Source organism: Dendropsophus ebraccatus, chromosome 1 (assembly GCF_027789765.1).
Source record: "Dendropsophus ebraccatus isolate aDenEbr1 chromosome 1, aDenEbr1.pat, whole genome shotgun sequence".
NCBI classification, from domain to species: Eukaryota; Metazoa; Chordata; class Amphibia; order Anura; family Hylidae; genus Dendropsophus; species Dendropsophus ebraccatus.
Window position 1 is genome coordinate 43935697 of NC_091454.1, and position 288358 is coordinate 44224054.

General features: G+C 45.1%; 1 protein-coding gene across 3 annotated transcripts; it reads right to left on the minus strand.

The window, feature by feature from the left end:
• Positions 1 to 32619: 32619 nt before the first annotated feature.
• SEC24A (SEC24 homolog A, COPII coat complex component) lies at positions 32620 to 160933 on the minus strand. Of its 3 annotated transcripts, XR_011363146.1 has the most exons (25): positions 160678 to 160933; positions 133213 to 133722; positions 127442 to 127600; positions 93404 to 93481; positions 87543 to 87706; positions 86430 to 86614; positions 83584 to 83686; positions 83081 to 83207; positions 82871 to 82980; positions 82634 to 82746; positions 80364 to 80482; positions 78835 to 78890; positions 77698 to 77904; positions 76219 to 76342; positions 75437 to 75595; positions 75063 to 75236; positions 70231 to 70341; positions 66951 to 67126; positions 57941 to 58078; positions 57631 to 57735; positions 55794 to 55886; positions 54893 to 54996; positions 42270 to 42756; positions 34122 to 36771; positions 32620 to 33518 (listed from the first exon to the last, which is right to left on the minus strand). XR_011363146.1 is itself a non-coding variant. In XM_069969946.1 (23 exons), the coding sequence occupies exons 1-23, from the start codon at positions 160733 to 160735 to the stop codon at positions 42642 to 42644; spliced, it is 3288 nt and encodes a 1095-aa protein (XP_069826047.1). In that variant the 5' UTR covers positions 160736 to 160933; the 3' UTR covers positions 40558 to 42641. The 3 variants fall into 3 exon arrangements, 2 of the variants coding, with proteins under 2 accessions (XP_069826047.1, XP_069826057.1); XM_069969946.1 differs by lacking the exons at positions 32620 to 33518; positions 34122 to 36771 and having other exon boundaries at positions 40558 to 42756; XM_069969956.1 differs by lacking the exons at positions 32620 to 33518; positions 34122 to 36771; positions 127442 to 127600 and having other exon boundaries at positions 40558 to 42756.
• Between the last annotated feature and the right edge of the window lie 127425 nt (positions 160934 to 288358).

Genomic DNA, 288358 nt, shown 5'->3' on the forward strand with positions numbered 1-288358 from the left:
CAGGCTTGGTGGTAGATGTTTATAGACAACATGCATTACTAACCCGGGGCTTAGTGTTGGATGGTAAAATAGCTAACACTACTCCCCCATTATTACCCCAGTACCCACTGCCACAGAGGTTTAATAGTTCTGGGGTATCAAAAATAGTGCTCCTGGACTGGGCAGTGGCCAGCTGGTATTGGGCTGGGAAGGGCCAAAATAAATGGTCCTTCCCACCCTAGTACTACTGCTGCTGTTTCTACCTGGCTAACTATGGAAAAGATGGGAACCTTGTACGTTTACTAAAATAAATAATTTAAAAAAAGTGTCTCTTCCTAGTACCAATATCTGAAAAACACAGGGCTGTTATTTGTTAGGGAGTAGAGAGGCAGCCGGTGTAGCAGGCCAGATTAACCCCGTCCAGATTATACCTGGGTATAGTTTGGCCTAGGCCAGAGTATACCCTGGGGTAGAAAATAGCCTAGGCCAGGGTATACTCTGGTGTATAAAATAGCCTAGGCCAAACTATACCCCGGTGTGTGAAATAGCCTAGGCCAGAGTATACCCATTCAGGCCAGAATATATCCATCTAATGTCAAACCAGGCCACAGTATACCCCGGGGGATAAACTATATTCCTGGGGGTGTAAAATAACCTAGGCCATGCTATATTATATCTCTCCGGCCATAATGTTATCACCTCACTAGTTTTTTCACCCCTGGCCCAGGCCACAGTATACCCCAGGAAATATATTTTTGTACCCAGTGGTGTAAAATAGCCTAGGGAATGCTATAAACCTGGGTATAGTCTAGCCCAGTCCACAGTATACCCCAGGGGATAAACTATATATTTGGGGGTGTAAAACATTCTAGGCCAGACTATATCCCTCCAAGTTATCATGTAACTGGTTTTCTCACTTCTGGCCCAGGCTACAGTATACCCCAGGGGATATATTCTATACCAGGGGGTGTAAAGTAGGTTAGGCCAGAATATATCCCTACAGGTGATAATGTTATCACTTTACTGTTTTTCTTCATTTTTTTATATTATACTCAGATACACAGCTGCTTCCTCTTGTTGGGAAATACAGTACAGTGCTTACATTGAACTAGCAGTAGATGGCGCTGTCCCATCACTGCATCATCTGCACAATTATTTTGAGTAGGAAAAGCTTTTTATGGTCTGTGCAAAAATTATCATTAGACCCAAGTGCCTTGATACACCTTTCACAATTTATTGCACAATTTATGCCTAATGGTGCGTTTACAAGGAGAGATTTATCTGAACGATTTTTGAAGCCAAAAATGGCTTTGAAAGAAAGATAGATTTCTGTCTTTCCTTTATGACTTCTTCTCTGTTTATTGTCATTTCCTGGCTTTGGCTTTAAAGATCTGACAGATAAATCTCTTTGTGTAGGCTGGGTTCACACAGTGTTTTTTTCATCTTTTTTTGGCATACACAAAAACGCATGTACGCTTAAAAATACGGATGCGTTTTGATCCATTTTTTGATTCTTTTTTTATTATGGGAGTTAAAGTGATACTGTCACCCCCTTTCTGTTTAAAGGCTTCTCTACACAGATGTAAAGCCTAAATTCTGCAGTTTTCATACCTTACTTTACTTTACTTTAATAAATTTATTAGTGTTTGGTCCAGTTTTGGTCCAGTAAAAAGTTCTTTTTATTGCAGGTGGATCGTGCCACCTAGGCGGGGCTTCAAGGTCGCAGCACCACTGAGCCCCGCCCACATCACCCCATTGGCCCGCCCACCACAATGTTTTCAGCTCATAGGCCCCGCCCCCTCAGTGGCCATTGGTATGGGCCGACCTAGAGGAGGTGGGCCAATGGCAGCCCGATTAGCGGGCGCGGTTCCATCGCCGTGCCCACTAATTAAGTGGTCTGATGCAGCCTTCAAAGTTGACAGCTGCATCTGATTACTTACTGCAGCCGTTCCCTGGTGGTCTAGTGGGGGGATCGCCCCCCGTGACGCTGTCGGGGAGGAGCGATCCACGCATCTGGTGCCAGCCAGGGTCTGCACCGTAATGGCGCTGATCTCAGCTTGGCATCCTATTGGTTTTGGCTGCAGCAGAGTGCCTATCTCATGGATCTATGCAGTATAACTACTATGAGAGATCAGTGTGCATATACTAGAAGTCCCCCAGGGGGGCTTCTAGTATATGTTTAAAAAAAAAAAAAAGTTGTATTATTAATAAATAATCCCCTCCCATAATAAAAGTTTAAATCACCCCCTTTCCCCATTTTATAAATAAAAATAAATAGATAAAGAAACATGTTTGGTATCGCAGCGTGCGTAATCGCCTGAACTATTAATTTATTTAATTCCTGATCCCGCAAAATTGTGCATTTTTGGTCACATCAAATCCAGAAAAATTGTAATAAAAAGCGATCAAAAAGACGCATATGCACAATCAAGGTACTGATAGAAAGTACACACCATGGCGCAAAAAATGACACCTCAAACAGCCCCATAGACCAAAGGATAAAAGCGCTATAAGCATGGTAATAGAGCAATTTTAAGGAACATATATTTGTTAAAAATGGTTAGATTTTTTTACAAGACATCAAATAAAATAAAAGTTATACATGTTACATATCATTGTAATCGTAACAACTTGAGGAACATATATAACAGTTTTACCCCATGGTGAATGGCATAAAAACAAATACCCCCTAAATAAAAAAAATGTGTTGTTTTTTTTTCTATTTCACCACACATTTATTTTTTGTGGGGTTTCACAGTGTACTTTATGAAAAAATGCAGCCTGTCATTGCAATGTACAATTAGTAGCACAAAAAATAAGGGTGGATTTCTAGGGTTTCTAGGTGAAAAAATGCAAGTGCTATGCAGGCCTGTATTTAGAGTTCATGCTGCCCTAGGCACTTTGCATGCAGGCCATCCCCCCCTGACCCCTCGGCACTGTCAGGTTACATGCATGGTGCATACCTTGGCACAGCTGGCAGGCCGGTACCCCAGCACCCAGTACTACTGAGCGGCACCCCCCAGCTGTCAGTGCATAGGAGCTCTGCTCAGTAGTACTGGGTACTGGGGTGCCGCTCTGCTTGATGCCCGCTCTTCTCATCAAACAGACGTGATGGAAGAAGGAAGGAGGCTGGAGACGTCTTAGTTCGGGGACAACTTCTGTCCAGTGTCGGACTGGGGTACCTGGGGCCCACCAGAGGAAATGATCCTTGGGGTCCACCAATATAGAACCAGTGAGACACGACATGCTCACCCGCTCCTTTCCTGGATTCATCTGTATCTGTGACAAATCTCTTTTTCAGTCTAACTAAAACTCTCAGAACCCCTACACTTATACAGCTGTATTATGATTACAGTGCAGTTACTAATGACTCACAGGTGACATCTTCTCCGATTGTTGTCACTCACTTTTTGCTTTCTTCTCCATCATGAAGACTTCTCCGACCACAACTCATCTGCAGGCGCGCAGCTGGGGTGACTGGGGCAGGAGGGCAGCTAGGGTAACATGGGCAGGGGAACAGCTGGATTGACAGGGAAGGGGAGAAGCTGGGCTACAAGGGGAGAAGCTGGGGTGACAAGAGGAGAAGCTGGGGCGACAAGGAGAAGCTGCGGGGACGGGCAGCAGCTGGGGCAACAAGGGGAGCAGCTGGGGCGACAAGGGGAGGGGGAGCAGCTGGGGACAGGGGGAGAACTTAGTAACATATTAAATAAGGTTGAAAGAAGACAAGCGTCCTTCAGGTTCAACCCAGGGAAATCCTACTGTGTTGATCCAGGGAAGGCAAAAACCCCTATGAAGCAGACGACAATCACCCCACCACAGGGAGGATATTTGGCAACCCGAACAATCCCTGGATCAACGTATCACCGGAAATATAACTTGTGATATTATATTGGTCAAGAAAAGCATCCAGGCCTCCCTTGAACTTATTTAATGAATCAGCCATGACAACCTCATGTGGAAGAGAGTTCCACAGTCTTACCGCTCGTACAGTAAAGAACCCTCGTCAATGCTGATGATGAAATCTTCTTTCCTCTAGACGTAGAGGATGCCCCCTTGTCATGGTTACAGACCTAGGAGTAAAAAGACCACTACAAAGATCTCTGTACTGTCCATTCATATATTTGTACATTGTGATCAGATCGCCCCTAAGACGTCTTTTTTCTAGCGTAAATAACCCCAAGCTTGATAACCTGTCTTGGTACTGCAACCCACCCATTCGCTTAATGACCTTTGTGGCCCTCCTCTGCACCCGCTCCAGTTCACCTATGTCCTTCTTATATACCGGTGCCCAAAACTGTACACAGTATTCCATATGTGGTCTGACCAGTGATTTATAAAGAGGCAAAACTATGTTCTCATCTCTAGCATCTATACCTCTTTTGATGCACCCCATTATTTTATTAGCCTTGGCAGCCGCTGCCTGGCACTGATCACTAAAGTTGAGTTTACTGTCCACCAATACCCCAGGTCCTTTTCGGAAGTAGTTTTACCCAGTGTTTTACTATTTAGCACATAACTGTACTTATTATTTCTATGGCCCAAATGCATAACCTTACATTTATCCACATTAAACTTCATTTGCCATTTCTCCGCCCAAGCCTCTCCCAGGTGTTCCAAGACCCTTCTCCTAAAGTCTCGCTTGGTCTTTCCCACATCGTTCATCGGGCAAGCACAGGTGCATAATGATACACCTCCTTTCATCTTACAATTCACCAAATCACGAATAATGAAGTTCTCTCCAGTTCTAGCACTCACATTTATTTTGGTTGGTAAAATAAAGGGGCAGGCTAGGCAGGACCCACATCTGAAAAGTCCATTCGTTCTATTTTCCAGCCATGTTTGTGTGGGGCGGGGACGTGAATAATGGCTATCTACTAGCCTATCACAAACACTCGCGATATATGACACTCGGATGTTGTGTGATGAGTCTGCCAACAAAATAGGCCAATACCTCCTTAATATATCCATCACTGGTAATTGTCCCTATTAATGTCAATTAATCTGAGTGTCCACACATCGGGTTGGTTACTCCTTGGGACCAGTGATTCCTAGCATATTTAAATGCACCTGAAAGTGTATTTTGAGGATATCCTCTCTGTTAGAATCTCCTCTGGAGATCCCTAGCCTGTGCATGGAACTCCTCCAACTGAGAGCAGTTACGGCGGACCCTCAGGAACTGCCCCTTGGGGATACCTCTCTGTAGGGCCACCGGATGATGACTGCCCCAGTGGAGGGTTTCCTGAATAATGAGGAACATAACTTCCCATTACATTTAGAAATTCTCAAGTCCAGAAATGCTATTGTCTCCCTCTGGAGTTCATAGGTAAAACTCAATCCAATGTCGTTACAGTTAATATGTTCAATAAATCTGTAATATGTTCCATAATTCTGTACCATTCCACAGAAGGAGAATATCATCTATATAGCGTGACCAAGATAAGATTCTCGTGGTCCACCATGTCTCATCAGCTGGAAAAATTATGGTGTCCTCCCACTCACCCAGGAAGAGGTTGGCATAAGTGGGGGCAAATAGGCTTCCCATTGCCGTTCCCCTGAGCTGGTGGTAAACAGAAAGAAGTTATGTTTAAAGATATAGTCCATCAGTTGTAATATAAAACTGTTGTGGGTACAAAAATGGCTCCCCAACCGTTTCCAATCCTCTGTCATGTGGGATCAAGCTGTAAAGAGCCTCTACATTGATACTGGCCAGTAATACCTGTGGTTCTATTTCCATCATCTCAATCCTTTTGAGAAGATCCATGCTGTCACGAGTAAAAGATGGTAATGAGGTGACCAATTGACTGAGAACCTTATCGACGTAGAGGCTCGAGTTCTGAGAAATAGAGTCTACTCTATGGGTCTCCCATGGAGAGGGCAAATGCCCTTATGTATCTTTGGGACCCCATAAAATGTTGCTCTCTGTGGTGACTTAGGATACCTAAATGCAAACTCTTCTGTTGAGATGATTTTATTTACCCTCCTGTAAAATAGACTGTAACTTGTTCATATACAGTGTGGTGGGGCAGGGGCGTATCTAGGATTCATGGGGCCCCATAGCAAAAAACTGCCCCCCTGTATATACATATGGGAGAGGTATATATGATGGTATTATTTGCATATATGATGGTATTATATGCAAAGATTAGGGTATTATATACACATTAGAGGAGTATAATATACCCTCATATATACCCCTCTCATATGTATATTATACCCTCATAGATGCTTATAATACCATCATATAGACCTCTCCCCTATGTATATACATTAATATCCTTATATATATACTGTATATTATATATAAGGATATTTCTGTATATACATATGGGAGAGAGATAGATAGATAGATAGATAGACACACACATTTTAGAGGGGTATATATGAGGCTATATTACCCCTCTAATGTGTATACAATACCCTCATATATGCATATATACCTCTCCCATATGTATATACAGTAATATCCTCATATATAATATCCAGTATATATGAGAATATTATATACATATAAAAGGGGTGTATGTAAGGGTTTGGGTGGTTAGGCTGCAGGTGATGGGGACCTCAGTGGAGTGTCAGGTGTTTGTATAGGACCCCACAGCTGCCCTGGGTTACGCAACAGCTAAACACATCAGACCATAGGGAAAGTTACAGTGTACATAAAAAATTTTGAGGGTGCTGTCACACTCAGCATCATTGGGACACTTATTTTCCCGAGGGGGCCTCTGCTACACTGTTCCCCATAACGACCATATTCCCTGCCCCCATGGTAGCTAGGACGGTGTGGTGGGGTCTTGTTCAAGTATCTCATAACACCCTTTATCATTCAAAAGAGAATAGCACATAGTATGATGTTGGTGATGTCACAACCCGACTCCCAGAGCTGTGGGGGCTGTGGCTGCTGGAGAGGATGATAGCAGGGGGACACAGGGTACTGGAGGGACACTGAGCATCCCTCTGCCATCCTCCTCTCCAGAAGCCACAGCCTGCACAGCTCTGGAAGTCGGGTCGTGACAGCACCATTTTATCCAGGAAGTGAAGACTTGATGCAGTCAGGGCCGGATTAAAGGGAGGGCACCCAGGGCACTTGCCCAGTGGCCTCCACCAGCCTGAACCCGGAAGCAGGTTCAGGGCAATAGAAGAGACTGGGGAAAGGCTGTGTGCGTACGATGACATCAACAACGGATTCCCTGGCCTCCTTATACAGGTGAATAAAGAAATGGAGGACCTGCAGCATCTCACTATATGCTGCACATTCTCCATTCCTCTTCTGCACTCCTCTGACTCTTCCTCCTTCCTCCGCTGTCGGGTCAGAGAGGAGAGGGAGGGACTCACTCACTGTACGGCACCCTGATGAGGTCAAAAGGTAGCTCAGGGCCCAGAGACCTCATGCTGCCTGCTCTGTGCTGTGTGTGCTCTGCTCTGTGCTCTCCTCCCAGTACCCCCCTCCTCCCCATAGTGATCTCTATGCTGAGCCCCCCCTCCTCCCTATAGTGATCTTTATGGTAAACCCCCCTCCACTTAGTGATCTCTATGCTGAGATCCCCCTCCTCCCCATAGTGATCTCTATGCTAAACCCCCTCCCCATAGTGATCTCTATGCTGAGCCCCCCTCCTCCCCATAGTGATCTCTATGCTGAGCCCCCCTCCTCCCCATAGTTATCTCTATACTGAGCCCCCCCCTTCCCATAGTGATGCCTGTGCTGCCCCCCCTTTTCCAACTGCATGCCTGTCCCTGCTCCTGACCCCTCCACAGCAGCCCCATGATGGATGCAGAAGATCTGACAGGTGAAAGCATTGCCTTCATGACAGATCCAGCACAGAGGTCAGTGTATTGTATGATTTTGTGTAAATGCATGTGTGCACATGAAATGTCAGTGTGGTAAATCTGCCCCATATACAGGAGAGGGGATTAGAAATCACCACCCAGTTTGTCGTTTTTTGCCTATGCTGTGTGCGGCATATCACATATACCCTCTGTGCGGCATATGACATGCAGCATGTGTGCAGCCTATAATATATACACTGTGTGCGGCACACGACATATACTCTCTGTGCGGCATATGATTAATATACTCTGTGCGGCATATGAAACATACACTAGTAGTGTACATGATTGGGAACTGCAGATGGGACCCAGACTGGCAAGTCCAGGTTCTGCCTGAAATTCACAACTGGATATGGTAGCTGTGGTGGCTAACACAGTGGGCAAGAGTGCACGGAAAGTACTAAAAGGCTGTGTTCTCACATTTTATTGTTATATAAACACAATGTGGCATCTTCCTCTGCACTGCAGCTTCTAGTGACCATCACACACACATACAGCCAGGAGCGAGGAGGAGTAGGTATTAAGTCCCCTACCGTAAGCAGCCCTCTGTGTAGATCGCTGTATTGTTTATTTTGGGGGGGCAACCAAATTGTGACCCGGGGCCCCCAAATTATCGCCCGGGGCCCCCACCAGTGTTAACCCGGCCCTGGATGCAGTAGTAAGTGCATTTAAATGGGTAGTGCGTCGCTCAGCAATTATTCACAGAATAACACACATTATAAAGTTGTACAACTTTGTTATGTATATTATGTCTGTGAATCGCCCCCTTCCTGTGACCCCCCCCACCCCCGCACGTGTACCCGGAAGTGTGGTGCGCTATACATACCTGATCCGTCATCTTCTTCAAAGACGCCATCTTTGGGAGGCCGGCCCCCCTCTGCCGCGTCATAACTGTGCTCAGCCGCGATTGGCTGAGCACAGTTATGCTCAGCCAATCGCGGCTGAGCAGCTGATGATGCTGCAGAGGGGGGGCGGTATGCGGGACGGCTGCAGCAAGTCGGCTGGCCTCCTGAAGATTGCATCGACAGAAGACGGGGGTCGACACGCGTCAGGTATGTATATCGCACCACACTTCCGGGTACACGTGCGGGGGTGGAGGGACACGGGAAGGGGGCAATTCACAGACATAACATACATTACAAAGTTGTATAACTTTGTAATGGGTGTTATTCTGTGAATAATTGCTGAGCGCCGCACTACCCCTTTAAGCCTTTTACCATAATAAGTGTTTATTGGTGATTTGTTTAAGTTTGGGGAGCAATACAATACTTTAATAAAAATTTTCGCCACATTTCTCCTTTAGTTTTTTTTTTTGTTACATATCAACCCCTGTTTATATTTTGTACTGTTCTGCTGTTTGTTATTAAGTAACATTGGTTTTTAGCACGTCTACACTAAAATCGTAGGGCTGCTTGTGCAACATAGGCTGTGAATTAGGGTTTGTCTACGCTAGTGGTGTTTCCTCACTGCTCAGTGCGATATGTCACTTCCACCCAGTTCTCAGAAACTGGTGTGATGGCCGTGCTGTCGTTGGGGCCCACCCTATGGTGTGTACAGCATGGGTAAGGTGTTTTCAGATGGATGTATTGTTAATATTTGCATATGATTTGTTTATGCTTATTTATTGTCTCCTCTGCTAATATTGGCGCGATTTACTTTCGGAAGCGGGTTTAGCCGTGATACTTTGTGATTGTATGTTAGTATAGTTTGAAACATTGGGGACGATTTATCAAACTGGTGTAAAGTAGAATTGTCTTAGTTGCCCCTAGCAACCAATCAGATTCCACCTTTCATTTTCCAAAGAGTCTGTAAAGAATGAAAAGTGTAGTTTGATTGGTTGCTAGGGGAAACTAAGACAATTCTACTTGCTTAACGACATCGGGCGTAAGTATACGCCCCCGCAGGGTGGGCTTTAACGCAAACAGGCGTATACTTACGCCCAATGTTTCCCCGATCGCTGTGTGTTCACACACAGCGGTCGGGGAAGATGGCCTGCTATAATGTATAGCAGGCCATCTCTGCTCGTAGGCACGGGGGGGTGATTAACCCCTCCCGTGCCGACGATCGCTGCTATATGCTGATCAATACAGATCAGCATATAGCAGCTAAAAACAGCTTTCCGGGTCATCTGTGACCCGGTGACCCGGAAGGCAATGGCGATTGGTGCTGTCCGAGATAGCACCAATCGCCATTAGTGTACTGGGGAAAGATGGCGCCGATGCCACCCCCACGATCTCCGTGATAGGCTGGCCAGTAGCGGCCGGCCCATCATGGCGATCAAACTGTAAAAAAACATTTTTGTCGGATTCTGCACCCCTCAGCTAGGTAGCTAAGGGGTGCAGAACAGGTGTGTGTGGTGCAGGTGTACCATACTCACCTGATCTAGGCGTCCGGAGCGAAGATCTGCAGTCCGCGCTGTCCTCGCGTCTTCTTCGCTTCACTTCCGCGTTCGGTCGTCCAGCGTCGGAAATCTTCGGAAACGTTCAGGTCCTCGGGTTCGTTGGGTCTTGGCAATCTCCGGCAGCGTCGCTCTACTGCCCCCTAGCGGCTGATCAGTGAATATCATTCACTGATCAGTTGCTTTGGGTTAAAAAGATTTTTTTTTTTTCCCAATTTTTTTTTTCTTTTTTTGCGCCCTAACGCCGCTGAGTGCTGATCAGCATCGCACGTAAGTGCACCGCTGATCAGCAACTCCTCCTTTTTGGCGTAGGGGCGTTTTTCCCCCCTATATCCTACCGCCACTGTCTGCTGATAAGTGCCGCACATAAGTGCAGCATTTATCAGCAGCTCCTTTTTTGGCGTAGGGATATTTTTTCTTACTGTCAAAAAAACACGTAAAAACACTACACTACACCACACTACATGGAATAAAGTTTTACACTACACCACTACATATTTACATACCCCATATACTAATCCCCGTGTAAAGATGGCCCCCAGGGTGTTTTCGGCATTGGACGCATACGCTATTATTGCCTCCGACACCGAAACAGCCAGTGAGGATGAATGGGGGGATCCTTCTTTCCTCCATTCATCCTCATTATCATCCAGTGACGTGTCTGGGGGGTAGCGTAGCGTCCCAATAAGAGATGACGGTATGGCGTGAAATTCTACAAACTATGTGAGCGTACCTCAGGGTACACTTACAGATCCAGGGTACGTGCACACTGCGGAATGGCGAAGGATAACCCTTTGTGCATTCCGCAGCTGGCAGCCGCCGGCGGACTGATGGAGGCGCGCGTCTCCACCCGTGTCATAGACTCCATTCGATGCACGGGCAGATTCCGTCGTCCGTCCAAAGAATGAACACGTTCATTCTTTGGACAGAGGGCGGAATCCGCCCGTGCATATAATGGAGTGTGACACGAGCGGAGACGCGTGCCTGCATCAGTCCGTCGGCGGGTGCCAGCTGCAGAATGCACAAAGGGTTATCCTTCGCCATTCCGCAGTGTGCACATACCCTTAGAGTGTATGAAGGAAGGGACACCCAAATCCAGCCCCCAGATGCCCAGGACACCCCCCCATCCTCGGAATTAGTGGGAAGATCGTTCGGGAACTGATCTTCCCACTGCTGGATAAAGGTTACCACCTGTACGGGGATAACTTTTATACCAGCACCCCCTCTTCCGGTCCCTCGCTGCCTGAGCTACTGTAGCTTGCGGCACGATCCGAAAATATCAGAAGCAGTAATAAAGCCCTAATATTTAGCAGCCATGGAACGGAGCCAGCGCTTCTGGATATGTGGGACCCCGTATCACACCAGGGCAACATTTTCCAGGTGACGTCCCCCACACTGGAGAAAGGGAGACCCCAGAAGAAGTGCAGAGTGTGGCGTAACAGGGGGATCAGAAAGGACACCATTTTCCAGTGTGACACCTGTCCTGATCACCCCGGCCTCTGCACACTGGATCGCTTCAAGGCGCACCACACGTCATCGGAGTTCTACATTATCTAAATTCTGTCCCTTATTCCTATTTCAGGGGTCACGTTGATCCAGGGCCTATTCTAATTGCCATTATGGAGTCAGGAAGGAATTTTTCCCCTGTGATGAGGCTACTGTCGTCTGCCTCACAAGGGTTTTTTGCCTTCCTCTGGATCAACACAGGTTGAATTTGATAGACACCTGTCATTTTCAACCTTATAAACTAATAATTGGCCTAATACCCCCAAATAAATTAGAATTGTCCCTTTTCCCCAGCTAAAAAGGTATGGCCGCCATTCCCATTAGAGGTAACAATGATGCAATTACAAAGCCTCTGTGCTGCCAGGACAGTAGAAACCCCCACAAGTGACCACATTCTGGAAACTACACCCCATAAGGAATCTAACGAGGGGGGCAGTGGGGATATGGCCCCCTGGTGACGGCCACATTTGGGCCGTGAAAATGAAAAAATTGTATTTTTTATTTTCATGGCACATGTTCCACTTATGTGCCCGTCACCAGTGGGGTCCATATGCTCACTGTACCCCTTGTTGGATTCCTTATGGGGTGTAGTTTCCATAATGGGGTCACTTGTGGGGAGTTTCTACTGTCCTGGCAGCACAGGAGCTTTTTAATTGCGACATGGCCTCCATCCTCCATTCCAGCCTCTAAATAGCGCTCTGTCCCTTTGGTGGCATGCCCTCTGGGTATATGGCACATTATATCCACATGTGGGGTATTTTCGTACTCAGGGGAAATTACCCTACACGTTTTGTGTTCACTTTCTTTTACACTAAATCATTGATCTTGTCTTGATTTTTTCATTTTCACAAGGGGTTAAAAGATAAATAAAACACTAAATGTGTAGAGCAATTTCCCCTGAGTACGGAAATACCCCACATGTGGACATAAAGCACCATGCGGTTGTAGGTTAAGCCTCCAAAGGGAAGGAGCGCCATTTGGCTTTTGAGGCTGGATTTGGCTGGAATGGATTTCGAGGGGCCATGTTGCATTTAAAAGGCCCCTGTGTTGCCAAGACAGTTGAACCCCCCACAAGTGACCCCATTATGGAAACTACACCCCTTAGGGAATGTAACAAGGGGTGTAGTGAGCATATGGACCCCACTGGTGACGGGCACAAATGTGGAACAATATGGCGTGAAAATGAAATATTACATTTTTTACACTATAATGTTGGTTAAGCCTTAAATTTTTCATTTTCACAAGGGGTTAAAAGAGAAAAAAACACACAAAATGTGTAGAGCAATTCCCCCTGAGTCCGTAAATACCGCACATGTGGACATAAAGCGCCATGTGGGTGCAGGGCAAGCCTCCGAAGGGAAAGAGCGCCATTTGGATTTTGCAGGCTGGATGTGGCCAGAATGAATGATGAACACCATGTCGCGTTTACAGAGCCCTCGTGCTGCCAAAACACTGGAAACCCCCCACAAGTGACCCCATTCTGGAAACTACACCCCTCAAGGAATCTAACAAGGGGTGCAGTGAGGATATGGACCCCTTGATGACGCCCACATTTGTGCCGTGAAAGTGAAAAAATGAAATTTTTCCCTTTCACGTCACATTGTTCCACATTTGTGCCCGTCACCAGTGGGGTCCAGATGCTTGCTGAACCCCTTGTTAGATTCCTTGAGGGGCGTAGTTTCCAGAATGGGGTCACTTGTGGGGGGTTTCCAATGTTTTGGCAGCACGAGGGCTCTGTAAATGCGACATGACCCTTGAAATCCATTCCAGTAAAATCCAGCTTTCAAACACCAATTGGCGCTCCTTCCCTTTGGAGGCTTGTCCTGCGCCCGCTTGGCACTTTATGTCCACATGTGGGGTATTTCTGTACTCGGGAGAAACTGCGCCACATGTTTGGTGTTTTTTTTTTTCTTTTATCCCCTTGTAAAAAGGAAAAATGAAGGCTAGAACAACATTTTAGTGTAAAAAATAGAATTTTTCCTTTTTTACACCACATTGTTCTGAAAATCTGCGAAGCACCTGTGGGGTCCAAATGCTCACCGCACCCCTTGTTACTTTCCTTGAGGGGTGCAGTTTTGTAAATGGTGTCACTTTAGGGGTGTTTTTTAGGTTTTGGCACCCCAGAGCCTCTGCCAACCTGAAGTGGTACGGTCAAAAATGATTAAATATAACGGAGGTGTTGAAATTCACTAGGCGCTCCCTTATATCTGAGGCTTGTGGTTGCGTCAAATAGCGCAATAGGGCCACATATGGGGGATTTCTATAAACTGCAGAAACGGGGCAATAAATATTGGGGTGCATTTATCTGGTAATTGGTTTATCATTATGAAAGATATTGGATTACAATAAAATCTGCACAGAAAATAAAAATTTTCAAATTTCTTACACACTTCGCTTTTATTTCTGTGACTCCCCTAAAGGGTTAAAAAACTTTCTGGATGTGCTTTTGCAGAGTTTGGGGGGTGCAGTTTCTGAAATGGGGTGCTTTGTGGGGCTTTCTAACATACAGGTCCCTCAAATACACTTTGAACCTAAACAGGTCCCTAAAAATATCTGATTTTGAAATTTTACAGAAAATTTGGAAAATTGCTGCTAATGTTTTAAGCTTCCTATTGTCTAAAAAAAATTAAATATAGTTTAATAAATGCCACCAACATAAAGTAGACATGTTGCTAATGCTATTTAATATATAATTTATGTGGCATAACCATTTTCTGTATAAGCAGAAAGGTTTCAAATGTAAATGAAATGTAAAGTACAATATGTCACGAGAAAACAATCTCAGAATCAGCCGGATAGGTAAAAGCATCCCGAAGTTATTAATGAATAAAGTGACACTGGTCATATTCATAAAATTTGTCTCTGTCCTTAAAGCGGTTATCCAGCGCCACAAATACATGGCCACTTTCCCCCTACTGTTGTCTCCAGATTGGGTGGGGTTTTGAAACTCAGTTCCATTGAAGTAAATGGAGCTTAATTGCAAACCACACCTGACCTGGAGACAACAGTAGGGGAAAAAGAGGCCATGTTTTTGTAGCGCTGGATAACCCCTTTAAGGCCATTTCAGGCTCTGTCCTTAAGGGGTTAAAGGGGTTATCCAGTGCTACAAAAACATGGCCACTTTCTTTCAGAGACAACATGACTATTGTCTCCAGTTCAGGTGTGGTGTGCAATTAGGCTCCATGCACTTAAATGAAACTAAGCAGCAAAACCCCACCCAAGCTGGAGACAAGAGTTAGGCTGTCTCTGGAAGAAAGTGGCCATGTTTTTGTAGCGCTGGATAACCACTTTAAGTGCTCATTACCTACAGTGTATGACCGACTTGTATAGGTGAGACTTGTGGTACCTCTACCTGCGCTCCTTGCATAGAAGTTTGTTTTTGTTCTGCCTGGTCCTGACAGAACTCTTTGGCTGCTATTGTTTCATCACCAACACTGCTGGGGTCTTCTTAGGAGCTGCGGTACACCTGAATTTGCCTACATTTGCACAACTACACAATGTAGGTGTGCCTTTACTCTGTGATTCACATTGGATATATTGCACTAGGAAGTGCGCCTTTTTGTTTCTCCATCATTTTGTCCTATGCAAGCACAGATACATAAGGGGTTAACAAAGTTACCTCATTTTGCCAGGCAGAAAGAACAGCGTGGTTAATTAACAGGAAATATGCTACGTTTACACGGAACGATTATCGGTCGAAAATTCAAACGATAATCGTACGTGTAAACGCGGCGAATGATCGAACGACGAGCGAAAAATCGTTCATTTTGATCTTTTAACATGTTCTTAAATCGTCGTTCGCAAAAAATTTGCCGATCGTTCCGTGTAAACAGTCGTCGCGCGATAGTCCGGCCGGCTGCCGCCCCGCCCGGCCCCCCGCTCATCCGCCGGCTCGATCGCCACCCCCGCCGCCGCTCTGATCGCCGCCGCCGCGACCATACGTTACCTGCTCCACGTAGCAGGTCTTCGACATCCCCGGCTCCGCTCTTCAGTGCACTGATTTGCTGAAGAGGGGAGCTGGGAAATTCAAACGGCTCCTCTTCAGCTAATCAGTACTCCTCTTCAGCCGTTTGAATTTCCCGGCTCCCCTCTTCAGCCAATCAATGCAAGGCAGCACTGATTGGCTAAAGAGGAGCCATTTGAATTTCCCGGATCCCCTCTTCAGCCAATCAATGCAAGGCAGCACTGATTGGCTGAAGAGGAGTACTGATTGGCTGAAGAGAAGCCGTTTGAAATTCCCGGCTCCCCTCTTCAGCCAATCAGTGCACTGAAGAGCGGAGCCAGGGATGTCGAAGACCTGCTATGCGGAGCAGGTAACGTATGCTCGCGGCCGGGTCGGCGGGGGGGGGGGGGTGTCGAGCGGCGCGGGTGGGGGGGCAATCGGAGTGGCGGCGCTCGTAGCGGCAGCAGGGGGCGATCAGAGCGGCAGGGGTGGCGATCGGGGGGGGGGGGGGGGGGCTGCGGTTGACGGTGGGGCCGGGCTGCGGATGAGCAGGGGCCGGGCTGCGGGCGCGCAATCGCAAAACGATTTTTCCGTACGATATATCGCACAGTCTAAACGCTGGTCGTTATAAAAAAAAATTGTTACTTCGAAATCGTTAATCGTGCGATCGGGCCAATTATCGCTCCGTGTAAACTTAGCATTAGGGTCCATTTACATTGAAAGTTTATCTGACAGATTATCTGCCAAAGATTTGAAGCCAAAGCCAGGAACAGACTATAAACAGTGAACAGGTCATAAAGGAAAGCCTGGGATTTTTCATCTTTTCAAATCCATTCCTCGCTTTGGCTTCAAATCTTTGGCAGATAATCTTTCTGTGTAAATGGACCCTTAGATAGTGACCAAACTCCATAAAACTACAGAAACCACACAACTGGGTGTATTGTTTCTTCTCCAGGCAGGAAGAAGACAGCTCAGTTTTTTCTCTTTCTTAGCCTATTTCAGCAGTGGCACTTATTAAAGGGGTTATCCAATGCTACAAAAACATGGCCACTTTTCCCCCTACTGTTGTCTCCAGTTTAGGTGCAGTTTGCAATTAAGCTCCATTTACTTTAACCTCTTAACGACGCATGACGGGTATACCCGTTATGCGGCCGTTAAGAGTAAACAGAGAGGGCTCCCGGCGTGAGCCCTCTCTGCAGTGCGCGGTCCCCGGTTGCTAAGTGCAGCCAGGGACCGCGTGTATTAGCCGTCGCGGCCGATCGCCGCGGCCGGCTTATTAACTATTCAAATGCAGCTGTCAAAGCTGACAGCTGCATTTGAATAGCAGCTGTGCCCCCTCTCCCTGGAGTCCAGTGGGGGATCTCCCCCCCCGCGATGCGATCGCGGAGGGGAGATCCGTTCTAATGAGTCGGCCGGGGCTCAGCGTCGGAATGACGCTGATCCCGGCTCGGCAATCTATTCAGATGGTCTGCAGCAGACCATTATAATAGAGCACCGATCTGATGGATCATTGCTCTATTATATACACAGGATTGATCTCAATGGGAGATCAGTTCTGTGTATATAGAAGTCCCCCAGGGGGCTTCATATTACTGTAAGGGAAAGTTAAAAAAAAGTGTTTTTATTAATAAAAAATCCCCTCCACTAATAAAAGTCTGAATCACCCCCCTTTTCCCATTTTACAAATAAAAATAAATAAATAAACATGTTTTTTTATCACCGCGTGCGTAATTGCCCGAACTATTAATTAATCACATTCCTGATCTCGCACGGTAAACGGTGTAAGCGCAAAAAAATCCCAAAGTGCAAAATTGCGCATTTTTGGTCGCATCAAATCCAGAAAAAATGTAATATAAAGCGATCAAAAAGTCGCATATGCGCAATCAAGGTACCGATAGAAAGAACACATCATGGCGCAAAAAATGACACCTAACACAGCCCCATAGACCAAAGGATAAAAGCGCTTTTAGCCTGGGAATAGAGTGATTTTAAGGAACGTATATTTGTTAACAATGGTTTTAATTTTTTTGCAGGCTATCAGATACAATAAAAGTTATACATGTTACATATCGTTTTAATCGTAATTACTTGGGGAACATGTATAAAAACTAAGTTTTTCCATAGGACACACGGCGTAAAAATGAAGCCCCCCAAAAGAAAAATAATTGCGTTTTTTTTTTTCAATTTCACTGCGCATATAATTTTTTTCTGGTTTTGCAGCATATTTTATGGAAAAATTCAGCCTGTCATTGCGAAGTACAATTAGTGACGCAAAAAATAAGGGCTCATGTGGGTCTGTAGGTGTAAAATGCAAGTGCTATGGCCTTTTAAGCACATGGAGGAAAAAACGAAAACGCAAAAACGAAAGTTAGCACGGTCCTTAAAGGGTTAATGGAACTGAGTTTCAAAACCCCACCCAAACTGGAGACAACAGTAGGGGGAAAGTGGCCATGTTTTTGTAGCGCTGAATCCTTTTACTTCAGCACTGATGGGCTCAGCTGAGGCCTCTGCTAGGAACCCAGTGCCCACATTAAAGAGGTTGTTTTTTTGATAGCAGTAAATTACAAATCTATATAACTTTCTGACCCTAGTTGATTTGAAAGAAAAAGATTTTCGCTTGACAACCCCTTTACGGGTAGCTTCACATGTACCAGATTCGCAGTGGATTTCACGCTGTGGGTTTGCAGCAAAATCCTCTGCAAATCCTGGTATTGTGAAGTTCTATGGGGGTTACATATCAGAAACGGCATTTTCATTCCCCCCACAGCCCTGGCCCCGGGGCATACATTACCTGCTTGCCGCCACAAGCTGTTTGTGAGTCTGATGGAGACCGACGGGAGCCTTACACACAGCCGTGGCGCAGAGCAGGTAATGTATGCTCCGGGCCTGCAGGGGGTTATAGGGGTTGGGTTACATATCCGCAGCGGAATGAAAATTCCGCTGTTGATATTTATTCCCATAGAACGTCACAATACCAGGATTCACTGCGGATTTCACTGCAAACTCGCAGCGTGAAATCTGCTGCGAATCCGGTACGTGTGAAGCTACCCTTAGGCTAGATTCACACGTAATGGATCCGCGGGGGTTTCACGCTGCAAATCCCTGTCGTTCTGAATAGGGTTACATACTCGCAGCTGTGTGTATGTAAACGCCACCCCACTTAACCTACGGAGGCCCGATGCATACACTACCTGTGTAAGAAATGGACCTTAGAAAATATATATTTAATAGCAGGCCATCTTGGGTATATTTTATAAGGTATCTATTTATTGGAATCAAGATGGAGGACTACAGACATAGCCAAGGTTAGCATGATCTCTGACACAACAATTTTATCAGAGAAGTTTGTTTAGTCAATTAACCCTTTGATGACCAGGCCCAAAATGACCCAGTGGACCGCGCAAATTTTGATCTTAGTGTTTTCGTTTTTCCCTCCTCCCCTTCTAAGAGCTCTAGCACTTTCAGTTTTCTATCTACAAGCCATGTAAGTGCTTGTTTTTTACAGGAATAGTTGTACTGTGTAATGGCGTCTTTCATTCTACCATAACATGTATGATGGAATTCCAAAATTATTATTTATGAAGATATAAATAGGTGAAATCGTAAAAAAGAAAGCAATATGGTAACGTTTGGGGGGTTCCTGTGTCTACGTAATGCACTATATGGTAAAAACGACATGATACTATTACTCTATAGGTCAGTCCGAACACAACCATATGCAGGTTACACAGATTCTCTAATGTTATATATTTTTTTTAAATTAAATCCTTTTTTTGGCAATTAATTATAAATAAAATGGGCCTATTGTGACGCTTATAACAGTTTTATTTTTTCACCTACGGGGCTGTATGGGGTGTAATTTTTTCCGCCATGATCTCTACTTTTTATTAATACCATATTTGTGAAGATCGGACGTTTTGATCACTTTTTATTAATTTTTTTATATATATAATGTAACAAAATCGGTAATCCGCGCACTTTTTTCCCTCTTTTCGTGTACGCCGTTTACCGTTCGCAATGACGCTTGTTATATTTTAATAGATTGGACAATTACGCACGCTACGGTATATTATATGTTTATTTGTTTATTTATTTTTATATGTTTTATTTATGTAATGGGAAAGGGAGGTGATTTCAACTTTTATTGGGGGAGGGGTTTTGGGGTAGTGTGTTAGTGTTTTAAACTTTTTTTTTTTTACACACCCTTTGGGGGACTTTTACATCCAGTACTTTGATTTCTACACTGATTAATGCTATGCCATAGGCATAGCATTGTTTAGTGTTATCGGCGATCTGCACATTGAGCCTGCCTGTGCAGGCTTAGTGCAGCAGATCGCCGATCGGACCGCAGGGAGGCAGGTAAGAGACCTCCGGCAGTCCGTTTTACCGATCGGGACCCCCGCAGTCACACGGGGGGGGGTCCCGATCGGTAAGTGACAGGGGACTCCCCCTGTCACTTACACGCCGCGGTCGCGCCGCGATCGCGGCGTTTAAGGAGTTGATGACACGCGGCAGCGCGATCGCTGCAGCGTGTCATTACCGGTGAGGTCGGCAGCCGGCCCCCACCTGCTATGAAGCGCGCTCCGCTCCGGAGCACGCTTCATAGCGGGAGAAACACCAAGGGCGTACAGTTACGCCCTAGGTCGTCTGGGGACAGACTTCCATGGCGTAACTATACGCCCTGGGTCGTCTAAGGGTTAAGTCTAGTAAAACGCGTCATTGTGATCAGGTTGACACAGGCTACATCTGTATATGGTTGTATTTTTCCCAAACATGCATACTAAATACCCATTGTAGGCCGAGATTCTCGCATCAGATAGTCACTTGGTGTCATAGGTAGAGTGTTTACCGATGTACGATAACACTGTGGCAAATTGTCATACCAATTGGCAAATTGTCTCTGTAGTGATCAAAGGATTTTGGGCCAACGAAGTGGAGAGAACACGTCTGCGAGAATAGGGACAATACAATGGAGTATGATGACATAAAAGGAGGACAGGGGGACGGAGAGAAAGGAGGAAAGGAGTCCAGAGCTGAAGGAGATGGAGACCTGTGTGTAAGGGATCGTGTTATAGTTAGTGGTAACTATGGTTGTATTTCATACTGTTGGAATTGTAATGTTTTTGTTGGGGTTAATGTAATGTTTATTGTTGAGTGTTTACATTGTATTGTATTTTTGTCATTCTTATCTTTCTGCTCTTTTATATTTCTGTACAACTTTCATAACAAATCTAAAGGCAAAATTCCATTCAGACAATAGGTGATTTACTTTACACTCGCTCTTGTATTTCATTTACTGGCCTAACCTCGAATCTAGACCCAGTAAGAGGGTGGTGTGTATATATACGTATTATCTATACTCTAGATATATATTTATATATACATAATATTTCTTACACCTGGTCCACCCTCCAGTCTCCTGCGGCTCCCAGCATCCTGACCTCCCACTCAGCCAATCAGTGGCTGCAGTGGGACAGGGCATTGATAGGCTAAAAGGGACATCAGGATGCCAGGAGCCACAGGAGGAGACCAGAGTGTAGACCAGGTAATGTATGCACCAGGCCGCCACAGCCTATAACCGTGCGCCCTGGGTATCTACAGTCATAGCCAAAAGTTTTGAGAATGATACAAATATTAATTTTTACAAAGTCTACTGCTTCAGTTTCTAAAATGGCAATTTGCATATACTTCAGAATGTTATAAAGAGTGATCAGCTTAACAGCAATTACTTGCAAAGTCAATATTTGCCTAGAAAAGGAACGTTATCCCCCAAAACACATTTCAACATCATTGCAGCCCTGCCTTAAAAGGACCAGCTAACATCGTCTCAGTGATTGCTCCATTAACACAGGAGTGGGTGTTGATGAGGACCGGGCTGGAAATCTGATCAAGTAAGAATGACACCACTGGACACTTTAAAAGGAGGCTGGAGCTTGACATCATTTTTTCTCTTCTGTTAACCATGGTTATCTCCAAAGAAACATGTACAGTCATCATTGCACTGCACAAAAATGGCCTAACAGGGAAGAGTATAGCAGCTAGAAAGATTGCACCTCAGTCAACAATCTATCTCATCATCAAGAACTTCAAGGAAAGAGGTTCCATTGTTGCCAAAAAGGCTACAGGGAACTAAAAAACAACAAGCACCAGGACAGTCTCTTAAAAGTGTTTCAGCTGCGGGATCGGGCTACCAGCAGTGCAGAGCTTGATTAGGAATGACAGCAGGCGGAGAGGCTTGGAGCAAGGCCTGGTCTCAAGGAAGTCCTTTTCTCTGATGAATCCCCTTTCCGATTGTTTGAGACATCTGGAAAACAGCTTATTCGGAGAAGACGAGGTGAGAGCTACCACCAGTCTTGTCTCATGCCAACTGTAAAGCATCCTGAAACCATTCATGTGTGTGGGGTTGCTTCTCAGCCGAGTGAATCGGCTCTCTCACAGTCTTGCCTAAAAACACAGCCATGAATAAAGAATGGTACCAAAATGTCCTCCAAGAGCAACTTCTCCCAACCGCCCAAGAGCAGTTTGGCGATCAACAATGCCTTTTCCAGCATGATGGAGCACCTTGCCATAAAGCAAAGATGATAACTAAATGGATCAGGGAACAAAACATAGAGATTTTGGGTCCATGGCCTGGAAACTCCCCAGATCTTAATCCCATTGAGAACTTGTGGTCAATCATCAAGAGACAGGTGGACAAACAAAAAACAACAAATTCTGACAAAATGCAACAATGTACTGCTATCAGTCAGGATTTGGTCCAGAAGTTGATTGAGAGCATGCCAGGGAGAATTGCAGAGGTCCTGAAGAAGGGTCAACACTGCAAATATTGACTTGCTGCATTAACTCATTCTAACTGTTAATATAAGCTTTTGTTACTCATAATATGATTGCAATTATATTTCTGTATGTGATAAAAACATCTGACAAACACACATAAAAATCAGAGGGCAGCAGATCATGTGAAAATATAATATTTGTGTCATTCTCAAAACTTTTGGCCATGACTGTAATGTGCTATGAAGCTTCATAGCAGCTGGGCCCTCACTGTTAATGACAGGCTGCACCAATTGTGCTCCAGCCCATCATTAACCCCTTAAATGCCCAATCGCTTTCACGGACTGCCATTCGTCTCTTACCTTCCTCCATGAGGTTCAATCACCGTTCTGTATGTACAGTCTGCCACAGGCAGACTCTGTACACAACATTGAAAACACTGATCAGAGCTATGCCTATGGGACTTATAAAAAAAAAAAAAAAAAAATTATATAAAAACAACAACAATAGTGATCCTGCACAGCGAACAGCGTAAACGAAATAAGGTGAAAAAGTGCTATAATTGCTGACTTTTTGTTACCATTTTTGTGTAGATTGGACGTTTTGATCATTATATATATATATATATAATATGTATTTATTATATTAATAAAAACAAACTAGAGATCATGGTGCAAAAAATGACATCTCATACAGCCCCGTAGGTGAAAAAATAAAACTGTTATAAGAGACAAAATAGCCATTTTGATCATTGAAAAAAAAAAAATCATAAAAAAAGGGGGGGGGGGCGGCAATTACATACAGCGGAATGAAAATTGAGTATGTAACACTATTCAGAATGACAGTACATGATTCGCAGTGGTTTTTGGGCGGAGAGTGAATCGGGAGCAGGCTAACTTATTAGCCTGATTTTCTTAGTGTGCACATACCCTTAGGCCATGTTAACACATGACAATACAGCAGCTGCTGAGTCACATGGCCATGACACACAGCGGCAGCTGTCTGTGATGTTCATCCCGGCCGATACTGCAATACCAGCAGGGTGAACATCACTTATTTCTATTTGGAATGCGGGCACATTTGGGTGTGATCGCACTCTAATTAGCTAAAGCAGACAATGTAAAGTACGGCTGTAGTCTATTTGGTGTGGCCGCTGTTCAATGAATAGCGTCCGCACAAAATAGACATGTGAGTTTTCTGTGCTGCCACATAAAATGCTGGCCAGGGGGATATACAGTGTGTACACACTCCGGCCGGAATTCAATAGGGTTTCTGCAATCGGCCGCTGTTTAATCAAAAAATACATTGTGTGATCAAGGCCTTAAAGGAGAAGTCTGGCAAAATTTTTTTATTAAAGTATTTTATTGCCCCCCAAAAGTTATACAAATTACCAATATAACTTATTGCGAGAAATGCACACAAAGTGCCTTTTTCCCTGCATTTACTACTGCATCAAGGCTTCACTTCCTGCATAAAATGGTGATGTCACGACCCGACTCCCAGAGCTGTGCGGGCTGTGGCTGCTGGAGAGGATGATGGCAAGGGGATGCTAAGTGGGACAGTCTCAAGGCATCTCTACCATTCAGCGGTCATAGCCTTGGTAGCTTAATGGCAAAGCTGCCTTGAGAGGTCACTCTCAAGCCGCAGCTCTGAGCAGGAATCGGCCGTGGGACAGGAGTTTGGGGCGGCGCGATCCGGGAGCCGGGGCTGGAACCGGGGAAGTAAGTCACCGAGGCCTTCTATTTCCACCCCCTCCCCGGTCGTGCATGAATTATACATCTGGCCCGGAGTACCCCTTTAACCCCTTAACGACATCGGGCGTACCCATACGCCCCCGTTGCCTGGGCTTTAACGCAAACGGGCGTATAGGTACGCCCGATGTTTCCCCGATCGCTGTGTGTTCACACACAGCGGTCGGGGAAGATGGCCTGCTATAAATCATAGCAGGCCATCTTAGCTTCACGGCACGGGGGGTGGTTAACACCCCCCATGCTTACGATCGCCGCTATAGGCTGATCAATTCAGATCAGCCCATAGCGGCGATCGGAACCTGGCGGTCGGTGCTGTCCGAGGACGGCACCGACCGCCATTACTGTAAAAAGTAATGGTGGTCACCGTGCCACCGGCCCGATCGCCGTGAACGGCCGGCCGGCCGTTCACGGCGATCGGGCCGGTGGCACGGCGATCAGAGTCCCACAATATAGTAAATACCTGCCCTGGACCCCTCAGCTAGGTAGCCGAGGGGTCCAGAGCAGGTATTTGTACATTACTCACCTATCCCGGGCTCCTGATCGGCGTCTTCCGGGTTCGCGGCGTCCTCGTCTTCGTTCGGGTCTTCGGCTTCCTCCGTGACGTCACGTTCGGCTTCTCTCGGCTATTTTCGGCTCCAGCGTCGGCTTTTTCCATATTTTGCGCTCTGCTGCCCTCTAGCGGCTGATATGTGTAATACACTTATCAGCAGCTACAGGGATGTTCAGAATGTAGAAAAAGTTTTTTTGTTTTTTTTTTCAAATATTTGTTTTTTCTATTTTCCGCACCCTATCGCCGCTGAGTGTTGATCAGCATCGCACGAAAGTGCGTTGCTAATCAGCAACTCCTCCTTTTTGGCGTAGGGTGGTTTTTTTCTATATTCTACTGCCACGGTCTGCTGATAAGTGCCGCACATAAGTGCGGCATTTATCAGCAACTCCTTTGTTGGCGTAGTTTTTTTTTTTATACTTACTGTAAAAAAATACGTAAAAAAACACTACATTACACCACACTACATTGAATAAAGTTTGACACTACACCACTACATACCCCATATACTAGTCCCCGTATAAAGATGGCCCCTAGGGTGTTTTCGGTGTCGGACGCATACGTTATTATTGCCTCCGACACCGAAACAGCCAGTGAGGATGAATGGGGGGATCCTTCTTTCCTCCATTCATCCTCATCATCCAGTGACGTGTCTGGGGGTAGCGTAGCGTACGCTGCCCCCCAGACACGTCTTTTCCGCCAGTACCGTCCCAATAAGAGATGGCGGTATGGTGTGAAATTCTACAAACTGTGTGAGCGTACCTCAGGGTACACTTACAGATTTAGGGTACGTGCTCACTGCGGAATGGCGAAGGATAACCCTTCGTGCATTCTGCAGCTGGTACCCGCCGGCGGACTGATGCGGGCGCATGTCTCCACCCGTGTCATAGACTCCATGTTATGCATGGGCGGATTCCATCGTCCGTCCAAAGAATGAACACGTTGGACGGAGAGCGGAATCCGCCCGTGCATAGAATGGAGTCTATGACACGGACGGAGACGTGCGCCTGCATCAGTCCGCCGGCGGGTGCCAACTGCGGAATGCACGAAGGGTTATCTGTCGCGATTCCGCAGTGTGCACGTACCCTTAGAGTGTATGTAGGAAGGGACACCCGAATCCAGCCCCAGATGCCCCCTCCCCCCCCATCCTCGGAACAAGTGGAAAGATCGTCCGGGAACTGATCTTCCCACTGCTGGATAAAGGTTACCACCTGTACGGGGATAACTTTTATACCAGCACCCCCTCTTCCGGTCCCTCGCTGCCTGAGCTACTGTAGCTTGCGGCACGATCCGAACATATCAGAAGCAGTAATAAAGCCCTAATATTTAGCAGCCATGGAGCGGACCCAGCGCTTCTGGATATGAAGGACCCCGCACTGGAAAACAGGAGACCCCAGAAGAAGTGCAGAGTGTGGCGTAACAGGGGGATCAGGAAGGACAACATTTACCAGTGTGACACCCGTCCTGATCACCCCGGCCTCTGCATACTGGATCGCTTCAAGGCGTACCACACGTCACTGGGGTTCTACATTATCTAAATTCTGTCCCTTATTCCTATTTCAGGGGTCACGTTGATCCAGGGATTATTCTGATCGCCATTATGGAGTCGGGAAGGAATTTTCCCCTGTGATGAGGCTACTGTCGTCTGCCTCACGAGGGGTTTTTGCCTTCCTCTGGATCAACACAGGTTGAATTTGATGGACACCTGTCATTTCCAACCTTATAAACTAATAATTGCCCTAATACCCCCAAATAAATTAGAATTGTCCCTTTTCCCCAGCTAAGTAGGTATGACCGCCATTCCCATTAGAGGATGCCATGATGCAATTACAAAGCCTCTGTGCGGCCAGGACAGTAGAAACCCCCCACAAGTGACCCCATTCTGGAAACTACACCCGATAAGGAATCTAACAAGGGGGCAGCGGGGATATGGCCCCCTGGTGACGGCCACATTTGGGACGTGAAAATGAAAAAAATTGTATTTTTTATTTTCTCGGCACATGTTCTACGTAAGTGCCCGTCACCAGTGGGGTCCATATCCTCACTGCACCCCTTGTTAGATTCCTTATGGGGTGTAGTTCCCAAAATGGGGTCACTTGTCGGGGGTTTCTACTGTCCTGGCAGCACAGGAGCTTTGTAATTGAGACATGGCCTCCATCCTCCATTCAAGCCTCTAAATGGCGCTCTGTCTCTTTGGTGGCGTGCCCTGTGCCCATATGGCACATTATGTCCACATGTGGGGTATTTTCGTACTCAGGGGAAATTACCCTACACGTTTTGTGTTCATTTTCTTTTTTAACCCCTTGTGGAAATGGAAAAAAATCAAGGCTAGACCAACATTTAGTGTAATTTTAGTAAAATTCTTACTCTAAATCATTAATCTTGTGCAGGGTAAGCCTCCGAAGGGACGGAGCGCCATTTGGTTTTTGAAGGCTGGATTTGGATGGAATGGATTTCGAGGGGCCATGTTGCATTCAAAAGGCCCCTGTGTTGCCAAGACAGTTGAAACCCCCCACAAGTGACCCCATAATGGAAACTGCACCCCTCAGGGAATGTAACAAGGGGTGTAGTGAGCATATGGACCCCACTGGTGACGGGCACAAATGTGTAACAATGTAACGTGAAAATGAAATATTACATTTTTTACACTATAATGTTGGTTTAGCCTTGAATTTATCATTTTCACAAGGGGTTAAAAGAGGGAAAAAAAACAAAATGTGTAGAGCAATTTCCCCCGAGTCCGTAAATACCCCACATGTGGACATAAAGCGCCATGTGGGCGCAGGGCAAGCCTCCCAAGGGAAGGAGCGCCATTTGGATTTTGGAGGTTGGATTTGGCTAGAATGGATGATGAAAGCCATGTCGCATTTACAGAGCCCTCGTGCTGCCAAAACACTGGAAACCCCCCACAAGTGACCCCATTCTGGAAACTGCACCCCTCAAGGAATCTAACAAGGGGTGCAGTGAGGATATGGACCCCTTGATGACGGGCACATTTGTGCCATGAAAGTGAAAAAATGAAATTTTTTACTTTTACGTCACATTGTTCCACATTTGTGCCCGTCACCAGTGGGGTCCATATGCTCACTGCCCCCCTTGTTAGATTCCTTGAGGGGTGTAGTTTCCAGAATGGGGTCACTTGTGGGGGGTTTCCAGTGTCTTGGCAGCACGAGGGCTCTGTAAATGCGACATGGCGCTTGAAATCCTTTTCAGTCAAATTCAGCTTCCAAAAGCCAATTGGCGCTTCTTCCCTTTGGAGGCTCGTCCTGCGCCCCCTTGGCACTTTATCGCCACATGTGGGGTATTTCTGTACTCGGGAGAAACTGCGCTACTTTTTGTGTCTTTTTTTGCCTCTTATCCCTTTAAGAAAATGAAAAATTGAAGGCTATAACAACGTTTTAGTGTAAAAAATAATAATTTTTTTTTTCACGCCATATTGTTCGGAAAATCTGTGAAGCACCTATGGGGTCCAGATGCTCACCGCACCCCTTGTTACATTCCTTGAGGGGTGTAGTTTTCTAAATGGTGTCCCTTTAGGGGTGTTTTTTAGGTTTTGGCACCCCAGAGCCTCTGCCAACCTGAAGTGGTACAGTCAAAAATGACCAAATATAATGGAGGCGTTGAAAATCACTAGGCGCTCCCTTATATCTGAGGCTTGTGGTTGCGTCAAATAGCGCAATAGGGTCACATATGGGGTATTTCTATAAACTGCAGAAACGGGACAATAATTATTGGGGTGCATTTCTCTGGTAATAGGTTTATAATTATGAAAAATATTGGATTACAATAAAATCTCTGCACAGAAAATTAAAATTTTCAAATTCCTTACACACTTAGCTTTTATTTCTGTGACTCCCCTAAAGGGTTAAAACACTTTCTGGATATGCTTTTGCAGAGTTTGGGGGGTGCAGTTTCTGAAATGGGGTGCTTTGTGGGGCTTTCTAACATACAGGTCCCTCAAATACACTTTAAACCTGAACAGGTCCCTAAAAATATCTGATTTTGAAATTTGACTGAAAATTTGGAAATTTGCTGCTAATGTTTTAAGCTCCCTATTGTCTAAAAAAAATTAAAGATAGTTTAATAAATGCCGCCAACATAAAGTAGACATGTTGCTAATGCTATTTAATATATAATTTATGTGGTATAACCACTTTCTGTATACGCAAAAAAGTTTCAAAGTTGGAAAAATGCATTTTTTCACATTATTTGGGATTTTTTCATAAAGATTTGTTATGAGTATCGACTCCAATTTACCAGAAATGTAAAGTACAATATGTCACGAGAAAACAATCTCAGAATCAGCCGGATAGGTAAAAGCATCCCGAAGTTATTAATGACTAAAGTGACACAGGTCATATTCATAAAATTTGTCTCTGTCATTAAGGCCATTTCAGGCTCTGTCCTTAAGGGGTTAAGGAGGGTGCAGACCTCTTTTTTTTTTTTTGATGATACACAATATCTGCCAAATCAATTTAACACCAAAACAAACAGCTCCAATCTGCGATGTATACCTAAATGTTAAATTATGACTCTTTAATCTTTAATTATATTACACATCGCATTTCCAACCACTCGTAAAGATATAGCTCACTAAAATATTGTATACAAAAAATTATGAGCATAGATATCCATAAAATAGTTTATTTCATTTAAAATAAAATCATTAACCCTTAGACGACCCAGGGCGTATAGTTACGCCATGGAAGTCTTTCCCCAGACGACCTAGGGCGTAACTATACGTCCTGGGTGTTTCTCCGGCTATAAAGCGCGCTCCGGAGCAGAGCGCGCTTAATAGCAGGTGGGGGCCGGCTGCAATTACCAGCCGGCACCTCACCGTTCATGACACGCTGCAGCGCTGGCGCGACCGTGGCATTTAAGTGGAAGTGACAGGGGGAGTCCCCTGTCACTTACCGATCGGGACCCCTGCAGTGTGACTGCGGGGGTCCCGATCGTTAAAATAGACCGCCGGAGGTCTCTCACCTGCCTCCGCGTGGTCCGATCGGCGATCTGCTGCACTGAGCCTGCACAGGCAGGCTCAATTAGCAGATCGCCGATAACACTGATCAATGCTATGCCTAGCATAGCAATCATCAGTGTAGAAATCAAAGTAATGTATGTAAAAGTCCCCCAAAGGGACTTCAAATGTGTAAAAAAAAAAAAAAGTTAAAAACACTAATACACTACCCCAAAGCCCCTACCCCAATAAAAGTTGAAATCACCCCCCCATCCCATTATATAAATAAAACATATAAAAATAAACAAATAAACATATAATATAACGTAGTGTGCGTAATTGTCCGATTAAAATATAATAAGCGTCATTGCGAACGGTGAACAGTGTACACGAAAAGAGGGAAAAAAGTGTGCGGATTACCGATTTAATGTTACATTATATATAAAAAAAAAAAATTATAAAAAGTGATCAAAACGTTCGATCTTCACAAATATGGTATTAATAAAAACTAGAGATCATGGCGGAAAAAAATGATACCCCATACAGCCCCGTAGGTGAAAAACTAAAACTGTTATAAGCGTCACAATAGGCCCATTTTATTAATAATTAATTGCCCAAAAAAAGGATTTCATTTAAAAAAATATATATAACATTAGAGAATCTGTGTAAACCTGCATATGGTTGTGTTCGGACTGACCTACAGAATAGTGGTATCATGTCGCTTTTACCATATAGTGCATTACATAGACACAGGAACCCCCCAAACGTTACCATATTGCATTCTTTTTTACGATTTCACCAATTTATATCTTAATAAATAATATATTCTGGGTTCCATCATACATGTTATGGTAAAATGTAAGACGCCATTACAAAGTACAACTATTCCTGTAAAAAACAAGCACTTACATGGCTTGTAGATAGAAAACTGAAAGTGCTAGAGCTCTTAGAAGGGGAGGAGGGAAAAACGAAAACACTAAGATCAAAATTTGCGCAGTCCACTGGGTCATTTTGGGCCTGGTCCTCAAAGGGTTAATACATATTAAAAACAAGGAAGTAAAAAATGTCAAAAATGCAGCATAACAGGACAAAAAAGCAGCATAGGTATATGAACTGTAAACATATATTACTGCACTCCTCTACCTAAAGAAGCTACAGATATAGCAGTCAATGGGGTACTCAGTCACTCATATAACTTAGGGTGCCTTTACGCAGAGAGATTTATCTGACAGATTTTTGAAGCCAAAGCCAAAAATGGATTTGAAAAGAGGCGAAATCTCAGTCTTTCCTTTAGGACATTTTCTCTGTTTATAGTCTGTTCCTGGCTTTGGCTTGAAAAATCTGTCAGATAAATCTCTCTGTGTAAATGCACCCTAACACAGATCCCCCTTTACCAATCCCCCCCTATAATGCTTTAAGGTGTCCGCATATATCTACTAGGTTTGAGGATATAGTATATCTAAACGTTATGTGCTGACTTACCCATAGTGCTGCAGCTGTCCCGATGCCAACCCCGACGTACGTTTCGCCAGTAAATGCTTTATCAAGGGGTGTAATATCTGCCAAATCAAGTAGTATTTACATTTGCTAACAGAATTAACATAATAGACTAACATTCCCCTTCCTCAAGTTTAATATTAGAGAAAACCCAAGACTGAGATCTAGTATCAGAATCAGGTGATAACATTTTTGAACCACACTAGGGTAATTAGGAGGAGGACTCACTGCTGCCTGTCTGCTCATCAGATATTGTTTCCTTAACAATGAAACAAATACCGATCATAATGAATTTCCTTCCCCAATACAAGCTCAACACTTGATTTACACAACTGTTTTATGTATTAAACCACTCAGCAGGTATAACACATATACCTCCTTTAGAACGTAAACCAGAGCTAGACTTTTGGTCTTACTCTGCTTTAGACAAATTAAAGGTTTACATGATCATATACTTGGGATAAGAAGCCCTACTAATTGCACCAGGTGTTGCCACAAGATCTATAGATTCAGATGGCTGGCTGGAGTCCTTGCTGGCAGCATACAGAGGAGACACTGAGGCAAAGACGCTAATTTTAAAAGACCCTCATGCCCTCAGTGTTTATACAGAACATTGTCTGTTCCGACCTGACGTTACTTTGTCCTCTGGCATTCCCTTGCTGGTGCTGGAATGCCAATGATGCTTCCCTTCACCTCCTGTTCCCAACTCCCCCAGCTCATCCCACAACCCAGCGCAAAGAGGAAATAATGCTTGGGGTTTAAATAACCTGGAACCTCATGGACAGAAGCCCGGGGCCCAGGAGATAACCGGAGGCAGCTTTGCCTGCTGCAGTACAGCCAGGAAGGAAGACCCAGATAACCACAAGTGATCCACACATTTGGGTAGTCATTTACCAAGGACCCTCTGTACTGCACCAAAGCCCATGAGATCACCAACCACCAGAGGCTGCACTGCTTGCTGCAGCATGACCAGGAAGAAGGGAGGCCCAGATAAACCCAATCAATTCACACTTTTCCCGTTAAGACCACGTCCAATGGAGCCACGTGATTGAATTCTTCTGCAATCTTCCCTTGGTAGGGACAGGAAATACTGGGGAGGTGCTTAAAGGAGGGGCTTTCAACTTTTCTGCATCCTCTCCCTACAGAGACAAGTGGAGCAACCTCCAACCATGGTGCGGTCATAAAGCAGGATGCAGTGGAAAGTATTTTTTGAAGTGCAGCCACTTGTTCGAATATGCTTTCACTCTTGGCTTTTTGCACTAATGCAGTGGTACCCACCAATATTTTAGGTGGTAGTTACATTTTTATGTAGCATTTATAATCCATTAACTGTTATACAAGTTCAGAAAGAAACAAGGTATGCTGCCTAAGTGAAAAGAATATTTCAAACAATGTAATACAAACAGCATTCGTTCAGGATAACAAAACAGGACATTAAAAGGATTGCAATATTTCCAGTATCTTTATTAAATTGCCAAGTCTGATAAATTAGCACAGATAAAATAATCATTTGCATGTGCTACAAATGACTTTTTACAGAAATAACATTTACAGTACAAACTGTAAAAATAAAGACAAGAAACTTGTCTCAAGAATTTTCTTTTAAGAAGAGGTGCAGTGTTCTCTATTCTTAGGAATTCAAAGATTTTTCTCCTCCTACAGACGTAATTTTATTGTTACAAATATTACACTACTTTACAAAATTCAGACTAGAAATGGACAACAAGTGCTATATACACATGTTAAACTATTCAGTTTTCAACCTCTACAACCGAATGTCTGTCATTTAAAGGATATGATGACTATAAAACCTTCCCTGCCAACAGAGGGCAGCATTTTCTGCTACCTGTGGCAGCATAAATATTACATTTTTACATGGTCTATGATTTTACATTTTGGTAAACTGGTGGTCAGAAGCCAGCTAAGGCTACGTTCACACAGAGCAAAAGGAGCGGATTACGCAAGGAAATATTTCCGCCTGAAATCAACTGACGCTGAATTCCGAGCAGAATGTAAGCAGAATCCCTGCGTATTCTGCTAGGAACGTGTTCAGCTCGTAATCAGCTCTTGACAAATTCAGCGCGGAATACTCGAGGAATCCGCGCTGAATCCGCATGCATTCAGCGCTGAAATTCAGCGAGTATTTGGTGAGTAAACTAGACTATACCAGAATATATACTAGAATCCTCCTCCCCCCCTTTTCCCCATTTCCGCGCTGATTCAGCGAGTAATTTCCGCTTGTATTACGCTTGTATTCCGCGCTGAATCCGCGCTGAAACAGAAAATCAGAGCCCCATTGATTTGTATGGGCTTCCGCTAGCGGAAGAATGAACATGTTCATTCTTCGGGCTCGTTCCCACTGAGCAAAAGCAGCTGAATTTCTGCGCTGAATCAGCGCTGAAATTTCAGCCGTTAAAATAGGTGCAGAGCTAATTTCCATTGTGTTGAATGGAAATTCTGCTCTGCAGTTCACACAGTGGAATTTCCGCACTGAACTAATCCGCTTTCCGCCAGAAGAATGAACATGTTCATTCTTCCGCTAGCGGAAGCCTATACAAATCAATGGGGCTCTGATTTTCTGTTTCAGCGCGGATTCAGCGCGGAATACAAGCGTAATACAAGCGGAAATTACTCGCTGAATCAGCGCGGAAATGGGGAAAAGGGGGGGGAGGAGGATTCTAGTATATGTTCTGGTATAGTCTAGTTTACTCACCAAATACTCGCTGAATTTCAGCGCTGAATGCATGCAGATTCAGCGCGGATTCCTCGAGTATTCCGCGCTGAATTTGTCAAGAGCCGATTACGAGCTGAACACTTTCCTAGCAGAATACGCAGGGATTCTGCTTGCATTCTGCTTATATTCTGCTCGGAATTCAGCGTCAGTTGATTTGAGGCGGAAATATTTCCTTGCGTAATCCGCTCCTTTTGCTCTGTGTGAACGTAGCCTTCTGGCGGAAAGCGGATTAGTTCAGTGCGGAAATTCCACTGTGTGAACTGCAGAGCAGAATTTCCATTCAACACAATGGAAATTAGCTCTGCACCTATTTTAACGGCTGAAATTTCAGCGCTGATTCAGCGCAGAAATTCAGCTGCTTTTGCTCAGTGGGAACGAGCCCTAAGAGTCAAAGCTGCACACAGGCATCATAAAACAGACACGGCTATCCAGTTTTTCACCAGTACTTGTGGGTGTATGTGATACCTGGTATATAAACTGATCCCATAGACATTCAAAAATACCAAAGAAAATATTAAAGACAGCAATACACAAAACACAGGATGTTAATTTTTTTTTACTTTCTCACTCCAATTCAGTTTCCTTATGGTCATCAATTTAATGTGTGTGTTTGAGGTCTTGCTAGTCAGGGCCTATAGCAATGGCATCACATACATCATCTATGTGACACTGCAGGCAATCACTAACATTAGTGATATCTGTTTGTATGTAAGGCACAAGACGTCTTTGCTGTGTTACCATTAGAACAGCAAGGAATTTATAGGTATGTAATATTAGGGTCTTTTCCCCTATTTTATGTTGGTTTAAGCTCTTATGAATTAAAAAAAAAAAACAAGCGGACAACCCCTTATGTTGGAACAATATTATTCTACAAAAAGATTCACTTTAAATGATATTGATGACCTAAACATATATAATCCGATTTAATTAAATAAGTTGTGTGGGATAAGAAAACATGGCAGCTAGCTCTCAGAAATAACATGACTCTTGTTTATAGCCTATGTTTAGTAGATTTGTCAGCCATATTCATTTTAATGAGACTGAGCTGCAATTCCATATGAAGGCAACGTGTGGAAAAGTCTGGTACATCTATTTTGTTGCCTCATACAACACACAATTTCAAAAATATTACACAATGTTAAAACTTATCAAGCGAATGTGATGACATCTCAGGTAGAGATGAGCGAATCTACAGTAGGAACCAAGCGAAGCACTTTGTTCCTACTGGGGCTCTGCTCATCAGGCAGCGGGGCCTTGAAGTCTGCTCCACTCCCTGCCGCTCCTCCTCGGGTGCTGGGAAAAGATGGATCCAGTCCTGGGAAACTTCTCACAGTTTCCCAGCACCTGCTGGGGAGCGGCAGGGAGTACCAGCAGACTTCAAAGCCCTGCAGTCTGATGAGCAGAATCCTAATAGGAAATAAGGATTTGCTTCGTTCCTACTGTAGAGTCGCTCATCTCTAATCTCAGGCATCAAAACACTGTACACTGAACATTATAGTTATGTTAAAGAAGAACTCCTGATAGGGAAATTTTGTTTTCTATTAAAAAGTACATTAAAAATTATACAGAGGTGTTTATACAATGTATTACCATATCTGTGCGGTTCTGCCACACTGGTAGTTGACTGTATGTAGTACTGTGTACAACTGCTCAACCAAGAAGTACAGCCACAAAATACAGGACGAAGACCCCCAAAACAAATGGATTTTTGGTAGTTTCAAAACTGGGTTAGACAGGTAAGCAATGCTATATGCATCTGCAGCAGGTTTAATATTATTTTTTTTTTACCTCTACCTGAAGTTTCCCTTTGTTAATTATACCTTATGGACAGCCCCCTATACTTTGCTCACATTAAGAGCAGCACTAGTGCGCACAAAGGTGACGTGTGCTCCCTTGACTTACTATATGCCTATTCAGCCTATCACTGACCAATACAGGACGTTCTTGTGGCCAGTGATTGGTTGACCAGGCAGGTCCAGCTCAGACTAATAGCCCTATTCCACGGAACGATTATCGTTCATAAACTCGCTCCAACGACCGCTCGTTAACGATAATCGCTTCGTTGAATTGGTGTAAACGAGCGAACGAAAAAGGCGAAATCGTTATACTGTCGTTCAAAATTGTTTTTCAGCATGTCGAAAAAAAGTCGTTGGTCTTTGAAAGATAATTCGCTAATCGGTTCGTAAAATTTGAAATCTTTCAGTTGTTCGTAAAAAGGTTTAAAAAAAAGTAGGTGTGTCGTAAGGTCATGATCACCCCGGCAAAGTTTTAAACGACTATGTAATGGCCGCAAAATAATCGTTACACTACATATATCGCTCACATTATGTGTTATCGTTCGCTAAAAAAAAATCGTTTAGTGATCGTTAACGAGCGGTCGTTGGAGCGAGTTTATGAATGATAATCGTTCCGTGGAATAGGGCTATTAGTCTTAGAAGTAAAGAAAAGAGTTGAGCAGTGGACCCACTGAAATGAGCGGAGAAGGAGGGTAGGCAAGTATCCATTTTTTTATTTTACAGCAGCCCTAGCATAATATACAAAAATATACCAAAATACCTCTTTAAAATATACTGTACTACTAAAGTGAAATGTTGTCCAAGTTGTTAAAAGTACTTGGTCTAGCAACAGGTACCGTGTCATAGAATGTGTTCATACTACTTTATAATGCAAAAACTCATGGAGGTAAAATATTGGAGGGATATTTTACAAGAAAACTTTATTTTTTTTCTTGCCACTATGATGTAAAAGGAAAATTCGGTCTTCTGGATTTTGATGAAGCTTCTTGGGTCAAACACATAAATAGATACAGAAGAAAAAGAAGCAGTCTTTCTAGCATATTTTTCTTAATGTTTGGTCCACTCCTGGATTTAGCAAAAAAAAAAAAAAAAAAAAAAAAAAAAAAAGGCATCAAAAACTGCAGGTACAATTCCAGGCTTATGCCAATTAGCACAACATATGATTTGCTAACTTACCCATTCTACGGCATTCAATGGTACTTGACAGCACTGAAATATATATTATACCAAAGTTTACTTAAAGTGTCACTTTTTTTTTTTTTGCAGAAATCAGGCAATTTTAAGAAACTTTGTAATTGGGTTTATAAGGCAAATATGCCATTAACTGCATTCAAAAAGACTTTCCCCAGGACCCCCCTACTCTCTCTGTCATTCACTGCTCATTATCAGGAAATCTCGACTCTTTTACATCAGTCGAGCCCTGTGTAACCTATGGAGAGGGGAGGGAGGAGATAGCCCAGTGATGAAGCTGTAAATTAACTCTTTGTTATCCTGTTTTGGTGCCTCATCTCCCTCAACCCCTCCCCTCTCCATAAGAGAACCATAAAGACGGGGTGAGAGCTTCAAACTGGTTTTTCATGATAAAAAGCATTTTTCGTCTAATAAACCCAACTACAAAGTTTCTTAAAACCGTCTGTACTATTAATTTCTGCAAAAAAAAAAAAAAAAAAATTGAACGACAGTGACACTTTGAATTCAAAGATTCTAGTCCAGTGCTTCAAATTGTAAGATGGGCCTCACCAGTGAGGCGCCCCCTTGCTGTTGGTGAGGCCTAGCTAAGGAGCAAGTTTTCACAAAAGTAACTATGATCTGCACAGTCCTTTTGCCATTTGCAGAAATATCCTTTTTAGCAACATTATTAACTTATGTTGTACTTGCTTTATTAGTATATAGAGCTTGGGAGATGGTTGAAAGGTAGCCCTAGCATTATTTTCAGCTTTTAAATGGACTTTCACCACAGATAGTGAGGCCCAAGCACCCTCTTGGTCAGTCTGGTGAGGCCCAGGCATTGCCTTGGTCTGTTGGGTGAGGCTCCAGTAGATATGTTTGAGCACTGTTCTAGTCCTTTCTACTGGCCAAACAAAAATCCACAAACATGAAACATCTACAGCTTCTGTAAAAATGGTGTAGAATAATGACCTAAAGCTGGCCACAATAGATTACAGACTTGCCAGAAACTACTGACATCTTAGATTTCAATGCTTAGTTCCTAGAGACATAAGCTACCTAATGTGTGTGGCCAGCATTACCAACTGAACACTTGCAGTCTGTGGGCACATAAAATTAGTGTGATTTAGTGTTTTTAGAAAAGTTTTTAGAGGTAGAAAATGATGAGTGGAGCTGCAAATCCTCAATATAGGTCTAAGTGGACGTGAAAAGGCAAGCACTACCAATCTAACCCCACACCACCTAACCTTTATCCACTATACCATGGAGAATTATTATGGAGTTTTTCAGGTTGAAATGATTGATGATCTATCTTCAGGGTCCATTTACACAGAACGATCTGACAGATTATCTGTCAAAGATTTGAAACCAATGCCAGAAACCGACTATAAACAGAGATCAGGTCATAAAGGAAAGCCTGAGATTTCTCCTCTTTTCAAAGCTATTCCTAACTTTGGCTTCAAATCTTTGGCACATATGTGTCAGATAATCTTTCTTTGTAAATGGACCCTTATGGTGCGTTTAAACAGAGAACAGGTCATAAATAGAGATGAGCAAACCTCGAGCATGCTCGAGTCCATCCGAACCCGAACTTTCGGCATTTGAACTTGGATAAAGCCCTAAGGCTATGTGGAAAACATGGATATAGTCATTGTCTGTATCCATGTTTTCCAGACAACCTTACAGCTTTATCCAACTTCAGCAGTCCCCGCTTATCAAATGCCGATCATACGGGTTCGGATGGACTCGAACCTGAACCCGGTCGCTCATCTCTAGTCATAAAGGAAAGACTGAGATTTCTCCTCTTTTCATATCCATTCCTGGCTTTGATTAAAAAAAAATCTGTCAGATAAATCTGTGTAAATGCACCATAAGGGTCAATTTACAAAGAAAGATTATCTGACAGATATCTGCCAAAGATTTGAAGACAAAGCCAGGAATGGATATGAAGAGGAGAAATCTCAGTCTTTCCTTTATGACCTGTTCCTGGCTTTGGCTTAAAAAATCTGTCAGATAAATCTCTCTGTGTAAACACACCCTAAGAATAGGCAATTTATAGCTCCTAAGAATAGGCAATTTATAGCTGATCAGCGGGAGTATTTAGTGTTGGCACCCCAACTAGCAGCAATGAATAGCCTATTAGCTTTTTGGGAGAGCTGCAACGCCTGTAGTGAATGGGACTAGAAGCTGTGTAGAGTTCTATGAGCAGTGGTGGCGCCAGGTTACTGCAGCCCAGCTCCTGCTTCAGTAACCAGTCACTCTACCGATCAGCGTTTGGTTGTCTATCTTAAAGGAGAAGTCTGTCGAAAAGTATTGTATTGCCCCCCCAAAAGTTATACAAATTGCCAAAATACACTTATTGAGGTAAATAAAGTGTATTAAGTTTCAGAAAAATACAGGTGTCGGCACTGTCTGAATACTGCTCAATCAGTAGCTGTGCGCTGGAGTCGGATAAAGGGCTAATAAACTGCACAGGTAAGTAGCCGCGGTGCTCGAACAGAGACAAGGGCAGTGCGGTGTATAAAATAGAAAATAAGTCTCACCGGATGAAGTGATCTCTTTGTTTGTTTATTCAGACATCACAGGGAGAGAGCGGTGGAAGGGGTGCGGGAGCGTGTAGCAGACAACTGTTTCGCGCCTCAGCGCTTTGACAAAGCGCTGAGGCACGAAACAGTTGTCTGCTACACGCTCCCGCATCCCTACCACCGCTCCCTCCCTGTGATGTCTGAATAAACGCACAAAGAGATCACTTCATCCGGTGAGTGCTTGGACTTATTTTCTATTTTATACAAAGTGTATTAAGTGTTTTTTTCCCTGCACTTACTACTGCATCGAGGCTTCACTTTCTGGATAAAATGGTGATGTCACGACCTGACTCCCAGAGCTGTGCGGGCTGTGGCTGCTGGAGAGGATGATGGCAGTGGGATGCTCAGTGTCCCTCCAGTTCCCTGTGTCCCTCAGTGTCCCCCTCCTATCATCCACAGCTCTGGGAGTCGGGTCGTGATATCACCATGTTATCCACAAAGTGAAGCTTTTATGCAGTAGTAAGTGCAGGGAAAAAACACTTAAGCATTTCCCGTAATAAGTGTATATTCGTGATTTATATAACTTTTGGGGGACAATACTTTAATAATTTTTTTTGACTGACTTCTCCTTTAAAGATTAACTATCAATAATTCTAATATTCTAAGATTTTATTAATGGTTTACAACGTGTGAATTAAATCTGTCCACATACAGTTTGTACTTTATGTATACATATGACCATATTTTATAAATCATCATTACAGTGTTTTTAATGTGCATTCTGATCTGGCTGCTATAAATTATTGGAAGACAGTTTATTAACGTTCTATTTGAAAAAAGAAAAGTTCATTTAGTTGTTATCCATGTTAAATGCATAAGACACATCAGTGAAAGCATCAACATAGAGTACGTAGAGAGGTGGGCACAGCTGCTAACATCACTTTCTGTATGTGCCCACTCTCATCTTTCAAAAACCATGCAATAAAAAGAAAGAAATGTGGGAAAATATAGGTGAGGCTGGGGCAATGTTTGTCATGTCCCATCCTACAGAGCTTCTTCCACAACGTTTTTACTTTAAAAAGGTAAAATGACAATATAAAATGGCTTCACAATAGCTCTGTGTCCGTGTTTGAACCCCACTAAACAATAGAAAAGTTACTTGTTCTTTAAAAGCTTTATTAACATGAAATTCAGAAAAAAAAGAAAAACCAAAGAAAAACAATCTTTTTATCACGCATCTTTGTTCTATCTTTCCACATTACAATAAATTATCCAATATAGAAAGATGTGCCAAATCAGTAAAAAATTTAAAAAGGCAGAACAACCCCTTGTTGAACAAAGTAGTCTAGTCTGTTCTGACAATTTTGCCCTAATGACAAAGCTGTACCAATTGTGTCTTTTTCTTTTAATTTTCCAGCATTGTGTTTTTGCAATATTTAGTACGGTACACAATGGCTATTGGCAAGGTAAGAGCAGCAAAATGGCTCTGTATTAGAGATGAGCGAACCTCGAGCATGCTCGAGTCGATCCGAACCCGAACTTTCGGTATTTGATTAGTGGTGGCTGCTGAACTTGGATAAAGCCCTAAGGCTATGTGGAAATCATGGATATAGTCATTGGCTGTATCCATGTTTTCCAGACAACCTTAGAGCTTTATCCAACTTCAGCAGCCCCAGCTAATCAAATACCAAACGTTCGGATCGACTCGAACCCGAACCCGGTTCGCTCATCTCTACTCTGTATTCCTTAGTGTGTGCCTGTAAATAGAAGCCTAATAAACTATCATTAAAAAAAACATAGCTTAATAATTTTTAGAACTTGTGCTGTTGCTGAAAAGAGGGAACATTTCATTGTGAGTGTGATTAGCATGAAAATACTAATGCATATGCGGTTCAATATTTCAAATGTATTCCTATATGTCATTTGTTAAAGCACATATAGGCTGTTCACCTCAATGTACTAAATACGTGGATTATTTTGTACGTTTTCATTAAGCAAATTTATGCTTTAAACACATCTCACATATATATGCATTTTTAAGTTCTGCACAATGTTTTGACTACCATGACAACCAATGGCATTACACAGAATGCACAAGAATTACCTACTTTGGTCCTAGAGGAGGAAGACAACTTGCATATATATTGTTCATTAGCTCCAAGTTTGGCCATTGTTTAATAACCATATGCACCCTCTCCCGGTTGTTGTCTACTCTTCAAAACTTAGATGCAAACTATTGCTAAAATACAAAATGGCTTCTCTGTCAAATAACCATGTAATATTCACAGCATATATCAAGTAGAACCCGATTCAAAGGCTGCCTTGGTGGTATTTCCATGGAACCTAAAACCTTTCCCTTTAAATGCAACCTCTTAGGACCCTCCTAAAATCCTTTGCCAAGATTGTTTGCAAATTGTGCCATGCTTTGTACGACACAACCTCATTGCTTCCTTTCAAGCCAGAGGGAAAGCCAAAAGACAGGTAACATCGCACTAAGTGTTGGGTTGGTTTGAATTCATTGGGGGTTGAAAATTGTAAAAAAAATTTTTTGTTTTAAGATGTTTAAGATAACTACATTTCAATCCCTGTATGATTTAAGCCATAATAATCACAGCAAGGAAAATGAATAAAGACTGCAGACAAACACCACTTTATGGCCTGCTGTAAATACATTATCTTCTACACAGGTAAAGTTCTGCCAATTTCTGGAAACATTTACACATATACATGTGAGTACAAAGCAGTTTCTGTCATAGCAGCAACTTGTATTTCAGTTAAATTGCAAGATCTAGCAGCAAAAAAATAAAATAAAGCAATTAAACAAAAAAAAAAATAGCAAAAATAAAATCTGTTTCTCTAGTAAGATCTGACCTTAATTCCTTAAATGTCTTTTCATTTCCTGATTATTGCAGAAACCTTTTGGTGCCAATATGAACTTCTGCACAAGGGCTACAACCACCAATCTGAATGCAATGAACAGATTTTTTGTAGTTCTGGTAGACACCAGGAACAAAAGGCATGTCTGAATTCTTAGTTTTCCAAATTCACCATTGAAAATAGCTGGTGTGCTTACACATATCTGTATCCATCTATGGTCAACTAGGTTATTTTTGCTGAAATCACAGTGTATGCACATCTCACTTTCATGAGGTCTGAGCCTTAGTAATGCAGATGTAGCTTTTGTACGTGATACTGTTGGAATACACTTCTCATGCACAGTTGCTTTGTGCAAAAGTTCACATTTTACTTGTTCACTTGTTGCTGGAGATGGAGTAGGAATTCGTAGTATGATAAGGCTGACTCTGTTCGGTCTTCAATCAAGTTCTGAAGGAAAGTAGACTTTAGAGGACTCTCATCTCTTTTGGGGGGGAAAAAAAACAAGAATTAACAAAATCACACACACCACCAGAGCTTTCAGTGATATTCCTGGACAAGAACTATATCTTTATCATTTTTATACTGCATCATTATTCACACCAATAGCAACCTGTTCTAAATTATTCGTATCTGCTTTTGCTTATTTAAATCACCAACAGGACTGACATAACCCACACAGGTCTTAGTCTCCAATGGGGCTCACAATTTAATATACCCATCAACCATGATGGCCAGTTCATATAGAAGGGAACAAATTATATAAATTTGAGTGTGGAAGGAAACCAAATCAGACATGGAAAGGACAAACAAATTCATGGGAAATGCTGCCCTTGGTTGCATTAGAATCTAGTACCCTGGTGGTGTATATATATGTTTTATATTTATTATATATATTATATTTATATATTTATATGTATTTATATTTGTATGTATAAAGTATAACTGTCATGTTTTTTTTTTTTTGTTTTTTTTTTTGCAGAAATCAATAGTACAAGCGATTTTAAGAAACTTTGTAATAGGTTTTATTAGGCAAAAAAGCCTCTTTCTGTTCACAAAAGGCTTTTTCTTTCCCGATGCGCCCCCCCCCCCTCACTTCTTATCTGTGCATTATCAGGAAAATCCGACTTCAGAGTGAAGACTGGTTCTGCTGAGTCCATTATAACCTATGGAGAGGGGAGGGGTCTAGGCAGAGGAGTGAGCAGGAAGAAAAGGCACACATACCAGCTATTTACTCACTGTCTGGGCACATAAAACGCTGGATTTACAGGTCAGAAAGGTCAGTTCTTATGTAGCAGCTTGGGGAGATAAGATTGCAGGATGTAAATTGTGTTTTCAGTCCTCCCTGCGCAACTCCCTCCTTTCGACCCCTCCTCTCTTAAGTGAGGAGGGGAGCTGGGAAACTCTTTTGCTTAATAAAACCTATTACAGAGTTTTTAAAATCACTTGAACCATTGATATTTATTGTTTTCAGAAAAATGACCCATTCACTTTAATAGAACTGATCTGCAATATCACACACAAGCTGGGGATGGGGGAAGTGCTGTTTTTGCAAAAAGTGACAGTTTTTTTTTTTCTAATCCCATATAAGCCATTTAATCGCCACCATGACAAATACAGGAAAGTATTCTGCCAACATAACAGTTTGCTGGGAGAAACTCTTCCTTGATGATTTTAACAGGCTACTACCATGGAGCTGAAAACACCCTGATATTGCCCTAGATAGCACACAATGACAGAGATAGGGCCAACATGACTGCCTTGAGCCCCAAGACTGGCCCCCCTGCCACAAAACCCCTGGAGGAAACTTTGCACAGGTCCCACAACCTAAAAGAAATTTTCCAAGAGATTCCTTTCTCTAGATTAGGGATGCACGATGCACCGAAATATCGATACTACTATCGATATTTCGGGCAAAAAAAACGGTTCGATACCAGGATTTCCTGGTATCGAAACTTTAAGTTAAGCTGAGAACACGGTGGGCGGCTAGCTGAGCGCCGGCCGTGTTCTCTATGTGCCTCCCCCTGCCCCCTGCAGTCTCCTCCTCTGCTCTCCCATTGGCGCCAATTTCAAATAGCCGGCACTTAGCTATTGCTAGTGCCGGCTATTTAAGTATATAGATGCCGCTGTCACACTGACAGCGGCATCTGACCCCTCCTGAGCCCGCTCCATATACAGCGGGGGTCGGCTACTGTGTGTAACAGACCCCCGCTGCTGGTGTCTCTCTGATAACAGAGTCCGGCTCCGCCAGACTCTGTTATCAGAGAGATGATTTATGCAGAGGAGCCGGAGCTGCACGGAGGAGAGCGGCTGGAGAGGGAGAGCGGGAGAGGAGGACGGAGGAGAAGGCTGGAGGGAGAGCGGGAGGTCCGGGAGAGAGGACGGAGGAGAGGGAGAGCGGGATATCCGGGAGAGGAGCCGGAGCTGCACAGAAGAGAGCGGCTGGAGAGGGAGAGCGGGAGGTCACGGAGAGAGGAGGACGGAGAAGGCTGGAGGTGGGGAGGATGAAGAGGGAGAGCGGGGGTCTGTGAGATCCGGGAGAGGAGGCCGGGGGAAGTGCAGCACATGTGAGGATCCAGCCGGCTGGCAGGTGGGGGACGTGGCCGGGGCTGAGAGGAGCAGATAAGATCGGCTGTAGTGTGTGGGATCCTGTGTAACCTCCTCTTCTCTTCCTCCGCAATCTTGGTAACTGGTGCAGCAGAGCTGTCTTAGTGATGGGTGGTGCAGCAGAGCTGTCTTAGTGTTATCTGATGCAGCAAAGCTGTCTTAGTGTTATCTGATGCAGCAGAGCTGTCTTAGTGTTATCTGATGTAGCAAAGCTGTCTTAGTGATAGCTGATGTAGCAAAGCTGTCTTAGTGATAGCTGATGTAGCAGAGCTGTCTTAGTGATAGCTGATGTAGCAGAGCTGTCTTAGTGATAGCTGATGTAGCAGAGCTGTCTTAGTGATAGCTGATGTAGCAGAGCTGTCTTAGTGATAGCTGATGTAGCAGAGCTGTCTTAGTGATATCGGATGTAGCAGAGCTGTCTTAGTGATATCGGATGTAGCAGAGCTGTCTTAGTGATAGCTGATGTAGCAGAGCTGTCTTAGTGATAGCTGATGTAGCAGAGCTGTCTTAGTGATAGCTGATGTAGCAGAGCTGTCTTAGTGATATCGGATGTAGCAGAGCTGTCTTAATGATATCGGATGTAGCAGAGCTGTCTTAGTGATATCGGATGTAGCAGAGCTGTCTTAGTGATATCGGATGTAGCAGAGCTGTCTTAGTGATAGCTGATGTAGCAGAGCTGTCTTAGTGATAGCTGATGCAGCAGAGCTGTCTTAGTGATAGCTGATGCAGCAGAGCTGTCTTAGTGATAGCTGATGCAGCAGAGCTGTCTTAGTGATAGCTGATGTAGCAGAGCTGTCTTAGTGATATCGGATGTAGCAGAGCTGTCTTAGTGATATCGGATGTAGCAGAGCTGTCTTAGTGATAGCTGATGTAGCAGAGCTGTCTTAGTGATAGCTGATGTAGCAGAGCTGTCTTAGTGATAGCTGATGCAGCAGAGCTGTCTTAGTGATAGCTGATGCAGCAGAGCTGTCTTAGTGATAGCTGATGTAGCAGAGCTGTCTTAGTGATATCGGATGTAGCAGAGCTGTCTTAGTGATAGCTGATGTAGCAGAGCTGTCTTCGTGATAGCTGATGCAGCAGAGCTGTCTTCGTGATAGCTGATGCAGCAGAGCTGTCTTCGTGATAGCTGATGCAGCAGAGCTGTCTTCGTGATAGCTGATGCAGCAGAGCTGTCTTAGTGATATCGGATGTAGCAGAGCTGTCTTAGTGATAGCTGATGCAGCAGAGCTGTCTTAGTGATAGCTGATGCAGCAGAGCTGTCTTAGTGATAGCTGATGTAGCAGAGCTGTCTTAGTGATATCGGATGTAGCAGAGCTGTCTTAGTGATAGCTGATGCAGCAGAGCTGTCTTAGTGATAGCTGATGCAGCAGAGCTGTCTTAGTGATAGCTGATGTAGCAGAGCTGTCTTAGTGATATCGGATGTAGCAGAGCTGTCTTAGTGATAGCTGATGTAGCAGAGCTGTCTTCGTGATAGCTGATGCAGCAGAGCTGTCTTCGTGATAGCTGATGCAGCAGAGCTGTCTTAGTGATATCGGATGTAGCAGAGCTGTCTTAGTGATAGCTGATGCAGCAGAGCTGTCTTCGTGATAGCTGATGCAGCAGAGCTGTCTTCGTGATAGCTGATGCAGCAGAGCTGTCTTAGTGATATCGGATGTAGCAGAGCTGTCTTAGTGATAGCTGATGCAGCAGAGCTGTCTTAGACAGATATCACTAACTTTATTTTTAACACAATAAAATAAAAATAGTCCAGAAATTGGTATCACTGTAATAGTGCAGGGGTATTATATTTCTACCACTGTATTTTGTTTTGTTTTTTTATACTTTACTAAGTATCGAACTGGTATTGAGTATCGAAATAAAAAAGTTAGTATCGGTATCGAACTCAAAATTCTGGTATCGTGACATCACTACTCTAGATTCACTAGAACTAGCCAGCAGGAGATGAATAAAAGAACCAGATGGTCTCTAAAAACACCTATAACACAGCAAGAAGATTTGACTTCTAGAATGTAAGTGGGCTCATTCTACTTTTGGAATGCAAGCTATAATTAACTTTAGAATCCCTTATCTAAAAGGGTTCCCATAGGGATGCTGACCTCAAAGACATCAACTCCTGAATTCTTGATCTGACCGCCAAAATCTAGTGCTGGTAAAAACATGCATTCACACAAAATTTCCAATTGACTATGAAGACCAATACATTTAAAACATAACTTTTAATAGGTATATCGTAATAAAGTGCGAGCAAAGTGAAATTAAAACTGGGCACACTATTAACCAAGTAATGTGTATTTCAGTGTTTCAGTCTGTTTGAATAGCAGGTCATACAATCCATTAATTGTGACAGCAGTTGCTATTCTTCAATAACAAATACAGTGTGCAATGTTCACAGTTGGACACTAGATGTCAGTATTGACCTATATTAGCAATGAACACTGCATTAATTGTTCAAGCACAGTGTATCGATGTAGTGGTCATACAGAAGAGATAGCTTTTCAGTTGTGCGCTTAATTGCAATAGAAATCTGTTATCACAGGTAATGATTGCATTTTACTATTCTTTGGGCCTAGGAGGAAAATGCTCAACAATTAGGCTGTGATGTCGGGCACTGGAGATTTAATAAATAGTGCTCTAAATACTATTCATGAGATCGTAATGGTGGCTCCGCAGGTGCCGGCAGTACCTGGAGCTCACCTGCTTTTTTTTAAGTCACATACCATATTTCATTCTATTAGGTCGGTATGTAGAGATCCCCCTTTAAAAACTAACCACCCCCTGCCCAGGCATTTTACGACCGCACGGTGGCAAGTTTCAAGGGGAGTTTTAAGTTTTACTTTATAGTAAAATTACACAGTGTACAGTATTAGTAAGTGTACTCATAGCCTATACTGACAGCAGCTCCCTGTGTACCTCATAGAGCTAAAATCAGACTCCCCTCCTTCAGGCTGTGCTGCCCTGCTCTGTGGGGAGTCTGTCCATAATATGGCCGACATGGAGGAGCAGGTGACCATGCCCCTCCCCCAGTGTCCACCATAGGCATGTACAGGCTCAGTGGTGGATACTGGGGAGCGGGGCATGGTCACATGTTGGCCATCTTACACACAGAGTCCCCATTAGTAAAAACGTAGCCAAACCCACAATTTTTAGGACCAACCCTCTAACGTGTACAGAGGCCTAATAACTAAGAAAAGAATTTGGCTTATTGGATTTAAACTGCCTAACCCTTTCTGTATTAAAAAAGACAAGCCACTGCCAGAGGCTTAAGAACTTTCAGCTAATCCAAACATTTTCCAACACACAGTAGAAATATGAATGAGTGGCACTCGCCGGTCTCTAGTTTCAAAGGCTTTAATAAGGTGCTTTAAACTGAATTACATTGCAGGGAGGGGAGAGAAGAAGCTAGTACATCTGACAGCGACTGCCCATTTCACGCCTGTACAGGGCTTCGTCTGGCTGCGTCATAACGTCAGTCCTCCCATGTCTTGTATAAATAGCAATCAAATACGTGCTTACAAAGTGACATGGAAAGACAATACATTTAAAAACAAAGTAAAAACCGTAACCTATACGAAGATATTCATTTCACTTCTATCTTTTAGACCTAAGGGACCAAGAGCATGAAATATGAGATAAGGTAGGCTTCTCTCTGTAAGAGCTTCTCATGCCTATCCCCTCCTTCTCTGAGTGGCTAGTCCCGTGAACTTAAGTACTTCACGATCGTCATTATGCACTGCCCTTATATGCTCAATCAGTTTGGTAGATCCTTTACCTGTTACTATTGAATGGCGATGTTTGTGGAACAGTGTGAACAGCTTCCTAATTGTTTTCTCTATGCAATACATGCCACTAGGGCATGTTATTACATATACAATGAAGTCACTTTTACAGGTGATAAGTTGCTTGACGTACCAAGATTTTCCAACTATATTTAAGTGCTCCGTAGCCAGATATTTTTCACAATATGCACACTGATGGCATTTTTTATTTCCTTTTGGAAGCAGTTTAGTGAACCAATTCTCTCTATCTGTTGCTCTCTTACGATCGGCACTATTTAATTTGTTTCCTATTGTAACATTTTTCTTATAGGCAATTAGGGGTTTAGCTCTAGCAGCATCTTTTAAAAGTTCATCGCTCTCTAGAAGAAACCAGTTTTTATGCAGAATGTCTCTTATTTTACTATTCATGGGTGAATTTTCAAACACAAAGTTAAATCTCTTGTTTATGTTTTTTTGTTGTTTATTTTTATTAACAAAAAATGTATCCCTTTGTTTCTTTTCTCCTTTTACTACTGCTTTCTCTAGTGTTTAAATTGGGTATTCTCTGGCTTTTAGTCTTTCAACTAGTTCTCCGGATTGTGTGCCATATAGCTCAGGTTTATTATTAATTCTTTTTAATCGCAATAGTTGGCTGTAAGGTATGGCCTCTTTTACTGTGTTGGGATGTGAGCTGTTAAAATGTAGTATAGAGTTACTAGATGTTGCCTTTCTGAAGCCTGTCGTCACTACTTCTCCATCTTCTATCGAGACCAACACATCTAAGAACTCAAGCCAATGTTCACCATATACCCCTGTAAAAAACATTCATTTCATTAGTTGTATTTAAGTGGTGCAGAAATTTTTCAAAGTTCTTTTTGCTACTGGCGTGCCCATCGCTGTGCCAACTAATTGCTGATACCAGGTGTCCTCATATTAAAAGGTATGGGCACGCCAGTAGCATGTTCATATGCCAATCTTTTTCAAAGAAAAAGATATGTTTTTCCATAACCAATCTGTTTTGCCCATTTATAAAGACTTCCATTCCTTCCATTTTACCCCTGTCCAGTTGCTCACCCACTCCTCTATGCTACATTGAATCAGCTCAGCTATAGCCTCTATTGAGTTCACTCATAGCCACTCCCCCCTCCCTTTTTTTTTTCTTATTTCCAGTGTCCCATCTACACCATATTTTGTCGTCCTCCTCATACTGTCTATCCTCCTCTTTCTCCTCCCATTATTTTTGCTGACAGAAACTTCAATTATTCACTGTCAGACCATTTTCTTACCCACTCCTCTCCACTACTCTGAATCAGCTCTGCTACATCCCTCTGCTTGTTCTCCACTGGCCTCTCCATATCATGTGACCAGACCTCTGAGCACACCACTCAGGGCTCGCCTCCTGTTACTAGGATACTACGGAACACTCACTCTCTCCATTGGCCAGCATGAGCTGGCAGCTGCTCAGGACTTAATTACACTGTTACTGCTATAAACATTCATTCATTTATTTATTTATTTATTTATGTTTCAAACCCCCTCTTCCCGCCTGTTGATGAATGAATACATGTTTAACCACTCATGCTGTGTAGTGTAAACCACACTCTTTTGGTCCACCTTTGATGCATTATCTTACTATTGTTCACTGTTTACTATTGCTTAGCCCCGCCCCCCTAGGCGGGATTGGCGCCTTTTTTCAGCTCATATAAACAAGCTGTTTGGCACATAGCATACATGCAATCTGATGAAGGAAGATGCAACTCCCGAAACGCGTAATTGCTTATTTTATGTACATTTTTACTGATTTTATCCAATAAATCAGCCATTTTATGTTTTATACTCTACTCGTTGTGAAGGATTTTTTGGCAGCGCCAGGATACCTACCCAGGTACTTTTTTCTTCTGTCTACTGCATTTATAAAGACGTATGAGATCCATGGATGACGTCTTTATAGTTTGGAATAGCGACAAAGAGAACTTAAAAAAAATTCTGCACCACTAAAATACAACTAATGAAATGTATATGTTTTTTTACAGGGGTATATGGTGAACATCGTTCTTAGATGTGTTGGTCTTGATAGAAGATGGAGAAGTAGTGATGACAGTCTTTACATCTAGTAACACTATGCTACATTTTAACAGCTCACATCCCAACACAGTAAAAGAGGCCATACCTTAAAGCCAACTATATGGCACACAATCCGGAGAACTAATTGAAAGACTAAAAGCCAGAGAATACCCAATTAAAACACTAGAGAAAGCAGAAGTAAAAGCAGAAAAGAAACAAAGGGATACATTGTTAATAAAAATAAACAAACAAAAAAACAAAACGAGAGATTTAACTTTGCGTTTAAAAATTCACCCATGAATAGTAAAATAAGAGACATTCTGCATAAAAACTGGTTTCTTCTAGAGGGCGATGAACTTTTAAAAGATGCTGCTAGAGCTAAACCCCTAATTGCCTATAAGAAAAATGTTACAATAGGGAACAAATTAAATAGTGCCGATCGTAAGAGAGCAACAGATAGAGAGAATTGGTTCACTAAACAGCTTCCAAAAGGAAATAAAAAATGCCATCAGTGTGCATATTGTGAAAAATATCTGGCTACGGAGCACTTAAATATAGTTGGAAAATCTTTGTACATCAAGCAACTTATCCCCTGTAAAAGTGACTTTGTTGTATATGTAATAACATGCCCTTGTGGCATGTATTACATAGAGAAAACAATTAGGAAGCTGTTCACATTGTTCCACAAACATTGCCATTCAATAGTAACAGGTAAAGGATCTACCAAACTGATTGAGCATATAAGGGCAGTGCATAACTACGATCGTGAAGTACTAGAGTTCGCCAGACTAGAGCGGGTTTACCCACTCAGAGAAGGAGGGGATAGGCATAAGAAGCTCTTACAGAGAGAAGCCTACCTCATCTCATATTTTAATGCTCTTGGTCCCTTAGGCCTAAAAGATGGAAATGAAATTAATATCTTATAGGTTACGGTTTTTACATTGTTTTTAAATTTATTGTCTTTCCATGTCACTTTGTATGCACGTATTTGATTGCTATTTATACAAGACATGGGAGGACTGATGTGACGACGCAGCCAGACGAAGCGCCGTACAGGCGTGAAACCGGCTGTCGCTGTCAGATGTACTAGCTTCTTCTCTCCCCTCCCTGCAATGTAATTATAGTGCTTTTAATCCATATTCTTCTTCCGTTTCAGTTTCTTCCAGCTATTTTTCTGCGATTAATACAGCCTGAACTGCTTTGCGGTGACAGGTGTGCTATCTATTTTTCATTTCGATCGGATTTGTCATTTTTAAGAAATTTACGTTTAAAGACCCCTAATTTCCCATAGAAAATAATGGCCACACTCTAACCGCTGACAGCCAATCACAGCAGACATGCAAATAGCTGAAGTATAGCAGCCAATAGGAACTCTAAGGTCTTGTCAGGCAATGTCTCAACATCCACAGTCACATGTCCACTATTGGGCAATAGAAGATGTAGAAGATGGAAGGTCCTTAACGATTTTGTCTCATTGACATGAGTAAGATTGTCATGGTAACCGAGCAATGATCTTTGCCATTATAAGTAGCTAAGTCGCTCTTAAAAGGGACGGGCTCCAAGTCGCTCTTAAAAGGGACGGGCTCCAAGTCGCTCTTAAAAGGGACGGGCTCCAAGTCGCTCTTAAAAGGGACGGGCTCCAAGTCGCTCTTAAAAGGGACGGGCTCCAAGTCGCTCTTAAAAGGGACGGGCTCCAAGTCGCTCTTAAAAGGGACGGGCTCCAAGTCGCTCTTAAAAGGGACGGGCTCCAAGTCGCTCTTAAAAGGGACGGGCTCCAAGTCGCTCTTAAAAGGGACGGGCTCCAAGTCGCTCTTAAAAGGGACGGGCTCCAAGTCGCTCTTAAAAGGGACGGGCTCCAAGTCGCTCTTAAAAGGGACGGGCTCCAAGTCGCTCTTAAAAGGGACGGGCTCCAAGTCGCTCTTAAAAGGGACGGGCTCCAAGTCGCTCTTAAAAGGGACGGGCTCCAAGTCGCTCTTAAAAGGGACGGGCTCCAAGTCGCTCTTAAAAGGGACGGGCTCCAAGTCGCTCTTAAAAGGGACGGGCTCCAAGTCGCTCTTAAAAGGGACGGGCTCCAAGTCGCTCTTAAAAGGGACGGGCTCCAAGTCGCTCTTAAAAGGGACGGGCTCCCTGTAAGAGCCACCTGGGTCCCTGTAAGAGCCACCTGGGTCCCTGTAAGAGCCACCTGGGTCCCTGTAAGAGCCACCTGGGTCCCTGTAAGAGCCACCTGGGTCCCTGTAAGAGCCACCTGGGTCCCTGTAAGAGCCACCTGGGTCCCTGTAAGAGCCACCTGGGTCCCTGTAAGAGCCACCTGGGTCCCTGTAAGAGCCACCTGGGTCCCTGTAAGAGCCACCTGGGTCCCTGTAAGAGCCACCTGGGTCCCTGTAAGAGCCACCTGGGTCCCTGGCACCTTATTAAAGCCTTTGCAACTGGAGATCGGTGAGTGCCACTCATTTCTATTGTGTGTTGGACTGTACCTAGTGACTCTCTTTCTTAGAGTGCGCACCCCAAACCATTGCATTTAAGTGTGAACCAGGCTCAGATCCCACAACCAGCAAACAGAGTCCGCCTTTACAGGTGGTGAGTAGTGATTAACTCTCCTAGCGATCTTCCAAACATTTATTTGTATGGGTGGATCGGAGAACATTTTCTCTCAGCATGTTCTGTGCAGTCCCCCCTGCAGCTCCTTGCTCAATGTCTGCGTGTGTAATGGCACAGACAGCGAGCGAGGAACAAGGAGGAAGTGAGCACTAACCTGACAGGTCGGTGATCGCTTTCTCCTCTATATCAGGTCGTGTAACAGAGCCCTTAGAGTAGCTGCCTTTGGTTTATAAATACTAATGTAAAATACTATTAGGTTACAAACCCACTTGCCGGATCTGCAGCGAGTCTCCTTGCTGCGTTTTTGCAGGGAGACTCGCTGCAGATCCCGGCCCTATACTTTCAATAGCAGAGAAACTCGCAGCAGGGATGTACATCCCTGCTGCGATTTTGTCTGCAACCCGCCCCATTAACCCCCCGGCCGCCGGACATTATACATTACCCGGTCCCCGTTCCAGCTTGCTTCGGGGCTCCCGGTGTCTTCACGGCCTGCCCGGCCAATCAGTGCGCTGCGGCGGGGCAGCGCACTGGTTGGCCGGGCGTAACGTGCCGGGAGCCGCTGAAGCAATCAGGAGCCGGGATCAGGTAATGTATATCGCCCCCAGCCCCACGATCGCCCCCAGCCCTGCAGCCCCCGACCGCATGATCGCCCCCAGCCCCCGGCCGCACGATCGCCCCCAGCCCCCGGCCGCACGATCGCCCCGCAGCCCCCGGCCGCACGATCGCCTGCAGCTTGGGGCTGCGGGAGATCATGCGGCCGGGGGCTGCGGGGCTGCAGGCGATCGTGCGGCCGGGGGCTGGGGGCGATCGTGCGGCCGGGGGCTGGGGGCGATCGTGCGGCCGGGGGCTGCGGGCGATCGTGCGGCCGGGGGCTGCGGGCGATCGTGCGGCCGGGGGCTGCGGGGCTGGGGGCGATCGTGCGGTCGGGGGCTGCGGGCGATCGTGCGGCCGGGGGCGATATACATTACCTGATCCCGGCTCCTGCTTGCTTCAGTGGCTCCCGGCACGTTCCGCCCGGCCAATCAGTGCGCTGCCCCGCCGCAGCGCACTGATTGGCCGGGCGGGCCGTGAAGACACCGGGAGCCCCGAAGCAAGCAGGAACGGGGACCGGGTAATGTATAATGTCCGGCGGCCGGGGGGTTAATGGGGCGGGCTGCAGACAAAATCGCAGCAGGGATGTACATCTCTGCTGCGAGTTTCTCTGCTATTGAAAGTATAGGGCCGGGATCTGCAGCGAGTCTCCCTGCAAAAACGCAGCAAGGAGACTCGCTGCAGATCCGGCAAGTGGGTTTGTAACCTCAAGACCTCTTAACTCTACCTTGATGAAAGATGTTATAGAAAAGGACATAACTTATGTTGGATATAAGCACACGATCCTTATGTTCTCAAGGGGTATAACCCCCTATTCTGCCCAATAAAAAATGAAAACATGTGCATGGGGATATTGAGAAAGATAGCTGCCTGCTATACAAGCCAACAGCAATCTAATGTGTATTGTCAGCTTACGATATTACTAAGAGGACTCTGATTACCAGACAGTGCAAGGATCCAGTCACTCACAAGCCATGAATATAATGCAGTGTACTCATCACTTACCGAATTATATGTAATGTCGGGAAGAAAGGTCTTTGCTCCCGAAGCCAAGTAATAAAAGCTATCAGTCTAGCGGATTCAGCTGTATCCAGTTCAGGAAGCTGTGTCTGTTTCAGAATTAAATTGAAGACATTACATTACAATTAATGTTTCAGCCCCATCCACATAATTAAAATTTTCAATGACAGTTTAAGAGCAATGCTGTGCTATGGACATTATTCTAAAACCCACTTATCATCTACATAAGAAACTTAAACCATGAAAGCTAATATGCTTCTGAGTGTCGGGAAGCTAAAGCAAATGTACCATCAGGAACATTAGCTTTAACATGACTCACGGATAGATCGGCGCAGGGAAGCCGGTGGCACGCTCCATTTTTTGAACCGCGGCCCGGTTCCTGTGTATGGCACCGTTCTATCCACGAGTACTGGGCCAGGGCTAAAGGACTGGATGCGGCCCGGGCAACCCCCAGTGGGAAGAGCCCCCCCACCCCTCTACGACGCGGCTGAGTTAGAATCAATGGAGCCGCGTCATAGAGGGGAGGGGGGTTTCTCCCACCGGGCCGCGGTTCAAAAAATAGACCGCGGCACCGGCCCCGATCTATCCATGGGTCACGTTAAAGAGAATGTACTGTACCTGATGGTACATTCGCTTTGAACATTTTTCATACGTTTTCTTGTCTACGGTCCAGCCTTACATGCTTTAGTAATATTTTTTTTATCCAGGCAATAAACTGTCTATAAACAGACCCCCCACCTCCACCACCTCTGTTTTAGAAGATGCTCAAACACAAAATTTTATACTACCAGGAACACATTTTATTCTATAGGATTCCCAAATATGCAGCACCATGAAATACCAATGTACTTTATAAAATGTGATCATATAAAACTTGGGAACTCACCAAATCTTGAGATAATGCTGAGTAATTAGCAACTCCAAGAACTTGAGTCAAAAAGTTCTGTCCACAGCTGCGGCCCAACCACAGAAGCATAATCTTAAAAGATAGAGAAAATTAAAACGACTAAATATTTCAATTATTGATTTTATTTTCAATAAGGCACGTTATATTTTCCCAGTAGAGCCATACCCTCACAACAAGTCTAAACGGCAGGCATACATGAAATGGGGGACCTCTGTCTAGTTTACACGGATCTGAGGCTGATCACTAAATCCTTTAACTTTCCTAACTGTGGATATTGCGACTCAGGCCTTATGCACACGTTCAGTATTTTTTTTCAAGTCAGTAGATTCCTCCCGCTATTCACCCGTACAATCCGCAAAAAAATTGGGCATATGTAGTGTAAATACTTTTTTTTTCCCCCCAACATGTCAATTATAACTCATCCATATTTTTTATGGAAATGTGGATGCCAAACAGGTTAAAAGGGGTATTCCCCTCCCCCCCCCCAGAGGGCTGAAAAAAATGCTCCCAAACCTAGAACCTAGCTAATCTTACTCACCAAGTCCCCCTGAGTATTTTGAGCAGTCTTCAGTCTTTCTAGCTGCTGCCATTACTGAGAAAAAGTTTTTCTAAAAGACGATATATACATGCAAGGTGGTGCTGGCCAGGAAACTACATTTCCCATCATGCATTGCTTCCTGCTAATTGCTGCTTGCTGGGACCTGTAGTTCTACAGAAGCTCTGTGACCTGATATATTGTGATGTGGATGGATAGCAGCTTACTGGGACCTGTAGTTCTACAAAATACATCAGGTCACAGAGCTTCTGTAGAACTGCAGGTCCCAGCAAGCTGCTTTCAGTCCAAATCAGCAACTGATATATTGAAGGTAGGGAGAGAGGTAGATGGGAGGAAGGATACAGAGATAGACAGAGGAGATAGAAGAATCATCCAGCTTACAGCAGAGGCAGGGACGGACGGTGCTTCCCGTCTCTCCCCCCCCCCGGCTCCAAAGGTGGGGGCCAGGAGGAAGGAGCGCGTCAGCCTGGACTCCAGTTAGCTCCTTTTGTGAATACTGAGGGGTCGAATAGGCAGGAATAGCTAAAGAAAAATTAGTGGATCCCATTGAAATCTATTTGAGGGTCCATTAAAAAAGAAAAAAAAAAAATAACTGGGTCCGCAATAGGACATGTACTAATTTTTTTTCCAGTATTGGTTTGTGTCCTTGTAATCTACTGATCTTGTAAATAGCCCAATAGACAACAATGTGCACTAACTTGAATACGGAAATACGGACCCGTGTGAATAAGGCCTAACTATGTATAGGACCATACATGGGCATTTAGATGACTAAATTTTTGCATTATTTGCACAATGAACAAACTCCTAACATACAGCACTTTGTTCTTTCAGTGTAATAAAGTTGAATGGTGTGTAGCACTTTGCATGCCTGGATGCCCCTCCATTCAAATAGGGTATAAAGGACCTCTGTGTTCCCATGACAAACGAAGGGTCCCAACAGATGGACCCTCAGAGATCAGACACTTTACATTATGGATAGTTTAAAAATGTTTCTAGGAAAAACCCCTTTAATTGCATTGGAGAACCCTTCAGATGCTAACTCCTAACAGTCCAGCCGAGGGTAGAATGGGCATGGAATTGAGTGTGAAAATAAATGTCAAAGTTCCCTGTTTATCCTCATGAGGTGCACATATCTAGAAGCAAAAGAAATGCTTGCCTTATTGCAGCAAACACATATAATGGCCACATACAATTGTTATTACCGAAGTGACTGCCATAACAATGTTTTTAGTGTTTTTTTTCCTTCTTTAAACATACCGTGCCAGTATCCATTAAGTAGGCCCCATCTCTTCTCAGCTTTTCTACTGACAATTGGAGAATAGGTGGCTGAGGTATTGTTTTGTCATTGATGTTAAGAGCTCCCTGCGTGGGTAAAAAACAGTCATGTTAACAGCAAAGGGAGTGTTTTTTCCATTAAAGCTAGTAACTGACAAACATTGCTTAATAGGATGCTGAAGAATCTGTGGATGGTGATATTACTAGTGCTGGTAAAAACTTCTGGTGCATGACCAAAGTATTTTACATACAACTCATCACATAACAAAATAAAATATATTAAAAGACGCACCTCATCTGATAGACTGTCTACTCTGTACAGGTTAGGATGTATCATAAGCATTAGGTACAACAGGGGCTGGTTCTTTATCTGACACATAGAGTATATTCTCTCATCCAAACTTGCATTTGTTCCGGTCTGGAAAGCTTTCTATAGGGGAAAGAAAAACAGGTTATCAAATTTTTACTGTAATGTGAAAAAGCTTTCAAGAAGAGCTGTGGCTGTTCTTTGCCTATATAATGCAGGATAGTCTATCAGTTATCGCTCTTGACGTGTGTTGACAGAATTGGCTTACAACACACTGAAGTTTTTTTAAATAGGCATGGTCACTAAAAATAACTTATCAGAAATGTCAAAAGTTATTGATCACAGCGGGTCTCACTGCCAAGACCCGCTTTGATCAGAACAGGGAGAGATCGCTGCAGCACAATCAACTTCTCGGACAACCACTCATTTCGTCAATATTTTTTCATAGACTTAAATTGAGAATATTGCGCGGCTGGCTGGGTAGTGCATCAAGGTGCCACAATCTCTCCCCTTTTATATCTTCTAATCAGAGACCCACAATGATCAATAACTGGCATGTCTAAATGACATGGAAGGAAGAGGCTCCAACAGCATCTGTATTACGATTACAAAGCTTTATTAGCATTAGCCAAGGCACTCCAGTGCAACAGTAAGGGTATATGTACAGGGTGATGAAAGCCGATCCAATGTGAAACAGGGGTGTGTGGATAATACTCAGGATATCAGGTAGGGCCAAAGAGGTGGATCAGAATCATAGAACAAGTCTATGTACAAACAGAACAACATCATCTCATAAGTAGACAGATAGTATGCATGTTCCCTGTGATGTGGAGCACTGTAATAAGTGAGACCAAAATACTTTAAGTGTGTGTTGCCTAGATGTCTTCTTTGCAAATTTGTTTCCAAACCGGAGCATTTTGCATCCAGTGTTAGAAAGAGACACAAAATATCACATCTTTTAATAATTGTGAAACCACACCTGTAATTTATCTGGCAAAATGCAAACATTGTACGTTACAGTATGTAGGCAGTACTATACGCAAACTTAACACAATGTCAATATATCTGCAGCATCTAGACTTAGGTTTGTCTACATCCACCATGGCGATATGTGAACTAAAAAGAGGTGGAGACTGGACTCCCCAGTTATGTAAATGAGAGGCATTTTGGATTTTACAACTTGATACTGGTAACCCTCATCGACTCGACATTGAATAAATGTGTGGCCCCTTTAAACTGACACTGTCACCCCCTATTTGCATTTTGACTGCTCTCCACAGGTGTAAAGGGTAAATGTTACAGCTTTCATTACTTATTTTATACCACACCTCATAGTGCTTGTTCTGGTAAAAAGTCTTTTTTTATCACCTGTGGATTGGTATATGTGGGCGGGGCTTTGCGACCGATGTGCTACATCGCTCCGCCCCTAGCATCACTTAGCCCCTTCCGTAACGTCATCGCCACATAGGCCCCACCCCCTCAGCGGCCATTGGTGTGGGACAATCTAGGGGGCTTGGGCCTAGAGCTTTAGGCTGGCCCTTCCAATGGCTGCTGAGGGGGCGGGGCCTATGCAGCGATGAGGTCAAGGATGATGGCTGGGCTAAGTGGCGCTAGGGGCGGAGCGATGTGGCACATAGCCCGCGAGGCCCCGCCTACATATACCAATCCACAGGAAATAAAACCACTTTTTACCAGAACAAGCACCATGAGGTGTGATATAAAATAAGTAATGAAAGCTGTAACATTTACCCTTTACACCTGTAGTAGAGCAGTATTAGGAGCAGTATTGGGGGTAGTAGTAGAGCAGCATTGGGAGCAGTATTGGGGGTAGTAGTAAAGCAGCATTAGGAGCAGTATTGGGGGTAGTAGTAGAGCAGCGGCGATCTTATAGGTGGGTGGTTGTTTAGCTGGAGGATGCGAGCAGCACGCCTCCCTCCTAGCCGCCCGCTCGAACGCATCTAATGGTTTTGTTTGAAAATCGATTTTCCAAAAAACAAAAAAAATCAAATCGATTCTCAAATTCTGGGTGAATTATTCAAATTAATTCGATTAATCGCCCAGCCCTACTTCCCATCATGCATCTCCCTGATTGGTCAGCTTGTATACTCGCCCCCTTAGCCTTCTTTCCTGCCCTCTGCTTTCATTACTATTGCACAGTAAACAACGCATAGTGTAGCTATGCGCTGCATAACGGGCATCTGTCTACCGGGGGTTGGGGGTGTAGTGTAGGTTTAGATCTCTGCTTGCTCACTGTGAATGAACACATTCTAGTTCTATCCAGACTCTAAGAACATCTATAACACTTTCAATATACAGAGCTGTGACATAAAGACAGATACATATGACTGCATTCACTGACAGCAAGCAGAAATAGAACTTTAACTTTTCATATTACAGAAACCTAGGCTCAGGGACAGATATAAGTCTATTGAAGCAGCACAGGTGCATGGAGATCATGTCTCCTGGTGGTCGGGTTACCAAATCAATAGACAGTTAACCCTGCCCCCAGAGAACAGATCACATGTCCTTAGACCACAAAGGGAGGGGGGAAGAGGGAGCTGAGCGTGGTCTGAGTGGACCTAGAATAGAGGATTTTACGTGTCCAAAGCCGATAAGAGTGGGGGGGGGGGGGGACAGGGAAAGGGTGCAAGATAGGTTATACATGTATAATTAGACATAGGGTGGTATTGGGAAAGGGGATCATTTACAATATTGTTTTTGTTACTTGGATAACCCCTTTAAGACATGATGACAAGGTAGTCAATTTAGAAACTGTTTGGATTAATATGATTGCCATAAGTAAGGGTGCGTTTACACAGAAAGATTTATCTGACAGATTTTGGAAGCCAAAGCCAGGAATGGATTTAAAAAGATGATATATCCCAGTCTTTTCTTTATGACCTGATCCCTGTTTATAGTCTGCTCCTGGTTTTGGCTTCAAAGATCTGTCAGTTAAATCTGTCTGTGTAAACGCACCATTAGGCCACCTTCCAAACAGACAAGATTGGAATAAGGAAGGCAGGGGACTGCAGGAGGTCAAGGACAAAATTCAGTTTATATGGTGAAGCAAGATGTCTATAAGAGAGCACCGCATAAGCTTCACCCTGCAGAAGCTAGTGAACAATGGAAAACAAAGGGGTAAATCCTGTCTCTTATCAAGGATAACCAAAAATCCTGGCTAATCTGAAGAAAATAAAGTTCTGGAAAAAGAAAAGTGTAGCAGATAAAGATTTCTGGATTCTAACAACAGGAAATAGGATGAGGAAAGTTTTCCAGCTTTCTGCACAGACTAAATTATGTGCCCTTATAAACTGCCTTTTTTTTTTAATAACACTTTATTTAAAGAGTCACTGTCATTACACAAGTTAAAAATCATAATTTACCACCCGACAAAGCTCCCTCTGGACAGTCTTCTATTAAAAATTGGTGCCTTTCTGACATTCCTGCATTCAGACATAGCCCATAGAGTGTTGCTCATACACTTGCTATTCATTCTTCTGCAGGGGGCATGTCAGCCCTCTGAAGAGGTCACCTACTCGGAGTGCGCACAGCCTACAACACCCGCCCCTACATCCGTCTGCACCCATTCTGCTCTCAGCCAGGCTGTAGAGCCGCCCCCTTTGTGCAAATGCTGTTTCTAAGCATAGAGGTTGGCTATACAGCTTGGCTGACAGCTCTCCCAGGCACCTGAATTGTTACCCAGCTTTTACAGGCTCCTGAATGATGTGGCCATTCAGAAGGCTGGGAAAGCTGAGTGACCATTTAGAAGTCTGGGAAAGCTAGGTGACCCCCTTTACAGGTTCATTCTTTGGACAGACGACGGAATCCGCACCAGTGCATAGAATGGAGTCTATGACACAGCCAGAGACGCGACCGCCACAGTCCACGAGCAGGTGCGAGCTACGGAATGCGCGACGGGTTTTCCGTCGCCATTCTGTAGTGTGCACATACCCTAAGGAAAAAATGCCATGGGCCAGCCGCATTGACAAGTCTATCGCAAATATACATAGTTGAAGTACATAGTTAAAGGATTTTACATTTTTTTCTAACATGTCTAGTGGAGAGTTATAATTACTAGCTATTTATTTAAAAGGGGAAGAGGTAAGTATAATACCCAAGTATGGCATGATAGGAGAAGACCACTGGAAGAGAAATTGGGCAGCTAGGGACTGTTCAAGAGGGACGGGGACTTGTTCAAATTTGTAGTAACTAATAGCACAGAGTTCACAGATGATGTCGAAAACCGATGGTAGCGACTTGGACAGTTCAGTAATGGTAATTATGATATCATCCATGAATAGGCCTATTTGGTGGAGATGTGCAAATATATTAAGCAAAGGGTTCCATGGAAAGGACAAAAAAAAAAGGGAGACGGGGGAACCTTGCCTGGTGCTGTTGGCGATTTTAAAGACTAGTTCCAGTCGTGTACACCGTAGCCAAGGGGAAAGTATACAAAGACATAAAGACTGATAGTGATAAAGGAGGGATAGAAAATGTATGCAGTTCAGCACGTAATTATTTCGAATGTACATGGAAACTGCCATCTTTTAATACCATTAAATCTTGTGACCCCAAATTCTGGTGGTAGGGAGGACCTTGAGAAAGTAGGTTGTCTGAGATGAGAGGTCATCAGTGCATCATGTTGAAGTACCATGTCCGACAAGGCCACAAACTTCCTATGAACTTGATGGAAAAGGTGGGATAAAGTACCCACAAGGGGCAACCAAAGTGTCCATTGCAGAGGTCCCAGGAGTCCAGAGCATAAAGCAAGCATCTGGTCACTGAACATGGGCAGAATTTGGTCTACATATGCTATTACTAGAGATGAACGAACCTCGAGCATGCTCGAGTCCATCCAACCTGATCGTTCGGCATTTGATTAGCGGTGGCTGCTGAAGTTGGATAAAGCTCTAAGGTTGTCTGAAAACATGGATACAGCCAGTGACTATATCCATGTTTTCCACATAGCCTTAAGGGCTTTATCCAACTTCAGCAGCCACCGCTAATCAAATGCCGAACGATCGGGTTCGGATGGACTCGAGCATGCTCGCAGTTCGCTAATCTCTAGCTATTACCCACTGGGGAAAAATTTGGTTCAAAATCTCTTGATAGCGAGACCAATCTCCTGGATAGAGAAATTCAGGAAATTGATGACCCAGTGGTGTCAGGTCAAGATCTTTGCTGTTTGACATAATCCATATGTGGCATTATTTTTTTTGGGCACAAACAGAATGACCAGCTAGGTAAGCCACACAAGTTTGAAAACACAGGAGGATTATACGGGGCCCTATGAGGTTCATATGAACACCTGGTATTTCCATAGACAAAAAAAGTCCTAAGCATTCAGATCCTAGAAGGTTCCTCCCCACCTTAAAGACCTGCGTCTAAGGAAACGACCAGTTAACGCAGAAGAAGCTGCAGAAGGATTGCAAAGTGAAAATAGAGGAAGTGGAATGCCAATCATAGATAGCTTTATGTCTGCTGAGAAAAAAGAAAAACTCCCCTTGTTCCACATATGTGATCACGTGGATGTTATAATGTTATAATATAATAGAATCACAATTTAATGTGCTAAACACACAGATATTTGAAAAAGCACATCAACTGTGCTCCAGTCAGCAGGAGGGCACAGGAGTCCCAGAACCCAATTACAGTGAATGTAATTACAGTGAGTTATGTGACACCAATTGTACTTTGTAGTGACATGCTTAATTTTACCATAAAATATGCAGCAAAACAGGGTAAAAAAATATTTTGCAAACTTTAGGCAGGTTTCACGTTTACGCTATTAGCTATGTGCTTAAACTGTGGTAAGTTTAAAACTAAAATGTGTTTAAAATTGCTCTACGATAATGATTTTATTTTTTTGGTCAACAAGGCTATTTTGCACCATGATCTGTACTTTTTATTGGTACCACACTTGCATATATTTTTGCGCTTACGCCAATTACCGTGCGGGATCAGTAATTTTATAGTTTGGACGAGTCTGCATGTAGCAATAACAAATGTGTTTTTTGTTTTTTTTTTTTACTTCAAAAATAAGAAGGGGATATTTAAAGTTCTTTTGGGTTATTCTGGATTCATTCATTTACTTTTTTTTTACTTACATTTTTTTTTTTAACAGACTTTTGTAGGAGTCTATGAGCAATACCATGATCGCTCATATGGATCAATAAAGTACATATATACACTGCATTGATCTATTGAATCAGCGCTCGATTGTAAGGGGCTGCTGAAGAGCAAATACAGGCAGCCCGACACGCATAGAAGAGGATTGGCTCCCCCACGATCTCACTGTGTTTGTCTGACTACACACCATGTCTCTTCCCCACCCCCCCAATACTTTTTTGTCCTTATGACTATAGTTAGCAATATTTTTGTTATAATTACGTAATAAGTTTTGTATTAAAAAGTTTGCTGAGACATTCCAGCCACATGAGGTCTAGCATTGTCCTGCATTAGGAGGAATCCAGGGCCAACTGCACCAGCATATGATCCTACAAGGGGTCTGAGGATCTCGGTACCTAATGGTAGTCAGGCTACCTCTGGCAGGTCACATGGAGGGCTGTGTGGCCCTCCAAAGAAATGCCACCATTACTGAACCACTGCCAAACCGGTCATGCTGAAGAATGTTGCAGACGCTCTCCACGGCGTCTCAAGACTCTGTCACATGTGCTCAGTGTGAACCTGCTTTCATCTTTGAAGAGCACAGGGCGCTAGTGGCGAATTTGCCAATCCTGGTGTTCTCTGGCAAATGCCAAGCATCCTGCACGGTTTTGGGATCTAGGCAATATCACCATCGGTGGACGCCAGGCCCTCATATAATCCTCATTGAGTCTGCTTCTGTTTGTGCAGACACATGCACATTTATGGCCTGTTGGAGGTCATTTTGCAGGGCTCTGGCAGTTCTGCTGCTACATTGTTGCCCTCCTACAGCCTCCTCCACGTCTCCTGGTGTACTGGCCCGTCTCCTGGTCACTATGGCCTCTGGACACTATGCTGACAGACACAGCAAACCTTCTTGCCACAGCTCGCATTGATGTGCCATCCTGGATGAGCTGAACTACCAGAGACACTTGTGGTAGCATCAGACAGACTCTACAACCTACACAAGTGTGAAAGCACCACCACCAAAGGTGTTGCCTTTGGCGGGATTTGAACCCAGGACTCCAGCGCAGCAAGACTACAGTGCTTAGCACTTAGCCACCGTTCTTCACAAAAATTTCCAGATAGTTCAATTTAAAATTATTAATAGGCTGCATTACCACCCTGCATTGCTTTTTAAAATGGGGGTTGGGGGGAAAAAATTACCCTAAAAGTCGAATAGAAAACTCATACTATATTAACATGGTCTGGAGCTGTGTCCGCATTAAATCCTTCTGGGAGAAGGTAGTAGAGATACTATAAAGTTGTCATCCCCTACTGCAAACTTTGTATAATCCTAGGCTGCACACATACAATGTTGAAGGGGTATTCTCATCCCAGCTAATATAGTTATATTTGTAGGACTTGTCAAGTTAAATATTTTTGCAAACACATTCACTTGGAAAACAGCTCATTGTCTATGTTACAGACCACCACACTCTGCTCTAAAAACAATGGTCTAGCTGGTGTGTGTGTGTATGTGTTATATATATATATATATATATATATATATATTATATATATATATATATATATATACACACACACACACTCTCACTAACATCTACAATATAGCAGCCAGACCACTGCTTTTAGATGGTGGTAACCTAGACAACTAGCTGTCAATAATGGGAGGGATACAGCAGCATATCAGGAGAAAGAGGACAGTTTGCTAAATAAATGTGTTTGTAAAATAAAAAAAAGGAGTATTCTCCTCTCAACTAAATATTTTAACTTGACAAGTCCTACAAGCATAACTATGTTAGCAGAGAGGAGAATAACCCTTAAATGCACGTCATGGCATTACTTAGTTAACATACCTATATGAAAGCTTTTTCATTGCAGGACAAATCATACTTTGCATTGGAATTTTTCGATAATATGATGTTTTGATTGCTTTCAGATTGTTACAGATGTGATGATACTAAATGTTTTTTTTATCTCATATAAAAATTATTTTGTAGGCGGAAATTGTGTAGTTGTATTTTTTGGAGAGGGGGTGAGTTTTTTTTTTTTTTAATATTTAATATAAAATTATATTTCCCAAAACTTTTTATAATTTTTTTTTTTTATTAGTGCCACATTGGTTGGATCACCAATATAATGCACTGTACTACTAGTACAGTTCAGCATATTATTCATTCGACATAACATATATAGGTGGCCTAACCAGACTTGCCAGAGACAAAACTGGGTAGGCACAATTATATGGCATAACTGTGGGCCTTCATTAGACCCCCTGCGGCTATAGAAAATAATCTGCATCTCGGCATTAATGGCCACGTATTGTGGTCATTAAGGGGTTAATGCTGCTGTCAAAACAGACAGCAGCATTTAAATGGTCTGTTAAAGTCCTCCGTGGTGCTCTACTGAACAGATCAGCTTCCCACAATGCCACTGCGAGAAGCCAATCTATCATATTTACTGGCCTGAGCCTCAGTAACTTAATGACAACGGACTCGGCTTGACAATGACTGGAGGCTGCCTTCAGCAGCCCTTAGCATTCAAGCACCGATTAGATCAATGCAGTACATACAGGGGGATGACTACAAATTAAGTGTTTAAAAAAATCCCATATTAAAAGTTAAAAATCACCCCCCTTTTTCCATTTTATATATAAAAATAAACACGTAGAATCACCCAAACTCCTGAATTAAATCTATAAATTGCATGTATAATAGAAATAATTTAATTTAAAGGTGAAATAAAAAGACAGCCAGTTTTTCCTAATTCCCTCATCTTCAATCAAAATGAAGAAAGGCATGTAGGGTGACAACAGTAAAAACTAAAAACTATACAGAATGAATGGACACGTCATGTACCTTCAAAATGCAAACAACAGACAACTAACCTGCTTCAGAAGAGCCAGTACAAACATGGGGAAGAGACGCAATGAGTTTGGAGCTAGAAGACCTGGCTGTTGTACAGTTAGTACTGAAGTACGGTAAGCAGACAGGGAATCAATTGCTGCATTCACTAGAGCATCACGAGCATCACTCAAACTTGATGAAATGGATCGATCAACAGCTAAAGGAATTTAACAAATGGTTAGCATTAGTCTAATTTAAAGTATGTATTGGCATTCAATATTTTGTGTGGTTAAACAGCAGTAATACGAAGTGCAGTAGATCAACACGAACAGACTTTAAAATGTGTACTTTCTAAAACTGGCACCCTGTATACAAATTACCTGAGGTAGTCATTAGGGCGGTGTGCTGATAGCAGGTAGTCACAGTCCCCTAGGCGTTCTTTTGCTGTAATCATGCTCCTCTGGGCGTGATTCAAATGGACGAGTAGCTGTGACGTCACTCAGGAGCGCGCAGTGCCAGACATCGGCGCGCCTACGTTCTGATGCCGGACGCTGCCGCACGTGCGCAGTACAGCCGCTTCCATTCCGGCTGTACTGCCTCTGTGCAGAATAGCCTCGAACTCCGTCTCACACTGAGTTCGAGGCTATTCTGCACAGGCGCAGTACAGGCGTAATGGAAGCGGCTGTACTGCGCATGCACAGCGGCGTCAGAACGTAGGCGCGTCGACGCTGGGCACTCCTGAGTGACGTCACAGCTACTCGGCCATTTGAATCACGGCCAGAGGGGCGTGATTACAGCGAAAGAACGCCCAGGGGACCGTGACTACCTGCTACCGGCACACGGACCAGATGACTACCTCAGGTAATTTGCATACAGGGTGCCAGTTTTATAAAGTTACTTTGCGACTTACATGGGGGAGGCAAGGAGGCTATGAAAACGTGTGGTAAGTGTACTGTGTGGTCTAACTGCACATTTAAAAAGCTTTATATGCGATTTTCTGCTGATTGGTTCCCTTTAATGAGGACATAGCACCAGGAAGTAACAGACCAAAATATTATATATCTCTATCTATCAACTATATGGCATGCAAAAGACTCCCTTGTGTCGCTTAAAGGGAATGTGTCGCAAAGTAAAAAAAAAAAATTGAAAGTGTTGAAACTGAATTTTTTTTTTTTTGTTAATTTATATGTGTTTTAAATTTTTTTACATGTAAGAAAATATGAAAAATTTACAATCTAATTTTTCATATTTCCCAGTGATGGCCACCAGGGGGAGCTCCAGCAGGAAAATGCTGGTAAAAGCAGCCTAAAAGCCGGCTGCTGAAAAAAAGAGGCAGTCTCTGCTCAACTGCAGTAGTAGCAAAACGCTTTGCTATGCTCGGCCGTCAGCCGGCTGCATTTGAGCTCCGCTCCAAGTGTCTGGAAAATCTGGTTACAGCTCTGGGGAACTTCTCCCAGGACTGTATACAGCTTTTCCAAACACCTGGAGCGGAGCTCAAATGCAGCCGGCTGACGGCCGAGCATAGCAAAGCGTTTTGCTACTACTGTACATTTGCTCATCATTAATGCACTCTCATACAGGCAGCCTGTACATGCACTCTCATACAGGCAGCCCGTACACACACTCTCATACAGGCAGCCCGTACACGCACTCTCATACAGGCAGCTCGTACACGCACTCTCATACAGGCAGCTCGTACACGCACTCTCATACAGGCAGCTCGTACACGCACTCTCATACAGGCAGCTCGTACACGCACTCTCATACAGGCAGCTCGTACACGCACTGTCATACAGGCAGCTCGTACACGCACTCTCATACAGGCAGCTCGTACATGCACTCTCATACAGGCAGCCTGTACATGCACTCTCAAACAGGCATCTCATTCATGCACTCTCATACAGGCAGCATGTACATGCACTCTCATACAGGCATCTTATTCATGCACTCTCATACAGGCAGCTCGTACATGCACTCTCATACAGGCAGCTGGGCAGGAGGGAGAAGCTGGGGTGACAGGAGGGAAGAGGCTGGGGTAACAGGGGGAAGAGGCTAGGGTGACAGGAGGAAGAGGCTAGGGTGACAGAGGAAAGGCTGGGGTGACAGGAGGGAGAGGCTGGAGGAGGCTGGGGTGACAGGGGGGAGAGGCTGGGGTGACAGGGGGAAGAAGCTGGAGGAGGCTGGGGTGACAGGGGGGAGAGGCTGGAGGAGGCTGGGGTGACAGGAGGGAGAAGCTGGAGGAGGCTGGGGTGACGGGGGGGAGAGGCTGGAGGAGGCTGGGGTGACAGGAGGGAGAAGCTTGAGGAGGCTGGGGTGTTAGGAGGAAGAAGCTGGAGGAGGCTGGGGTGACAGGAGGGAGAAGCTGGAGGAGGCTGGGGTGACAGGAGGGAGAAGCTGGAGGAGGCTGGAGGTGAGGGGATGATGGGGGTGATAGAGGAGGTGAGGGGATGATGGGGGTGATAGAGGAGGTGAGGGGATGATGGGAGTGACAGAGGAGGGGATGATGGGGGCAGAGGAGGTGAGGGGATGATGGGGGCAGAGAAGGTGAGGGGATGATGGGGGTGACATTGGAGGTGATGATGGGGGTGATAGAGGAGGTGAGGGGATGATGGGGGTCACGGAGGAGGTGAGGGGATGATGGGGGTGACGGAGGAGGTCAGGGGATGATGGGGGTCACGGAGGTGAGGGGATGATGGGGGTCACGAAGGAGGTGATAGGGATGAATTTAGCATCGGGGGTCTAATGGGGCAGAATAATTCTATGCAGACCTGAGAGGGATCCGGGCAGCTGTCAGTGAATCGGGCCGGCGAGGACTGGTGGTGCGCGGGGCTCCCCCGCTCCGGGCTGTGACAGGAGTGGAATGCGGACTGGGAGATGGGGCAGCCCCGGCGTCCACCGGCCGCCGCCGCTGTTTCCACCTGGTGGCCCTGGACGCCAGGGATGCCCCATCTCCCAGTCCGCATTCCACTCCTGTCACAGCCCGGAGCGGGGGACCCCCGCGCACCACCAGTCCTCGCCGGCCCGATTCACTGACAGCTGCCCGGATCCCTCTCAGGTCTGCATAGGATTATTCTGCCCCATTAGACCCCCCCGATGCTAAATCCATCCCTATCACCTCTTCTGTCACCCCCATCACCATCGTGATGCCGGGGCTCCTGGGTCCGGCAGCCGCAGGGGGTACAGCACACACACAGTATTTTTGCTGTTATTTTAAAACAACCGTCGTTATTGCCACAACAGTGTGTGAACATAGCCTTTCTGTGTTTTTAATCCACTCCTGGCTCTGGTTCCTATGTAAACAAATAGATTTTGTATACCTACCCATGTTTGCCAGCAATCCAATCACTGCCTGCACATCAGCCCCAGCATATACATCTGATAATGCTGAAGCAACAGGAAGGCACATTGTGTGCACACGAATCCTTCGCTCTCCTGGAGGTAGTGAGGAGAGAAAAAGAAAACGTAAAACTCAATGGCCACAACAAAAATATGATTCTACAAAATGTCATTGGCAACAGGCGTACAAGACACTATTCTATGTCAGCAAAAGCTCTAGGCAAGATACACCAATGCCAGGATCAGAGCCTACACACAATGTAATACACATCCTAGGCTAAAGAAAGCTATGATATTAAAATGACTGACCTGTGCTGCACATGCTTAATAGTAAAGTCTTTAAATTATTATACAGAAGCCATTTGCAGAAAAAAATCAGAGCTGGAGGCAGAGGTTTGGCTTACAAACTGAACTTTAACAACATAATGAACCTTTTTTTGTGCCTACTTTAAAGGGATATTCTGCTCAAAATTAAAGTACTCCGGGCAAAATCTATTTTTAAATATGTTATTACATAAAGAAAGTTAAATCCCTAATATACACCAATTATAGGGAAATGTACATATAGTGCTATTTCCCTCAATTTAGTAGATCAGGCAGGCTTTACCTCATAAAAAAAAGTGACATCACGTCTCAAGTTTATCCACCAGCAGGGGGCGCATGTAGAAGTATAGAAATGGAATAGATGTCTATTCTCCCTCCCTGTGCTGGTCCCCCCTTCCTCTGCCCAGTCCTATTACAGCTGCTGCAGCAGGGTGAGCGCTCCTTATCTGACGCTCACCCCAACTAGCCTCCCATCCTCTCAGCCCGTATCCCCCCTACCTGGTTTAGTGCGCTTACCCTCCGCCCAGTCCCGTTGGGGGGGGGGGGGGGGGGTTATTCACCGCCCCCCTGATGTAAGCTGGCCGCCCGGGCCTGTGCAGGAGCGCTCACCCGCCGCCAGGTCCCGGCGAGGTGAGCGCTCATGCATCTTCTAACTTGCTGCCCCGATCTAAGCCGGCTGCCCCATCCCATGCACCAGCACTCCTGCACCGCCCCCTAATTTGGCACCCCCTGATGTAAGCCAGCTGCCCAGGTTTGTGCACCAGCGCTCACCCGCCGACCCAGTCCCGGCGGGGTGAGCGCTTATATATCTTCTCCTAAGCAGCTGCACCTTCTGCCAAGCAGCTTGCTTCATCGTGCACGGGACCGGGCGGCGGGCTGAGACTGCCTCAGATGAAGCCAGCTGCTTGGCAGAAGGTGCAGCTGCAGGCGGCGGGTAAGCGCTGGTGCACGGGACGGGCTGGTTTCGATTGGGGCGGCAAGTTAGAAGATGCATGAGCGCTCACCCCACCGGGACCGGGCGGCCGCTCCTGCACAGGACCGGGTAGGGGGGGAGGGGCGGCTAGTTGGGGTGAGTGTCAGATAAGGATTGCTCACCCCGCTGCAGCAGCTGTAATAAGACCGGGCAGATCTAATCCATTTCTATACTTCTACATGCGCCCTGGTGGATAAACTTGAGACGTTACATCACGTTTTTTGAGGAAGTAAAGCCTGCCTGATCTACTAAATTGAGGGAAATAGCACTATATGCAAATTTCCCATAATTAGTGGATATTAGGGATTTGTATAACTTTCTTTATGTAATAACATATTTAAAAATACACTTTGCCTGGAGTACCCCTTTAACTTTAGGTTCCGCTAATTCCGGGAGACGTATTAAAATAAACTGATGTCATTCCTAAGTATTTTGGAATAGTCTAAACCAGTGTTGTCTCACAGAGATCACCATGCTCTGTCAGGAGAAGCCCCAGAAGGAAAAAAAAGAGTCAACAAGCTAGCTCTATTTTTAAAGAGGAGATCACCTTTGGGGAACTTCAAATGATATTGGGCACTTAAAACAACATTTAACAGAAAGTTAAAGTGTTAATTTGTCTGTGGAGTGGTTATGCACATCTCAAGACTCCGACTGTAATGAGTCGAGTTGTGGCTCACCTCACTCCTCCTTCCTTCTCCCTCCTCTTCATGAATAATCCCAATTCCAGCAAGTTTTTATTAAGTTTTAAACAAAATTACAAAAAAGCGCATGTAACATTACATATACAAGACTATGGCACTAAGACTATGTGTTAACAACACATGATAACAACATGTATCATAATAACGTAACAAGTGCTCTTTGAGTCCAGTCCATCAGTGAAGCAGTAAAGGAACATAAGAGACAAATAAGGCACATATGGTCAAGGCTAATCCAAACACTTATCAATGAACGATGGACATTAACCAAAAGAAAACCAGGACCACAGTATCTACCTCACAATTAATGCTAAGGTGGACTGCAAAAGAAGATCATCCGAACTAACCGATTAACAGTCCTATTGTTATGCACAAAAAATTTGCTGTCAAGTGAAATAAGAAAGCTTGCTCTTCATTAATAAACAATGCTGCCCGGCCCCCATGCTCACTCAGCCGTCAGCCAGTGTCTGCCTGCAGAGGAATGATCTGCAAACGGATATAGTTAAAGCGACTCTGTCACCACAATCTAACCCCCCCCCAAACCACTTGTACCTTCGGATAGCTGCTTTTAATCCAAGATCTGTCCTGGGTTCTGTTCAGCAGGTGATGCAGTTATTGTCCTAGAAAACAACTTTTAAACTTGCAGCCCCGTGCCCAAGGGGAGTATCTGTGCCCTAACTTTGCACCACCCCTCCGTCCTTCCTCCCCACCCTCTTAATCATTAGGAATGCCACTGGAACATTTACTCCTGTTTGAACATTGCACAGGTGTCTTAACAATACAGCCCTTGTTCAGAATTCACATAGCTAAGGAATAGGAGACAATCTGCCTGGAGCATTCCTAATGATGAAGAGACCGGGTAGGAGGGACAGAGAGGGTGTGCCAGCCTAATGCATACACAATCTAAGCCTCGGCCGTTGGGCACAGGGCTGCCAGTTTAAAAGTTGTTTTTTAGGACAATAACTGCATCACCTGCCGAACGCACCCCAGGACAGATCTTGGATTAAAAGCAGCTATCCGAAGGTACAAGCGGTTTGGGGGGGGGGGGCAGATTGTGGGTACAGAGTCGCTTTAATGCCTGTGTTGGAGCTGTGGTCCAGGAATAAATCATCTGTTTAGAAGACCTACAACAATTCTTGGTTCAATTCCCCTGATAGAAATGAAATTTAGTAATTTTTCTTTTTCTTACCACGGTTACATTTTTAAGGCTATGTTCACACGCTGTACAAACAACGGTCATCACTCCCCCATGAATGGCTGATGTTCAACGTTACCTACGACTGGAACCAATGATCACTAATTCCGGCCGTGGGTAGCGTTAAACAACGGCCGTTCACAGTGGAATGGCCCTTGTTTGTACAGAGTGTGAACATGGCCAGAGCCACAACTTCTTTTTCACTGTGCATAGTCCACTCCACAGACAAATTACCAAAAGGTAACATTGCTCATTAGGGGCCTTCCAACTACAGCACACTGTCAGCACCTTGGATAGGTCCCAGGTGCTGAAAGATTGTCTTTAAAGAGTCACTGTCGTATTTTTTTTTTTTGCAGAAATCAATAGTCCAGGCGATTTTAAGAAACTTTGTAATTGGGTTTATTAGCCAAATCTGCCGTTATCTGCATGTAAAAAGCCTTTTCCCAGGTCCCCCCCTCCTTCCTCTTTTTCATCCACTCTGAAAAATCTGAAAATTGTGACTTGTTGCAGGAGACGTCCCCTGTCTGCTCTAGGGAGAGGGGAGGGGGGAGGAGGAAGGAGGGAGTTAGCCGGCAGCAGAAAGCAGATAAGAGAGGATTACAGGCACGGAGCTGGGTGACAGCTGTAATCTGAGCTCAGACAGGTCACTGGTGATGGTCAGAAGAGATATCCCGTGAGGGATTTGTAGATTAACTCTTTGTTGTCCTGTTTTGGTCTTTTCTTTAGCTCTCTCCATAGGAGAACAATGAAGACAGGGGGGAGAGCTTCAAACTGCTTTTTCATGATAAAAATGCATTTTTCGGATAATAAACCCAATTACAAAGTTTCTTAAAATCGCCTGGACTATTGATTTCTGCAAAAAAAATTCACGACAGTGACACTTTAAAGGAGTACTCATATCAAGGACATTCATGATATATCTAAAGGAAATGCCATAACTGTCCATTAGATGCAGACCCCAAGAGCTCCCTGGCCTAATTGATTAGTGGTTTAGTGATTAGGGGGTGGTAGGTGGGGGTTTGGTGAAGAAGCCATGCCAGCTGTTTTATGCAATTTGCATAACTATCATTGACACTAATTGGAGAAGTGTAAAACGGCCTAGTATCATGTGCCAGGTTGTGGATCCAGCAATGCTAGGTCGCAGAGTAAAGACACCCTATAACCTAGCATTGCTGGATCCACAGACACGGAACACCACTGCTACCGTTCACTCTCCAGTGTGCCAACCTCCAGAGCAATTGCACGTTCTTGTCCATGTCCTGAGCGGATCGCTGCCTCTGCCAGGCAGGTCACTCCATAACCATCCATTCATATGGCCGAGGACTCCAGCAGCACCACCAGCACACTCCTAGATAAACGTGTCACCACCGAAAGGTCAGAAATTCTGCCTGTGAATCCATCTGTTCTTACTAAATTGTGCACATGAGCACTTGTATTTGAAAACCACAGTCTCCAGTCATTCATTTTGACACTCAGTGGATTACCTACATAAGCCTATGTCTGAATATCCACTGGAATACTAACTCCTGAGTGCTATTCTTCACACCTTTACTATGAAAGTTAAGCAACCTTATGCCACCACTCTAAGTCAATGGGAGTTGTGAGAGTTTTTCCTCTTTGAACTCACCTTTGCTGGAAGTATATAAAAGAGCAGATTGAAAAGATACCACAGGTGTATCGGTCAGATTTTCTTCCACAGACATCTGTACTGCATACCCAGCATCAGGATTTACATTGGGAAGTGACAGGAGATCAGTAGACCGAACAAAAAAGTTTCCATGAAAAGTATGGATAGAAAGGCCTAGGAAAAGGTAGAAATAAAACAAACATAAAAAAATGAGAGAAGTAAAGATGGATATGCAAATCAGATAATCTGAAGGGACCAATCTAATATTTATGGGGGTAATAAGATACCTAATAACAGTTTAAGTAGCTATAATAGGCAACAAGACTACACAATCTAAAATTAGTCTAAAATGCTCAATCTGACTTAATACAGACCTTTTGTGCACCTTATTCTCATAACAGCCTCAAATCCAATCTTCCTGGTAAGGTAGCGCTTTAATTCCTTCTGCAGTTTCTCCACCTGCACTGGATTATGCTGGTGATGGTACGCACGATAATAGTAAACACTACCAGCTGAATATCTGGAAATGCAGCCTGAAACAAAGTGAAACATCAGCAGGCATCATAGCGCAAAACAAAGAGCTTGAAGTGATACCGTCACCCCCTTTTCTATATAAGAAGTTCTCAGCACCATACTTAAGCTTATATTCTGGACAATTAATATTCTTATCTAAGGATTTCTTGGTCTCTCTCCTCAAAAATGCATGTTATTGTTAGTGGTCAGTGCCGTATGGGCGGGTCTTCACAGCCGTTGTGCCCCATACCACCAACTAGATTGGTGCCTCAGCCCTTTGTGATGTCATGGCCGCATAGGCTCTGTCCCTTAACGGCCTCATAGGAATGGGCCAACTGAGAAAGTATAGGCCCTGCCCCCTCTGTGACTGCTATATCAGGCCTCTGGGTCAGCCCATTTCTATGATGCAGAGGAAGGGAGGGGCCTACGACACCAACCCAGACAGGGATATAGGGCACATGCATTTTTGAGGGGAGAGACCACCAAGAAATCTTTTATAAGGTAAGATATGAACTCTCCAGAATAGAAGCTGAAGAATGGTGCTGAGAACTCCTTAAATGGAAAGGGGAGGGGGGCAGTGTCACTTAAAGGCATCCTATAATATGCTTAATATTGAAAGAGAAATCTGAAACTGGTACTGTACCTAAAGAAGCCAAATCTGAATATCTGCCACTTAGGAGGAAAAGATCAACTGCTACTTGCTGTCCTGAACAATCCAAAGCAAGCTTCTTATAGAAGTCAGTCGCTGGTGTCAAATTATGAATTTCCTGTAAAAATTCATAGAAAAATCACTTTAGTGTATGAAAAACTATGGTGACCAATGGATTCAGAAATATCAGTTATAAGACTACACACAACTAAAAATACAGACGTGTAAAGGCAGTGGCCTCTTCAGCATAAAGGCATAACTAATAATAGCACATAGATATGGTCAACAGTAGACATCAGTGAATTTACTGTATAAATGAAGCAAATCGCTTCCTTAGCTGGATCTGTCCTGGGAAACTGGGAGAAGTTTCCAAGGACTGGATCCAGCTTTTGCCGGCACCCAGGGCAGAGCAAAATGGACCCCAAAGCTAACAAAGCGATTTGCTTCATTTATACTGTAAAATCTCTAGGTCAACAGAAGCTCAGGCCAAACAAATTAATTAACAAAGTGGCTTATGGTGCGTTTACACAGACAGATTTATCTGACAGATTTTGGAAGCGAAAGCCAGGAATGGATTTGAAAAGAGGATAAATCTCAGTGTTTCATTTACGACCTGTTTCCTGTTTAAAGTGTGTTCTTGGCTTTTTTTTTTTCAAAAATCTGTCAGATAAATCTGTGTTCAAACGCACCGTTAGACCTCAAAATCAATTTTAATACCAGATGTGGTCTCACAGTTACAGAATCTGCTAATCCCTAGAGATTATAGCTGAGCGAACCTGTCTAAATGTTCAGGTTCAGCATTTGATTCCCAACAGCTGCAGTGGTTGCATTCCACCCTGGGGAGTCCTGGGAAAACATGGATACAGCTATAGACTGTATCTGTGTTTTCCAGGACTCCATAGGGCAGGATCTAACTTCTGCAGCTTTGGGGACTCAAACAAACAATGAGAGTTTGGGTTCAGATAACATTGCCTAACATTTTGACAGGTTTGCTCAACACTACTAGGCTTCTTTACATAAAAATTCTTAAAGAGGGTAAAACAGACTGACAAGCTATGCACCTGATAGATTAGCAGTCACTGATCAGCAGGATCAGCTGCTTAGAACCTACACTATGAATAAGGGTAACAAGCAGATAATTTATTCACTGTGTAGTGGCCAGACCTGGTTACTGCAGCTCAGCTGGTGTGCACTTGAACAGAAGCTTACCTGCAGTTACAGGTCACTAAAGCTACACAGTGAATGGAAACTACTTCTTAGCTACATTCAGTGTAGTGCAAGCACCAAATGGCTGATTGGTGCAGGGTCAAGACCCCTTTAAATCACACAACCCCTTTAGGTTCAAATCAATACGATTCTTCATAGTTGGAGAAAGGATACATTCCGTACACATATATACCCTATAGGAAATCATTGTAAACTGCAGAAACTAAATCATATTATTTTAGATTTGCTGTTTAAATGAGTCTTCACCTTTGCAGAAGACTTCTGGTTTGGTTCCTCTCTTGGTTTCAAGGCTCCAGCACCCACTGTCGGCAACTGTGTTTGGAAAACAGATATCCGTCCCCCAGTGGGCGATATCAGCTTGTAAGCGGCCTGTAGTGCTGGCCCAAGAGCACTTTGCGTCTCTGATGATTTGGTGAACATTTGTGGAAGGTTCTTTAGCAAGTCCTGGACCAACTAAGTACAGAAAATATTCAACATTAACTTTAAAGTGACACTGTCACCTTCTTTGTGCATTCTGACATCTCTACACGGGTGTAAAGGGTAAATTTAGCGTTTTTCATACCTTATTTCATATCATACGTCATGATGCTTGTTCAAGTAAAAAGTGTCCTTTTATCAACTGCAGATTGTATAAAGTGGGCGTGACCTAACAGCATTAGCGCCACTTAGACCTTTCGGCCAGCCTGTTCCAATGGCCGGCAAGGGGGTGGGGCCCACTGTGTCGTTGTGGGCGGGGCTAAGTGGCGCTAATGCTGTGAGGCCCCGCCCACTTAACACAATCTGCAGTTGATAAAAGATGACCTTTTTACTTGAACAAGTAGCATGACATATGATATAAAATAAGGTATGAAAACCGCTAAATTTACCCTTTACATCTGTGTAGAGATGTCAGAATGCAAAAAGGAGGTAACAGTGTTACTTTAAGGGCAAACCTGCAAACACCTGACATATCCTGCTTCTTTCTTAGGGCGGGTTCACACTACGGAATTCTCGCGGACAATGTCCGCAGAATTCCGTAAGCTGTCCGCCAGCACGGGCACGCGCTTTTCCGCCGCCTCCATAGACACCATTCTATGGGCCGGCGTATTCCGCGTTCCGCTGAAAGAAGTGACATGACACTTCTTTCAGGGTATAGCGGAATACGCCGGCCCATAGAATGGTGTCTATGGAGCCGGCGGAAAGGCACCCAGATGTGCGGGCAGACAGCTGACGGAATTCCGCGGACATTGTCCGCGAGAATTCCGTAGTGTGAACCCGCCCTTAATGTGAAAACTGACTCAGTGAATATGGAATATCCCACAAACTATGTATAACTCTCACTAAGAAAGTTTTACCTCTAGGAATTTTTCTTACGCATGTTAACGTTGACATGATATTCCGTACCTCTTTGCATTCATTTAAATTCACCAACAGGTTCTCAGGCATTGGGATAAACACATCTGCAAACAGACACAAAACTTGCAATCACATTATACAGTATAAAGTTACAGCTGTTCATGCATAAGATGTACAAATACTGGACACAACAGTCCTCTAAGTAGATTGTTTTATTATTTTTCTTTCAAATAGCATTACATCATAGGGTAAAGGCTTTGCACAATGTTGAAACTAGATTTTATTGCTCCCCTGCAAAATGTCTCAGCTCCTAGGCAGACATATGCCACCAGTCATTTACTGCAAACAAACCCTCCTTGTTGCCGCCACTCATATTCCACGGAGCGGCAGATCGCTGCTATATAAGTCGTTTGACTTTAAACATGTCGAAAGACACACAACTTCAACGATCAGCCAACATGAACGATGTTGGCTGATCGTTGCCTCCTATTCCAAGGGACATTTATCGGCCGTAACGGCCGATATCGGCTGAATACGGACGATAATCGTTTCGTGGAATAAGGCCTTTATTCTACTTTGACAGTTAAATTAAAAAAAGCTACTCATTGTGGTATAAATAAGAGACTTGTATCAGCCAGTATGTTATCAGGATCGCATCTGTATTCTTGTACAGTAAATACTGATAGGTATCTTCTAGAGAAAAAGTCTGATTTACAATTTGAAAAACGGATGATATAATAAATTACAATTGAAATACAGATGCAGTATGGAGCATATACAGAAGCATTTGTATTTGAATTACTCTCCCTATACTTTAATAGGTATATTCAATTTGTAAAGTGAATAAAAAGTAGCATGTGCTGCATTCCTAAAATACACACATCTTATACAGCCAAGTGAAACGTCCTATAGAATACAGATCCACTAATATTCAGCACTGCACTGGTACTTTAGTGTGACAGTTTATTTATAGGAAATCTGTAACCTAGAAAATCCTAGGTGCTCCCCAAGTACAGCACCTCTCAACTCTGGAAATCACAACTCTTCCTACCCCTCCAGCTATGACTGACAGGCAGGGCTCTGCACTATGACAATGCCAGCGAATACGCAATAAGGCAGTGAAGCCAACAGTGATACTGGCATGCTCACCACGCCCCTGACACGCCTCTTTGACTCTTCACAAGGGAGATTAACATCATTCTGTTTCCTACTGAAACCACAAAGGAGCCTTAGGCAGGGACCATTACACTATTTGTAATTATCACTAATAACTGCAATGCCCCATAGTTTGATATGCCAATGGAATTTCATAGTATTAAAAAAAGGATTTATTAACACCACCTTCCCCCTCTGTTCCTACTCAATCCTTCACTTTCCTAGCCAGTAGTCACAGAAGTAAACCTCTTCTCTAACCAAATACCCTGCTTGTCCATATAACCCCAAGCTTTAGGTGGGGGTCAAATACTGTCAGCATCTACCTCCATGTATCCAGCCACAAGATGACTAAGGGACAAGAAGGGTAAGATATACATACACCTCAATATAAGCTGATGTGTCATTCACACTGAGGTACTTACCATCTATATCTGAAACCACTAACATTTGGGGCTGTGACAATCCTTCTTGCAAGCTGTAGAAGTGGATTGTGCTGTCAAATGTGATAAAACCTATCTTCGTCCTTGTGTTGCCAGGAAGCCTGTGTATAAAGTAATGGGTATTGAGAGCTACTGATGATTTCCATCACTACAAGCCTTCAGTGCAACTTGAGTTGAAAATTATATAGCTTGTGGTCAGCTGTGGGGGCCCTAAGTGACCCCAATACCCTAAGTGACTGAACAATACTACTGCAAAAATTCCCTTCTGCCCTTTACTAGCCCATAGGTTCAGTCTGTAGTGGCCATAACAGCAGGACACTGATGTCATTAGCAACCTAGGACTTCGCAAAATTCCTCCAGGGTTGAAATGTTGCACTGTAATTGTTGCCATGCTGGAATAAAAGATACTTTTTTTCTACCGATACCGCCTCTGGGATGCTTTTACCTTCTACATCTTTTTGTGATATGTCCCGTTTAGGACACAGGGACTGGTAACTGTCATCCAATTGTACCAATACAATTGTTCCTTTCTACCTTGTTTGCTGTGAATTTTGTAATGGAATAAATTTCTTTACGTTTTTCACGTAATTTGGAGTGCTATTTCCTGATAGCTGAAATTGATCCTCGGTCTAGGATCCGTCTGCTGACATTCAACTCTTCATTTTACTTTGGTGCTGCTTATATTACTATATATGTCATCCAATTACAATAAATGCTTTTTTGATACATAAGAACTGGATGGTCTCAATAAAGGAGTGTGATAGTTATTTGTTTATACTAGAAGTGTGTCACATAATTTTGCATTAATGACAACCCTCCTGCAAAATGTTTCTAAACCACCAGGGCATGAAAACATTGCGATGTCGGTGTACATTTTTTTAATACTAGTTACTAGACATATGACTAAATATTTTTTTCAACTTTACATTATTCTGTGGGAGGAGCTTAGCTGTGTGCAACCATCCGGTGACAGCTATTCAGGAAAAAGCCACTAACACACAGCTCAATTACTGACCTTGATGTCAAAGCTTAGAAAATGCGCAGCAACAGCAAAAAGCAGCACATGGGGACTTATCATGCTGTGACGATGCATGAAGCTGATCAAAACTTTTTGCATCCAGTAGGACAAACGCCCATATGGCAATTTGCTGTGACAAGTCAAAAGTTTTTTCTATAATCACAGCAAAGTACGTTATTCTCGTTAAAGGTGGGGAGGGAACTGTGGGCCGGTACTCGGGAATAGACTGACGGTGGTTCGGGAAAAAAAGGACCGCACCACTGGCATCCCTGCACTGATCCTTTAAAGGTTTAAAAAAAAAAAAAAAAAAGATTTAATGTAATAGAGGGCAGTACAGGGTAACAAATGGATTGAGAAGTAGATGAGGTTCAATACTGATAAATGTATGGTCAAGTTAAAAAGTTGCAACTAGAAAAAGACAATACATAGACACAACTTGACTGGATTACGGGAGTGCCACGTCTTTAGTGCTCTGTTATTACTGCGAATCTTGAGTCAGGTTCCTTAGAACCCAACACAGGACTCCAAGTCCTTAGCACTGTTCTGTTATAACGCTGCACTGAATAAATGGAAGCTTATGCCCATGATGAAGGATACATCAATGCAAAGATTATTTACTAGGTAAAACTGACATGGAAAAAGAATTTTAGTTAAGGACACATTTGAAAATAACTTTTTAAAAACATTTTCTGAATAGGTTGCTTCTAAAGCCTCTGTAAATGCTATTTTTTCTCTACTTCCTTTCTGTTTCTTTTAAATTCTAAAATATTTGTTTCTTTTTCCAGTTTCTTAAATATAGCAAACTTATGATATCAATTATTGCAATCCATAATTCCAATGTACACCTCCATTAAAACATAAAAATAATTGTAATATCTCTCTACATTTGTTTACAGCTTATATGATTTTCACTTGCAAATTTTATGTGCTCACCCCTCTCTCTCTACCATGCATGAGCTGTCCTCAAACGCTTCTCTTCCCCATCTGAATGTTCGAAGAGTCAGCAAAGCGACGTGCCAGATTAAAAGAAAATTAGAGAGAAAGGGGCGCTGCATGCCTAGGGCACGAGGCATGCTCGAGGTCCCGTCTCAATAACACCCCGCCTTGCTGCACTGCTGAAATAAAAGTTAACCTAAACCCTTCTTCTGGATCAACACTGCAGGTAATATGTTGAATTGTATGAAGGTATGCTTATTTTTCTCATATTTAAACCAATATTACTATGTGTACTTACCATTCCAGGTTGTCAAGTAAGGTTTGACAGGCAGTGTTCAGATAACCCGTTTCAATGGCATTATGTGATACATCAAACATAAACAGATACACAGGAGGCTGAGGGGGTCGCAGCTAAAAGAAGAAAAAAAAAAAGAAAAAAAAAAAAAGAGGAAAAGTAAATGTGATTTGCACAGTTGCAAAGAATTGTATAACAAAAGTGGTATACTGTGACACTAAAGCAGGGGCAGCATGTTACCATGTATTCAGATGGGGCCATGAATTCTATAGTGGCATTCTGGACTTCTGGCCTTTTGTGGGGTTCACCATAGACTCTGGTAACAGGGTTATACATGAATTCTTCCGGGACTGTGAAAAGGGAAAAAAAAAAAATAATACCTCAGCGATAACATTGACCGGACATATCACCAACTCAAGAGTGACAAACAGTACGCAAATCCACTTTTACCGTCATTTACTCTGTAGCACAAGTTGCATTTCCATCGCCTTTGGTCCAGAAAGCTAACAAACGGATTAATGTAGGTCCGACAAGAACGACATCTGACAATAGTGCTGGATGTTACAACAGGTAGTTGCTGAAAGACAAGGTGTATAGGGTTAAAGACATCTAATAAGTAAATCTACATCTATAAGTCAATGCATGCTGTACTGGAGTAGCATGACATTTATTTTGTTAATAGCAGTTTGTCTGTTTGCCCGTGACTACCAAGTGCCCCATATAATCACGTTGTGACTACCACTGCCACCCCAGGGATAAAGGGGTTTCAATGGCTTTTTCCCTATACTTCTATGTTAAGCCATTCCTTTGCTATTACTTCTAACTAAGGAGGCGCAGCACAAGTGTTAAACAAACGTGTCATGAGTGGTGATGGAGCTGAGGGTTTAAATCCTTGCTTCCTACTAGACACATACAAAGAAATTACATTTTACTTCTATTTCAATCTCTCTTACCGACAGATCTTTGAATGGATGTAGCAGGAGCCCTAGAGGAAGTTTGGCTTTATTAAGTAGAGCCTGTGTTTGGGGGATGTTGGTTAAAGTGCAGCGGAACAGCCTAAAAGAAATAATATGATCAAGATCAGCCAGATAATAAGAATATTTCATTCATCATTTCTAGGTAAAACAGCAAAAGCAAAAACATCTCCAATATATGGCTATACTCCACTCCACACACCTTCACTACCTACCTATCGTTTATTCACGTTTAAAGGGTTTATCCTGCGTTAAACTTTTAATATCTTGCTGCTGTTAGAAAACAATAAAGTGCCCATGTTTACCTGTCCACCAGTGTCAACCGCTGACTGCAGCACCTCCACTTCAGTGGCAAACTCATTTTGAAAGTGACAGCCCACAGCGCTGTGCAGTCTGTCAATAAATAGCCAAGCAGGCTGTAACTCCTGGGACAAGTTTGCCGCGGAAATGGAGGCCCTGCAGTCAGCGGGGGACACTGCCAACACTGCAACAGAGAACTGGGGGAGCATGAATAAGCATGCCTAAGGCCAGACAATTCCTTGAAAGGGAAATATATATAATCTTTCTGGCGCCAGTCTTCTTTTCTTAATCCATCCCGCCATTTTTGTGCCCCCTAGTGCACAGTTCACCCCCCCCCCTTCCATACTCCTCCCTATGCATATTTAATAATGCATTAGCAGGGTGGTCTTTAGGTAGGTGTGATTGAAGGAGACGGCGGAAGGGCCGAATGCCCCCAGTGATCCTAATGAGCTCATTTGCATATTTATTTTTAATTAAAGTTAACAGAAACGGCAGGTCTGACTAAGAAAAGAAGACCAGCAGAGGAAAGATGGCGTACGTGGCTGCAGGGGGTTTGTTTGCAGGAAGCTGCTGAAACTTTACCTTTAAGAACTGCTTTACTCAAAGAAAGCATTTCAAGATTAAGGGGCAGAATTCGTGACTGTTAGAGATGAGCAAACTAAAAGTAATGGTGCCTTTAGACAGAGAGATTTATTTGACAGATTTCTTAAGCCAAAGCCAGAAATGGATTTGAGAAGAGGAGAAATCTCTTTCTTTTATGAGCAGTTCTCAGTTTATATTCTGTTCCTGGCTTTGGCTTCAAAAATTTGTCAGATAAATCACTCAGTGTAAAGCAGGGCTGTGGAGTCGGAAAAAAATTTAACGACTCCAGCTTTAAAAAAATCTTTAAAAAATGTAGAATTGAATTTTTATATTTATTTTACACGTTTTGCTCATGAATATATATTATGAGCAACATTCTAATAGGACACTGGCCCTATTACATAAGGGTGGTCATGGAAAAGTTGTTGGTCACTATTTGGCAGTTTGTTTCTAAGAAGAGTGTGTGTGTGTGTGTGTGTGTGTGTATGGGGGGGGGGGATATCTGTGCTGTTCTCTTCCTGGATGCCTGTATATGAGCAGCAGTGTAATATGAAGATATCCTGTGTAATATAGAGGAGGAGGAGGAGAAGACATAAGTAGTGTAGCTGTAACCTCTGTCCTCAGTGTGGTGTTTCCTCTGGGAGAAGATTGTGTGTTTTTCTGCAGTGTTCTATGGCTGCAGCTGTGTGTTTGTGTGTGTGTGTGTTTGTGCGCGCGTGCTATGGCTGCAGCAGGCTGTGTGTTTGTGCTATGGCTGCAGCAGACTGTGTGTATGGGTGCAGGCTGAATCAGAGGACCGATCCGAGGACTGCACAGGAGGAAGGTAAGAGACCTCAGTCAGGAAAAGCGATCAGGAACCCCGCAGACACGCTGCGGGGGTCCTGATCGTTAAGTGACCGGAGATGCTCCGGTCACTTATACTTAAACGCCGCGCCACCCCGCCATTGATGGTGAGGGCCTGGCTGCAGATAGCAGACGGTCCTCACCCGGTATGGGGCAGGCTCAGCTTGTGAGCCCGCTCCATAGCCCGGGACCGCGCCAGGGCGTACATTTACGGCCTCCTGCGTTGTCCCAGGCACTGAGGGCGTAAATGTACATGTCATAAATGTCATTAAGGGGTTAAGTATGGTGAATATTTAGTTAGAAACATAGAAGGCTGTCAGCAGCAAAAGATCACCTGCTCCATCTAGTCTAGTTCTGAGTTGTTCATGACATGGAGGCTGGAGACTGGCTGCACCCACTGCACACACAGGAGAAGCTGCTGAGCCAGTGTGATAAATAAGACTCAAGCAACAGAGCGCCGATCGGACCGCACATAGGAAGGTAAGAGACTTCTGGCAGTCAGTTAAAATGATCAGTACCCCCGAAGTTACACTGCGGGGGTCCCGATCGGTAGGTTACAGGGGCTGCCCGCTCGTGACAGACTCCCTGGGCGTAACTGTACGTCCAAGGTCCTCTAGGGGCTAAGGGCTGCATCTATCTTCTCCAGGCTGAGGAATGCAAATGTTGAGCGATGTGGTTCACACAAACCTGAACTTACTATTAGTTCGATCATTTCTAGTTCCTATACCATGACAAAATCTTTAACATATGCATGTGACCTAGCAACTCACACAATCATAAAAAGCAGCTGGCCTATTAGACAAAAGGGAATTGTAACATCCATCTGTCAATTTATACACACATATTTAGTACTTTACTGAAAGAGTAGTGGATGCTTAGAACAAACTTTCAGCAGATGTGGTTGGTAAATCTACAGTAACTGAATGTAAGCACATGGAATAAATGTATATATCCTAAGATAATAAAAAAAAGTAACATAAGGACAAAATAGATGGATCAGATAGATCTGTTTCTATTAGTATCAGTGGAACAGCACAATGCAAAGTTTACAGAAAAGATGCTATAGAAGTGTTACAGGAAATGTAAGATGGTACACATACTCTGGGCTACAATTCAGTTTCTGGAGATCTTCTTGCAGACAAGGTTTTGGAGGCTTGACTGATGTTGGTGGTAGTATGTTCCTCTCTTGTAGAAGATTTACAGCCCGAAGTTCATCCAGCTGCTGTGCCTGATGAATGCTCAAACCTCCTACGGAGGATACCAAATTGTTCACTCCAATGTTGGGCTAAAATGAAGAAAATTATATTCAGTATAATTAATAATTTAATCAATGGAGATAAAGAGCAACTACTTTTTGTTTTTCTAAACACATCCTTATGATCCAGATAATACAGGAAAGAAACAATTTCATCTTTAAATGTTGGCAACGCGTCTAAGGCTGGGTTCACACTGCGGTTTTCTATTAGTTTCACAATGTGTAATTTTGATGTACAGATGATGTCACGCTTTTGGGAAAGTCATAAAAATATATACTTTTTATAGCATAAGTCAATAGGAAACAGATGCTGCTGCATCTGTTTTTGAACCATCCATCAACGTATTCGTTTTCTTTTTTTTAACGTACATATTAAAAAGAAATAGAAAAAACAGTGTGAACCCAACATAAACTTTCTAAATCTGGGGAATCAGATAAAGGAATTCATAAGTATTAGATAAAGGGCTGCAAGAAGTGTATTACATTAAGCCTTTCCGCTATGATAAATGTGGTACTTGTGTCCTACTCAGAATGACTATGGGAGCTGGAAGACCACCTATAATATAAGTTCTATGTTGCATTTTTAGCTGGGTTTTTTCTCAGGTGCTATAAGTAGTATATTTGTTGCACTGCAAATTCCCAGCATATATGAAAAGGTCACTGGTATATATGTTGGGTTCAAGGAGGTCTATGGATAAGTTTACATGTTAAAGGTGGAATGGGATGAAAATAGCATAAAAGAGACACTCTAAGGGTTCATTCTGACTGCGGAATTAGCACAGAATTTCAAGTGGAGTCCGTGACACAGACTCCACTTGAAGTTCCGTCAATAGGATGTCTCACATGCACTTTGCCATCCGCTCAAAGAATTGACATGTCTGCGCTAATTCTGTAATGTGAACACACCCTAAAGCAAAGTAATGACTGCAGCCAGTTAGGAAACGGGTATATTTTGTACCTGTGAAAGAGGTTGTGGTCTGTTAGGACACTGCTGGCTGGTGGGTGTTAATCCGGGGCCACTTGCTGGAAAAACATTCTGATAACCAGGTGGTAATGATGGGTATGCATTCCTTGTTATTTTAGGATTCTGTGGTGAAGTAGGCTGAACAGGTTGAACCATCCCTATAGTATGAAAAAGCAATGCATTATATAACCAAAGCGCTTCCAACAATCTTAGTATCTAAAGAGCTCTTCTTCCAATTTCCTGCTGCTCACACACACTAAATGTGTAGGCTGCTGCAACCACTGCTCTCAAAAATCAGGGAATCAGGAGCAATGTATAGACGAGATCATTCTTTTCACGTCATAATTAGAAAGGACTCAGCTAATTCATCTGGGTGACGCAATATAAATGTAGCAGAGTTATTCTGCTTCCTGAACATCCTCTCATTCCTGCTTCCAGATCGGTTGGCTTTAGGGCAACAAGATCAACAGACAGCTCCCTCCAGAAGACAACTATTATCTCCTAGAATGTCACACAACAATGCTCCAGCCCCTGCATCAGAAGACCCTCCACTGGACCTCTTTCAGCTCCTACCTAGAGAAGCATGATGGACTGGCTTGTCTATTATGTCATGTTCAAACAATTCTAGTTTGAACTGTTCCACTTAACTGGTCTATTAGTTTCCCTCTCCACTATATACTATTGGAGCTTCTGGCATCCCCTGAATACACATTTTATAATAAACAGGTTCTGAGAGGCAAACCTGATGCCCCTCCTGGTCTTTTCAGCTTAGTGGCATAGGAACTGCAATATGGTGCTTGTGTATGATTATACAAGTAGTGCTGTCTTGCAATTCTTATGGTTCCCCCTAGTGGGGTACTAGGTGTATTTCGCTTTCTAATTCCTTGGCAAGTTTTTAGCAAGGTCCTGTCCTGTTCCGGTCTCTGCACTGACAGGCCGCTCACTGCTCAGCCAATCACTGGCCGTGGTGTCAATGCAGAGACCTGAACAGAAGGCAGAGCAACAGAGATGTGGTCAGGTAAGTTAATACTTTATTTTATCCTACAATCATCAGCCGTTGGCCATGTATCGCTGTTGCTGATGCGCGTCCGGCAACCGATGATTTTAGGTCTGGACCTAAAGATCAGCAAATGAACATTTCATTGGCTGATCGTTCTCTCTATTACACAAAGCGATAATCGACTGAATCAACCTGTGTAATAGGGACCTTAAGAAACACATATTACTAGTATTGCCTTGTTAATGCTATCCAACAGTCTATCGTAGCGCTACAAAAGACTCCAAAGCGAGCGTTGTGAGTATCCTTTTGTCACACTCTTTCCCGTGGGAGTTTGTCAAGTCTTGCAGTGATGAAGAAGGTAGGCTTTTGATGGTAAAGGGCAGGATTGCTTCAATTCTGTATATCTTAGTGGTAGCGTACTTACCTAATATACCTAAAATTACCTAAAATTCTTGTAGCTTTATTTAAAAATAAAGATTTAAAATCCACAGGAAAAAAGGAAAAAAACCACACACTGACATATTTCAGGACACAGTCCCTTAATCATGGCAAAAAAACTATGTAAGTTACAACCTTACATAAGAGGAAAAAGGCCGCCAAGAGGAAAAAAACACCCAAAATGGGGGAGGGGAATAAAATCGCATGATAACAACAGATATATAATTAGTAAACACACGTGACTGCAACAGATTAACCCCTGAATGATCCTTACACAAAAAGTCATTGTACAACCATAATCATAAAAGCACATGAGAAAAAAAAGATTACAAAATTACATAATAAATCATTTAGTAAATGTATGAAAGATTACTTTTATAATTTAGACCCAGGGGAGCCCGTGTGCAAAGGTGCAAGATCCAAAACTCCTCCCTCTTTCTGAAGATGTGAACATGGTCACCGCCTCTAGGGGGCAGACGAACATGTTCTATTGCACACACACAAAGACTGGTGCAGACTCCCTGATGTACCTCAGCAAAGTGTCTGGAAAAAACAGCTATAGATTTGCTGGATACAAGAGCATGCACGGAGACCACATCAGAAACATATTCTGAAAATCTAGTCTTAAGCTTACGTTTGGTCGATGCGACGTACTGTAATCGACATATGCCACATTTAGGTAAACAAACCACATTAGTGTAATTGCAATTAAGAAATGATTTAATGGGATAGGAAATGTCGGTACCACAGAGCAGAATTCAGACTGTTTTCTGGGGAAAAAAACATAATGGACATCAAGGTAGGACACATTTGTGAACCTGCTATATGTAACCAGGTAAAACTAACAACTTTATCCGTTGTCAAAATAATGGGCGAGAGTGTATTTCTAAGTTTAACACCCCTTCGGGCTACACATTTCATACCCACTGACAATATAGCCTCACCAATAGTGTCCTGGTACAGTAAAGGAATATATTTACAGACAATATCACAGATTTCCTTATACTGTTGACTATAAGGTGTGGAAAATACCAGAGGTGATGCTCTATTAGGAATATTATCCAGACTAGGCTGGCCCAATGTACTATCCTGCAGATGATATGACCTAGGACGACTCTTGGCAATGGCTTTAGCTCTACTGATAAGGCACATAGCGTAACCTCCTGATTTAAGACGCTGCACAAGATCCCGCCATGCTTGATCGTAAGAAGACCGATCTGAACAACTACGAAGAATCAAACAAAGCCAGAAGCTTCCGCAGCCATGCCATTCCATATTAGGAGGATGTCATCATACCAAGAGATACACTTTAAAAAAGGACTGTATGTAAGACAGCCAACAGTCTGAACGTAAAACTGACACAAAAACTAAAAAAGGTGTGAGAAAGCAAAAAATTCAACAACCTCTTAAGCAGGTCCAGGTAGCCAAGGATCAACGTGTCTTGATAAAGAGACCAGAACAGCCTTGAAGAACGTTGTGTCCTGTATTATATGTTTTTCAATAAAATATTTTATCATACACCATTGATCCTTGGCTACATGGACCTGCGTCCGATATCCTGTTATTAGAGTGGAGGAGTTTGTGTATTGTTCCTAATAGGTAAAACAGATGTGGCTGCGGTTCTATTATGTGCTCTTTGTAATGGTGTGTTTACACACACAGACTTATCTGACAGTTCTTTGAAGCCAAAGCCAGGAACAGACTATAAACAGAGAAAAAGGTCATAAAGGAAAAACTGGGATCTAGCCTCTTTTCAAATCCATTCCTGGCTTTGGCTTCAAAAATATGTCAGATAAATCTCTCTGTGTAAAGGTACCCTAAGAGTTGTGCCTTATTCTTGCACAACTTGCGAAGGTGAGAGTTCCATATACACCTTCTTCTCATTTTCTTTGTCTGGATTTCGCTACGGAGTGCTGTCTCATTTCATCATGTCAATTGTATTTTTGCCTTTTTGCTATGTTTGGGGCGGGCTGCAACTGTTTATTGCTTGACGTTGTGTGGAAAAAATAAAGAATTTGAAAAAAAAAAAAAAAAAAAAAAAAAAAAAAAAAAAAAAAAAACTGACGTGTGTGTGTATGTATATAATATATTTTTTTATAATATACATATTTTTTTCTTCTCTATCTTTATATCTATACACACACACACACACACACATATATATACATACATGTCGGCGCTATATAAATATATAACAATAGTTTTAATTTATATAGCACCAACAGATTCCGCAGCACTTTGCAATTCTGTGACAAATAAAGGAATTATTATAGTGCTTGAAAAAGCACTATATTGTAATGCCTTTTTTTTTCTTCTTCCAGTTTCTCACAATTTTCTGTAATTAATACAGCCTGAACCATTTTGCATACAAACGCCGTTCAAACTGCATTTCAAAGCCCTTAGCAATGACAGGTGTGCTATATATTTTTGGTTTTACGGATTTAACTTTAAGAAATTTTCATTTAAAAGACCAAATATTGCCTATTTAAGTGAATGGCGGAATGTCCAGAAATTACAATATCATACAGCACCGCACTTACAGCCAATCACAGCACACATGCAAATAGTTGAAATGTAGCAGCCAATAGAAACTTACAGGTCCTTAAATCATTGCCTGACAACATCCACACAGTCACGTCACATGTACAATAAAAGATGGCAGGTCCTTACGTTTTTGCCTCACTGACAAATACAGATTTACAAATGATTGTCATGGTAACTGTTCAATTTTCTTTACTATCATAAGGCTGCTGTGGATATCACTGTTAATAGGTTAATATGATTACTTTTAAAAGGCCAGTTTGTACCAAATTAGTTAGGGCCAGTACCACATTGTTCTCAAATGACCAGTGCTGAATTCGCTCTTAAAGGGTCGGTACCAATTTTCCATTAAACATAACTTTTTATATGTTGCTACCCACGTCGAGACTAACAATTCATTCCATACTTGTTACTATCTATTCAATCTCCTTTCCTCAGTTTTGAGCATGCTGCTTTCTGCTAAAGACACACAAAAAATATCTGAGCTGTTCAGTCCATCTTTGCTCTGAACCCCAGAAGGATTCATTAGCAACTTGACCTGAGATTAACCCTCCCAGCATTACAAAGAAGCTACAAAGTTGCAGATAAAGCCAACCACGGACTTGTTTACATCAGCCATTTCGGAAGGGAAGATTTTTGTGTCTTCAGCAGAAAGCCGCAGCTCAGAAGCAGAGGAAGGAGACTGAATAGATTAAATGAATTGTCAGTTTCACCATGGGCAGCAATATATGAAAAGTTATGCTTGAGTGGAATACCCCTTTAAAGGGCCAACACCACAGATGCTCTTAAAAGGGCCACTATAGGATTTGTTCTTAAAAGAGTGGTACCGCACACACTCTTTAAGGACCAGTACTGAAGGAGACGGTATCAAAGAGCTAGCCTAACACATCCTTAATGTCATGGGTCGTTAAAGGGTTAAAGTTTTTCTTAAAGGTGTGCTCTTTTAAGCAATTTGCATTTTCTCCTAGAAATGCACACCGACTTATTAATGCAATCACACTGAATAAAAAAAATAATCAAATTAATCAGTATCAAATCTCCTAGTATGAAAACTGAGAGAAGTTTCCCAGGACTGGATCCAGCTTTTATAGGCACCCAGATCGGGGCACCACGGAGTTCGAAGGCTGCTGGCTGATAAGCCAACTGCCGATTTAACAAAGTGCTTTGCTTTCTTAATACTGTAAATTCACTCATCTCTACCCCAGATACATGTGACAACCTAGCAGAACCTTATTGGGTCATTCCAAGCTCACACAGGGGTGTCTCCTGCACACAGGGGTTACTGTAGATATTAGATGGAGGTCATAATAATGGAACTGAACGGTGTAGACTACTGATTGAAATTCCTGCTCTCCCAATTCTTAAGAGTCCAGAGGACGGTGTCACACAATGGTCAGACCACTCACTGGCACAGGACGAGAATGGATTTTAATCAATACATGACAAGTTGTACTGAATCTTTCGCTCTATAACATGACACAGATAGATTAGCAAGCGTTATCATGATGACAGGTTCAAATTAAGGCTAAGAAAAGCTGTCTCCTTTAAGAATTAAAGGGAACCAATCAGCACGATTGTGCAGACATGGCTCCTTGCTGCACAGCATAGCTCTGCTGTGCAGCTCCCCAAAGCTACTAGACGCATCTGTGGCTGTAGCTTTATAGCGGGGAAAAAGTAGTTTTATTCCTCAGCTCAAGAATGGAAGAGGGGCTCAGTGTGAACGGGCTGTAAATTAATGCTGTTCAGCAGGGAAACCCAGCAGCACAATTGTGTCGATTGGTTCCCTTTAATCTTTCTGTTGCAACAACATTCTGTTTGACCGACTGACATGAAACCTCAGAGCTTTGTTTTATAAAGAGAATTATCAGGCACATACCCATGTATCCACCTCCTTCTATTGTGTCGTAGCTATTCTGAACAGAAGTGCAGTCACTGGTTGGAAGTTGAGCAACACCTGACAAAAAGAAAAAAAATTAAGATTTTTGTGTTAGTTTTTTTTAAACATAAAAAATGGACACACCTGTACAGCTATTGATGTTTCTTTCTTTGACAAACCACAGGGAAATAGGCCTCTGAACAGAAGTAATATCACAGCCTAACCTAGTTATTGACCATGACTACCTTCATGCAACTTTGCAACGATAGTCTAAGGGTCCATTTACACAGAAAGATTATCTGACAGATTATCTGCCAAAGATTTGAAGCCAAAGCCAGGAACAGACTATAAGCAGAGATCAGGTCACAAAGGTAAGCCTGAGATTTCTCCTCTTTTTAAATCCATTCTTGGCTTTGGCTTCAAATCTTTGGCAAATAATCTGTCAGATAATCTCTTTCTGTGTAAATGGACCCTAAGGGACTACTGTAAAAGGACAGTTTGACACAAGCACCATAAACATGCGAGTCCTGTTAAAATATTCTTAGGCCTAAAGTCCTGGCAACATTGTGTCGTCATTGCAGAACACATGGGGGAACTGTTTCAACTGCATGCATTCGTCAGCATGTGTGAACTCACTCTCTCGGTATTTTGGAGCCCATAAAACAACTGTCCAACAGCTCAAAAAATAACCAGCACTGGATTGAACCCCATTTAACTCCATTAACCCCTTCATGACCGAGCCCATTGAAACACAGATGTCCAGGTCAAATTAGTGCAATGCTCCTCGCCGCCTTCTAAGAGTCTAGCGCTTTTATTTTACCACCTACACGGCTAGTGGGGATGTCATAGTTTGTGCCATGATCTCTAGTGTTTATTGGTATCATATTGGTGTAAGAGAAATAATAAATAAAAAATAAAAAAAAAATCAGTAATCCAGGTGTTTTTTTTCCCCATTTACTCGATTCAGAATACGGGAACAATAATGTTATATTTTGATAGAACATTTTCACGCACTATGATATATGTTTATTTTACATATTTAGATTTTTATAATGGGCAAGAGGGTATATTAAAGTTATTCGGGGGGGGGGGGGGGGGGGTGGCAAGGTTAATATCTTTGAACACTTTTTTTTAAAACCCTTATTTTACTGTAAAACATGCCATCATTAGATGGCATATACTGATCTATGCCATAGCATAGCATAGATCAGTGTTGTCGGCGATCTGTACATAGAGTCGGCCTGAGAGCAGACTCTATACATAGATGGCCAATCCGACAGGATGGAATTAAGTGGCTTACCCCCGCCCATCGGTATAACCAATCGGGACCACTGCAGCGTGGCTGCAGGGGTCCAGATCAGTCAGTGACAGGGGCTTAAACGCCGCAGTTGCTGTACATTGCGGTGTTTAAGGGGTTAAAGAGGTTGTCCAGTGAAAATCTTTTTGGTGTCAGAAAGTTATATAGATTTGTAATTTACTTCTATTAAAAAATCTCAAGTCTTCCCACATGCACCTATATGTCATGCAGGAAATGTATTCTTTTCAGTCTGACACAGTGCTCTCTGCTGACATCTCTAGCCAAGACAGGAACTGTCCAGAGCAGTAGAGGTCTTCTATGGGGATTCACAGAAAACCGAGACAGATTTCCCGTCTCGGCCAGAGATGTCAGCAGAGAGCAATGTGTCAGACTGAAAATAAACCAACATTTCCTGCATGATATATAGAAGCTAATAAGTATGGGAAGACTTTAGATTTTTTTAATAGAAGTAAATTACAAATCTATATAACTTTCTGATATCAGTTGATTGGAAAGAAAAAGATTTGCTGGACAACCCCTTTGATGACAGGCAGCTGCAGGATCACAGCTGCCTGTCATTATGCTGGCCTCACTGCAGCGGTCCCGCACACAACAAACACCTCTGACACTCAGTAACGTATATATACACAAGTACTCCAGCGGATGGTGGGAACACACTACCCAGTGATAATGTTTTACAATTTACCCCCATCCAATCTAGTGACCACGGTGATCCCTTATAATATACATATCCACAAAAATTAGATCAACACCCGTATAAAAATTAGATATCTTTAGTTAGCAAAACTTCAGCGCCCCAAATGCTTAGCTGGCATGGCTTTGCCAAATATTTTCCTATATAATTTAGCCGGACAACTCAAATACTTAAGTCAGTGGGTTGGGCCCGAACCCCCTACTTCCCTGGAGATAATGTTAGACTTCGTCCCTCTTCCCTCCCTGTGGTCCTTACTCACAGCTGACGTCCTGCGGAGGGGCACATACCTCCCCATTCATAAAACCATCCATACGGTTTGGGCGGCCGCTGGATCGGTACTACATTATACAGACATCCTAGCAGAAGCCTGCTTGTGGTCTAACTATAATTTCACACATCTTATTTCTCTACCAGACCTTCAATTTTGGGACAATCTGGGAGTTCAAACACTGGCCGATGTTTACGAGAACAATGTTCTAGTTACATTTGACATCCTTAGGAATAGGTATGACATTCCACGCACCCAATTTTTTAGATTTCTTCAGCTTCGCCATGCACTTAATGCACAATTTCCCCCATCACACTCCCCAATTTCATCCTACCCTCTCATCGGGGTTATAAGATCTCAGGGACCAAGTGGCCTGATCTCCATGTTATATGACCATCTGATCAGGGCTAAAGCAACACATCATCCACTCCCATCATTCACTCACTGATGAACAATGTGAAGAGATGCTGGAATCACACTTGCATGTCTTGCCAGCTGCTAACAATAAGTTAACCCAATTATATATCATACACCAGTGTTATTTGACTCCTGTCAGACTGTTTCGGATGGGTAGGATACCTGAACCCGCCTGCCCTAAATGCCAACACCAGCCAGCGGACTTTTGGCATATGATGTGGGCCTGCCCACGATTGGTGGATTTCTGGGAGGAGATCATAGGCTTCCTCTCTGAGGTTGTACAAAAACCAGTGACCGGCGAACCCGCTATGTGTCTTCTTGGCATCATGGACGAGGAAGTATGGCCACATCATATTCGCATCAGCATGCAGGAAACTTTATTCTTGGCCCGAAAAGCCATCGTCTTGAGATGGATTGACAGACGGTCTCCCCGTATCTCTACCTGGATCTCCATGGTTAATAAAATTATAGACTATGAAAGGATTGTCTTCACCCACAGGAAATGTCCACGTAAATTTACCAAAGTATGGGGATTGTGGTGACTACGACATCTGACCATGCTGTGAGAGCCTACTTTTACTATCTGTTACGTGCATATGTATACCTTTATGTTGTCTTGATATGGACACTTGTACCTTATTTGACTTGTATGCGTTTTATTATCATTCTGTGTATTACTCTAAACAGAGTTTAAAAAAAAATTAGATATCTTTATTAACAACATTAAATATACAAATAAAATAAACAAGAGGCAATTCCAAACATGAAATCTTCCAGACCGTGTAATCAGAATAGGGTTCAAACAGGTTTTGTGCAACATTAGCAGTCAAAAAAGTGCAAATGACAGTGCAAATGAGAGGCTATGTATGGTGAAGATCACAACGTCTAGATTTATTCACAATTCCACACCAAAATGGCGTCTATCTGCAGTGTGTCCTCAGTATATCCCATTTAGCTACCCTCACTGTGGGCCATCCTAATACGTAACATCTGCCCAACAGTCTATATGTAAACAACTTAACATTATTGCACAATATCACTCTAATCGCTATTTATCTTACCCATAATCATACACGTCTGGTCAGTTCCCCAAACTTAATTTTTTTCTTCAGTAACGTATGTATACGCTCCTGCTGCATGGGATATCTGGAGCAGGAACGTATATATACAGATTGCTGACATGAAGGGGTTAAACATGGCCATACAACCAACAGCCGACCGTTCGTTTAGCCATCAATTATATCTCCCGCCCACCAGCCGTCCTCCTCATACACAATTGAGAATAAAATGCAAAAAGGACAACACAGAGGATAATGCAACTACCAGCGCTGTCACTGACAAAAAAATCAAATTCATCAGGGGGATCGAATAAAAAGGTGCTTGTTTATTCAGTTGCACAGCGTTAACATGTTTCGGGAGAGTATCCTCCCTTCCTCAGAACCAAAGTTTCGGCATCTCCTATGTCATTGTCAAGTGCCACTTGAAAATGGCTTAGGAGACACCAAAACATTGTGTATTACTTGTGAAGTTTGCTGCACATTGTTATATGGAATAAATTCACGTTTGCATTACCATCGGAAAATAGGGTTATCAAAAGGGGTGGGGCTTTTAAAAGGTGTGTGTCAATTATCGTTCAATTTATCGTTACCGCAGCTACATGTACGATAAACCGCGATATTGATTTAGGCCATTATTGCCCAGCCCTAGCCATACACCTTAGATTGACGTCTGAATTCACTGTGACTGGCAGGTTTGAAGTCTGAGGTGTATGGGGACCTTAAGTGTTATTGAACTCAATTTAAAAAAAAAAAACACACACACACACACACACACACACACACACACACACACACAGCAATTACTATTCAGCTAAATTTTACAGCTGTAGTTTCACAGCCATAAATATAAGTGCAGTGTCCTTCTTTAGTCATGTATTTCAATTATTTGGAATGGATTTTTTTTATACATTTTTTATTCTGAGGTTGAAAATATGAATAAAAAAGTCAGTGTGCACATAGCTATATACTAGCATAGATATCTGTAAGCAGTGCAAATAGAACAGTATAGATAAGTAAAGGCGCATATAGCAATGGTGACAGCGAGGTCTTCAGGAGACATGAAAGAACACATAATCACAGGGACTCAGAGTACAGATCTAATTATAGCCCCGCATAGAGTTTCTTCAGTATATTTTTGTTCTCCAGAGAAGTGTCCTTCCCAGGGAATATCCCTGAGTACATCAACACAGCAAAATACAGCTTGAAACCAAATGCAACTTGGTAAAAATACACCCTGTAACCACAATATAACATAGAACGTCTGTAACTGAAATCACTTGAAGCCATTCTCATCCTTCCATGTTGGTACAAGGTAATGGGCCTGAATTGTAACTTCTCACAAACCAGTCTCATGTGTTCATCCCAGGGCTGTTGAGTCTGATAAATGGTCAATCAGAAACCAGAGGAGTTATTTATCACACTGGTGTCAAGTAGATCTGTCTCAACAGCTTCTTCTTATGTCCTACATGATGGGCAACTTCTAACTGAATAAGGAGGGATATAAATAAGATTCTCATGTGTGTGTGTGTGTGTGTGTGTGTGTGTGTGTGTGTGTGTGTGTAGATGGATCAGGTGGTCTTTTCTAACTAACAGTTCCCCATACACAAAAACAAACTACTAACAATGCCAGACACCTGTTATATAGAGCTCAGCCATAGTGATACAGGGGTCAGCCATAGTGATATAGAGGGATCAAACACAGGCCCAAATTTAACTGCTCTCTGTCAGCATCCGCGCTCCTGAATCACTGCGGCCCACAGGAACTACCTGCTCAGCCAGTCAGTGACTGCAGCTGTTTCCCGCCTCACTCACTGATTGGATGAACAGGCATTTATGAGTGACATCACAGGAGAGGCAGCCAAACGGGGGACCATGAGCGGTGATGCTGTACTGTCGGGGCATAGGAATGGGAAAATAAGACTTCTATATTATGATCCCACCACCTCCGTCCCCCTGGATTTTCCCTGTTGCCCAGAATATCCCTTTAATTTCTTTCTTCCTGCTGCGGCCATAGCACTTACACACGCTAAGCCTGCTGCATCCATACCACACACACAGCCTGCCCCATGAGGCAGATGCCAATTGCCCCCAGAAAAATTCCTTCCCAATTCCAATATGACAGAATAAATCCCTGGATCAATGTCCTATAACATGGAATCTAGTGCCCATAATTTGTAATATTATATTACTCGAGAAAGGCATCCCAGTCTTTGTCAATGGTAAAACCTTTTTTTCCTCTAGACGTAGAGTATGCCCTCTTGTCGTGGTTACAGGACTAGGTGTAAAAATATCACTAGAAAGATTTATATATATTTATACGTTGTGATCAGATAGCCTCTAACACGTTACCCTCCTTCCCCACGCTGCCATCTCTCAGAGGGCCGCACTACAGCGCTGCATTCAGCTGTGGATTAAGCCCTAGTTGCAACAGAAACCTGTGCATGTTTTTTTAGACTTGGGAGTTTAAGCTTTTAGAAAGATTGCATAAGATATAGTCTCCTTAAATGTATGTATTTATGTTTTGTAGGTCCCATGTGTCCATGGTGTTAAATGCATAACTCAATCCCACTTTAATGTTGCATTAACCTACAGTAGGTTTAGCAAAAGGTCCCTCTGTTTTGAGCATTTTAACTACCAGAGGCATTCAGAAGAGAACAGAGAAGGGTTGAACACTAAAAGTGTCACAACAAGTAGTAAAACAAGTACTGTATAGGCAACTAGTAGTCCTATAGAAATAGTAGTTCTACAGAAGGAAAACTATAAAGCAACTTCATGCATTCATACTGATTCTAATTGTCAAGGATTGCCTGGGTGTAATTTTGGTGGGGGATATAGGGCCCTATTCCACCACGATTATTGTTCAAATTATCGTTAAATCGCTCGAATCTAAACGATAATCGTTCGGTTGAAATGCAGTTAACGATTAACGACCAAACGAGAAATCGTTGATCGCTTTATAAGCTCTGGACCTATTTTTATTGTTGCTCGTTTGCAAAACGTTCGCATTGAATAAGACATTGTTCGGTCGTTCGCAATAGATACGAACGCCAATAGCGAATAAATAGCGAAGAAAAAACGATCGCAATTACGATCATAAGTAACGATTATCGTTCCATGGAAATGAGTGAATGTTTTCAGGTCTTTTGCAATAGCGGTCGTTTGAGATGATTAATCGTTAACGATTATGCAAACGATAATCATCCGGTGGAATAGGGCCTATGCTCTGTGTGTGTGTACACAGACACACATACTTTAAGAACAAGCTTTAGTGTACAGTATAAAATAAAAATATTTACAACTGATAATAAACAAAATTATCCTATACATTATACAGATAATCCCTCTGTTTTGTTCAGTTTAATTCCCTGAGGCATCTAGAGGAGAGAGAAAGATTGGACACAAATTTAGTGTCAGACCCCCCCCCCCCTCTCAAAAAAAAAAATAAAAAATAAATAAATTATAAGCTTTAAGAAGAAGCTGATAATAAACCAAATAATTATCTTATATATTATGCACGATCAAACATGCATAATGCAACTGGCATCACAATAGACGAACAATTTACTGTGATTTTCTTTTTAATTTTTCTAAAACTTGCACCCAGCACATAAATCTAAGGCTGAGGCACATTAGGCAACATCATATAACAAGCAACAGGCCAGCATATAGTCTACAAATTTTCAAGTGATTAAATCAATACTATAAAACACGTTGACTTCTTACCTATTACTGGAGAACACCTTCAGCTTGCATAAAGCATATAGCATGCAGACACTCTAAACACTGTAATAGGGAAACGTTAAAATGGAGATATAAAAGCAGTGCTGCGTGGCTCTAGGGGGTTTGCAAGTCTTCTGGGAACACTCAAAGGTGAACTTCTAAGGCAGGGACCTAGGGATTTTACATGGCAGACAGTGTATGGCTGTCTTGTAGCAAATCAGCTGTCAGCCACTATGCTTCAAATCAGCTTTATCAACAATGTGTCCAGGTACAATAAATGAACAAAACATATAGTGCCAGGATAAATTTACACAAAACAAAAAGCAGAGTATTCCTATGTAAGAGCACCATGGGCAAGGCAGACCAGCCTTTAGGTAGTTAAACATGAAACATCACATGCTGTATAAACAATGGCAGTTATCTTGAGCATCAAACAACGGCCATTGTTTGCAGTAAAAATTGCATTAAAATCAATACACAATGGCCGGAAATAATCAACATGGTCACTGATCAAAAAACGTTCATTGTTCAATACAATGTGTGAACAACGGCCATTTTTGTCATAAATTATACATTGTGTGAAAATAGCCTTATTGCGTGTTTTAGACACTTCAGAGACACTTCTCCACTATGTCAGAAAAGGTGGCATGGTTTAAAGAGTGCTAGGGGACTATATGTAAATGGGTAAGTAACAGGTTGAGTTAGGGCTGGGCGGTATACCGTGAAAATACCGATACCCTCCCTGGCATCGGTTAACCGACCTAAACTTCCCAAGGACACTGACAGGTCAGGCTCCCCTCCCGGCCGCTCTCACACGGAGCTTCTCGGTCTCTCAGAATCTTCTATATAACAGCATGCAGTGCTGGGGGTCCCGGGCCGTTCTCCCTTGCCTCCATCCTGTTACAGGGGGTCAACTTTGTCCCCCCGCCTCGCCCGGATCTTGCCGCTCTAGCCGGACGGCCCCCACTTCTAATAGAGTCAGAGCACTGCTAGCGGGGTGACGTTGTGGGGTGTGCAAGCGGCCTATTTACGCAGATTCGAGAGCTCATCTACCAATGTGACCTCACCATGAAAGCTGTTAGTGTCCTATAGAGCACAGGTGCCGGGTCCTTTCGTAGGGTCTTAAGTGTTGGGCCCTCCTATAGGACATAGGCACCGGGTCCTTCCGCAGGACATAGGCGCTGGGTACTACTGATGGGGTCAGGCTCCAAGAGAGGAGAATGTGAGGTTAGGAAGAATATTACTAGTCATAGGTTATAGGCGCTTATCTGGGGCTATTAAAGTCATATACAGTGGTGCCTTGGATTACGAGCATACTTCGTTCCGGGACCATGCTTGTAATCCAAATCTACTCTTAAACCAAAGCAAAACTTCCCATAAGAAATCCCTGAAATGCAGACAATTGGTTCCACATCGCAAAAATAATGGATTTATTATTCTTAATAACATGTAAAACAAATGAAACAAATATTCAGAAACAGCAGAATACGTGATATTCTAAGTTACTGTACAGTATAACAAACAGCATGTGGAGTATAATGTATAGTAAGTGCATAAATCAGAAAAACAGCTGCTGTTTGTGGATACAGGATGGAAGCAGATCCCCATAATGGCGAGGATGGGAAACAAGGGCTGACAGAGACTGCAGGGAGTATGAAGGAATGAGCAGGGTGTCGAGCGAGCACAGTTTAGCAGCACTCTGTCTGGGGAGCTATGAAGAGATTACTTCCACTGATGTAAGCCCCAGCCTGGAGTGGATCAGCCATGATTTGGAAGGTGAGGGAGACTTCCTGGGTTACAGGGCTGTAGACCACGCTATGCAGACCATGCCCCTCCTCCACTCCCCCTCCCACCCAGTAAAGGGAGCTCTTACACCAAAGCAATTTTCTTAAACCAAGTCACAATTTTGAAAAACTGTGAGCTCTTAAACCAAAATGCTCTTAATCAAAAATACTCTTAAACCAAGATACCACTGTACAGTTGTATATATTGTACAGTTCTATATATATATATATATATATATATATATATATATATATATATATATATATAGATGGCCAGTGGCTTCAGAAAGACGTCATTGTGACGTCGAAACGTCGCTGTTTGTTCACCGTGTGTTTTTGTATGGAATAAACACCATCTAAGAGTTTTCTCACGAAGACTGAAGTGCTGCAGTCGCTTTCATTTATCTACATAAGACACCTGAGAATCAAGGTGGGATCGCTGGCACACAGCAAGCCCTGACTCCCTGAGTGCTGCGTGTTTTCGATTTCTCTCTCTCTCTATATCTATCTATCTATCTATATTGTATTACAGGGCCGGCTCCAGGTTTTTGTGGGCCCTTGGGCGACAGAGCCTTAGCGGGCCCCTTTGAGGAGCAAATCATGGCGATACAGGCGAGGAAAGATTTGCAGCAGAAGAAACATGCGGCTGCTGCATATCTTTCTCCTCCTGTATCTCCTGATCTCTGCAGTAGTCAGGACTCTGGAGGAGTCAGACACAGTGAAAGGATATATATATATTATATATATAAATATATATATATATATATATATATATTAATACACACAGAGCAGGAGCTGTATACAGAACTAGCAGCTCCAGCATGTTATATATATATATATATATATATATATATATATATATATATATATATATATATATATATATATATATATATATATATATATATCTTACATTCTGGTGCTGCTAGTTCTGTATACAGCTACTGCTCTGTATATAAATAAATAAATGATTCCCGCTGTGTGCCCACTCTGTGCAGCGGGTGGATACAGCGGGAGTACCGCCTGGAAAACTGGGATACAACCTATGGCTATGGTTGTATCCCAGTTTTCCAGGCGGTCCTCCCACTGTATCCACCCTCTCCACGAAGGTGGAAGACATCGATGGCGAGAGTTCGGGTTCGTACGGACCCATCCCTTTATATATACACAGAGCAGGAGCTGTATACAGAACTAGCAGCTCCACCATGTTTTATATATATATATATATATATTTATATATATATATATATATATATATATATATATATATATATATATATATATATATATATATATAACATGCTGGAGCTGCTAGTTCTATATATATATATATATATATATATATATAAATATATATATATATATATATAAAACATGGTGGAGCTGCTAGTTCTGTATACAGCTCCTGCTCTGTGTATATATAAAGGGATGGGTCCGTACGAACCCGAACTCTCGCCATCGATGTCTTCCACCTTCGTGGAGAGGGTGGATACAGTGGGAGGACCGCCTGGAAAACTGGGATACAACCATAGCCATAGGTTGTATCCCAGTTTTCCAGGCGGTACTCCCGCTGTATCCACCCGCTGCACAGAGTGGGCACACAGCGGGAATCATTTATTTATTTATATACAGAGCAGTAGCTGTATACAGAACTAGCAGCACCAGAATGTAAGATATATATATATATATCTATCTTACATGCTGCTGCTAGTTCTGTATACAGCTCCTGCTCTCTGTATGTATGTATATATGTGTATATATATATATATATATATATATATATATATACAGAGAGCAGGAGCTGTATACAGAACCAGCAGCACCACTCCTGTATACAGCTCCTGCTCTGTGGATAGATAGATAGATAGAAAGTAGATAGATAGATAGATAGATAGATAGAAAGTAGATAGGAGGTCCTGCTGTATATATATAAATATATATATATATATATATATATATATATATATATATATATATATTACAGCAGGACCTGTATACACAAAACAAAACAACTAGAAACGCCAGCACATACAGTTGACTATTAGTTTACAGAGCCTACCTTCTGCCCTCTATCAGGTCAGGTGTCCAATCACATGACCCATGACATCACCACAGGTCCTTCATACTCAAAGGTCCTTTTCTACCTACTCGGCTGTAGGGAAGACTTGCAGGAAGACGTGTGCCCGGGGACCCCAGTATGTATCGGCGGGCCCCTAACTGTCACATGCGGCCTCTAGGGGCCCAGTCCCCTCTGTTACTACACTTTTTTTTTTTTTTTACTAACAAAAAAAAAAAATGTAGTAACAGACGGGAGTGGGCCCCTAGAGGAGCTGTGGGCCCCGGCATTTGCCCTAGTCAGCCGGGTGCTGACGCCGGCCATGTTGTATTATATCATGCAGTCATATATATATTACATGCACTAGCCAAAAAGACAGAAATGGCGGCACATCGCACCTATGGTTGACACAAAAGCTGGTTCAGCATATATTAAAGATCCTGCATCCTGTATCAGAGACCTGCACGTTGGTACATGAGGCAACATGGTTTGATCAAATTATATACTAACTTCTGATGTTAGTTTTTAATGTAGCTGAACAAGCTTTCGTGTCAACCATGGGTGCGATGTGCAGCCATTTCTGTCTTTTTGGCTTGTGCATATATATATTTTACAGTTGTACATAGTGTATTATATAGTACATTTGTATATATTGTACATTATATATACATATATATAAATATATATAGTATTATATCATACAGATTATATATATATGTGTATTATATGGTACAGTTGTATATATTGTACAGTTAGGGCCAGTTCACACTGCGGAAACACGGCGGAATTCCGAGGCGGAACTCTCCGCCGTGCTCAGTGTCCTGCTTTAAGCGAATGGGAAAGAGCACGTGCGCCCTCTCCATTCACTTACAGCAGCACACTCAGCACGGCGGGATTCCGCGGCGGAAATCTCCGTCGCGGAATTCAGACGATCTTGCTCATTGTGAACTGACCCTTATCTAGTGTATTATATGGTACAGTTTAGGGCTGGGCGATATTAGCCAAAATCAATATTGCAGTTTATTGCACACGTAGCTGTGGTAACGATAATTGAATGATAATTCTGACACGCCCCTTTTGTAAGCCACACCTCTTTTGCAAGCCACACCTACTTGCCATGCCAAAGTGGCAATATTTTGATTCACAAAAGTGAAAAAAAAAAAATAACTCACTTAGCAGCAACACAAGGCTGAGCCATTTAGTGTATAGTCCTTATTAGAGATAAGCAAACCGGGTTCGGATGGACTCTAACCCGAACCCGGTTTGCTTATCTCTAATAAGGACTATACACTAAATGGCTCAGCCTTGTGTTGCTGCTAAGTGAGTTTTTTTTTTTTTTTTTCCACTTTCGCCATTTGATTAGCGGGGGCTGCTGAAGTTGGATAAAGCTCTAAGGTTGTCTGGAAAACATGGATACAGCCAATGACTATATCCATGTTTTCCACATAGCCTTAGGGCTTTATCCAACTTTGGCAGCCACCGCTAATCAAATGCCGAAAGTTTGGATTCGGATGGACTCGAGCATGCTCGAGGTTCGCTCATGTCTAGTCATTAATATAATTTGTTGCAGAGTATATGGGTCCTGCACACAGCATACAGGCATAGCGCACAGTTTAGGGTATGTTCACATCTCGTTTTTGGCCGCATGTCGGGCTACACGGCAGAAATCAGTGAAAAAAGGATGCTGCCGCTTTTGAGTCCTGCACAAAAGCCGTGTACATCCCACAAATTAGCAGAACGCAATCACATAATGACTCCGTCCTGCTCATTTAAGTCAATGTGGCCGTCGGCTGCGCGGCGGGCTGCACGGCAGCATCCTTTTTTTTACTGATTTCTGACGTGTAGCCCGACATGTGGCCAAAAAAGAGATGTGAATATACCCTTATGGGTACGGCACACAGTATATGCACACTATATGGGCACGGCACACAGTATAGGGGCACTGCGCACAATATAGGGGCACGGCGCACAGTATAGGGGCACAGGTGCGCTGTCATGCCGGGCTCCCTGCACAGACAGCACACTAATTCACTGCTCACGGCTCAGGCGGGGAAAGTGTGAAAATACCGCACATACCGTCCTGGCAATGTTGAGGTCGGTTAACAGACGCCAGAGACGGTATCGGTATTTTCACGGTATACCACCCAGCCCTAGTACAGTTATATATATATAGCATTATATCATAGTAATATGTATAGTACATTTGTATATAGTGTATTATATGGTACAGTTGTATATAGTGTAATATATGGTATAGTTGTATATAGTGTATTATATGGTAGTTATGGTATGTACACACTACAGGATGTGTATATAGAGGTATACAGCTCAGTTCACACTACAGGACATGTATATATAGGTATACAACTATGTACTACATAGATGTATACCAGTATATACACGTCCTGTAGTGTGTACATAGCTGTATACATGTCCTGTAGTGTATACATAGCCGTATACCGCTATATATACGTCCTGTAGTGTGTACATAGCTGTATACCTGTATGTACACGTCCTGTAATGGCTGTATACCTGGTTATACACGTCCAGGTCTCTTCTGACACCCCCTAATAATGACAGATAAGAATTACTATAGAGTAAATGGCCCAGCCTTGTGTTGCTGCTCATTAAGTTCCTTGAACAAAATCGCCAGTTTTACATGGCCAAGTGGGTGTGGCTTGCAAACAGGGACACAGTGTAATAATTATAGTTCAATTATCGTTACCGCGGCTACATCTATGATAAACAGAAATCTTTTAGTGATCTTTTTACACCTAGGTCTGTAACCAAAACAAGGGGAAATCCTCTCGTTTAGAGAAAAGAAGGTTTTACCATAAGCACAGACATGGATTCTTTGGTTTTGGATTTTGTCAAGACTGATTCATTAAAGAGTCTCTGTCGTATTTTTTTTTTTTGCAGAAATCAATAGTCCAGGCGATTTTAAGAAACTTTGTAATTGGGTTTATTAGCCAAATCTGCCATTATCTGCATGTAAAAAGCCTTTTCTCAGGTCCCCCCCTCCTTCCTCTTTTTCATCCACTCCAAAAAATCTGAAAATTGTGACTTGTTGCATGAGTCACACTCTGTCTGCTCTAGGGAGAGGGGAGGGGGGAGGAGGAAGGAAGGAGTTAGCCAGCAGCAGAAAGCAGATGGAGCTGGGTGACAGCTGTAATCAGAGCTCAGACGGGTCAGTGGTGACTGTCCAAGAAGATAACGGGTGAGATATTTGTAGATTAACTCTTTGTTGTCCTGTTTTGGTCTTTTGTTTAGCTCTCTCCATAGGAGAAAAATGAAGACAGGGGGGAGAGCTTCTAACAGCTTTTTCATGATAAAAATGCATTTTTCGGATAATAAACCCAATTACAAAGTTTCTTAAAATCGCCTGGACTATTGATTTCTGCAAAAAAAAATTTCACGACAGTGACACTTTAAAGGGGGAATGGAGCCGGGCTCATCTCTGATGCGCGCACGACTCCATTCATTCTCTATGGACGCTGGACCTCTCTCCAGAGCGCGCGCCGGCTTCTGACCAGTATATCTCCGTCCCGGGACCAGCTCCGGCAGCGGTATCAGGTACGTATAAGGGGATCTAGCTGGGGGTCGGGAGTCTGTGCCCCCAGCACGGGAAGGGGGGTGGGGGGGACGGGGAACGGTGTGACAGGTCCTCCTTAAATAATTTCAAGGAAGGTCCAGATGCTTTCCTTAAAAAATATATTACAAGTTATGGCCACTAGATTATTGGCGATAAGTTGATCCAGGGACTATTCTGATGGCTATTGGAGTGGGGAATTTTCTCCCTGTGATTGAGCAATTGGCATTTGACTCATATGGGTTTTTCCCTTCCTCTTGATCACACAGAAGAGTTTCTGTATTTGAGCTTGACAGACTCTTGTCTTCCAACCTTGTTATACTGTGTGCCACATCACCAGGATCCCTCCCCCCTCCCCCCTGCCCCACTGCCTCTGCTGCCTTCACATACGCTGTACTAATCCTCCCATCATGTGCTCATAGTATGAGCAGATAAGGGAGTAGTGCCAGGGCCAGTGAATTGGGCTGTGCAGAATCCTGGTGATGGCCCTGATACTACTCCCCCATCATCTACTCATACTATGAGCACATGATGGGAGTAGTAGTACAGTGTGTATATGGCCGCAGCACCGAGCAGGGATCTCTCTCTCCCTCCCTTCCATGTTTATGGAATACTTTGGGGAGCAAGTATCCTTAAAGGAGAAGTCCGGCAAAAGTTTTTATTAAAGTATTGTGTTGCCCCCTAAAAGTTATACAAATCACCATTATACACTTATTACGGGAAATGCTTATAAAGTGCTTTTTCCCTGCCCTTACTACTGCATCAAGGTTTCACTTCCTGGATAAAATGGTGATGTCACAACCCGACTCCCAGAGCTGTGTGGGCTGTGGCTGCTGGAGAGGATGACAGAGGGACACTGAGGCACACAGGGCACTGGAGGGACACTGAGCATCCCTCTGCCATCATTCTCTGCCATTTGTAATACTTTGAATACATTGAAATACTTTCAATGTTCAATTGAAGAACTTAAAGTGAATGTACCATCAGGTACATTCACTTTAAGTTTTACCTATGTATAGAACAGTGCTGGAGCCACGGTCCTTTTTTGAACCACGGTTCGGTCCCTGTGTACAGCCCATTCTGTTCACGGGCACCTGGCCTGCCCCCAGTTGGAGGAAACCGCCGCCCGGCGCTGTTCTATACATGGGGTAATGCTTAAAACGAATGTACCTGATGTTACATCTCACTGGGTGCCTGCTTGCTGTGGTTCAACATTAAAGGTGAAGTCCAGCTAAAAGTATTTAATATGTTATTACTTAAAGGGGTTGTCCGCCGATAAAAAATTATTCACAGAATAACACACATTACAAAGTTATACAACTTTGTAATGTATGTCATGTCTGTGAATGGCCCCCTTCCCCGTGTCCCACCACCCCCACCCGTGTACCCGGAAGTGTGGTGCGCTATACATTACCTGTCACGTGCCGACCACGGTCTCCGATCCTCAGCAGTGACGTCTTCTTCGGGAGGCCAGCGGATCTTCCCGAGTGCCAGCCGCCCTCTGCAGCGTCATCCGAAGCTCAGCCGCGATTGGCTGAGCACAGTTATGCTCAGCCAATCGCGGCTGAGCGGCTGATGACGCGGCCACGTCATCAGCTGCTCAGCCGCGATTGGCTGAGCACAGTTATGCTCAGCCAATCGCGGCTGAGCTTCGGATGACGCTGCAGAGGGTGGCCGGCACTCGGGAAGATCCGCCGGCCTCCCGAAGAAGACGTCACTGCTGAGGATCGGAGACCGTGGACGACACGAGATGCGGTGAGTATAATGCACCACACTTCCGGGTCTAGGGTGGGTGGGGGGAAACACGGGGAAGGGGGCCATTCACAGACATAACATACATTACAAAGTTGTATAACTTTGTAATGTGTGTTATTCTGTGAATAATTTTTTATCGCCGGACAACCCCTTTAAGTAAGACAAATTCCTAAAGTGATGGTACATTCACTTTAAGTTCTTCAATTGAACATTGAAAGTAGCACTTATTACAAATGGATGAAATCCACCCCTCCAAAACTTAAACTAAAATAATCAGTGAAAGATACAATGAAGTGATGTGAATGTACAGTTGAGATCATAAAATATAAAACAAGCCAGAAAAAGAGCTTTACTTAAGGGATCGAGAGAAACAAGACTGAACAAGCGATACATCAGTCCATTTATGCAAAAAGAACTAAGCAACAGGGAGCACAGCAGCCTCGGACTGGGCCACCGGGAAGCCGGGGGTTTCTCCTCACCCTCCCATAGATGCTGTTGTCGGGATGTGCAGGAGCAGGAGGCTGCAGCTATGACAGGAGCTCTGGCTGCTCTTCTCCTCACCAGCCTCCTGCTCAGACAGAAGGGAAAGAAAATCTTATCAGCGCCCAGGAGGTCAGATGTGGCTGCTGCTGAACTGTCAGGCAGAGGTCTGCTCCCCCTCCCTCCTCTGCTATCCTCGGGTATGAAGAAATAAAAAAAGTTCCAGGGTAATGGGAGGTCTGACATATGACTGGATGTGCAGGGTGACTATACTGTATGTGTGATGTGTGACTGAATCTGCAGTTCGTGTGTGTGTGTGTATAGATATAGTGTGTAGGGGTGCAGAGTGTATATAGGTGTATGTGTGACTGAATCTACAGTGTGTATACAGGTATAATGTGTGGGGGTGCAGAGGGTATATATATGTGTGTATGACTGAATCTGCAGCGTGTGTGTATATAGGTATAATGTGTGGGGGTGCAGTGTGTGTGTGTGTGCATACACACACACACTGCACCCCCACACATTATACCTATACACACACACACGCTGCAGATTCAGTCACACACACATATATATATGTGTGTGTGTGTGTGACTGAATCTACAGTGTGTGTGTGTGTATACAGGTATAATGTGTGGGGGTGCAGAGGGTATATATATATGTTTGTGTGTGATTGAATCTACAGTGTGTGTATACAGGTATAATGTGTAGGGGTGCAGAGGGTATATATGTGTGTGACTGAATCTACAGTGTGTGTGCATACAGGTAAAATGTGTGTGTGTGTGTGTGTGTGTGTGTGTGTGTGTGTGTGTCTGAATCTACAGCGTGTGTATATACAAGTATAGTGTGTGGGAGTGCAGAGGGTATATGTGTGTGTGTGACTGAATCTACAGTGTGTGTAAGCAGGTATAATGTGTGTGTGACTGAATCTACAGTGTGTATGTATATATATATATATATATATATATATATATATATATAATGTTTGGGGGTGCAGAGGGTATATATGTGTGTGTGACTGAATCTGCAGTGTGTGTATACAGGTATAATGTGTGGGGGTGCAGAGGGAGGGTGTATGTATATATATATATATATATATATATATATATATATATATATATGTGTGTGTGACTGAATCTGCAGCGTGTGTGTTTATAGGTATAATGTGTGGGGGTGCAGTGTGTGTGTATATATGTGTATGTGTGACTGCATCTACAGTGTGTGTGTGTGTGTATACAGGTATAATGTGTGGGGGTGCAGAGGGTATATATATATGTATGTGTGTGATTGAATCTACAGTGTGTGTATACAGGTATAATGTGTGGGGGTGCAGACGGTATATATGTGTAGTTGTGTGTTTATACCTACAGTATATAAACTTACAGTAGATTCAATGTGTGGGGGTGCAGAGTGTATATATGTTGCATCAAAAGAGAAAGACCTGTCATATAGACACCAGCGCTCCACTAATAAATGTAGTAGCCAAAAAAATAATTTTAAATAGTACACAACATGCAAAAAACACCAAGAGATAAAAACACAAAAAACATGATAAAAACCAAGAGGCCATGATGTAACAAATGGCCCCTCAGACCAACCAACCCCAGTATGAACCGGAAATAAATTGGAATTCTAATGTACTACTCCAATACATGAGTAAACCATACAGCAATGTAGTGCTGGTGTATATAAGCATATATGTACCATGCAGCCTACAAACAGGATACAAATATGCTTGTATATGCCAGCACTACATTGCTGTATGTGTGTGTAATTTATTTTCTTTTTTTGTTATATTCCCTATTAGTGCTGTTCTGTGGTCACTTCTATACACTGAGCCCCCACAGAACTATTCTGTGTATTCTGGACTCCCACAAAGCTTCTAGTGTACAATGCACCTAGGATCCCCCTACTACAACAGCTGCAAACACTACAACTCCCAGCATTTATTGACGGCACACAGTCCTCAGGATATGGTGGGAGTTTTAGTATATTTGAATAGAAAATCCCCTGATAATAGCTGGTGATGTAAATAGATTTATTGATGGATCTTTAGGGCTGATGGTTGTTTCAGATTGCAGCAACCAGAAGCCGCTACACAACCATCACTTGTTAAAGGATTGTCCTCTCTGGAACTACAACTCCCAGTATACCCTGAGAGCTTCATAAGTGTAGGACATTTTGAGAGTTGTAATTTGACTAGCTGTGGACACAGATCAATCCAGCATAGAAATTGGGTCAGCATCAGAGATGAGCGAACCGGGTGCGGGTTCGAGTCCATCCGAACCCGATCGTTCGGCATTTGATTAGCGGTGACTGCTGAACTTGGATAAAGCTCTAAGGTTGTCTGGAAAACATGGATACAGCCAATGACTATATCCATGTTTTCCACATAGCCTTAGGGCTTTATCCAAGTTCAGCAGCAACCGCTAATCAAATGCCGAACGTTCAGGTTCGGATGGACTCGAGCATGCTCGAGGTTCGCTTATCTCTAGTCAGCATGTTGTTTCTTAATGGTTCTTCATTGGTGGGCCCCCAGAATCATTTCCCCTGGTGGGTCCCAAGTAGCCAGTCCGACACTGGAGCACAGTGTCAAGTCCATGAAATATCTCATACAAAACAAACTTAGCAGTCACCAGGGCACTGCTGAACAGTCGCCGACACGGCACGTTTACATAGATCGATGATATCCAGATCTAATTTGCCTGAGCCAGCACCAAAACACATCTGGCATCATAAATGACTGAAACTGACCACATGTGACATTATGGGATCAGTTTTGAGATCAATTTCAATCCAAACACATAAAAGGAAGGAGAAAAAAAAAAAAAAAAAAAGAAGTCAGAGGGCCACAATCGTGTTAAAGTGTCACTGTCGTGAAATTTTTTTTTGCAGAAATCAATAGTCCAGGCGATTTTAAGAAACTTTGTAATTGGGTTTATTATCCGAAAAATGCATTTTTATCATGAAAAAGCAGTTTGAAGCTCTCCCCCCTGTCTTCATTGTTCTCCTATGGAGAGAGCTAAAGAAAAGACCAAAACAGGACAACAAAGAGTTAATCTACAAATCCCTCACCCGTTATCTGTTCTGACCATCACCAGTGACCTGTCTGAGCTCGGATTACAGCTGTCACCCAGCTCCGTGCCTGTAATCCTCTGTTATCTGCTTTCTGCTGCCGGCTAACTCCCTCCTTCCTCCTCCCCCCTCCCTAGAACAGACAGGGGACGTCTCCTGCAACAAGTCACAATTTTCAGATTTTTCAGAGTGGATGAAAAAGAGGAAGGAGGGGGGGACCTGGGAAAAGGCTTTTTACATGCAGATAATGGCAGATTTGGCTAATAAACCCAATTACAAAGTTTCTTAAAATCGCCTGGACTATTGATTTCTGCAAAAAAAAAAAAATACGACAGTGACTCTTTAAGGAACATAAACTTTTTCTATTGCTAGTGTGTTTGTTTTTCTGCTAGTTTTTTTTTTTTTGGTATTGCTAGTTTAACAATGATCCATCAGAAGGAAAAAGGAAAAGTAAATCATTTTATTTTTTTATATTCTGGCAAAATCCCTAAACTCTAGCTTGTTTTTGTGAACAGTCATTAGATTATAAATAGAGATGAGCAAACCGGGTTCGGGTTCGAGTCCATTCGAACCTGAACGTTCGGCATTTGATTAGCGGTGGCTGCTGAACTTGAATAAAGCCCTAAGGCTATGCGGAAAACATGGATATAGTCATTGGCTGTATCCATGTTTTCCAGACAACCTTAGAGCTTTATCCAAGTTCAGCAGCCAACACTAATCAAATGCCGAACGTTTGGGTTCGGATGGACTCGAACCCGAAACCGGTTCGCTCATCTCTAATTATAAAACAATGACCCAAATAAAAAAAGATGCCACAAGTAAAACCAAGCATGTATAATGGCGTTTGGCATAGCACTGTCCATTATAGGCAGAAACCTTATTTCTAAGGGGGACTGAGAATGGGACTAAACCTACAGCAAGATCTTCAGGATGCAATCTGAAGATCTGCATTAAGTTTACAAAACAGATTTCTCCAATAGAAAACTGCATTGTGTGCACACAGGGCTTAAGGGGGCAGACATAAAAGGATTACTTGTTCTTACATGGACACTTCCATTACCTGCAGAGATCTTCTGGACAATGCAAAGAAAAGGCTGCAAGTATGTCATGTTATTGCAGATATACCCTATGAAAGCAGCCAGTGTCCTCAAAAGATGTGCTGTAGAGATATATGTATGTACTGCCTACAACCTGCAGATGGATACACAGTTTTAAAGGGGTACTCTGTCTAAAAATGTTTTCTTTCTAATCAACCAGCGTCAGAAAGTAATATAGATTTGTAATTTACTTCTATTTAAGAATCTCCAGTCTCCCAGTACTTATCAGCTGTTGTATGTCCTGCAGGAAGTGGTGTATTCTCTCCAGTCTGACACACTGCTCTCTGCTGCCACCTCAGTCCATGTCAGGAACTGTCCAGAGCAGCAGCAAATCCCCATAGAAAACCTACGACTATTTAACTTGCAACCGAAAGGCATTAAACATATATACAATTTACTAGGTAACCTACTGATGTTTGAGCCCATAGGCCCATTTGAAAAATGGATGTCAGAACTAAATATATCACCTTCCGAAAATGATTGGAAACAAGCTTTTCGCTGGTCACATAAAGCCCTCCACTGCGTCTCACATGTTGAGAATAGCATTAAAACCAGGCTACAATGGTATTACACCCCCTTGAAACTCCATAAAATGTTCCCCTCTACTTCGCAAACGTGTTGGAGGAATTGTGGAAATGAAGGTTCTTTAATACATGTTTTATGGAGTTGCCCTCTCGTGACTAAGTACTGGTCAGAAGTTTCAGATATAATCCACGAAATTTTCAGATATCCAATGCCTATTACACCACAACTAGCGATATTATTTTTGGAAATACAACGTATTGTACCTCAACACAGGTCACTATTCTGCCTGCTTATAACAAAAGCAAAATTACTAATCACTAGACGTTGGAAAACACCTGATATACCATCTAAAATTGAGCTGGTTCAGGAGATAAATAGATCGTACAAATATGAGGAGGCTATAGCCTATGGCAACAATACTATTGTCAAATTCAGAGCGATGTGGTCACCATGGACGTCAAGTCCACTCTTTTCACCTTAATTCTTTTTACTTGTTTTTTTACCAACTGTTTATTATTTGTTTATGAACATAGGATAATTGCGTGTATGAACATAATACACGTAGACTTATCTCATTCATAGGAATAACTCTAAAGACTGTGGACATGTCACAGGAAAAGTGCTCGAGGGGAGGTACATCTCACCCAGACTACTGCTTATGGGGAGATGGTAAATCTGGAAGAGACCTGTCACTCAGCAGTGATATGCTGCTGAGTTCTTTAAATTTTCCGGGCCGGATTTACTGGAATGGTGGGTAGGTTGGTAGTGGGACCTGCCATTCCCTCCCCCTCGATCCAGTGTGGGTTTTGGGATCAGGTGACCTCTGATCCCAATCAGCCTGAGAAGGCAAAAGCTCTGGTCAGTCTGAAAGGGATTGCTCTCAGCCAGGGGTGAACAGCTTGCATGCTGTATCTCCTGGGAGCAACGAATACTGCCGCCGCTGGGGCCTATTCATACCCTGTGATACTGCCTACTGAAGAGTCAGATAGGAGACCTGTGTTAGTAAGTGCCCAGACGGGCAAGGACCTTTTTGTTTTGTTTTGTTCTGAAAAGCATGGTATTGCTACATTTCTGTTGAGGACTGTTTATGCAGCTAATAAACACCCAACTGTTTTTATAAGTCCAAGTTTGCTGTCTGAACTGTGTCCAAACACACCATCCCCCGGGAAGATCCCTACAATTGGTGGAGGATGCGGGCATAGGGAAACGCTGGTCCATTTATCCACATGCTGTGCAGCGTGTGAATGCTGTCAGGAGACTGAGGCGCCGGGTCAGTCAAATCCGGTCCCAGTCTTCCAGATCTCCTGACAGCATTCACACGCTGCACAGCATGTGGATAAATGGACCAGCGTTTCCCTATGCCCGCATCCTCCACCAATTGTAGGGATCTTCCCGGGGGATGGTGTGTTTGGACACAGTTCAGACAGCAAACTTGGACTTATAAAAACAGTTGGGTGTTTATTAGCTGCATAAACAGTCCTCAACAGAAATGTAGCAATACCATGCTTTTCAGAACAAAACAAAACAAAAAGGTCCTTGCCCGTCTGGGCACTTACTAACACAGGTCTCCTATCTGACTCTTCAGTAGGCAGTATCACAGGGTATGAATAGGCCCCAGCGGCGGCAGTATTCGTTGCTCCCAGGAGATACAGCATGCAAGCTGTTCACCCCTGGCTGAGAGCAATCCCTTTCAGACTGACCAGAGCTTTTGCCTTCTCAGGCTGATTGGGATCAGAGCTCACCTGATCCCAAAACCCACACTGGATCGAGGGGGAGGGAATGGCAGGTCCCACTACCAACCTACCCACCATTCCAGTAAATCCGGCCCGGAAAATTTAAAGAACAACTCAGCAGCATATCACTGCTGAGTGACAGGTCTCTTCCAGATTTACCATCTCCCCATAAGCAGTAGTCTGGGTGAGATGTACCTCCCCTCGATCCAGTGTGGGTTTTGGGATCAGGTGAGCTCTGATCCCAATCAGCCTGAGAAGGCAAAAGCTCTGGTCAGTCTGAAAGGGATTGCTCTCAGCCAGGGGTGAACAGCTTGCATGCTGTATCTCCTGGGAGCAACGAATACTGCCGCCGCTGGGGCCTATTCATACCCTGTGATACTGCCTACTGAAGAGTCAGATAGGAGACCTGTGTTAGTAAGTGCCCAGACGGGCAAGGACCTTTTTGTTTTGTTTTGTTCTGAAAAGCATGGTATTGCTACATTTCTGTTGAGGACTGTTTATGCAGCTAATAAACACCCAACTGTTTTTATAAGTCCAAGTTTGCTGTCTGAACTGTGTCCAAACACACCATCCCCCGGGAAGATCCCTACAATTGGTGCTGCGGAGCGGGCAAAACGGTTGCTAGGGGCAACGGTGTGCATCAACTTGGCTACAGCTGCGTATGTCCTGGGTGAAGGCTGCTGCTTCACTCCAAAAGCAGCCAAGCAACATGGAGGAGATGATAAAGCAGTTAATACAAGTGAGTTTGCAGCAACAACAGGCATTGGCCGCACAACAACAGGCTCAGGCAGCCGCTAAACAGGATCAGGCAGCCGCTAACCTGCGCCATGAACAGACAATGGCTGCACATCAGCAAGCGATGGCTCAACAACAGAAACTTATTGAGCACCTAATCGCAAAGCAGGAGGCGTCTGCAGGTGCTAATCCCCAGCTGGTGGCCGCAGCCGCGCCAGAGACCTTGTCTGTGAAAAGAGCCGTGCAGCGAGCGCTGCAAAAGATGACTGCTGATGATGATATTGAGGCCTACTTAACTGTCTTTGAGCGGGTGGCTGAGCGAGAGAAGTTACCCTCCACTGAGTGGGCAGGAGTGATTGCGCCCTATTTAACAGGCGAACCTCAAAAGGCCTATTATGACCTCAGTGAGCAAGAGGTCAAAGACTATCCTCGGCTAAAAGCAGAGATACTCGCCCGACTAGGAGTCACTGCTGCTGTCCGTGCCCGGAGGGTCCGCAACTGGAGCTACAGTCTGGACAAGTCAGCGAGGTCCCAGATGTACGACCTGATCCATTTGGCAAGAAAGTGGTTGGAGCCAGACACCTCTACTCCTGCCCAGATCCTAGAGAGGGTCGTGATGGATCGCTACCTCCGTGCCCTTCCTGCTGATCTACAACGCTGGGTAGGACAAGGTGACCCTAGGAGTGCCGACGAACTCGTCAGCCTTGTGGAGAGGTTCCAGGGCCGGGGACCGAGGACTACCTCCGTGATGTTCCTGCAGCACCGTCACCTCCCCGGAGTGCCAGATCTGTGCCATCATCTGGTAAGAGACTTCCATCTATTGGGGGAGTGTGGAGGGGTGCTGATAGAGGGAAGAGCGCTCAGGAGGTGTCTCAGGGGCAAAAGACTGGTGATGGTCCCCGGTGGCTAAGTGGCCCTAAAAAGAACTCCCTGCCAAGGAGACCAGGCCCTATCCAGTGCTGGAGATGCCATGAGACGGGACATGTGTCTGCCCATTGCCCTCTTACCACTGAGCCCATGGAGTGTGACGCTAGCCGGCGTCAGTCGCTATTTGCGGAGCCGTCATGTGTTGCAGTTCCTGGACTAGAGACTGAACCACAAGTCTGCAACATTACTGTCAATGACTTCCCTGTTAAGGCGTTGCTGGACTCAGGAAGCCTTGTCACCTTGGTGCATGCTAGCCTGGTGACTGGGGACTTTGTGCCAAAAAGACATATGAGCGTTGTGTGCATACATGGTGATACAAAGGTTTACCCTATAGTACTGGCTAATGTCGGGACTGAACTAGGCACTGTACAATATGAAGTGGGTGTGGTTAAAAACCTTATGCATAATGTGATATTGGGGCGTGATTTTCCATTGTTCTGGGCTCTATGGGGAAAACAACAATCCCCTGAAAGGAGTGAGGAGACCCCTAAGTCTATTGCATTACCCACGGTAAATGATAAAAATGTACAGGAGGAATATGATGCTTTTCCTTTGCAGGTCCTGGCTGGTGAGGAAGAGTCTCCTCCCACTGAGCAGAATGTTCCAGACTTAGAGGTGTCTAGGGATAATTTTGGTACTGCACAATTACAGGACCCCACTCTCAAAAATGCTAGAGAGCAGGCTACTGTTATGAATGGGGTACCTCAGGAACCAGAAGCTGAGAAAAAATTTCCACATTTTTCTGTGACTAATGATCTCTTCTATAGAGTCACTAAGATTAATGATGAGGTTGTGGAACAGCTTCTGGTGCCTAAGTCGTACCGGCGTCAGGTACTCGACATGGCCCATAATCATGTCCTTGGGGGCCACTTGGGGACAGATAAAACACAGGAGAGAGTCCTCCAGAGGTTTTTTTGGCCTGCGATTTATGCTGACATAAAAAATTACTGCGAGTCGTGCCCCACATGTCAGCTTAGCGCCCCAGTGTCGCATTTCCGCAGTCCTTTGGTTTCGCTCCCCATCATAGAGGTACCTTTTGACCGCATTGCAATGGACTTGGTGGGTCCCATTGTAAAGTCGGCAAGGGGACACCAGTACATTTTGGTGGTCTTAGACTACGCAACCCGCTATCCTGAGGCTGTACCCCTAAGAAACACTGCATCTAAAACAATTGCCCGTGAGTTGTTTTATATGTTTTCCAGGTTGGGGATCCCCAAGGAGATCTTGACCGACCAAGGTACCCCGTTTATGTCAAAGGTGATGCAGGATGTATGCAAACTGTTTAAAATCTCACACCTTCGTACCTCTGTATATCATCCCCAGACAGATGGATTAGTGGAGAGGTTTAATAAAACCCTAAAACATATGTTAAAGAAAGTAGTGGAAAAAGATGGTCGGGATTGGGATCACTTACTACCTTACCTGATGTTTGCTATTAGGGAAGTGCCCCAAGCATCCACAGGGTTCTCTCCCTTCGAGTTGGTCTATGGTCGTCACCCTAGGGGTTTGTTGGATATAGCGAAAGAGACATGGGAAAGTGAGTCCACCCCATACAAGAGTGTTATAGAGCATGTCGCACAAATGCAGGACCGTATAGCCACTGTAATGCCCCTAGTAAGGGAACACCTCCAGAGGGCGCAAGAGGGCCAAAGCAGAATTTACAATCGTTCTGCCAGAATCAGGACATTTAGCCCAGGTGACCGGGTACTCATTCTTGTTCCCACTGTAGAAAGTAAATTCTTAGCAAAGTGGCAGGGTCCCTATGAAATTGTAGAGAAGGTCAGTGAGGTAAACTACAAGGTACACCAACCAGGTAGAAGGAAGCCTTTTCAAGTTTATCACATAAACTTGATCAAACCCTGGAAAGACAGGGAATCCTTGGTGGCGACAAACTTTGTTAATCATTTGTCACAACCAATCCCTCCGGTCAAGATTGGTGATACTCTATCAGTGTCACAGAAGCAGGAGACTAAAGAGTTTTTGCAGAAAAATAAAGACAAGTTTTCTGACCTCCCAGGGCGTACGCATCTCATTCACCATCACATTGAAACTGAGCCTAGAAGCAGAGTAAACCTTAAGCCCTATAGGATACCAGAAGCACGGAGGGAGGCGGTGTCAGCCGAGGTAAAACGTATGCTTGACCTAGGAGTCATTGAGGTGTCCCAGAGCGAGTGGTCCAGCCCGATTGTGTTAATCCCAAAGCCCAATGGAACTTGGAGGTTCTGTAATGACTTTAGAAAGTTAAATGAGATCTCCAAGTTCGATGCGTACCCCATGCCCAGGGTGGATGAGTTGATTGAGAGAATAAGTAGTGCCAGATACATAACCACCCTCGATCTCACAAAGGGCTACTGGCAGATCCCCCTCACTCCTGAGGCTAGAGAGAAGACTGCATTCTCCACCCCTGATGGGCTCTTCCAATACGTAGTGATGCCATTCGGGTTACATGGAGCCCCTGCCACTTTTCAGAGGTTGATGGACTTGATCCTGCGACCACATCGGGATTACTCTGCTGCCTACCTTGATGATGTGGTCATTTTTAGCCCTGATTGGGAAAGTCACCTCTGTAAGGTCCAGGCGGTGTTAGAGGCCATAAGTGGTGCGGGGTTAACCATCAATGCAGAGAAGTGTGCACTAGCCTTAGAGGAGGCCAAATACCTGGGATACATTATTGGGAGGGGGTTAGTGAAACCACAACTAAATAAAATTGAGGCAATACAGAATTGGCCCAAACCCCTCACAAAGAAACAGGTCAGAGCTTTCCTGGGTATTACGGGCTATTACCGTAGGTTTGTGCCAAACTTTGCCACAGTTGCAGCCCCGCTAACTGACCTGACAAAGGGTGCGAAGTCCGCAATGGTGACATGGACTCCAGAGGCCGAGAAGGCTTTTCAAAGCCTTAAATCTGCCTTGTGTCAACAACCTGTGCTAGTTACCCCTGACTTTAGGCAAGAATTTCTGGTCCAGACAGATGCCTCTAATACAGGGTTAGGTGCCGTCCTCTCGCAGGTCGTGAATGGCGAGGAACACCCGGTGATGTACTTAAGCAGGAAGCTATCCCCGGCCGAAAAAAACTACGCCATTGTTGAGCGAGAATGTCTGGCAGTGAAATGGGCCCTAGAGTCCCTAAGGTACTACTTGCTGGGTAGAAAATTCAAGTTAGTTACAGACCATGCCCCCCTAACATGGATGAAGCTGAACAAGGAGAAAAATGCGAGGGTGACTAGATGGTTTCTATCCCTCCAAAACTTTAATTTTACAGTGGAACACAGGCCAGGAAAGTTACAGGCAAATGCTGACGCCCTATCAAGGGTACACTGTCTGTGGGGACAGAATGCTCAGCCCTCCGGTCTGAAAAAGAGGGGGGGGATATGTGGACATGTCACAGGAAAAGTGCTCGAGGGGAGGTACATCTCACCCAGACTACTGCTTATGGGGAGATGGTAAATCTGGAAGAGACCTGTCACTCAGCAGTGATATGCTGCTGAGTTGTTCTTTAAATTTTCCGGGCCAGATTTACTGGAATGGTGGGTAGGTTGGTAGTGGGACCTGCCATTCCCTCCCCCTCGATCCAGTGTGGGTTTTGGGATCAGGTGAGCTCTGATCCCAATCAGCCTGAGAAGGCAAAAGCTCTGGTCAGTCTGAAAGGGATTGCTCTCAGCCAGGGGTGAACAGCTTGCATGCTGTATCTACTGGGAGCAACGAATACTGCCGCCGCTGGGGCCTATTCATACCCTGTGATACTGCCTACTGAAGAGTCAGATAGGAGACCTGTGTTAGTAAGTGCCCAGACGGGCAAGGACCTTTTTGTTTTGTTTTGTTCTGAAAAGCATGGTATTGCTACATTTCTGTTGAGGACTGTTTATGCAGCTAATAAACACCCAACTGTTTTTATAAGTCCAAGTTTGCTGTCTGAACTGTGTCCAAACACACCATCCCCCGGGAAGATCCCTACAAGACATATTGCTTGAATATATGTTATCTTCTGAGTATTGTTTACTTTTCTTTGCCTTTCTTTAGACTTTATCTATACAATGTGTTAAAAATATTGTCCCTTTTTTGATTGCAAAACTTGCTATGTATGCAATATTCTACTGAGAAAATTCAATAAAATATATTGAAAACAGAAAACCTATCCTGCTCTGGACAGTTCCTGACATGGACAGAGGTGGCAGCAGAGAGCACTGTGTAAGACTGGAGAAAATACACCAGTTCCTGCAGGGTATACAGCAGCTGATAAGTACTGGAACACTGGAGATATTAAACAGCTGTAAACCACAAATCTATATAACTTTTTAACACCAGTTAATTTGAAGAAAAAGAAAAAAGCGATAGAGCAAGAAAGTTAGGCAGTGTTTACACACACAGATAACTGTACAATTTATCTGACAGATTTTTTTCAAGCCAAAACGAGAAACAAACTATAAACAGAGAACAGGTCATAAAAGAAAAGACTGGGATTTCTGCTCTTTTCAAATCCATTCCTGGCTTTGGCTTCAAAAATCTGTCAGATAAATTGCTTAATTATCTGTACGTGAAAACACACCCTCATACAGACACTTCCTGGTCCACTCTGTCTCCACTCCTCTGCCCTTCCCCTCCTTTCTGAGACCCAAGTCACATGATCTGTCTCTTCTGTTGCTAGTCAAGCCATAACACCCTATTTGTAACCCCGCCCCACCACTAACATCACATAGTGATCCACCTGGCGAATGGCAGAGAAACAGCTTCTCCTTAGTAGGATAGGGGAATGGAGCACTGTTGTTCACTCTCTGTTTACTGTGCAAAGCAAAAGCTGATTGAGCCAGTGGTGGGCAAATACTACAAAACAAGGGCAGTTGGTTCTGAGGTGCAAGGCATGCTGGGAGATGTAGTTTTCTGGCTGGGTGCCATGAAAACTGGGATTATTTGTAAAAGTTTAAATCTAGGTCTAGGAGCAGCATAGTGTAAATCTGTGGTGGATCGGCAAGTGCTTTTTGTGCAATATATTGTAATCCAATCTCTTTCTCTCTTTCTTTTTCTACTTCTTCCAGTTTCGGCTGATTTTCAGCAATGAATACAGCCCAAACCAGTTTGCGTACAGACTCTGTTAAAACTGTATTTTGAAACCCTCTGCTTGAAGCTTCCGTGCATATTCCGAAGTGTGAACATACCCTAACAGTTCAGGCAATTACACACGTGATGATACAACTATTTTTTTTTAATGGGAAAAGTGCGGGCTATTAGAGCTTTTATAGAAGCTTTATTTCATTTTTTTTAAACTTTACGTCTCCTCTAGGGACTTTTTTAACCAATATTAGACTGATCTAATGCTTTAATGCTATTGTATTGCTATAGCCTTGCATAGACCAGTGCACTGCTAATGCTGTCTGAGATTCTATTAGCAAAGAAACACCGGCAGCAACTGAAGGAGATTATAGACTACCGGCTGTGGAGTTACCCATCAGTACTCGCAGTCACATTGCAGGGATGCCAATCGAACAAAGACAAGGGGGCACTGCTTCTGTCTGGAGAAGAAAAAAAAAGGTTCAATCTCCGGAGGTGACAGCCTTCTTTACCAAAAATCTGTGGAAAAGTATACCCCAGGACCTGGTCACAGCAAAAACAGTGGAGGGCTTCAAAACAGGCTTAGACAAGTTCTTATGCTTTAATGTTATCTTGTTCTGAGTATAGAACCTACCCATCATCCATCCCCTCCTTGGTTGAACTTGATGGACATATGTTTTTGTTTAACTGTACTAACTATGCAAAACTCAACATGAGCAATGGCCAAGGCTCTTTGAATATCACCCCATCTTAGGGCCCTATTTCACCGGACGATTATCGTTCAGATTATCGTTAAATTGCTCGAATGTTAACGATAATAGTCCGGTTGAAATGCAGTTAACGATTACGACCGAACGAGAAATCGTTGATCGCTTTGTAAGACCTGGACCTATTTTTATCGTTGCTCGTTCGCAAAACGTTCGCATTGAATAAGACATCGTTGGGTCGTTCGCAGTATATACGAATGCAATAGCGAAGAAAAAACTATCGCAAATACGATCATAAGTAACGATTATCGTTCCATGGAAATGAGTGAACGTTTTCAGGTCTTTCACAATAGCGGTCGTTTGAGATTGTTAATCGTTAACGATTATGCGAACGATAATCGTCTGGTGGAATAGGGCCCTTAGGGTGCGTTTACACAGAGAGATTTATCTGAGAGATTTTGGGAGCCAAAGCCAGGAATGGATTTGAAAAGAGGAGAAATCCCAGTCTTTCCTTTATGACCCGTTCCCAGTTTATGGTCTGTTCCTGGCTTTGGCTTCAAAAATTTGTCAGATAAATCTGCCTGTGTAAACGCACCATTAGTTACATCTATAATAAAGTGATATTTAGCCTTGCATTTAGCATTGCTCATTACATGTTCCATACTGCTATTTTTGCACAGCTTTGCACTATTTACCTTTACTTCTTATTTATGTTTACTTGTATGTGCACTGTAATCAAATTGATTATTTACACCTGGCTGTGCACTCTAGCTGTTATACTTAAAGGGGTTGTCCGGCGATAAAAAATTATTCACAGAATAACACACATTACAAAGTTATACAACTTTGTAATGTATGTTATGTCTGTGAATGGCCCCCTTCCCCGTGTTTCCCCCCACCCACGCTAGACCCGGAAGTGTGGTGCATTATACTCACCGCATCTCGTGTCGTCCACGGTCTCCGATCGTCAGCAGTGACGTCTTCTTCGGGAGGCCAGCGGATCTTCCCGAGTGCCGGCAACCCTCTTCAGCGTCATCTGAAGCTCAGCCGCGATTGGCTGAGCATAACTGTGCTCAGCCAATCGCGGCTGAGCGGCTGATGACGCGGCCACGTCATCAGCTGCTCAGCCGCGATTGGCTGAGCACAGTTATGCTCAGCCAATCGCGGCTGAGCTTCGGATGACGCTGCAGAGGGCGGCCGGCACTCGGGAAGATCCGCTGGCCTCCCGAAGAAGACGTCACTGCTGAGGATCGGAGACCGTGGTCGGCACGTGACAGGTAATGTATAGCGCACCACACTTCCGGGTACACGGGTGGGGGTGGTGGGACACGTGGACGGGGGCCATTCACAGACATAACATACATTACAAAGTTGTATAACTTTGTAATGTGTGTTATTCTGTGAATAATTTTTTATCGCCGGACAACCCCTTTAAAGTGTCACTGTCGTTAGAACTTTCAAAATCTAAATCTAAAGTAGATGTGAAATAAAGCAAGTTTGCAATATACATTCTTTTTTTTGTTTTTTGTTAACATGCTGTAAAACAGGGGTGGGGAACCTTTTCCATGTCAAGGGCCGGTCGGGCATTAATAAAATCATTCGAGGGCCGCACTCAATGTTATACCCTGCGTGGCAGTTAGTAGCGTGGGTTTGCAGCACTCAGGGCAAGGCAAAGTATTGTTCCCCTAGTGCCCCTGCTATTGTAGTTAACCCTCTGTGATGCCCTTTGTACCTGATGTGAATCCTTAGTGATGCTAAGTAGCCAAAGTTAACCCCCAGTGATGCCCCTGGTAGCCTAATTAACCCCCCAGTCATGTCCCTGGTAGCCTAGATAACCCCCTCACTCATGTCCCTGGTGGCCTAGTTAACCCCCCAGTCATGTCCCTGGTAGACTAGTTAAGCCCCTCAGTCATGTCCCTGGTGTCCTAGTTAGCCCCCCAGTCATGCCCCTGGTAGCCTAGTTAACCCCCTAGTCATGTCCCTGGTAGCCTAGTTAAGCCCCTCAGTCATGTCCCTGGTGGCCTAGTTAACCCCCTAGTCATGTCCCTGGTAGCCTAGTTAAGCCCCAGTGCCTGCACCAAATAAAAAAAATAAACATCCCACTCACCTTTCCTCTGCTCCCACGCTGTCCAGGTCTTCTTCTCCCTCCTCTCTTCGGTGCCGGTCTTCTGCTGCAAGCTGCGCGCGATGAAATGACGTCATCGCGCATGGCCCGCAGGAGTCAGAAGACGTGCGCCGCTCTGCTGGGGAAGGAGCCGGCACTCACAGCATCCTCCTGGCAGCTGTCACAGACACAGGAGGATGCGGTGAGGATGTGCTGCACGTCACAGGGGAGCATCCGGGTGCATCAGAGTGTCAAACTCAATGGGGGAGATTTATCAAAGGGTGTAAAATTTAGACTGGTGCAAACTGTCCACTGCAACCAATCACAGCTCAGCTTCCAGCTCTGGTGAAAGAAAGGAAGAGCTATGATTGGTTGCTGTGGCAAGTTTGCAGCAGTCAAAATTTTACACCCTTTGATAAATCTCCCCCAATGTGTCCATCAATCACATAACTGCCTTCTCTCTGTGAGCGCTCAGATGACCTGGGAAACACTGGACTTCCTGTTTTCTGACTTTGTTTTCTCAAAGAGTCAGAAAACAGGAAGCGCCGCATTTTCCATGATAGCTAAAAAAAATGTAAATTGCAAAACTTGCTTTACATCACATCTACTGTTGATTTAGATTTTGAAAGTTATAACGACAGTGACACTTCAAGGCATAGTTTGTTATACATACATAGGGTTGCTGTTCCGGGTAACATCTTACCTGATGTGTCCCTGAATATGGGAATTTTTTTTTTTTAAGTGCTTTTAACTGGGACCTTAGCTGCAGACACCGCCCCCACCGCACAGATGCAAGAAGCCTGACATGATAGATTACAAAGTTTCTTACATTCGCTTGTATTATAGTTTGTTGAAACTATAGTGTGAACTTAAACTGAAATAAAATGACATATTCCTTAAACTTCTAGGACAAAAGAAACTGAAATAATATGACTTGTCCTCCTTACCAACTTTCTGAGGAGGAGCACTGACCATTGGGGGCATAGGTACGGTGCTGACTGGTAGACCAGATGGAGGTGCTGTAGGTCTAGGTAATGAAGATGTGAGTGGGGGCCCCAAAGGATGCCGTGGTGGCTGAAACTGGCTCATCGGTGGTGGAGCATGACCTGCAAATATCACAGCATAAAAAAGCTAGGTAATTGAAAAATTTACAATGCAAACTAAGAAAGTCTAATGCAAACCACTAAAATTACTAGAAATCACATTGACAGACCTTATAAAAACAGGAGTGAAGCAGTGAATTATGAAACACAAAAATATAAAGAAAAGGACAAATAGAAAAAAGTAAAACAAACGCCAATATGTTTTGAATGCAGACACAATATTTATAGAATTTTCAGTAAATTTATCAAAAGGGAACAACCCTTTAAAAGTAATCTCAAGTAATATAGGCAAACGTGTAGGTCCCACCAAGGGAAATATTTTTGCAAATGCATTAAGTGAACTCCTTTTGACGTGCATCTCTTTTCCTGTCCTTGTTAACAGCCTTTTGTGTAGGTTACGGACCACCAGTCTGCTGATATATGTAGCTATATTCTACATATTCATATATACACAATTATACAGTATATACACACACACTGGGGGACATTTATAAAGTGCTGCGTTTTTAGTGCCAGGCTTGATAATGTCCCAGCAGTGCCAAGGCTCGCCGGATTTATGTAAAGGTGCAATGCCTCTACATAAATAGTATGCGCACTGGAGCACATGCAATGAAAACAAAGGCCAGCTCACAGCTGGAGTAGGTTTCTGTAACATTTTTCCAGGTGGCCGAATTTGGTGCTGCAGAAGAAAGCACAGGGTGGGTTGGGGGAAGCCGGGTAACTGAATTATGTGCCATGCAGATGAAAGCACAGGAGAGTCCCCGTTCTCCCTGGCATACACCCTGGCCATAAGTTTCGTAAATGTCTTCATTCATTGTGTAGCGGTGGTGACGTGTAACTGCAGATCAGCTCTCATACAAGCGATAATAGGAGAAATAAATAGAAACAAACCATGTAGTGCGGAACCAAATAACTGATTGGCACCCCACCAATCAGTGACTGATGAGCTATGCTGTGGATAACTCGAGTCAGATTTAGAATAAAAGGTTCCTTAGTCCTCAAAGCATGTGTCAAAAAATATATCTATCCAGTGTTATGGCTATGGGTGTGAGGATACATGGTTCACTCAAACTACATTGTCAATAGAGTTGGGCATCAGTACTGTGTAATGCATTTAAAATGGAACCAAACATACAACTGAAAACTAGGCTAGATGGACCAGCTGATCTTTTTCTGCTGACAATCTTCTATGTTTCTATCTAAATATTCTGCACACACAAAGAAAAACTGCTAACAATGCCAGATACCTGTAATATAGAGGTCAGACATAGGCCAATATTTGTTAGCTCTTTCAGCTCCTACACTCCTAAATTATCGCAGCCGTGTCCTGCCTCAGTCACTGATTGGCTGAGTGAGCATGGCTGAGTGGGGATCACAGGATCGGGAGCCTGGAAGGTGACCATGCGCTATGGCTGGGCAATATACCGCAAAAATACTGATACCATCTCTGTCATCGGTTAACCAACCTCAACTTTGTCAGGACGGTATTTGCAGTACATTTTTAACTCCTCGTCTGAGCGTCCCGTCCTGTCAGAGTGCAGCAACCATCAGCACCCCTCCCGCCAAAATGCCCACTCTAGCCACCCGTGCCCGGCCCATTACATCAGAGCGCAACAATTACCCACACCCACCCCCGTCCCGTCAGAGCCCCCCCCCATGCGTGCCGTCAGTGCAATCACGTCCTGCAAATGGCAGAAAAGAACCAATCGTCTAGCCTCCTGGCCATCTTCCTGTTCCTCTGTTGTCAGTGTAAGGCGCCAGTGTAAATGTGCTCGCACTCTGGCATTGCGACTGCAGTGTCACCAAAGTTGCGATGGGACATGCTGAGGCAGCTTCCTGCGGACGTGCACAGGGGGAGCTGCTGCACCTGCTCCGGAGCCTAGAGGAATGAAGCAGCTGCCAGCGCCTGGGATCCTCCTCTCCTTCTCAGTGCCCAGCCTAGGTGCTGAAGCTGCTGTGTGCCCCCAGCCTAGGTGCTGAAGCTGCTGTGTGCCCTCAGCCTGCCCATGGTCTCTGCCGCAGCTGTGAGTGCCCATATAGTAATATATACCTATACCTATATGCCTAGCTCTGTATAGTCATACACCCCTATCCCTATAAGCCCTCCCTCGTATTGTCATACACCCCTATCCCAATGTGATGCCCTGTATAGTCCCATACGCGTACGCCTCATAAAGGGAAGGGAATTCCCTCCCACTGGGGGCGGGCCGGCCCGCCTCCTGTGCTTGAGCCCCGGCCCGGTACCCGTGAATAGAACGGCGCCGTACACGGGAACCGGGCTACGGTTCAATAAACGGACCACGGCACCGACTTCCCCGTGACTGCGCCGTTCTTTCCGTGGGTCATATTGAAGAGGATGTACCTGATGGTACATCCTCTTTAACCCCTTAGCGACCCATGACGTATCTGATACGTCAATGGTGCCGCGCGGGGTGTTCAGAGAGGGGTTGCTGCCGGGACACTGCTCTGAACGGCGCTGATCCCGGCTGTCATGTGCAGCCGGGCAGTGCCTCTATTAGCCGGCGCGGGTCCCGTTGGACGGATCTCTCCCCCCCCCCCCCCCCCCCCCCGACCCCCTCCCCGCTATGAGAGATCAGTGCTGTGTATATACAAGTTCCCCAGGGGGACTTCTAGTTAAAGTAAAAATAAAAGTAAAAATGTTTTTTTATTAATAAAAAATCCCCTCCCCTATTAAAAGTCCAAATCACCCCCCTTTTCCCATTTTATAAATATAAATAAATAAACAAATAAATAAACATGTTTAGTATCACCGCGCGCGTAATCGCCCAAACTATTAATCACATTCCCAATCTCGCACGGTAAACGGCGTAAGCGCAAAAAAATTCCTAAGTGGAAAATTGCGCATTTTTGGTCGCATCAAATCCAGAAAAAATGTAATAAAAAGTGATCAAAGAGTCGTATATGCGCAATCAAGGTACCGATAGAAAGAACGCATCATGGCGAAAAAAAATGACACCTCACACAGCCCCATAGACCAAAGGATAAAAGTGCTGTAAGCCTGGGAATAGAGCGATTTTAAGGAACATATATCTGTTAACAATGGTTTGAATTTTTTACAAGCCATCAGATAATATAAAACTTATATATTGCACGCTTTGCGGGGTTGGTGGTCGCTGACCGACACGGTGTGGAGTTAGCGTAGGGACCCGTGTGGACCAGAGGACCTGCACGGTGGTAAACGGGGCAATATGGCTTGATCAATTCATATACAGACACTCTGGTGTTGATTTTTAATATAGGCCTAGCGGCATTAGTATCAGCCATAGATGGGATGTGCAGCCGTTCCATTCTCTCCAGTTCGTAAAACGTATATATGTTATATATCGTTGTAATCTAAACGACTTGAGGAACATGCATAACCAGTCAGTTTTACCATAGGGCGAATGGCGTAAATGCAAAACTCCCCGAAATCAAAACAAATTCCTTTTTTTTTTTTTCAATTTGACAGCGCAAATGATTTTTTTCCGGTTTCGCAGCATATGTTACGGAAAAATAATGCCTATCATTGCAAAGTACAATTGGTATCGCAAAAAATAAGCGCTCATATACGTCTCTAGGTGAAAAAATGCAAGCGCTATGGACTTTTAAACCAAGTGGAAAAAGCTAAAGTGCAAAAACTAAAATTGGCTTTGACCTTAAGGGGTTAAGTACTGTATTTCATTTAATCTGGGGCTATTCTTTTATCTTAATTCACAAACCCACATGCCTGTGTTCTCAAGCCAATGCTATCCACTACAGGGCTGGCTTCTGGCCCGATATAATGTGTGGGACGTCACATCCATGATTCCAAACAAAAGTACTACTAAAAACCTTAGGCCTTATTCACACGTTCAGTAAAGTTGTCAGTTTTTCCGGATCTGTAATCACGGTTCAACTTGGAGAACATGGATTTCTATAGGGCTATTCACACAGTCCGTGTTAAAAGAGGACCTGTCACCCCCGGTGACGGGGTGACAGGCTCCTGACCCCCCGTTAGAGCCCCCTATACTCACGTGATCCCACCGGGTCCCGCTTCTGGAGATGGTTGGGTCACGGAGATATCGCGCCCGAAGCCCGGCGCGCGCGCTCCTCAGATGAGTCCAAAACTCATAGAGAATGACAGGAGAGTCCAGCGCTCCGTCATTCTCTATGAGCGTTGGACTCATCTGAGGAGCGCGCGCGCCGGGCTGCAGCGGCTGATATCTCCGTGACCCGACCATCTCCAGAAGCGGGACCCGGCGGGATTAAGTGAGTATATGGGGTCTCTAACGGGGGGTCGGGAGCCTGTCACCCCGGCACGGGGGATGACAGGTTCCCTTTAATCCGTAATCTGTTCCTTAAAAAAAAAAAAAAAACACATGCTCTAGTGCGGATTGTGATTGCGGTACAGATTACCAATAGAAGTCTATGGGATCCGTGTTTTTCTTGGACGTCACGGATGCAATACGGATGCAAATACGCATGAATTTATACGGACGACGGAGTAAAAATAGCGGGAGGTTTTGCAGTCCAGAAAAATTACTGAACGTGTGACTGAGACCTAAGTAACTTCTAGTATGAATGCCTAAAAATGTACCGCAGGGCAGTTATGCCAGGGAGTCAATGAGTTGTTGGAGGATTTATGGAAATAATTAATTCTTCCCATAAATCTTCCAACAGTTCCTTGAGGGTTAATTTATGGTTTGGTGGGAGGGGAGGAGGGATTCAACAGACCTTGATTTTATAAGTGATGAATGGCTCCTGTCTGGGCCAGCTGCACTAGACACAGGGTTATAGGGAAAAATGTTTAAAAAAAAAAACAAAAAAAAACACAGGCAGATGAAACAGGCGTCTGGCGCAGGGGCCAGGCCATTCAATTTACCACAAACCTTTGCCTATAAAAATAAACATCTATAGCAAAAGAAAAAAAAAATAGAAAACCAAATAATAGACTACAGAACAGCACACAATGTCAGTTAGCTGCTTCTAAGGTCAGCAGGATATTGTCATGCATTAAAACAGGCATGGACTCACGGGACAGGGATAGAATATTACCGCTTTATAAAGATTTGGTGTTTTGCCTCATCTGGAGTATGCTGTCCAGTTTTGGAATCAGATTCATAAAAAGGACGTTCTAGAGCTGGAGAGGGTACAAAGACGGGCAACTAAACTAATAAGGGATATGGAGCATCTTAGTTATAAGGAGAGATTAAAAGAATTAAATTTGTTTAGTCTGGAGAAGAGACGTTTAAGGGGAGACTTGATTAATTTATTTAAATATATAAATGGCCCTTACAAGAAATATGGGGAAAAGATGTTCCAGGTAAAACCCCCTCAAAGGACAAGGGGACACTGCCTTTTTTACAATGAGAACTGTGAATCTGTGGAACAGTCTACCCCATGATCTGGTCACAGCAAAAACAGTAGAGGGCTTCAAAACCGTCCTAGACAAGTTCTTAGACCAAAATAACTTAAATGCATATGTATAGAACCTATCATCCCTCCCCCTTCCCTGTATCCATCCCCTCCTTGGTTGAACTTGATGGACATGTGTCTTTTTTCAAACGTATTAACTATGTAACTATGTAAATATAAACAAGCATAAACAAAGAGTACTTGTAGATTTTACACACTACCTGGAACCTGGTTTTGATGAGTTGGAACAGCATATGAAACTCCATACTGCTGCGTGGTGGGTGGTTGGGAATTTCCTAGTGTTGGCGGTGGGGCAGGGACCACTCCCGCTGTGGACGACACATGATTGGTCATAGGGTAAGCCTGTCCATGACTTAAGGGTGTAGGAAAGTACTGCCAGCTTGACTGAGTTGGCTGGCTTTCAGGAGGATGATTACTGCTTATTGATGCTGGTGGTCCAACCAAATTCTGAGGGGGAGGGGGCATCCTTGGTGAAGATGTTGCATTTGCAGAATTTGGCGCTGGTGATGTTCCTATAGGTGGTCTATTGAAAGCTTGGGCAGATCCTGGTTGTAGAACAGTCTGAGATCCACCATAGTTATACAGTCCAGGGCCTGCTTGAGGAGGAGCTTTCACTGGCATCTGTTGTGGGTGTAAGCCTGGAAGTGCTGAACAATAACCCTGGCTCAATGGTTGCTGTGGCGAATACACCATGGGGTTTTGAAGAGGACCTTGAGGAGAGAATAAAAATATACCTTTTTAACATGTAAATTAACAGTTCAAATATTTATGCAGTTTAAATAGGCCTCCTGCGCACATTCGTGTTTGGCTCCACAGTGTGCAGCCCAGGGATGACACTCTGCGTAAAGAGGCAAGGTCTATTGAGTCCAGACTATATGACTATCCAGCCTAAATGCAAGTACTTATTTTTTTTTTTTTTGGCAGTACAGGCAAACGTACAGACCAAGGAAGCCATGGTCAATGGCCCATTGAGAACTGCAAGTCAATACTACAGGTATGTAGCAAAGCACCACCCATATGGCCAACTATATTAAAGAGTCACAGTTTTTTTTTGTTTTTTTTTTGCAGAGATCAATAGTCCAGGCAATTTTAAGAAACTTTGTAATTGGGTTTATTAGCCAAATATGCCATTATCTGCATTTAAAAAGCCTTTTCCCAGGTCCCACCCCCCTTCCTCTTTTCCATCCACTGCAAAAATTCAGAAAATTGTGACTTGTTGCATCAGACGTACCCTGTTCTAGGGAGAGGGGAGGAGGGAGTTAACAGCAGCAGAAAGCAGATAACAGAGGATTACAGGCATGGAACTGGGTGGCAGCTGTAATCAGAGCTCAGAGAGGTCAGTGCTGACTGTCAAAGGAGATAGAGGGTGAGGCATTTGTAGTTTTGTTGTCCTGTTTTGGTCTTTTATTTAGCTCTCTCCATAGGAGAACAATGAAGTCAGGGGGGAGAGCTTCAAACTGCTTTTTCATGATAAAAAAAAGCATTTTTCGGCTAATAAACCAAATGACAAAAGTTTCTTAAAATCGCCTGGACTATTGATTTCTGCAAAAAAAATTTCACGACCGTGCCACTTTAAACCCCATACATAAAAGCTGATTTTCAATTAAGAATCTACACCAAAAATCCATAAAAATTATGGCAATACGCTCTAAACAGCCCTACCTACATATGTATGGGCACGGCGGCCTATTAGAGCCATCAAAAGTCGTAATATCTGAGTGTCTTCAGTGCTACTCAGAGAAACCAATAAGAATGCACATTTTATTTTCCATTGTCACTTCAAAACACAGAATCTGAATACAACACCCTACATCATCACAAACGATCTTTTACCGTTTCATAACATTAGTTGTGTATTTAGTGCCCTGATTGTGTGAATAGAATTTAGAAGGCCCTTTACACTTTACAAGGGGCAATTATAGTATAAACAGGTCAATTACTACACTGTGCCCAAAAGGTTGCTCTGCTGCACTTCCCTTCTCCTTTGGTGGTTGCCCCTACTTTCTTATTTTTTAAACAATGAAGGTATAGCCATTTAGGTGCCAACACATTGGCTGCAAACAACCCAAACAGAAAAAAACAAACAAACACGCACACACAAAAAGAGACCACGCACTGATCAGTTCTATGCACTGTAGAAAGGCCCCTGACAAAGTCACCATTTGGGAGTGACGATACGCATAGGGACTGGTCCGGTAGCTTACAGGGTCCTGACTATGACTACATGTGAATTGTTCACTATTGCTTTCTATGTTTCTCTTGATTTTTTTATTGTGAACACTGTGATTTTATGTATCAGCTGCAGTTTTGCACAATAGGGATAATCATGTTATACCCTTGTTGAATCATGTTGTTTTGAGCACTAGCACTTTATTTGGATATCAGTGATTTGTTTATAATAACATAGGTTTTACAGCTCATGTGAGTTGATATAAAGAATATATTCAATATTATTGTGGACCCTCATAAACCATTTCAGAGGTAGAGCTACCCGGTTTGAAGTATAGCGTATCATGTTTTGCTTCTATGGTTGATTCACCCTCTTTGGGTATTTTTAAGTGTTTTTATGTTTTTTGTCTAGTTTTTCTTTGTATTTCTATATTTATGTGAAATAAACTTTGTACATTTTTTTTTAATACATGCGGGTGCACCTATATGTGTTTTGCCTGTTTTTTTTAAGCGTAGTGGAATTACAATTAAAACAGAGGTAGCATCCAGTTTGTTACATTTAGTGAAATGGTTAGCTCCCTGTTCCCACAAGTTTGATCTGTAGACACGCCCAGTGCCCCCAGTGTAACGACATCCCACCCCTTGGTGGAAGCGACGAGAGATCATTTCATCATTTCACTGAGGGCGCCTGGTCCGTCTCCAGTGCATAGGGTAGGTCGGTGCACATGAAGAAACTGAAAAGGTAGTGGGAGAAAGAAAAAAAAAAAAAAAAAAAAAAAAGAATCACTACCCCAACTGGTACATGTGCTTTAAGAAATAAAGATAATGTGATTTTATAAATGGGCTGCCTACCTTTGCTTTTTTGTAGGTTTCCTAGACAGGATTGCTATGAACTACAGCTTTGTCCCAATGATCTACTATTGACTAACCATCCTAAAAATAGTCATAGCTGGATAAAGCCTTCAATCTTTATGACACACACTGTAGTAACACCCTGCACATGAAACATAGCTCAGATACAATCTCTGCAGCGTATGGACAATTAAAAGCAATGCTGGTCATGAGTATTTGTAGCCTGTAATGAATTGGATACAGGTGGATGCTGGAGGCAATGCAAAGGAATTTAAAGGGGTATTCCCATCTCAACTAACAGTTAAACTTCAAGGGGACTTTAAAATTAAATATTTTTCCAAAAAAATTTTCATTCAGCAAACTTGCCGCCTTCAACTGCTATGGCTGATCTGCACTAAAAGCAGTGGTCTCGCTGGTGTGTGTATGTTTATATATAATTATGTGCATATGTGACTGTATGTATGTGCTTGTGGGTATCACATGTGTGTGAGCCTCTGAATAAGTATACAGTGGTGTCTTGGATTACGAGCATAATTCATTCCGGGACCATGCCTGTAATCCAAATCCACTCTTAAACCAAAGCAAATTTCATTGAAATGCAGACAATTTGTTCCACACCCCAAAAATAATCCTTTATTCTGAACAACATGTAAAACAAATGAAACAAACATTTAGAAACAGCTGAATATGCCATATTATAAGTTACTGTAGAGTATAGCAGTCAGCATGTGGTGCATAAACCTAAAAAAACAGCAGCAGTTTGTAGATACAGGATGGGGGCTGGGTTCACACTATGTATATTTCAGGCAGTATTTGGTCCTCATGTCAGGTCCTCATAGCAACCAAAACCAGGAATGGATTGAAAACACAGAAAGGATCTGTTCACACAATGTTGAAATTGAGCGGATGGCCGCCATATAACAGTAAATAACGGCCATTATTTCAATACCACAGCCGTTGTTTTAAAATAACAGCAAATATTTGCCATTAAATGACGGCCATCCACTCAATTACAACATTATGTGAACAGAGCCTTTCTGTGTTTTCAATCCACTCCTGGTTTTGGTTGCTATACAGCCTCACAAATACAGCCTCAAATATACATAGTGTGAACCCAGCCTGGAACTGCATATGCCCATAATGCAGTAGCATAGTACAATAAGCTAGAATAGAGAAGCAGGGTTGTTTTCAGAGGTCTGTGCAGTCACATGACTGCATCAGGGAAGGGGTGTGTGTTCAACATGGACCAATCAGGAAGTGAGAATCACAGCTGTGCAGGAGGACAGTGACAGAAACTTTTCTAAACAGCAGTGTTTATAGCCCAGTGTGAGTGCAAGCACATTATAGCAGCAGTGTGTATAGCCGAGTGTGAGTGCAGGCACATTATAGCAAGAATGGAGAGGATGGGAAAAACAAGGACTGACAAGAGACTGCAGGGAGCATGAACGAGTGAGCAGGGCAGATGTGGGCACATACATGCAGCACTCTCTGTCCAGGGAGAGAGGGGTTAAAGCTATGAAGAGATTACCTCCACAGTTCTTTGCCCTGTTGCAAGCCCCAGCCTGAAGTGGATCTGCTATGATTTGGAAGGTAAGAGAGACTTCATGGGTCAGAGTACAGGGCTGTAGATCCTGGTATAAAGACCATGCCCCTTCCCCCCCTCTCCCTCTAACAGTACAGGGAGCTCTTAAACCAAAGTAATACTCTTAAACCAAGTCACAATTTTGATAAAAACTGTGAGCTCTTCTTGCAAAACATTCTCAATCCAAGTTACTCTTAAACCAAGGTACCACTGTATATTACACGCTCTATATATATTGCAGTCTGTAAGCTAAAAAAAAAGGAAAGAAGAAAAAAAAAAACAGACATATCACGAGGAGGCAAGTTTGCTAAAGGAATGTATTTGCAAAAACTTGATTAGCCATAGAAGAAGTCACATGAAAAATAATGCACAGTCCTGTACTTTCTTATGTCCTTCCAGGAAGTTTTTTTTTTACCCCTGCTGACTGGCATACCAGGGTCTTCTTTGTTTAGCTGCCCCTGCAGCTCCACGAGATAAGCCCACACCTGCCAGTGCTTGATCTTGGAGGTTTACTATTTTGAAGTGTAGGTTCCAGAGGGTCTGCAGAGAATGCTTTGCTGTCACTGCAGCTACCTGCATAGTTTCTGTATCAAGGACACAGCAATGAGCTTTGGAATTTCCAGGGGGGTAACCGCACCTGTCCCCTCCGTAGAGCTGTTCTGTTGCCGGTGCCCTCCTTTTGATGATCATTGCCTTCTCCATCCGGTATTTGTATTGTGGTTGTGAGGAGTCTGGCTGATTCACTCTTGCTCAGCTTCTTTATTTACCTCAGTGTATTTGCCGGGTAACACTGCTGAGAAGCTGTAATGGTAAGCACATATGCTTCTCCCTGCTCCCAATCGTTCCTAGAGCAATAGTTTGTTTGTTTACCTTTGTGTTATCTGCAAATGGTGCATCACAGATCAGGGAAGAGAAAGAGGGAAAAAGAAACACTGGTCCTGTATACATTGTGATCAGCAAGTTCCATATGACCTACAAGGGGACGTATGCCATGTCTGTTCTGCTGCTACTCCTGGAGCTGGTTTCCAGTCTGAGGCCAAGTGACCTGGTTCAAGTCACAGTTATCACAAACTTTTCAGAAGTTTCAATCAGCTCAGCAGAATCAGTCTAGATCCAGGCAGGCTAGCCACCGCTCTCTATCTCCACAGATAGAGAGAAATGAAAAAGATCCTTTTCTCATTAAAGGACAAGTGCCATGAAAAACTTTTTCCCAGTAATTGAAGCACATTACAAAGTTATATAACTCTGTCATATGCTTCAATCACCTATCTGCCTCCCTTCCCTGTCTTTTCCCCCCTCCACCAACACCAGGAAGTGTAAGAAACTCACACAGACCTAATTACTGTCCTCACCAAGCTCTTCTCTCAGCTTCTGTCAGGTGACTCAGCTCCGATTGGCTGAACAACTGCAAGCCACCTGAGTCCATGTCACTTGCTTATCTTCCCTAGTGACAGGACTCCTTCACTCACCGAGTCCACTCGGCAGCAGGAGAGACTATGAGGGGAGGGGGGAGGTTGCCTATGTGCTAAGAGTCAGTCGGAGAGAAGATAAGTGACATGGACTCAGATGGCTTGCAGTTGTTCAGCTAATAGGAGCTGAGCAAGCCGAGTCACCTGACAAGGCAAGGGAAGGGGGAGGCTGGTGTAACAGGACTCCGTTCCTCCTCCCCGCCCTCTTTACCATTAGAAATGCCCCAGGCAGGTATTCTCCTATTTATCACGTGTAAGAACACTGCAGGTGTTGGATTAAGGCACCTGTGCAGTTTTTAGACAAAAAATTAATAGAAAAAAATCTGCCCTGGGGCATTACTAATAGTGAAAAGAGGGTGGTGAGGGGGGACAGAGGTGGTGCAAGCCTGGGCACAGACACTCTAGGCCACACCAATTTGATACAGGGCTGCAAGTTTAAAAGTATTTTTTAGGAGAATAACTGCAGCACCTGCCGAACAGACTCCAGGAGAGATCTTGGATTAAAAGCAGCTATCCGAAGGTACATGTGGTCAGGAGGGGGAAGATTGTGGGTACAGAGTTGCTTTAACCTTCTACAGAATCAATGCAATGGATTTAGTAAAAATAAATAACTAAATCTATCTACCTTTCTGTTGCCATACCTGGTGGAGAGCCGTGCAAATGGACTTGGCGTCTCAACGAGACCCTACTGAAGGATGCGGTATGTAAAGCCGAGGTTGAGAGGACAGTAGCCACATTTATAGCCACACGAGTCGGACCAGACCCCCCCCCCCCCTACAATGGGAAGCTCTCAAGTGTGTTCTTAGGGGCATTTTTATTCAGCAGGGGGCACGGCTTAAGAGGGAAAGAGGCGCTAAACTTAAGTCTCTATGTGAGGAATTAAACACAGCAGTTAAGTCACATAAGGCATCTTCTACTCCGGACCTCTGGACCCAGATTACCTCCCTTAGGGAGCGGATTAAAGATCTAATCTCTGACTGTGGATTGGAGACGGGAGAGGTTTCGCAGTTATCTATACGAACAGGCCAATAAATGTGGGAGAGCTTTAGCTAGATACCTCCATCCACACTCTTCTTTCACATATGTCCCGTCTCTGCGCCTTCCAGGCGGTGACTTGATTCGTGATCCGCGGGCTATAGCAAATGCTTTTGGGGCCTTCTATAGGGACCTGTATATTATACGGGGAGCCTACTCTGATATGCCCAGCTCCGCTTTGGAGGCCAGAATTCGAGACTATGTTAACGAGACAGCTCTGCCCACGCTTGACTCTGAGGCAATAGAGCTGCTGAACTCTCCTTTCTCTGCTGCAGAAATTGAGACGGCTATTTCTGCCCTTAAAAATGGTAAGAGCTCCAGGTTCACAGCTCCATTTTACAAGGCCTTTAAATCCACGTTGGCGCCTTTGATGTTCAAGGCCTTTAACGTTTCAATGATATTTATTGAAGTTTTCAAATTTTTAAGTTACAAACATAAATGCAGTGACACATACAACAGTCTAAACGAAGTGAATAGCAAGTATGAGATAGAAATACAGGCAAATAAGTATATACATAGGAGTTTTAATAACATAGAAAGAGGTTTGGTCCAGGTCTATTATGCAAACAGTAGCTGGTAGTATCTTGTAAAGGATATGAATAAAATTATAAAAGGCAGGGAGATGAACCAAGAACTCATGTGTATAGTATATACCAGCTGTCGAACAGGAATTCACGGGCAAGGACTACAGAAGAAACTAAAGTTGCTGGAGTCACTGTGAAAAGGTATAAATAAAACACAAATAGTGGTGCAGCATACTGGGCACACTCCTCAGAAGTTGAGAAATAAGAGAATGTAATAATAGCAATACGGCGAGGAGGTTGCAACACATTCCTAAAGAAAAAACAGTAGTGGAGCACCGTCACATCAGACGCACAAACATCAACACCAACATTAAAAAGACAGAAAAATAACACACAAACAACCAAACAAGCGCCAGGGTGGCACTGCACAAACATTACTAGCTCAAATATGTGGAGCTAGAGAAGTGTGGGGCCCAGAGTCCAACGAGTAGCCAAGGGGTTGGAAAGCAAGTAGCAAAATGAAAAAGTCCACTGAGACCGCGAGATGCCAGGATAAGTAACTGATGTAAGGGAAATCTTTAACCAGTGGGTCCTTTTCTCTCTGAGGGAAATGTCATAGAAGCTCCTTGAGGGTTGGATGTTATATTCCAATCGGTCAAAAGTTGTAGACCCGTTTCCAAATTATCAACCACAAAAGATTTGGATCCTTTATATACCATCAAGCACGACGGAGAGACCCATTTGTAGGGAATATTATCCCGTAATGCTGAGGTAAACGGAGCAACAGATTTGCGCCAGTTCAGTGTGGTAGGCGACAGGTCAGGGTACACAGAGAGTACAGTGTGTTTGTGTGAAAGAGTCTTGTTCCTCCTGGTGGCGGCAAGAAAGACTGCTTTAGTATGCGTATGGTGGAGTCGGACAATGGTGTCGCGGGGAACATCAGATGGCAAATGTTTGGGCCTGGGGGCACGATGTGTCCAGTCGCTGGTGATCTCCCTAGGGGAGCAGGCTGGCAACTGTTCTTTGATAAAATCTTGGACAAAATGAGGTAGATCGGGAGCCAGGACGGATTCAGGAATGCCTCGAATTTTGACATTACTGGACCTAGATCGGTCATCTACTGTTGCCAAAGTAGTACGAAAGTGATTTACTTCAGTTTGTAGTTCCCAATGTGATTCTAGTAGGGCGTTATATTCGGTGATAGAAGAGACCATGGCGGAATCTAATATATGTACTTTCTTCTCTATTACTTGTACAGAGTCCCTGACAGCAGCTATAGTGCGTTCAAATCCTGTATGGATTGAGTGTAGCAAAGTCAAAAGAATGCTCTTTAAGGAGTGAGTTGTTAAGGGAGCTGCAGGGTTGAGCATGCCATCAGGACAGTCTTTAGTGATCACGGCCATAATCTCATCCACAAAAAAAGAATCAGTGGGTTGTACACTCTGGGTGATATTAGTAGCGTCCTGCCTAGGTTGAGATTGCAGCTTAACGGAGGGACGAACATTGGGCTGCATAGTGGAGCTGGCTAAATTCAGGAGCCTTAGGGTTTAACCTCTGCTCGGCATGAGTGGAAGTTGGGTTCTTTCTTTTATAGATCGGGTCATGGCCCTGTACACAAACACCAGTACGAGAGTCCGAGCCAATGGCATCCTGTCGGAGGCCTTCTGCATCCAGAATGGCACACAGCAGGGCTGCCCCGTCGCCCCTTCTGTATGTTCTTACCATGGAACATCTTTCGATCGCATTGAAGTGTAACCCTAATGTGACTGGACTGGTTGTTGGGCAGGATCACCACCAACTGGCCCTATACGCAGATGATTTGCTGATTTATGTGACATCACTCCAGGTATCCCTTCCCACTATCCTATCTGAATTCGATCGTTTTGGTAGGCTGAGTAATTTTCAAGCGAATCTTTCCAAAACAGAGGCGCTTAATGTGTCTCTCTCTTCCAGTACTCTAGATCGTTTTGCTTTTAAATGGAGGGAGGAATGCATTACGTACCTCGGTGTTCAAATTCCTGCTCAGCTCCACATTCTTTTCCCTCTTAACTATGCCCCATTGCAGTCTAAAATATTGTCTATGCTTTCAGCTTACCACACAAAATACCGGTCGTGGTTTGGCCGCATGGCTGTACTCAAAATGGACATACTTCCGACGTTCTTGTACCTGTTTCAGACTGTGCCCATCCATGTGTCCGCTTTTTTTTTTTTTTTTAAACGCTTCAACGCGCTTTTACACGCTTTGTGTGTTCAGCATCGTGTCCGAGACTAGGGCGCGACACGTTATCTGAACCAAGGCAGCTGGGAGGCGCGGGTGTCCCAGACCTTCAGTTGTATCATGAGGCAGCCATTCTCACACGACTGCTGGACTGGGCGCATGCTGACCGGGCAAAGCTGTGGGTGGCAGTGGAGAAGTCGCTTGCTCCTTCAAATATTCTTATGGCTCCATGGATATCTCCTGGCGGCCGTGGAGATCCGACTTCCTGGCCGTTTCTGGCCCCACATGTATTTTGCATTTGGGACAAATGGGTGGCAAGACATGACATCTCCTCTCAACCTGGCTTGATGTCCCCGCTGTTTGAGAATCCTGGGTTCCAGCCTGGAATGTAGAGATGCACCTTTTTGGTGTGGGATAGCTACTCGGGAGTGCGTTTGGCTCAGGTGTTTCCTCAGGGGGTATTGCCCACTTTGGAGTCACTTAGATCCACACATCCTAATGCTCTAATGGCTGGAATACAGTCAACTTCAATCCTTTTTTCAGGGTCTCGTGTCCGGAGCGGCTCTCTCCAGGCCTCTTACAGATTTTGACAATTGGGTTCTCTCTGATGAGTCAGGGCCACGGATCCTTTCTAGACTATATCAGCTTCTACAATCACTCAGTAATGCAGGTCGGGCCCATTTCTTCAATAAGTGGGAAGCCGACTGCTCCATGACTTTTTTCAGAGGAACAGGTTCAGAAGATCTGTACTCTTACTCATGGTCTTTCCATGGCCTCGCACGCAAAGGAAAAGAACTATAAAATACTGTCAAGGTAGTATAGGTGCCCTACTGATATCCAGCGTATGTATCCATCCGCCTCTGGAGCTTGTTGGGGGTGTGAGTCTCCGGTAGTGATGTCACGATACCAGAATTTTGAGTTCGATACCAATACCAACATTTTTTTTTTCAGTGCTCGATACCAATTCGATACTTACAAATTAAATAAATTATATTTTTAAAAAAAAACTCAATATTAGAAATGCCCCCCCCCCTCCAACTGTCAGGTCCGTTCGAACCAATTTATGTTCCTCAAATTTTTTTACTTTAAAAATAAAGTTGACATTATTTACATTAAGGGACATCACATTAAGGGCTCTTTCACACGTCCCGTAAAATTGTCCGTGGTCGCGGATCAGCAACCACGGACAATTTTACGGCCCATTAAAGTGAATGTGGCCATTCACATGGTCCGTGCCGCGACCCCCCCCTGCCACCCAGCCGCAGAGATGACAGGAGAGCATGATGTGCTCTCCTGTCATCTCATCTACTACTCACCTATTCCCTGTGCTGACCAGCTTCATCTTCACCAGAAGTGGCCTGGACTATGATACCTTCTCCTGGCAGCGTAGTCCCGGCCACTTCCAGGGAGCGCGTGTAGCCGGCCAGTGCGGGGAGTAGGTGAGTAGTAGATGAGATGACAGGAGAGCACATCATGCTCTCCTGTCATCTCTGCGGCTGGGTGGCAGGGGGGGAATCCGTGCCGCGATCCGCACTACGACATGTCCTATTTTTTCGCGGCACGGGTCGCGGCACGGACCATGTGAATGGCCACATTCACTTTAATGGGCCGTAAAATTGTCCGTGGTTGCTGATCCGCGACCACGGAAAATTTTACAGGTCGCGGCACGGATAGTGTGAAAGAGGCCTAACATTTCATCTATCAGGGAAATGATGGGGGCTGTAGTCATGTAACACACACACCAGCTGTCAGGGTGATGATGGGAGCTGTAGTCATGTAACACACCAGTTATCAGGGGGATGATGGGAGCTGTAGTCATGTAACACATACACACACACACACCAGCTATCAGGGGGGATAATGGGAGCTGTAGTCATGTAACACACACACACACACACACACACACCAGCTATCAGGGGGATGAAGGGAGCTGTAGCCATATAGCACACACACACCAGCTATCGGAGATGATGGGAGCTGTAGTCATGTAACACACCAGTTATCAGGGGGATGATGAGAGCTGTAGCCAAGTAACACACACACCAGCTATCAGGGGGGATGATGGGAGCTGTAGTCATGTAACACACACACCAGCTATCAGGGGGGATGATGGGAGCTGTAGTCATGTAACACACACACACACACACACACCAGCTATCAGGAGGATGATGAGAGCTGTAGCCAAGTAACACACACCAGCTATCAGGGGGGATGATGGGAGCTGTAGTCATGTAACACACACACCAGCTATCAGTGGGGGATGATGGGAGCTGTAGTCATGTAACAAACACACATACACACCAGCTATTAGGGGGATGTTGGGAGCTGTAGTCATGTAACACACCAGTTATCAGGGGGATGACGGGAGAAGTAGCCAAGTAACACACACACCAGCTATCAGGGGGATGATGGAAGTTGTAGTCATGTAACACACACAGACACACCAGTTATCAGGGGGATGATGGGAGCTGTAGTCATGTAACACACACACACCAGCTATCAGGGGGAATGATGGGAGCTGTAGTCATGTAACACAAACACCAGCTATCAGGGGGAATGATGGGAGCTGTAGTCATGTAACACACACACACACACACAGAAGCTATCGGGGATGATGGGAGCTGTAGTCATGTAACACACACACACAGAAGCTATTGGGGATGATGGGAGCTGTAGTCATGTAACACACACACACAGCAGCTATAAGGGATGATGGGAGCTGTATTCCTTCTGTCAGGGCATGGTGACCACTGACCCAGCAGGGTGACCTGGATTTATCAGGGGGATGATGAGAGCTGTAGCCAAGTAACACACACACCAGCTATCAGGGGGGATGATGGGAGCTGTAGTCATGTAACACACACACCAGCTATCAGGGGGATGATGGGAGCTGTAGTCATGTAACACAAACACACACACACACACACACACCAGCTATTAGGGGGATGTTGGGAGCTGTAGTCATGTAACACACCAGTTATCAGGGGGATGATGGGAGCTGTAGCCAAGTAACACACACACCAGCTATCAGGGGGATGATGGGAGCTGTAGTCATGTAACACACACACACCAGTTATCAGGGGGATGATGGGAGCTGTAGTCATGTAACACACACACACACACACCAGCTATCAGGGGGAATGATGGGAGCTGTAGTCATGTAACATAAACACCAGCTATCAGGGGGGATGATGGGAGCTGTAGTCATGTAACACACACACACCAGCTATCAGGGGGGGTGATGGGAGCTGTAGTCATGTAACACACACACACAAGCTATCGGGGATGATGGGAGCTGTAGTCATGTAACACACACCAGCTATCAGGGGGGATGATGGGAGCTGTAGTCATGTAACACACACACCAATTATCAGGGGGGATGATGGGAGCTGTAGTCATGTAACACACACACACACAGAAGCTATCGGGGATGATGGGAGCTGTAGTCATGTAACACACACACACCAGTTATCAGGGGGGGATGATGGGAGCTGTAGTCATGTAACACACACACACAGAAGCTATCGGGGATGATGGGAGCTGTAGTCATGTAACACACACACACAGACACACACCAGCTATAAGAAATGATGGGAGCTGTATTCCTGCTGTCAGGGCATGGTGACCACTGACCCAGCAGGGTGACCTGGATTTGGGCAGCAAGGTAAACTGCAGGCTGCAGACCCCCCTCCCCCCATCCCAGTGAGAGCCAGGCTAACCCCCTCTTTACCTCTCTCACATAGCTGATGTCCGCCCCGGGAGTGTCTTGCTAGCCTCGGCCTGCTGCCCCCTCACAGTCCTGTGGCCCTCACCTTACAGTGTAGTGATGTAGTGGCCGCATCTCCTCCCCGCCCTCAGCCTTCTCCTCCGGTCTCCTCTTCATGAAGCGCCGGCCGTTCTCCCTCTGCAGCCGCCGACCCTGCTCTGACCCTTTCACTAAAGGGTAAATGCCTGCCGGCCGCAGTCAGTAGCGGGGGTCTGCTACACACAGTAGCCGACCCCCGCTACATAAGGAGCAGGTTAGGAGAGGGGGATAATGCCGCTGTCAGTGTGACAGCGGCATGTATACAGTTAAATAGCCGGCACATACGATCGCTGTGTGCCGGCTATTGGAAGTTAGTGCCGCCGGGAGCGGAGAGAGTGAGGGCGGGTGGACAGAGGAGGTGACACCAGGGGGGCCACGCAGAGCACATGGCAGGCACTCAGCTCACTGCCCGCCATATCTTCTGCTGTGTACTTCATGATAAGCCGCACTGCTGCAAGGCTTATCATAAAGTATCGAATACCAGGAAATCCTGGTATCGAACCGAAAATATGCCCCGAAAATCGATAGTAGAATCGATTTTTCGGTGCATCATGCATCCCTAGTCTCCGGACGGGAAAATCTTACACATATGGTGGGCATGCCCCATGATTAAATCCTTCTGGGAAAGTGTTCCAGGTGCAAGAGGCTTATTCTGGGAAACGAACTGCTAACACACCACAATGTGCCTTGCTAAGTCTCCTACCCTCTATTTACTTGATTAAGAGGGGCATTTTGAGGCACTTTTTGACAGCTGCACGCTTTGGTCATTCCAAGACATTGGAAGACCCCGGAGTGTCCCTCTATGACGGAGTGGCTGACAGAGCATAATGCAATTTGTAGATATGAGGAGCTCATTGTGGAAGATCATGATCGCAATACAGCTTATTCTAAGGTGTGGAGGGCATGGATCTGGTTAAAGATTGCCCTGATTTTCCACAGCTAATTCGTTAAGCTCCCCGGGCCACTTTGCTGGTTCTGATAAGGTCCGGAGGCGGTCTCCGGACTCCTTTGGTTTATAACTCTTTGACCTCAGACAGAGAAGATTAGTTTATGTATGTATTTGTTTTCCCCCCTCCCCCACCTTTTTTTTCCGTTTACATTTTTGTCTTGTCTTTGCTGTGTCCTCTTGTGGCGTGCCCACAGATGTCCGCAGCTCAGCCAATTGCGCCTTTCTTCCAAAGACAGCCCCACTCTTGTCTCCAGCCTGGGCAGGATTTTGCTCCTCAGTTCCATTAAAGTAAATGGAGCTTAATTGCAAACATCACCTGGACTGGAGACAAGAGTCGTGTCGTCTCTGAAAGAAAGTGGCCATATTTTTTTAGCACTGAATAACCCCTTTAAAGCCTACAACCTGGGTAGACAGGCTCCAAATACCATATTTTCCAGCATATAAGGCAACTGGGCGTATAAGACGACCCCTGACTTTCATGAAGATTGTCAGGGATTCGCTTTATGCGCAGGAAAATGTTAAAGTGACCGTACCACAAGGCCCAGGCGGAAGCACTGGAGGCTGGCGACCCACCCTTAGTGGGAGGAAACCCTAGCCCCTCTATGAAAAGGTTCCATTGATTCTAATGGAGTCATGTCATGGAGGGGCTGGGATTTTTTCTCACTGGGGGTGGGTCGGCCCGCCTCCAGTGGTTCAGCATGGGCCTGGTGGTACAGTCACTTTAACCTGGGAATAGGCCTAGGTGAGTTAACAGTTTTTATTTTTTTAACCTCTTAGGGACATATGACGTACCCATACGGTCTGATCGCCGTGTCCGTTAATAAGGTAATAGGAGGCAGCTGTCAAAGTCGACAGCTGCCTCCGATTACCGGAGGCAGCCGTACACTGGTGTCTAGTGGGGGAGATCGCGCGATCTCCGTGTGTGGTACCAGCCGGGGTCCGCTCCAAGATGGCGCCGACCCCGGCTTGGCACTCATTTGTTTTCGGCTGCAGCAGCCGAAAGCAAACGAGTGCCGATCTCATTGATCTTTGCTGTATTACTATACAGCAAAGATCTCAATGAGAGATCAAAGTGTATATACTAGAAGTTCCCCATGGGGGCTTCTAGTATATGTGTAAAAAAAAAAAAATTAAAAAAGTATTATTAGTAAAAAGCCCCCTCCCCTAATAAAAGTTTGAATCACCCCCCTTTTCCCATGTTTTAAATAAAAGTAAATAAATAAACATGTTTGCTATCGCCGCGTGCGTAATAACCCAAACTATTAATCACATTACTGATCTCGCACGGTAAACAGCGTAAGCGCAAAAAAACCCCATCAAATCCAGAAAAAAATGTAATAAAAAGCGATCAAAAAGTCGTATATGCGCAATCAAGGTACCAATAGAAAGTAAACATCATGGCGCAAAAAAATGACACCTCCCACAGCCCCATAGACCAAAGGATAAAAGCGTTATAAGCCTGGGAATGGCGTGATTTTAAGGAACGTATATTTGTTAACAATGGTTTGAATTTTTTACAGGCCATCAGATAAAAGAAAAGTTATACATGTTATATATCGTTTTAATCATAACGACTTGAGGAACATGCAGCAAGTCAGTTTTACCCCAGTGCGAATGGTGTACAAACAAATACCCCCTAAATAAAAGAAATGCGTTTTGTTTTTTTTTCAATTTCACCACACTGAATTTTTTCCTGGTTTCGCAATGTACTTTATGCAAAAATTCAGCCTGTCATTGCAAAGTACAATTAGTGACGCAAAAAATAAGGGGTCATGTGGGTTTCTAGGTGAAAAAATGCAAGTGCTATGGCCTTTTAAACACAAGGAGGAAAAAACGAAAACGGGTTAACCCTTTAACCCTTAGACGACCCTGGACGTAGGGTTACGTCATGGAAGTCTGTGCCCAGACGACCCATGACGTAACCTTACGTCCTGGGTGTTTTTCCCGCTATGAAGCGCGCTCCGGAGCGGAGCGCGCTACATAGCAGGTGGGGGCCGGCTGCAATCAGCAGCCGGGACCTCACCGGTAATGACACGCTGCAGCGATCGCGCTGCCGCGTGTCATTAACCCCTTAAACGCCGCGATCACGGCGCGACCGCGGCGTTTAAGTGTAAGTGATAAGGGGAGTCCCCTGTCACTTACCGATCGGGACCCCCGCAGTGTGACTGCGGGGGTCCCGATCGTTGAAACGGACTGCCGGAGGTCTCTCACCTGCCTCCGTGCGGTCCGATCGGCGATCTGCTACACTGAGCCTGCACAGGCAGGCTCAATGAGCAGATCGCCGATAACACTGATCAATGCTATGCCTATGGCATAGCAATCATCAGTGTAGAAATCCAAGTAGTGAATGCACAAGTCCCCCAAAGGGACTTCAAAAGTGTAAAAAAAAAAAGTTCAAGACACTAACACACTACCCCAAAGCCCCTCCCCCAATAAAAGTCTAAATCACCCCCCTTTCCCATTATATAAATAAAACATATAAAAATGAATAAATAGATAAACATATAATATACCGTTGCGTGCGGAATTGTCCGATCTATTAAAATATAACAAGCGTCATTGTGACCGGTAAACGGCGTACACGAAAAGAGGGGAAAAAGTGCGCAGATTACCGATTTTATGTTACATTATATATTAAAAAAAAAATCAATAAAAAGTGATCAAAACGTCCGATCTTCACAAATATGGTATTAATAAAAACTAGAGATCATGGCGGAAAAAAAGACACCCCATACAGCCCCGTAGGTGAAAAAATAAAACCATTATAAGCGTCACAATAGGCCCATTTTATTAATAATTGGCAAAAAAGAAGGATTTCATAAAAAAAAATATATATAACATTAGAGAATCTGTGTAACCTGCATATGGTTGTGTTCGGACTGACCTATAGAATAATAGTGTCATGTCGCTGTTACTATATAGTGCATTACGTAGACACAGGAACCCCCCAAACATTACCATATTGCATTCTTTTTTACGATTTCACCAATTTATATCTTCATAAATAATATATTTGGAATTCCATCGTACATGTTATGGTAAAATGAATGACGCCATTACACAGTACAACTATTCCTGTAAAAAACAAGCACTTACATGGCTTGTAGATAGAAAACAGAGTGCTAGAGCTCTTAGAAGGGGAGGAGGGAAAAACGAAAACACTAAGATCAAAATTTGCGTGGTCCACTGGGTCATTTTGGGCCTGGTCCTCAAAGGGTTAAGGACGGGGCCAATTTTCGTTTTTGCGTAGGTAGGGAATCCACTTTCCCATAAACTAGAGAAGATGCAAAAGGGCTTATGAATCCCGAAGGAGAGAGCACTGCATTGATAATGCTGGACACAACTGCCCATGCAAACTGCTACTAAAAACAAGAGTTGATATACAACTGGAGAAGGCCTTCGCCCATCCATGGGATGTCCGAGGCCTTCTCCATACCTCCTATGCCAAACTACCTTCCTCTGTAAAATGGTCAGTCCTTCTCCGTGATACTATTGTCACGTGGAAGGAAATAAGGAAGGCCTTTGGTCTCCCTTTCCTTGTATCAAAACATATGCCACTGACACACCACCCGGAATTCCCACAGGGACAATCGTTCCCATGGATAAGACATGGACCACAGCGAGGCCCAACATTAGTGGGGGATCTCATAAACTATGATACTCGCAAATGGCTTACTCCGGCTGATCTTCGGGCCAAATTCCAACTCCCACCGTCGTGCTTATTGTATTTGAGGCAGGCTCATTCCTTCTGTAATGCCAGGTTGTCGGATCTCTCCAAAGAAGCAGCTACACATGCTCTTGATGGCATTATAGGGTCCTCACCTCACAAACCCTCTATATCCTTACTGTATACTGCTATCCGAAATTAAGTACATGCTAAACGACCTGACAAAACCTCCCTATTCAAGACCTGGGCGACCTGGACACAAGACCCTGACGTAGCGGACACTATTTTAGAGGGGTGGGCCAGGGTCAGAAAATGCATTATAAATGAGAGGTGGCGGGAGTCCTACTTCAAACTGGCTCATGGGGCCCTTTATGGATTCAACATCCTGCCATCTCCCTCTTTCCCAGACAGGATCACCGCATGTCCCAAGTGTCAGCTACCATTGACTAACTTGTGGCATGGGGTGTGGAGCTGCATATTCACTTCCCAGTTCTGGCAACAGGTGACAGACTATATCCACGCTCACTGGAAAATACGACTCCCACTGACCCCGCAGGCCCTCCTGTTCCACCAACCCCGCCCCCCAGATGACACTGACGCCGTTAGTTATACCCCCCAGTTAGTACATGTGGTGCTGGTAGTAGCTCTACGCTGTTTACTGTTCAGTTGGCTGTCCCCTTCTCCCCCTGACATCCCCATGGTTATAGACCAACTAAAAATTTTTCTGAATGTGGACAGGGTCGACACGGAACGGCACAAAAACAAATCAACCAAACGGTTTTTCCAGAAATGGAGAGTTTTTATTACAACACACTATGACCAACGCTCTATAGCAGATATAATGAAGCCGTCCCGTTTTACTGAGTGGTATTGTAAAGCGGATATAGCAGGCACCCTAGGCCCGCTGAAACTTCCATAACTGAAAGGCCCATATCAATACCTGTCTTTTGGGGGACATAGAATAGAAAACGGAGAATAGTAAGTGGAAAAGTGTACTATCACTCGCCCCCTGTTGAGCTTGAGAGGGTCTACTCTGACACTGGCAATCTTGAAATGTTTGATGCATACGTGTGATAGATCGTTGTTGTACCACTGGCACTGTTTTTCTATGTAATTGTTATTTGTATTCCTGTTTTGTCTCAAAATGCAAATAAAAAGATTATTTAAAAAAAAAAAAACAAGAGTTGAAACATAGTACAAGCATCTCTAAGTCGATTGACGCCCTCATAGCATTCTATAGATTAAGTTGAGTAGTAGACTACATGGATTCCATCTTGAATCATCTGTATCAGAAAAATTTTGATGGGTTCCAGGTTCATACTAAGCCTGTATGTTCCGTTCAGTTACTAAAAAAGGAATAGCTGAAAAGTGCCCCTTCCCTAACCCTCGCACTGGGACAGAGGTCACAACACAGGGCTTTATCAGCTTCTAGACACTGTAGAAGAGTCCTGATTAAAAGGAGCTGAGAAGGTAGGTGGACTAGGAAACATTTGGGGGGAGAAGATGACTATATTGAAGTCCTGGAGAATAAGGTCCAGGATCCAGCTAATTTGGGTGACACACATCCAAGCCTCCTGAAGCCCAGAATCTCCCCCCACCTCCAGGATAGTGACCTGGTGCAGTTCTGAGAGGCCTTGGAAGAGGTCCATTGACCTCCCTCCTATAATGCTCCTGAATTTTATGGTGCTACATTGAACCCATACTTCTTAACTACTGAAGGACTATTAGAACAGAAGAATTTCCCAGATACTATCAAGGGCAGACTGAAGACCTTGCATAGAATGGGATTGTCAGATTTATTTTTTTGTGACTTATGGCAGAAAAGGTAGAACCCAATTCCTGGCAACCATACGGACCATCACTGCTGAGGAATCAGCCAAAAAGGCTAAGGAATCGCTACAAAAGAAAAGACACATCAATAATGTGTGAAAATATATATATATATATATATATATATATATATATATATATATATATATAATATTATTATTATTTTTTTTTTTGATGGTCTTCTCTGATTCCCAAATGTACTGCACAAGAACACATGTAGCAGCAACATTTCTCTCAAGAGAAAAGTAACAGTCTATTAGGGTACAAACCCACACACCGTATACGCAGCAGATACGCAGCAGATTTGATGGTGCAGATTTAATGCTGTGTTCAGTTATTTAGATCTAATCTGCTGCGTATCTGTTGCGTATCTGCTGCGTATCGCAGCAGTAAATACGCAGCGTATATGCCGTGTGTGTTTGTATCCTAAGACTTGTACAAATCCTCCTGGCCTTAGTTGAAGAGCCTACAAATGGCAAGGTGATTACTAGTAACTAACCACCTGGTTGTCTAAATCCCATTCTCCCCAGGTTTTGGTTATCATCAGTGATGAGGGCCTGAAAGGTCTGCTGAATAGGAAACTAGCTTCCTCATGCTAATGGTGCGTTTACACGTAACGATAATTGGCCCGATCGTAAGATTAACAATGTCAGAGTAATGATTTTTTTTTTAATAACGAGCAGCGTTTAGACGGTACGATATATCGTATGGAAAAATTTTTTGCGATCATTTTGCGAACGCTTAAGCCTATCTCACACATTGGTTAAGTCGGCGAACGACTGTTCACATGGAACAATTTGCGAATTTTTTGCGAACGACAATTTGATAACATGTTGAAAGATCAAAATGAGCGATGTATCGTTCGTCGTTTGATCGTTCGCTGCGTTTACACGTACGATTATCGTTCGAATTCGATCGTTATCGCGCAAATTCGTACAATAATCGTTACGTGTAAACGCACCATAAGGGCCCTTTTACACAGAAAGATTATCTGACAGATTATATGATAAAGATTTGAAGCCAAGGCCAGGACTGAATTTGAAAAGAGAAGAAATCTCAGGCTTTCCTTTATGACCTGATCTCTGTTTATAGTCAGCCAGCCGCCTCCCCGGGAAGGAAGGAGGTTAAACCCCGATCGATCGCTGCTGGTAAGGGGAAATAAATCTTCAAACGGGGATCTTCTCATCTTCACCATGGATCCCCCACCTCTCGTGCCTTCCCTACAGGGACAGGAAAAGCACTGGTGCTAGTAGGAAGGGGAGGGGCTTTTAACCTCTTGTGTTTGTGCTTTTCCTGTCCCTAGGGCATGAGTTAACTCCTGTGGTGCAGTCGTGAAGGTGAGGAGAGAAAAATTTCTTTTATTTGGGGGGTATTTGTTTGTACGCCATTCGCCCTGGGGTAAAACTGACTTGTTATGCATGTTCCTCAAGTCGTTACGATTAAAACGATATATAACATGTTTAATATTTCTTTTATCTGATGGCCTGTAAAAAATTCAAACCATTGTTAACAAATATACGTTCCTTAAAATCGCTCCATTCCCATGCTTATAACGCTTTTATCCTTTGGTCTATGGGGCTGTGGGAGATGTCATTTTTTGCGCCATGATGTTTTCTTTCTATCGGTACCTTGATTGCGCATAAACAACTGTTTGATCGCTTTTTATTACATTTTTTCTGGATTTGATGCGACCAAAAATGCGCAATTTTGCACTTTGGGATTTTTTTGCGCTTACGCTGTTTATCGTGCGAGATCAGTAATGTGATTAATTAATAGTTCGGGCGATTACGCACGGGGCAATAGCAAACATGTTTATTTATTTACTTTTATTTAAAACATGAGAAAAGGGGTGTGATTCAGACTTTTATTAGGGGAGGGGGCATTTTACTAATAACAATACTTTTATTTTTTTTTAAATATACTAGAAGGCCCCATGGGGGTCTTTGACAGCTGCCTCAGATTACCTTATTAGCCGGCAAGGCGATCAGACCGTGCCCGCTAATAGCAGCAGTCCCGGGCTACACGTGGCACCGGGGATCGCGGCGGTTCAGAGCCGCGCGGCCCCGCTCTCAACACCTCTATGGGACATATGACGTACGGGTACGTCATATGTCCCCCAAGAGGTTAAATAATCGCCCCCTACGTTGGGGATGGGGCCATTTTTGAGCCCCCCCAGCATATGGGGCGACCATACCCGGCGTATAAGACAACCCCCAACTTCTGACAAGACTTTTTGGGGTTAAAAAGTCGTCTTATACGCCGGAAAATATGGTAATCTCTTTTCATAGCACCCTTGGGACATGGGTGCTATGAAAATTCATTAAAGTGATTTCATAAGCTGTTCAGTTCCCCCCCCCCCCCTTTCAAAAAAAAAAAAAAAAAAAATGGCTGTAGTGACATCTTCCACACATCACATGACCTACAGTATTTTGGCACAAAGTCGCTGGAGGCAGCCTATAAAGCAGTGTTCCCCAACAGAGGGAAAGCCAGAACCTGGGGGTACATTGCTGATATTCCGAAGTAAAAAAATACACTACTTACATAAATACACAACTACAAGTCAACTCTAGTGACTGCCAACTAGTACCATTCCAGCTATTGCTAAACTAAAAATTCCAGCATTCTGACAGCCAACATGATAGGAGTTGCAGTTTTGCAACAGCTAAAGAGGCAAAGATTGGGGATGACTGGAGTAGACCTACCATGGGTGCTTCCCATTAGATACTAAATGTCACATAGTATAGGAAGGTGATGCTCAGAGACCATGACAGGCATGGGTTGAAAGTAGAGATAACATGTGTGCTCAACATTAAAGGGAATGTATCTATATGTGCTTTTAATCATTTGAGCAAGGTACTGAAAGTAATCTGTTTCTATTTTTTGTACATTGTTGTGAGGACAGCCATCTTGTCTGAGATGTTTTTAACAGCATTTAGTGACATGCTTTAAAGCAGGGGTGGGGAACCTCCGGCCCGCGGGCCGCATCCGGCCCCTGACACCTCCGGATGCGGCCCGCAGCACCCCTGTGACATGCGCCGCTCTGGAGGAGAAGGAGCCGGCATTCACAGCTTCCTCCTGTGTCTGTGAGAGTTACCAGACACAGGAGGACGCTGTGTATGCCGGCTCCTTCTCCTCCAGAGCGGCACACGTCTTCTGCGGTTTGCGGCTCTCCTGTGATGTGCGCCGCGGTGATGAGGCAGGAGCCGGCATACACAGCATCTTCCTGTGTCTGTGCCGGCTCCTTCCCCAACAGAGCGGCGCACGTCTTGTGACTCCTGCGGGCCGCGCGCGATGACGTCATTTCACCGCGCGCCGCCTGCAGGAGAAGACCAGCACAGAAGAGAGGAGGGAGAAGAGGACCTGGATAGCGTGGGAGCGGAGGAAAGGTGAGTGGGATGTTTATTTATTTTTTTATTTGGGGCAGGCACTGGGGATTAACTAGGCCACCAGGGACATGACTGGAGGGGGGGTTAAGAAGGCCACCAGGGACCTGACTGGGGGGTTAAGAAGGCCACCGGAGACCTGACTGGGGGGTTAACTAGGCCACCGGGGACATGACTGAGGGGGTTAAGAAGGCCACCAGGGACATGACTGAGGGGGTTAAGAAGGCCACCAGGGACATGACTGAGGGGGTTAAGAAGGCCACCAGGGACATGACTGAGGGGGTTAAGAAGGCCACCAGGGACATGACTGAGGGGGTTAAGAAGGCCACCAGGGACATGACTGAGGGGGTTAAGAAGGCCACCAGGGACATGACTGAGGGGGTTAAGAAGGCCACCAGGGACATGACTGGGGGTTAAGAAGGCCACCAGGGACATGACTGAGGGGGTTAAGAAGGCCACCAGGGACATGACTGAGGGGGTTAAGAAGGCCACCAGGGACATGACTGAGGGGTTAACTAGGCTTCCAGGGACATGACTGGGGGGTTAACTATGCTACCAGGGACATGACGGGGGGCTGACTAGGCTACCAGGGACATGACTGAGGGGCTAAACTAGGCTACCATGGACATCACAGAGGGGCTTAACTAGGCTACCAGGGACATGACTGGGGGTATTAACTAGGCTAGCAGGGACTTGACTGGGGGTATTAACTAGGCTAGCAGGGACATGACTGGGGGGATTAACTAGGCCTACCAGAGGCATCATTGGGTGGGGGGGGGGTAATTAGGCTACCAGGGACATGACTGGGGGGTTAACTCAGGCTACAGGGTATCACTAAGGATTCACATCAGGTACAAGGGGCATCACAGAGGGTTAACTACAATAGCAGGGGCATTAGGGGAACAATACTTTGCCTTGCCCCGGGTGCTGCAAACCCACGCTACCCTGCTGCGCACGGTATGCGGCCCTCGAATGATTTTATAAATGCCCGACCGGCCCTCGACATGGAAAAGGTTCCTCACCCCTGCTTTAAAGCAAGCCTCATGAACATAGACGACATAGTTTCTGTAATGCTCTACAGCTCACTTTACAGCAGCCTCCTCTTACCACTACAGACAGAATAAGAAATCTCAGCTTAGGTTTAGCTCCAAAGAAGGAAATGAAAACGGCAAGATATCAGGATTTTGTAATATAGATAGGAAAGTGTAAAATAGTAAAAAAAAAAAAAAAAAAAATCACAAAAAAAATTCTTTACAAATATGCTTAACCCCTTTAGGACCAGGCCAATTTTTATTTTTACACTTTTGTTTTTTCCTCCTCATGTTTAAAAGGCCATAGCGCTTGCATTTTTTTTCACCTACAGACACACATGAGCCCTTATTTTTTGTGCCACTAATTCTACTTTGCAATGGCAGGCTGAATTTTTGCATAAAGTACACTGCGAAACCAGAAAAGAATTAAACGTGATCAAATAAAAAAAAACAACATTTTTTTAATTTGGGGGAGTTTAGCATTCACGCTGTTTGCTCTAGGATAAAACTTACTTGTTATGCATGTTCCTCAAGTTATTAAAATTACAACGATTTGTAACTTTAATTTTATTTGATGGCTTTTAAAAAATTAAAACCTTTTTTTTAAAAAAATGTTCCTTAAAATTGCTCTATTACCATGCTTATAGCGCTTTTATCCTTTGGTGTATGGGGCTGTGTGAGGTGTCATTTTGCACCATGATCTGTTTTTTCAATCGGTACCTTACTTGCGTATATGCGACTTTTTTTGATCACTTTTTATTACAATTTTTCTGGATTTGATGTGACAAAAAAATGCACAATTTTGCACTTTTGGGGGGGGGGGGGGTGCGCTTACGCCATTTGAGATCAGGAATGTGATAATTTAACAGTTCGGGAGAGTGTGTACGCAACGATATTAAATATGTTTGTTTATTTATAAAATGGGAAAAGGGGGGTGATTCAGACTTTTATTAGGGGAGGGGAATTTTTATTAATAAAAACACTTTTTTTCACTGTGTACTTTAACTTTTAGTCCCGCTGGGGGACTTTCAGTATTACTGCAGTGATCTCCCATAGAGATCACTGCAGTATAATTTATACAGCAATGATCGATCAGATCATTGCTGCATTACTCTGGTCTGCAGCAGACCAGAGGAATCGAATGCAGAGTCGGGATTGGCGTCAGAGCATCCCGGCTCAGTAAGGAGAATGGATCTCCCCTCGGCAATTGCATTGGGGAGGGGGGGGGGGGAAGATCCCCTGCTAGACACCAGGGAAAGGGGCCAGTAATACTTTTAAATGCTGCTGTCAGCTGCATTTAAAAGTATAATTAGCGGGCGCGGCGATCGGCCCGCACCCGCTAAAAGCCGCGGTCCCGGGCTACACACGGCACCCGGGATCGTGGCGGTTCAAAGGGGGGCCGCGTACAGTTACGCCCTGATGCAGGAAGGGGTTAACATACAAACATTATTTAAACAATAAGTTATTTTCTGATGACACAATCCCTTTAAAGGGAACCCATCACCTTGAAACTACCTAAGCTATATGCTTCAGGTAAAAGAGCAGAAGGAGCTGAGCGGACTAATTCTATATCTTTATGGGGAAAAAATAAAAAAATAAAATAGGAGTCCAGTCCATTGAGAGTCACTGCACACTGGTCTCAACACAGAATGAGCAGGATTTTTAATAAAGTTACAGTATATTGAATCTTTTTTCACAAAGTTATATATCAATCTGCTCAGCTCCCTCTGCTCTATAACATGATGGCAATAGATTGAATTGTCTAATGGTGCGTTTACACGAAACGATAATTGGCCCGATCGTACGATTAACGATGTCGGAGTAACGATTTTTTTTCATAACGATCGGCCCCCTGAACCGGCTCGATCGCCACCGCCGCCACCTCTCTGATCCCCCCGCTCGCAGCCCGGCCCCCCGCTCATCTGCAGCCCCCTGTGCCAGCTCGATCGCCACCCCCGCCGCCTCTCCGCGGGCATACGTTACCTGCTCCGCGCAGCAGGTCTTCCGACATCCCCGACTCCGCTCTTCAGTGCACTGATTGGCTGAAGGGGAGCCGTTTGAAATTCCCGGCTCCCCTCTTCAGCCAAGAGGGCGGCCTGGCGATCAGAGTGGCGGGGGGGAGGGGGCTGGCGATCAGAGTGGCGGCGGGGGTGGCGATCAGAGCAGCGGCGGCGGGGGTGGTGATTAAGCCGGCGCAGGGGGCTGCGGATGAGCGGGGGGCCGGGCTGCGAGCAGGGGGGGCCGGACTATCGCACGACGACTGTTTACACGGAACGATCGGCGAATTTTTTACGAACGACGATTTGAAGACATGTTGAAAGATCAAAACGAACGATTTCTCGTTCGTTGTTTGATTGTTCACTGCGTTTACACGTCCGATCGAATTCGATCGTTATCGCGCAAATTCGCACGATAATCGTTATGTGTAAACGCAGCATTAGTGACAGGTTTCCTTTAAATACTACGTCCATGATAAAAACTTCATAACCTACAGGAAGTAAGTGTCCAGACAATGACAGCTAGAGAGGCACAGGTTTGCCCCAGGTAAAATACTATGCCCTCCTGTAAATGTCACATGGTATAGGAAAAAGACAATGGCATCTAGAGAGGCACAGGTTAGGGATACCAGTGCATGTTGTACACTGGATACTGTGTCCATGTGTAAATGTCACACAGTACAGGAAGCCAGGGCAGAGACAATGACAGCTGTGCATCAGAAAGCACAGGAGTCACCACAAAAAGCTTCAGCCTCAACTGGGCCCAGTCATCTCTATGTGACTGGACCTCACACGTCAGGGTTCAAAGGTGACAGCTAGCGTGACAGCTTCATAGACAGCACTGTGACCTTTGGTCTCAGCAGGTGTGTGTGTGTGTGTGTGTGTGTGTGTGTGTGTGTGTGTGTGTGTGTGTGTGTGTGTGTCAGTGTCCCGTCTAGGAGCCGTACACTGCCTCCCCGTTTACTGAGTGTTACAGAATCATAAGGGTCACTTCTTACGCAATCCGTGCCCCTAGGTCTCCTTGTACGGTGGCCTCAGGGGCCACACATCGTGTCATTGAACACAACGCCATACAACACACACACACACACACACACACACACACACACACACACACACACACACACACACACACACAAGCCCCCCGTTCTTACCATTCGAGTAGGGCGGCCCCGATCCCCCACTTTGGGAGCTGTACCCGGCGTTGGCCATGACGACTGTGTCCCGTGAAGGAGAGAGGCACAGAGAGAATACACAGGCCCGGAGATACTGGTGAGGCGTCTGCGGGAAGCAGAGAACTCAGACGCTCATCGTGCCCGGTGTCCGGATAGAGCAGGCCCGAGATTGCTCTCGATAATGTAAGAATTTAGTGCTGGGTATTAGGTAGCAGGAAGTGCACAGTCCCTGCCCCCGGGGCGGCCCCGCGCATGCGCGCTTAGTACACGTGGCACTTCCTGTGAGCGCTGCGCTCGCTGAGTACTGGTGCCAGCTCTGTATTGACGTCTGCCGTGCGCTGCTTGTATTTGAAGGTTGATGCCAGGATGATGAGCTGGCATATGTGGCACTGTGCTAATGTGTAGACGTCTATAGCACAGGGGTGATATCTAACTCTGTGGTGGTTTCGCGGCCTTTAGGACGTCTCTAGAACACTGGGTTGGTGTATGTGGCACTGTGCTAATGTGTGGACGTCTGTGGGACGGTGCCCGAGCACTGAGGTTATGTATAATCCTTAGTAAGAGGGTGCCAGGACATGGTCTGAACGGTGTGCCACTGGTTTAGTATACTAGGCACTGTGCTAATAATGTCGGTACTAAGAACTGGGATCATGTATGAGATTCAATAGGAGGTGCCAGGCTCTGGTCTGTCCTCAATAGCATAGTATTAACATCTTCACCACAGCTTCTTTGCACTGTGCCCAAGTACTTGTGTCTTTAGGACAGTTCCACAGCACTAGAGCACTAGATAGAGGTCATGTAGTTTATGACCCAGATTTATCTGTAAAACAGAAACTGGAGTAAATTGCCTGTAGCAACCAATCACAGCTAAGCTTTCACAGCTTAAAGAGAACCAATAACTTTAATAATGCCTATTAAAGGGGTATTCCGGCGCTGGGAAAAAAAAAAAACATAGTTTTTACACTTGCCATCCTTTCGGAGTCTGTCTCCGTTTGAATTTCCCGGTTGCAGGTCCCTGAAGCTCCAGTTGATGTCTTAATTTTTTCTTTACTTCCTGGTTTGGGCTTTCCCATGATGCACTTTGTCTCCTGTGATGTGTAACTGACTCTGTAAAACTGTTAGATGGCTTACATCTTGTTCAGCCAATCAGAGCTGAGCAACCTGAGTCATCTGACAGGGAGGCTGGCTTAACAGGACTTAGACACGCCTCCCTCTTGATGATGTCATTGTCACAAAATGGCTTCCTGGGGTCAACCGTCATTAGGTAAGAGTGAGTTTACTTTACTTCCTGGTGGGGGATTGAGGGGGGAAAGATAGGGAATGGGGGAAGATAGGTGATTGAAGCATATTACAAGGTTTTATAACTTTGTAATGTGTTTCAATTACTAGGAAAAAGCTTTTTGCTGGAGTACCCCTTTAAGCTAAGGAGATGTGCTGATACATCATCTACCACACTTCCCATACATCCCCTGTGTCCCTGCAAAGTAAAACTTATAAACTCACTTTTACAAATTGACGCACTGTATGTTAATCATTTGTGTATTTTTTTTCTTTGTCAAACACCCCAGTGACTGTATGGAATAAGTTGGTGCCTGAGATAGGTCCCATTGATGACTCCCATTAGCAAGATATAGGGATAACAGAGGAGTAAGTGATAATATATGAAGGCCAAAGAATGCCACAGCTCTTTCTGATTAAAGGAGAAGTCCGGCCCAAAAAATTTTTTTTATATGTTATTACTGTTGGAAAGTTATACAATTTTCTAATGTATATTAATTATGGGAAATGCTCATATACTGCTATTTCCCTTAATTTAGTGTATCCGGAAGTGTTAGAATTATCTCAGAATCAGTGACGTCACGACGAATGGTGTAATTCCTATGGAGTGTCCAGCAGGGGGCGCACTATATATAGAAGTCAATGAGTACCATTGACTTCTATATATAGTGCGCCCCTGCTGGACACTCCATTGGAATTACAATGGATGTATGTAAATGTAATATACAGTGTTTTTGATTGAATACATTTATGGAATACTTTGGGGAGCAAGTGTCCTTGCTCCCCAAAGTATTCCATAAATGTAATCAATCAGTACATCACAGTAAGCCTGCCGAACGCCGACCACTCTGGACTACACTCAACTACTACTCTCATCACGTGCTGATAGCATGAGCAGGTGATGGGAGAGTAATAGCTGGGTCATATTTCTGAGATCGCCACCGCCGCTGATGACGCGCAGGGGGAGCCGCTCATCACTGCAGCCATCATCCCCCTCCGCTTCCCCCTCCTGCTTCTTCCTTACACTATCTGATGGCTGACTCCCCGCCCGGCCGCCGGCACGTGTAGTCAGAGAGTGGCGGCCTGGTGGGGAGTCAGCCATCAGATAGTGTAAAGTTTGCCCGGGTCCGGAAGGGGGGAGCGGAGGGGGATGATGGCTGCAGTGATGAGCGGCATCAGCGGCGATCTCAACTACTACTCTCATCACCTGCTCATAGCATGCGCAGGTGATGGGAAAGTAGTAGCTGGGTTATATCTCTAAAATCGCCGCCGCTGATGCCGCGCAGGGGAGCCGATCATCACTGCAGCCATCATCCTCCTCCGCTCCCCCCTCCTACTGCTTCTTCCGGGATCCAGGCAATATCACTATCTGATGGCTGACTCCCCACCCCAGCCGCCGCTCTCTGATTACACGTGCCGGCGGCTGGGCGGGGAGTCAGCCATCAGATAGTGTAAGGAAGAAGCAGGAGGGGGGAGTGGAGGGGGATGATGGCTGCAGTGATGAGCGGTTCCCCCTGCGCGGCAGCAGCGGCGATCTCAGAGATATAACCCAGCTACTACTCTCCCACCACCTGCTCATGCTATCAGCAGGTGATGAGAGTAGTAGTTGAGTGTAGTCCAGGGCGGCGGCGGTTCGGAGGGCTTACTGTGATGTACTGATTGATTACATTTATGGAATACTTACGGGAGCAAGGACACTTGCTCCCCAAAGTATTCCATAAATATATTCAATCAAAAACACTGTATACTATATACAGGCCCGCTTCTGCCATGAGGCGGAATGAGCCTTCCGCCTCAGGTGGCAAATTTTGCTGTCCGGCAGAGGGGCAGCATTATGTCCCCCCTGCTGTCATTTTTGTTAAGTATCAGTTGCGGGACCTGACGGGATGTGGAGACAGCGGAGAGCGCGGGCCGGCTGCGGCATGGGACAGGTAAGCAGCTGGCTGCGGGGGGGGGGGGGGGGGGGGGGGGGGTTGGTGCGGGGGTGCATAACGGCCATCACTCGGGGCGGCCGCCTGAGGTTTGCCTCAGGCGGCGGAAACCCCAGAATCGGCCCTGGATGGGAGTGTCATCCACTCCATGCATGCACACACCCATCATCCACAGCATAAACAATCTCTCAACAGGGAAACACTGACTAACATAAACCTATACTTACTGATGTCACTGACCTCTGCGATGAAAACAGCTTGGCCGCAGAGGATTCCTCTTCCAGCGTCAGACAGCCGTCCCAATTCGCGCATGCACAGGAAGATGCCCGTCTCCGACGGGACATCTTCCCGGCACTTGCGCTGTGAAGAGTCCACTATGCATTTATGAAAATGCATAGTGGGCGGTACAGGGGGCAGGCTGGGCGGCACAGTAGGGGGCGGGCTGGGCAGATCACAGTGGTGCTCAGAGCAGGGGGGAGATGCCCCAAATGCTCCTAAGCACCTTATTTGCATAGGGACAATTAGGGGATTCCAGGGGAATGCGGGGGAGGAGGACAACATTATAAATGGCAATCTGCTGCTAAGGTAAGCAGCAGGTTCTCTGGGCAGAACGTGCTGATACTGCCGCTTTAAGGTGTGTAGTTTCCAAAATGGGGCCACTTATGGGGGTTTCCAGTATCCAGTTTGGGAAATTTCATGAAAATTTGATAATTTGCTGATACATTTTTAAGCCCCCTAACACCCTAAAAAGGTAAAATATGTTGACGAAATGAAATCAGAATAAAGAGAACATATAATTAATGTGACTTAACAGTTACCAAATTTTGCCACTAACATGAAGTACCATATGTTATGGAACAAAAATCTCTGAATCGCTAGCATTCGTTAAAGCATCACTGAGGTTCTTGCTGCCGGTTCTTAAGCTTCCCGCTGTCCGACGACGTCAATCATTTTGACTACTTCCGCTGATTTGTCGTTCCCACAGGAAATGTCTCAGCATACACAGCATTATACTGTGCTATACACTATACCAGGGGTCCTTAACTGGCGGACAGCCAGCTGTCCGGACCCCTGGTCAGACCTCCTAACCGCCCCGGATCCGGTCCGTCCCGGGGCGGTTAGGAGGTCCCGCTCCCCACCGCACTGCCTCCCGCCCCATAGGCGTACTGTCCTTAGATGTCAGTACGCCTGTGGGGCTGGGGGCAGTGTCGGTCCGGCCCCAGGCTGATACGCGCTCTCTGGGGATGTCCCGGGGATTCCCCAGCAGAGCGCGCACCACAGACCTGGAAGTGTCCCGGAAGTGGAGGCCGGCGGCGTACGCTGAGGTCACTGATGCGCGCTCTGCTGGGGAATCCCCGGGACATCCCTACAGAGCGCGTATCAGCCGGGGGCCGGACCGACGGGAAGAGAAGAAGACAGCCGCAGCGGGGAACGAGGTGCTAGGTGAGTTGTTTTTGTTATTTTTTTTTTTCTGTCTGGGGGGCATCTACAAGGGGAGAGCGCACAGGTGGACTATATACTACAGGGGGGACCTCACAGGGGGCTATATACTACTGAGGGGGCTATATACTACTGGGGGGAGCGCACAGGGGGCTATATACTACAGGGGGGACCTCACAGGGGGCTATATACTACTGAGGGGGCTATATACTACTGGGGGGAGCGCACAGGGGGTTATATACTACAGGGGGGACCTCACAGGGGCTATATACTACAGGGGGAAAGCACAAGGGGGGCTATATACTACTGGGGGGGACCTTACAGGGGGCTATATACTACTGGGGGGAGAGCACAGGGGCGCTATATACTACTGGGGGGAGCTCACAGGGGGCTATATACTACAGGGGGACAGCGCACGAGGGGCTATACACTACAGGGGGAGCTCACAGGGGGCTATATACTACAGGGGGGACCTCACAGGGGGGCTATATACTACTTGGGGGGAGCTCACGGGGGCTATAAACTACTGGGGGGAGCTCACAGGGGGCTATATACTACTGGGGGACAGCGCACAGGGGGCTATATACTACAGGGGGAGAGTGCACAGGGGGGCTATATACTACTGGGGGGAGCTCACAGGGGGCTATATTCTACAGGGGGACAGCGCACGGGGAGGCTATATACTACTGGGGGGAGCTCACAGGGGGCTATATACTACAGGGGGAGAGCGCACAGGGGGGCTATATACTACTGCGGGAGCAACAGGGGGGCTATATACTACCAGGGCAGTCACCCCTTTGTACCTAATATCAAAGGCCTGGTGAGAGAGAAAAAAATGCCAGTTTTCCCGCTAATAAGCAGCAATTCTGTATATAAATAGTTGAACGTTTGTGACAAAACACGTTTCCTACTGATGTTCAGCTCGGACCTTCACCTGACAATAGACCCCGGTAAGTGGACCTTCACTAAAAGTTGTTGAGTACCCCTGCACTATACGGTGCTATGCTGAGCAGCCATTACCTGTGGGAAAGACACATCAGCGGAAGTGGTTGAAATGATGACATTGTTGGACAGTGGGTGGCTCAGGAACTAGCAGCTGCGGCAGAGCGGGACAGGTAAGTATACCACGTGTCCCCCGCAGCCACGGCAACAGCATAGATTTGTAGTAACATTTAAAAATTCTGTTATCTGGAATATCCCATAATGAGATGTGTAGCAGCATAATCACTGTAATCTTATAATCACTGTAATCTAATAATTGTAAAAAAAAACTAAAATATAAAATGTAACTAGATTTGCATTTCCAGGGAAACACATAGGGTGGCATTTATTAAGTCCGGCGTTTTTTACGCCGGACTTATAAATACCCCCGCAGCTCCGGCGCTACGGAGATTTATGTAGAGGCGGACGGCCTCTACATAAATCCCGTGCGCGCCGGTGCGCACCGCCGAAAACCTACGCCAGCTGAGGACTGGAGTAGGTTTTCGGCGTATATTTGGGCGGAACGGATGGTAAATCGCACGGACTCTGAGTCCGCGCCCTCCGTTCCGCCCACTACACGCCCCCTTTCCGCCCCCCTGGCGTACTCGGCGGAAAGTGCTGATTTGCAAATATTTTATTCGCAAATCGGCCATTTGCGTATAAAATAATACGCAAATCGGCACTTTCCGCCAAAAATCATCCGTTCGCCGGATGATACATGTAGCCCATAGTGCTTGAAAAGAGTGCCCTTTTAGCAGTGACTTCCCTTTAAGAAAAACTTTAACCCTTGATTCTTCTTCCTTTAAGAACGACTTTGGTACAGTCCCTTTAAGAACGACTTTGGTACAGTCCCTTTAAGAGTGACTTTGGTACAGTCCCTTTAAGAGCGACTTTGGTACAGTCCCTTTAAGAGCAACTTTGGTACAGTCCCTTAAGTAGCAACTTTGGTGCCAACCCTTTAAGAGTGACCTATATACTGTCCTTTAAAGACCAGCTTATGTACTGTCCCTTTAAAAGCGCCTTGGGTACCACCCTTTGAAGAGTGACCTATATACTATCCTTTTAAGACCAGCTTATGTACTGTCCCTTTAAAAGCGACTTAGGTACCACCCTTTGAAGAGTGACCTATATACTATCCTTTTAAGACCAGCCTATGTACTGTCCCTTTAAAAGTGACTTAGGTACCACCCTTTGAAGAGTTACCTATATACTGTCCCTTTAAGACCAGCTTATGTACTGTCCCTTTAAAAGCGACTTAGGTACCACCCATTGAAGAGCAACTTTAGTGCTGTCCCTTTAAGAGTGACTTATGTACCGTCCCTTTAAGAGTGACTTTGGTACTGTCTTTTTAAGAGCTACTTTGGTACCGTGCTGTTAAGAGCGAGTTACGTGATGCCCCTTCAAGAGCGACTTTGGTACCACCCTTTTAAGAGCGAATGTGGCCCTTGTCCTTTAAGAGCGAGTTTGATACCGGATCTTTAAGAGTTTGACTAATTTGACTCACCTCTGCTGCATCACCAACTCAGCTCTGCTGTATCATGAGGGTATCAGCACTGCTACATCACACTCAACTCTGCTGTGTCATGCAGGTATCAGCTCTGCTTCAACACCGACTTAGCTCTGCTGTGTCATGCGGGTATCAGCTCCGCTACAACACCGACTCAGCTCTGCTTCTTTACTGACTGACCTCTGCTACATCACTGACTGACCTCTGCTACCTCACTGACTGACCTCTGCTACATCAATCGTTAAGGACCTTCCATCTTCTACATCTTGTTCTGGCCAATAGTTTACATGTGACTGCATGGATGTTGTCAGGCATTGACTGACAAGACCTTAGAATTTCTATTAGCTGCTATATTTCAGCTATTTGCATATATGCTGTGAGTGTCTGTTAATGCTGTACAGTTTTACCATTATTTCCTATGGGAAATTGGGGTTCTTTAAATGCAAATTTCTTAAAAACAACAAATCCGATCAAAACCAAAAATAGATATCACACCTGTCACTGCCGAGGACTTTGAAACGCAGTTTCAACGGAGTCTGTGCGCAAAGCAGATCGGGCTGTATTAATCACTGAAGAATAGCTGGAAGAAGAAGAATACAGACTACAATATATTGCTTTTTCAAGCACTATAATAACATTCACACACATATACACACACACACATATACATAACACATATTTATAACATACAGAGCACACAATATACACGTAAATATCATACATGCACAGTATACAGATGACACACACACTTATATACACATCTTACACGTAAATATACTTACCTTTAATGAAAAATGTGCAGGGAGCAGGTATATAGGTGATGGATGGAGAAGACAGAAGAGAACAGGGATGTGGGGGCAGACTGGGTGCAGGGATGTTGGGGCAGACAGGGAGCAGTGATGTAGGGGCAAACAGGGAGCAGGGATGTGGGAGCAGAGTGGTTACAGGGATGTTGGGGCAGACAGGGTGCAGGGATGTGGGGGCAGACAGGGTGCAGGGATGTTGGGGCAGACCCCTTGGGGGCCAGACTGATGTCAGACTGCATTCATCCCAGCAAGGAAGGGGTTAAGTGACCCCCCTTCCTTACTGGGATGGGTGCAGTGCTGGGGAGGGGATGGGTAGAGCTTTATACTCACCCCGATGTGTCCTCTCCGCTGGTCTGCAGCACAATGAAGTCACTGTACTGCGGACCGGCTCTTTATATGTGCGCTCAGCCGATCAGCCAATTAGCTGAGCGCACATATAATTCAAAATGTTTCTTCTAATAATGCTATTGTGATAACATAATTAGAAGAAACATTTGATGTTTTAATTAAAGTAAAGTGTTGATTAGTACAGAATTTACCGGGAATATGAATTAACGGCTTAATGGAGCTTCCTGTACTAATTAATATTTAATTAATAAAACACATTTTTGTTGTAATAAAATCAGTTTTGTTGTTCAATAATTTAATTTAAACGAATCCATCATTGTGCAATTAAATATACTGTCAAAAAATACATATATATATAAATATACATTTATTTTTTATATATATTTATTTTAACAGTATATTTAATTGCACAATGATGGATTCGTTAGAATTAAATTATTGAACAACGAAAGGGACTTTATTACAAAGAAAATGTGTTTTATTAATTTAATATATTAACTATTAGAGGCATCGGCGGATGCCGACGGACCGCCTGTCAATCCACGTTCGTGAATTTGCACAGTTCCAGCCGCAAACAATGGTCTTGTTAATTTTTTACGGGTCCGTTTACAATCGGGCCGTAGGCTCATACAAAGTGTGCACTGTGCAGCCCTATATCGTATACTTTCCAGCGTACGCATGAACCGGAAAAATACCGCCGATGATTTACAGCCCGCAATATAGCCGCACAGATACATAGTGTGAACATAGCCTAAATGAGCTCTCTCAAGAAATCCCAACTCCCCTGAGCCCAGAGAAGCTCCCGGTGTTTACACCACATTGTCCGGACCCAAACAAGAGGCAGGGGATGAGGCCATCCCTGCTCTCAGAATAAATCTTGCTGCAATTTATTAACATTGTAGCAGCTGCAGGGGACCCTCTTTGACATGGGGCCCTGGGCAATTGACCTGTTTTCCCCCACCTCTGGCCCTACACCTGCTCCAGTCTCTCTTCTGCTTCTTACTTAAAGGACAATTCCCATGAAAACTTTTTCCCAGTATTTGAAGCACATTACAAAGTTATGTAACTGTGTAATGTGTTTCAATCACCTATCTGCCTCCCTTCCCTGTCTTTCCCCCCTCCACCCCCCACCAGGAAGTGCACTAAACTCACACATACCTAATGACTGTCGTCACCAAGCTCTTCTCTCAGCTCCTTCTTGTGACGATGAGTTATCAGCAGGAGGGCTGGTCTAGCTCCTGCTACACCAGCCTCCCCCTCCCCTGCCTTGTCAGGTGACTCAGCATGCTCAGCTCCCATTGACTGAGCAACTGCAAGCCATCTGAGTCATGTCACTTGCTTATCTTCCCTCATGACTGACTCCCAGCACATAGGCAGCTCCCCCCTCCCCTCATACTCTCTCCTGCTGCCGAGTGGACTCAGTGAGTGAATGAGTCATGTCACTAGGGAAGATAAGCAAGTGACATGGACTCAGATGGCTTGCAGTTGCTCAGCCAATGGAAGCTGAGCAAGCTGAGCCACCTGACAAGGCAGGGGAGGGGGAGGCTGGTGTAATAGGAGCTAGAGCAGACCTCCTGCTGATGACTCATTGTCACAAGAAGGAGCTGAGAGAAGAGCCTGGGGACGACAGTAATTAGGTATGTGTGAGTTTAGTGCACTTCCTGGTGGGGGTGGAGGGGGGAAAAGACAGGGAAGGGAGGCAGATTGAAGCACTTTACACAGTTATATAACCTTGTAATGTGCTTCAATTACTGGGAAAAAGTTTTTCATGGGAGTTGTCCTTTAACCCTTTCCCGCACGAGGACGTAACTGTACGTCCTCGCGCGGGTGCGGGCGTTCAGAGCGGAGCGGTGCCGCTTGTAGTCCGGGACCGCCGGTCCGATCGCCGTGCCCGCTAATACAGTAATCAGATGCAGCTGTCAAACATGACAGCTGCATCCGATTACCGGCTGCAGCACTTTCCTGGTGTCTAGTGGCGGAGATCGCTCCTCCGGGACGTTGTCCCGGAGTAGCGATCTCCCTGTCTGATGCCGGCCGGGGACTTGTCCAAGATGTCGCCATCCCCGGCTCGGCACTCATTTGTATTTGGCTGCAGCAGCCGAAAGCAATCGAGTGCCGATCTCATTGATCTTTGCTGTATATCTATACAGCAAAGATCTCAATGAGAGATCAAAGTGTATATACTAGAAGTCCCCAGGTTATAAATAAAAGTAAACAAATAAATAAATAAATAAACTTGTTTGCTATCGCCGCGTGCGTAATCGCACGAACTAGCAATTAATCACATTCCTGATCTCGCACGGTAAACGGCGTCAGCGCAAAAAAATCCTAAAGTGCAAAATTGTGTATTTTTGGTCCCATCAAATCCAGAAAAAATGTAATAAAAAGCGATCAAAAAGTCGTATATGCGCAATCAAGGTATCGATAGAAAATAAACATCATGGCACAAAAAAGCCCCATAGCCCAAAGGATAAAAGCGCTATAAGCCTGGGAATAGAGCGATTTTAAGGAACGTATATTTGTTAACTATGGTTTGAATTTTTTACAGTTCATCAGATACAATATAAGTTATACATGTTACATATTGTTTTAATTGTTTTTAATAATTGTCTTTTTATTAAAGATTTTCAATATAAGACAACACAACAGAGTTAAGCAAAATGAAAAAAGCTGACATAGTCATGGGCAGTAAGAATAACCAGGAAGTCCATGGGGAGAGTAAGGGAATATGACTAGCAAGCAATTAAAACAAAAACAATTTGCAAACACAAACCAAGCAGTTGCCTGGAGAAGGGTCCATAGAGGGCACGACCAAGGCAGGCAGGCACTGAGAGAGTGCAGGACCTGGTGGGCCGGACAGGTGTGGGTCAGGGGAGACCCAGTGATTGATAGCAGGGCATAAGGAACACCTTAGGCCCCTCAGGTAATGCAGTGTGAGGATAGACCCGATTCCGGGGTAGGACTCGGATTAGAAGAGGAGAGAAAAAGAGGAGGCAGAGTAAGAGAGGGGCTAGTAGGAGGATCAGAGGGAAGGGGGGAAAGAGAAGGGTAAGAGGGGAGGGTTATCTCGGACGTCTGTCCCAGAACACATCCCACGGCGCCCAGATCTCGTTGAATTTATCTACTGTGTTATTCAAGATGGCCGTAAGGGATTCCATACTGCGGACATCTCTAATCCTCGTCAGTAAATCCAGCGAGGACGTGGGGGAGGTGCTCTTCCAATGAAGGGAAATAAGGCACTTCGCCGCTGTAAGAATGTGGAGGAGCATCTTGGCAGTGCGTGTCCCAATAGACCTCGGGGGGATATTAAAGAGGAAGTGTAGGGGGGTCAGTGGGACCTGTATCTCGAGAACCTCTCGTGTGGTGTTTTGCACCATCGCCCAATACGGGGCGATCAGGGGGCAGTCCCAGAATATGTGGAGTAGTGTCCCAGGGGCGGACAAGCACCGCCAGCAAGTGTTGGGGAAAGCAGGGTTAAATTTATGGAGGAGGTGAGGGGTGTGGTACCATTGCATGAGTAGTTTGTACTGAGCCTCCTTGTATTGTGTGCATAAGGAAGAAGTGGCCGCTTTACGCCACACTACCACTCCCATTTGCGCATATAACCATGTCCCGTGGGGTCTGCCGGAAAGAGCAGACGGTAAAGGTCTGAGATCAGCCCCTTGGAGGATGCACCTCTCAAACAACAGAGCTCAAATTGGTTAGGGCGAGGGCAGGTCAATGAGCCCAAACGGGAGCGGAAGAGATCACGGATCTGTAAGTAAGAGAAGTAAGCACGCTGCGTCAAACCGTATTTCTCTTGCAAGGCTGAGAAGTCCGGGAATTTCCGGGAGACCGGGTTGACTAGGTCATAGAACCTAAACAGACCCGCAGCGGACCAGGGTTGAGTCATAGAGGAGGTGACACTGACTGGGAAGTCGGGGGTGAAGAGGAAGGGTTCGAGCGGGGAAGAGTGGGCAGAGAGATCATATTTAGAACGACACTGGGACCAAATTGATATGAGAAAAGCCATGGTGGCTAGAAGCGCCGAGTCTGGCAAGACACGTCGTGGTGCCCAGAGGAGGGCGCAAGGATGAATAGGGGCTATCCAGAGCTTCTCAATTTCCACAAATCTCTTGTAAGAACGGAGGGACGCCCAGGCGGGGATAGTGCGCAAATGTGCGGCCAGATAGTAGCGAGATATATCAGGTTGCGACAACCAGCCCCTATGAGGTGGCGAGGTGAGGACCGAGAGAGGGATCCTCCTTCCAGAGAAACCTGAGGAACAGAGCCTGGATGCGTCGGAGGGCGGGGCGGGGTACCATAATCGGGAGGGTCTCAAAGAGATACAGGAATTTGGGTAAGATCGCCATTTTTATCGTGTTAATGCGGCCTATGAGGGAGATAGGTAAGTGCGTCCACGAATTTAGCAGCCGGGAGACCTCAGTAATTAAGGGAGTGAAATTGGCCTGAAAGAGGAGGGAGTATGAGGGAGTTAGCTTGACCCCGAGGTACGAGAGGGAAGAGGATTGCCAAGTGTATGGAAAGGACTGTTGGAGGGAGGTCAGGAGAGGACTAGGGATATTAATGGGGAGGGCATCGGTCTTGGAGGTGTTAATTTTATAACCGGACAGCTTACCAAAGGAAGAGATAAGGGTGTGCAGGGAGGGGTGGAATATAGGCCATGAAGGGCAGTGATAAACTCGCCTTGGAAGCCCAGGTGATCCAAGGTGGTAAAAAGGAACGGCCACAAAAGGCGATCGAAGGCCTTTTCGGCGTCGAGACTCAGGAGGAGCATGGAGGAGTGCTGTCTATCGGCTACATCAATCAGGTCAATCGTCCGGCGGGTGTTGTCTCCCGCCTGCCGGCAAGGGACAAAGCCCACTTGATCATGATGAATGAGCTGGGGAAGCCAGACATTGAGGCGATTGGCCAGAATTTTAGCAAAATTTTTTAAATCAGAATTGAGAAGAGTGATGGGCCGATAGCCAGCACAGGCTGTGCTGTCCTTTCCTGGTTTAGGGATAACAACAATGTGTGAGTAGAGCATAGTGTCTGGAATGGGGTCCCCTTGAAGAAATGAAGCAAACAGTTTCAGGAGGTGTGGGTTGAGGACCTCTCCAAACGTTTTGTAGTACAGGTAAGGGAACCCATCCGCACCGGGAGATTTGCCGTTGGGCAGGGCTTTAATAACCTCCTCCAGCCCCTCCGAGTCAATGGCTGAGTTCAGGTGGTCCCGGGCCTCCGAGGGGAGACTAGGGAGGGGGAGAGTAGAAAGGAACGAGGAGATAAGAGACTGATGCTCGAGGGGGTCGTCGGGTAGGGCGGAGGGGAGAGAGTAGAGGGAGGTATAGTAGTCGCGGAAGAGGTCCGCGATCCCATCCGGGTCGTAAACATGGGTGCCAGACGGGGAGCGGATACTAAAAGGAGTAGTCTGGGCCTGGCGGTCCCTAAGCTGTTTTGCAAGGAGTGTATGGGCCTTATTACCCCTCTCGTAGTAGAGGCGTCTAGAATAGTGCATGAGCTTTTCGACCTGCGACATGGCCAAGTCCTTAAGCTTTGCCCGAATTTCTACAATCTTTCACAGGGTCGGGACCGTGGGGCGTAGATGCATCCGAGTCTCCAAGGACTGAAGGCGGGCCCGCCAGTGGGCCACCTGTTCTATCCTATTCTTCCTGAGATGGGACGCCAGGGAGATGCAGTGACCCCTCATGACCGCCTTGTGCGCCTCCCATAGTGAGGCAATGGAGGAGACAGAGTAATCATTAAGGGAGAAATAGGCAGATAAGTGTTGTTTCAGGACGTCTCTGTGCTCCGGAACCTTAAGAAGCCCCTCATTTAGTCGCCAATGGCATCTACGCGAGGCTTGGTGGGAGACAGCTAGGTTCAGGAGCACAGGTGCGTGGTCCGACCAGGTGATAGGTTCGATGTGAGAGGAGGTGAGGGTGCGCAGGGCGAGTACATTACCAAAGAAGTGGTCCAGCCTGGTGTGCGTCTTGTGGGGTTGCGAGTAGAAGAAGTATTGGCGGGCAGAAGGGTTGTGGATTCGCCAGAGGTCGAAAAGCTGAAAGGCGCGAACGGCTTGACGGAAGCTTCGCGACTGCTGGGAGACCCGAGGGGGGAGGAGCGGGGAAAAAGGAGCGTGTCTGTCTGCAGTGGGAGAAAAAACAAGGTTGAAATCACCACCAATTATTAACATAGTGTCACGGAAAGGCTCAAGGAGTTTACACACCCTGCGGAAAAAAGCTACTTGTTTGACATTAGGAGCATACAGGTTACAGAGAGTAAGCTTAGTCCCGGAAAGTGAGCCGTGCAAGATAACGTACCAACCCTGCGGATCGGCGATGTCTTTAAGGACTTGAAAAGGGCAAGAAGTCCCCAGCAATATGGCAACACCCGCCCTTTTTGTAGAAAGGTAGGCATGATAGGCGCAAGGGTACCAGCGCTTCGCGAAGGCAAAAGAGGAGCTAGCCTCAAAGTGCGTTTCTTGCAGGAAAGCGATGTCCGCTTTAAGGCGGCGCAATTCCTGAAGGGCGAGCCTGCGTTTAGCCGGGGAGTTCAGGCCCTTAACATTGTGGGTGAGTAGCTTAACCATTGTCAAAGGGGCGAAGGAGTGGGGTCGTGTATGGGTGAGGCGGTCCCGGGGGGGGGGGGGGTGCGGAATGAGTGAGGGCCCACAAGTGCCAGAGAGCCCCCCTATAGTGAAGGTGACCGGTGGAGCGAGGAGAGACAGCGTCCAAGAGGGAGGTAGAGGAATAGAGGGTGGGGAAAAGCAAAGAAGGAGAAAGCATGGAAAGAAGAAAAACATAGAAAACAATTAAGTAACCAAACGCCAAGTCAGGCGTGAGATACCAGACCATGGCTGAAAAATGTCAATCAGCTACGAACACAATCCACAATAGTGGGAAATAAGTAATGAGGATAAACAGAGTGGTCCACTTGTATCCAGTGGGGAACGTGGGAGAAGCCGGGGAGCTCAACAACAGGTCAAGCCCCGGGCCGCCCATTAGAGCATGCAAGATTATAAGGAGGGGAAGCCACGGCGCCCAGCACCAAGTGACGGGGCGCCACGGGTACCCCTCAAGACAAGGGTAAGAATAACCTGCAGCACCGCTATAATAGTAAAATGAAAAAAAAGAACAGTGCAATGTAAAAAAACAAATAAACCCCCAAAGAGGGATCCTAAAAGGGGTAGGGTAGAAGGGGAGAGGTGGGTAGGGTAGGGAGGGGGGATGGAGGCGGGGGGGGGGACTGGGTAGGGTTCAGCTTAAGAACTGACCATGATGCAGAAGGAGCGGGGAGGGGGTTGGGAGGAAGGGAGGGAAGAGGGAATAGGGTAAGGCACAAACTAAAGAAGAAAGAACAACATAGGACAACACAAGCAGCCCAGTAGGCAACCACAAATAATGTAACAGTCATGGACCCAGATAAATGGACCCTGGGAAGAAAGGTGGAAGCTCCTAAGGAGTCACCTCCCTGCAGTTCCATTTAAGGTCTCCCATCAGTCAGGCTGGATCGAGGCGGGAGGGGGCAGAGCTACGGGTCTTCTTCCCCCTGTGTCGAGCCGGAGTCCAGACACGTGGCAGCGGGGGGGGGGGGGGGGGGGGCGGAGTAAGCTGGTCCCAATCTGGGAGCGATGGGGGTGAGATCTGGAGGGCATCGCAGAATTTAGGGAGGTCCTCAGGAGAGGAGAGGGTTGCAGAGCGACCGTCCTTTCTGGCCGTGAGGGAAAAAGGGAAACCCCAGCGATATAGAATCCTGTTGTTTCTCAGAGTGTCCAGAAGGGGGCGCAGGAGGCGCCGTTGCAAAAGAGTAATGCGGGAGAGGTCCGGGTAGAGCTGAACTTCACATCCCTCAAAGACAATAATGCGCGACAGTCGCGCTTTGCGCATAATGTCCTCATATTGTTTTAACATGCATAACAAGTCAGTTTTACCCCAGGGCGAATGGCGTAAAAACACATTCCCCCAAATAAACCACACTTTGAATTTTTTTCTGGTTTCATAGTATACTTTATGCAAAAATTCAGCCTGTCATTGCAAAGTACAATTAATAAGGGCTCATGTGGGTCTGTAGGTGTAAAAATGCAAGTGCTATGGCCTTTTAAGCACAAGGAGGAAAAAACGAAAAACGAAAATTAGCCTGGTCCCGAAGGGGTTAACTAAAATCTTCAATATCTCCCTTTCAACACTCGATCATCACTCCATTATTGAAAAAAACAAACCTTTTCTAGATACATCCTGTGCATCAACCTGTCTCTAATCTCCCTTTTACCTCGAAACACTTGGAACGCCTAGTCTATTCCGATCTAACTCGTTATCTGAAAACTCTCTTTTTGTCCTCCTTCAGTCTGGTTTCCGTCCTCTCCATTCTACAAAAACTGCCGAATCTAAAGCAACCACTTTCCGTTAATTCCCCTGGATCTCTCTGCAGCTTTTGACACTGTAGACCATCCGTTCCTCCTCACCATGCTCAGCTCTATCGGCAGGCCCGTTTCTGCCATGAGGCAGACTGAGGCTTCAGCCTCAGGCGGCAGCTCCTGTGATCCTGCAGGGGGCGGCACAATCTTCTCTGTCACTGTCATTTTAGTGAAGTGTAACTTCACTAAAATGACAGCAGCCCCGATCCCCTAACACTGCTCAGTCCCTGGCCGCCCCCTGCCGCCCTCCCCAGGAACTGCCGGGCTACGTCTCTGTTACGTGTGATGTCACCCGGCAGTCTTCCTGAGGATTGGGTACATGCCTGGACGGACGGCCACAGCGGCTCCACATTTAGTCCCTCCTCTGCTCCACTGCTAGTGAGTATTGTAAACAGGGCTGAGGGGGAGGCTGGTGGCTGAGGCTGCTGATTGTCTGTAGGTCAGGGCTGGGGGGTGGGTTGACTGTCGGGAGGGAGGGGGATCAGGTCTTAGAGCCGGGGAGGGAGCCAGCCAGGTATTAGCCAGAGTTGTGCTTCATGAGGGTGAGGGAGCTCAGTCAGAGCCCGTACAGACAGGGCAGTGTGCAGATAGGAGTGTGTGCACACCGGAGAGAGGACACATCATCCGTCTTTGTGACAGCTCCTGACCCCAGCTGATGTGCAGAGGCTCCTCCAGCATAAGAGCAGCAGAGGCTCCTCCAGCACCAGAGCAGCCTTGTATCCTATCAGTGTGCTGCTGCTCCTCCTCCTCCTGCCTGTGCTGGACTCCAGTCCCTTCCTCCTCTACTATGCTCAATGTATACCCCAGTCTGAGGCATAGTGGTGGGGGTGGTATATATGGCTGCACATGTGGATATATATGTACACTAGGGCATAGTGGTGGGGGTGGTATATATGGCAGCACATGTGGATATATATGTACACTGGGGCATAGTGGTGGGGGTGGTATATATGGCAGCACATGTGGATATATATGTACACTGGGGCATAGTGGTGGGGGTGGTATATAGCAGCAAATGTGGATATATATGTACACTGGGGCCCCCAGTGTACATATATATCCACATGTGCTACTATATACCACCCCCTCCACTAATATACTACAGCGTACATATGCATCCACATGTACTGCCATATATACCACCCCAACCACTATGCCCCAGTGTACATATATATCCACATGTGCTGCCATATATACCCTATACACTATACTGCCATATACCACACTATACTGTTAAATAGCGTGGAGCAGCAGGCTGCCATGCTGTGCAGACTAGTTAGTAATGAAGCGCACAGCTTGTCTGGGTCCAGCCCTCAGCCTCTCTGCGATGGAACTTGTAGTACAACAATTTCAGCTTAAATATTATGCCTGGTTCTTTATAAAGTAAGAGTCTTATGAGGTTCTGCAGCAGCTGAGGTGTAGTATGAGGTTCTGCAGCAGCTGAGGTGTAGTATGAGGTTCTGCAGCAGCTGAGGTGTATGATGAGGTTCTGCAGCAGCTGAGGTGTAGTATGATGTTCTGCAGCAGCTGAGGTGTAGTATGAGGTTCTGCAGCAGCTGAGGTGTATGATGAAGTTCTGCAGCAGCTGAGGTGTATTATGAGGTTCTACAGCAGCTGAGGTGTAGTATGAGGTTCTGCAGCAGCTGAGGTGTATGATGAAGTTCTGCAGCAGCTGAGGTGTAGTATGAGGTTCTGCAGCAGCTGAGGTGTATGATGAGGTTCTGCAGCAGCTGAGGTGTATGATGAGGTCCTGCAGCAGCTGAGGTGTAGTATGAGGTTCTGCAGCAGCTGAGGTGTATTATGAGGTTCTGCAGCAGCTGAGGTGTAGTATGAGGTTCTGCAGCAGCTGAGGTGTATGATGAGGTTCTGCAGCAGCTGAGGTGTATGATGAGGTTCTGCAGCAGCTGAGGTGTAGTATGATGTTCTGCAGCAGCTGAGGTGTAGTATGAGGTTCTGCAGCAGCTGAGGTGTATGATGAAGTTCTGCAGCAGCTGAGGTGTATTATGAGGTTCTACAGCAGCTGAGGTGTAGTATGAGGTTCTGCAGCAGCTGAGGTGTATGATGAAGTTCTGCAGCAGCTGAGGTGTAGTATGAGGTTCTGCAGCAGCTGAGGTGTATGATGAGGTTCTGCAGCAGCTGAGGTGTATGATGAGGTCCTGCAGCAGCTGAGGTGTAGTATGAGGTTCTGCAGCAGCTGAGGTGTATTATGAGGTTCTGCAGCAGCTGAGGTGTAGTATGAGGTTCTGCAGCAGCTGAGGTGTATGATGAGGTTCTGCAGCAGCTGAGGTGTATGATGAGGTTCTGCAGCAGCTGAGGTGTAGTATGAGGTTCTGCAGCAGCTGAGGTGTAGTATGAGGTTCTAGCATCATAGCAGCATAGCATCATAATACACATTGAAAAAATAATACGTTTACTGATAGCTGCGGTATTCACATGGGGATAGTTGATAAACAATTGATTCTAGGATTGGGGGGGGGGGCGCCATTTAAATTTTTGCCTCAGGCAGCACAAAAGCTAGAATCGGCCCTGTCTATCGGCCTCAAGGACTGCTCTTTTCTGGTTTTCCTCCTACCTCTCTGACCGCTCCTTTAGTGAATCATTTGCTGGCTCCACTTCATCTTCTCTCCCACTTACTGTTGGGGTTCCCTAGGGGCCCTCACCTTTTCTCACTTTACACTTTACCCATTGGACAAATCATCACCAAGTTTTATTTTCAGTATCATCTCTATGCTGATAATAACCAGCTATATACCTCCTCCTATGATATCATCCCTGCACTCCTACAGAACACCAGTAACTGTCTGTCTGCTGTCTCTTACATTATGTTCTCGCTATTCCTAAAACTCAATCTTGCTAAAGCTGAACTTCTTGTATTTTCTCCCTTATCCGACCGCCACACGACATTTCTATCTCCATCTGAGGTGCAACCATAACCCCTAGACAGCAAACCAGCTACCTTGGGGTTATGTTAGACTCTAATCTGTCTTTTACTCCCCATATTCAATCTCTTTCACCTTCTTGTCACCTTCATCTAAAAAACATCTCTAAAAGCCGTCCCTTCCTTACTGTTGAATCAGGTAAAACCCTCATTGTCACTCTGATTCATTCCCGTCTTAACTACTGCAATTCCTTACTAATCGGCCTTCCTTCCTCTAAACTCTCCCCCCTCCAGTCTGCTCTTAATGCAGCAGCCAGGCTCATCTCCCTGTCCAGCCGCTACATCGATGCCTCCTCCCTGAGCCAGTCACTACACTGGCCTTAGTAAAGGGGTACTCCAGCGGGGGGGGGGGGGGGGGGGCTATTTTGGGATCTGGCCGGGGAGGAGGTGGCTGAGAGAAAAGACATCCACTCACCTCCTCGGTTCCAGCGGCGGGTCCCATATCGCGGCTCCCCGGTTCCTGGCTGCTTCCTGGTGTCTGACGCGGGCTCGAGACGTGACGTGGCTCAGCCAGTCAGTAACAGAGGCGGGATCTGAGCGGACTTGAAACAGATCCCACCTCTGTCACTGACTGGCTGAGCGGACTTAAGACGTCAGACACCAGGAAGCGGCCAAGGACCAGAGTGCCGAGATACGGGACCCGCCGCTGGATCCGGGGAGGTGAGTGGACGTCTTTTCTCTCAGCCACCTCCTCCCCGGCCAGATCCCAAAATAGCCCCCCCGCTGGAGTACCCCTTTAAGCACAGGATACATTACAAACTCCTCCTGCCCACCCATAAAGCTCTCCACAATGCTGCACCTCTTACTCCCATCTTCAGGACTTTACCCCAGCTGCACCATTTCCATAGAATGCATTGAACAAGACATTGGTTGGTGACTGATTTATTCACCCTTACCTATGTCCTATTTATAAAGATGGCTGGACCATAGTAAAAGCAAAGCACTTTTGCCCCTCTGCCTTTAGTCTCCATTTTTTCTTCATAGTCTGTAAGCTCTTGTGAGCAGGGCCCCACTTCTCATGTATAGTTAGATAATTACATTTGTATGTCTGTAATGTCTGATTTTTGACTATGTATGTAACCCTAGAATTTTAAAGTGCTGTTGAATTTGTTGGCACTGTATAAATAAAAAAAATTATTATTATTATTATTATTATTATTACAATTTCTTCCTCCAAGATTACCATACCATTGAGAAATTTGATCTTTTCACATATCTAAAGTATCAGCATAATGCTCTAGCATATGGATTAGATGAAGAGAATACCATATTAACCTTCACTGTTGCCAGATAAAGGTTGGCAAAGTTACATGTGATGGGCATATCCATCGCCCTACTTTCGTTATGTATATAAATTTGCTTATTAAAAGGCATTATTTTGCAATTTGAATTTCAGAGACTCACATTCTATTAGGGGGCGTGGCTTAGCTATGGCGGTGTGAAGAAGCACATGTAAGGAGCTCCGGCCATAGCAGCACGAATCTGCACCTTCCTGACCCCATTCCTCTCCATGAGATGCCTGGACCTTGCAGACGCCCTCTCCACAAGACCCCCGGTCAGTCGCTGCGCTCCCTCTGGAGCAGCTTGGTATGATTCTGTCGGGCCTCCAGCCCTGACACACGGCACAGCACTGCTCCTGTCATGGCGCCGACACAACAGGAGGATGGCGCTCTCAGCCTCACCACCAACATCGCAGTGCCAGACAGGGTGAAATATCCACTCCGGACACTCCACACCATAACCCCCTTCTCCCTCACTGCTCCCCTGGGACCAAAGCTCCTCTGCCCCCGTACCGCTGCAGTACCCGCCGCAGGGCATCCATCTTGGGCACCCCACGGCAAGCTCACTCTCCTCCACTATCACACTCATGGGACCTGGGCTCACCGGCCCGTTGCACCTCTGCAGCACATAGTGCCTTATCTGAACTCGCAGGGGCTATGCCAACACACTCACTACAAGGAAAACTGCACAGCCTTAGAGAATTTATTATTAATATTGTGCAGCGTATTGAGGTTGCGCAGCAACAAGGTATAGACTCTGTAAGAGTCTTCCCCCCTACATCTCTCCTCTCTTATTTTTTTCCCTGGTCATCTTGCCATGTCTACTACATCTCAATTGGACTTCCTTGTGGGGACCTCGAATGTGAAGGGTCTTAAAGCGACTCTGTACCCACAATCTGTCCCCCCCAAACCACTTGTACCTTCGGATAGCTGCTTTTAATCAAAGATCTATCCTGGGGTCCGTTCAGCAGGGGATGCAGTTATTGTCATAAAAACAACTTTTAATCCTGCAGCGCTGTGTCTAACGGCCGGGGTTAACTTTTGTATATGCATTAGGCTGGCACACCCTCTCTGTCCTTCCTCCCCACCCTTCTCATCATTAGGAATGATCCAGGAACATTTACTGCTGTTTGAGCATTGCACAGGTGTATTAACGATCCAGCCCATGTTCATTATACACACAGGTGGGGAATAGGAAGCAATCTGCCTGGGGCATTCCTAATGATGAGAAGGGTGGGGAGGAAGGACAGAGAGGGTGTGCCAGCCTAATGCATATACAAATGTAAGCCCCTGCCGTTAGACACAGGGCTGCAGGATTAAAAGTTGTTTTTATGATAATAACTGCATCTCCTGCCGAACGGACCCCAGGACAGATCTTGGATTAAAAGCAGCTATCTGAAAGTACAAGTGGTTTGGGGGGGTCAGATTGTGGGTACAGAGTCGCTTTAATGATCCAGGTAAGAGGTCAATCTTGTATAACTTCCTAAAGGCGCAGCATGTCCAGGTCGCTTTTCTCCAGGAAACGCATATCAAAGCTAATTCTTTGTTCAATCTTTCCAATAGGTGGTTCCCGCACGCCTACCATAGCCATACAGACGATTCTAAGGCGAGGGGTGTGAGTATTTTGCTGTCTCGATCCCTTTGGTAGGAGTTCCTCGACTCTCGTTGTGATGAAGAAGGTAGGCTCTTGATGGTCAAAGGCAAAATTGCCTCATCTCTCTTCACTCTGGTGACAGCATATGTAGCCAACACATGTCAGGACGTGACCCTAAAACGCTTCTTGCAGCTGGTGGAGGACTTCTCTGAGGGGCTAGTCATTTTAGGGGGAGACCTAATGTAGCTTTGGACCCCAGCACTGACAGCTCTACAGGTCACTCACATTTACCCTCCTCTGTTCTGAGACGAGTTAATGCCTCTCTACAAGACCACCAATACATAGACACATGGTGAACGCTTCATCCATGCGAGAAAGATTTTTCCTTTTACCCTCCAGCTAGGGATATGTACTCTAGGCTTGATTACTGCTTTCTTAAACACTGAGACCTCCATCTTCTTACAGAGGCATAAGGGGGTTCTGTCACCTTTTCTGACCATGCCATGGTTACCATTAGACTTTCCCTACTTCACCCCATACCCTGTCGATGCCAGTGGAGAATAAACTCCTCGCTCCTTTCCGACTCAGTGGTACAGGCTGATCTCAAGAGATCCTTAACTGATTACTTAACTGTGAACACCTCAGATGAGGTCTCTCCAGGGATCTTGTGGGAGGCACACAAATGTGTGGCTAGAGGTGTTTTGATAAAACATGGCTTGAGGCTTAAAAAAGAACACACCTTCAAGACCCTGCAGCTTTTGGGGAAGGTGAGGGACCTGGAGACCCTTCATAAACGCAGCCCCACGGAGGACACGCAGGTGGCCTTACTGCAAACATGTGATATCCTTAGGGCTCACCTTACTAAGAATGCGAAGGCTAAATTAGCTAAATGTAGATTCCACTTTTACGAATATCGCAATAAATGCGGCCGATCCCTGGCCAAGGCCCTCTACACACAACAACAACAACAATCCTACATCCCTTTCATTCAGACAGGACCGAACAAACGGGCCAATACCTCAGCAGCTATCGTAGAAGCATTTAAACAGTTTTACGCCACTCTATAATCAGTAGATAGAGACAATCCCGCGACACTTTACGCATCTTTTAAAGACAAAATACGCCAATATATCTCCCAGTCAGGCATGCCATCTTTAACTGCCAGGAATGCGGAGGCATTGGAAGCACCACTTTTGGCAGGGGAACTGACTTCGGCAATTAAATCCACGCAAACCGGGAAATCTGGTCCTGATGAGTTTGACCTGGCGTACTACAAGGCATTCCAGGACATACTTACCCCACACTTTCTGGCCGCTTTTAACTCCATTTCCCAGGGGACATCCTTGCGGATTGACGCATGCTCGTGTGGCGGTAATACCCAAGCCGGGCAAGGATAGCGCATTCTGCTGCAATTATAGACCAATATCTTTGCTGATTGTTAACCTAAAACTTTTTGTCAAGATTATGGCCTTGCGTTTGTCCACTTTGCTGGCAGGGAAGCCCAGGACAACACCATGAAGGCCATTAACCTGAAACATTCCACAAAGCGAATCTGTCGGCCCCCCCTCTCATACTGCTCTTCACAGACCCAGAGAAGACTTTCAATCGGGTTAATTGGTCCTTCATGGTGGAGACCCTAAAATTTCTTGGCATGGGTCCATCCTTCCTGGCTTGGGTTGTGTCACTGTATTCTTTACCCAGTTCTCAGGTTAAAGCTAACAGTATCCTCTCGGATAGCTTCCAGGTCCACAACGGCACGCGCCAGGGATGCCCCCTGTCCCCACTTATTTTCATTTTGACCTTGGAGATGTTTTTGTGCTACGTAAGGGCAAACCCAAACATAGCAGGAATACAAACACAAAAGGCACAATATAAGATAGCAGCTTATGCTGATGACCTATTGCTTTTCCTTTCAAATCCCAGTATCGCTTCGCCTAACTTGATGGCTGAGTTTGCAACTTTTGCTAGACTCTCTAACTTCATAATAAATTTCGCACTTCCGGTTCCGGCACGGAGATGTGAGGACGTGCAGGAAAGAGCTCCCTCACACCACCCCAACAAACCAGCATTCACACCTGCAAGCTGCCCTTGGACGAGATCCCCGGTAGTACCTGTCTCCACCTCTGCACGTGGGGAAGCGATTGCTGCATGGACCGCTTCGTGACCCGAATCCAGTCAGGCACAACGGCAACTGCGCCACAACACGAGGCCCTGCCGACAAACCAAGATGGCGGGCGCAACAGAGAGAGACGGGACAATGGCTAACTCGCAGGTACTATCCGACTTTAGACGGGCAGATCAATATCCACAGGCAAGTGAATAAACAATTGGCCATCGCAGTAGCAGAAAGACTGGCTCCCGATCTTAAGGAGACTATGGTTACTACATTATCTGCCTCCATGCAAGCTCTGCAGCAGGAAGTAGCCTGTAATACAACACGTATAGGCGACCTTGAGCAGCGTACAGCACAGGTAGAAGATACTACCTCTAGAATAGCTATACAAGTCCGCAATATGCACATTGAAACAACTATACTAAAGGAAAAACTAGAGGATCAGGAAAATAGAGCGAGACGCAACAGCCTATGCCTCGTGGGATTGCCCCAAAACCGTAAAAGCCCAACAGCTTAAGCAGATATGTGAAAATGACTTGCCAGAAGCTTTGGGGCTAACAACAGCAAGGAAGGTTGAAAGGGCACACCGCCTGGGGCCCAACTTAAGGGCACCAGACGTCTCTCCTGAACTAAATGCGAGACCACGCCAGGTCATTATGCGATATCTAGACTTCAATGACAGAGAGGACATTCTCAAAGCATTTAGGGTGAAAAAGACCCCGCTACTTCTACATGGAGCCAAAATACTTCTCTTTGCGGACTACTCTGCTGAGACCACAAAAAAGAGACGAGCCTTCAATATGATATGCTCTACGCTGCACAAAGAAGGTATAAAATTCCGATTACAATATCCTGCCATACTGAAAATTATGCATACAGATGGAACAACCCGTTCATTCACCTCCCCCAGAGATACGGCGATCTACATAGATGAATACCAACACGGCGACCAACTAGTGGTCATGGACCACACGACTACAGAGACGCCGCCCGGCACAGAGATTAGACACTTCAACACCGTAAAAGGGACTGAGACCATACAGATGGAAGATAATTACAACATGTTTGTGACTTGTGACACACCTGAAGGAAAATGTTAATTTTGTCTTCCCAACTTTCCATTTTCCTCCAATTATTCTTAAAAGCCACTCCCTCCCCCCTCCCGTTTCCCCCTTCCCCCTCCATTTTACCCATTCCCTTTTCCCCTCCCCCCCCCTCTCCCTCTATCCTTCCCCTCCTTATTTCAGCTAACTCTTTTATAAGGGTGTGTGTTTTTGTGCGTTAGTATGTGTGGGTCGGGTATCTTTTGGCGCTTTGTTTGTTTATGTTTGATCACTATTTTTTTGTAGTTAATGTCTCCGTCGAACTGAAGAAAAAAAAAACATGACCAGGTATGAACCTTCCCAAAGTGTGTTTCCTCCCATCATATCTCTTTTCCCAAAACCTACGCATTGTTCTCCAGTGAGGTTACCCTATGGTTATGTAAATCATATGGTGAATTTAACAGATCTATGGCACCTTAGCTCATGCATGTAGTATCCTGGAACGTGAAGGGGCTGCGTTCCCCTCAAAAGCGCATGCTTGTCCTACGCCATTTGAAAAAATGTAAACCTGACATAGCCCTCCTTCAGAAATCTCATTTAGATAAGGCTGATTATTTTAGGATGCAAAAGCTTTGGGCCAAAGATGTCATAGGTTCCCTGTCCGTAGGCTGTAAAGCTGGAGTACTAATTTTGTTACATAGAAACTTTCAATACACCATAATTAGCTCCGACCATGATCCTGAGAGCAGGCTATCTCATGTAGTGTTGGACACCCCATCAGGTATAATTAGTATATACAATGTATATGCGCCTAACGGCGACAACTCTGTTTACTTTTCCAGGTTGGAGACGTCTCTCCTTGCGGATACAAATGCTAATAAAATTGTAGAAGGGGACTTAAACTCTGCTTTGCATCCACAAGAAGACAGGTCTCGGACCGGGGCAATTCGCAATTCCCCCTCGTGAGAGGGTACTCCCCCTGTTGTTGGAACACGCCTCCCTAGTAGATCCCTGGAGGGCTCTTAACCCTGCAGAAAGATTGTATACGTTTTACTCAGCCACACAGTTGTCATGGTCTCGTATTGATTATATTTTACTCAGCCACGAATTATACTCTCGGCTTCTCCACGAACAGATAAAACAACTAGTTATCTCAGATCATGCCCCGATCAATGTAACAGTTAGAGACACATACCCGAAAGGGACGGACTGGCTGTGGCTGTGTGCTTGGGAGACCGCTAAGAGAGAGTTTGATGACTGGGCGATGCAAAAGGAGATGTTTTATAGGTCTGAGATGGAAACCACATTGCAACGCTATGGCAACAAAGCCGGTAAACTTCTTGTGAATTTAGCAAATGGACATAAGCCAATACACCATATCCCTGCCCTCTATGATGAAAATAAAAAAAACCTTCTCACCAACCCAAAGGCCATCAGTGATCGCCTGGGCTCCTATTTTGCAAGACTTTACTCTGACAGTGAGGATCCATTGCCTCTTACAACCCTAATAGGAAAAGTTCCCCTCCCTCAGCTAACATCAGAACAATTAGATAATCTCAATGCCCCCATCACTCCCCAAATAGTATCAGCCACCATTAAAACATTGAAAAACAACAAAGCCCCGGGACCTGATGGGTTTGGGGGGGAATTTTACAAACTCCTTGGGGACCAAATCAGTGAGACATTGTCTAACCTATATAATACAATCATGCAAGGCCCACAACTCCCAACATCATTTGAAACATCCTATGTTAAGCTTCTCCCTAAACAAAATAAAAATTTGCTAGACCCGGGATCCTATCGCCCCACATCATTAATTAACGTGGATTTAAAACTTCTGTCCAAGATTATGGCCAATAGACTCTCCGACATAATGCCCCATCTTATAGCCTAGGAACAAGTAGGGTTCATTAAACATAGATCAGCTGTCACCAATATGCGGACAGTGATAGCAGTCCTAGATAGAGTACACCTTGCGCCATACCAAGGAGGATATCCAACCTTAGTTACCCTTGACACAGAAAAGGCTTTTGATAGCCTGAAATGGCCGTGGATGAATAGGGCCTTGAATGCCTTTGGTGTCACAGGGGCATTCAGATCTCTTTTATCCTTAATGTATTCCTCCGTGAAAGCCAGGATCTATACCTCGGGTTTTCTATCCCCCATTATCCCACTAAAAAGAGGAACCAGACAAGGCTGTCCGTTGTCGCCATTGCATTTCGATTTGGCATTGGAACCATTAGCGAGATATCTAAACTCTGGTGACGTTTCACAGGTGTTAAGATAGGCTATATGGCAACATGGACAGCTTTGTTCGCAGATGATGTCATTATCTTTTCCAACAACCCCTGGAAGGATATCCCTAAAATTATGGCAACACTTAGTGAATTCGGAACTTACTCGGGCTTCAAAATAAACGAAACAAAATCTGAAATACTACCTTTAACTTCCCTCTCACAGTTACAATATACTGACTTAACACAATTAGGTTTGACAGTAGCCACCTCTCATATTACCTATCTAGGGATCAAAGTCGGAAGATCCCCCCATTCCTTGTACACACTAAATTTCCCACCCTTAATACATAAAATCCAAACCGAGCTCTATAGATGGAATTCCCTCCCCATATCTTTACTATCAAGATGTCACCTCATCAAAATGGCTAGTTTCCCAAAACTATTGTATGCCCTACAAACAGTCCCATTGCTCCTAAAACGATCAGATATAATCACCCTCACTTCCACATTTACAAAATTTATTTGGGCCGGTGGGAAGGCGAGAATAGCTTTGTCCAAATTATCCTTACCTAAGGAAAAAGGTGGCATTAATTTCCCGGATATAAAAAGTTACAATGTGGCGTGCCTTTTCAGACATATAATAGATTGGAAACATAATTCTTGTGTCCACTCTAACACACCCCTGGATAAACAGTTAGCGGCCCCATGGGATCTTATGGCCATTGTTCATGGCCCACTATCATCTCTACCGTGAGTCATAAAACACTCCCTAACCCTGAGAGACACCATTCTTGCTTGGAAAACTGCACGCTTGAAATATGGTCTATCTGTGAAGTGCTCCAAGCATTTCCCCCTTTGGAATGTACCCGACTTCTCTCCTGGGTGCGAAAATTCTATGTTCAGAACATACACACACCATCATTTAATTCTATCTCAGACCTCTATAAAGCAATGGGTCCGATCTTTCGACCCCCTCAAGCAGCCCAAATAGGCAAAAAGTGGGCTACTGCCCTAAATTCCCCACACATCCTCTCTCATATCTCTACTAGTATAAGGGATTTTAGAAAACATATAGTGAATGAAAAGTGGAGGGAGACCCAACTCAAACTGTTACATCACACCATATATGCGTTTGAATTCCCCCCTCTCTCAAAAACTGCCGCATAGGAAAGCAGAATGCCCTAAATGCGGCGAGCCAAAGACAGACCTTCTACATGGAATTTGGCAATGCCCACGCTTAACGCGGTACTGGGCTAATATCCTTCACATAATACAAAAAAACTCTACTTTTACGACACCGCTGACTCCAGTGGAAGTTATCTTTCATGTCACATTAGATGACGCTGATCCAGAGGAATCATGTAATCACCTCCCAGCAATGATACATATCATTTTAATGAAAGCCAAACTACAATTATTACAAAAGTGGTTATCTCGCTCTCCTCCACAGGTTGCTGATGTCCTAAACTCACTTCGTTCTCTCTTTCATACTGAGAGGCGACTAGCGTTACGCAATAAGGAACAATTGAGTGGATCACTGTTCCGTAAATGGAAAACATTCTTATGCCAATTTTTACCTGTATCTGACCTGAGGAATATTATGATTCCCTTCCGCCAAACAACTTAGTACCTGGAGGAAGACCTAAAAGGCACTCTGGGCCTCCTCAAAACTACATGATTACCTGGATCAGATAATACTAATAAACGCGGCGTATATACCTTATGGTGACAGGCTACTTAGATAGATGGGATGGGCTGTGGTAGTATTCCACTACTATTAACATGGTCCATTAGCATACTATTGGTCATGGGAGACTCCATTATCTCTACCCTTGGATTCTTCTAAACAGGAGACAATTTTTGTGTGTTTAATTGTTTATTTGTTATGCTTTATATTTTATGTTTAGTCACAGAAATACAGGGCATGTCAGCTTTCCATATATATGGATATCGGTAGACACACACGTGCTTTGGTAATATATCTCTGACCACAACTCTGGAATTCCCGTCCGGTACGGCCTTCTCTCTTGCTCTTTACTTTTCTGCTTGAAAAACAGCGCTAGTAGTCTTTCTCCTCCTATTCTTCCTCCTTATCCTTCCCCTTTTAAACACTCACAGGACGTGCATCATAAGTACAGCATTGTTGAACGCCAATTTTCATGTATGATGAAGATATGATATTCATGTGTTTTGACTATGTAAACTGTGACTTTGCAAAATAAAAATTATTTTTCAAAATAAATTTCACAAAATTAGAAGCTTTGAATATCTCTTTGCCCATGGAGGTGGTTAACCAATTGCGCTCTTTCTTTAATTTCTCTTGGGCCCCTGAGGCTATTAAATATCTAGGCCCCATACCTCAGTACCCTTTATCAGCGTAACTATCTGCCGCTACGGAATAACGTTAAAACAGACTGCACGCGTTGGGCAAATGGCCTCCATACCTGGTTTTGTTGCAGTGCCATATATAAAATGAACGTTTTTGCCGATAATTTTATTCCTCTTACAATGCCTCCCTATCCGCATTCCAGCAGCATTCTTCCACTCTATGTCTTTAGTTCAAACGAGGTTCATAATGTGAGACAAACTGGTGCGTGTACGGAAAACCTTACTCATCCGCCCTAAAGAATGCGACTGGATTGGCCACTCAGCTCTCACACATTGTTGACTGGTGCAGGAATAACAGTAGAAAACCCTGGGTGACAATTGAACTCATGAATTCTGCTGAGTGGGATCGCATGGCTGACAGGTGAACATCTTAGCCACTTAAAATACCATTCTACTATTGGGCCTACTCTGGCGACGTGTTCAGATAAGGTGATTAGACAATTTTTTTGTACCACTCATTTCTAGAATGACTCCCATCCTGAGAAACCCCGAGTTCACTCCTAGCCTAACAGATAAAGTATTTCGAGATTGGACAGCAGCTTAATCACTTAGGGCCCACTATTTCATACAGGAAAAAAAACTGGCTATCTACGGACTCTCTTATGACTTTGACGGAACCATGCTCCCTGGGACAGTGGAGAGTGGCGCAACTATCAACTATTCTATCCCTCACCTACAAATTACTTCAGACCGCCCATGAGGTGCCCCCCCCCCCCCGACTTTCCTCCTCAAATGGGAAACTGACCTGGGGATCACCCTCATAGACGCACAGAGATCTATCATTTTTTATATGATGCATAAGTCCTCCATCAGCTCCAAATTCCGGGAAGCTAATTAAAATTCTCTCATGATGGTACAGAGTACCTTCTAGACTTCGCTCTCTCATACCTCAGGTCGATCCTGTCTGCTGGAGATGTGGGGAGGCCAAAGGGACATTTCTGCATGTGTTCAGGGACTGTCCTCGGTTGCTACATTTTTGGTCAGAAGTGATAAAGACCATCAAAGAGATGACTGGCCTTTTGATGCACATGGGCCCGGCCTTGTTACTTGTTACATCACTTTGAGATCACTCAAGAGGCCTACAAACATTCCTTGCTTAGTTACCTGGTGATGGCGGCCAGGGCATGCATTCCGCTTTGCTGGAAGCAGCGCTCCCCCCCAACTCTCTCGCTATGAGCCACGAAAGTAAACGACCTGATGCCGATGGAGGATCTCACTGCTGACTTACACTCTACCAACAAAAGATTTCACCCTTCCTTAAAGCCCTGGATGAGCTTTCAGGAATCAGACGCTTACAAGGATCTGTTGAGATCAGAAGAAAACTCTGGAGGTTCTGGTTTTGGGAGGTGGTGGATGTGCGAGATGATGGTACTGAAGGTATACACTGCCCCAATCTCTTCCCCCTCCCCCTTTTTGTTTTTGTTGTTTTCTCCTCTTCCTTTTCTACCCTCTTTTTTCCCCTCCCTGCTTAATCAACTTGTTTGTTTTAAGTCTTTTATCTCTCTACTGTCTTGGTAATAAGATAATGTGAAAGTTTTGGACAGGCCACATGCCCCTTCCCATATGCTCTATTTCACTTCTTTGTGACATTCTGTTTGTACTGGTTGAGCTGTGTTTACGTTTTTCAATTGCCATTTGTATTGAATGTTTACTGCTTTAGAATACCTTGTCCAGGATGTGTGGCTGGTCAGTGTTGTGTACTGGCCAATGCTTTATTGAAGATAAAGAATTAAAAAAAAAAAAAAAAAAAAAAAAAAAAAAAAAGATAAATTCAATAACTATATTTTTTGCTTTATAAGACGCCCCTAGGTTCTAGAGGGGGAAATAGGAAGTTGTTCGGCACCACACTACACAGTAAACAGAGTTCAATGTGTAGTGGTGGTCATGTGTAAAACTCTCCACAGTGGCTGCAGTTGGTAAGTGGATGTCCTACAGCCACTGTGGAAATCTGTCACTGTCTATTCCCATGATGTCCATTCACCAGCTTATGTAGTCCTCGTGGAGCTCTGTGGTGACTGCTTTCATTGCTGACAATGTGGGGCAGAGCGTGGTGTGGATGTAGAAATAGAGTTCCTGCACCAAGGTCCTGACTGAATCCTTCCCTGAGCCGGCAAGTCTCACACAAGCATCCCCAGAGCACCAAACCTCCCAGAAGCTGCCCAAGGTGATCCACGCAGACTCTAGGGAAGACAAAAAAGGCGCCCCCCCCCCCCCCCCACAATGCTGAAAACAAGTGGGGCTAAATTTTTCACTCAAAAGTACACATTCACTTTACAAGACACATCAAGTTATTCTCCCTTTCTTGGTGGGGGGGGGGTGCATCTTATAAAGCTAAAAATACAGTAACCACTTTGATCTGTTTGTTGCAATAAGCGTCTTACAGCATCTACTCCCATACTGTGCAGAATTTGCATGTATAGACCCTCTATGTCTATTGTACCTAGCATAGGACTGCATGGGTGTCCCAGGGGTGTAGATTTTCCTTTTTGAATTTTAGGATCGTGATACCAGGTTGGACTCTTTAGAAAAGAAGGTTTTCATTTTTTCAGAGGGTGCAGTGTGTGTACCAGTGAACAGTGCCAGCCTCCTAGTCCCCACCTAGGGGCTCTACTCCCCAGGACTGTTGACTTGCTAAGGCGTTACTGGGGATGCCACTGCTATGGTGATTGGTCGGTGTTGTTACACAGCTCAGCCAGAGATGGTATAGTCGTGACGCCAGTGCTAGTCCACCACACAGATGTAATGTTGGTACCTGCTTTGTATTATGGTTGGCTGTGTTGTTCCCCAAATGGTCAGTGACCTGCTGGGTTGTGATGGGTCCCTTGGGCTCTTGTCACGGTAGTCCTTAGTGTCCAAGTCTTCAGGTTTACCTGCACTGCGACATAGGATACGTAGACCCTCTGGTTGCTTTGTCCTATACAGGCTCATTCCTCTTACATATCAGGATACTGCCCTGCACCTTTTAGACTGCTTCTTGGCATGGGCTAGGTTGTTCCCAGACTCTTCTCCCTCTTGTAGTGTTTAGGACTGCGTAGTAATTATAGGATAAGTACTAAAAGAACTGGTTGTCTCTGGCTACATCGGACCACACTCGTGTCTTAGACTAGACTGAACTAAAACTGTCCCAGACGAGGGTCCTGGCAGAGCCAGGCCCTGGCTTGGCTACAGCAGGGACGTTTGCTCTGTGTGTCCTTCCACGAGAATCTGGATCAGAACTGACACCTCCTCCCACCAAGTAACTTCCTATTGGGGATGTGTTATCTACCCTGTGGTGGAAAGGTATGTGTGCAAAAGAAAGAAGAAAGATGCAGAAAAAGCACATGACACACAAAACAATAACCCTTTGCTAAGTTCTCCTGTGCAATACATAAGAGCATACATATGGAAATTACATTAAGCACAGTGTTTGGTAGTATTCATAGGGCCGTGTGTGACAGCATTATATTCAAATAGTGTAGTGTGTGACACTAAGAATAGCTTTGCTTAGTTTAGAGGATAAGGATCTGAGGAACTGAGAGATGAGATGTAGATTGAAGAGGTCACATCGGTCTTGATCAGATGGGGAAAAGGATCAACTCCAAGATATCACCCATGAGTTACTGATATAATTGTGTAAAAGTAAATGTTGTGCCAAGCTGTTTTGAGGTCTACCTGGCCTATTTGCACTCTGGCGGTAAAATTCAATTTATTTATTTTTTTAGAAAGGAAAAATACATTAGTTTTCCCTGCTTTTTTACCTAGTTTTGGCTGAGGTGCGAGCCATGAATGCACCACTGTATTCAATTCTTTATCAGAAGTTACTGTCTGTCCTTTATGGCTTCCTTCGGGGGACCAAACAGTCTGACTGGCCAAAGTCAGGACTCTGGGGAGGATGTCCACAGTCCATGTCCATGTCAACAGTATGCGCATTAGTGTGCAGACATGCATTTTCATACAACACCTTTGGATAGCAGTCCTCTGTTTTAGGCTTCAGCTCCTTAGCATTTGAGGCTATGTTCACACTACATATATATACTGACGTATATTTTTTAAGTCCGTACCTTTCCGGCTGCTCGTCAGTCCGTATTTTCACCGCACTTCCGGCCTAATCGTAAGAGGACGGCCGTAGTGTCATGTGATATCCTGGCTTGTTGCGAGCCTGCGTGAAGCATGTAGTTTATTCAGCAATCTTCCCCCGGCCCAAATAACCACACCCACATCCCTATAAAGTGTACGCCAACAGGTGAACTTCGCCCATGTACTTTTGGATTTATTGCTGAAGCATGCCGGCGATTATTCATCCTTGGCCTTATGGCCCAAAGATGCGGCTTTTACTGCGACATATGCCCCTTGTCCTTGGAGTTCTCTGGAACATACGCCATCAGTACAACCTAATGTGTGTAAGTAATTTTGTATCAAAATTTTTTTTAGCTTTCAACACGTTACAAAAATATCCAGAAATGTTTGGTTATTATAATATTTTCACCTTGTATTCATGTATGTTTTCTTGAAGCTCCCTTGAAGCTTACCGAATCCGCAGCTCATTTTCTGCAGCGCATAAAATCAGTACCATCAAATCGTCTGCACATCTGCTGCAGATCCAGTATGTGTGAATGCACCCTTAAGTACTCTTTAGGGTGCCTTCACACATACCGTATCGCTGCGTTTTTAATGCAGCGTTTTTTTGGGGGGGGTTTCGCTGCGTTTTTGTTGCGTTTTTGCTGGTTTTTTGACATGCGCGTTTTGAGGTTCACATGATTTTCATGTGTTAATCCAAAATGGCCTGTAAAAATCGCACCAAAAATGCAGCGATACGGTACGTGGGAAGCTCCCCTTACAGTTACGTTTACTTCAAGGCAAATGTTGACTACCTTTATGATTATTAATAATTTTTTATAATTTTATTTTTATGTTACAAGAGGAGACAAAAAAGACTGCAGCGCCGTCAGGCTGGGCGCCGCTATTGGGTGCACCCAATTAACAGCCGTAGGGACACCCGTGGCCACATTGGTTGCCTCTACGAGGAGCTGCGTCGGAATGTATAAGAAATTTTTGTTATTTATGTATTTTTATGTTTTAATTAGCTCTTTAAAAATCTTCTATTTTTCAATGATGGCCTTAATGTTAGCTTTTGCCTTACTATTTTTTTTTAAGGTTTTCTTTACCTTAATGTTTATTCATTTTTTCAGGCATCCAGAAAAATTCCTTTCATTTGTTAGGATGCCTATAGAGGCCTTTGACTGGCTCCTCGACCTTTTGAGGCCACATCTCCAGAGACAGAACACCCACCTGCGGAAATCCATCCCTCCTGTGGGCAGTCTGCTCATAACGTTGAGGTGAGGACCCTTAGTATCTAGAATATTGGCTCTAAAAAAAAAGGTATGTCATGTTGGCGACAGGGGAGAGTTATGCATCGTTGCACCTCCAATTCCGGGCTGGTAAGTCTACCATCTCTGGAATTGTGAGGTGCACATGCGGCGTGATCTGGGAGCATTTTCAGCCCATCGTGATGCCCAGTCCGACCCAGGAGATTTGGTTGCGGTCAGCAGCAGGCTTTCAGTCTGTGGCCAATTTCCCCAACTGTATAGGGGCGGTCGATGGGAAGCACATACGTGTGCAGCAACCACCGCGATCAGGCTCACAGTATTTCAATTATAAGAAATTCTTTTCTGTGGTCCTGATCGCGGTTGTTGATGCCACGTATCGTTTCCTTGCTATCGACATCGGCTCCTATGGCAGTACTTGGGACTCCCGGGCGCTACTGCGATCAGAGTTTGGGAGGCAAATACTGTTAGATCGCGTTACTCTCCCTCCTCCCACTCCTCTTCCGGGTACCACGCATCCTGCTTCATTCGTCATGGTAGGGGATCAAACCTTTTCTTTAATGACCAACCTGCTGCGCCCCTACCCACGGAGAGGGCTGGATGAACGGGGGAGAGTCTTTAACCAGAGGCTGAGCCGGGCACGTAACTTCGTGGAGTGCGCCTTTGGGATCATGAGTAGTCAGTGGAGGGTCTTTACCACTGCCATGCAGTTGAACTTGGCCACAGTTGACATGGTCATTAAAGCTGCCTGTGTTCTCCACAACTACCTTCGGGACTATGCCCCCCCGATGTGGACGTGGAGACACTGGCAGCTTTTAGTGACCGTGTGAAATTTGGCCAAGGTAGACAAGGCAACCGCGGGGTAGTGGTGAGGAACCTCTTTGCTGACTACTTCATGACTCCTGAAGGCGCCGTGCCCAGGCCCCTTTCACAGCCTCCGTTATGAGCCATGACCACTGGACTGATGGATTTCTGCATGTGTGTCACCTGTCTCTGGGTTTTTTTTTTTTTTTTTGGCATTTGCTTTGCCTTACTATATATATTTTTTTGGTTTTGAATGGCGAAAAAGCTTTGATAAATTAATTTTTCACAAACAATGTGTCTCGCCTTGCAATGGATGTAAACCATGTAGTGCCTGTCAAGATTGTTGTTGTGTCTTCAAATACACATAAGCTCACTATATCAACTATTGGCCATTAATTAGCGAGCAAACAGAGATGCAGCTAATATTCGAATAGTATACTGATCTCAAACTATTGTGCACAAACTGTGATGTGACCCAAACAGGTGTATTTCCTAGGGACTGTCCAGCAGGGTGCGCACTATATGTAGAAGTCTATGTCATGTCTTGAATAGGTAAAAAAAAGAACACAAGCTAAACACCATAATAGCGCACACCACCAAGATAATATATAATCAATATATAATCAATTTTATTAGTACATGATTACACAAAAAAAACAAGACAAAAAGAAGCACCATAACAAACATGATTAAAAACAATTAAAGAACCATATAGGTATGAAAACGATCCAAAGGGTGAGAGGATATGATAGTCCTCTCACTACCTCAGGACATCACCGGAAGAAACAATCTTATCTCATGGTCAAACCAACATATATATAATAATGTGCAAAAAACTCTATCCTATTGTGCAGTATAATTAATTATACAAACTGGCGTCAAAAGATATTGTACATGTGAAATGAAACCTAAGCGTGACAACTACTTCACTAAAAATCCTCTTCTAATATATAATTCTCTATCACAAATACCTAAAAACAACTAACTATATGAAAGATGCTAAAATAAGAAAGTGCTCAAGTGCTACATGCTATGACATGACATAAATATGCAAATATAATAAGACGCCAGAGAAATGAGCACAGATGACAAGGAAATTCGTCTGATCATCCTATGACCATGAGATCCGGTGTCCTGACTGAGACCCAAAGCGTGTCGTCACCGCAGTGACTTCATCAGAGGTGGAGTTTGATGTGTAAGGGTGCCCCTTTTATACTTATCACAATACATTAGATCAATAATACAATTTTCCAAATTTTAGATGCCTGTGTAATCACGTAACCAGGAGCGTGTACCGAGAATGTGCAGAGCAAAATGGCGCCTAACGGCGTCCCTCTGCTATGCTGCGCATGAGCGGAACTTAGTAGATCACCTGATCCCGCATCTATGCGTTCCACTGTGCGTTTCAGCTATAATCAAAAATATCCTATCAAATATGGCGTCATCGGCGCATGCGCATTCGGAAACCCCAAGTCCGGCCGGTATAGACAACACTACATCATGTGATGCGTTCCACCTGCGTTCCATGTATAGGGAAATAAACAGTGCATTCCATAATGCGTTCCAATCGTGATTCAAAGTAACAAATTAACATACTGCAATTATCCGCATATTTCACACTATGCATATAATCATGCTGATGCGCAAACTTAAGCAATGTACTAGCCTATATCCAAAAATAGTAATTAAGACAAAATACCTTGTTTAGTGGCTCAGGATAAATTCATGAGTCCCATGATTCAATCCATACCCATCACATAATCTGGGGACATTCCGTTCTGGTCTACATCTGAATATATAGTAACCATCTCCTGTTCCAACATAATCTAATATAATATCTATAAACAGAGGTCATCCCAGACAAAGTTTTTAAATAAGATGTATTGAATCCCATTATTAAATGCTTTTTCAACATAATAGAAAAGAATATACATGTATATACCCCACACATGCACATTTCATAATACGTTCAATGGCTAAAGGTATCAACATTACCACATTACGTCTCACATTACGTCTCATTGTTAAATGTTCCGCCAGCATCCTGAGTATATATATATATACCCCACACATGTGTATTCCACAACACGTTCCAGAGCTAAAAATGTTAGTGTCACTGTCCATGATTGTCACTTGTCACTTATTGTCAGACCATTATTAGATCTTATTATGGCACTATATTGCCCATCACTTGAAGTCTCCCAAACGCATGCGCAAAAAGTGGTATGATATCATGCAAGACGATTGAATTCTTGCCCAATTTTTTCTCGGTACACGCTCCGTTATCACCGGTATGCCGGTTAGTATGGTCATTGTATGGATGATTATGTTTTTGTTGTTGTTTTTTATTATTTTTTAGTGGGGTGGAGGCATTATAACAACATATGTGTACATGTGAGAGTACAAACCACATTGGGGATTGGATCAAGCAGTAAAGAATGATATGCCAATCAATTCGAATAACCATTTGGCCTTGCAAATATATCATGATCAGAGAAAAGAGAAAAAGGAGGTGTAAGAATGCATACAAGATGAGGATGCCAAAGGCGTTTTACGTTCAATATTCCTCCATGGGACGAACGATATCTTTATTAAAAGGACTTACTCTTCAATGTACCAGTTCTGTAAATCTGAATTCACAATGCATCCAGGGTGTGTACGCATGTTGGAGACATGGACTCTGTGACTGAACCCTTTCCTCCGTTTGCCTTTACTCATATGGTTATAATTTATTATTTTCTATTTTTTATTTTTATTTATCATGTGTACTTATTTCATTTATTTTTGCTTTTGTATATTTAATAAAATAAGGATATTGTTTTTTCATGTAAATAGTATATTTTGAGTTTAAATGATATTGTAGATTGTACATATTATTGTAGCATACCGGTGATAATGGAGCGTGTACCGAGAAAAAATTGGGCAAGAATTCAATCGTCTTGCATGATATCATACCACTTTTTGCGCATGCGTTTGGGAGACTTCAAGTGATGGGCAATATGGGCAATATAGTGCCATAATAAGATCTAAATATGGTCTGACAATAAGTGACAAGTGACAATCATGGACAGTGACACTAACATCTTTAGCTATGGGACATGTTGTGGAATACACATGTGTGGGGTATATATATATATATATACTCAGGATGCTGGCGGAACATTTAACGATGAGACGTAATGTGAGACGTAATGTGGTAATGTTGACACCTTTAGCCATTGAACATATTGTGGAATGTGCATGTGTGGGGTATATACATGTATATTCTTTTCTATTATGTTGAAAAAGCATTTAATAATGGGATTCAATACATCTTATTTAAAAACTTTGTCTGGGATGACCTCTGTTTATAGATATTATATTAGATTATGTTAGAACAGGAGATGGTTACTATATACTCAGATGTAGACCAGAACGGAATGTCCCCAGATTATCTGATGGGTATGGATTGAATCATGGGACTCATGAACTTATTCTGATCCACTAAACAAGGTATTTTGTCTTAATTACTATTTTTGGATATAGGCTAGTACATTGCTTCAGTTTGCGCATCAGCATGATTATATGCATAGTGTGAAATATGCGGATAATTGCAGTATGTTAATTTGTTACCTTGAATCACACGATTGAAACGCATTATGGAATGCACTGATTATTTCCCTATACATGGAACGCAGGTGGAACGCATCACATGATGTAGTGTTGTCTATACCGGCCGGACTTGGGGTTTCCGAATGCGCATGCGCCGCCGACGCCATATTTGATAGGATATTTTTGATTATAGCTGAAACGCACAGTGGAACGCATAGATGCGGGATCAGGTAATCTACTAAGTTCCGCTCATGCGCAGCATAGCAGAGGGACGCCGTCAGGCGCCATTTTGCTCTGCACATTCTCGGTACACGCTCCTGGTTACGTGATTACACACATTGTTAGGACATTGTTAGGTCATATGTAATTATTTGTGCACATTTTTCGCCATTTATCCTGTCCGTGCTGTGTAGCTAAATCGAACTCCAGTTATGTCTTACATCATCGACTTAGTTATCACATTTTACTATCCCGTTAGGCCATGCTGCATTAATAAAGAATATTGAGTGTCCAGCAGGGGGAGCATGATTGTTACTAAATTTATTATGAGCCAGTTCCAGAAATAATTGGTCCCCCTGCAGGGCGCTCGATGTATATAATCTCTGTCTACGTAACACATGTCTATGTCTGCACACATAACACACTGAACTACTACTGACATCATCTGATCCTAGAATGGACAGATTCAATTAATGTAACGCCTGGAGTAGTGGATCCACTGGACCGTCACCAGCGATGGCACTAACCTCACCAGGGAGCGGAGTCTAAGGGGCCGCTGGTTTTCACCAGAGCCCGCCGCAAGGTGGGATGGACTTGCTGCGGCAGACGACCCCCAGGTCGCTACCCCTGGCTTGGTTGCTAGTGACGGCGGGCGAGGCGTGGCAGGAGCAGTAGGCAGGAGATGGTGCTGGCAGAGGCCTGTAGGCGCAACCGCAGGAGTCAGGCTGAACACAGGAGCAATGGTGTGACAGGGGAGCAGGAACCAGGAACAAGGACTAGGGACCAGGTAGCGGATAGGAATCAGGAACAAGGACTAGGGAACAGGTAGCGGATAGGAAACAGGAACAACAGGGAGCTGGGCCAAACGCTATGGGAAGCATGTAGAGGCTCCAACACCTGGAAGGGGGCAGGGCTGGAACTTATAGGGGAGTGATTGACAAACAGACCAATTAGGAGCGCACTGCCCCTTTAAATCTGAGACAGCCGGCGCGCGCGCGCCCTAGAAGGCGGGGACGCGCGCGCCGGCCGGCACAGCGACGGACAGGAGCGTGGTGAGGTGAGGCGCCCCCCGGGGCCGAAGCAACAGCAGCGCCGGGTCCCTGCCTGCGGACACCGGCTGCTGCAGATGTAGGAGAGAGGGTGCGGCGGTGGTCCGGAGCACGGGACGCCGCCGTGACCCTAACAGTACCCCCCCCCCCTTTGGCCTCCCCCTCTTTCTGGTCTGCAGGAATTCTTTGATGAGATCCCGATCCAGGATATTAGACTCGGTTTCTCAGGATCTCTCCTCAGGACCAAAACCTCTCCAGTCCACTAGGAAGAAACGTCTTCCTCTGACAGTTTTCATCGCTAAGATGTCTTCAACAATGTATATGTCGTCAGAAACAGCTTGTGGAGTGGAGGAAGAAGCTTTATTGGAGAATCGGTTGAGAACCACTGGCTTCAAGAGGGAGACATGGAAGGCGTTCGGAATCCGCATAGTAGGGGGTAGGCGGAGTTTGTAGGTGACAGGATTGATGCGTTTTAGCACCGAGAAAGGACCAAGGAATCGAGGACCCAACTTGTAGCTGGGAATCTTGAGTCGAACATATTTGGCCGAGAGCCAGACTTTGTCACCTGGGAGAAAATTTGTGGCAGGTCTCCTCTTCTTATCAGCCTGGTCCTTCATGCGTTCAGAGGCTTTGAGTAAGGACTGTCGAGTTTGTTCCCAGATCGACTGCAGGTCAGATAACAACTCCTCCACGGCTGGAACCTCAGAGGATGGAGAGAGAGGCAGAGGAGCACATAGAAAGGAGACTTGCCTGTGGAAGTCGAGTCCAGATAGTTATATGAGAACTCCGCCCATGGAAGTAGATCGGACCAGTTGTCTTGGCGGCTGGAAACAAAATGACGTAGGTAGTTACCCAGAATCTGATTGACTCTCTCCACTTGCCCGTTGGTCTGAGGATGATAGGCCGATGAGAAGTCCAGCTTCACTTGGAGTTGCGAGCAGAGGGCATGCCAAAACTTTGAGACAAATTGAGAGCCTCGATCGGACACAATGTGAACAGGAAGTCCATGCAGGCGGAAGATGTGTCGGAAGAACAACTGAGCCAGACGAGGAGCAGAGGGTAGACCAGGAAGGGCCACGAAGTGAGCCATTTTAGAGAAGCGGTCCGTCACCACCCAAATAACTGTATTGCCCGCAGATGGAGGTAGGTCTGTGATGAAATCCATCCCAATGTGGTGCCAGGGATGGTCTGGGACTGGCAAGGGCAAAAGTAGGCCGGCAGGTCTTTGACGGGGAGACTTATTCCTGGCACAGACTGCACAGGAAGCCACAAAGTCCTTGACATCCTGGAGGAGATTGGGCCACCAGTAGTGACGGGAGATCAATTGCCCGGTCTTTTGAGCTCCTGGATGCCCGGCCACCAAAGAGGAATGCCCCCACTTCAAGATGCGTTTTCGGAGTGCGGGGCGCACATAAGTCTTACCGGGAGGCAGTCTCTGCAGAGCAGAAGTGGCAACTGGTACTAGGCGGTCGGGAGGTATTATGTGACGAGGAGATTCCTCTTGCCCCATGACATCGGATGCTCGGGATAATGCATCGGCCTTTATATTCTTCTCGGCTGGACGGAAATGAATGGTAAAGTTGAACCGAGAGAAGAAGAGGGACCACCTGGCCTGCCGGGGATTGAGGCGTTGGGCCGATTGGAGGTAGAGGAGGTTCTTGTGGTCCGTGTAGATGTTAACGGGATGTTTAGCCCCCTCTAGTAGATGACGCCACTCCTCCAGTGCCAACTTAATAGCCAGGAGTTCACGGTCCCCAATCGTATAGTTCCTCTCGGCCGGGGAGAAAGTCTTAGAAAAGAACCCGCAGGTTCTGGTCTTGCCTGATGTGTCCCATTGCGAGAGGACGGCTCCTGCGCCCACAGAAGATGCATCGACTTCAAGAGAAAACGGCCTGGAGACATCCGGGCGGACTAGAACAGGAGCAGAGGCAAAGGCAGACTTAAGGGGGCGTGGCTTAGCTATGGCCGAGTGAGGACGCGCTTCTCCGGAGCTCCGCGCCACAGACCGCCAGACTGCCGGTTAGCAAGAGCAGACCAGTCCCAGCAATGCTGTCCAGACGACAGGGGAACCCCGCGGACACCCCACATCGCCCGCTGACCCGCTCAGTAGTTTCTACGCCCGGGATCGAGCGCTTTTTTGATCCGCCACCTCCAGCACAGCAGCCTACACAGAGATCCAACATGGCGCCGGCCGCGGAAAGGCGCGAACGGGACTCAGACACGGTTACTCCACCGGACCGAGGGGTGAGTGAAATGGGGCCAGCTTCCCCACTGAGAGACTATCCACCCCTGCTTATGGGTTCAGACCCGACACAGTCAGGCTCCGGGTCGCAGAGAGACTTGCTGTTTTCGGCCACGCCACCCGCCGACTCTCCGGCCGCCATTGTGCAGGCAGAGCTGCAACTATTAAGGGGCCTCATACAAGCTCTGCCGTCCAAACAAGATCTGGACGTTGTGGTGCAGAGGATTGAGGCGGCACAACAGCAGGCTATAGAGGCGGTTAGGGAAGATGTCACGGCCCTGTCAGCTCGTACTGCGACAACTGAGGACGCCATTGCGGCCCTGTCGGCGAGAGTCGCCAGTCTGGAGGCAGAATCAACACACTCCAGGAATCATGTGCAATCACTCACATTGTTACTAGACGACCAAGAAAACCGGGGGCGCAGAAATAATGTAAGAGTGAAAGGGCTCCCGGAGCGTGGTCCGCAAGACGAGCTGCTGCACAGGATTACGGCCATTTTCAATCTGGTCACCCATAGACCTACAGAAGCTACTTTCCTGGTCGACCGGGTACACAGGGTTGCTAGACCGCAGGGTACCATAACCGGAGGCCCCAGAGATGTGCTATGCCGCCTCCATTACTACACTGAAAAGGAGCGAATTCTACGTGAGGCCAGAGACTTTGGTCCTATTATGTTTGAGGGCTCTGAGATCCGCTTGTTCCCAGATGTGTCATCTCGCACTTTATACATGAGAAGAGTGATGCAGCCCCTGCTCTCCCGAATCCGGGAATGTGGTGCCTCTTATCGGTGGGGACATCCCTTTCATGTTATAATCAGGAAAGACGAGCGTACATTCTACCTCAGGGCTCCGGAAGAGCTACCAGCCTTATTTTCCTTTCTGGAGACAGAGCCGATCTCGGTTCCTAACTGGCTTCAAGTGGACCGCATCCCCCAGCCACCCAATCGACCGCGTAGAGGCTCCGGGTCGTTAAGAAGGACTGTGAGGTCGTCCTCCCCACCTCGGGAGTTGGGGATCAGCTCTGATGGGGTCCCAGGTCCTGACCTTTCCGTGGGCATGCCGATGGAAGCGTGAGAGGCTCCCCCGTGTGGTGGCCTTAATGTAAACGTGACAGCTGCCCTCTCATGACACAGACTTGCGTTCTGCTAGGAAGCTCCTCCTTGGCCGTGTCTGGCGCTTTATGCATAGCATAGCTCTTTTCCCTGGAACTGTGGGACTAATGGGTTGTGTATTAACACAGGAAGGGGTTGGATACGGGGGCTGCCACCTTGCATACCTATGACCAGTGTTGGCCACTATCCCCCATCTGTCCCTAGGGTCCCTTAGCTTCCGGGGTGGCCATAGCCCTCTACTATGCCAGACACTATAGGCCGGTTTATTGTGAGGAGGGCAGCTGCTTATAGGGTTCTATTGTTTTAGCATTTGACTGTTTTGAATGGTTTCTAGTTATATTTTGCTCTAAGATTTGTGCCCTGGGGACTCTGGACTCCCCCCCTTTACGGGGGAGCTCCAGATACTCTCCAGTGTTTGTATGATAGTCTGGTGGTGGCTGGTTGCGGCCCGCTCCCATGGTTTTCTACGCCCCCCTTCTCTTCTGTTCTTCCTAGTGAGTCCCGGTCTGGGCCTCCCTGGTGAGAACCTTCAGGGTTTTGCCCTTCTCACCTTCTTCTTGCTCTTGTCCTACTGTGTGTCTTGCCTGTGTTGTCTTTGCGTAGTCCCTTCCGTCTCTGCCTACTTCCTTTTCCCCTAACCTCACCTGCCGCTAATCCCTTTCCCCCTCCCCCCCCCTCCTAATCTCTTCCCCATCCGTCAGTGCTGATACGGCAACGACCATGGTCCCCCAACCGTCGGAGCTTCGGGTGGGCTCTCTCAACGTAAAAGGCCTACATGACCCGGGCAAACGTTCAATTCTCAGGAATTTCCTGAAGAGACAATGTCTGCACATAGTGTTTCTTCAGGAAACCCATTTGGTGGAATCTAGACCAATCAATCTTTCTAACGCTGCTTTTCCCTCTGTATATCACAGCTACTCGCCTAATTCCAAGGCAAGCGGATCATGCATTCTCATCTCCAGAGACCTGCCATGGGAACATACTGATACCCGTACGGATGCTGAAGGTAGGATGGTCCTATTAAAGGGCCGCATCGCAGCACACCCAGTCACACTGGCTTCCTTTTACTTACCCACCACTGGGCAGGGCCCGGCCCTGGTATCCATGCTGGACAGTTTGGATGAATTTGCAGAAGGTACTCTGATCTTGGGTGGTGACTTCAATGTAGCCTTAAATCCATCCCTGGATTCCTCCACGGGCTCCTCCCACCTTAGCGAGGCGGCCCTTCGTAGGATTAGACTAACGTTACATGAACACAGACTGGTAGACACATGGCGGGTACTCCACGCAGCGGAGAAGGACTACTCCTTCTATTCCCCCGCTCATAACATGTACTCGAGACTTGATCTTTTCTTCCTTAGACACAGGGACCTAACCTTATTGAAGCAGGCATGGATAGAGAGTATTACCTTTTCAGATCATGCTCTGATAGTATTGACGTTAGACATGCCTTTTCTCCAGCGAGCCCAGTGGCAGTGGAGGTTGAACTCTTCTCTGCTTCAAGACGTAGTGGTTAAACACGCGGTGGAGACTGCCCTGACTGAGTACTTTCAAAATAACGTGTCCCCTGACGTAAATCCTACGAGTATATGGGAAGCGCACAAGTGTGTGGTGAGAGGCGTGTTGGTACAGCACGGAGCGAGATTGAAGAGGGACAGGACACATAAGACGTTAAAACTAATAGACCAACTTAAGGAGTTGGAGGAGTCCCACAAACGTACACCAACGACGGACATAACGGTAGCCGTTCGACAGAAGAGGGATGAGCTGAGGGCGCACCTGCTGCATGGCGCGAAGGCAACCCTGGCGAAATGTAGGAGATACTACTACGAACATGGGAACAAACCGGGAAGAGCCCTGGCCGGGGCTTTGCGTTCGCAGCGGGTGCGCTCTTACGTTCCGATGATTAGGACTCCCCAGGGCAGCCCCCTACATGTTCCGGGTGACATTGCACGGTCTTTTAGGGACTATTATGCGGGCCTTTATTCTATCGATGCCTCTAACCCGAACACCCAGAGCGAGGGATTCCGAGAGCGGATTCAGAGGTATCTGGCGGGGTCGGGGATGCCCAGGTTGGAGGGGGACGCACTGGAGGACCTTGAACGCCCATTGACCGTGGAGGAGCTCTCCCTGGCCATTAAGAATGCCCGCACTGGGACAGCACCAGGGCCGGATGGCTTCTCTCTGTTTTATTATAAAACGTTCCTGCAACACCTCAGTCCACATTTTCTCAACGCATTTAACGGGGTTTCTGACTCCGGAGAACTGCCCCGAGATGCTACCAGAGCGCACATTGCTGTTGTTCCAAAGGAGGGCAGGGACGGTGCACAGTGTGGCAACTACCGGCCGATATCACTTTTAAATGTGGACTTGAAGCTGTTTACTAAAATTCTAGCTACCAGACTTGCAGCTCTGCTGCCGGGTGCCGTTCACCCTGACCAGGTGGGGTTCATCCCGGGTAGAGAGGCTAGGGACAACACTATTAGAGCAATTGACCTTATCCACAAAGCTAAACTCATGGATGTGCCTTTAATGGTCCTCTCTACTGATGCCGAAAAGGCGTTTGATAGGGTCAATTGGTCTTTTATGACGGAGACGCTTCTCTATCTGGGACTCGGCCCTAAGTTCATGAACTGGGTTTCTGCCATCTATGGCACACCTTCCGCCAGGGTCAGGGTGAATGGTATACTGTCTGATGACCTGCCGATACAAAATGGCACAAGGCAGGGTTGCCCGCTGTCGCCGCTGATTTTTGTCCTCACTTTGGAGCCATTGCTGTGCAAACTCCGGTCCAACCCTAACATCGGAGGCATCTCGGTGCGTGAAACAGAGCATAAGGTGGCGGCCTATGCTGATGATCTGTTATTTTTTGTTTCCAACCCAACAGTCTCCCTTCCTTCGGTGATGAAGGAATTGGAGGTTTACTCACAGCTTTCCAACTACAAGATAAATTTCAACAAATCCGAGGCCCTTAGTGTTGGCCTTTCGGGTAACCTAGTTTCAACGCTCCGAGCATCTTTCCGCTTTAAATGGGCTGCTACTTCCATCAAATATCTGGGCATTTCCCTGCCCTCGGACCTCAAAAATTTATACACGCTGAATTTTCCCCCTTTGCTGGCTAAGATTCAGGCACAGTGTGAAGGCTGGACACGGGGATATTTCTCCTGGCTAGGGAGATGCTCCATCTTTAAGATGACGATTCTTCCCAAGTTGCTCTATTCCTTCCAGTGCGTCCCAGTCCGTATTCCTCCGTCCTTTTTTAAGGCAGTGACTACCACACAGCTTAAGTTTATATGGAACAACAAAGCCCCTCGCCTTAAGAGACAAACGCTGTGTAGGCCGAAATCTAAGGGAGGCCTGGGCCTGCCTGATGTCCGTCAGTACCATGCCGCTGCTCTGTTGACAAGGGTGATTGATTGGTGTCGACATGGGGAAATTAAGCCATGGGTCAGATTAGAACAATCTTTTACAGAGATCCCCCTCGATTGCATCCCCTGGCTTCACCCCTCGCTTTTGGGAAGGCTGCGAACACACCCTACCATTGGTCCGACCATTCAGACCTGTGCCTCTGCAAACAGTCGCTCCCACATGTTAACACACAGATCCTTGTGCTGTCCAGTTCTGGGGAACCCAGCTTTCCCTTCCAGCCTACAAGACCCGGTCTTTAGAGCGTGGGTAAAGGCGAATAAATTCAGGATAGACACCTTTCGGTCGGAATCTGGATGGGTGTCACGGGATGAGTTGATGGGGATCTCGGAACCTATACCTTTGGGCCCCTGGAGGATCTCACAACTGAGACACTTCCTCAGTACTTTACCTCTTCCTTCCTCATATAGCACCGCTAGAACACATTTTGAGGCCTTATGCCTGGACGAGGGCCACCTACGCCATTCACTTTCTCTGACTTATGCCGCATTGCAGTCACCACCTGATCAACCCCCCCCAGACTTCTTACTGAAGTGGGAGACGGACTTGAATCTGTCTCTCTCTCCTCCGCAACAGGAGAAAATTCTTACTCTTGCTCATAAGTCGTCCATCTGTTCCAGCTTTCAGGAGACAGGGTACAAGATTCTGACCCGGTGGTATAGAGTACCCACCAGACTACATGCAATCTGGCCACATGTGGAGCCGGTGTGCTGGAGATGCGGTACAGAGGACGGGACACATCTCCATATCTTCTGGTCATGCCCTGTACTGGCCCCCTTTTGGGAGGGCGTGAAGAGAGTCGTCCGACAGGTCACTACATGTGCTGAAGACCTCACACCGGCCCTATTCCTCCTTCAGCATTGTGCTCTTTCACTCCCTAAATACAAGAAATCTCTTCTTCGATTCTTGATCATGGCAGCGAGGGCTTGCATCCCCTTGTATTGGAAAAAGACGATGGCTCCACCACTTTCCTTGTGGGCTTCAAAGGTGAACGACCTCATGTTGATGGAAGACATGACTTCTTCCATTCACAATTCAAATGAACAATTTCGGAACACGTGGCTTGCATGGTTGTTATTTCAAGATACGCCAGAATACCGCTCCCTCCTGAGGGGTTCGGACGATGGGTAGTAAGAGGTATGGTCCTGTTGGAGCCCCGTGGTGTGCTACATCTTAGACTGAAGAGCGGGTTGGCCGCCAGGTGGTGTGGGGCTGTATCAGCATTGGTGGCGTTCCTACCCTCTCCCCTCCCTTTCTACCCCCCCCCCCTCCCCACCCTTCTTTCTCTCTTCCCTGCCTATATGCGCCCTTCCTTTTCCCCTCCCTCTCTCTCCCCCCTCTCCCACTGTTATGTTAGTTTCGTCATGTGTACTGTCTACCTCCACTTTGGAGGATTCTCTTCCTTACCAAAACTTACCGGAGGGCCGGGGTGGTGTGGCGCGGCCCGGCAGCTTCCACACGGGGTATACTGGGATTCGTTTACTATGCAGATTGTTTTCTCATATCGACAATGGATGTTCTATGTTCATTGTTGCTGTTTTATTTGCTGTTCCCTGTGGGGGCTGGTTGGCCTGTGGCTTTGCCGCCTCGTGCTCTTGTGAAAATAAAGAATTTAAAAAAAAAAAAAAAGGCAGACTTAAGGCTATTGAAGGCTTGTTCGGCCTCTGGAGGCCAACGTCTGGGATCCGACTTCTTCTTAGTGAGAGCCACAATGGGTGCGACCAGGGTAGAGAAGTGAGGGATGAATTGCCGATAATAGTTGGCGAATCCAAGGAAACGTTGAATAGCTTTAAGTCCCACAGGGCTTGGCCACTGGAGGACAGCTGAGAGCTTGGCTGGATCCATCTGTAGACCCTGGTCGGAGACGATATAGCCAAGAAACGGAAGACTGCGCTGATGGAAAACGCACTTCTCTAGCTTGGCGTATAGATGATTGGCCCGTAGTCTTCGTAGGACCTGACGCACTTGTGCCACATGAGTCTGCTGGTCAGGGGAGAAGACCAAAATGTCGTCCAGATAGACAATGACGCGGACATAGAGGAGGTCTCGGAAGATATCGTTCACGAATTCCTGGAAGACCGCTGGGGCATTGCATAGGCCGAATGGCATGACCAGATATTTGTAGTGCCCATCTCTGGTGTTGAAAGCGGTTTTCCATTCGTCTCCTTCACGAATACGGATCAAGTTATACGCTCCCCTGAGATCCAGCTTGGAGAAGATCCTAGCTCCACGAAGACGGTCGAATAGTTCGGGAATTAGCGGAAGAGGATAGCGGTTCTTAACAGTCACCTTATTCAAGCCCTGGTAGTCTATGCATGGGCGGAGGGAACCGTCCTTCTTCTGAACAAAGAAAAATCCAGCGCCGGCGGGAGACGTGGATTTACGGATGAAACCCTTCTGTAAGTTCTCCCGGATGTAGGAGGACATGGCTTCAGTCTCGGGCACAGAGAGAGGGTATACTTGACCACGTGGAGGAGAAGTTCCTGGAAGCAGGTCTATAGGGCAATCATAGGGCCGATGAGGTGGTAGAGAGTCCGCCTCCTTAGCCGAGAAGACATCTACAAAGTCTTGGTAATCCTCCGGTAGTCCAGTCAGAGGATTGGCGTAAGCAGGTGACCTCGTAGAGCAGTTGGGTTGAGGAGACCTCAGACACCTATTTGGACAGTCCTGGCCCCAACTGAGAACCTCCCCAGTTCTCCAGTCCAGCTTAGGGGTATGTAATTGCAGCCAAGGAAGACCCAGCAGGATGTTGGAAGAGGAATGACGCAAGACGTAGAAGGAGATCCTCTCCTGATGTAAGGCGCCCACCTGGAGGACTAGGGGTGCAGTCTGGCAGTGCACAGCTTCGGTAAGAATCTCCCCCGTAACTGAAGAGATAGACCGGGGTTGGACCAACAAAGCAGAAATGAAACTGCCAGCAGCGCCAGAGTCGATGAGGGCAGTAGTCTGGAGAAGAAGCTGCCCTGAGGGTGTCTGGATGGAGACTGGCATAGTCAACCTTGGAGAGGTGGCATTCACACCTAGGGAGGCCTCTCCCACCGGACCTAGGTGCGAGCGTTTCCCGGACGCTGAGGACGTTGGGGACATCTCTGCCGATAGTGATCAGCGCCACCGCAATAGAGGCAGAGATTCAGGTCCAGTCGACGGGTCCTCTCATCAGTCGTCAGGCGAGCTCGTTCCACCTGCATAGAAACTTCTGGAGACGACTGGGATATAGGAGCAACGGGATTCTGGAACACTGGTGCCAGCCGAGGATGGCGACGGGACAGACTCAGACGCCGTTCTTGCCGGACCTCCTCCTCTCTCTCAGAAAACCTGGTGTAGACTCTGGTAGCCAGTAGGATGAGTTCGTTCAAAGAGGTAGGCAGGTCTCGGGCAGCGAGCACATCTTTCACTCGGCTGGACAGGCCCTTTTTAAAGGTGGCAATTAGAGCGGACTCATTCCAGTCTAGTTCTGCCGCCAGGGTGCGGAACTGGATGGCATAATCACCAACGGAGGAAGTTCCTTGGGATAGGTTGAGGAGAGCAGTCTCAGCCGAAGACGCACGGGCAGGTTCCTCAAAGACAGAGCGGAACTCAGCCAGGGAAATTCGGAGATTAGCAGCCACAGGATCATCACGGTCCCACAGTGGTGTGGCCCAGGCCAGAGCTCTACCTTCAAATAGGCTGATGATGAAAGCCACTTTAGAGCGCTCGGTGGCAAACTGACTGCTTAGAAGTTCGATATGCATGGTGCATTGGGTCAGGAATCCTCTGCACAACTTGGGGTCACCTCCATATTTACTTGGGAGAGCCAGTCGTAGCTTAGCAGAGGCTGCAGGAGGTGATGACTGCTGAGCGGTGGTATGCTGCTCTACGGCTGCAGTCAGTTGTTGGATCAGCTGTGACTGTTGCTGGATTTGTTGAGCCTGTAGGGCGACCACTCGGGCTACTTCGCGGATATCAGGCACCTCGCCGGGATCCATGGTTGGAGCCTACTGTAACGCCTGGAGTAGTGGATCCACTGGACCGTCACCAGCGATGGCACTAACCTCACCAGGGAGCGGAGTCTAAGGGGCCGCTGGTTTTCACCAGAGCCCGCCGCAAGGTGGGATGGACTTGCTGCGGCAGACGACCCCCCAGGTCGCTTCCCCTGGCTTGGTTGCTAGTGACGGCGGGCGAGGCGTGGCAGGAGCAGTAGGCAGGAGATGGTGCTGGCAGAGGCCTGTAGGCGCAACCGCAGGAGTCAGGCTGAACACAGGAGCAATGGTGTGACAGGGGAGCAGGAACCAGGAACAAGGACTAGGGACCAGGTAGCGGATAGGAATCAGGAACAAGGACTAGGGAACAGGTAGCGGATAGGAAACAGGAACAACAGGGAGCTGGGCCAAATGCTATGGGAAGCATGTAGAGGCTCCAACACCTGGAAGGGGGCAGGGCTGGAACTTATAGGGGAGTGATTGACAAACAGACCAATTAGGAGTGCACTGCCCCTTTAAATCTGAGACAGCCGGCGCGCGCGTGCCCTAGAAGGCGGGGACGCGCGCGCCGGCCGGCACAGCGACGGACAGGAGCGTGGTGAGGTGAGGCGCCCCCCGGGCAGCGCCGGGTCCCTGCCTGCGGACACCAGGATACTACAGGGAGGAGGCGTGTCCCCGCTGTGTCGCTCTCCTATACCGTTCCCCCGCGCCGGATGGTGTGCTTGATTTCCCTGGTACACAAGATAAATCGTTATGATTGCACATGATGGCAGGATTTGTACTGTGTATGTGATATGGTCCGCAAGCAGACATCATGGAGGGAGGGGGGAGGGAGTTAGCTGCACGGGCAGCTCGCTAACACAAACCATAAGTCACGCCCTTGTTTCTCAGCAACATGTGCTCAAACAAAGAAAATTCCTGCAAGAGATATTACACACACATAGCGATTCAAACATAATTAGCGGCTTATTGGCTACAATTGTAAATACATTGCATTCTGTTTCAGACAGACACATAGCCTAACAAATTTAAATTTGCTGCGCGATTTAGAGCGACCCCTTATGGGCAAGCCATAGGAATTACACACATTCATAGGGACGTGAACTACTATGAGCGATGTATGGTGACAAAGAGTCACACAGGGCAATAGGTGGGGGCAAAATCAATAAGACACATTTAGCTGAGTCAGAAATAAAGATAATGAGTAACTTGGTAGTGAAAAATTAGGAAAGAGCCTTTAACAACACATATATAAAATTAAGCCATTTAACCTACCGGGACAGAATCTAAGCATTTTTGCGAACTGATATCTGACATATTCGAACACCAGACATGTACATTTCATTTAGACAGTAACTCCAAAAAATACATCAAGTGAGAGTCAGACACATCGCTTCTCAGACTCACAATGCTAAACCAAAAAGCGGTAAGCTGTTTGAGCTCCACCTATGTCAACATTTATTAACTCATTAATGGCAAGCCATGATTAAATACTTACTTCTAAGATAAGGTGATAAACCTCGATGAGTGCTTTATCGATAACCATATCTGCCCCATCGATTTGAATTTACAGTTCAAACTAAGCTAATTTAGGAAATTGCTTTCACTATTCAGATGTAAAAATAAAGAAAATGGCTCAATAACCTTGGCATATACACATAGGAACAAAAAAGGATACATTTTTATCTCCAAACAATCACGTGACGCCATAGATGCAATTGTATCATGGCCAGTGAACAAGCTTCGTAGGAGTAACTAGATTCAGTTTGTGAGAACTTTGCAAAGCCGAGGAACAAAAATAAAAAGATCACTAGTTCTACAAAATATATTTTGAGAAAATGTACCAGCTTAACCTCTTAAGGACATAGGACGTACCGGTACGTCCTATGTCCTCACTTGCACTTCAAAGCGGGGCCGCGCGGCGGCCCCGCTTTGAAGTGCCGCGATCCCGGGTGCCGCGTATAGCCCGGGACCGCCGCTATTAGCGGGCACGGTCTGATCGCCGTGCCCGCTAATTAGCTAATCGGAGGCAGCTGTCAAAGTTGACAGCTGCCTCCGATTACCGGAGGCAACGTTTCCCTGGTGTCTAGTGGGGGAGATCGCTCCTCCGGGACCTTGTCCCGGAGGAGCGATCTCCGTTACTGATGCCGGCCGGGGACGCGTCCAAGATGGCGCCGTCCTCGGCTCGGCACTCGTTTGTATTCGGCTGCAGCAGCCGAAAGCAAACGAGTGCCGATCTCATGGATCTCTGCAGCATATCTATGCTGCAGAGATCTCAATGAGAGATCCAAGTGTATATACTAGAAGTCCCCCAGGGGGGCTTCTAGTATATGTGTAAAAAAAAAAAAAAAAGTGTTGTTAATAGTAAAAAGCCCCCTCCCCTAATAAAAGTCTGAATCACCCCCCTTTTCCCAGGTTTTAAATAAAAGTAAACAAATAAATAAATAAATAAACATGTTTGCTATCGCCGCGTGCGTAATCGCCCGAACTATTAATTAATCACATTCCTGATCTCGTACGGTAAACGGCGTCAGCGCAAAAAAATCCCAAAGTGCAAAATTGCGCATTTTTGGTCGCATCAAATCCAGAAAAAATGTAATAAAAAGCGATCAAAAAGACGTATATGGGCAATCAAGGTACCGATAGAAAGAACACATCATGGCGCAAAAAATGACACCTTACACAGCCCCATAGACCAAAGGATAAAAGTGCTATAACCCTGGGAATGGAGCGATTTTAAGGAACGTATATTGGTTAACAACGGTTTGAATTTTTTACAGGCCATCAGATACAATATAAGTTATACATGTTATATATCGTTTTAATCGTAACGACTTGAGGAACATGCATAACAAGTCAGTTTTACCCCAGGGTGAATGGCGTAAAAACACATTTCCCCCAAATAAAAGAAATGCGTTTTTTTTTTCAATTTCACCACACTTCGAATTTTTTTCTGGTTTCGCAGTGTACTTTATGCAAAAATTCAGCCTGTAATTGCAAAGTACAATTAGTGACGCAAAAAATAAGGGGTCATGTGGGTTTCTAGGTGGAAAAATGCAAGTGCTATGACCTTTTAAACACAAGGAGGAAAAACCGAAAACGTAAAAACGAAAATGGGCCATGTCCTTAAAGGGTTAAGTAAACTCATTTTTTTTCTAAAAATATATTCAGAGTCACGGAACCAGCTGTGATCACACAAGTGCTACTAATAAAGTGTAGGGTGCCACACACCAAACCGCACTAGGATGCAGTCTATAGCAAGGCCACTCCAAAAATAAATGGCCCTCCAAAACACCTAATTTTGGTCCCTTCCGGGCCAAAAGGCACCTGCAAAGGTCCAGGAGAAGTGTCTGCTCTGAGATTAATCAACAGCGGATCGGGAACCACGACGGATCAGGCCTCAAAGGCCTCAGGCCAAGCACTCACCAGTCACTGTTTCCAATACCAAAGGTGCAATCTTCAGAACGAGAAAACAGGTGTACAATAAGCACAGAATAAAACTTGGAATGTCAAGCATACAGACCATTCTATTCAGCTCCATTCTCACAAGGCCGAATCTCGTGGCACGGTCTCCAAGCAGGCAGTTTGCCATCTTCCTCCAAAAAAAGAAAAAAATATTAGTTAGCACGTATATGGCTTGGCACAGAAGATGCTTGTGGGTAAAGCGTCACACTATTGTTTTTTATGTTAAACTAGAAAATGTACCCGGCGCTGCCCGGGTATAAAGTGTCAGTGTGTTAATTAGATTTGTTCTATGGTGCCCAGGAGGCCAAGCTAAAGGTATTGTTTCATCTGAGTTAATCAGTGGAATTAGTGTATACCTGTAGTGCATAGTTGTGGTTCTGTATACCCACAATGTATAGTTTTTAGGGGTCTCGCATATCTGTAGTGCATAGTTGGGGGGGGGGGCTGTATACCTATAGTGTATAGTTGAGGGAGGCCCTGTATACCTGCAGTGTACAGTTGGTGAAGGTCCTGTATACCTGTACTGTATAGTTCAAGGGTCCTGTATACCTGTAGTATATAGTTGGTGCTGTATACCTGTAATGTATAGTTGGTGGAGGTCTTGTATACCTGTAGTTTATAGTTTGAGGGTCCTGGATACCTGTAGTGTATAATTGGTGGAGGTCTTGTATACCTGTAGTAAATAGTTTGAGGGTCCTGTATAACTATAGTATAGAGTTGGTGGAGGTCCTGTATACCTGTAGTGTATAGTTTGGGGTCCTATATACCTGTAGTATATAGCTGGTGGAGTTCCTGTATACCTGTAGTATATTTGGGGTCCTGTATACTTGTAGTATAGAGTTGGTGAAGGTGCTGTATACCTGTATTATAGAGTTGGTGTAGATCCTGTATACCTGTAGTGTATGGTTTTGAGGTCCTGTATACCTGTAGTGTATAGTTTGGGGTCCTATATACCTGTAGTATATAGTTGGTGGAGTTCCTGTATACCTGTAGTGTATAGTTTTGGGGTCCTGTATACCTGTAGTGTATAGTTTGGGGTCCTGTATACCTGTAGTATATAGTTGGTGGAGGTCCTGTATACCTGAAGTATATAGTTGGTGGAGGTCCTGTATACCTGTAGTATATAGTTTTGGGGTCCTGTATACCTGTAGTATATAGTTTTGTGGAGGTCCCGTGCACTTGTAGTGTATAGTTTTGGGGTCCTGTATACCTGTAGTATCCTGTATACCTGCAGGGTTGTATTTACCCGTATGGCAGTGTTATTCAGTCACAGTGTGTCGGTATTGGTCATGTCTGGTATGGGGGTGTTATCCAGTCACAGTATGGCGGTATTGGTCAGGTCTGGTGTGGTGGTGTTATCCAGTCACGGTATGGTGGTATTGGTCAGGTCTGGTATAGCGGTGTTATCCAGTCACAGTATGGCAGTATTGGTCAGGTCTGATATGATGGTGTTATCCAGTCACAGTATGGTGGTATTGGTCAGGACTGGTGTGGCGGTGTTACCCAGTCACAGTTTGTCGGTATTGGTCAGGTCTGGTATGGCAGTGTTATCCAGTCACAGTATGGCGGTATTGGTCAGGTCTGGTATGACAGTGTTATCCAGCACAGTATGGCGGTATTGGTCAGGTCTGGTATGGCAGTGTTATCCAGTCACAGTATGGCGGTATTGGTCAGGTCTGGTATGACAGTGTTATCCAGCACAGTATAGCGGTATTGGTCAGGTCTGATGTGGCAGTGTTATCCAGTCACAGTATGGCGGTATTGGTCAGGTCTGGTGTGGCAGTGTTATCCAGTCACAGTATGGCGATATTGGTCAGGTCTGGTGTGGCGGTGTTACCCAGTCACAGTATGGCGGTATTGGTCAGGTCTGGCAGTGTTATCCAGTCACAGTATGGCGGTATTGGTCAGGTCTGGTATGACAGTGTTATCCAGCACAGTATGGCGGTATTGGTCAGGTCTGGTGTAGCAGTGTTATCCAGTCACAGTTTGGTATACCTGTTGTGCCCTGTATATACATGTACTGTATGGATGGAGTAGGGGGTCCTGTATATACATGTACTGTATAGATGGAGTAGGGGGTCCTGTATATACATGTACTGTATAGATGGAGTAGGGGGTCCTGTATATACATGTACTGTATAGATGGAGTAGGGGGCCCTGTATATACATGTACTGTATAGATGGAGTAGGGGGTTCTGTATATACATGTACTGTATAGATGGAGTAGGGGGTCCTGTATATACATGTACTGTATAGATGGAGTAGGGGGTCCTGTATACATGTATAGATGGAGTAGGGGGTCCTGTATACATGTACTGTATAGATGGAGTAGGGGGTCCTGTATATACATGTACTGTATAGATGGAGTAGGGGGTCTACCAGTTATTACTGTGGATGTTGTGAGGCAGCTTCCCTAGCAACCATTGCTCCCTGTGAAAATGAAAGCAGTAATCCTATTGGTTGCTAAGGCTCCAACTGCCGTGTCAGCTGCAGCTAATTATATCACCTGTGTTTGCAGTGAGGAGGTTTTCCAATTCATCTCTATGGGGCGGCTCTCTTTCCCCTCCCCCTCCCCTCCTGTACATCTGGCGGGGACAGGACCTTCGCAGTAACCTTCCCGGGCACCCAATGTATCTGTGTGCCAAATTTGGGGTCAAACGGTTCAGGCGTTTGGAAGTCTATAGAGGACAGACAGACAGACAGACAGACAGAAGGACAGACAGACAGACTTTGATTTTTATGATATAGATGGCCTTTTACACACAAATAAGATGTGACAGATTATCATAGAAAGATACTAATACTAAAAGAAGAAGGGCTTTAAAAGAGGCCATTCCATGATTTTTGTGAAAATAGATTTGCCATCATCAGTGACATAATGTTTGTGTGCTAAAGGGCCCTTACACACAAGAAACAACCGCCATGTAGATGTTACAAGCAAATACTTGCTATAGTCCATCTTTCTAACTTTTTATGTAAAATGAGGATCTTAGCAAACTATTTGAGCAAATAGAGTGTACCATGTCACCAAGTTAAGGTGTCCTAAGAGACATGGACCCTACTCTAACCTTAACAACATAAATAATGTCCTCTCTGGATGATAATAAGCCCACAACTTGGCTCGAAAACAAGTAAAAAAAAATGTATATATGTATTGCGTCATACATCACTCAAATCAGATCAGGGCCTGGATAGGCGAGCTGAGGAGCGAGAAGAGCGGACACGGCGTGGTCTGCGCCTGGCCACGGCCCTAGTAGCTGCAGATGGTAAGGCCACGGCAAGAGGTGCCTCAGGCGACACAGGTGCGGGCACAGGGTTGGGTGGGAAAATTGGAAGATCGTCCGGGAGAGGTGGCCTCAGATCTTCTATCCCGTACAGTGTCTGTAGCATCGCACCAACGTATTGAGTGTCGGGGAGATTGTGATGGTCAGCTCTCTCGTGGCACGTCATCACAACCTCTATGACCAAACGCGCACTCCGGGCCACGCTGTCAGGAACACCCCGTAACCGGCCGAGCAGATACTAGGCGAAGAAGTCATTATAGTCATCCTCGGTATCGAATCTGCAGACAGATTCGATAACCGACTCATCGACCGCTGACAACTGTGGCTGGTCATCATCCTCGGCATCAGCATCCTCATCACAACACCGCCTGGTGGTGGTGGTGGTCCGTGTCAATCGTCGAGGACGTGGCCTTGCTTGCGGGGGAGCAGCACTGGGAGCTGCACCAGATGTAGATGGTGCTGCTGGTGCTGCTGCCTCCTCCTCTTCGCCCGTCTCAGTCACGCCAGAAGGTCCTGGCAGCTATTCGGTGTCCTCTGATGGGGCCAGGCTGGCTTGCTGCTGGTATGGCGGGGGCGTGGCACTCTCCTCCTCCAGCTCCTGCTGTGTTGCTTCAACTTCAGCAACAACAGCAGCCTCTTGGCTGTCCGCCTTGGAGAAATTGCCACTGGTCCTGTAAACATACAGCAAAGTTAGAGAATCTCGACACATTCCCAAAGCCATGTAGTAAGGTTACATTAATATCATTAATTCTACAACATACAGTATAGTTACATTTCCCGATGTTACTAATATACATTACTAGAAAATGTACCCGGCGCTGCCCGGGTATAAAGTGTCAGTGTGTTAATTAGATTTGTTCTAAGGTGCCCAGGAGGCCAAGCTAAAGGTATTGTTTCATCTGAGTTAATCAGTGGAATTAGTGTATACCTGTAGTGCAAAGCTGGAGGAGTTCTGTATGCCCACAATGTATAGTTTTTAGGGGTCTCGCATATCTGTAGTGCATAGTTGTGGGAGCTGTATACCTATAGTGTATAGTTATGGGGGCCTGTATACCTGAAGTGTGTAGTTGGGGGGAGGCTGTATACCTGTAGTGTATAGTTGAGGGAGGTCCTGTATACCTGAAGTGTACAGTTGGTGAAGGTCCTGTATACCTGTACTGTATAGTTCAAGGGTCCTGTATACCTGTAGTATATAGTTGGTGCTGTATACCTGTAATGTATAGTTGGTGGAGGTCTTTTATACCTGTAGTTTATAGTTTGAGGGTCCTGGATACCTGTAGTGTATAATTGGTGGAGGTCTTGTATACCTGTAGTATATAGTTCGAGGGTCCTGTATACCTGTAGTATAGAGTTAGTGGAGGTCCTGTATACCTGTAGTGTATAGTTTGGGGTCCTATATACCTGTAGTATATAGTTGGTGGAGTTCCTGTATACCTGTAGTATATAGCTTTGGGGTCCTGTATACCTGTAGTATAGAGTTGGTGAAGGTGCTGTATACCTTTAGTATAGAGTTGGTGTAGGTCCTGTATACCTGTAGTGTATAGTTTTGAGGTCCTGTATACCTGTAGTGTATAGTTTGGGGTCCTATATACTTGTAGTATATAGTTAGTGGAGTTCCTGTATACCTGTAGTGTATAGTTCTGGGGTCCTGTATACCTGTAGTATATAGTTGGTGGAGGTCCTGTATACCTGAAGTATATAGTTAATGGAGGTCCTGTATACCTGTAGTGTACGGTTTTGGGGTCCTGTATACCTGTAGTGTAAAGTTTGGGGTCCTGTATACCTGTAGTATAGAGTTGGTGGAGGTCCTGTATACCTGTAGTGTATAGTTTGGGGTCCTATATACCTGTAGTATATAGTTGGTGGAGTTCCTGTATACCTGTAGTATATAGCTTTGGGGTCCTGTATACCTGTAGTATAGAGTTGGTGAAGGTGCTGTATACCTTTAGTATAGAGTTGGTGTAGGTCCTGTATACCTGTAGTGTATAGTTTTGAGGTCCTGTATACCTGTAGTGTATAGTTTGGGGTCCTATATACCTGTAGTATATAGTTAGTGGAGTTCCTGTATACCTGTAGTGTATAGTTCTGGGGTCCTGTATACCTGTAGTATATAGTTTGGGGTCCTGTATACCTGTAGTATATAGTTGGTGGAGGTCCTGTATACCTGAAGTATATAGTTGGTGGAGGTCCTGTATACCTGTAGTGTATGGTTTTGGGGTCCTGTATACCTGTAGTGTAAAGTTTGGGGTCCTGTATACCTGTAGTATATAGTTGGTGGAGGTCCCGTGCACCTGTAGTGTATAGTTATGGGATCCTGTATACCTGTAGTGTCCTGTATACCTGCAGGGTCGTATTTACCATTAGGCACCCATGGTCTGGTGCATAGGGTAGCACCTTGCAGAGGAGCAGTACCCTCCCGTTCAGACTTGCCAGAAAATCTGGTGTCTTTTCGAGGGGGATATGGCGGTATTGGTCAGATCTGGTATAGCGGTGTTATCCAGTTACAGTATTGCGGTATTGGTCAGGTCTGGTATGGGAGTGTTATTCAGTCACAGTGTGTCGGTATTGGTCATGTCTGGTATGGCGGTGTCATCCAGTCACAGTATGGCGGTATTGGTCAGTCTGGTATGGCAGTGTTATTCAGTCACAGTGTGTCGGTATTGGTCATGTCTGGTATGGCAGTGTTATCCAGTTACAGTATGGCGGTATTGGTCAGGTCTGGTGTGGCGGTGTTCTCCAGTCACAGTGTGGCGGTATTGGTCAGGTCTGGTATAGTGGTGTTATCCAGTCACAGTATGGCGGTATTCGTCAGGTCTGGTATAGCAGTGTTAACCAGTCATAGTATGGCGGTATTGGTCAGGTCTGGTATGGCAGTGTTATCCAGTTACAGTATAGCGGTATTGGTCAGGTCTGGTATGGCAGTGTTATCCAGTCACAGTATGGTGGTATTGGTCAGGTCTGGTATGACAGTGTTATCCAGCACAGTATGGCGGTATTGGTCAGTTCTGGTGTGGCAGTGTTATCCAGTCACAGTATATGGCAGTATTGATCAGGTCTGGTGTGGCAGTGTTATCCAGTCACAGTATGGAGGTATTGGTCAGGTCTGGTATGGCAGTGTTATCCAGTTACAGTATAGCGGTATTGGTCAGGTCTGGTATGGCAGTGTTATTCAGTTACAGTGTGGTGGTATTGGTCAGGTCTGGTATGACAGTGTTATCCAGCACAGTATGGCGGTATTGGTCAGGTCTGGTATGACAGTGTTATTCAGCACAGTATGGCGGTATTGGTCAGGTCTGGTGTGGCAGTGTTACCCAGTCACAGTTTGCTATACCTGTAGTGCCCTGTATACATGTACTGTATAGATGGAGTAGGGGGTCCTGTATATACATGTCCTGTATAGATGGAGTTGGGGGTCCTGTATATATATGTACTGTATAGATGGAGTAGGGGGTCCTGTATAGATGGGGTAGGGGGTCCAGTATACATGTATAGATGGAGTAGGGGGTCCTGTATACATGTACTGTATAGATGGAGTAGGGGGTCCTGTATATACATGTACTGTATAGATGGAGTAGGGGGTCCTGTATACATGTACTGTATAGATGGAGTAGGGGGTCCTGTATATACATGTCCTGTATAGATGGAGTAGGGGGTCCTGTATATATATGTACTGTATAGATGGAGTAGGGGGTCCTGTATAGATGGGGTAGGGGGTCCAGTATACATGTATAGATGGAGTAGGGGGTCCTGTATACATGTACTGTATAGATGGAGTAGGGGGTCCTGTATATACATGTACTGTATAGATGGAGTAGGGGGTCTACCAGTTATTACTGTGGATGTTGTGAGGCAGCTTCCCTAGCAACCATTGCTCCCTGTGAAAATGAAAGCAGTAATCCTATTGGTTGCTAAGGCTCCAACTGCCGTGTCTGCTGCAGCTAATTATATCACCTGTGTTTGCAGTGAGGAGATTTTCCCATTCATCTCTATGGAGCGCTACTCTTCCCCCTCCCCCTCCCCTCCTGTACATCTGGCGGGGACGGGACCTTCGCTAAAACCTTCCTGGGCACCCTATGTATCTGTGTGCTAAATTTGGGGTCAAACGGTTCAGGCGTTTGGAAGTCTATCTGGGACAGACAGACAGACATACAGACTTTGATTTTTATTATATACTAGAAAATGTACCCGGCGCTGCCCGGGTATAAAGTGTCAGTGTGTTATTAGATTTGTTCTAAGGTGCCCAGGAGGCCAAGCTAAAGGCATTGTTTCATCTGAGTTAATCAGTGGAATTAGTGTATACCTGTAGTGCATAGTTGGAGGGGTTCTGTATACCCACAATGTATAGTTTTCAGGGGTCTCGCATATCTGTAGTGCATAGTTGGGGGGCCGGTATACCTATAGTGTATAGTTGAGGGAGGTCCTGTATACCTGCAGTGTACAGTTGGGTGAAGGTCCTGTATACCTGTACTGTATAGTTCGGGGGTCCTGTATACCTGTAGTATATAGTTGGTGCTGTATACCTGTAATGTTTAGTTGGTGGAGGTCTTGTATACCTGTAGTTTATAGTTTGAGGGTCCTGGATACCTGTAGTGTATAATTGGTGGAGGTCTTGTATACCTGTAGTATATAGTTCGAGGGTCCTGTATACCTGTAGTATAGAGTTAGTGGAGGTCCTGTATACCTGTAGTGTATAGTTTGGGGTCCTATATACCTGTAGTATATAGTTGGTGGAGTTCCTGTATACCTGTAGTATATTTGGGGTCCTGTAAACTTGTAGTATAGAGTTGGTGAAGGTGCTGTATACCTGTATTATAGAGTTGGTGTAGGTCCTGTATACCTGTAGTGTATGGTTTTGAGGTCCTGTATACATGTAGTGTATAGTTTGGGGCCCTATATACCTGTAGTATATAGTTGGTGGAGTTCCTGTATACCTGTAGTGTATAGTTTTGGGGTCCTGTATACCTGTAGTGTATAGTTTGGGGTCCTGTATACCTGTAGTATATAGTTGGTGGAGGTCCTGTATACCTGAAGTATATAGTTGGTGGAGGTCCTGTATACCTGTAGTATATAGTTTTGGGGTCCTGTATACCTGTAGTGTAAAGTTTGGGGTCCTGTATACCTGTAGTATAGAGTTGTTGGAGGTCCTGTGTACCTGTAGTTTATAGTTTTGGGGTCCTGTATAACTGTAGTGTCCTGTATACCTGCAGGGTTGCATTTACCTGTATGGCAGTGTTATTCAGTCACAGTGTGTCGGTATTGGTCATGTCTGGTATGGGGGTGTTATCCAGTCACAGTATGGCGGTATTGGTCAGGTCTGGTGTGGCGGTGTTATTCAGTCACAGTGTGTCGGTATTGGTCATGTCTGGTATGGGGGTGTTATCCAGTCACAGTATGGCGGTATTGGTCAGGTCTGGTGTGGCGGTGTTATCCAGTCACAGTATGGTGGTATTGGTCAGGACTGGTGTGGCGCTGTTACCCAGTCACAGGTTTGCCGGTATTGGTCAGGTCTGGTATGACAGTGTTATCCAGCACAGTATGGCGGTATTGGTCAGGTCTGGTATGGCAGTGTTATCCATTCACAGTATGGCGGTATTGGTCAGGTCTGGTATGACAGTGTTATCCAGCACAGTATAGCGGTATTGGTCAGGTCTGGTGTGGCGGTGTTATCCATTCACAGTATGGCGGTAGTGGTCAAGTCTGGTGTGGCAGTGTTATCCAGTAACAGTATGGCGGTATTGGTCAGGTCTGGTGTGGCGGTGTTACCCAGTCACAGTATGGCGGTATTGGTCAGGTCTGGTATGGAGGTGTTATCCAGTCACAGTATGGCGGTATTGGTCAGGTCTGGTATGGAGGTGTTATCCATTCACAGTATGGCGGTATTGGTCAGGTCTGATATGGAGGTGTTATCCAGTCACAGTATGGCGGTATTGGTCAGGTCTGGCAGTGTTATCCAGTCACAGTATGGCGGTATTGGTCAGGTCTGGCAGTGTTATCCAGTCACAGTATGGCGGTATTGGTCAGGTCTGGTGTAGCATTGTTACCCAGTCACAGTTTGGTATACCTGTTCAGCCCTGTATATACATGTACTGTATGGATGGAGTAGGGGGTCCTGTATATACATGTACTGTATGGATGGAGTAGGGGGCCCTGTATATACATGTAACGTGTAGTTGGAGTAGGGGGCCCTGTATACACATGTACTGTATGGATGGAGTAGGGGGTCCTGTATATACATGTACTGTATGGATGGAGTAGGGGGCCCTGTATATACATGTACTGTATAGATGGAGTAGGGGGTCCTGTATACATGTACTGTATAGATGGAGTAGGGGGTCCTGTATATACATGTAATGTGTAGTTGGAGTAGGGGGCCCTGTATATAGATGTACTGTATGGATGGAGTAGGGGGTCCTGTATATACATGTACTGTATGGATGGAGTAGGGGGCCCTGTATATACATGTACTGTATAGATGGAGTAGGGGGTCCTGTATATACATGTACTGTATAGATGGAGTAGGGGGTCCTGTATATACATGTACTGTATAGATGGAGTAGGAGGTCCTGTATATACATGTACTGTATGGATGGAGTAGGGGGCCCTGTATATACATGTACTGTATAGATGGAGTAGGGGGTCTACCAGTTATTACTGTGGATGTTGTGAGGCAGCTTCCCTAGCAACCATTGCTCCCTGTGAAAATGAAAGCAATAATCCTATTGGTTGCTAAGGTTCCAACTGCCGTGTCTGCTGCAGCTAATTATATCACCTGTGTTTGCAGTGAGGAGATTTTCCCATTCATCTCTATGGGGCGCCTCTCTTTCCCCTCCCCCTCCCCTCCTGTACATCTGGCGGGGACGGGACCTTCGCAATAACCTTCCCGGGCACCCAATGTATCTGTGTGCCAAATTTGGGGTCAAACGGTTCAGGCGTTTGAAAGTCTATAGAGGACAGACAGACATAAGGACAGACAGACAGACTTTGATTTTTATGATATAGATGCTATGCCCTAGCCCCTAGGGGCCACTCCGCAGTATAGATGGTGCTAACAGGCAGGAACCGGGGCAGCTGTAGGATAATGTGGTCACGGTGTAGGCACGAGGGTGATACAGCTGGAAACCGGGCTCCTGACCATGCGGGAATACTGGGCATGCGATTCTTCGTTGTCCTTAGTCAGGGCACCAATTATCACACCAATGCCAAGGTTCAGAAACAACGGTAGTTGTATATTTATTGTAACGGTGGTAACTAGTAGCAACAGTCTCTCCGGATGCAACCGGGAATAAGGCAGACTTAAATAAAGCAGAGTAATGGGTGATGCTGCAATAGGCTGTGAGAGTAGCGTGCTGAATGATGGGAGTAGTAGTGATACTGAAGTTGAGATGCTGGGTGGAATGAGACTTGAATGAAATACTTGCTGTTGATGATTAGAGAAGATGACGATGAGAGGAACTGAAGAATGACTGAAGAATCGACACCCAGATGAGAATCTTGAGACTTGAGACAGGAACACAGCCAGTGGACTGGAGCAGCAGAGCACATGCAGGCCTCTCTCTTAGCAGGGAGAGAGGACAGACACACAACCTATTCCCTTGATGGTAGGGAATAGACTGAGGTAGAACAGGAAGTCACATGGTAACAGGGCCGGGACAAGGAGTTTTGGTGCCCTAGGCAGAGAAGGCAAATGGCGCCCCCCCCCCCCCCCCCAGGAAAAAAAAACACTTATATATCTGCATGTATACACACTTTTAAACACATTTAATATAAAAGGATCATTGTATTGTTTAAGGGGAAAAAAAAAAATCGCTATATCAGGACCAAATATTACCTCCATACCGTTAAGAAAACAAACTATATATAGGCCAATATTACCACCATAGAGAGACCACCGCATAATGACACTATATACACACCAATATTAGCACCACACCATGACCACCACATAATGACACTATATACACGCCAATATTAGCACCACACCATGACCGCCACATAATGACTATTTATACACCATATACAGACCAATATTACCACCATAGACTGACCACTGCATAATGACTCTATATATATTATACACAGACTAATATTACCGCCATAGAGTGACCGCCACATAATGACTTTATATACACTTTATACAGACATATATTATGTGGCAGCCACTCTATGCGGTAATATTAGTCTGTATATAGTGTATATAGAGTCATTATGCAGCGGTCAGTCTATGGCGGTAATATTGGTCTGTATATAGTGAATATATAGAGTCATTATACAGTGGTCACTCTATGCGGTAATATTAGTCTGTATATAGTGTATATATAAAGCCATTATGTGGTCGTCAGTGTATGGCAGTAATATTGGTCTGTATATAGTGTATATAGAGAGTCATTATGTGGCGGTCACTCTATAGTGGTAATGACTCTATACACTATATACTGACCAATATTACTGCCATAGACTGACCACTGCATAAGGACACTATACACACTATATACAGACCAATATTACTGCCATAGACTGACCACCAGATAATGACTCTACTGTATATACACACTATATACAGACCAATATTACTGCCATAGACTGACCACCAGATAATGACTCTACTGTATATACACACTATATACAGACCAATATTACCGCCATACAGTGACCGCCACATAATGACTCTACTGTATATATACACTATATACAGACCAATATTACTGCCATACAGTGACAGCCACATAATGACCCTATATACACTATATACAGACCAATATTACCGCCATACAGTGACAGCCACATAATGACTGTATACACTGTATACAGACCAATATTACCGCCATACAGTGACTGCCGCATAATGACTTTATATACACGCTATATACAGACCAATATTACCGCCATACAGTAACCGCAACATAATGACTCTATATATACCATATACAGAACAATATTACCGCTATACAGTGACCAACTCAATACTACCTTATTTTTTTCTCAATAAATAGTGACATCATCATAAACTATACATAGGAGCTGCAGCCAATCACTGATCAACTGCAGCAATTACATAGGACTGATGAGGCCAGAGAGTGGCTGCAGCTCCTATGTACAGTACATTCACTGCTACACTTCTGCTGGACAGTGGAGTTAGCAGTGCTGATACACACACACATACACTATATATACACACACACATATACACATATACACATACACTAATATATATATATATATATATATATACACACATCCATGAAAACACATACAAATCCAAACCATCTAGTAGTCCATACACTATACACATGACATGTAACACACACTACATTCATGCATCATATACCTACATTCATACACATTACACACTACATGTACAGTATACTTACTCCATCTAGCAGCATGCTGGGGGTAGTAGTCCTGGTCCATGGCAGCAGAAGCAGCAGGCTCTGGTCCTCTCACAGCAGCCGTCTCCTCCATCGTCCCGACTGCCACACTAGTCTCACCAGGAAGAGGCAGGGAAATCACATGGTGCAGGGGGGAGGGGGTCCAGCACACACCGGAGCCCACGTCCTGTAGCCTCTGTGTGACCCCTAATAGCAGCAGCCAGGGATCATTCCCAGACGCTGCAGGACGCTGTCTGTGTGCTCCTGCCTGTGACACATACTGCCCCCCCCCCAACACCGGCCCTGGGTGGGGGCAGCCATACCCCCCCTATCATAGTAGCCCCCACATCCTGATCATGAGGCAGCTTACCTCACTACTCAGCTGCACTCCTCACCTGCTTGACTCTGGAGACATCATGTGACAGTAATAAGAAGCTCATTGATCCGGAGTAGGAGTCAGGAGGAGGAGCGGAAATGACTGCCACCGCTGGACTAGAGCCTGGTCCGCCCAGCGACATGTGAGGTCCGAGGGGAGGGGGCTGGCTTGGATGTTGTGGCTGCAGAGGGCGTTGCTAGCGACCGGAGCCCGTCCCGCCCGTCGGCATATTAGATCCACGGGGATTACTGTCGGAAGCGCGGGGCTGGAGCCTGCAGCAGCTTCAGGGGTGATGCTGCTGCAGGTGAGGGGGATATGAGGGCGCTGATGGTATGTGAGCGCGCAGGGGCAGCGCTCGGCAGCCACCAGGAGGCAGAATACAGGAGCCTGTAGTAAAAAAAACCATTTTTTTTCAGAGACTGCAATTGCGCCCCTGTAATTTACCACTAGATGGCGCCCTAGGCCATCGCCTACCCTGGCCTACCCTTTGTCCCGGCCCTGCTTGGTAACCCCAGCCAAAAGCTCGATGACCATAATATACATGAGAAGTACCATACTTGACCACTAGAAGGCAACATACCATTAGGCACTGATACCTGAATATACATGCAATAAATGAATGAAATAGCAGACCTGAATACTGAGAAGGGTAAAACCAATACACGCAGTTTGCAGTGGACCATAGCTTTCCAGAACAGAGCTGGTTATAATAAAAGTATGAGCATAAGAAGGGCTGTTCTGGGACACTGCATACCTCCCTACTAGAAATGAGCCGACCTCGGCGAACCACAAGCTAAGGTCGATGTGGCCGAATGAACATAGAGGACCAGGACAACAAGACAAGAGGAAGGAATGTTAGTGTGAGTGAATACGTAGATGTGTGTTTCCCACGCTCAAGGCACAGGTGACGAGAGAAAATATGAAGAAAAAGAAAACCCTAGTGGCAGGACTTCACCTAGGGGTGCCTAACGTACTCTGGTTACAGGTAGTTAGTGCGTGGACCATCTGACATGGAAGTCAGGACTACTTAACTGCTGGCGGGGGACCCTCAATATTCCAGTCAGTTTGACAGTAGGTTTCCAATGACAATGAGTTACCCTACTGGAAGAAAACTGTGAAGACCTGTGTACTGCCTTGGGTGTCTTTGTGAAGTGACTTGGACACCTGGAAGAGAAAGAATAAAATAACAAAAGCAAACATACATTTGGGCGCCCATACATACTGGTCAATCATACAACACAATTACTCAATAGGCCGAACACACGAAAAGGTATCCAAGGTGCAGTATGTATGGACAAGTGTGAATGTTAGGTAAGACTATGTGTAGCAACTACTATGTTGGGACAAGACAGAGGTGAACAAACACTGTAGACACAGGGAAGGGAAATACTAAAGACAACAAATACTGCGAGGTCTGGAGGAGGATTGGCTCACATAACTCTGAAGACTTCTGAAGAAAACTGGCTCCAATAATCTTTCCAGCTGTAGATACAATAGATACAATAATATTATGCATGGAGAAAATAGAAGATCCTTCTGAAAAATACACTTTTTAGAAAATACTCCTTTAGAAAATAGACTTTCTCTGAGGCTATAGATATAAATATGTAGACTGACTTCTTTACTCAGAGGAGGAGGAAACTGTCTGTCTCTGACATGAAAATATACACTATGAGATGAAATACTTTTTCCAAAAGACACACTTTACTCTGAGACTATCTAAATGACTTTTCTGCTTACTCAGAGGTAGGAAAATTATATATATATATATATATATATATATATATATAAGCAGTGTCGGACTGGGTACCTTGGGCCCACCAGGGAAACTGATTCTAGGGGCCCACCCTACATACAAAGACACAACCAGCGCCAAACCTTTAACATTAGTACAGCGACTTTGCATAAACCCGTGTATGTTACCAACGATGCATGCGCATTGCCAGTCACATATGCAATCGTTTAGTGGCACCATATGCAAACAGCATAGAATGTTTAGAATGGTTTTTTTTTTTTAAAGGGAATTTCTCGTCTGCAGAAATTCAGTTCACTGCTGTGTGCTGCATGTTAGCAGGTGAGAACACCCCTTTAAAGAGGATGTACCACCAGGTACATCCTCTTGAATTTAACACACCGATAGAACGGCGCCGTCATGAGGAACCGCGGCCCGGTTCCTGTGTATGGCGCCATTCTATCCAGCGGTACCAGGCCGTGCTGAAGCACTGGAGGTCAACCGGCCCGCCCCCAGTGGGTGGGAATTCCCTGCCCTCTATGAAGAGGCTCCAAATCAAATCATCCGCTGCAGATCCAGTGTGTGTTAAGGCACCCTTAGAACATTTTTTTCATGTGAACAGGAGGACCTAATGCACAAAAAGCATGACATCATATATACACCCACCCCACACACACACACATATATATATATACGCACACACATCACACATGTGTATAACATACAGTGCATGACATTATATACATTAGTGATGTCACGAAACCAGATTTTTGAGTTTAATACCAATACCAACTTTTTTATTTTGATACTTGATACCATTTCGGTACTTAGCATATAACCCCCATAATAATTCAATATAATGCTGCCCCCCCCCCCCCCCCCGACTGCAGATATAATGCTCCCCAATCTTAAGACTGTTCAAAATTGCTGTATTCTGATTGCCATAACTTTTTTAATCTTTCAACCTGTAGGGCTGTCTGAGAGTTATTTTTGTGCACCATGGTCTGCAGCTTTTCGGTACCGTGTTTGCATGTACAGTGGTGCCTTGGATTACGAGCATAATTCGTTCCAGGACCGCGCTTGTATTCCAAATCCACTCTTTTATACCAAAGCAAATTTTCCCATAAGAAATCATAGAAATGCAGACAATTGGTTCCACACCCCCAAAATAATGATTTATTATTCTGAATAACATGTAAAACAGATGAAACAAACATTCAGAAACAGCAGAATATGTGATATTATAAGTTACTGTACAGTAATGGAGAGGATGGGAAACACAAGGGCGGACAGAGACTGCAGGGATCAGGAAGGAATGAGCAGGGCAGATGTGGGCACATACAGGCAGCACTCTCTGTCCGGGGAGAGAGGGGTTACAGCTATGGAGAGATTACCTCCACAGTCCTGTCCCCTGATGTAAGCCCCAGCCTGAAGTGGATCTGCTATGATTGGAAGGTGAGGGAGACTTCCAGGGTCAGAGTACAGGGCTGTAGACCCCGCTATGCAGACCATGCCCCTCCCCCACTCCTCCTCCAACCCAGTACAGGGAGCTCTTACACCAAAGCAATGCTCTTACACCAAGTCACAATTTTGAAAAACTGTGAGCTCTTAAACCAAAACGCTCCTAAACCAAGTTACTCTTAAACCAAGGTACCACTGCATTACTAGTTTTTTTGCAAACACTGTATACCATGCGAGTTTAGGAAGGTGATAATTTAATAGTGCAATTACACATGCGATGATGCCAATTTTTCCCCTTTTTTTGTTTTTATTAAAGTAGTTAGAGTTAGTAGTAGTATGGCTCACACACACAGTATAGTATGTTGGGGGTAGCAGTAGTATGGTGGACACACAGTATAGTATGTTGGGGGTAGCAGTAGTATGGCTGACACACAGTATAGTATGTTGGGGGTAGCAGTAGTATGGTGGACACACAGTATAGTATGTTGGGGGTAGCAGTAGTATGGCGGACACACACACAGTATAGTATGTTGGGGGTAGCAGTAGTATGGCTGACACACAGTATAGTATGTTGGGGGTATCAGTAGTATAGCTGACACACAGTATAGTATGTTGGGGGTAGCAGTAGTATGGCGGTCACACAGTATAGTATGTTGGGGGTAGCAGTAGTATAGCTCACACACACAATATAATATGTTGGGGGTAGTAGTTGTATGGCGGACACACAGTATAGTATGTTGGGGGTAGCAGTAGTATGGCGGACACACAGTATAGTATGTTGGGGATAGCAGTAGTATGGCGGACACACAGTATAGTATGTTGGGGGAAGCAGTAGTATGGCGGACACACACAATATAATATGTTGGGGGTAGCAGTAGTATGGCGGACACACACACACACAGTATAGTATGTTGGGGGTAGCAGTAGTATGGCTGACACACACAGTATAGTATGTTGGGGATAGCTGTAGTATAGCTGACACACACACAGTATAGTATGTTGGGGGTAGTAGTTGTATGGCGGACACACAGTATAGTATGTTGGGGGTAGCAGTAGTATGGCGGACACACAGCATAGTATGTTGGGGATAGCAGTAGTATGGCGGACACACAGTATAGTATGTTGGGGGAAGCAGTAGTATGGTGGACACACAGTATAGTATGTTGGGGGTAGCAGTAGTATGGCGGACACACACACAGTATAGTATGTTGGGGGTAGCAGTAGTATGGCTGACACACAGTATAGTATGTTGGGGGTATCAGTAGTATAGCTGACACACAGTATAGTATGTTGGGGGTAGCAGTAGTATGGCGGTCACACAGTATAGTATGTTGGGGGTAGCAGTAGTATAGCTCACACACACAATATAATATGTTGGGGGTAGTAGTTGTATGGCGGACACACAGTATAGTATGTTGGGGGTAGCAGTAGTATGGCGGACACACAGTATAGTATGTTGGGGATAGCAGTAGTATGGCGGACACACAGTATAGTATGTTGGGGGAAGCAGTAGTATGGCGGACACACACAATATAATATGTTGGGGGTAGCAGTAGTATGGCGGACACACACACACACAGTATAGTATGTTGGGGGTAGCAGTAGTATGGCTGACACACACAGTATAGTATGTTGGGGATAGCTGTAGTATAGCTGACACACACACAGTATAGTATGTTGGGGGTAGTAGTTGTATGGCGGACACACAGTATAGTATGTTGGGGGTAGCAGTAGTATGGCGGACACACAGCATAGTATGTTGGGGATAGCAGTAGTATGGCGGACACACAGTATAGTATGTTGGGGGAAGCAGTAGTACGGCGGACACACACAATATAATATGTTGGGGGTAGCAGTAGTATGGCGGACACACACACACACACAGTATAGTATGTTGGGGGTAGCAGTAGTATGGCTGACACACACAGTATAGTATGTTGGGGGTAGCTGTAGTATAGCTGACACACACACAGTATAGTATTATGGGGGTAGTACTTGTAGTTGTATGGCTGACACATAGCACTAGCATTGTATATTGAGGATAGTAGTTGTATTAGGACTGATGAGGCCAGAGAGTGGCTGCAGCTCCTATGTACAGTACATTCACTGCTACACTTCTGCTGGACAGTGGAGTTAGCAGTGCTGATACACACACACATACACTATATATACACACACACATATACACATACACTAATATATATATATATATATATACACACATCCATGAAAACACATACAAATCCAAACCATCTAGTAGTCCATACACTATACACATGACATGTAACACACACTACATTCATGCATCATATACCTACATTCATACACATTACACACTACATGTACAGTATACTTACTCCATCTAGCAGCATGCTGGGGGTAGTAGTCCTGGTCCATGGCAGCAGAAGCAGCAGGCTCTGGTCCTCTCACAGCAGCCGTCTCCTCCATCGTCCCGACTGCCACACTAGTCTCACCAGGAAGAGGCAGGGAAATCACATGGTGCAGGGGGGAGGGGGTCCAGCACACACCGGAGCCCACGTCCTGTAGCCTCTGTGTGACCCCTAATAGCAGCAGCCAGGGATCATTCCCAGACGCTGCAGGACGCTGTCTGTGTGCTCCTGCCTGTGACACATACTGCCCCCCCCCAACACCGGCCCTGGGTGGGGGCAGCCATACCCCCCCTATCATAGTAGCCCCCACATCCTGATCATGAGGCAGCTTACCTCACTACTCAGCTGCACTCGCACCTGCTTGACTCTGGAGACATCATGTGACAGTAATAAGAAGCTCATTGATCCGGAGTAGGAGTCAGGAGGAGGAGCGGAAATGACTGCCACCGCTGGACTAGAGCCTGGTCCGCCCAGCGACATGTGAGGTCCGAGGGGAGGGGGCTGGCTTGGATGTTGTGGCTGCAGAGGGCGTTGCTAGCGACCGGAGCCCGTCCCGCCCGTCGGCATATTAGATCCACGGGGATTACTGTCGGAAGCGCGGGGCTGGAGCCTGCAGCAGCTTCAGGGGTGATGCTGCTGCAGGTGAGGGGGATATGAGGGCGCTGATGGTATGTGAGCGCGCAGGGGCAGCGCTCGGCAGCCACCAGGAGGCAGAATACAGGAGCCTGTAGTAAAAAAAACCATTTTTTTTCAGAGACTGCAATTGCGCCCCATAGGTAAGACTATGTGTAGCAACTACTATGTTGGGACAAGACAGAGGTGAACAAACACTGTAGACACAGGGAAGGGAAATACTAAAGACAACAAATACTGCGAGGTCTGGAGGAGGATTGGCTCACATAACTCTGAAGACTTCTGAAGAAAACTGGCTCCAATAATCTTTCCAGCTGTAGATACAATAGATACAATAATATTATGCATGGAGAAAATAGAAGATCCTTCTGAAAAATACACTTTTTAGAAAATACTCCTTTAGAAAATAGACTTTCTCTGAGGCTATAGATATAAATATGTAGACTGACTTCTTTACTCAGAGGAGGAGGAAACTGTCTGTCTCTGACATGAAAATATACACTATGAGATGAAATACTTTTTCCAAAAGACACACTTTACTCTGAGACTATCTAAATGACTTTTCTGCTTACTCAGAGGTAGGAAAATTATATATATATATATATATATATATATATATATAAGCAGTGTCGGACTGGGTACCTTGGGCCCACCAGGGAAACTGATTCTAGGGGCCCACCCTACATACAAAGACACAACCAGCGCCAAACCTTTAACATTAGTACAGCGACTTTGCATAAACCCGTGTATGTTACCAACGATGCATGCGCATTGCCAGTCACATATGCAATCGTTTAGTGGCACCATATGCAAACAGCATAGAATGTTTAGAATGGTTTTTTTTTTTTAAAGGGAATTTCTCGTCTGCAGAAATTCAGTTCACTGCTGTGTGCTGCATGTTAGCAGGTGAGAACACCCCTTTAAAGAGGATGTACCACCAGGTACATCCTCTTGAATTTAACACACCGATAGAACGGCGCCGTCATGAGGAACCGCGGCCCGGTTCCTGTGTATGGCGCCATTCTATCCAGCGGTACCAGGCCGTGCTGAAGCACTGGAGGTCAACCGGCCCGCCCCCAGTGGGTGGGAATTCCCTGCCCTCTATGAAGAGGCTCCAAATCAAATCATCCGCTGCAGATCCAGTGTGTGTTAAGGCACCCTTAGAACATTTTTTTCATGTGAACAGGAGGACCTAATGCACAAAAAGCATGACATCATATATACACCCACCCCACACACACACACATATATATATATACGCACACACATCACACATGTGTATAACATACAGTGCATGACATTATATACATTAGTGATGTCACGAAACCAGATTTTTGAGTTTAATACCAATACCAACTTTTTTATTTTGATACTTGATACCATTTCGGTACTTAGCATATAACCCCCATAATAATTCAATATAATGCTGCCCCCCCCCCCCCCCCCCGACTGCAGATATAATGCTCCCCAATCTTAAGACTGTTCAAAATTGCTGTATTCTGATTGCCATAACTTTTTTAATCTTTCAACCTGTAGGGCTGTCTGAGAGTTATTTTTGTGCACCATGGTCTGCAGCTTTTCGGTACCGTGTTTGCATGTACAGTGGTGCCTTGGATTACGAGCATAATTCGTTCCAGGACCGCGCTTGTATTCCAAATCCACTCTTTTATACCAAAGCAAATTTTCCCATAAGAAATCATAGAAATGCAGACAATTGGTTCCACACCCCCAAAATAATGATTTATTATTCTGAATAACATGTAAAACAGATGAAACAAACATTCAGAAACAGCAGAATATGTGATATTATAAGTTACTGTACAGTAATGGAGAGGATGGGAAACACAAGGGCGGACAGAGACTGCAGGGATCAGGAAGGAATGAGCAGGGCAGATGTGGGCACATACAGGCAGCACTCTCTGTCCGGGGAGAGAGGGGTTACAGCTATGGAGAGATTACCTCCACAGTCCTGTCCCCTGATGTAAGCCCCAGCCTGAAGTGGATCTGCTATGATTGGAAGGTGAGGGAGACTTCCAGGGTCAGAGTACAGGGCTGTAGACCCCGCTATGCAGACCATGCCCCTCCCCCACTCCTCCTCCAACCCAGTACAGGGAGCTCTTACACCAAAGCAATGCTCTTACACCAAGTCACAATTTTGAAAAACTGTGAGCTCTTAAACCAAAACGCTCCTAAACCAAGTTACTCTTAAACCAAGGTACCACTGCATTACTAGTTTTTTTGCAAACACTGTATACCATGCGAGTTTAGGAAGGTGATAATTTAATAGTGCAATTACACATGCGATGATGCCAATTTTTCCCCTTTTTTTGTTTTTATTAAAGTAGTTAGAGTTAGTAGTAGTATGGCTCACACACACAGTATAGTATGTTGGGGGTAGCAGTAGTATGGTGGACACACAGTATAGTATGTTGGGGGTAGCAGTAGTATGGCTGACACACAGTATAGTATGTTGGGGGTAGCAGTAGTATGGTGGACACACAGTATAGTATGTTGGGGGTAGCAGTAGTATGGCGGACACACACACAGTATAGTATGTTGGGGGTAGCAGTAGTATGGCTGACACACAGTATAGTATGTTGGGGGTATCAGTAGTATAGCTGACACACAGTATAGTATGTTGGGGGTAGCAGTAGTATGGCGGTCACACAGTATAGTATGTTGGGGGTAGCAGTAGTATAGCTCACACACACAATATAATATGTTGGGGGTAGTAGTTGTATGGCGGACACACAGTATAGTATGTTGGGGGTAGCAGTAGTATGGCGGACACACAGTATAGTATGTTGGGGATAGCAGTAGTATGGCGGACACACAGTATAGTATGTTGGGGGAAGCAGTAGTATGGCGGACACACACAATATAATATGTTGGGGGTAGCAGTAGTATGGCGGACACACACACACACAGTATAGTATGTTGGGGGTAGCAGTAGTATGGCTGACACACACAGTATAGTATGTTGGGGATAGCTGTAGTATAGCTGACACACACACAGTATAGTATGTTGGGGGTAGTAGTTGTATGGCGGACACACAGTATAGTATGTTGGGGGTAGCAGTAGTATGGCGGACACACAGCATAGTATGTTGGGGATAGCAGTAGTATGGCGGACACACAGTATAGTATGTTGGGGGAAGCAGTAGTATGGTGGACACACAGTATAGTATGTTGGGGGTAGCAGTAGTATGGCGGACACACACACAGTATAGTATGTTGGGGGTAGCAGTAGTATGGCTGACACACAGTATAGTATGTTGGGGGTATCAGTAGTATAGCTGACACACAGTATAGTATGTTGGGGGTAGCAGTAGTATGGCGGTCACACAGTATAGTATGTTGGGGGTAGCAGTAGTATAGCTCACACACACAATATAATATGTTGGGGGTAGTAGTTGTATGGCGGACACACAGTATAGTATGTTGGGGGTAGCAGTAGTATGGCGGACACACAGTATAGTATGTTGGGGGTAGCAGTAGTATGGCGGACACACAGTATAGTATGTTGGGGGTAGCAGTAGTATGGCGGACACACACAATATAATATGTTGGGGGTAGCAGTAGTATGGCGGACACACACACACACAGTATAGTATGTTGGGGGTAGCAGTAGTATGGCTGACACACACAGTATAGTATGTTGGGGATAGCTGTAGTATAGCTGACACACACACAGTATAGTATGTTGGGGGTAGTAGTTGTATGGCGGACACACAGTATAGTATGTTGGGGGTAGCAGTAGTATGGCGGACACACAGCATAGTATGTTGGGGATAGCAGTAGTATGGCGGACACACAGTATAGTATGTTGGGGGAAGCAGTAGTACGGCGGACACACACAATATAATATGTTGGGGGTAGCAGTAGTATGGCGGACACACACACACACACAGTATAGTATGTTGGGGGTAGCAGTAGTATGGCTGACACACACAGTATAGTATGTTGGGGGTAGCTGTAGTATAGCTGACACACACACAGTATAGTATTATGGGGGTAGTACTTGTAGTTGTATGGCTGACACATAGCACTAGCATTGTATATTGAGGATAGTAGTTGTATTACTGACACATAGCTATACAACTACTATCCCCAATATGCTATACTAGTGCAATGTCAGCCATACAACTACTATCCCCAATATACTATACTAGTGCAATGTCAGCCATACAACTACTATGCACAATACGCTATACTAGTCCTATGGCAGCCATACAACTACTATTCCCAATATACTATACTAGTGCTATGTGAGCCATACAACTACTATCCCCAATATACTATACTAGTGCTATGTCAGCCATACAACTACTATCCCCAATATACTATACTAGTGCTGACACAGCTATGCAACTACATGCTGACACATAGCACTAGTATAGTATATTGAGGGTAGTAGTTGTATTGCTGACACATAGGACTAGTATAGTATATTGAGGGTAGTAGTTGTATTGCTGACACATAGCACTAGTATAGTATATTGAGGGTAGTAGTTGTATTGCTGACACATAGCACTAGTATAGTATATTGAGGGTAGTAGTTGTATTGCTGACACATAGGATTAGTATAGTATATTGAGGGTAGTAGTTGTATTGCTGACACATAGCACTAGTATAGTATATTGAGGGTAGTAGATGTATTGCTGACACATAGCACTAGTATAGTATATTGAGGGTAGTAGTTGTATTGCTGACACATAGGACTAGTATAGTATATTGGGAAAAGTATTAGCTGTAGTGGAGAGAACCTTCACCTCCCAGTTCAGCCCTTACACATTTACACACCATCCTACATAATGTTGACATAACACACATATTTGCACACACATAAGCACACTCACCCTTCATGAAGAGCAGGACAGGTGTGCAGGAGATGTATGTGGAGGGATCAGAGAGCTGCATGGTGTGTGCAGACAATCCCTACTGCCCTCCCCTTCTGTCCCGACCGGAGAGCTGGATACTGGAGGCCTGTCTGCTCTGGGGGAGCTCCACATGCAGAGACATCACCCAGCAGGAGGCCTTCTGTTACAGGCCACCTGTCATAGCTGCTGCAGGGGGCCCTCTCCCCTCCGGCTGTGTCCCCACTGAGCAGCCAGAGAGGAGGAGGTGGGGGAGGGGCCGGGAGAGGAGGAGGTGGGGGAGGGGCCGGGAGAGGAGAGAGACACCGCGCTCCACATTACACTGCTGCCTGTCACCATGGTCACTGCCCGGCCCATACACCTCATACATATACATATACAGAGGCAGTGACCAGGTGACAGGACTCTGCAGCTGCAGGGAGAAATGTACGGCATATGGGGCCTTGAGCAAATAAACGGGAAGCCTCCTGTTAAGGGGCCCACCAATAGGGAGGAAGGGGGAGGGGCCCACCGGGGGTTTCCCCGGCTCCCCGGTGGCCCAGTCCGAGGCTGTATATAAGACTCTGACAAGAAAATAGACTTTTGACTACTGAAGTGCAATCATGAAATACAATAATAAACCTCTTACAATCACATACTCTGGAAAATGCTTTAGGAAGGAATGGGTTAAGTGTCTCTGTGTGGTAGAGTCTCTTTAGGCAATATACACCATCGTCCATGTAAAGGCTCTGGGACAGGCACTGAAGAACAGTTTGGTCAATGAGTGTCCATCAGCACATAGCTGGATGATAATAAGGAAACTTGGTCAGGAGGACCAGGCACGAACCTTGAACGTTGCAAAACAGTGAACAAAACTGAAAAGGAAAACAGTTTAAGGACTTTGGTTTCTATAGCGGATTGGTAGTGTTCCCCGAGTTGAGCGCTCAGACCGTCTCAGCATGAGGTTGGCTTCATGAGTAGCTTGCTCTGGAACAGATTGGGGGTCATTGACAGCAGCTGGTTGAGGAGGAGGAACCGCAGGAGGCGGAGCCGCAGGAGGCAGGACAACTAGGGTGTTCATCGGAATCCCCTGATAGCCAATAGCCATGAGGAATGGTTCAGTTTGGAACATATCTTCAAGAGAGGCCGGTTTAGATGGAGCCTCTGAGACTGGCGGAAGTGCCTGTACAGGTGCTGGACAGAATGCTGTGAGGCCTTGCAGATCCTCCCTCACACAGCGCTTTATCCTATTCCGGTGTACAGTTTGAGGGGCCAGACCTGGCTTCTTGACCTCATACACGTCAGTCTCTGGATAGGGAATAGCAGAAATGATATAGGGTTCAGGCTCCCATAGACTTTCCAACTTGTGGGTGCCGTGATACTTTTTGAGCCAGACTCTGTCCCCCACTCTTAGTGGTGTGGCATGCGCCCCTTGATTATAAGCATCTTCCTGACGCTGGTGGGCCTCTCCCATCTTCTGGTCGACAATCTCTCGGGCGTCTTGAATCCTCCTCTGATGCTCTTGGACCCAGTCGGTATCAGGCAGAGGGTTGACAGTGTCAGTTACTTGAACTCCAAGTGCGCGGTCTTGAGGAAGCTGGCCTTGGTGCCCAAACATCAGATAGAAAGGAGGGTAGCCTGTAAAGCAATGGGTGGTGTTGTTATAGATTTCCACCAGCTCATCCAACAGGTGAGGCCATTCCACCCGCTTTGCCACCGAAGCTGTTCTTAGCATGTTGATGAAGACCTGGTTGATTTTCTCACAGAGACCATTGCCTTGCGGGTGATAGGCCGTGGTACGAAGCTTTTTGCACTCGTGGTAAGTGCATAGCTCATGGAAGAGTTGAGATTCGAAAGCCGGGCCTCGGTCTGTGAGCAGGGACTCAGGACAGCCGTAGTGTTTCACATAAGGGGGGAACCTGCTAACTCCACTCCCTCCCTTAGCTAAAACTTACATGATACAAAATTAAATAACACACACACACACATTTTGGCAAAAATTTTGCAGCGTATGCTGCATTTTATTACAACTTAAATACACATGGGGAGGCCCGACACAAATCACGCCCTCCTTTTCCCCAGGAACCAAGGTGAGGGTGAGGGTGACCCGCCTAGGCCATTCCTCCCCCATTGACCGCAGCCTGCCGCCTAGCCGAACCACGGCAAGGGGCCCCTCACCAAATGGAACCAACCGAAAAGGGAGGCGTGATTTCCGCCTTACATAAACATTGAACCTGCAACAATATAAAAACCGTAACAAACACAGTAGTACAAAAAACCTTGATAACAAACAGGGTGGGTGAGTGGGACCTGCAAAAAAAGTGCTTGTCCTAGCTCACACTCACTCTCCTTTTATTCTCATAACCCCACCCCCTCTCACAACTATCTCACCTGGAATACCTCCCACAGGTATTCCCCCCGCCTAGCTAATTCTCTTTGTCTCTACACAAAGCCCCCCAGCTAAGCCCACCCACTCCACTAGCTCTAGCAGCCATGTTTAGCTCCCTCATGATATTGAACCACTACTATCCCCATTATATTCAAATCCCTCTAGCAACCACCCGGTCGTGGTCGCAGAGACCCCCCTTATGGTTCCTCGCTGGGAGGCCCCTTACCCCAACTCGTCACTCTTAAGGGGGGAACCTGCTAACTCCACTCCCTCCCTTAGCTAAAACTTACATGATACAAAATTAAATAACACACACACACACATTTTGGCAAAAATTTTGCAGCGTATGCTGCATTTTATTACAACTTAAATACACATGGGGAGGCCCGACACAAATCACGCCCTCCTTTTCCCCAGGAACCAAGGTGAGGGTGAGGGTGACCCGCCTAGGCCATTCCTCCCCCATTGACCGCAGCCTGCCGCCTAGCCGAACCACGGCAAGGGGCCCCTCACCAAATGGAACCAACCGAAAAGGGGGGCGTGATTTCCGCCACCAAAAGTAGGGCCCCCCCCCAACATGCCCTACTTTCCGCCACCCACACCTGACACAGATCTCTGTGCATCCACCATATTTCCAGCGCTTCTTGTAGCGCATTGTTAAATTGTCCCATCCAATATCTGTTTATCCATCTTTACCATCTCCTCTGCACAGTGCAGACCATCTTACCATTCAGAAGATATCCATTGCGGGCTGTCCGCCTAGACATGCCCACTCGATTGACAGTGGCCTGTCTTACAGCAGTAATATCCCTGCCAATGGGCCCACACATCACCAGCGCATGCTTAGCGCATTGTTAAAAGTCCAATCCAATATCCGGCAGATGTTTGATAACCACTTCCACCATCTGCTCTGCAACATGCAGACCTCCTTAGCATCCAGAAGTCCTCCATTGCGGGGTGTCTGCACAGACTTGAGGTTCCCATTGACAGTGGCCTGCGCACAGCAGTACCATCCTTGCCCATGGGCCCCCGCTGTATCCCTGGATGAAGGATCACATTTTCAGTAAACCAACTGCTGAGCTCCATCCAAGTGTTGGTTATCCTTATTCAGAATTCAACCCTGAATTGTTGCCACCTGCGGGCACGATGATCACTTTTGAGGGAACACTCCCCTCCACAATCTTACCCCTCACAATGTAGGACCACAACACCATAACCTTTTGCCATCTTGTCACCAAACCATCCGAGTGTTGATTATCAGCTGCCTAAACTTTGCTGGCCTCTCCTGCCGAACCATTTAAAGGTGCATTTTTCTTTAGGCAAACCTGCCTGCCATCCATAGGGTCCTCTCCTGGCCAGTGTGGCTGTCCCATGACTGATGGTCCACAACATTCTTCCTATAACAAAAACAGAACCAGTGACAGCAACCAATTCATAAAACTTATATCTCCAAGCGGGATGACATTACTGCCCGTTCTCCTGCACATATGTCATATAACTTATATCTCCAAGCTTACTGATAGTACTGCCCGATCTCCTGCACATATGTGATATAATTTATATCTCCAAGCTTACTGATAGTACTGCCCGATCTCCTGCACATATGTCATATAACTTATATCTCTAAGCAGGATGATAATACTGCCCGATCTCCTGCACATATGTGATATAATGTATATCCCCAAGCTTACTGATAGTACTGCCCGATCCCCTGCACATATGTGATATAATTTATATCTCCAAGCTTACTGATAGTACTGCCCGATCTCCTGCACATATGTCATATAACTTATATCTCTAAGCAGGATGATAATACTGCCCGATCTCCTGCACATATGTGATATAATTTATATCTCCAAGCTTACTGATAGTACTGCCCGATCCCCTGCACATATGTCATAACTTATATCTCCAAGCTTAATGATAGTACTGCCAGATCTCCTGCACATATGTCATAAAGGTCATCGATTTCCCGCTCCCCAACCTTGTAATGCCCTACCCTTCCATAACCTGCAACCAATGCTGTCCCAATCCTAAAGAAAAGAGTGACAACTTGCAACCCCCCTTTATATGATACCCAAGCACCTCCACAATACATTCACCAGCTTTACTTGCAATAATTGAGCTACCAACTCCACCCATTCATTTCTTTCTCCCCTATGAGCCTTCCCTGTTTCACCTGTTTCTTTACCAATTCTTAGAATGGGGTCACCACCTGCTGGATATAATCAGGGCAATTTTCTCCAACCATCCTCCCTTGGGCATCAATGTCAATAATTCATCTGTTTCCCCCTTGGACAAAGCAGCCGCTATCCCATTATTGACCCCAGGTACAGGTAGGTGTATGCCGCTTACTATTCCATGATTACTGACCCCAGGTATATGTTAGGTGTATGCTGCTTACTATTCCACAATTACTGAGGCCTGGTACATGTTAGGTGTATGCCACTTACTATTCCATAATTACTGACCACAGGTACATGTTAGGTATGTGCCGCTTACTATCCCATTACTGACCCCAGGTACATGTTAGGTATATGTGGCTTACTATTCCATAATTACTGACCCCGGGTACATGTTAGGTATGTGCCGCTTACTATCCCATTACTGACCCCAGGTACATGGTAGGTGTATACCGCTTACTATCCCATAATTACTGACCCCGGGTACATGTTAGGTGTATGTGACTTACTATTCCATAATTACTGACCCCAGGTACATGGTAGGTGTATACCGCTTACTATCCCATTACTGACCCCAGGTACATGTTTGTGTATACCGCATACTATCCCATTACTGACCCCAGGTACATGGTAAGTGTATGCCCCTTACTATCCCATTAATGACCCCAGGTACATGGTAGGTGTATGCCCCTTACTATCCCATTAATGAGCCCAGGTACATGGTAGGTGTATGCCACTTACTATTCCATAATTACTGAGGCCTGGTACATGTTAGGTATGTGCTGCTTACTATTCCATAGTTACTGACCCCAGGTACATATTAGGTGTATGCCACTAATATTCTATAATTACTGAGGCCTGGTACATGTTAGGTATGTGCTGCTTACTATTCCATAATTACTGACCCCAGGTACATGGTAGGTATGTGCCGCTTACTATCCCATTATTACTGACCCCAGGTACATGTTATGTGTATGCTGCTTACTATCCCATTACTAACCCCAGGTACATGTTATGTGTATGCCCCTTACTATCCCATTACTAACCCCAGGTACATGGTAGGTGTATGCCACTTACTATTCCATAATTACTGAGGCATGGTACGTGTGTATGCCACTTACTATTCTATTCAGGACCAAATGACTAAATGTCCCCTCAACCCAACCACCGAATCTACACCACTGGATAGACTGTCTATACTTATGTTGTTTGACCAGAAGACCAATCCTTCCACACACCTGTCCTTCCACTCTCCATACAGGTCCGCTGCTATCGGGAATAACAACCAACAGTCAGCTTGAAACCCTTGTTCCTCCTGCTGGTCAGACATTTTCTAGTACATCATCTCCTTCAGGATACGGACAAACTACAAGAGCTGCCGGATCTGTAAACAACCAGCTCCCTGACCCAAATCGTACCCCGTTAAATCCCCCTAAAATTAAACATCCCACAGTGCCATATCCTCACTTAACTTCCTCTATTACCCTAATTTTATTAAATGGCTTCCTCACCATACCTTGCTCTCCTCTTGTCATCTGCAGAATATTCCACCCATAGGGATTACCCAACATGCAAAAATTTCGCCCAGTAAAACCCGAGTAAAAAACTCCCCTTCCATTGCCTCATACTTAGACCCCCACCTACACATTTGGATAGTATAAATGCTGGTTTGTCTGACATTTAACATTCTCTGGTTGTAAATCCGGTTCCCAAAAGAAGAATAGGGCAAATGAACCAACCATTCTACCCCATCCCAGATTTCAAGACAAAACCCCATGCTGCCAGCCTTTTGGTTATACACCCAACGCATCACTTTAGCTTACTAGCTCCAAACACCCAATGGTCTCTCCCTTATGATTAATCTTAACCACAGATATGCGTCCTTTTACCTACAACACCTTATTCTCCACCATCTACTTCCTGACTGCTTCATCGAGATCAGACCACCCTACCCCTTCCTAGAAGAAGGATGCATCAACAATAAAATCCATAGAGCACTATAGTTTCCCATGCTGCTCAGGGGCCACTCCATCACCCCCTCTTATATTCTCCATCTCTTCCTATTGCCCACCACCATCTTTTCCTCCATTTCAGCTATGGCTTACCTAACTAATCCAAATATACATCCACAAACTTTCTGTCCCTACTCCTCCTAACCATCATCCAGAGCAAGTGAAAATAGGAGGGAGACAACACATAAGTGTTCCTGCCCCACTTTGTCCCTGTTACCCATACCTGTCCATTATTTACTCTACTTAAGTTTTACTTTTCGGTAACTATACCCATTTCCCAAATGCCTCCCCTCTGTTCCTTTTCCCCCGTCTACTGACACCTCACCATCCGCTGAACCAGAAGACGACTCACCCGGCTCCATGTCCACCTGGATGTTTATTGCATCTTTTAGTAAGTATAGTGCTTCTTCCTTTGGCAATGTCTGGGATGTGACTCTTCGTATCTTCACTAGGTACTCAGCATCTGGAATTACAAAGAGAGAGCCAGCATCTGCCCGACATACATAGTGTTGTCCCTGCTCTGTCGGTTACACTTTCCCCTTATAGGAAAAGCAAATAGTATCCTAGCCTGCTAATGTAACAGTAGCCCTTCTGGCTGTTTGCCCCCCATAGCCCTGCTGGCTGGCTGCCCCCCATAGCTCTGCTGGTTCATGACCCACAACCCAGTGTTAGGTTGTGCGACATTTGAGGGGCAAACTGCCCTGCCCATGGGGGGAGGGGGGGGGCTTAAATTGACCTCATACAGAAGAGCACAGGATTTATGTTGAAATCTACCCTTTTGAAGGATATATGGTAAGCAGACCCCAATAAACCCCCCCTTTACCACTCTGAACATCCATAGTTTGATCCCCCCCCACCCCCTGCTAAAATACAGGCTGAACTACCTGGGGAGGCCCCTGCCCAACTGTACCTCTATCCTGGTTGCCCAACTATGCATGCTCTACCCCACAATCCCCACAGTCCCCATAATAAAAGGCAAGAGTCACTTACCGAGCAGGAGGACATCCTAAAACCTCCTGGGCATCTTCAGCTGCTGTCATGGATCCTCTGCTTGGTGATCTGCCCCCTTGAGAAACTCCATGTGGCTGCTGGGCTCCATGTTGCCGGAGGACTCCATTTGGCTGCTGTGCTCCATGCGCTTGCGTCCTTGTGGCTGCTGCCTTCTAGGCTTCCAAGTGGCTGGATGGCTTACAAGCCATGTGCTGCTTATTAGGCTTCCTTGTGGCTTGATGGCTCCCTGGCCATGTGCTCTTGGCTCAGCTTCACACTTCACACCTGCAAAAAAGTGCTTGTCCTAGCTCACACTCACTCTCCTTTTATTCTCATAACCCCACCCCCTCTCACACCTATCTCACCTGGAATACCTCCCACAGGTATTCCCCCGCCTAGCTAATTCTCTTTGTCTCTACACAAAGCCCCCCAGCTAAGCCCACCCACTCCACTAGCTCTAGCAGCCATGTTTAGCTCCCTCATGATATTGAACCACTACTATCCCCATTACATTCAAATCCCTCTAGCAACCACCCGGTCGTGGTCGCAGAGACCCCCCTTATGTTTCCTCGCTGGGAGGCCCCTTACCCCAACTCGTCACTCTTATTCTTTGTAGAAAGTGATGGCTGTGGTCCTTGCAGTCAAGTCTCGGACGGGTACCACGACTACCCACTTGGAGTAGTGATCGACCATGGTCAGGGCATAGGTGTATCCACATCTCGTTGGGGCCAACTTCACATGGTCCAAGGCAACATGCTGATTTGGCCGGTGGGACACAATGGGACACAATGGAATGCAAGGGATCTCGAGCCTCTCTTCCTCCCGCCTTGGAGATGTTACAGGCGGGGCATTCAGCACACCAGTTCTCAATGTCAGCCCGCATCCCGATCCAATAGAACCATTGACGGATGGTCGCCTCAGTCTTATGGACCCTGAAATGGCCGGAACGGTCATGGTAGGCATCCAACACCAATTTGGCGTCTCGCCGGGGAATCAAGATCTGATGGCATCGTTCTCCAGAGACGGGGTCCAACGAATTCCTTAGAAGTAGGCCCTTATGAAGGAAGAGCCGATTTCTCTGTCTCCAGAGACGTCTCAGTTCAACGTCTGGATAGGGCCTCTTGATTCTTATGGGGACTCTCCCAGTAGACAAGTAGTCATAGATTTCCCCCAAGACTCTAGACTCATTCTGGATGGTCTGCCATCTGGACAAATCTTGATAGGGCCCCGGGTCAGGGGACGTCTCGCTCTCTTTGACCGCCGTGGTAGTACTCTGGGTAGCGAATCTCTGATAAAAAGGGGGCATCTCTACATCTTCCCAGTCGTCATCCTCTGGGGCTTCCTCACCTCTAGGCAGTCGAGACAGCAGGTCAGCATTCACATTGGCCTTGCCGCTTCGATACTTGATTTCGAAGTTGAAGTTGGCCAACCTAGAGGCCCAACGCTGTTCCAGAGCGCCCAGTCGCGCGGTATTGAGGTGAGCTAGCGGGTTGTTATCCGTATAGACAGTGAACGGTGTAGCCGCGAGGTAATCTTTGAATTTTTTAGTAACGGCCCACACCAGCGCAAGCAACTCCAATTTGAACGAGCTGTAGTTACTATCATTCTTTTCAGCACCTCTTAAACTTCGGCTGGCATAGGCAATAACTCTTTCCTGATTACCCTGGACTTGAGACAGGACAGCCCCTAGGCCTTGGAAGCTGGCTTCTGTGTAGAGATGGAAAGGCTGACTATAGTCAGGGTAAGCCAGGATGGGAGGCGAGATCAACAGGGCCTTCAGGGTTTGAAACGCCGTCTCCTGACGTTCAGACCACTCTATGGGTAGCCGTCGACTGTAGTTCTCTCGAGGACAGCCACGGAGTAGCTCATTGAGTGGTTCAGCCACCTGGGCGAAGTGGGGTATGAAGCTGCGGTAATAGCCCGCAAATCCAAGGAAGCTTCTCACCTCTTTTACCGTCTTGGGAATGCCACAACTTTCCTCAGCCGAAATCTTCTCGGGGTCAGGTTGTATCCCCTCGGCACTTACGACATGCCCCAAATAGTTTACCTGCGGTTTGAGGAGATGGCACTTCGACGGTTTGATCTTAAGGCCATGGTCAATAAGGACTTGAAACACTTTGGCTAAGTGATGAATATGGTCCTCATAAGTGCGAGAGTAGACAATGACGTCGTCCAGGTAGAACAATACACTTTGGAAGTTGACGTGACCGAGGCACCCCTCCATTAACCGCTGAAATGTGGCGGGGGCGTTGCAGAGCCCAAACGGCATACTGGTGAACTCATAGAGTCCCATGGGGGTAATATATGCGGTCTTCTCCCGGTCTTCCGGAGCCATGGGCACCTGCCAATACCCACTGGTGAGATCCAATGTGGAGAAGTAGGCGGCTGAACCCAGAGCAGCAATAGATTCCTCTATACGAGGCAACGGATAGGCATCCTTGTGAGTAATGGTGTTCAGCTTCCGGTAGTCAACACAGAATCTGATGTTGCCGTCCTTCTTTTTAATGAGGACAATAGGGGAAGCCCACAGACTTTGGCTCTCCTGGATGACGTTGGTGTCCTTCATTTCCTGGAGCAGTTTCTTCACCTGCTGATAGCTGGCAGGCGGAATAGGCCGGTGCTTCTCCTTGATAGGAGGATGACCTTTGGTATTAATTCGATGTTGGACCAGACCAGTTTTACCATAGTCAAGTGAATGCTTGCTAAAGGCCTCGTGATGGCGCTTTGCAACTTTGAGTATCCCCTGAATATGCTCGATTGGGGTGTTGGCATCCCCGATGTTGAGGGCATCCCACCAAGGAGCGCGGGACTGTTTGGATTCTCCTGATGATGTCCTAATCGACCTCTGGTGGGCAATAGTCTCTTCACATATGAGATCCTCAGGGTCGAGTTGGTGGAGCATGGCAACCGTAGTAAACTTAGGTAGGTCGACTGGAGATGCACTGAGGTTGACCAGCCGTACTGGAACCTGACCATTGGAGACGGTCACTAGACATCGGGCAGCCATGACAAGGGGATGCCCCTCAATCTCGATGGAATCTAGTAGAGCCTCGTAGTCGGCGTTGTCTAGGCCCGGTCGAGCCCTGCACCAGATAAGGGTCTCACTGTTAGCTGGGATAGTGATTGGGCGAGCATCTGTAGTACGGACACAACAAATCTCCCCACGGTGATTGACAAACCTCTGCTGAGCGGTGAGTGCCTTGATAGTCTTCTGGATGGCTTGCCTGTAGGGGGAAGAAGCTTGAGACAGAGAGTTATGCAAGGCAGCTACTAATTCAGAGAATACATGGCGAATGACATTCATGCCCAAGACTGTAACACCACTGTCCCCTTGAGCCTCGGTGACTATAACACCCTGCTGGGCTAACCTCCGGTTACCAATGCATATAGTGGGTTCCCAATACCCTAGTTGTGAGATAGGCCGACCATTACTAGCAATCAGTTTTAGCCTGTCCTTCTCCACTGGACATAACACCCTGCGGTCCCAATGTGCTTCAAAAACATGCTTGGGGATGGTAGTAACTTGGGAACCAGTGTCCACCAAGGCCTCAAGAGGCACACCGTCTATCCATGCGGGTCACATGCGGGCATTGCAATAAGAATTTTAAGAGCCATTGTGACTCCTGCGGGCCTGAGATTCTACCTCCCGGGTGTTGGCCCTCGGACCCGGGGGTGGCCCGTTTAACTGAAAGCACTGGGATTGGTAGTGTCCATGTCGCCGACAGTAGTCACAGTAGGGCCGCTCTCGAGGTGTGGCCCTGTGGGGTATGGATAGGGCAGAGCGTGGATGCGACTGGGAGGTGACTCTAGAGACAGGGCCTGGCTGGAGGTAGAGTGAGAGGAGGAGATGGATGAGGTCCCCTTTAGCTCTTGAATGGCTTGACAAAGAGAGCTGACTACGTGAGTAAGGAGGTCAGGAGTAGCCAGGGGGCTGGTGAGAGAAGCTTGCATGGCCTGGACAGCTGGAACAGATGAAATAGCAGGCGTGGTGACATGCCCAGAGGTCACACCTGTCAGTACTGGCTGACTCGAGGTCGGGGGACAGTTATGGCAGGGGGAGTCAGTTCCTATTACTCTCAGAGCCAGGGTTTTGAAATCCAGGAAGGACATATTAGGGTTCTGCGCAGCCAACATGCGCAACTGGCTTTGAATGAGCTTAGAGTCTATGCCCTCTATGAAACGGTCTGTGATTATGTTTTTTGCTGCAGAGGGGTCAATGACATCCACCTGTTGTAGGGCCCGATAGGCAGACTGGAGGGCAAGGGCATAGTCTCTCAGGGTCTCACCTGGTTTCTGGAGCCGATCATAGAACTGGAGGCGAATTTCTGTGGGGGACTGTACCTCAAATTCTCTCCTGAGGCGATCAAGAATCTGCTGTACCCCGGCTTTCTCCGTAGCGGGCCATGACCGGACCTCCTCTGCAGCAGGACCTTCTAATTGTCTGAGTAGGAGTTGTACCTGCTGGGTAGGAGAGAGAGAAACCAGTTCAAGAGTACAAGAGATTTTCTCCTTAAAAGCAGCCAAGGTGTGGGGCTCCCCCTTATAGCTGGGCAGGTGATTGGGCCCAATGAAAAACGGCACTCCAGCAGCACTAGCAGATGCAGGGGGGGGCAGCTGGAGGAGCGGGTGCGCCAGCGGGTGAGGAGGGTGGACTATTTGACCCGCCGACGGCATCATCATCCGGGCTGGACATGATAGGGAACTTTCACTTATCTGGCTGTCCCAGCACAGCAGACGGGATCCCTGGATGAGCTGCACCGAGTGGTCCGGATGATTGGCGGTGAGCTGAGATGACTGCGACAGGAGTGGCAGGCTTGCAGGAGACAGCGCTGGAGCAGGCGGAAGCTGGGCCCGGCAACTTCCGGCAGGTGTAGCAGGAATCTTCTTTCCCCGGCAACAGAGGCAATAGCTGAAGGGCCGGGGGCGGAGCGTGAGCGGGGCGCGCGCGTGGGAACCTGGGAAATACGGCCTTAACCCCTTCCTGGGCCACAGCGGGACAGTTGCAAAGTCTCTTTGGGGTTGCGGCACAGTCTTGGGGGCACACAATGCGATCGTAATCCTGTTCGTGATGCCAAAAATGCTATGCCCTGGCCCCTAGGGGCCACTCCGCAGTATAGATGGTGCTAACAGGCAGGAACCGGGGCAGCTGTAGGATAATGTGGTCACGGTGTAGGCACGAGGGTGATACAGCTGGAAACCGGGCTCCATGCGGGAATACTGGGCATGCGATTCTTCGTTGTCCTTAGTCAGGGCACCAATTATCACACCAAAGCCAAGGTTCAGAAACAACAGTAGTTGTATATTTATTGTAACGGTGGTAACTAGTAGCAACAGTCTCTCCGGATGCAACCGGGAATAAGGCAGACTTGAATAAAGCAGAGTAATGGGTGATGCTGCAATAGGCTGTGAGAGTAGCGTGCTGAATGATGGGAGTAGTAGTGATACTAAAGTTGAGATGCTGGGTGGAATGAGACTTGAATGAAATACTTGCTGTTGATGATTAGAGAAGATGACGATGAGAGGAACTGAAGAATGACTGAAGAATCGACACCCAGATGAGAATCTTGAGACTTGAGACAGGAACACAGCCAGTGGACTGGAGCAGCAGAGCACACGCAGGCCACTCTCTTAGCAGGGAGAGAGGACAGACACACAACCTATTCCCTTGATGGTAGGGAATAGACTGAGGTAGAACAGGAAGTCACATGGTAACCCCAGCCAAAAGCTCGATGACCATTGGAGTTACCATGGAAGCAGGGCACAGTCACGTGACATCCAGCCATTGCATCACCACACCATTAGGCATATACAGAGAAATATACATGAGAAGTACCATACTTGACCACTAGGAGGCGACATAATACCATTAGGCACTGATACCTGAATATACATGCAATAAATGAATGAAATAGCAGACCTGAATACTGAGAAGGGTAACACAATACACGCAGTTTGCAGTGGACCATAGCTTTCCAGAACAGAGCTGGTTATAATAAAAGTATGAGCATAAGAAGGGCTGTTCTGGGACACTGCATATAGATGTAGTGGAATCAGCATCCTAGGCCAGGACATACAACTGTTTAGTCCTAGTCTTACAGTTTATTGTGTTTCAACTTAAAAAAAAACTAAAAACATTTTCTGGCAATCTTTGGCCCTTTATCACTGTGGCTAAAATGCTCTCATCTTCATGGCATGTTCTGGCCATGGAAGCATTCTTGTGACCACACAATGACAAGTGTATTCTCATGGCGGCCAGCATGGAGAGGGGCGTCACTTTGTCATATTATCAGATACCACAACGTCCAGTAACAGTAGTCATGTTTTGGACACTCATTAGAGGATGCTGAAGCATGAGTGAGAGTGGTGTGTATGCATTTTGAATAGTGTTCAAGCAAATGTGACGATTGTGATGGTTCTGCCTAGATAAACCCTCTCAGGACCATACACCATCATGAAGGCTAAACATGACCGAACCAGGGCCTTTTAAAGACTAGAAATTGTGTCTGTTGGGCGAATAATACATTAATTTGTAGGGTCTTGCCATTACCTGTAAAATATTAACATAAAGCAGAGTGTGATGGTAAGTGGCAGCTGGTTATATCAGCTGACACACAGAGTATGGTGCAGGCTCAGCTCAAGATCCCAAGACATAGTTTGTAGACAATATGGACATCAAAGCTTCACAATCAGCAATGAGATATTTAATACTATATACATTAGAGTAATGAAGCAAATTATACTTACTCACGCAGACTGCGGCTAGGGACAAAGTCCAGCAGCGCCGCATAGCACATACAGGGAGACTCCCCAGCCCTCTCATGCAGCCGGACCTCATGGTGGTACTGGTCCCACACACTCTTCTACCGGGTCTCCACCGCTCGGACTGACAAAAGAGAAGAAAAAGGACAAGGTTAAACACAAAGAAAGAAATACAAAAATTTAGTGCATAGAGTGCATTAGTCAACTACCCAAAACTAAAACATGATAATAATAATCATAAATACCCATTCTCAGCTGCTCTGCGTCCGTCACCTCTCCCCACTGTGGGACCACCAGGGCCGCTATCTCCTCCCACGCCTGTCGGCGACGCTGGCGGTCGTGTTAGCCTGGCACAGTCAAATCCCACATATAGGGAGGGGACCGCACCTGAAAAAAATATATACAGTAAATTACTTCTTCAATACACACCTCCATCTGACTTCACATCGCAATGTGTCTATATGTATCTAATAATAACATTCAAAAATTACATTGATAAATATTGGAAACATAGAGTGCTGTTGGGATTAGAAATGACCACATGTGTAATCCCCGGCACACAGCCTAACCACTGAGCCAAGAGCCAGAACCTAAAGGCCTGCTTGGACTCTTGTCTGACACTTCAAAATATTATAACATTTGTCTGTAAAAAATTCATTAATGGCTTAGTGGTTTAAATCACAATAATTATGAGTCCACAATAGGCTCTAAATTACAGTATTTAGTTTCTACATAATCGATTAATCTTGGATACATTTAGTCGAACACGCGTCAACACATGTGCCAAGCAGTGAAGCTAAGCAGCAAGCCACAAGGCTACAATCACACTACAGCGTTTTTTTTTTTTGTGTAGTGTGGTGTGTTGACACCAGTAGTGTTCAAAAATAACATTGGCCAACGGCTATGTTCACACACAGTTATTTGTTATGAATTTTTTTAAATATTATCAAAATCAGAATCCATAGTGTCTGATAAAGCTATAAAGGCTGACAATTTCAAGTATGTATATGATTCGTAAATACATAATGACGTACGGACACTAACAGTCAACAACCTGGAACATAAAACTTTGTTTGGCCTTCGGCCTCGGACACAATCATCAGGACAACCATACTGTGTGTGAACAGAGGCAAAAAAGAACATGTTTGCTTTTGGGCATATATTCACACATAGCATTTTACAGACACTTAGAAGTTAAGTTAAAGTGTTTGTGACCCAACGCCAAAAAAAAAAAATACAACATGAAAACATTTTCAAAATAAAATAGTTACAGATAAATATTTTATACATTATCTGCCGATTGCTAAGAGTAAGACACATTTTTGCACAAGTTGACATTTTCTAAACATATATAATATATAGTTATCTAGAAAGTAACTGGAAATAAAAACCTTACCTGAGCTATCAGCGTTGGGACATCAATGTCCCTCTGCCAAGACACACGTCGCACACCACGTGCAACACCACGACGGGCACCACCACGATCCGCTCCTCGCCGTGACATCGCTATGGATCTGTACACCCTCGGACGTGTGCCAATCAAAACCCATTACCTGGCCCCTTTTAACACCGAAGGCTGCTCCTCATTGCTTATTCTAATGAAAATCTGCTTGGATCCGGATGGAAATCAAGGTCCAAGTGTGAGCACGTTTGCAAATACACGCACGTAGTTGGACCTTTTGGGACGGAAAAAATGGTCTGGTTCATTTTTCACGCCAGCGTATACAATCGGGGCGTAACCTCATACGTAGTGTGCACTGTGCAGCCATATATCGTATACTTTGCATTGTACGCAGCAAACTCAAATATACTGCAGTACTTTAGCGTTTCGCAATACAATCGGACATATACGTAGTGTGAACATAGCCTAAATGTGTATTTCACATTGTCAAGAAGCCATGCTACAGTGTACTAGTCAGTGACATCGGTAACCGGAGCAACAAAATGGTCAGAGATCCAACAATGTGGATTGTTTGACATTTGTGAATCAACATAAATGTCAAACAATCCACATTGTCAGTGGACAGATGGAAACTTTTGTCATTTATCACCCTGAAAGCTGTGCTGAATGTGCGTTCCGAGATAACACTGGCTGCTGAGCAAGATAAAACTTCTATGGTATGCTGAGCAAGCTCAGGTCATTCATCAAGTTTGGACACCCAGAAGTTGTATGGGTCAAGGTTAAATCCAAAACCATCGATGTTGAGGTGCAGATAGTCATGGACCATGGTCTTAAGGCGGTCTCTAAATGTTGCCCTGCCTCTCCGGTGTTAGTGAGATGGTAAAAATTGATTGCCAAATGTCACCCAGTAGGGTTCTGGAGACGCTGTTCCACCGAGACATTAGAATTTGAAGACACAAAAGATGTCTCAAGTTGGATCAAGGAGGGTGGCCACCCAGTAATTGCTGTTCATTTTTATTGCCTTGATGTGTGGATCATATTGGAAGTAATGTAGCATCCAAGCACTCGTGTGTGAGATGCTGCCGGGATCTCCCAAACCTCGGTGTTGAGGGGCATTAATGGGGGGATCTTCCTCATCTTCCCCCTGTAATCTGTGCCAATCTCTTACCACTAAAGGGTCATCAGTACCGGTGGTGTCCATCCCTGCTTCCTCCTCCACTTCATCCTGACGGTCACCAGAGCCCTGGCTAGCCTTATGCACTATACAGTGTGAGCTGAACTGCCGTCCTGCACCCGCCCTCGACTTAAAACCACTGCCTAAAGAAGACCTATACAATTGTGAAACAGTTGGATCCTCTACATCCTCCGGTGAGTAAGGTTCTGTGTCTGCCTCCTCCTCTGCCTCCTCTTCTGAGTAAGGTTCTGTGTCTGCCTAAATAGTGCCTAACGCTTGTTCCAGTAAAAATATAACAAGAACTGTGATGCTGACAAGGGCATCGTCTCGACTGACCATTTTGGTGGCCTCTTAAAAACTGGCAAGGATGGTACACAGATCCTTCACTTGTCTCCACTCTCTATGAGTGAACACCCCGAGGTCCGCACCACTGCTAGTCAGGTCATGCAACATTTCATACCAGATCATGTTGCAATGCTGCCAGTCGTGCCGAAGCAGAGTGTGCCAGAAGTGGGAGCTAAGACCTCGAGCCTTCTTCAGCAGACAGTAAAAACCCAGGTAGTACTTAAGAAATTTCTGCACAACTAGGTTCATGACATGTGCCAGACAAGGAATGAGTGTAAGCAGGGGCGTAGCTAAAGGCTGATGGGCCCTGGTGCAAAATTTTAGCTTGGGCCCCCCCATCTCCCCCCAATCAGGCAAAGTCATATCTAACGTTATATCCAATTACTCTAATGTGCCACCATGTTCTAATGCACTGCCACTGCCTCCACCTCATGTACTGCACTACTGCCCCCTATAATTAATGGACTGTACTGTGTCATTGACTAATCATTGTATTCCAATCTTTGACTCTACAGCTGAAAAACTACAACTCTCATCATGAACTGCCAGTTGGAAACGATGGGGGTTGTAGTGCTGCAACCTGAAGAGCCACATGCTGCAAAACTACAACTCCCATTATAAACTGTCAGCAGGGCACGATGAAGTTTGAACTTCTGCAACCTGGAGAAGTCACCTGATATCACCTGCAGTCCTATGTAACACCACAGATAACAGTGATATCCCTCTGAGAACAGATAATGTAGTAGTCACCTGCAGTCCTATGTAACAGCACAGATAACACAGTGATATCTCTTAGTACAGATAATGTAGATGTCACCTGCAGTCCTATGTAACACCACAGATAACACAGTGATATCTCTGAGTACAGATAATGTAGTAGTCACCTGCAGTCCTATGTAACAGCACAGATAACACAGTGATATCTCTGAGTACAGATAATGTAGATGCAGCACAAGCTGGAGCTCAACGCGGTAAAGATAAGGCCATAGGACACAGCTTGGGCCGCCAAGGCAGATGTCTGGAGGAGGGGGCGCTGGTACTTGCTGTCATCTGATTAGGTAAGAGGCCCAATCAGATGACAGCATGTGCCAGCGGGCGCAGCGGGACAGATTAGCGCAGTGCTTCCCAACCTTTTCCACCTCGGGGCACCCCTACTAAATGATGTTCTACAAAATAAGAAAACCGTCATACAGTGACTCACCGGTGATGTCTTCTTTGATCTGAGGCGTCACTTTCCCTTTTCCTCTTCATCCGGCCCAGTCCTCCAAGATGATTCCTTCCAGATACGTTTCATCCCCTTAGAACCTGCGAGACAAACAATTTAGACTCTGCACATTTCTAGCAACTTCCTTCCCTTCCTCCCTCCTGTAGGCCCCAATAGTAACTGCACTGTTTGGTGTAATGTGCAGTAAAGTGAGTAGGAATGTGGGATGCCCCCTGTATGTAGGATTCCCTGCTGTGCCCCCATGAGCTAATAATGCCCCCAGAGGTGCCCCCATACAATAATAATGCCCCCAGAGGTGCCCTCATGAGCTAATTATGGCCCCAGAGGTGCCCCCATGAACAAATAATGGCCCCAGAGGTGCCCTCATGAGCTAATAATGCCCCCAGAGGTGCCCTCATGAGCTAATAATGCCCCCAGAGGTGCCCTCAAGAGCTAATAATGCCCCCAGAGGTGCCCCCATGGACTAATAATGCCCCCAGAGGTGCCCCCATGAAATAATAATGCCCCCAGAGGTGCCCCATGAGCTAATAATGCCCCCAGAGGTGCCCCCATGAGCTAATAATGCCCCCAGAGGTGGCCCCCATGAACTAATAATGCCCCCAGAGATGCCCCCATGAACTAATAATGCCTCCAGAGGTGCCCCCATGAACTAATAATGCCCCCAGAGTTGCCCCCTATGAACTAATAATGCCCCCAGAGGTGCCCCCATGAACTAATAATGCCCCCAGAGGTGCCCCCATGAGCTAATAGTGCCCCCAGAGGTGCCCACATATACTAATAATGCCCCCAGAGGTGCCCCCATACAATAATAATGCCCCCAGAGGTGCCCCCATACAATAATTATGCCCCCAGAAGTGGCCCCCATGAACTAATAATGCCCCCAGAGGTGCCCCCATGAACTAATAATGCCTCCAGAGGTGCCCCCATGAACTAATAATGCCCCCAGAGTTGCCCCCTATGAACTAATAACGCCCCCAGAGGTGCCCCCATGAGCTAATAGTGCCCCCAGAGGTGCCCCCATGAACTAATAATGCCCCCAGAGGTGCCCCCATGAGCTAATAGTGCCCCCAGAGGTGCCCCCATATACTAATAATGCCCCCAGAGGTGCCCCCATACAATAATAATGCCCCCAGAGGTGCCCCCATACAATAATAATGCCCCCAGAGGTGCCCCCATACAATAATAATGCCCCCAGAGGTGCCCCCGTACAATAATAATGCCCCCAGAGGTGCCCCCATACAATAATAATGCCCCCAGAGGTGCCCCCATACAATAATGCCCCCAGAGGTGCCCCCATACAATAATAATGCCCCCAGAGGTGCCCCTAAAAAAACAAACATCCTACTCACCTAATCCGCGCTGTGCAGGCAGCAGCTCTTCCTCCTCTTCGGGCTCCATCTTGCGAGCCGCAGGGACGGGACTTCCGGCAGACGTGATGACGTCACATCCTCACGCCTGCCGGAGAGGTCACGTCCCGGCCTCCCATAGGCTGCTGTCATGAAGTGCCGGCAGCCTATGGGAGAGAATACAGGAGGAGGACACTGACAGGTCCTTCTTCTGTATTCTGATCTCTTTAATGTTCCGCCCTCTCACTGTGCGGGCGGAACATCAAAGCGATCTGTGCATCCCGAGAAGCTGCGCGGCCGCAGCTTCTCGGGATGCTTAAGGTGACAGTGTCACAAGTGGCAAGGGGGGCCGTGCGGGCCCCCCTAGCGTAGGGGCCCGGTCGCCATGGCGACCCCGGCGACCCCTGTAGCTACGCCACTGAGTGTAAGTCTGCCGTTAAGGGCAGCAAGAAGATTGCTCCCGTTGTCGCACACCACTTTACCTGGTGCCAGGTTCACCCAGCCAGTGGTCGGTCTGAAAGCGCAAAGCCCTCCACTGCTCTTGACTTGTGTGTTGACAGTCTCAAAGACAAATTAATTCAAGAACGGCCTGGTTTCTTTTGGCCTGTAATGCTACCTGTTGAGGGTGGGGATCCTGGCTCTGCAACATCCCAGCAGTTTTGGAGACTGTCGACAAAGACCCAGAGACACCAGAAGCAGTGTCACCCACCAAAGTCACCCAGTGAGCAGTCAGGGATATATAACAACTTTTACCGTGCTTACTCATCCATGTGTCTGTAGTCAGATGGACTTTGGTGGACACAGATGCAGCCAACGCGCTTGATATATTTTCTGCAAGGTACTGGGCCAGGGCAGGGACAGCTTTTCTTGCAAAAAAATGCCTGCTTGGCATCTGATACTGGGGGCAGGCCAGGGCCATGACGTGGCAGAAGCCATATGTGTCCACTAGGCAGGAAGGAAACATTTCCAAAGCCAACAGCCTGGTAATGCTGACAATAAGTTGTTTTTTTTTGGGGGGGATGGTTGGGGTGAAAGCGTTTCATATGCTCCCACACCTGGTACACAGAATGCTGGCTGCTGTACAACTTGCAGGTCACACTGGTGGTAGGAGAAGGTGAGGGCTGTGTTGCTGGTGGTGGGAAGCGGCTAACACTAATCTGGGACTGGACATGGTGCTTTCTCATGCTGCATCGGCACATCGGCAGCAGAGGGACGCTTTGGCTTGGAAGTGGTGGAAGATGTCATGGTGGTTGGAAGCCCAGGACCTTTGTGGCCTTTTTTCTCTGAGCAACTTTTTCATAGCAATTCATGCTTTCCCTGCATGTGCTTGTTCATGCTCATGGTACTTTAACAGTTCTCATTTTTACCTCTACTCTTTACAGGTTTGGGACCTCTTCGATGGCGAAACCTTAGTACCGGTGTTCACGCTGCCACCACTGACCATTGCTGGTGGAGTAATGTCAGCGGACTTGTGCGACTGCCCTCTCCCTTTCTGAGGTCAGACCCGCACTGTCACAACCCCATCCTTCTCATCCTCCACTGATGATGCCCTCTGCAGCTGTCGCTCCAAAGACCATGTTGGATTTGCAATGTCATAATCATCATCACAGGTGACTTCCTCTATCTGACAGTCTACATCCTCAAGCTGCGGGCTGGAAGACAAAGGCACTTTCAGACATTGCTGCCCGCTCTATATTTCTGACGTCAGACCAACTTCCGTATCCTCTCTTTAAGGGGGTCTGCAATTAGGCATCGGAACAGATAAAATCATCCTCTTTGGCCTCTTGATCTTTTGAATTGCCTTCTGACCCCAACTGCATTGAGTGGCCAAAGAGCTCTTCAGAATCTGGATGATTTACACTGGTCTGTATATTGGGTAGGGACATTCTGGCCATGTTTGCTTGCGGTTGGACTGATGATGATGATGATGACATTTGTGGCTGTGACTGAGGAGAAGAGGAGGTCAAACCTCTAAATGTAGAGTCCGATAACCCATGAAGAACAAATTGATGTCGCTGTTCAGTAGTAGGCTAAAGTATTAACAAAAGTGGTGGAATTCCTTTCTCTCTTGGTGCTGAAGAATTAACATGTTCATTCTTCAGCTTGGAGAGAGGAACCATGCGATCCTCCAAGAGTGTCATTATGACAGGGAACTGAGCAAGAGATGAGTGTTCTCGCTTGTATGTTGGCTGGAGCATGGGCAGGAATGCCTTGTGCAGTACCTCTATCTCCCCTTCCTACGTCTGTCATTGCTCGCTTACCACCTCCACGTTCAAAAGCTAAATATAATAGCTATAATATAAGATATAACACAAAAATACAGATCTACCCACTCTGGATAAATTACGGTACACAAATCCTATTTGTCTGCCCCCCCCCCAGTGAAGTGAGTATGACCCTTGGTTGACTATACACTGACTATATTACTGGCTCCGAGCGCTGTCCCCATTTTTTTTTTATGTTTTCTCTTTGCATTTGAGTTGACCATCGTCCATATTTTTGGACGTATGTTGGGTTACCCGGATGTGCCTGCTCTTCTTGTGGAATGTCACAGTGTGACAGATGACCAGTCCTGCTGTCTTGGCTTAATGGTGATGTGGGGGTTTTAATAACTACCCACAGTCACCGGGTGAGTAAGATCACTATTTTACTGCTGAACTTGGATGAGCGCTACCCATCTAGGTCTGAAGCAATGAAAGCTGACTAAATACAGATCTACCCACTTTGGATAAATCACAGTACACAAATCCTATGTATGATTGATTATTGGGTATAACAGACGTTGACGATTCTTGGAATATAGGTCTGAAGCAATGGAAGCTGACGAAAATACAGATCTACCCACTCTTTATAAATCACAGTACACAAATCCTATGTATGATTTGATTATTGGGTATAACAGATGTGGACAATTCTTGGAATATAGGTCTGAAGCAATGGAAGCTGACCAAAATAGACTTTTGGGCACCATGTATGAATTGACAAATCCAAGATGCAGCCTGCAATGCCTATGGACAGGAAAATTCTGGCTGAAAAAATGCTAGTCTAAGCCTGTCCCTAAGCTTGCTAAACACCCCACTAACGACCTATCTCACTAATCTAAATCGCAGCATGCATGCAAGCAAGCAAGTAGACAGTCAGAAAGCAGTCTATACAGCACAGTGAGTGAGCTGAAAAAGCATTCAGAAAGCATTACACTAAGTTTTATATGAGATGGTCATGTGATTTTAGCACATGACACTGACACTATGTGCAATGCACTGATTGGCTGGCAGAAAGGCCAATAAAATGTTTGGCTCATTTCGAGTTCAAGAAAATCACGATCTTCGACTAGTAAATAGTTCCGTATACAGTATTAGTAAGTGTACTCACTGCCTTTACTGACAACAGCTCCTTGTGTGCCTCATAGAGCTAAAAATCAGATGCCTCTCCCCAAGGCTGAATTGTCCTACTCTGTGGTGTTCCTGTCCATAAAATGCCTGACATGGAGGCGCATGTTGTGATGTGTTAACCCCGGTCATGTTAATCGGAGGGACGTCCGGTCACTTGCTAGGTGTTGTAGTGTGACACCACTCCGGTGGTGGATGGGCGAGATACAGCCGGTCCTTAGTATGTTGTCATGTGACGCCAGTGCCTGGTGGGCAAAAAGGTGTGGTGGCATGTCTGCTTTGAGTTCGTAAGGCCGGTTGTACCCTTTTCCCCTGTGGTCAGTGTCCTGCCGGGTTGCTACCAGGTCCCTTGGGTTAGTGTCACTGATAGCCAGAGTGGTGTAATGATCCTCCCGGATAGTAGGACCCGCCACCCACAGAAAGGGGAGAATGGCCCAAGGTTGCGGTGTGTATGCTGTGTCGGTAGTGGTGAATAATCACACAGCCTTGCAATAAAGTGGAGTTGGTTTACTACTTGTAAATGTGCAGCGAGTAATACAGAAAGTCTCTGAGGTACATTTGACAACGTTCCACTTGATAAGAGAACGACCAAATGTGTAGGATGAGTGCAGTGTAGGATATAGTCGTGTTGGTTAAGTTGTGCTGAGTAATACAAGAGGTAGCGTAGCAGAGAGAAGGATGCCGTGAGAGTCTCAACCCATGTAGTAGTGTGCTCTCCCGGGATGTTGGAGGATAAAGTAGAATACTTGTAGGAGAATAATAATAAGAAGAACACCTGTGCCCGTGTATTAACCTTGACTTTAGTCTTCACACCACCTTATGCCCACTTAACTTGGCTGAACCTTCCTTATAGGTGACACAGGCCCCAGACCTTGTTACCTGGGTTGAGCGGAATGCTGAGGATTACCTGCTGACACCCACGGTGCGAAACAGAGTTCATAGGCTACTGCAACTATGCTCTGTCCCGATCAGTTCCTGACTCTGTGGCCCTGTTATGGATACTGTCCTGCTCTGTGACAGCAGTGTAGTGCCTTGCGTCCTTCCCATGCGGGGTACTGACTAAAACTGACTTGAACTTGGGGACCTGGCAGAGGGCCAGGGCCCGGATAGGACCACTGTGGAGAGCTATCTAGCTTGCGTCCTTCCTCCACACTGTCCAGAACAGAAGGCTTCACTCCCCCACCCAAGGGACTAACTTCCTCTACAACGGGTATAGTGTGCTGTGATTGGGTGAAAGAGTGCAATAAAAGAAGAAAGCAGAAATCCTACTGGTCTACAGAGTCTGGTGACACATAAACATAATAACCCTTTGCGATCCTTCAGCTGTGCAGCTTCCTTAGAAACATACATAATACAGCGACATCTATTGGCTAACTCTTAGGCTGCATTCCCACGTTCCGTGATCCGACGTGGAATGCATGTACCGGAGTTCCCCAGCGCCCGGACAGCATCTGTAATTAGATGCTAGGAGCGGGGGAGACTGTATTCATAAGTGCCGCGCTGTAGTAACAGCACCGGGCGGCTGATTCATTACAGCGCGGCGCTTATGAATACAGTCTCCCCCGCTCCCAGCATCTAATTGCAGATGCTGTCCGGGCGCGGGGGGACTCATGTGCAGTGTCCCAGAACATGCAGACTACTACTCCTATTATGCTTATTTCTATTGCTATGTCAATGCCTGTTCTGGTAATTGTTTGCACTGCAACTGCTGCTAGTATTCCCCTGCTATTCTCTGGTTATGTGTATTATCATGCATATTCATATATATTCCTCTGTATTATTACATTGTACAGTGGTATGCCAGGCTGCTGATCACGTGACCGTGCCAGTGCCCTGTAACCATGGTTCCTCCAATGACCGACTAGCTCTGGCCAGGGGCAACCATGTGACCTCTCACTTCCTCCTAACGAGTTAGTCTCCCCCCTGCTTCCAAGCAAGGAGGGTGTGTGTCGTCTCTCTCCTACCTCAGAGGAGTTGGACATGTCGCAGGTCCCACTTCACCACTAGAAGTGTGGATCAGGTGCTCTGCTGTATTCAAGTCTTCGGCTGTATCTGCCTGCTCAAGTGTCCGGAGTTCCTTCTCTCATCTGGGTGTCATTTCGTTAATTCTCATCCTCGTTTCAAGTATTCACAGCAAGTATTATTCTCAAGCTAATCCACCCAGCAACGCTACTTTCTCTCATACTCCCACTATGCAACATCACTCCTACCTTGTTTGTCAAAGCCTGCTATATACCCGGTTGCAACTGGACAGAGCTGCTGCTACTAGTTACCTCATCTATAATAAAACCGCTGTTACTGAACCCTGGCATTGGTGTTCACTAACTGGTGCCCTGACTAGGTGCAGCGAGGAATCGCATGCCCATCATCACCCGCAGATTCCACAGACCGGCCCTACAGCTGTGCCGCCCTCAGGCCTATACCGTGACAAGTATACATCCTGCAGCTGCCCCGGTTATTGCCCGCTCATAACAACAGCACTGCGGAAGTGACCCCCAGGGGCCAGGGCATCGCATTCGGCGTCACGAACAGGATTCTTACATCATGTGGTGTGCCACCACTATTCTTTATTATCCCCCCAAGAGACTCTGCCATTGCCGCGCTGCGGCCTACTAAGGGGATAAGCCGGCTGGTGTCGTACTGCCTTCGCGTGCGCGCTCCATTCAAGACCCGCCCCCCAGCCCTGCATCTTCCGAGCCTCTGTTGCAGGGGGGGAATAAAATTGTGGCCGGACAGCCCGAAGCACCGGATCTGACTTCCGGCCTGTTCACCTCAGGTCCAAGACACCCTGTCTGTCGGTGTCTGCTGATCCTGCAGCCTCTCATCATCTCTGCTCCCTTCCCGGCGCAGTACCCCGGAACCCCTCAGCATGTCCACCGGCCACCACAGCGACTCCGACGGGTCCGGCAGTCCACCCATGGCCCGGGCTGCACCCGCGGCTCCCGTTGCTATGGCTACCGCAGCGGTTCCATTCTTCGTTGGGCCTGCCAATCTCCCCAGCTATAAAGGGGAACCTCACTCGTTGGCTGCTTTCAAAGAAAAAATCTCCCGCACCCTCGAACTTGTCTCACTCTCTCCCCCTCAGCAGCTGCAGTTGCTGCTAGGACAACTTGAAGGACCCGCTGCAGAGGAGGTGCGGTCATGGCCCGCTTCGAAGAAGGCTGATGTAAAACAGATCCTGGCCCGGCTAAGCAAGGAGTTTGATGTACAGTCCCCCACGGAGGTCCGCCTTAAATTCTACGTCCGACGGCAGAGGCCAGGTGAGACCCTCAGAGACTATGCACTGGCCCTTCAATCTGCCTACAGGGCTTTGAGACAAGTTGACACCATAGATCCCGGGCTGTGGAGAGCATGATCACTGACCACTTCATAGAGGGGGTGGACTCCAGACTCATCCAGAGCTAGCTCCGTATGCTAGCCGCCCAAAACCCTACCATGCCTTTCCTGGACTTCAAGACTCTGGCTCTACGGGTGGTTGGCATTGACTCCCCCTGTGCTGGCTGCACCACGGGTCCAAGTCCTCCTGAGCCCGTGGGACCTACCCCCTCACTTCCAGTGTCAGTTATGGCCCCACCTATTTCTGCTATACAGGCCACACAAGAGTCTATCCCGGCTAACTCACCAGTGTCTCCTGACCTCCTTACTCAAGTGGTTGACTCCCTCTGCCAAGCCCTAAGGGGGCTACAAGGACCTATCCCACACCTCCACCACAGGACTCTGGCTCAGAGTATTCGGGCCCCGATCGGCCCCCTCCACCAAGACCTAGATCCCCTGAGCGCCCTTATTGCAAACATTGTAGGCGACATGGACACTACCGCTCCCAGTGCTATCAGTTAAACAGGCTACCCCTGGGTCCGAGGGCCAACACCCAGGAGGTCGAGCTCCAGGCCCGCAGGAGGCACAGCGGTTCTCAAGGTTCCTCTCGCAATGCCCGCATGTGACTCTCTGGGTGGACGGAGTCCCCCTGGAGGCTCTAATAGATACAGGTTCCCAGGTTACCACTATCCCCAGGCATGTGTTTGAAGAACATTGGGACCTGAGGGCTTTAGGACCAGTTGAGAAATACCGTCTGCAACTTACTGCTAGTAATGGTCGTCCTATTGTGCAACTAGGTTACTGGGAACCCACTGTCTGTATAGGGAATCGTGAGCTAGCACGTCAGGGTATTATTGTTACTGAGGCTCAGGGAGATAGTGGGACCGTGGTATTAGGCATGAATATTATCCGTCATGTATGCACTGAAGTGTTGGATGCCTTGAATGCTTCTATGTCTCGTGCTTCTCCTCAGTACAGGCAAGCCACCCAGAAGACCATTAAAGTGCTCACCGCTCATCTGAAGTTTGCCAACCCTCGAGGGGAAGTCTGCCGTGTCCGCACTAGAGATGCTCGTCCGATCGCCATCCCAGCTAACAGTGAGTTCCTTATCTGGTGCAGGGTCCATCCGGGCCTCAACAATGCTGACTATGTGGCCCTTCTGGATGCTATTGAAATTGAGGGGCAACCCCTCGTCAGGGCCACTAGAAGCCTGGTGACCGTCTCCAATGGTCAGGTCCCTGTCCGTCTGGTGAACCTTGGAGACTCCCCTGCTGACCTACCCAAGTTCACCACCGTGGCCATGCTATACCAACTCGATCCTGAGGACATCGTCTGTGAGGAAACCATCGCCTATCAGAGGTCCATCCGTGGCACTCAAAGGGACTCAAACAGGACTCCTGCCCCTTGGTGGGACGAACTCCATATTGGCGATGCCAATACCCCACTTGAATACCTCCACGGCATCCTCAAGGGGGCCAAAAAGGTATCACGAGGCCTTCAGCAAACACTCCCTCGATTTCGGAAAGACCAATCTAGTCCAGCATCGGATCAACACTAGGGATCACCTGCCTATTAAAGAGAAACCTTTTCCCTATTCCTCCCGCCAGCTATCAGCAGGTCAAACAACTGCTCCGGAAGATGAAAGATTCCAACGTCATACAAGAAAGCCAGAGTCCGTGGGCCGCCCCTATTGTCCTCGTGAGAAAAAAAGATAGAGGAGTCTTTTGCCGCTTTGGGGTCGGCTGCCTACTTCTCCACCTTGGATCTCACTAGCGGGTACTGGCAAGTTCCCATGGTGCCCGAAGATCGGGAGAAAACAACCTTTACTACCCCCATGGGACTTTTTGAATTCACCAGCATGCCCTTCGGCCTATGTAACGCCCCTGCTACCTTCCAGCGACTGATGGAAAGATGTCTCGGCCATCTCAACTTCCAGAGTGTCCTGCTGTATCTAGACGATGTGATTGTCTACTCTCGCACCTATGAGGATCATGTCCGACACCTGGCTGAAGTGTTTCAGGTCCTCATTGATCACGGCCTAAAGATCAAACCTTCCAAGTGCCATCTGCTCAAACCCCAAGTGAACTATCTGAGGCATGTTGTTGGCGCTGAGGGGATACGGCCCGATCCAGAAAAGATTGCGGCTGTGGAACAGTGGGATACCCCTAGAACTGTGAAGGAAGTGAGGAGTTTTCTTGGATTTGCCGGCTATTACCACCGCTTTATCCCCCACTTTGCACAAGTGGCTGAGCCCCTCACTGAACTGCTTCGGGGATGCCCTAGGGAAAGTTACAATAGGCGACTCCCCGTTGAGTGGACCGATCGACAAGAGACTGCTTTTCAAACCTTAAAACGTCTGTTGACCACTCCTCCCATCCTAGCCTACCCAGACTATAACCTGCCTTTCCGGCTCTACACCGATGCCAGCTTCCAAGGCCTAGGCGCTGTGTTGTCTCAAGTTCAGGATGGTCAAGAGAGAGTTGTAGCCTATGCCAGCCGGAGTCTGCGAGGGGCTGAGAAGAATGACAATAATTACAGCTCCTTCAAGTTAGAATTACTCACCCTAGTGTGGGACGTCACTGAGAAGTTCAAGGACTACCTTGCTGCCACTCCTGTTACCATCTACACGGATAACAACCCGCTAGCGCATCTCAATACTGCTCAGCTAGGTGCCCTGGAACACGGTGGGCCTCGCGATTGGCCAACTTCAGGTTCAAGATTAAATACCGCAGTGGCAAAGCTAATGTCAATGCGGATCTCCTCTCCCGGTTACCTAGAGGTGAAGAGCCCCCGGAGGACAGCGATTGTGAAGACGTCGAAATGCCTCCCTTCTATCAAAGATTCGCCACTCAAGGCGCCATAGAAGCAGCTAAGCCTGCAACGTCCTCCTCTCCACCGAAGGCCCCGCAGGACTTAGCCAGGTGGCAGACTGTTCAAGAGGAGTCCAGAGTCCTGGGAGAAATCTAAGATTACCTCTCTACCGGGCGGGTTCCCATGCGGATCAAGAGACCCTACCCGGATGTCGAACTGAGGCGACTCTGGAGGCAGAGGAAGAGACTCTTCCTACAAAAGGGACTCATCCTGCGGAACTCCCTCAACCCTGTTTCTGGAGAGAGGTGCCACCAGATCATAATTCCCCGGCGGGATGCTAAGATGGTGTTAGATGCCTACCATGACCAGTCCGGTCATTTCGGGGTACACAAAACAGAGGCCACCATTCGATGGCGATTCTATTGGATTGGAATGAGATCCGATATTAAAAACTGGTGTGATGAGTGCCCTGCTTGCAATATCTCCAAGGCCGGGGGAAGAGAGACAAGAGCCCCCTTACATCCCATCAGCGTTCACAGGCCGAATCAGCTTGTCGCCCTAGACCACGGGAAGTTGGCTCCCACCAGATGTGGATATACTTATGCCCTAACGATGGTCGACCATTATTTCAAGTGGGTAGTCGTGGTGCCCGTCAGAGACTTAACCGCTAAAACCACAGCCCTCACCTTCTACCGGGAGTATGTGAAACATTACGGCTGTCCAGAGTCTCTGCTAACAGACGTGGGCCCGGCCTTCGAGTCACAACTGTTCCAGCAGCTGTGTGCTGCGGCCTATCACCCTCAAGGAAATGGCCTATGCGAAAAGATCAATCAAGTGTTCATCAATATGCTAAGGATGGCTTCAGTGACCAAACGAGTGGAATGGCCTCATCTGTTGGACGAGCTGGTGGAAATCTACAATAATACCACTCATTTCTCCACGGGCTATTCTTCGTTCTACTTAATGTTCGGGCGTCAAGGCCAACTCCCTCAGGACCGTGCTCTCGGGGTCCAAGCTCCTGATAATCTACACCCCCTGCCTGAGACTGACTGGGTCCAAGAGCATCAGAGAAGAATCCTGGATGCTCAGGAGATTGTGAACCAAAGGATGGGAGAAGTTCAACAGCGCCATGAAGAGGCCTATAACCGGAAAGCCACTGCTGCACCACTACAGGTGGGAGACCGAGTCTGGCTAAAGAGGTATCACCGCTCTCATAAACTTGACAGCCTTTGGGAGCCTGAGCCCTATGTTATCTCTTCGATCCCCTATCCAGAGACCGATGCCTATGAGATCAAAAAACCGGGACTAGCTCCCGAGACCCGAGTGCACCGGAACCGGATAAAGCGTTGTGCCAAGGAAGATCCCCAGAGCCTTGTTGTACCATGCCTGGAACCTACACCAGCACCTCTCGCCATTCCGGCAGCTCCTTCTAAACCTCTCTCTCTAGAGGAAATGTTCCAGACTGAACCATTTCTCATGGCTGTAGGCTATGTGGGTGTCCCTGCCCACGTTTCAGCTGTTCCTCCTCCTCCAAGGTTACCTCCAATGACTCCACCTCTGCCGCCACCTGCCGGAAAAGACCGTCCAGCTGCACCAAAGACACTTACTGGAGGAAAAAGGGGGGTAATAGGTCCTCTAGACAAGTCTGAGTGAGATAAATGATGAGATATAATTATGAGATATATAATGAGATAAATGATGAGATGTAAAGATAGATTATGAGATATTTTTACTGATAGATAAGAAATGTAATATATGTTATGTAACCAAAAGCATAATAAAAACAAGTATTAGATCACAAATGACATGATATATCACGAATAAATAAAGATATGAACCAGAAAAACATGAAAGTAATGAAAAGTGAAAAATAAAAATAAAAATAAAAATGTAAAAAATGGAAAATAGAAAAATAGAAAAAATAAAAAATAAAAATAAAAATAAAAATAAAAATAAAAATAAAAAATAAAAATATGAAATGAGAAAAAATGAAATAGATGAACAGATAAAAAAAGTATGGGTAAAAAGTTAAAAAATTGTGCACATAATTGGTATACCAAATAAACTCAATTCATCAGTACTATATGTTAAAATTCATAATTCATAATGATATATAGTAAATTAAAAGCTGAGTTCATAGTATGACGGCGCTTTTGTACCACTTGGTTGTGTCACACGTGTGTAGATGTGTGCTACTCCAAAACAGTTATAAAGTCTTGAGTGGTGGTACTCATATGGCGAACTGTTCTTATGGCAAATGTGCCTGATATACAGTCGGCTGGAGTAAGTTGGATGATGATTATTGCGTATATAAAGCGATGAGTATACAATTTGCTGATATATTTGTGTGGTGTATGTTACACCTCTCACCGTTCCTGCGAGATGGATAGTCCCCGGAGCGGCTGGCTCGTATGCTCAGATTTGCCGGTCTTGATCGGGCTATTCCTGTGCTGGGAGCAGATGCCGTGCTCAGATGCTGGGAGCGAGTGTCATCCTCAGGTGCTGGGAGCAAATGACGTGCTCGGATGCTGGCAGCGAGTGGCGTGCTTAGCCCAGGTATTTAGGCAAATCGGCGCTCCGCACATGCGCAGTGAGTTGTGTTGCCCGCGGGACCTCGTGGTAGTGTTAGCGCCAAATGGGTGTTTGCGCCAAATAGGTGTTTGGATAAAGCTGCAAGCGTGCTGAGCTTGTAGGTGATGATTCTTAGGCGAGATTCTGTTAGTAGCTGATAAGATATTGTTAGTAGCTGGACGCGTTTCGATACTTTCTTAGTATCTTTTTCAACAGCAAAGTAGAGAATAATGATCAAATCCTGGTATTGGTGAGTATATATATGTAGCGGACTGGTCCTGATTGGTTAGATTTAATTGTAGTCCGGTGATTATCAAGACCAGGTGCACCAAATATAGAGACAATTTGATGAGTTTTGATCTGGTATCATAGTGAATTGATTATAATTAGTAGTAATATTGTAGATTACAAAAAGAAAAGAAAAAGAAAATTCAAACAGTACAATGGACTTAAGCATACTTAGTGATTAGTGTATTCAAAATAAATATTTAGCAACAAGGAGATATTAATGCAGATTATAATTCATAATGAAATAGTGTTCTAACCAATATAGTTTGAGTTATACATATATAAAAAATAGAGTATACATTGTATCTTCTGTAATCTGTATTTTATGGTAAAATTAATTGTAATATTGTGTATAAATATATTAAGAACTGGTACGGCTTGCAAAGAATAGTATAGATAATGATGGATTTCTACTATATGGATGTGATAACTTCAAGCTTGGAACAAGTGGTAAGGGAGGACCCCTAGGGATCAATCCCAGAGCCCGTCACCGCGCTGATAGACAGCCTTGGCAGGTGACGGGCTGTGAGAGAGAGCCCCAGAGGTCGGGATCTAGAGGAAACCGAAGATTTCAAGTTCTTCATTTAAACCTTTTGGGGATATAGTTTCAAAATCATAAATAAGGCGAGATTCTGCTCTGGACATAGATGCGATAAAATCGCCTCCTCTCCAACTGTGCTTGACTGATTGTAGGGCTGCAAATTGAATTTCGGAGATGTCACTGTTATGAAATTGTTTGAAGTGTGCAGAAAGAGGATGTTTTTCATTGCCTTTTTGTATATTGTAAAAGTGCTCATGTATACGGGTTTTAAGTTGTCTTTTGGTTCTACCAATATATTGTTTTGCACATGGGCATTGGATGATATAGATGATTCCCTGTGTTTGGCATGTAAGTAATTCGGATATGTTCCATGTGTAGTTGTTCACAGTGGATGTAAATTTGGATGTTTTTCTTGGAAATTTGGTGCGTTTACAACAGGAACAGGTGCCGCACCTAAAGAAACCTTGTGTAGATAGCCATGTAGATGATGGTTGTTTGTATGACAGATCTTTGACAGTGGGGGCTACTCTAAGGCCAAGGTTGGGTGCCTTCGTGAAGATGATTGGTGGTTTGGGTGGTAGTAGTGCTGCTAGTGTCTTATCTTGGCACAAGATTGGCCAATTTTTTTGTATGATTTTCTCAATCTGTTTATGTTGTGGATTATAAGGTAGTATGATTTTGGAAATATTTGTGTTACTAGAGATGATGTTTGGAGATAGTGGTATTTTGTTGAAATAGGTGGTTCTATCTGTTTTCCTAATCTTATCCAGGGATTTTTGAATAACGGTGTCGGGGTAGTTTTTTACTTTGAATTGTTCAGACAGAATTTGTGCTTCCTCTTCAAAGTTGGCTTCTATGGTACAATTTCGTTTGAGACGTCTAAATTGGCTCGTAGGGATATTGAGGAGCCATCTGGGGAGATGGCAACTGGAGAAAAGAATAAAGCTGTTTTTTGCTGTGGGTTTGGTGTATGTTTGACACATGAGTTTGTCTTTTTCAGCTGTAATAAGGAGATCTAAAAATTCCACTTGTTGTTTGCTAATATGAGGTGTGAATTTTAGGTTGAAATTGTTGATGTCGAGAGCAGAAATGAAACTGGTAAGGTCTGTTTGTGGGCCTTTCCAGATAAGAATTATGTCATCGATATATCGTTTCCAGACTAATAGATTCGAGTTTAAGTGTGGAGTAATTGTGATGGATTCCCAGAAAGCCATGAATAAGTTGGCATAACTAGGGGCAAATCTTGTGCCCATAGCTGTACCTGTGAGTTGATTGTAATAATTGTTGTTAAAGTAAAAGTAATTATGAGTGAGTATGAAATGAATAGCTTGGAGAGTGAATTCTATCTGATTTGACGGCATGGTTGTTTGTTCCAAAAAATATTTGATTGCAGTTAAACCTTGTTCATGATTAATAATCGTGTATAGTGACTGGACGTCCAAAGTGGCCATAATGTGGTCTGGTTGCCAAGCAAAGGTCTCTATGAATTGAACTACTTGTGTGGTGTCTTTGATGTATGATGTTGTGGTTTGAACTATCGGTTGTAGTATACGATCAATGTAGTTAGATAAATTTGATGTCAGAGATTGAATACCTGATATGATCGGGCGACCGGGGGGATTTTGAGGATTCTTGTGTATTTTTGGAATACAATAGAATACGGGTAATCTTTTTTGGGTTCCTGTGATAAAATCATATTCTTTGGTGTTGATAATTTCTTCCTCAACTGCTGGATCACAGAGATTTTTTAATTCTGTTTCGTATGTGTTGATTGGATCGGTTCTGAGTAGTTGGTATGTGGAGGTGTCGGAAAGTTGTTTAAGACATTCTTCATTGTATTGAGTGGTGTTTAAGATGACTATTCCTCCTCCTTTGTCAGCTGGGCGTATGGTAATATTGTTGTTGGCTTGTAACTCTTTGATTGCCTGTCGTTCTTTGTATGTGAGATTATTTCTAAGTTGTGTATTGTGTCGTAGATTGCGAATGTCAGTTTCTACTGTTTTCTTAAATGTAATGATCTCCTGACCCGCTTCATGTCTCGGATAAAATTTGGATTGCAGTGTACAGTTGGTGTGAATATAACAGTCTTGTTTTTTGTTTTGTAGTTCTAAAGGATTTTTAATGAAGTATTTAGTAAGACATAATTTCCTAATATATTTCTCTAGTCCTATATAAGTGTCAAACTTATTGAGTGAATTGTTGGGTGCAAATTTTAGACCTTTGTTCAAAAGCGAAATTTGGGGATTGGTTAGTTGAATAGAGCTGAGATTGATGATGGAATCTGCTAATGTGTCTTGCCCATTTTTCTCGGTTGATGTTCGATTAGGTCTACGTCTGCGGATTCGTTTACGAGTGGTCTTTTCTTGGGTGTTGTGGTGTCTAATTGTCTGTGTGGGTGTCCTTGTGTATTGTGTTTGGCCATCGGATATGTTATTGGATATTGATACCTGTGTTGAGTTGTTGTCTGGTATCTCGACTGCGATCTGTGTTGAGTTGGAGAGTATTGGTAGTGCCGGGTCTGATAATGGGTGGATGATTGGTAAGGATGTGATGTATGGTGTCGTGGATATAGATGCGGTGATTTGGGACTGTGTGAGTAATATGGTGGGTGACGTGTGTCTGGTTTGTATGGAGGAGGGTGAGTGGATCTCTCTAAAAAATGACGATTGGTGGTTGATGCTAACGGGGCATATCTATTATGGGTCGGGATATCCAGTAGTGGTAATGACGTGGCAGAGTCATGTTTATTTGTGGTCGGAGGAGGTGCATGTGTGTGATTCTCTTGCCATTTGATTTTTCTGGCTTTTTTCTGCATAATCTCCTGTTCTAATTGATCAAGCTTTTTGCAAGCACTAGTTTGGTACCTCGTGTATTCTTCTGTTATTGGGTGTGTCTCTAATTTGTTTTTGATGGTGGAAATCTGGTTGTCTAGTTGGACTAGTAGTTCTTGTCTTCTGTCTATTACCATCTGGACTAAGGCAATGGATTGGGCTTTAAAAAATGATTCCCATTTGTTGGTGAATTCCTCATTTATTAAATCATTAGCCGGTACTTTATTTAATGTAAGTCCTTTTGGTAGTAGGTCTAATTCTAAGTAGTGATTGAGGCTTTTAATTTCCCATTGTTGTCTTAATCGTTTATGGAGTATTGTTTCAAGATCTCTGAATGTTTTTGATAATGAAGCATCTTTCGTGGTGTCGGGGTGTTGTATAGTGTCATTGAATGAAAATTCTGCAATTGTGCGTTTTTTGGATTCTAAATGGGACCAAATGTCCATATTGATGACTATTAGCAGGTACTTCAAACACTAAAGGGTATGGAAGTATACAACAAAGGTAGCGGTAAGTGTGAGTTCGACTGCTATTGACTTGGCGAGGTTAACCTATATGTTGTCTATACCCAAAAGACAATAGAAATATACTGGAGGAAAAAGGGGGGTAATAGGTCCTCTAGACAAGTCTGAGTGAGATAAATGATGAGATATAATTATGAGATATATAATGAGATAAATGATGAGATGTAAAGATAGATTATGAGATATTTTTACTGATAGATAAGAAATGTAATATATGTTATGTAACCAAAAGCATAATAAAAACAAGTATTAGATCACAAATGACATGATATATCACGAATAAATAAAGATATGAACCAGAAAAACATGAAAGTAATGAAAAGTGAAAAATAAAAATAAAAATAAAAATGTAAAAAATGGAAAATAGAAAAATAGAAAAAATAAAAAATAAAAATAAAAATAAAAATAAAAATAAAAAATAAAAATATGAAATGAGAAAAAATGAAATAGATGAACAGATAAAAAAAGTATGGGTAAAAAGTTAAAAAATTGTGCACATAATTGGTATACCAAATAAACTCAATTCATCAGTACTATATGTTAAAATTCATAATTCATAATGATATATAGTAAATTAAAAGCTGAGTTCATAGTATGACGGCGCTTTTGTACCACTTGGTTGTGTCACACGTGTGTAGATGTGTGCTACTCCAAAACAGTTATAAAGTCTTGAGTGGTGGTACTCATATGGCGAACTGTTCTTATGGCAAATGTGCCTGATATACAGTCGGCTGGAGTAAGTTGGATGATGATTATTGCGTATATAAAGCGATGAGTATACAATTTGCTGATATATTTGTGTGGTGTATGTTACACCTCTCACCGTTCCTGCGAGATGGATAGTCCCCGGAGCGGCTGGCTCGTATGCTCAGATTTGCCGGTCTTGATCGGGCTATTCCTGTGCTGGGAGCAGATGCCGTGCTCAGATGCTGGGAGCGAGTGTCATCCTCAGGTGCTGGGAGCAAATGACGTGCTCGGATGCTGGCAGCGAGTGGCGTGCTTAGCCCAGGTATTTAGGCAAATCGGCGCTCCGCACATGCGCAGTGAGTTGTGTTGCCCGCGGGACCTCGTGGTAGTGTTAGCGCCAAATGGGTGTTTGCGCCAAATAGGTGTTTGGATAAAGCTGCAAGCGTGCTGAGCTTGTAGGTGATGATTCTTAGGCGAGATTCTGTTAGTAGCTGATAAGATATTGTTAGTAGCTGGACGCGTTTCGATACTTTCTTAGTATCTTTTTCAACAGCAAAGTAGAGAATAATGATCAAATCCTGGTATTGGTGAGTATATATATGTAGCGGACTGGTCCTGATTGGTTAGATTTAATTGTAGTCCGGTGATTATCAAGACCAGGTGCACCAAATATAGAGACAATTTGATGAGTTTTGATCTGGTATCATAGTGAATTGATTATAATTAGTAGTAATATTGTAGATTACAAAAAGAAAAGAAAAAGAAAATTCAAACAGTACAATGGACTTAAGCATACTTAGTGATTAGTGTATTCAAAATAAATATTTAGCAACAAGGAGATATTAATGCAGATTATAATTCATAATGAAATAGTGTTCTAACCAATATAGTTTGAGTTATACATATATAAAAAATAGAGTATACATTGTATCTTCTGTAATCTGTATTTTATGGTAAAATTAATTGTAATATTGTGTATAAATATATTAAGAACTGGTACGGCTTGCAAAGAATAGTATAGATAATGATGGATTTCTACTATATGGATGTGATAACTTCAAGCTTGGAACAAGTGGTAAGGGAGGACCCCTAGGGATCAATCCCAGAGCCCGTCACCGCGCTGATAGACAGCCTTGGCAGGTGACGGGCTGTGAGAGAGAGCCCCAGAGGTCGGGATCTAGAGGAAACCGAAGATTTCAAGTTCTTCATTTAAACCTTTTGGGGATATAGTTTCAAAATCATAAATAAGGCGAGATTCTGCTCTGGACATAGATGCGATAAAATCGCCTCCTCTCCAACTGTGCTTGACTGATTGTAGGGCTGCAAATTGAATTTCGGAGATGTCACTGTTATGAAATTGTTTGAAGTGTGCAGAAAGAGGATGTTTTTCATTGCCTTTTTGTATATTGTAAAAGTGCTCATGTATACGGGTTTTAAGTTGTCTTTTGGTTCTACCAATATATTGTTTTGCACATGGGCATTGGATGATATAGATGATTCCCTGTGTTTGGCATGTAAGTAATTCGGATATGTTCCATGTGTAGTTGTTCACAGTGGATGTAAATTTGGATGTTTTTCTTGGAAATTTGGTGCGTTTACAACAGGAACAGGTGCCGCACCTAAAGAAACCTTGTGTAGATAGCCATGTAGATGATGGTTGTTTGTATGACAGATCTTTGACAGTGGGGGCTACTCTAAGGCCAAGGTTGGGTGCCTTCGTGAAGATGATTGGTGGTTTGGGTGGTAGTAGTGCTGCTAGTGTCTTATCTTGGCACAAGATTGGCCAATTTTTTTGTATGATTTTCTCAATCTGTTTATGTTGTGGATTATAAGGTAGTATGATTTTGGAAATATTTGTGTTACTAGAGATGATGTTTGGAGATAGTGGTATTTTGTTGAAATAGGTGGTTCTATCTGTTTTCCTAATCTTATCCAGGGATTTTTGAATAACGGTGTCGGGGTAGTTTTTTACTTTGAATTGTTCAGACAGAATTTGTGCTTCCTCTTCAAAGTTGGCTTCTATGGTACAATTTCGTTTGAGACGTCTAAATTGGCTCGTAGGGATATTGAGGAGCCATCTGGGGAGATGGCAACTGGAGAAAAGAATAAAGCTGTTTTTTGCTGTGGGTTTGGTGTATGTTTGACACATGAGTTTGTCTTTTTCAGCTGTAATAAGGAGATCTAAAAATTCCACTTGTTGTTTGCTAATATGAGGTGTGAATTTTAGGTTGAAATTGTTGATGTCGAGAGCAGAAATGAAACTGGTAAGGTCTGTTTGTGGGCCTTTCCAGATAAGAATTATGTCATCGATATATCGTTTCCAGACTAATAGATTCGAGTTTAAGTGTGGAGTAATTGTGATGGATTCCCAGAAAGCCATGAATAAGTTGGCATAACTAGGGGCAAATCTTGTGCCCATAGCTGTACCTGTGAGTTGATTGTAATAATTGTTGTTAAAGTAAAAGTAATTATGAGTGAGTATGAAATGAATAGCTTGGAGAGTGAATTCTATCTGATTTGACGGCATGGTTGTTTGTTCCAAAAAATATTTGATTGCAGTTAAACCTTGTTCATGATTAATAATCGTGTATAGTGACTGGACGTCCAAAGTGGCCATAATGTGGTCTGGTTGCCAAGCAAAGGTCTCTATGAATTGAACTACTTGTGTGGTGTCTTTGATGTATGATGTTGTGGTTTGAACTATCGGTTGTAGTATACGATCAATGTAGTTAGATAAATTTGATGTCAGAGATTGAATACCTGATATGATCGGGCGACCGGGGGGATTTTGAGGATTCTTGTGTATTTTTGGAATACAATAGAATACGGGTAATCTTTTTTGGGTTCCTGTGATAAAATCATATTCTTTGGTGTTGATAATTTCTTCCTCAACTGCTGGATCACAGAGATTTTTTAATTCTGTTTCGTATGTGTTGATTGGATCGGTTCTGAGTAGTTGGTATGTGGAGGTGTCGGAAAGTTGTTTAAGACATTCTTCATTGTATTGAGTGGTGTTTAAGATGACTATTCCTCCTCCTTTGTCAGCTGGGCGTATGGTAATATTGTTGTTGGCTTGTAACTCTTTGATTGCCTGTCGTTCTTTGTATGTGAGATTATTTCTAAGTTGTGTATTGTGTCGTAGATTGCGAATGTCAGTTTCTACTGTTTTCTTAAATGTAATGATCTCCTGACCCGCTTCATGTCTCGGATAAAATTTGGATTGCAGTGTACAGTTGGTGTGAATATAAGTCTTGTTTTTTGTTTTGTAGTTCTAAAGGATTTTTAATGAAGTATTTAGTAAGACATAATTTCCTAATATATTTCTCTAGTCCTATATAAGTGTCAAACTTATTGAGTGAATTGTTGGGTGCAAATTTTAGACCTTTGTTCAAAAGCGAAATTTGGGGATTGGTTAGTTGAATAGAGCTGAGATTGATGATGGAATCTGCTAATGTGTCTTGCCCATTTTTCTCGGTTGATGTTCGATTAGGTCTACGTCTGCGGATTCGTTTACGAGTGGTCTTTTCTTGGGTGTTGTGGTGTCTAATTGTCTGTGTGGGTGTCCTTGTGTATTGTGTTTGGCCATCGGATATGTTATTGGATATTGATACCTGTGTTGAGTTGTTGTCTGGTATCTCGACTGCGATCTGTGTTGAGTTGGAGAGTATTGGTAGTGCCGGGTCTGATAATGGGTGGATGATTGGTAAGGATGTGATGTATGGTGTCGTGGATATAGATGCGGTGATTTGGGACTGTGTGAGTAATATGGTGGGTGACGTGTGTCTGGTTTGTATGGAGGAGGGTGAGTGGATCTCTCTAAAAAATGACGATTGGTGGTTGATGCTAACGGGGCATATCTATTATGGGTCGGGATATCCAGTAGTGGTAATGACGTGGCAGAGTCATGTTTATTTGTGGTCGGAGGAGGTGCATGTGTGTGATTCTCTTGCCATTTGATTTTTCTGGCTTTTTTCTGCATAATCTCCTGTTCTAATTGATCAAGCTTTTTGCAAGCACTAGTTTGGTACCTCGTGTATTCTTCTGTTATTGGGTGTGTCTCTAATTTGTTTTTGATGGTGGAAATCTGGTTGTCTAGTTGGACTAGTAGTTCTTGTCTTCTGTCTATTACCATCTGGACTAAGGCAATGGATTGGGCTTTAAAAAATGATTCCCATTTGTTGGTGAATTCCTCATTTATTAAATCATTAGCCGGTACTTTATTTAATGTAAGTCCTTTTGGTAGTAGGTCTAATTCTAAGTAGTGATTGAGGCTTTTAATTTCCCATTGTTGTCTTAATCGTTTATGGAGTATTGTTTCAAGATCTCTGAATGTTTTTGATAATGAAGCATCTTTCGTGGTGTCGGGGTGTTGTATAGTGTCATTGAATGAAAATTCTGCAATTGTGCGTTTTTTGGATTCTAAATGGGACCAAATGTCCATATTGATGACTATTAGCAGGTACTTCAAACACTAAAGGGTATGGAAGTATACAACAAAGGTAGCGGTAAGTGTGAGTTCGACTGCTATTGACTTGGCGAGGTTAACCTATATGTTGTCTATACCCAAAAGACAATAGAAATATACTGGAGGAAAAAGGGGGGTAATAGGTCCTCTAGACAAGTCTGAGTGAGATAAATGATGAGATATAATTATGAGATATATAATGAGATAAATGATGAGATGTAAAGATAGATTATGAGATATTTTTACTGATAGATAAGAAATGTAATATATGTTATGTAACCAAAAGCATAATAAAAACAAGTATTAGATCACAAATGACATGATATATCACGAATAAATAAAGATATGAACCAGAAAAACATGAAAGTAATGAAAAGTGAAAAATAAAAATAAAAATAAAAATGTAAAAAATGGAAAATAGAAAAATAGAAAAAATAAAAAATAAAAATAAAAATAAAAAATAAAAATATGAAATGAGAAAAAATGAAATAGATGAACAGATAAAAAAAGTATGGGTAAAAAGTTAAAAAATTGTGCACATAATTGGTATACCAAATAAACTCAATTCATCAGTACTATATGTTAAAATTCATAATTCATAATGATATATAGTAAATTAAAAGCTGAGTTCATAGTATGACGGCGCTTTTGTACCACTTGGTTGTGTCACACGTGTGTAGATGTGTGCTACTCCAAAACAGTTATAAAGTCTTGAGTGGTGGTACTCATATGGCGAACTGTTCTTATGGCAAATGTGCCTGATATACAGTCGGCTGGAGTAAGTTGGATGATGATTATTGCGTATATAAAGCGATGAGTATACAATTTGCTGATATATTTGTGTGGTGTATGTTACACCTCTCACCGTTCCTGCGAGATGGATAGTCCCCGGAGCGGCTGGCTCGTATGCTCAGATTTGCCGGTCTTGATCGGGCTATTCCTGTGCTGGGAGCAGATGCCGTGCTCAGATGCTGGGAGCGAGTGTCATCCTCAGGTGCAGGGAGCAAATGACGTGCTCGGATGCTGGCAGCGAGTGGCGTGCTTAGCCCAGGTATTTAGGCAAATCGGCGCTCCGCACATGCGCAGTGAGTTGTGTTGCCCGCGGGACCTCGTGGTAGTGTTAGCGCCAAATGGGTGTTTGCGCCAAATAGGTGTTTGGATAAAGCTGCAAGCGTGCTGAGCTTGTAGGTGATGATTCTTAGGCGAGATTCTGTTAGTAGCTGATAAGATATTGTTAGTAGCTGGACGCGTTTCGATACTTTCTTAGTATCTTTTTCAACAGCAAAGTAGAGAATAATGATCAAATCCTGGTATTGGTGAGTATATATATGTAGCGGACTGGTCCTGATTGGTTAGATTTAATTGTAGTCCGGTGATTATCAAGACCAGGTGCACCAAATATAGAGACAATTTGATGAGTTTTGATCTGGTATCATAGTGAATTGATTATAATTAGTAGTAATATTGTAGATTACAAAAAGAAAAGAAAAAGAAAATTCAAACAGTACAATGGACTTAAGCATACTTAGTGATTAGTGTATTCAAAATAAATATTTAGCAACAAGGAGATATTAATGCAGATTATAATTCATAATGAAATAGTGTTCTAACCAATATAGTTTGAGTTATACATATATAAAAAATAGAGTATACATTGTATCTTCTGTAATCTGTATTTTATGGTAAAATTAATTGTAATATTGTGTATAAATATATTAAGAACTGGTACGGCTTGCAAAGAATAGTATAGATAATGATGGATTTCTACTATATGGATGTGATAACTTCAAGCTTGGAACAAGCTTCCGTGATCAAGCCAGACGCGAAACGCGCGTTGGGGGGAACTACACACAGTAGCACAGGTAATGTCACAGTTTTTCGGTCTTCTGGATGCTATTTTACTTATATGAGACTGTATTGGCACATGCACTTTAGTATCTAGAGGAGATATGGAGATCTGTAGCACTTTATGGAGGCATTACGCCATTTTATTTATGTGATTAGGCTATTTGTATCCACTGTGGGCTTCATTATGCTATAGCTAAGTGTCCTCCAATACTGTATATTACTGTGTATTACCATCCTGTGTGAAGGAATATTTTTATTCTGCTCTGCATTTACAATTTTAATACAATTATTTAATAAAGATTTTTGAGATTGTGAGTATACTGGTGTATAGCCCATTTTTGTAGGATAACTATAGTGTATGCCTGGGGAGGCTGGTGGTAATATAGGATTATAAAACAATATATTGGTAGAACCAAAAGACAACTTAAAACCCGTATACATGAGCACTTTTACAATATACAAAAAGGCAATGAAAAACATCCTCTTTCTGCACACTTCAAACAATTTCATAACAGTGACATCTCCGAAATTCAATTTGCAGCCCTACAATCAGTCAAGCACAGTTGGAGAGGAGGCGATTTTATCGCATCTATGTCCAGAGCAGAATCTCGCCTTATTTATGATTTTGAAACTATATCCCCAAAAGGTTTAAATGAAGAACTTGAAATCTTCGGTTTCCTCTAGATCCCGACCTCTGGGGCTCTCTCTCACAGCCCGTCACCTGCCAAGGCTGTCTATCAGCGCGGTGACGGGCTCTGGGATTGATCCCTAGGGGTCCTCCCTTACCACTTGTTCCAAGCTTGAAGTTATCACATCCATATAGTAGAAATCCATCATTATCTATACTATTCTTTGCAAGCCGTACCAGTTCTTAATATATTTATACACAATATTACAATTAATTTTACCATAAAATACAGATTACAGAAGATACAATGTATACTCTATTTTTTATATATGTATAACTCAAACTATATTGGTTAGAACACTATTTCATTATGAATTATAATCTGCATTAATATCTCCTTGTTGCTAAATATTTATTTTGAATACACTAATCACTAAGTATGCTTAAGTCCATTGTACTGTTTGAATTTTCTTTTTCTTTTCTTTTTGTAATCTACAATATTACTACTAATTATAATCAATTCACTATGATACCAGATCAAAACTCATCAAATTGTCTCTATATTTGGTGCACCTGGTCTTGATAATCACCGGACTACAATTAAATCTAACCAATCAGGACCAGTCCGCTACATATATATACTCACCAATACCAGGATTTGATCATTATTCTCTACTTTGCTGTTGAAAAAGATACTAAGAAAGTATCGAAACGCGTCCAGCTACTAACAATATCTTATCAGCTACTAACAGAATCTCGCCTAAGAATCATCACCTACAAGCTCAGCACGCTTGCAGCTTTATCCAAACACCTATTTGGCGCAAACACCCATTTGGCGCTAACACTACCACGAGGTCCCGCGGGCAACACAACTCACTGCGCATGTGCGGAGCGCCGATTTGCCTAAATACCTGGGCTAAGCACGCCACTCGCTGCCAGCATCCGAGCACGTCATTTGCTCCCAGCACCTGAGGATGACACTCGCTCCCAGCATCTGAGCACGGCATCTGCTCCCAGCACAGGAATAGCCCGATCAAGACCGGCAAATCTGAGCATACGAGCCAGCCGCTCCGGGGACTATCCATCTCGCAGGAACGGTGAGAGGTGTAACATACACCACACAAATATATCAGCAAATTGTATACTCATCGCTTTATATACGCAATAATCATCATCCAACTTACTCCAGCCGACTGTATATCAGGCACATTTGCCATAAGAACAGTTCGCCATATGAGTACCACCACTCAAGACTTTATAACTGTTTTGGAGTAGCACACATCTACACACGTGTGACACAACCAAGTGGTACAAAAGCGCCGTCATACTATGAACTCAGCTTTTAATTTACTATATATCATTATGAATTATGAATTTTAACATATAGTACTGATGAATTGAGTTTATTTGGTATACCAATTATGTGCACAATTTTTTAACTTTTTACCCATACTTTTTTTATCTGTTCATCTATTTCATTTTTTCTCATTTCATATTTTTATTTTTTATTTTTTCTATTTTTCTATTTTCCATTTTTTACATTTTTATTTTTATTTTTCACTTTTCATTACTTTCATGTTTTTCTGGTTCATATCTTTATTTATTCGTGATATATCATGTCATTTGTGATCTAATACTTGTTTTTATTATGCTTTTGGTTACATAACATATATTACATTTCTTATCTATCAGTAAAAATATCTCATAATCTATCTTTACATCTCATCATTTATCTCATTATATATCTCATAATTATATCTCATCATTTATCTCACTCAGACTTGTCTAGAGGACCTATTACCCCCCTTTTTCCTCCAGTATATTTCTATTGTCTTTTGGGTATAGACAACATATAGGTTAACCTTGCCAAGTCAATAGCAGTCGAACTCACACTTACCGCTACCTTTGTTGAAAGACACTTACTGTTGAAGATGTCCTTCCACTGAGGCGGTCGGAGCGGTCAACCAGAGGAGTTCCACCTGTACGATACAGAGAGCTAAGCTCTTAGAGGGTTAACTGTTTGTTGTTTCCTGTTTGTTTTTTTATTGTGTGATAACAGTTTACATGTAACATTTAAGGTTCGTGCCTGGTCCTCCTGACCAAGTTTTCTGTACTAACCAGCCATGAGCTGATGGACACTTACCATTACAAAACTGTTCTCTAGTGCCTGTCCCAGAGCCTTTTGCATGGACGATAGTTTTTATTGCCTCAAAGAGACTCTCCCTAACAAAGACACTTAATACATTCCTTCCTAATGCAATTTCCTGTGATTGTGTGTTCCACACAGGGTATTATTGCACTTGTTCATTGTTGCACTTATTTCTAGTGTTGCACTTATTCTGCTATCGTATTTCAGGGTTGTCAAAGTCATTTGTATTTCCTCCTCTGAGTAAGCAAAGGGATTATTTGGATAGCCTCAGAGTAGAGTGCCTCTTTTGTAAAACAGTATAATTTTCTAGTGTCAGAGTCAGATAGCTCCTCCTCTGAGTAAGGGAAGTTAGTTTATATATACCTCAGAGAAAGTCTAGTTTATACAGGAGTGTATTTTCTCATCAAGTCTCATATTTTCCTTATTGTCTATATTGTATCTATAGCTGGAAAGATTTAGTTGAGCCAGTTTTCTCTCAGGTTTCCTTCAGATTCACTTGGGCCAGTTCTCATCAAAGACCTTGTTGTATATGTCGTCCTTTGTACTTCCCTTCCTTGTGTCTCTAGTGTTGGTTACCCTATTTTGTCTCCACACGTTAGTTACCACACATAGTCATTTCTAACATTTACACTCGTCCATGCATTTTGCACCTTGGATATCTTTTCGTATGTCTGGCCTACGGAATGATTGTGTCGTGTGATTGAGTGGTATGTATGGAGGCCTCAACTGTATGTTTGCTTTTATTGTTTTTCCTCTTTCTCTTCCAGGTATCCAAGACACTACACAAACACGCCAAGGAAGTACACAGGTCTTCACGTTCTTTCTCCAGTAGGGTAACACATTTAACAGAAAACCTACTGTCTAACTGGCTGGAACATGGAGGGTCACCCGCCAGCAGTTAAGTTGTCCTGGCTTACACGTCAGATGGTTCACGCACTAGCTACCTGGTCGCCAGAGTACGTTAGGCACCCCCTAGGTGAAGTCCTGCCACTAGGGTTTCTCGTTCTCTCTCTCTCTTCTCACCTGTGCCTTGGGCGTGGGAAACACACACTTCATCACATTCATCCTCCAAATTCATTCCTGTTGTTTAACTGTCCCATTGTTTTATGTTCGATCATCGAGATGCTACCTTCTAGATTCGCCGAGGTCAGCTCAAATTTGCTAGGAAGGTATGCAGTGTCCCAGAACATGCAGACTACTACTCCTATTATGCTCATTTCTATTGCTATGTCAATGCCTGTTCTGGTAATTGTTTGCACTGCAACTGCTGCTAGTATTCCCCTGGTATTCTCTGGTTATGTGTATTCTCATGCATATTCATATATATTTCTGTGTATTATTACATTGTACAGTGGTATGCCAGGCTGCTGATCACGTGACCGTGCCAGTGCCCTGTAACCATGGTTCCTCCAATGGCCGACGAGTGAGTGAGTCTCCCCCCTGCTTCCAAGCAAGGAGGGTGTGTGTCGTCTCTCTCCTACCTCAGAGGAGTTGGACATGTCGCAGGTCCCACTTCACCACTAGAAGTGTGGATCAGGTGCTCTGCTGTATTCAAGTCTTCTGCTGTATCTGCCTGCTCAAGTGTCCAGAGTTCCTTCTCTCATCTGGGTGTCATTCCGTTATTTCTCATCCTCGTTTCAAGTATTCACAGCAAGTATTATTCTCAAGCTAATCCACCCAGCAACGCTACTTTCTCTCATACTCCCACTCCCATCATCCGGCATGTGTTCTCCCAGCCTATGCAGCATCACTCCTGCCTTGTTTGTCAAAGCCTGCTATATACCCGTTTGCAACCGGACAGAACTGTTGCTACTAGTTACCTCATCTATAATAAAACCGCTGTTACTGAACCCTGGCATTGGTGTCCACTATCTGGTGCCCTGACTAGGGGCGGAGCTTGCCGTGGGCGATCTCGGGGGGCGGAGCTAGTTGCGGGCGATCGCGGGGGGCCGAGATTGCTGCAGTTGGGGGGGCAGTCGCAGGTGAGTGAGGGATGCCACGGGTGATGGGGGGGGGGGCATTGTGTGCTGCGGTTAAGTGCTGGACACAGCCCTGAGGCTCTGGACACAGGGGGTGAGCTCTGGGCTGGGGGTGACCGGGTGGCTGCTGTTAGAGAGGGAGACAGTCACAGCTGCGCTGATCACTGTCTCCCTCTGTAATAGCAGCCACGCCATCAGTTTTCTCAGTCACTTCACTGTGCTGGGACTTAGGACACGTGATGCCGTCTCGGAGGGTGCGTGC

Coding starts and splice junctions, on each gene's coding strand:
- SEC24A (XM_069969946.1), bottom strand. CDS start 160,735: ATGGCCAACGCCGGGTACAGCTCCCAAAGTGGGGGATCGGGGCCGCCC. Junction 86,615..87,542: donor GACCACAACCTCTTTCACAG/GTACAAAATATA, acceptor TCTTCATTTTAG/CCCAACATTGGAGTGAACAA. Junction 82,747..82,870: donor TGGCCCCATCTGAATACATG/GTAACATGCTGC, acceptor TTCTTCTTTTAG/CTGCGACCCCCTCAGCCTCC.